Source organism: Hemitrygon akajei, chromosome 16, assembly GCF_048418815.1.
Source record: "Hemitrygon akajei chromosome 16, sHemAka1.3, whole genome shotgun sequence".
Lineage (NCBI taxonomy): Eukaryota > Metazoa > Chordata > Chondrichthyes > Myliobatiformes > Dasyatidae > Hemitrygon > Hemitrygon akajei.
Window position 1 is genome coordinate 66,979,027 of NC_133139.1, and position 288,358 is coordinate 67,267,384.

Here is a 288,358-nt window from a genome sequence, read left to right on the forward strand (position 1 = left end):
TTCTGCCAACCAGAAAGTCCAGGGGCTTTATCGGATATCCAACAAAGTAAAATGTTCTTCCATGCACAAAAAAGTCAGGATGTTAAAAAGTGTTTTCTGATGTGCATTAATAATACGACTGCTGGGTAGACCTAAGAGAAAAGATACTTGGTCCAGTTCCAGCTCCATCTTCAGAATCTTTTCCATTTCACCCAGAATATCACTCCAGTGTGCCTGAAGTTTGGGACAAGTCCAAAAACAATGGGTGAGAGTTCCAGTATTTACTTTACATTTAGAACATATTGGACAAACCCCCATCTTAAATTTTGAGAGACGATCTGGAGTCAGCTGGGCTCTATGCAGAATTTTGAGTTGCAATGCTTTAGTTCTATTACAAACTGAACTTTGCATTCTCACAGATGTCTTCCCATGTTTCAGCTGTAATTTCTACTCCCAGCTCACCCTCCCAGACCCTTCCCAGCTGCTCAGCCTCTCCACGAGAACATTCCCTCAGGATGCTGTAAAAAGTACTGATGGAGACTTCACCCTTAGAACAAAACACCCACTTTTCCATGCCAGAACTGTAGAAATCAGTTAACAATGATGTTTTTTTCTGTATATAATCTCTTATCTGAAAGAAATGAAAAAGATCCTTTCTGGGTATGATGAATTTCTGTACTATTTGAGTAAAAGACATCATCGTTCCTTCATCAAACAAGTCTCCTAAATAGAAAATACCCTTAGAAATCCAAAGATTAAATCCAAGATCCAGTATGCCAGGCTAAAAATCTGGACTGCCGGTTACTGGGGTGAAGGGCGATATTTTCACTGCGTTGCCCTCAATTTGTCACACCACCCTCCAAGCCCTGAATGTGTTAATTATTATTGGATTGTGACAATATTCCTTAACTAGTTTCATCTTATTGAGGAAAAACAAATTAATAAGAGGGCATTTTGCTTGTGAAGCTTCAATGTCTATCCAAACCGTGGAGGGATCCTTGCAAACCCAGTCAACCGCATAAGATAAAAAGGAGCTTAATTGATATTTTTTGATGTCTGGAAAATCCAGACTCCCTGGACTACTGGGAAGCTGTAACTTAGACATTTTAATACAGGGTCTTTTTTTTGTTCCAGATGAAAGAAACAAACCAGCCATTTTTTTTTTAAGTATTTGTTGGGTAAAAATGACTGGAATCATTTGTATTGGGTAGAGCAGACGAGGAAGAATGTTCATTTTGAGCAAGAATATTCGGCCAAGCCAACAATGTAATTTAATGTAACTTTAGTCCTATGTCTGGAGCAGATATTTTGGGGTCTCGCTGAATAGCCTCAGCCAATGGCTCGATCACTCGTGTGAAAACTAGTGGTGATAAAGGGCAGCCCTGCCGGCTGCCCCTCAGAATACTAAAATTATCCAACCTAATACCATTAGTAAGAATTATAGCCAGAGGGTCATTGTAAAGAACCTTCACCCACTTAATAAAATTATTGCCCAAAACAAATCATTCTAAAGTGAAAAAAAATACGGCTATTCGACACGATCAAAGGCCTTTCCTGCATCTAAGGTAACCACCAAGCTATCCACTGCCTGTTTCTGACATGTTTGAATCACATTAAGTCATCTTCTGATATTGGTAGATGATCTACAGCCATTTGATACAAAACCCATTTGATCCTCTTTGGTGATAAAAGGTAAAACAGTCTCTAATGACAATGCTAAGGTTTTAGATAAGATTTTAAAGTCAACATCTAACAATGAAATAGGCCTGTAGGAGGCACAATTTTCAGGGCTCTTTCCTTTTTTAAGAATTAGGGAGATATTAGCTTCTCTCAATGATGATGGGAGGAGACCACAGTTAAATGCATGATTGAACATATTTAGCCTAGGCTCTGATAATAACCCTGCGAACTCTTTATAGAATTCACTAGTGAGTCCATCAGGACCAGGGGCCTTCCCACTTTGGAGCTGTCTCACAGTTTCCTGTATCTCATGTATAGATAACGGAGCATTGAGGAGGGACTCTTGTTCAGAAGAAATGCCTGGGAGATCTAAATTCCTGAAAAGGGGCTCCATCTTAGATTGTCCATCACTACATTGCTCAGACTGATACAATTTAAAATAAAAATTCTTAAACACAACATTAATCATTTTAGAATTACTAGTGAGGGCTCCTGTCCCATCCCTAATTGAAGCAATAGTCTGAGAGGCATTTTTCTTTCTAGCTAAATAAGCTAAATACCTACCTGGTTTTTCACCATGTTCAAACAGTCTTTGTTTAGCAAATGTCAATTTTCTTTTGGCTGCTTGTGTAAATAAAGAGTTTAGTGTACAGCATAGGGCTGTGATCTTCTGTAACTTGGCTGCTGAAGGCTTATTAATAAGAGCCTTTTCAGGTGCTGCAAGCCTTGCTTCCACTAGGTGCTGCTGTTCCACAGTTTATCACTTCTTAAAAGCAGAGTAGGAGATAATTAATCCCCTTGCATAGGCCTTAGCGGTTTCCCAGAGCATTGATGGGCTTCTATCTGATTTGGAATTAATAGATAGGAACGTTTTGAATTCAGAAGTAAAGTAGTCTATAAATTTATTATCTTTTAGAATAAAAGGATTCAGCCTCCAATATCTATTATATTATATGTCCAATATGTCCAATATCTCCAATGCCTCTCTTCCTAACAGGTTTAACAAATTTTTTGCATGCTTTGAAGCATCAAACACTACAGCAAGGGGGAGAGCCAGTCCTTTCTTACCATCTGACCAGTCGGCTCCAATCATTGATTCAGAGCAAACATGGAGGACCCTTGCCAGGGTTAACCCACGAAAAGCGGGAGGTCCCAACAACATCCCTGGACGTGTGCTCAAGTAATGTGCTGATGTATTAGCACATGTCCGGACAGACATTTTCAACATCTCCCTTAGTCACGCCATTGTCCCCAGATGCTTCAAAACCTCCACAATCATCCCTGTAGCAAAGAAATCAGTTGTAGCCTGTCTGAATGATTACTGTCCCATTGCCCTGACCCCCATAGTGATGAAATGTTTTGAACAGCTTGTCAAGCCTCATATCACAGCCAGCCTCCCCTCATCGCTGGATCCTCTACAGTTTGCTTATCGTCCAAATCGCTCTACGGAGGATGCAATATCCACCACACTGCACACAGTTCTCTCTCACTTGGACAACAAAGACACTTATGCCAGAATCCTGTACATTGATTTCAGTTCAGCGTTCAATACCATCACCCCGCAGAGACTAGTGGAGAAACTGTCGCTGCTTGGCTTTAACACTGCCATGTGTCGCTGGATTCTGGACTTCTTGACAGAGACACCACAGTCAGTCCGTGTTGGCAGGAACATCTCTGACTCCATCACACTGAGCACTGGATCCCCACAAGGCTGTGTGCTCAGCCCATTGCTGTTTACACTGCTAACACATGACTGTGCAGCCAGATTCAAGGAGAACCTGATCACTAAATTTGCTGATGATACCACAGTGGTGGGGCTCATCAGCAAAAATGATGAAACAATGTACAGGGAGGAGGTCAAACACCTAGAGAGCTGGTGCAGTGACAACTTGATGCTTAATGTCACCAAAACCAAGGAGTTGATCGTCGATTTCAGACGGCCTCAGCCTGAGCACACACCCCTCAGGATCAGCGGCTCCACAGTGGAGAGAGTGGAAAACATCAAGTTCCTTGGGGTGCAGATCTTGGACAACCTCACCTGGTCCAGGAACACCACTGGGATTGTGAAACGAGCCCAGCAGAGATTGCACTTTCTGAGGAAGCTTAAACAAGCATCACTCCCCACTAACATCTTAACTACATTCTACAGAAGTGTGATTGAGAGTGTGCTGACCTTTTGCATCACAACCTGGTACTCCAGCTGCAGTGCTGCCAACAAAAAAGCCTTGCAGAGGGTGGTTAGGGGAGCAGAGAAGGTTATTGGGGTCTCCCTACCATCTGTCCAAGACCTCTTTCAGAGTCGATGCCTCCAAAAGACACTGTACATCATTAAAGACCCCTCACACCCTCTCCATGAACTGTTTGTTCTTCTGCCATCAGGTAAACGTTACAGGAGCATCAAAACTAAAACCACAAGGCTACTAAACAGCTTCCTCCCACAGGCAGACAGACTGCTAAATAGCTGCTGTACCTGACTCTGCTTTGGACACTTTTAACTTGCACTGGACGCTTATAACTTGTTTTTAACTGACACGTGGATGTTGTGTTTTACTATTTATTGTTATGTTTATTATTTAGTGTTGCGTTTGTTATGTTATGATTGCACTCCTCCTGGGAAACGCTGTCTCATTCTGCCCTGCAGAGCTGATGTACAGTTAGAATGACAATAAAGTTTTTGTATCTTGAATCTTGAATCTATATCGTGCTGAATTATCTTTGGGCTTAATATTTAAATATACTGCTGCATGGTCAGAAATAGCGATATTTCCAATTGTGCAGGATACAACTAAGCCTAGGAGCATTTTGGAGGTTAGAAAAAGGTCAATTCTGGTGTAACACTTGTGTGGTTTAGAAAAAAAATCATCGGAGAGATGTAACAACCTCCAGATATCCACAAGTCCTAGTTCTCCACATAAGCCCATGATTTGTTTGGACTGTGAGGAGAGCAATGGGGGGGCCACTAGGTACTCTGTCCATCAATGGGTCCATGAGACAATTAAACTCCCCTCCTACAATAATGTTTTGTATTGAATTGTATTGAAAAGCTTGTAAGTTTGGAAAAAGCATCTGTTAGGAATTTGAGAGGATGAGCTGGAGAGCAGTACACATTGAGAATACCATATTCCTCTCCATATATTGAAGCCTTAACAATCACAAATCTCCCATGCTTATCCTTAATGCAGTTTAATAACTTAAAAGTTAAGTTTTTCCTAATTAAAATGGCCGCCCCCCCCCCCCCCCCCCACTCCTGGTATTAAAGGATGAAAAATAGACTTGATCAAATCCACTCTGTTGCAGTTTTAGATGTTCTTTATCATTTAAATGTGTCTCCTACAATAAGGCTATGTCCACCCTCTCCTTTTTCAGGTTTCGTAGGATTTTCTTTCTCTTGATTGGTGAATGACTCCTCTTAATGTTCCAAGTGCACAATTTGTGAATATTACTGGTCATAACCCTTTATAACAATCATCTGAATCCGGAGGAGAAGGAACCTGACTTAAGATCAGCTGAGCAGCAATAAGTGAACAAACACCTGAGATCCTTCTCAGAGGAGCAGCTACTTGTTATGTAAAATGCCAGACCTGCATTCGGTAATCTCGTTAGGCTCTGTCTGGGTTGCCTCATTGAACTGGTTTGGACCACAAGCCTGGGAAGGGCAGAGCCATGAAACAATGTTGACTGTAGCCCTGTACAATGACTATTAAGAAGGTCACCCAGGTCGGTCAGGTGACCTTGAGCCAATGGGATGGAGATCCAATGGTTCAATTGATGAGGAACAGTACAAGACTCATGAGCTCCAAATACACAGGAGCGATAACTCTCCCAGCGGCCAGAGACAAACCATCGTGGATACGGAGGACCCCACGGACACGTGGAGATCGGGACCACGAGGAACTCCTGGCCAGCGTAGACTCCTTTCCTGGGTAATATCCTTTTCTCTTCATTGACTGTTCATGGACTGTCAGGGAATTCTAGTAGGGTGCACACAGACAGTTTGTGAACCCATGTGCTTTTAGTTGAAACAATCAAAGTTACTTGTTGCTAACTACAGATTTTCTGTGCCTCACTATTACAAGTGGTGATTCTTGTCACAATTTGTACGTGAAAATCCCAGGAAATCAGCTTTTTCAGAGATACTCAAAGAACAGTTCTGGCACCATCAGTCATTCCATGGTCAAAGTCATTTTGATCACACTTCTTTGTCATTGTGTTGTTTGGCCTGAACAATAACTGAACCTCTTGATCATTTCTGTTCGCTTTTATGCATTGAGTTGTGGGCGCATGATTGGCTGATGAAATATTTGCATTATTGAGCAGGTGTCCAGGTGCACCTCATAAAATGGGTACTGAAAGTAAATCCAACATGAGCACAGGACAACAGAATGACACAGCGATGGCCATGCATTCTGAAACGGTACTGAAAGCAATGTGAAAGGTACCGAGAGAGGTAGAGTGAAGAGTCCAAGCCTCACCGGGAAAGGCATGTAAAAGAGGTAACTGGTGCAGGAATCTGATTGCATTGGGGAAGAATCTGTTTTTGAGTCTGGAGTTCCGAGTTTTCAAGTTCCTGTATCTTCTCCCAGAAGGTAGAAGAGAGAAAAGGGAATAGCAAAGCGTGGCAGGGAGGATTACAAATTATGGCAGGAGATAGAAAAGGCGTGTCAGATAGGCAATGTCACGATAATCTTTGGGGGTTTTAACATGAAAGTGGATTGGGAAAACTAGGTCAGTACTGGACCTCGAGAGGGAATTTATAGAATGTCTAAGGGATGGATTTTCAGAACAGCTTGTTGTTGAGCCCACTAGGGGACCGGCTGTGCTGGACTGGGTGTTGTGCAATGATCCAGAGGTGATAAGAGAGCTTAAGGTTAAGGAACCCTTAGGGAATAGTGATCACAATATGATCGAGTTCACATTGAAATTTGAGAGGGAAAAAATGAAATCCAATGTGGTGGTATTTCAGTGGAATAAAGGAAATTAACACAGTATGAGAGGGGAACTGGCCGAAGTTGACTGAAAAGGGACGTTTGCAGGCTGGACAGCAGAGCAGCAATGGCTGGAGATTCTGCAAATAATGAGGGAAGTGCAAAACAGACATATTCCAAATAAAAAGAAATTTTCAAAGGAAAGAAGGACACTACCATTCCTGACAAGTGAAGTCAGAGCCAAAGTAAAAGCAAAAGAGAGGGCATACAAGGGCGCCAGAGCCAGTGGGAAGATAGAGGATTGGGAAGTTTTTAAAAACTTGCAGAAGGAAACTAAGAAGGTCATTAGGAATGAAAAGATGAATTATGAAAGGAAGCTGGCAACTAATATCAAAGGAGATACTAAAAGCCTTTTTAAATATGTTGGTGGTCCCATTGTAGGTGAAGGATAAAGGATAAAAGAGTCAAGGGTAGATATAGGACCAATACAAAATGACACTGGAGATACTGTAATGAGAGATGCAGAGATGGCAGAGGAACTGAATGCGTACTTTGCATTTCGTGGCCACTTTATTGTGTACAGGAGGTAACTCATTAAGTGCCCACTGAATGTAGGTGATTGGACAAAAAATATAAACAAGATGGATCCAACACAACATCGCTCCTTGCTGTTCCTGGAGGCAAATTGCAGGCTGCAAATTTTCTCCACCACCCCCAACCCCATACATGGATGTTGATGAATATCGGTAGTTTCCTGCGCGATAACAAACTTTTAGCAGCTAACAGTGTGAGAGTGGCACCTCCTGGACCGGATGCAGTCATTTTCCAGACAGCCCTCCCAACAGCGCTCTTTTGAAGGATAGGAGCATTCAGCGGGAGATGTGGGTGGTGTTAAAGTTGTTTCCACGATACTCTAATGCTCTCACTCCCCATTCTCACTGCATCGTGTGTTCTCACTGCCCAGGGCTGGTCTAAACCTCAGCTCAAACCTTGAGCCCAGTTTCTGTAAATTTCTTGCTAATCTCTTCAACATCCTTCTCACAATGGTTTTAGAGTAGCAGAGACAAAATTAATCGATTACTGGATGTTGTTTGGACAAGGTGGTCACCGTAACTTTCATTTGTTGAAGGATTTTAATTGTGTTTTCTTGATTAGCCCTCAATGTCCTGATTAACAACAGACATTCTTCTAGAACTAGAGGACTGATTCTCAGACCTTAAGTCCACCATCGCAAGTTCAAATTCCCTCTTTTCATTTTCAGCTTCCAATCGACTTAGTTCCAAGTCAGCTTCCAATTGTTTCTGTTTTAACTCAGCTTCTATTCTAAGCTTTTCTAACACTACCTGTTCTATGTGTAACTGGATCATTGTTTTACTTATAGGGAACCTATCTAACACTGCTTCATCAAAAACACCCAAATCTAGATAGTGTTCCGCAATTTTCCTCTGAATTACATGCTTTGTTGTAGCCTTCGAAATACCTTTATGTTCCAACCTGCTAGCAATATCAGATACATCACTCTTTTTCACCTTCACTAAGAACTCCGCGTCTGACGATGCCAGAAAGACATCAATATTCATGGTTGCCGAATACCACCCGCAAACCAATCAAACAAAAGAATTGGGTATTTCCCTTTTCCAAATCAGACTGATAAGTAAACAAGAACTTAAGCACAAAAATGGATTCAGATCGAGATGAGCCCCCAATTGTTAAGATACGGCAACAATGAATATAGAATTGAAAGGCAACACGAGTGAATCTGCAGATGCTGGAAATAAATAAAAACACAAAATGCTGGCAGAACTCAGCAGGCCAGACAGCATCTATGGGAGGAGGTAGTGACGATGTTTCGGGCCGAAACCCTCCATCAGGAGTGAAGTAACATGGGATGGTCAAGGGGGGATAAGAAGTGGGGGGACGGATAAAGTAGAGAGCTAGGAAATGATAGGTTGGTGGGAAATGGGCTGGGGGAAGGTGGAGAATTATGGGAAATAAAAGAGAAAGAAAGGTAGGGCTGGGGGGAGATATAGTGAGGGGGGAAAAAGAGAGAGAAAGAGAACCAGACTGAAATAATAGATAGGGATGGGGGTAAGGGGGTGCAGGGGTATCAACGGAGGTCTGTGAGTAGGATGTTCATGCCAGCAGGTCGGAGGCTACCTAGGTGGGAGATAAGGTGCACACCTGCATGTGGCCTCATCTTGACGGTAGAGGAGGCCATGGACAGACATGTCGGAGTGGGAGTGGTCTGTGGAATTGAAGTGTGTGGCCACAGGGAGATCCCGCCACTGCTGGAGGACCGAGCGCCCGTGTTCGGCGAAACAGTCTCCCAGTCTGCAGCAGGTCTCCCCAATGTATAAGTGGTCACATCGGGAGCACTGAATACAGTGTATCAGCCCAGTTGACTCGCAGGTGAAGTGGTGCCTCACCTGAAAGGACTGTCGAGGGCCTGGGATGGTGGCGAGGGAAGAAGTGTGGGGGCAGGTGTAGCACTTCTTCCGTTTGCAGGGATGAGTGCCCGGAGGGAGGTCGGTGGGGAGGGATGGGGGGAATGAATGGACAAGGGAGTCACATAGGGAGCGATTCCTGTGGAAAGCCGAGAGTGGGGGAGAGGGGAAGATGTGGCTGATGGTGGGATCACGTAGGAGGTGGCAGAAGTTACGGAGCATTATACATTGGATCTGTAGGCTGGTAGGGTGATAGGTGAGGACCAGGGGGACTCTATCCCTGGTGGGCTGGCGGGGGGATGGGGTGAGGGCAGAGGTGCGTGAAATACGGGAGACGCGATGGAGGGCAGAGTTGATAGTGGATGAAGGGAAACCCCTTTCTTTAAAAAAGGAAGACATCTCCTTTGTCCTAGAATGAAAGGCCTCATCCTGAGAGCAGCTGTGGTGGAGGTGGAGGAATTGAGAGAAGGGGATGACATTTTTGCAGGAGACAGGGTGGGAGGAGGAATAGTCTAGATAGCTGTGGGAGTTAGTAGGTTTGTAGTAGACGTCGGTGGATAGGCTGTCTCCAGAGATAGGAACAGAAAGATCTATAAAGGGGAGGGAGGTGTCGGAAATAGACCAGGTGAATTTGAGGGCGGGGTGAAAGTTGGAGGCAAAGTTAATGAAGTCGACGAGCTCAGCATGCGTGCAGGAAGCAGCACCGATGCAGTTGTCAATATAACACCAGAAAAGAGGAGGACAGATACTGGTGTAGGCTAGGAACATAGATTGCTCCACATGGCCGACAAAAAGGCAGGTGTAGCTAGGACCCCTGCGGGTGCCCATGGCTACACATTTAGTTTGGAGGAAGTGGGAGGAGCCAAAGGAGAAATTGTTAAGGGTGAGGACTAATTCCGCGAGGTGAAGTAGAGTGATGGTAGAAGGTGACTGGCTGGGTCTGGAATCCAGGAAGAAACGGAGAGCTTGGAGACCTTCCTGGTGGGGGATAGAGGTATATAGGGACTGGACGTCCATGGTGAAAATGAGGCGGTGGGGGCCAGGGAACTTGAAATCTTTGAAGAGATGTAAAGCTGTAAATATAGAATTGAGTCCAGGTTTATAAACAAATAAACATTTATTAAACTCTGCTCAATAAAAATGAAAAGTAAACAAATGACTACCTGAACCGGAAGTTAACTGCTATACGGCAACTCGAACAGTTCTAAAAGCGATAAATATGACCACAGTTTTTAAAGTGGAAATGGGGTGGGTTTTCCGGTGACGTCATCATCGAGAATGGAAGCTTAAGTCACTAGCTCCTCCGGAAAAACGCGTATTAAGCCCCATTAACCCATCAAATGTAATATTTTTCAAAAAATGTTTGAACTGAAAAGAGGGGCAAAAATGGGGAAAAAGAATGGAAATAAAAAAAGTGACACTGTGGAGCCTGCATCCGAGAGGAGTGCAGCGAGCGGCTCTCTAACCCTAGCAAGGTGTCTGCTGGGCCTCGTTCAAGCGAAGTGGTGAATATCTTTGAAATCCTGAAAGAAATAATGGAGGTCCAGGAAAGTATAAAGCAGCAGCTCCGTGATATTAAGTCAGAGCTCGCCAGCGTCAATCAAAAAATAGCGGTGGCAGAGACTCGAATTGAGAAGGTGGAAGATTGCGTTCAAAATGTGGAACGGATACTGAGTAAGACAATAAAAATATTAAATCACCAAGAAGGTAAACTGCTTGACCTGGAGGGAAGATCACGGCGGAAAAATATCAGAATCTACAATGTTCCTGAAGGAGCGGAGGGCTCGTCTATGACGGAGTTTGTCAGAAAGTTACTGCGGGACGCGTTGGATCTTCCCACAGCTGTGGAGCTGGAAGTCGAAAGAGCCCACCGCGTGCTCATCCCGAAACCTACCCCGGATAGAAAGCCACACTCAATAATAATTAAATTCCTTCAGTAAAGCACCAAGGTGGAGATTCTACAAAGGGCCTGGGGTAAGAAGAGAGTGTTTTTAGATGATAAATTAATATATTTAGACCAAGATTACCCCCCCAACCCCACGGTCCTTCAGAAATGCAAGGAATACTCAGAAGTAAAGCGAGTACTAAAGCAAAATAAGATTAGATTTCAAACTCCATACCCTGCTAAACTTCGAGTGTTTTATGACGACGGGACGCGGTTGTACCAGACAGGGGAAGAGGCGACTACAGACATGAAGGCCAGAGGGTTGCCCGTCAGCATGACCAAAATGAGGGAAAGCCTGGCTGAGGAATTATCCCGCTCCGCTTGGGAAATAGTGTGAGGATCGTGAAGGCAGGAGATGATAGGAGGCCGATAGAAGTATATCAGAAAGAGACCGGGAGTTTCCCAAAGACAGTCCTCACCCTCTTCAGAAGAGCCATGAGGTTTGGCTAACTTTAAAAATGTTGAGAAGCTAAACAGAAGCAAAAGTATACGGTGATATGCCTATCTTGAGAAATACTTATTATAATGTGGATTGTATATTACTTAGTTGTTATTCTTTATTCGCTCACTTACTCCTTTTTCCCCACTAAAATGAAAATATATATATGTATGTATGTAATGTGTGTGTATGTGTGTGTGTGTGTATATATATATATATATATATATATATATATATATATATATATATATATATTTGTGTGTGTGCATATATATATGTATATATAGGAGGAGTACACAGGGAAATTTTCTGTGTAATGGATTTGTTCACTAACTTTTATGAATACTGCAATGGGGGCCCTCAACTCGCAAGTAGGAGGGGTACTTGAGGGGACATTTCCTCTAGCTCAACGCAGGGTCATCTACTAGAGACCCCAGCCTTGGAATCACACATTCGTTGCCATTTTTGTTATTATTTGCATTTCTTGGTTCTTATTTGTTCAGGGAGTGGATCAATTAAGTTTTATTCTACTTTCAATGATACATTGACAGATAAATACAGATGGCTAAGGACAAGGTAAAATTCATTTCTTTTAATGTCAGTGGGCTATTAAATCCAATAAAACGTAAGAGAATTTTATCCAAAATGAAAAAAAGAATAAGCCCATGTAGTATATTTACAGGAAACTCATTTAGGTGGTAATGAGCATAAAAAACTAAAGAGAATGGGCTTCACTAATTTGTTTTTCTCCTCATATATATCAGGACATAGGAGAAGAGTTGCTATTCTTATCTCAAGTAAGCTAAATTTTGAAAAAGTATTTGAAATGGGAGATAAAGAGGGCAGATATATTCTGGTAAGGGGGAACATAGACTGAAATTCAATTACTCTATTGATTATATACGCACCCCCAGGATGTGATATTGGTTTCTTTCAGAAAATTACTGATATTATGGTAACGGAAACAGAAGGTCTCCTGATAGGTGGGGGAGACTTAAATTTACAATTACAACCAAACTTAGACTCTTCCAATTGAAAAACCTATGAAACAAAATCTTTACATAAGAAAGTTAATACACTTTTTGAGGATGTTGGTTTAATTGATATATGGAGGGACCTTTTCCCAGACAGAAGGGATTACACTCATTATTCTGCTCCCCATTCTGTATATACAAGAATAGACTATTTCATAACATTTAGAAAAGACAAAGACAAAATAAACACCTGTGGAATTGGGACAATAGATGTAAGTGACCATGCACCTATATATTTATCTGTTGATTTTGACCTACAACCAAAGAATACTATTTGGAAACTAAATTCAAGTCTACTCAATGATCTGTAATTTAAGGAACAAATTAAAAAAGAAATTGGTCTCTACTTAGAATTTAATGATAATGGAGAGGTTTCACCTCCCATTTTATGGGATACTCTGAAGGCGGTCTTAAGAGGGAAAATTATAGCGATATCATATAAGAAAAAAATAAGAGGAATTACAAAATAAGCTGAAGGAACTAGAGAAAAAACACAAATTGAATCTGGCACAGGATACATTAGGGGAAATTAAAAGAATTAGGAATGAAATAAATAATTTGGCTACGCAAGAAATCAGGAAATACTTAATGTTTCTGAAACAGAGACATTATGAAAGTGGATCGAAATCTATGAAAATACTGGTGTGGAAACTGAAAAAAATGATAGCAGAAAATACAATTCATAGAATTAGGGGACCCATGAATGAAAATGATAAAAAATAATAAGCTAAGTGAAATTCAAGAAGCTTTTGAAGTATTTTACAAAACTCTATATTCCAAAGTTCCAGAGGGAAGCATAACCCCAATTGACACCTTCTTGAATTCTCTAGAGTTACCCACTTTAAGTGAAGAACAAAATAGAACGATGACTGCTGACATAACTGAAGTTGAATTAAAAGCTGCAATTAGTAGGCTTAAATTAAGCAAGTCACCGGGATCAGATGGGTATACGGCAGAGTGGTACAAAGAATTTTAAAATGAGTTATTTCCTGTTTTACTCCCCACACTGAATTGGGCTCTAAAAAAGGCACAAATTCCACCCAGTTGGAAGGAAGCGATAATCTCAGCTATACTGAAAAAAGGCAAGGATAAAATGGAATGCGAGTCATTTAGACCAATATCCGTTCTTAATGTAGATTATAGGTTATTTACCTCCATCACGGCCAAACGATTAGAAGAGTTTCTACCCATACTGATATGTAACGATCAGAAAGGTTTTATATGACAATGCCAGACAGAAGACAATAGATGAAGGACACTTCACATTATGGATCATATACAAAAAAATTAAATTGAAGCAATAGTGATAAGCGTGGATGCTGAAAAAGCATTTGATTTGGTTAATTGGAATTTTCTTTACAGAGTTTTACATAGATTTGGTTTCCAAGACACAATTATTAAAACTATACAGACACTATATGACAATCCTACTGCTAGGATTAAAATCAATGGATATTTATCAAATAGTCTTACCCTAGAAAGGGGCACGAGACAGGTTTGTGAATAGTCACCACTACTCTTCACGTTATATCTGGAACCATTAGCTCAATACATCAGACAAAATGAAAATATCAGGGGAATTACTATCTAGGACAACCAACATACTCTTTACCTAAATTGATAGCAATCCTTTGAACAATATGGTCAATTATCAGGATACAAGATCAACATAGATAAAACCCAATTACTTTCATATAACTATAGTCCACCAAAAGAAATTGAAAGTTGATATCCCTGGGCATGGCACACAGCGTCCTTCAAATATTTGGGCGTCATTATGCCAAAAGATTTGGCAAAATTATCAGAATGTAATTATCAGCCTTTATATAAAAAAAATTAAGGAAGATGTAGCAAGATGGAACCTGATTCCTTTTTTCAGTCTCAGTTCAAGGATTGAGTCTATTGAAATGAATATACTGCCCAGACTGTTATATCTCTTTCAGACCCTACCAATAGAGATTAATCAAAATCAATTCAATGAATGGAACAAGATGCTATCAAGGTATATTTGGCAGGGTAAAAGGCCTAGAATTCATCTCAAAACTTTGCAATTAGCAAAGGAAAAGGGGGGATGGGGCTTACCTTCTCTTAGAGATTATTATTTTGCAGCACAGTTGAGAGCTGTGATATGTTGGTGCAACCCATCATATGACGTTCAATGGAAAACATTGAGGAGCGGGTTCTTCCCATCCCCATACAAGCAATTTTGGCTGATAACCACCTGCAAAGGTACATAAATACTATTGATAACCCATGGGTGAAATGGACTCTTAAAATATGGAAAACCACTATAAAAGATTATAATCTAGAGGGAGATATTGCAATTCTTAAATGGTGTGCATATGACTCGGATTTTACACCAAATAAGTTGGATGCTAGATTTAAGGACTGGACAGCTAAAGGAATAACAGTTCTTTGCAACATAATGATAAAAGGAACACTGTTCAGTTTTGAAATGCTTAAAGAGAAACATTTATTAGAAAAACAAGATTTTTATCGGTATTTACAGATGCAACAATATGTTAATAAGATGCTTAAAAATGTAACCAAGGCAAATACATGCTTGATAGAGCTCTTTAGAAAAGCATATAATTCAGATAATGGTAGTAGAATCATTTCAAGCATGTATAAGCGGTTGTCAAATCTTAAAACACATTCGACTTCATACATTAAAACAAAATGGGAGAAGGAAGGAGGGATAATTATATCTGAGGAAGAATGGACAACAATATGGAGATATCAATGGAAGTGTACCAGTTCACAGAAATGGAGGGAGTTTGGATGGAAAAACTTGATAAAATATTTTATTACGCCCTCTCTGAAATCCCACTATGATAGTAACCTCTCTGTTTGCTGGAGAAATTGTGGAAATCGAAATGCAAATCATTATCATATTAATTGGGACTGCCCTGTTATCAAAAACTATTGGAGGGGGATACACAATGCCCTACAAGACATCTTTAAATGTGAAATACCCTTGTTGAGTAAGACCGTATATTTTGGATATATACCTCAAGAATGGTTGAAAAGAGATAAATATTTAATGAATATACTGTTGGTGGCTGGTAAAAAGACTCTTACTAGGAAATGGTTATCACAGGAGAGCCCAACTTTGAATACATGGTTGGAAATTACAATGGACATTTACAAAATGGAGAAGATAACAGCATCTGTTAATCATAAGCGGGAACAATTTGATTCATACTGGGAAACATGGTTTAACTACATAATGCCTCATAGGCCTGATTTTATTCTCACAAATCAATGAATCTGTTGTAAAAAAAAAGATCACTCCCTACTTGTACATAGTTCTTTCCTTTTGCTTGTTTTCTCTTTCCACTCTTTTCTATAATTGTATACCTCAGATAAATACTTAGTGGAGATTTGTGATATATATGATTATATGATATATATGTACAATGTCTGAAATACATCTTATGGAAATGTTTGTTTGATGAACTTCAATAAAAAAATAAATTACAAAAAAATAAAGTGGTAAACGGGAAAGTCCAAGTGCTTTATACAGTCAATTAGGAGAGACATTCCTGAAGTAACAAATTCCTCGACGACATGACGTTACTGCTGATCCCAGCAGAAATATGCCTTGCCCAAAAGACTCACGATGAAGGAAATACAAACGGCTTAAAGGAACTGACCTTTTCCTTGGCGAATAACACTGCCCCAACCCTTCCTGCTCTCACAAGGCAGGGGATATCTCAGATGCAGGTCACTATTTCCTGAACCAAGATCCAATAAGTTTGATCCTGTATTAAACCTCCGACGACACCAACTTTACTCAATCCTTCGGGTACCCGTACTTCAATAAGTTCTTAACTCTCAAACTGAATTGCTAAGGTAGATAAAACTATAACTGGCAACCACCGGCAATAACCTTTGAGACTTAAGATAGAAATTAAAACTCCACTTTATAACAAAACTGTGTCTTTAGACGAATACGCAGCATGAGGGAGTAACTGACGAGTTAAACATTGAACTAACCTGCGACACAGCAAGGCTTTCCCATTTTATACCTGTTGGAACCGGCTATCACACGACCTCAGACTGGTGGGAAAATTGCATCATATGACTTCACACTGCTGGGAAATTACATCACCCTACCATCACAAGACCATTACATCATGCTCACCAGATACTCAATTACATCATGGTTATAGACAGTCACAAGATACCCATGGGGTATGTAACACCAGTAACAAAGTCCATCAAAATGTGGGACCAAGGGTGAGTAGAAATGGAGAGAGGATGAAGCAGTCCTTGAGGCTGTGCTTGGGATTCTTTATTTTGTGTCCAGACATCACATGCTAAGACAGATTCTCAGACATCTTTGGCCATGCTTGACCTCCAGTAAAGACTCTTGACAAACTCCAGTGTATGACACACTCCTGGATCAGAATCAGAATCAGGTTTAACATCAGCAGCATGTGTCGTGAAATTTGTTAACTTAACAGCAGCAGTTCAATGCAATGCATAACATAGAAGAAAAAATAGAGAAATAAATTACAGTATAAGTACTGTATATTGAATAGATTAAAAATTGTGCATGGAGGATGAGAGGTGTACATGATGATGACAGCCAATGATCATGTGGATAGTCAGAGGCTTTTTTCCCAGGGCTGAAATGGTTGCCACAAGAGGGTACAAGTTTAAGGTGCTGAGGAGTAGGTACAGAGGAGATGTCAGGGGTAAGTTTTTTATGCAGAGAGTGGTGATTGTGTGGAATGGGCTGCCATCAATGGTGGTGGAGGCAGATATGATAGGGTTTTTTAAGAGACTTTTGGATAGGTACATGGATCATAGAAAAATAGAGGGCTATGGTTAAGCCTAGTAATTTCTAAGGTAGGGACATGTTTGGCACAACTTTGTGGGCCAAAGTGCCTGTATTGTGCTGTAGGTTTTCTATGCTTCTATGTTTCTATGAAACCGACAGAGAGCAAGGCGTCATCTGAGAAAAAAATTATGTGATCGCAGTGGGTGGCAGCATCGACCTAAAAAGTGTCCAGCACATCAGAAAATGTGCAATGACTGTGGTAAGAGTAATCACTTTTCATGCTGTTGCAGAAGTAGAAAGGAAATAAAACAGTGCTTGAAAATGAACTTGAGGAGTTTTATCTCCGTGTGCTTTGTGAAAACAAACGAAGTAGGAATGACTGGACTATTCCATTGCAAGTGAACCAAAACAATATTCTGTTTAAACTGGATACTGGAGCACAAGTAAATGTTCTTGCAAAATCTGAACTTAATGCATTAAAGCCAAGACCAAAGTTATGTAATCATAACTTTGTCATCACAAACTTATATCATCATAAAAGTGACTGGGTATTCAGGTGCAGACATTCTAGTTAAAGGAACATGTGTGGCTAAAGTATCAAACAAAAATATGGTGCGCGCACTTTCATTTGTGATCATGCCAAAGAATGTACAGTCAATATTGGGTTTATCTGCCTGTGAGAGACTGAATTTGGTGAAAAGAATCTCAGTCCTGGACAGTGACACAGCGTCAGAATACAGTGACTTGATGAAAGAGTATGAGGACTTGTTCAAAGGGCTTGGTTGTCTTCCAGGAGAACACACGATTAAAATTGACAACACAGTGCCACCCGTAGTACATCCATGTAGAAGAGTGCCTTTTGCATTACATCATCAACTGAAAACAGAGCTTGAGAGAATGGAATGGTTAGGAGTCATACAAAAAAATTGATGAACTGACTGAATGGATCAATTCTGTTGTTATTGTTGATAAGAAAAATGGAAAACTGAAGATTTGCTTAGATCCAAGAGACTTGAATTGAGCCATTAAAAGAGAGCATTTCAAATTGCCTGCACATGAAGAAATTATGTCACAGTTTGCTAATGCAAAGTACTTTAGTAAATTTGATGCATCCTCTGGATTCTGGTAACTTAAACTAGATGAACCGATTTCAAAATTGTGTACCTTTAACACTCCTTTTTGCCAGATTACACTTTCTTAGGTTTCATTTTGGAATTGCGTCAGCTCCTGAGGTGTACCATAAAACCATTCACATGCTATATGAGCATATTGAGGGTACGGATACTTCCATGGACGATATTATTGTTTGGGGATCATCTAAACAAGAGCATGTCGCCAGACTCAGACTAGTCTTTGAGGCAACATGCAAGGCTAACCTGAAATTGAATAAAGAAAAATGTCAGCTAGAAGTGACTGAACTTACATTTGTGGGTGATATCATCAGCAAAGAAGGTGTGCGTCCTGATCCATTGAAGGTTTCTGCTATTGAGAACATGCCAAGACTGCAATGTAAAAAGGATTTTCAAAGGTTTATGGGAATGGTCAACTACATGGGAAAATTCATACCCAATCTTTCGAAGCAACTTGTTCCATCGAGGCAGCTAACAGAAAAGAAAAACGAATGGAGCTGGAATCATGAACAGGAGAAGGAATGGCAAAATCTCAAGAAAGTGCTCACCAAAGAACCTGTGTTGAAATTCTATGATGCTGAGAGACCCATCAAAATCTCATGTGATGCATCTCAAGCAGGCTTAGGGGCAGTATTACTCCAAAAACATGATCAGGAATAGCTACCAGCGGCATATGCATAACGTGCATTATACTATCCAGAAACAAGGTACGCCCAAATTGAAACAGAATTGCTCTGCATTATGTTTGCTTGTGAGAGATTTCGTCAGTTTGTGTCAGGGCAATCTATTGATGTTAAAACAGATCATAAGCCTCTGATTGCATTGTTTCACAAACCTTTAAGCAACTGTCCTTTGTGAATTCAGCAAATGATGATCAAATTGCAAAGATATGCATTGAATGTGTCATACGCACCTGGAAAATTCATGTACACGGCTGACACACTTTCCAGAGCTGTGGATCCAACAACAAAAGACAGTCACAGGGACGCTGTTGATGTTCAGACATTCATTGATATGATCATAGAGACTGTACCTGTTGTCCCAAAAAGTTGGAACTGCTGTGTCTTGAGGTCAGAGAAGGACAAAGTCCTCAGTCAGGTAATACAAGTGGAGATGGATGAATGGCCAGATAATAGGTATGACTGTACCTCAGGAATATTCGAACCACAGATCAGAACTTTCTGGTGTGGATGGGATGTTGTACAAAGATAGCAGAATTGTGGTTCCTAAGAGTCTCTGAAAAGAAATGCACGGGAAAATTCATGAAGGCCATTTAGGTATTGAAAAATGTAACAGAAGGGCACAGGAAGTGATGTTTTGGCCCAGGATGAATTAAGAGATTGCAGAATTGGTGTCTTCCTGTCAAATATGCTTTAGATACCAACCTAGCAACCCTAAGGGGCCACGACATCCACATCCTGGTCCTCAGAGACCTTATCAGAAGGTAGGTGTTGATCTTCTTGTAATTGACAACCAAGATTATGTATTAATAACAGATTACTACTCATTGTATCCTGAATATGTACTGCCATGATGAGGCCACACTCATTTTGGAGGAGCAACTCCTCATATACCGTCTGGATAGTCTCCAGCCGCTTGGCATGAACATTGAATTCTCCAACTTCCAGTAATTCCCTCCCCCTCCCTTCCCCCACCTTAGTTTCACTCTGCCTCCTCCTCCAGCTGCCTATGACCTCTCTCATGATTCCACCTTCTTCTACTACCCATAGTGCTTTCCCCTTAATTCCTTCTTCACCTTTCCTGCCTATCCCTCCTTGCTTCCCCTCCCCCACCCCTTGATCTTTCCCTTTACTGGTTTTTCACCTGGCACCTACAGGCCTTCTCCTTCCCACCCTCCCCCCATGTTCTTTAAAAGGGCCCATGCCCCCTCCCTCTTCAGTCCTGACGAAGGGTCTCGGACCGAAACGTTGACTGCAGGTCTCCATGCATACTGCCCAACCTAGTGCATAGTTCCCTGAAGGTGGAATCTCATGTGGATAGGGTGGTTAAGAAAGCTTTTGGTATGCTGGCCTTTATAAATCAGAGCATTGAGTATGGGAGTTGGGATGTAATGTTAAAATTGTACAAGGCATTGATGAGGCCAAATTTGGAGTATTGTGTATAGTTCTGGTCACTGAATTATAGGAAAGATGTCAACAAAATAGAGAGAGTACAGAGGAGATTTACTAGAATGTTACCTGGGTTTCAGCACCTAAGTTACAGAGAAAGGTTGAACAAGTTAGGTCTTTATTCTTTGGAGTGTAGACGGTTGAGGGGAGACTTGATAGAGGTATTTAAAATTATGAGGGGGGTAGATAGAGTTGACGTGGATAGGCTTTTTCCATTGAGAGTAGTGGAGATTCAAACAAGAGGATATGAGTTGAGAGTTAAGGGGCAAAAGTTTAGGGGTAACACAAGGAGGAACTTCTTTACTCAGAGAGTGGTAGCTGTGTGGAACGAGCTTCCGGTAGAAGTGGTAGAGGCAAGTTCGATTTTGTCATTTAAAGAAAATTGAATAGGTATATGGACAGGAAAGGAATGGAGGGTTATGGGCTGAGTGCAGGTAGGTGAGACTAGGTGAGAGAAGTGACTAGAAGGGCCGAGGTGGCCTGTTTCCATGCTGTAATTGTTATATGGTTATATGGACCTGCTGAGTTCCTCCAGCCTGTTGTATGTGTTTCATTGTATCCTGAGGTGTGCGGTTTGAGCAGAACAACAGCAGAGAATGTAATTACATACATGAAATCAGTTTTTTCCAGACATGGTGTACCTGTTGAAGTTTTCACAGTCAATGGTCCACAATTCAATGGTGAATGTATGAGACATTTTGCTCATGAATGGGGATTTGTTCATACAGCAACTAGTCCAATTTTCCCACAGTCCAATAGATTAGTTGAGAAGTCAATAGGAATCATCAAGGAACTGATGCACAAAGCAAAAGCTAGAGGAGGTGATTTTTATAAATTTTTGGTAGCCCATCGCAGAACTCCACTTGAATGTGGATTTTCACCTGCTCAGCTCTTGATGGGACGCTGTTTGAGATCCAATCTGCCAATAGATGGGAGCCTTCTGAGAACAAAGAGAGGTGAACAAGTGAAAAGATGGAAAGATGAACACAAAGCAAAGCAGAAAACATACTTTGACAGATGTTCTCTTCCATTACCTGAACTGCACCAAGGAGATGAAGTGAGGATACACGACAAAATGAACACATGGACACAGAAAGCTACGGTACTTGAAGAAGTACAACCCAGATCATACATGTTCCAAACAGAAGAAGGAGCAGTGTTAAGAAGAAATTGCAAAGATCATAAGAAAGAGCCTACTTCAGAGTTTCAGTTAACTGATGCAGACCAGACTAAACAAGGAAATAACAACGAAACACAAGAACTGTGTGAACCATTAGAAAGTCTACTCGTGTTTGTAAACCCCCAGAGAGACTGATAGAGACATGTTGAATTATGCACTTGTTCTGGTCAATGTTGGTAATAGTTTTTTTCTTTTTAAGGAAAGGAAGATGTGGTGATATCACATGATATGACGTGTCAGAACGTGATTGGACAGAGTTCAGAGCATGCACAAAAATGACAGAATGATCGAAAAACTTGTATGGTGAAAATGTGGTTTGGTTTGCTTATTGTAAATAAAAGTTCTAGTTTTAATTCTTCCAGGATATGGTTTGTTCTCAGTAACCCATAGTATGTATAAAGAACATAATATCTGCCATATTATGTTAAACCATTCCCAACAGCTCTAGTAAATCTGCCCGCAAGAATATTGGTCCCCCTCAGATTCAAGTGCAGCCCTTCCCTTTGTACACGTCCCACCTGCCGCAGAAGAGGTCCCAAGTCTCCAGAAATCTGAATCCTTGCCCCCTGCTCCAATCCTTCAGCCATATATTTATCTGCCACCTCATTCTATTCCTATCCTCACTGTCATGTGACACAGGCTGCAATCTCGAGATCACTAAGCTTGAGGTCCTGTTTCTCAGCTTCCTTCCTACCTCCCTATATTCTTTTCTCAGGACCTCCTCTGTTGTTGGTCCTAATGCGTACCACGACTTTTAGTTGCTCACCCTCCCATTTCAGGAGGGTGAGGCTCTGCTGGTAGACAAGTGAAGGAGAATCTCAAGAGATTCTACAGATATATGAAGAGAAAGAGGATAACAAGGGTCAAAACAGGTCTAGTTGAAAATCAGCAAGGTTGCCTGTTCTTAAATGGAGTTTGTGCATCTGTAAGTACTTGGGAGACAGACACTGAGTTTTAGATCTGAGGCATAACAGGATTTATGTCATGGATCATATATTGGTTACAGAGGAAAATGTACTTCAAATTCAGATTCAGATTTATTTATCATATGTACATTGAAACAACCAATAACCTAAGGATGTGCTGTGGGCACTCACAAGGGTCACCACACATTTTGGTGTCAAAATAGCAACCCTACTTTGCTGGGCAGAACAGCATGGAACACAATAAAACGGAACACAACAAGCAACAAAACAACCACCACCCCTTACACTCTCCCTCCCTCCCTCCCTCCCTCCCACATGAACAGTTTATCAACTTCAGGACAGGCCTCCAGTCCTCCATGTCTCCAGGCTTCAGCCATCTAGCTAGCGCCTGACAAGATGACCCCTTGGACCCTGTGGGAGGCTAGTGCACAAATTGCAGGAACCCTGGCAGAGGTAGTGAAATTGTCCTTAGCCATGGGTGGACTGGAGAATAGTTATTTTTTTAATGAAAGCTCTAAGAATAAACCAGGAAATTACAGGATGGTGAGCCTGATTTCAATAGTGCATAAATTATGGGAAGGCATTTGAAAGGACTGCATATATAAGTATTTGGATAGACTGATAGAAACATAGAAAACCTACAGCACAATACAGGCCCTTCAGCCCACAAAGCTCTGCCGAACATGTCCTTACCTGAGAAATTACCTAGGGTTACCCATAGCACTCTATTTTTCTGAGCTCCATATACCTGTCCAGGAGTCTCTTAAACGACCCTATCATAGTCACCTCCACCACCATCCCCTGCAGCCCATTCCACATACTCACCTCTCTCTGCACAAAAAATCTTACCCTTGATATCTCCTCTGTACCTACTTCCAAGCACCTTAAAACTGTGTCATCTCGTGCTTGCCATTTCAGCCCTGGGAAAAAGCCTTTGACTATCCACATGATCATCTTATACACAGATTAAGGATAGTCAACATGGCTTTGTGCGTGGGAGTTTATGACTACCTGCAAGAAGTGCATATGGTTGCAGCTCCTTACAGACTATGTTAGGGAACTGGTGCTGGAGCTGGATGCACTCCGAATCATTCGGGAGGCTGAGGATTGTTTGGCAGAAGTTACAAGGAGGCAGTCACTCCGAGGTTGTAGGTGGGTGACTGTTGGGGAAACAAAAGGTTGTTGAGAAAAATACTGTAGATCTTCAAAAAGCCCCAAGGAGCATTTTGTTTTTTCAATATTGACAGCACCACCTTGGATGTGCCGTCATTTACCCTTGCACCCAGACAGACTTGCCTATCGTAGCGTATGAGGTCGGATCTGATGGATGGTGGATGTGATCTAAGTGAGATGCAATGGCCATGAAGACCGTACTGCAACACTCCATGGAGAACAAAAGGCCTGACAAGGCATAAAAGAAGTCATTGTCATCCGCTTCAAACAAGGAAGACCCCAGTTTGTGATGCTTGTTCATTCCACAGAGGCGAGTAAAGTCAACCGGAAGAATGAGCTGAAAACAATTTCTTCCTCTGCCCTTGGCCTCAATGACTCAATCTTTTTAATCTGGTTTGGTGCTTAAATCGGACAAACATCAGTTTGTTACCACTCTCAGGGCCTGGGCAGCGCGTACCTGCACTCTTGAAAGTCCAGTTCATTAAATATTTAAGGATACCACCTTTGGCTGCTCACTCTTCCCCTAAAGAATGCTACTGATTTGATCTGAGAAGGTTCTGATGCTGGTACCTGGAAGGCACATACCATCCGAGAGTCTCATTCACATTCTCAGAACCCATAATCAATGAATCCCCTATCACTACTGCACTCCTCTTCTGCCTCCTCCTCTTCTGAACCAGGCTCAGTGCCCAAGACCTGACTGGTGTGGCTTTCCCTTGTAGTTGATTCCTTCCACCCAGCAATATCTAAAATTATATACTTGTTATTGAGGGCAACAGTCACAGGGATATCATATACTGACTGCCTATTCTCTTTCCCTCTCTTTCTTAAGTGTACTCCCCCATCCCTTATACCCCTTCAGAGGTTCGGTTGATCCCAGCTGCCTATACCTGATACTATACAGTACTTTTTTCTGACTCAATATCCCCAGGTTTTTTTAATCCTGCCAGCCTTGCCCTTCACTCTAGCAGGAACACATTAGCCTCGAGCTCTCACTGAGGCAGACAGCTAGTTAATGGTGGTATATGTCAGATGTTTACCTCGAGTTTGTTGGAAATAATTGACTAAGAAGATTAAATGGAAAGACATAAAACTGCCTGCTCTGCCTTTGCCAATTATGTAAAGATAAAGTGAAATATCACAGTAGATTTTCACACATTGTGCAACTGTTCAGAACGTCTGTGTTATTTTCAAGAGATGTCATCATCATGGTAACAAGGTCATTGTCATCACATAGGGAGACGCCTGATAAGTTAACCGATGTCAGAGGCCAAAAACAGCATAAATAGTTTTGATCACATCAAGTGATAAACTAAAAGTTTGATGGAACTAGTTTTCAGGCAAAGATGAGGAGTCTGGAAGTTGAAGAATTTAATGTTCATTGAATTCTCCAACTTCCAGTAAACTGCCTCCCCCTTTTTCCTCTCCTCCTAATCTATCTGACCCCTCCTCCGACCTCTCCATCTATCCATCACCCACATAACTCCTTCCATGGCTCCCAGCTGCACTCTCCAGCTCCCTCCCTTGGCTTCACGCTCTCCTATCAGATTCCATCCTCAGCTCTTTGTCACATCTACCCACCAGTTCCCAGCTTTTGGTTCTATTTACACTATCCTCTCCTGCATCAGCTTATTATCCCTCCTCATCAGGACCCATCTCCTCATCTGCCAGCTCTTGCTCTGCCTCTTTTCATACTGTCTGTCTCCCTTTTATCTTTCAGTCCAGGTGAAGAGTCTTAACCTAAACATCAACTGTCCATTTTCCTCTGCAGATGCTGCCTGACGCATAGGTTCCTCAAGTATTTTCTTTGTTGTTGAAGTTAATGGAACCTACCTTCCAGAAGCAAAGTTGCTACATTCCACATTTAGAACAATTATCAATTTTATGCGGTGTTTTATTGCTCCCTGATTCTTAACCGTGCAGCTGCAAGCTGGAAGAGTCTGTAGTGCAGTCTTTCCCTTTCATCAACTCCAAGGGCAAACTTTACTCCTCTTTGCCCACTTTCAGACAGAAACTGTGTGTCTTCTACTTAAGTGCTACAGGTACCAATCTCAAGTAAAACAATTTAAACTGCCTCCCTTTTGTATAAAAATCGATGTTGTCTAAAATCACCAAAGGTACATTGTTTAAAACAATTCACCATCTTCCATTGGGTGCTGGATTCAGGGGCACAACTCCTCATGATAAACTCATGTGTAGTGGGCAGCATGATGAAGGAGGGGATTGGAGGCTGACTGTACTACCTGAATTCCTACTTCTATCTTCCCTCCTATCAGTGTTAGGGAAGTAGGGTTTTTTTCTGACATTCGGGATCCTACAGGCAGAGCATTTTGCAATTGCACACATGCCACTTTGAGGCCTAACCATTTGAAACACATCTTTCTACTCATACGTTTCACATTGCAGCATTACCCCAAGCAGCTTGGTTGAACTAGGGAGACCACCAGCAAACTAAACCTTCCTCAATGACGAGTGTCCCATGGCAGTGATCTCAACTATAATGAGGTGCAGCTGGTTATCCCATCTTCCTGCTGCCCTGAACCCTTTCCAGTTCACTTGTCACTCAGATCAATCCACTCATGATGCCATAGCCTGTGTACTGCATTCTGTCCTTTTTCACATGGAAAATGGTGCCTCATATGCTACGATGCTGTTCATTGACTTCAGCTCAGTGTTTAATATGATCATCCCAGAAGCTGGTGGATATACTGACCTCACTGAGTCTCAACATCTCTCTCCGTAACTGGATCCTGGACTTCTTAACAAAAAAGTCACATCAGTCCATTTTGGCAGGAACATCTCTAACTCCATTACACTGAGCGCTGGCACTCCCCAGGCCTGCTGTTCTTCGCAATGCTAACTCTTGACTGCGTTGCTAAATCCAGTTCAAACCAAATTATCAAGTTTGTTGATGACAGAACAGTGGATGGCTCATCAACAACCATGATGGAGTGACATACAAAGAGGAAGTAGAATGATGCAAACACAACTTAAGTCTCAATGTAGACATGACCAAAGAAATGATTGTGAACTTTAGGAAGCTGTAGGCTGACGACTCCTCACGACATATACACTGTTCTTCTGTGGAGAGAGCTGGGAGCACATAACGGACAATCTGACCTAGTCTCTCAATAACGCCTCTTTGCTCAAGAAAGCACAGCAATATCTTCACTTCCTGAGGAGATGGAGGCAAGTGAGGCCACCTCCCCATAGTAACCATCTTTATAAAGGAGCTCCACTGAGATTGTCCTGATCAGCCGCATTGCCATCTAGTGCAGGAATTGCAAGACATCTGACAGCAAGTTCCTACAAAGGATTGCAATGACTGCTGAGAGGATCATCGGAGTTTTCCTTCCACACGTTAGAAAATAATAAATAATAAAATAAAAATAATGATAATAATACATAAACAATTAAATCAATTACATTTATTGAATAGATTTTTTTAAATGTGCAAAAACAGAAATACTGTATATTTTTTAAAAAAGTGAGGTAGTGTCCAAAGATTCAATGTCCATTTAGGAATCGGATGGCAGAGGGGAAGAAGCTGTTCCTGAATCGCTGAGTGTGTGCCTTCAGGCATCTGTACCTCCTACCTGATGGTAACAGTGAGAAAAGGGCATGCCCTGGGTGCGGGAGGTCTTTAATAATGGACACTGTTTTTCTGAGACACCGCTTCGGAAAGATGTCCTTTGTCGGCTCGTGCCCAAGATGGAGCTGACTAGATTTACAACCTTCTGCAGCTTCTTTCGGTCCTGTGCGGTAGCCCCTCCGTACCAGACAGTGATGCAGCCTGTCAGAATGCTCTCCATGGTACAACTATAGAAGTTTTTGTGTGCATTTGTTGACATGCCAAAGCTCTTCAAACTCCTAATAAACTACAGCCACTCTCTTGCCTTCTTTATGACTACATCAATATGTTGGGACCAGGTTAGATTCTCAAAAATATTGACACCGAGGAACTTGAAGCTGCTCACTCTCTCCACTTCTGATCCTTCTATAAGGATTAGTATGTGTTCCTTCATCTTACCCTTCCTGAAGTCCAGAATCGGCCCTTTCGTCTTACTGATGTTAAGTGCCAGGTTGTTGCTGCTGCACTACTCCACTAGTTGGCATATCTCACTTCTGTACACCCTCTCATCACCACTTGACATTCTACCAACAATGGTTGTATCGTCAGCAAATGTACAGATGGTATTTGAACTATGCATAGCCACACAGTCATGTGTATATAGAGAGTAGAGCAGTGGGTTAAGCACACACCCCTGATCATCAGCAATATGTTATCACCAATCCACACAGATTGTGGTCTTCCAGTTAGGAAGTCGAGGTTCCAATTAACAGTGCTATTAGTATAATTCTTGTTCTATCACCTGTATTGGGCAAGTCCACTGTGTTCCTGTAACATATCCCTTCCAAAACGTTGCAAAAGCAATCCTAATGATAATCCGTACTGATGATATTTTTGAGGCCTTTCACATTTCGTATCATCTCGGACAGAGTGAACTTGACTATAGAGAGCAGTTATCTCCAAAGCTAACTGTATACATCTCCTCTAGGTTCCCATGCTGCGGTCTGTTTCCTGCTGGATCTGCTGTTTCCTGTTGAACTTCAGGTCCTGTCCTGGTTAAATAAAATCCAATTCAATACCAGAGCTAAACTTCCTTCATGCCAACTTCATCATTCTCATTCTAGGGGCTTGAGTCATTATCAATAGATGGAAATGGAAATAGTCCTGTTTCCATTTGTGGGCATTGCTTCTCCCAATCTGTTACTAAAAGTCAGCAAAAGAACTAAACACACTTGTTATATAATTCAATGCTGCTTTGTCTCCAAACAACACACTTTGTATTGTATTTTCCATTTAACTAATTTGTGTGCTCCTCTTCAGTTCTTACCTTTCCCCTTAATACCTAGATGATAACTCAAAAAGAGGTTTTCACTGGGCTATTTGCTCAGAATTCCTATAATCTGAGTTCGGGGATAGGTTGAATAGGTTAGAACTTTATTTGCTGGAGTCAGAAGAATGAGAGGAGTTCTTAGGAATACAAAATTATTAGGGTATTAATAGGGTAAATGCATGGAAACTTTTTCTCTTGATGTTGGTGGAGATTAGAAGTAGAGATCATAGGTTTAGGATGAAAGGCGAGATATTTAAAGGGAATCTAAGGGGGAACTTCTTCACTCAGAGGGTGGTGTGAATGTGGAATAAACTGCCAGTGGGTAGATTCAGGCTCAATTGTAACATTTAAGAGGTTTGGACAGGCACATGGATGAGGAGGGTGTGGAGGGCTAGAGTCTGGGTGCAGGTAGATGGAACTAGGCAAATGACCAAGCTTGCACAGACTAGATGGGCCAAAGGACCTGTTACTGTGCTGTAGTTCTTTATGACTTTAATCCTCTTTTCTCAGCTGGACTTCAGACATGAATACTCCATCATCTATTCTGCATTATTGTTTGAAGATCAGGAGCAACCACCACCAGCATCCCTATGGTACATATTGATGAATGCTGTGTGTTATTTGGTACAAATTTTGATATGTAGTTTATCAATTGGAAAATACTTAAATAACAAATTAAATTGGGCCATCAAATATCCTTGGTGAGTAGGATTAGGGAGAATCCCAAGACATTTTATTTGTATATTAGGAGCAAGGGAGTAGTTAAGAAAAGGGTAAATGAAAAAATTTATGAACAAATGAAAGAATTTATGCATGAATCCAGAAGTAGTGGGGTATATTTGACTGTGAGTATTTTTCATCTATATTCACAAAGGAAAAGAAAATGAATCATAGGAAGGTGCTGATATTTTATAGCATGTTAATATGAAGAAGGAGGATCTGTTACATGTGCGATTACTCGATTCAAATATGATAAGGTGGTGGATCCTCAGGTGGCAGAGACAATCTTTAATAAAGAATGACTGTGCATGACTTTGTTTAAAGTGGGGAGGATGATAGGTCGGGGTCAGGATCCAATGTCATAGAATTCAAGATGACTAGAGGCTTTCTCCAGCTTTGCTGCCATTGTTATGTGTCATCATTTCCCACCAGCTCCCCTGTTGAGATCTTGCCTGGATCACTCTTTTTCTGGGACCACCCCCTGGACCCTACCGTTATGGGTGACTCCACTAGGAGCTAAGTGACAGAGAGTTAAACTCCAGACAACATTGCTCTCGGGATCTCAGTAACTCACAAACCTTGGATAAGATTCTGTGTATACAGAAACATGAAGGTGGATAAGCTTCAAGGGCACAAGGAAATGATGAAGATGATTGAAGATGATGGGGCAGTGGACGTCATCTACATGGACTTTAGTAAAGCATTTAACAGGATACTCATGGTCGGCTACTAGAGCGGATTAAGTCATATGTGAGTCTGTGATGAATATATTACTAGATTGCTCATTGAAGACAGAGATAGTGGTGGGTAAGTGTGTTTATGACTTGAGATCTGTAACCAATGGTTTGCCAGAAAGATCTGTACAGTATACAAGAGATTTGGATTCAAATGCAGATGATCTACATAGTATACTTGCAGATATTGATGGACATGTGTATAGTGAGGAAGGTTGTCAAAGCACGTACAAGAATATGGGTCAATTGATAATAATGGAAGAAAGTGGCAAATTGAGTTTAAGTGAGATACATTGCACAGGGATTTCAAATGCAAGATGAGAGTTTACAGAAAATGGCTGGATCTTTAGGTGTTTTGATGTACTGAGGGATCTTGTTTGCAAGTCCAAAACTCCCTGAAAGTGGCAACACAAGTAAATAGAGTGGTAAAACAAAGACATTCAGTGTGTCTCCTCAGTTCTCAATATTTGAGCAGTAGTGTTGGTAAGTCTTGCTGCAGATGTATAAATATTGGTCAGGCCAGATTTGGAGTATTGTGTACAGGTCAGGTTGCCCCATAACAGTAAGGATGCAGAAGGTCCCAATGGAATACCTGGTAAGGCTCTGAAAACCTGTGCCAACCAACTAGCAGGAGCACTCAAGGATATTTTCAATCTCTCACTGCTATGGGCAGAAGTTCTCACTTTCTTCAAAAAGGCAACAATTATACCAGTGCCAAAGAATAGTAATGTGGACTGCCTTAACGACTACCACCAGGTAGCACTCAAGTAAGGCAAGTCACTTTCATTGTCATTTTGACCATAACTGCTGGTACAATACAGAGTAAAAATGAGACAATGTTTTTCAGGACCATGGTGTTACATGACACAGTACAAAAACTACGTAAAAAAAACCAACACAGAGAAAGCTACACTAGACTACAGACCTACACAGGGACTGCATAAAGTGCACAAAAACAGTGCAGGCATTACAATAAATAATAAACAGGACAATAGGACAGGGGGTCAGTCCAGGCTCTGAGTATTGAGGAGTCTAATAGCTTGGGGGAAGAAACTGTTACATAGTCTGGTGTGAGAGCCCGAATGCTTTGGAGCCTTTTCCCAGACGGCAGGAGGGAGAAGAGATTGTACGAGGGGTGCATGGGATCCTTCATAATGCTGTTTCCTTTGAGGATGCAGCGTGTAGTGTAAATGTCCGTGATGGCGGGAAGAGAGATCCCGATGATCTTCTCAGCTGACCTTACTATCCACTGCAGAGTCTTGCGATTCGAGATGGTGCAATTTCTGAACCAGGCAGTGATGCCGCTGCTCAGGATGCTCTCAATACAACCCCTGTAGAATCTGATGAGGATGGGGGGTGGGAGATGGACTTTCCTCAGCCTTCGCAGAAAGTAGAGGAGTCACTCACTCACTCACATCGACAGTGATGAAATGCTTTGAGAGGTTGGTTACGACCAGACTGAACCCCTGCCTCGGCCAGGACTTGGACCCACTGCAATTTGCCTATCATTACAATAGGTCAATGGCAGACACAATCTCCATTGCTCTTAACGTGGCTTTAGACCACCTAGACAACACAAACACCTACGTCAGGATGCTGTTCATCAACTATAGCTCAGTATTTAATACCATCATTCCCACAATCCTGATTGAGAAGTTGCAGAACCTGAGCCTCTGTACCTTGCTCTGTAATTAGATCCTTGACTTCCTAACCGGAAGACCACAGTCTGTGCAGACTGGTGATAACATATCCTCTTTGCTGACAGTCAACACTGGCACACCTCAGGGGTGTGTGCTTAGCCCACTGCTCTACTCTCTGTATACACATGACCGTGGCTATGCATAGCTCAAATACCACCTACAAATTTGCTGACAATACAACCATTGTTGGCAGAATCTCAGATAGTGATGAAAGGGTGTACAGGAGTGAGATATACCAACTAGTGGAATGGTGCCGCAGCAACAACCTGGCACTCAACATCAGTAAGATGAAAGAGCTGATTGTGAACTTCAGGAAGGGTAAGATGAAGGAACACATACCAATCTCAAAGAGGGATCAGAAGTGGAGAGAGTGAGCAACTTCTAGTTCCTGAGTGTCAAGATCTCTGAGGGTCTAACCTGGTCCCAACATATTGATGCAGTTATAAAGAAGGCAAGACAGCGGCTATACTTTATTAGGAGCTTGAAGCTATTTGGCATGTATACAAATACACTCAAAAATTTCTATAGTTGTACCGTGGAGAGCATTCTGACAGGCCGCATCACTGTCTGGTATGGAGGGGCTACTGCACAGGACCGAAAGGAGCTGCAGAAGGTTGTAAATTTAGTCAGCTCCATCTTGGGCACTAGCCTACAAAGTACCCAGGACATCTTGAGGGAGCGGTGTCTCAGAAAGGCAGCGTCCATTATTAAAGACCTCCAGCACCCAGGACATGCCCTTTTCTCACTGTTACCATCAGGTAGGAGATACAGATGCCTGAAGGCACACACTCAGCGATTCAGGAACAGCTTCTTCCCCTCTGCCATCCGATTCCTGAATGGACTTTGAACTTTGGACATTACCTCACTTTTTTATTATGCAGTTTTTCTGTTTTTGGAGATGTTTTAATAATCTATTCAATGTGTATAATTTACTTGTTTATTATTATATTTATTTTATTTATTTATTATTACTATTTTTTCTGTCTCTGCTAGATTATGTATTGCATTGAACTGCTGCTAACAAATTTCACATCACATGCCGGTGATAATAAACCTAATTCTGATTCTGACTTTGGAGAGGATGCAGAATAAGCACATAAGGGTTTGACTGGATTGGAGTATTAGCTATCAGGAAAAGTTGAACAAACTTGGATTGTTTTCTCTAAAGCAACAAGATTGAGGGACAACTTGATAGAATTTTATAAACTTATAAGAGGCAGAGTCTTTTATCTAGTATGGATATATAAATACTTGAGGGAATAGGTGTAATGTGAGATGGGAGATGTCGAAGGTAGTAATCTCTGGATTAATCCCAGTGCCTCGGGCTAGTGCAGATAGGGATGGGATGATAGCATAGATGAATAAGTGGCTGAGGAGATGGTGTAGGGGACAGGGTTTCAAGTTCTTGTTGTCATGGTTGGATCCATGAAGTCCACGTTCTGGTTCACAGTCTGGTCCGTGGACTCTGGACTCCAAGTCTACTGGCTGTCCATTGTTTCAGTTGGGTTTAATCACAGGCATCTGATTCTCATATTGGGGCTAGAATATAAGTGGCCCTGGGGTCGAGTGTCATTGCTGGTTCGTCTTGTTGGTATCCCATCCTCGCCTCTGTGGGGTAAGTCAGGCCATTCTTGCTGTTACCCTATGGTGGGATCTGTCCCTTCCTGTCCTTACCTCCATTGGGTAAGTCAGGCCGTCTTTGCTGTTACTCTGAGGCTGGACTGTTCCCTCCCTTCCCTCTGAAGCCTGGCCGGAAGCCCTGCAGGCTACCCACGCTGGAAGCCCTGCCAGCAACCTCGCCTGCATCCTCGCCTGTATTGCCGTCAAGTTCAGCTGCCGGAGTGAGACCGGAGCCTTGCCATGCCAACAGAAGAAACTATCTATCATTGAGCTTGGAACTGTCTCTTTGTGTCCCTGTGTTTAGTGTCCGTGTATGAGTCCCGGCCCTATGCCGTGTCCCAAGGAGGGGTCCTGACTCCGTGTAAAGCCCCGGCCCTACGTCCTGTCTCAAGGAGGGGTCCCAGCTCTGTGTTCTGTGTTCCTGTGTTCCAGTCCAAGGCTCCGTCATCCTGTGTTCCAGTCCAAGGCTCCATCATCCTGTGTTCCAGTCCAAGGCTCCGAGGAGGTTCCATTCCGTGTCCAAGTCTCCGAGGAGGTTCCATTCCATGTCCAAGGCTCGGAGTAGGTTCCATTCCGTGTCCAAGGCTCCGAGGAGGTTCTATTCCGTGTCCAAGGCTCGGAGGAGGTTCCATTCCGTGTCCAAGGCTCGGAGGAGGTTCCATTCCATGTCCAAGGCTCGGAGGAGGTTCCATTCCGTGTCCAAGGCTCGGAGGAGGTTCCATTCCGTGTCCAAGGCTCGGAGGAGATTCTAGTCCATGTTCAAGTACAAGTCGTAGCCTAGGCCCTGAGTCCTGGTCTCGTCCAGGACTAGTGTCCATGTCCAGCTACGCCTCTCCCCGCTTCTGCTTTGCTCTCCCTCGACCTAGGCTCTGCGTTCCTGCTCTCCCTCGATCAAGACCAAGTCTGAGCTTCATGTCCTCGTCCAGCCCTGGAGTCCCACATCCAGTCCTGTTGCCTTGCCACGTCCAGTCCTTGCCTGGATCCGGAGTCCAAGCCCGAGTCAAGACCCAGGTCTCAGGTCCCTGTCCAGTCTCTGGCTCGGATTCCTTGTCCAGGTTCCTAGTTCCCAGTTCCCAGCTCCTAGTTCCTCGTCCAGGTCCCACTTTCCTACTCTAGTCCTAGCCCATGCCCTGTCTCCTAGTCTTGTCCAGGGCCTGTGTCTTGTCCAGTGTTGGTTCTTCCCCACTTCCCTTGCTTTCTTGATATACCTAGTCCTCTCCCTAGTACTTCAGTGTCTGTGTCTTGCATTTGGGTCCGTTCCCAACGCCCACCTTATGACACTTGTATCTTTGGAACCATTTCTGGGGAAGAGGTGACTTGTACAAGAGGACGGGATGCATCTGAACTGGAGGGGGAAACTAATACCTCGGCTGGGAGGTTTGCTAATCCTATACAGAAGTTCAAGCTAGTCCTGCAGGAAGCAAGGAACTGGAGCACCAGGTCAGTAAGTGAAAGAAGGTAGATGTCAGAGAAGTATTGAAAGATAAAATTGAAATAACAAGTATGATGTATCAGATAGTTTGAAGTGTGTTTATTTTAATGCTAGGACTATTATGGGTACAGGTGGTGAACTTAGAACACGGATGTTGTGGACATTACTGAAACTTAGTTGAGAGAGGAGCAGAAATGGGTAATCAATGTACCAGGTTTTTGAAGTTTTAGAAAAGATAGAGAAGGGGGTAAAAGAGAAGGAGGGTTTGCACTACTAATCAGGAACAGTATCACAGTTGTACTCAGGGGAGACATAATGGAGAGTTCAGGCACTGAGTCCATTTGGGATTTGGTTAGAACTCAAGAATAGGAAAGGTACAATCACACTGATCAGATTTTACTACAAACCCCCTAGTAGGCACAGGAACAGATATGTAGCCAAATTAAGGAAATGCATAAAAATGATAAGGCTGTTGTCATGAGAGATTTCAGCTTCTGTAATATAAAATGGAACATTCTTAGTGCAAAGGGTTTAGATGTGGCAGAATTTGTTTTGTGTTTCCAGGAGGATTTCTTCAATCAATATGTAGATGGTCCAATGACAGGAGGGGCTGTGCAGAACCTGGTGTTGGCTAATGAGCCAAGCCAGGTGACTGATATTTCAGTTGGTGAGCGGCTAGGGAAGAATAACCACAACTCCTTAACTTTCAGGATAGTGGTGAAAAGAAATAACTACATTCTACAAATCAGTGAATTTGAATGAAACAAGGACAACAGAATTAGACAAGCCAATTGACTTTGCTTTGCCATATAACTGAAGGAAATGGAGGGTGCCATTTTGTGAAGTGACACTGCATCCTCCATTTTGTGAACTGGCTTGATCAGTTTTTACAGTCGACATGATGATGCTCCAGGTAACCTGCTGGATGAGAGATCATTTCCAAATAAGAAGTTATTTGTGAAATGTTTTTTGCTATCAGATGCATGTTTGTGAATAGTGTAGTCTCTGTCTGCCCTAAGTAATTCGACCTGGTTTGACTGCCTTGAACCAGTCAGTCAAAGAGAACACAGAACCGTAAATTACCAGTTATCACTTGCAGAAAAAGTGCTGGTTTGGATCAGAACCAATTAAAAGGTGTTAAAGTTCAACTGGGTGACCCACAGCCAATAACACTGAAACGTGATATTTGAAATGGTAGGGATTGAATATAAAAGCAGCCACTTTGGGTGCTCTAACAGTGATAACCCCAGTCACCAGAGACCCACCATTGTGGATGTGAAGGAACCCATGGACATGCAGCAATCAGAGGAATACATTGCCAGCGTGGATTACTTTTAATGATATTACCTTTTCTATTCTTTGAGTGTTCACGGATGGTCAGGAAAACTTAGTATTTGTGCACACAGGTACTCGGTTGTGTAAATTCACAGGTATTACTTGTTGGCAATTACAGATTCTCTCTGTGCCTCTCTAATCATTATTAGTAAGGGGTAGATCCTTGAAAGAATAGCTACAATTAAGGATAGGTATGGTCCCTGTGAGTAAGTTTTAAGCTGAAGGAGGGCAAATTACAAAGTTGGTAGGCAGCAACTAAGTAGAGTTAATTGGGACCACGTTTTTTTCTAACTATGTGAAGGGTGTTTAAAGATTAATTGCACTGATTACAGTAGAGGTATGTTCCTGTTAGAAGGAAGGACAGGGATGGAAAGATCTCCAGAGAGGTGATGAATTTGGTCAAGAAGAAAAAGAGCAAGTATGTAAAGCTTTGGAAGTTAGGATCAAACGGAGTACATGGGAAGTATAAGGAAGCCAGGAAAGAACTAAAGAGGGAATTAGAAAAGCCAAGAGGGGCCATGAAAAGTCCTTGGCAAGTAGGAATAAGGTGCATCTCATGGCATTCTATACATACATCAAGCACTAGAGGATAACTAGGGAGAAGGTAGAACCACTCCAGAATAAGGGGGGAGAACTTACCTGGATGCTGAGAATGTGAGTGAGGTACCTCATGAGTACTTAACTTCAGTAATTACCAAGGAAAAGGCCATGGTGGACCAGGAGATCAGTGCTGAATGTCTAAATATGTTAGGGTATTTAGTGGTCAAGGAGAAGGAGGGATTGGGCCTCCTAATGAGTATTAAGGTGAATAAGTCCCCAGGGCCTGATAGGATTTACTCCTGGTTATTGAAGGAGGCAAGAGACAAGATTGCTGGGGCCTTGACCAGTATCTTCATGACCTCTCTAGGACATATTTGTAAGATCCTGGAGGACTGGTGAGTGGCTAATGTTATCCTACTAATTAAGAACGGAACAAGGGACAATCTTGGGAACTGCAGACTTATGAATCTCATGTCAGTTGTAGGAAAATTGTTGGAGAAAATTCTGGGGGATAGGATATATGGGTGTTTGGAAATCTTTGGTCTAATTAGGAAGAGCCAGCATGGTATTGTGTGTGGCATGGAACATACAAAATCTATAGCACATTACAAGCCCTTTGGCCCACAATGTTGTGCTGATCATGTAACCTACTCTAGAAGCTGCCTAGAATTTCCCTACCGCATAGCCCTCTATTTTTCTAAGCTCCATGTATCTATCTAAGAGTCTGTTTGACAAACTTACTGGAGTTCTTTGAAGACATAATGAGTGCAGTGGATAGAAGGGAACAGGTGGATGTCGTATACTTGGATTTCCAGGTGTTCAATAAGGTGCCGCACAAGAGACTTAGAAATAAGACACGGATGCATGGAGTCAGAGGAAGTGTATTGGCATGGATAGTGGATTGGTTAACCAATAGAAGGCAGAGAGTTGGTATAAATGGGTGTTTCTCTGGTTGGAAGTCAGTAGTGAGTGGGGTGCCACAGGGGTTGGTGCTTGGCCCGCAGCTGTTCACCATTTACGTTGATGATTTTGAAGAGGGGACTGAGTGTAGCACAGCAAAATTTGCTGATGACACTAAACTGAGTGAAAAGCAAATTGTACAGAGGATGTGGAGAGTCTACAGAGGGATATAGATGGGTTAAGTGAGTGGGCCAGGGTTTGGCAGATGGAATACAATGTTGGTAAGTGTGTGATCATCCACTTTGGAAGGAATAATAGAGGAGCAAATTATTAGTTAAATGGTGAGAGATTGCAGCACGCTGTTGTGCAGAGGGACTTGGGAGTGCTTGTTCATGAATTGCAAAAAGTTGGCTTGCAGGTACAACAGGCTATTAAGAAGGCAAACGGAATGTTGGCCTTCATTGCTAGAGGGATTGAATTCAAGAGCAGGGAGGTCATGTTGCAACTATACAGGGTACAGGTGAGGCTGTACCTGGAGTACTGTGTGCAGTTCTGGTCTCCATACTTGAGGAAGGATGTACTGGCTTTGGAGGCAGTGCAGAGGATGTTCACCAGGTTGGTTCCAGGGATGAAGGGGTTAACTCATGAGGAACGATTGAGTCACCTGGGACTATACTCTCTGGAGTTCAAAGAATGAGAGGGGATCTGACAGAAACATACAAAATTTTGAAAGGGATAGATAAGATAGAAGCAGGAAATTTGTTTCCATTGGTAGGTGAGACTGGAACTAGGGGACATTGCCTCAGGATTCAGGGGAGAAGATTTAGGATGGAGATGAGGAGAAATTGTTTTTCCCAGAGAGTGGTGAATCTGTGGAATTCTCTGCCCAGGGAAGCAGTTAAGACTTCCTCACTAAATATACTTAAGAAACAGTTAGATAGGTTTTTACACAGTAAGGAAATTAAGGGTTATGGGGAAAAGGCAGGTAGATGGAACTGAGTTTACGGACAGATCAGCCATGATCTTATTGAATGGCGGAGCAGGCTGAATGGGCCAGATGGCCTACTCCTGCTCCTATTTCTTATGTTCTTATGTTAAAAGACCCTATTTTATCTGCTTCTACCACCTTCTCTGGCAGTGGATTCCACACACCCACTAATCTCTGTGTGGAAAACTTCCCTCTGAAATCTCCCTTGTACCTACTTCCAAGCACCTTAAAACTATGCCCTTCATATTAGCCATTTCAGTGCTGGGAAATGCCTCTGACTATTCACAGAATCAATGCCTCTCATCATCTTATACACCTCTATCAGGTCAGCTCTCATCCTCCGTCACTCCAAGGAGGAAAGGTCAAGTTCACTCAACCTATTCTCATAAGGCATGATCTCCAACCCAGGCAACATCCTTGTAGATCTCTTCTGCATTCTCTCTATAGCATCCACATCCTTCCTGTAGTGAGGTGACCAGAACTGACCACAGTTCTCCATGGGGTCTAACTAAGGTCTTATACCTCACAGTTCTTGAACTTAATCCCACGGTTGATGAACACCAGCACTTCATACACCTTCTTAATAACACTGTCTACCTGCGCAACAGCTTTGAATGTTTTATGGACATGGACCCCAAGATCTCTCTGATCCTTCATACTGCCAAGAGTCTTACCACTAATGTTATATTCTGGCTTCAAAGTTGACCTATCGAAAAGAACCAACACACTTATCTGGGATGAGCTCCATCTGCCATTTCTCAGCCCAGTTCTGCATCCTATCGATATCCCGCTATAACCTCTGACAATCCTCCAGACTATCCACAACACCCCCGAGTTTTGTATCAACCGCAAACTTACTAACCTTCCCTTCTACTTCTTCATCCAGGTCATTTATAAAAATCATAAACAGGAGGGTTCCCAGAACAGATCCCTGTGGAACACCATCCTCCATGCAGAATATGACCCATCCACAACCACCCTTTGTCTTCTGTGGGCAAGCCAATTCTGGATTCACAAAGCAAGGTCCCCTTGGATCCCACGCCTCATTATTTTCTGAATGAGCCTCACATGGGGAACCTTATCATGGGGCAGGTTGTGCCTTATCAACTTGATTGTGCTTTTAGACAAGGGGATGAGGCAGATTGATGATGGTCAGCAATGAATGTTGCCGACATAGATTTTAGTAAGATGTTTGAGAAAGTCCTTCAAAGGAGGCTAATCCAGAAGATTAAGATGCATGGGTTTGTGACAAATTGCTTGTTTGGATGCAGAACTGGTCTGCACATAAAAAACAGAGGTTAGGCTTTGAAGAGACTTATGCAAGTTGGAGGTCTGTAATTAGTGGTGTTCTGCAGGAATCTGTGCTGGGATCTCAGCTGTTTGTGATGTATATGAATGACCTGGATGAAAATGTAGATGGTTGGGTTAGTGAGACGCTGCACCCTGGCTGGACAAATGCAAGGAGACAGTACATTGTTAAAGACAGGATCCATAACAGTGTTACTGAGCAGAGAGTTCTTGGGATTCAAGTTCATAGCTCCTTGAAAGTGGCCACACAGGTCAAAAACATTTTAAGACCGTAAGGTATAAGATCAGAACTAGGCCTTTTGACCATTGAGTCTGCTGCGCTATTTCATCATGACTAATCCAACTTCCCTCAAGCCCCAATCTACTGGCTTCTCCCTGTATCCTTCATGCCCTGGCCAATCAAGAATCTATCATTCTCTGCATTTAATCTGCATAAAGGCTTGGCATCCACCACTCTCTGGCTAAAGAAATTCCTCCTTATCTCCATTCTGAAAGGATGTCGTCTATTCTGAGGCAGCGTCCTCTGGTCTTAGACTCTCCCACCGTAGGAAACATCCTTTCCACATCCACTCTATCAAGGCCTTTCACCGTTTGATAAGTTCCAATTAGGTCATCCCTCATTCTTCTGAATTCCAGTGAATAAAAGTCCAGAACCATCAAACACTCTTCACGACAAGGCATTTTTCGTGACCCTCTTTTGAAGCCTCTGCAGTTTCAGCACATCTTTTCTAAGCTAAGGAGCGGGACCCAAAAGTGCTTACAATACCTCAAGTGAGGCCTTATCAGTGCTTTATAAATTCTCAAAATTACATCTGTGCTTTTATTTTCTAGTTTTCTTGAAATGAATGCTAACATTCATTTCCCTTCCCCGCCACAGACTCAACATGCAAATTAACCTTTAGGGAATCCTGCACAAGGATTCCCAAGTCCTTTGCACTTGAAACTTGTCAACCCATTCATTTCTTCTACCGAAGTGCATGACTATACACTTCCCAATACTGTATTCCATGTGCATTTCTTTGCCCATTCTCCCAATCTGTCCCAGTCCTTTAGAAGCTTCACTCCTCCTTCAAAACTACGTGCCCTTCCACCTATCTTCATGTCATCTACAAACTTTCCAACAATGCCATTAATTCCATCAACATAATCAGTGACATATAACGTAAAAAGAAATCAGTCCTGACACAGACCCCTGTAGAATACCACTTGTCAACGGCAGCCAACCAGAAAAGGCTTCTTTTATTCCCACCCTTTGCCTCCTGCCAATCTGCCACTGCTTTATCCAGGCAAGAATCTTTCCAGTTCGGTAGGCTTTTGGAATGCAAGCATTGAGTTCAAAAGTCAGAAGGTATTGTTGCAACTTTCTAAAACTCTGCTTAGGCCACATTTGTAGTGTTGAATGCAGTTCTGGTCCCCTCACAATAGGAAGAATGCTGAGGATTTGGAGAGGGTGGAGAAGAGATTTATCAGTACGCTGCCTGGTTTAGAGGGTTTGTGCTATCATGAAAAGTTGGATCAACTTTGGTTGTTTTCTTTGGAGTAGTGATGTCTGAGGGGAGATCTGACGGAGTTTTATAAGAGTATGAGAGGGATAGATAGAGTAGAGAGGAGTATCTGTTCCTCTGGTTAGAAATGTCTAATACCAGTGGGCGTGCGTTAAAGGTGAGAGTGGGTAGGTTCAAAGGGGATGCCTGGAATGTGCTGCCTGATATGGTGGTAGAGGCAAATACATGAGATATTTAGATAGGCACATGAATGTGTGGAAGATGGAGGGATATGAACATTGTGTAGGTAGGTGGGATTAGTGTTTGTGGTTTTTTTTTATTTGCTTTTTGGCACAACTCTGTGGGCTGCAGGGTCTGTTCCAGTACTATGTTCTATGAAACTTTTTATTCATTTCAATGCACTTCAATCACATATCTAATCAATCATCTATCATGTGTTACGTACCCCGTAACTGGGTGTCTTACCAGCAAAGATAGAAGTGTCCGTTGGAGTCTGGTGGTACTATTTTCAACAGTGTTTATTAGTAAAAATATACAAATCAATATCAATGCAAATATACAGATAATACACGTTAGCAATACTAAACCTAAAAGTGCGGGTATAATAATAATCATTAATAAAACAAGCTCTATCGTTGTCTAGGGGATAATGAATTGTCAGATGGAAATATAAAGTTCAGTTCATTTCATGCAGGCTGCGGTAGTTGTCAGTCGATGTGTTGCAATTGTTGGAGAGAGAGAGACTAGAGAAAGAGAGCGCGCGAACAGTAACAGCCATGGTCTTTGCCAACCTTCCTTTATGATTTCGATCCGTCGATGTGTCGTTGTTGTGGCCATTCAAGTGTGACCCCTCCGTCCTTTAGCTAGACCGTTCTTCCATGGTGGACTCGTCACCCAGGCAAGGGTGGACACACACACAAGCCCCCACTGGTCTCGCTATAAACACTGAGAGTTAAAATTTACCGACCTTTCGTTCGGTCTCCGATGTCCCACACTGTCTCGTGGGTTTCTGCTGCTCACTAGCGTTTCTGCTGGTGCGTCTGAGGGGTGTCACCCCAGACCTCGATTTTATCCCCACTCACGGGGTCTCAGGTGTCAATCAGGTTTGAATGACTTAACCCATGAAACCAGCCCACTCTGGCTGTCCCCTGAGGGATTTCAATGAATAGAACAGTACCAAGTAAACAATCCTTCTCCAAAAGACAATAGCAGTCATCAATGGTTCCGCTCCTCTTTTGTTAGTAGGAGGCATTCCACCATGGGGTACCTTTTAGCTGTGTCTCTCTCTCTCATTCTCTTTCATGAGCTGTTATCAATAACAACTGCCCTGGCAGATTTCCTTTTGTCTTTCTTACTTCCTTGTTAGCAGCATCGAAATAGTAGCGATTTGCGATTCTCCAAAAAGGGGGGGGGGGCATGGGCCACTCTGCACCCTTCTGCCCATCAGAGTTGTTCATCCTTCATAACACATGCAATAAGCAGATTTTGAAAATAAGTATTGCCAACAAAGGATTTCTATAATTCGGAGCATATGAGTAGAATCAGATGTTGTAGGATCTCAAGGGTATACTCCAGATTTGAATTCATACGTAGATTTAAAATCAATGGATTAATAGGTTGTGGAGCGTGGGAGGCAGGCCGAAGCTGGGTTTCTCTCCTCCCCTATTTGGGTGTGTCTGAGACTTCATCTGTTGAAGTTCTGCTAAATGATCTCAGTAGTATGAAAAGGAAGAGAACAGTGCCTGAGTGAGATTACCACTGAACAGTTACAGTTCAACACTTTTGAGAACACAATGCAACTGGGATACAGCTACCTTATGCTTGGTATGTTAAGTGAAATTGATCTCAGAAAGATTACTCTGTAACAGTGTTTTACCATTTTTAGACATGTAAAGTTAGTACTTTTTTCTGTATGAATGAATATTTTCTTGTTTGACCTTTCTCTCGCTGTCACTCTCATAAGAATACAATTCCCTTTGCCTCATCTGTTTAAGAAATTATTTCTTCCTTTTCTCTTAAAATATATTAGATAATTAGACTTTGACATGGCTCTGCAATCTTTGGTGTGAATGTTTATGTCCTTACTCTTTGCTTCTTTCAGGCTTTCTTTTCTCTCTTCACTCCTTCATGCTCCCTTTTATTTTTTTTTAATTATTTTTTATTTTTTATATTTTTTCTCCAGCACCTCACACCAAGATCACAGCATTTCTGCATACTCCATTTTCCACAGTTTTTATTTAATATGTGAATGTTTCCACCAGCGGTCTGAACTGTGGACTGAAAATAGCAACCTTTTCATATGCACCATGGGGGAAGTGACTGGGAGGCAATAAATGCTGATATGAGTAATCTCCGAGTAGCCCACAGCTCTCAGGCAGCTGCTGTACACAGGCCACCTTAAGCAGTTCTCCCTCTCATTTTGATTGTATCTTATTGTAAATCATTCACAAAGTGGTCAATTTGAACTGTAATATCCCATTTATGAATATAAGAAATTTTTAGACTGAATTGAAAGTTTAAAAAACTATTTGATCGTACTTTGTCATTGGAATAAATTGAATTCACATGACATGTATATTGTCTGGGCAATGTGTTGGTGTAAATGCTTAGAAATTATTTGTTAATTATCACTGGGTTGTCTCCTCTTGAGCATTGCATGCTGAATGGAGACCTGACGGAAGTTTATCATGTTATGAGAGGCATACATAGAACAAAGTTTTTTTCCTGGGTGCAGATGTCAAATACCAAAGGGCATAGCTTTATGATGATAGGGAAAACTTTAAAAGTGACTGCGGGGCAAGTTTTTTAACAAACAGTAGTGAGTACATCGAAAGTGCTGCCAGGAGAGGTGGCGAAAGCCAATACATTTAGCCGCACATGTGAACCAGAGGGATAATGATTACATGCAGACAGATGGGAGTAGATTAAATGTGCATGATGGCCAGTCAAAGCGATTTCTCTGTTCTGTCAGTAACAGCAGCACCTTCTATACCCAGAGGATGTTGAAAATGTGGTGAACCCTACATATTTTGCTAGTTAATTGATGTAATGGCTCACTTCTGACTGCTCAGCACACCAGGCCGCTTTTGTTGAGACTCAAGGATGATTCCTTGTGTGACTGAAGGAAACACATCTTAAACACGACTGATTCCAGACCACCGGGAAATCTGTATGTTCTCTTGATAAAACTTCTCTGTGGTACTTTTACCCCAGGACCCCTTGTAAGTATTTGCATACACATGTTCATGGGCTGAGGCATTGAGTGTACAAGTTTGGATGCCATGTTGCAGTTGTACAAAACATTGATTATATTTCATTGGACTATTGTGCATATTTCTGGATGCCACATTACAGAAGGATTGTGGTAGCAATAGGGAGAATGCAGGAGAGATTCACCAGGATATTGTCTGGCTTAGTGGGCTAGAGTTACAAGGAGAGAGTGGACAGGCTGGCTTTACTCTCATTGAAGACTGAGAGATGACCTTATAGAGATTTATAAAGTTATAAGTGATTGAGAGGATAGACATAATCTTATTTACAGGGCTATGGAGTCTTGAACAAAAGGAAATTAGATTTAAGGTGAGGGAGAGGAATTTAAAGAATATTTAAGAGGTATTTTACACAGAAGATGCTGGTTACCTGAAACAATATGGTAGAAGCAGATGCAATTACAATCTTTAAGTAATGCTTGAACAGTCCCTGGATAGGAAAGACTTGGATGAGAATAGGCTAAATACAATTAAGAGTAGATTTGGTAAAAATGGTTCAGCCTTCCCAACAATATTGACCCTACAGCTTATCTACACTAATTGCATTTGCCTGCATTTGGCCTATTCTCCTCCAAGTCTTTCCCACCCAAGGACTGTCCAAGTGTGGTCTGGATAGATTGTTTTATGGCAAAGGGATGCTTGGTAAGTGGAAGGCTTTCCAAAGTCAAATATTGAGAGTACCGAGTTTGTATGTTCCCGTCAGAATAAAAGGCAGCGGTAACAGGTTTTTAAGAGATATTGAGACCCTGTTTAAGAAAAAGGTGTATAGCAGATATAGGAAGACAAGAACAAATTAGGTACTTGAGGACCGTAAGAAATACAGGATAACAGTTCAGAAGGAATTTAGGAGGGGTTAAAGAGGCTGCTCGAGCAGACAGAGCAAAGGAGAACCCTGAGGGCTTCTACAGATATATTAATAGTAAAAGGAAATTGCAGGGGCCCTAGTAGAGATATTTAAAACATTGTTAGTGACAGGTAAGGTACCGCAGGATTGGAGGATTGATAATGTTGTTCCACTATTTAAGAAAGGCTCTTAGAAGTAAACCAGCAAACTATAGGCTGGTGAGCCAGGCATCATTAGTAGGAAAGTTACTGGAAGGTTACTGGAAGATGTTCTAGATATGAGTATATGGATAGACAGGGACTGACTAAGGATAGTCAATATGGCTTTGAGTGTGGTAATTCACGGCTAACCAATCTTATAGAGTTGACGAAGGCAAGGCAGTGGATGAAGTCAAGTCAAGTCACTTTTTATTGTCATTTCGACGATAACTGCTAGTACTGTACACAGTAAAAATTAGACAACATTTTTCAGGACCATAGTGCTACATGAAACAGTACAAAAACTACACTAGACTACAGACCTACCCAGGATTGCATAAAGTGCACAAAACAGTGTAGGGATTACAATAAGTAATAGACAAGACAATAGACACAGTAGAGGGCAGTAAGTTGGTGTCAGTCCAGACTCTGGGTATTGAGGAGTCTGATGGCTCGGGGGAAAAATCTGTTGCACAGACTGATCGTGAGAGCCCAAATGCTTTGGTGCCTTTTCACAGATGGCAGGAGGGAGAAGAGTTTATATGAGGGGTGCATGGGGTCCTTCATAATGCTGTTTGATTTGCAGATGCAGCGAGTGGTGTAAATGTCTGTAATGGCGGGAGGACAGACCCCAATGATCTTCTCAGCTGACCTCACTATCCGCGGCAGGGTCTTGTAATCGGAGATGGTGCAATTTCCGAACCAGGCAGTGATGCAGCTGCTCAGGATGCTTTCAATACAACCTCTGTAAAATGTGATGAGGATGGGGGGTGGGAGATGGACTTTCCTCAGCCTTTGCAGAAAGTAGAGACGCTGCTGGGCATTCTTTGCTATGGAGCTGGTGTTGAGGGACCAGGTGAGATTCTCCGCCAGGTGAACACCAAGAAATTTGGTGCTCTTAACAATCTCTACCGAGGAGCCATCGGCAGGGAGTGGTCGCTCCGTGCCCTCCTGAAGTCAACAACCATCTCTTTTGTTTTGTTCACATTCAGAGACGGGTTGTTGGTTCTGCACCAGTTCTTTAGCTGCTGCACCTCCTCTCTGTAAGCTGACTCGTCATTCTTGCTGATGAGACCCACCATGGTCGTGTCATCGGCGAACTTGATGATGTGGTTCGAGCTGTGTGTTGCAGCAGAGTCATGGGTCAGCAGTGGACTAAGTACACAGCCTGGTGGGGGGGGGGGGGGGGGCGGGCCCATGCTCAGTGTGATGGTGTTGGAGATGCTGCTCTCGATCCGGACTGACTGAGGTCTCCCAGTTAGGAAGTCCAGGATCCAGTTGCAGAGGGAGGTGTTCAGGCCCAGTAGGCTCAGCTTTCCAATTAGTTTCTGAGGAATGATTGTGTTGAATGCTGAACTGAAGTCTATGAACAGCATTTGAACGTATGTGTCTTTTTTTGTCCAGGTGGGTTAGGGCCAGATGGAGGATGATGGCAATGGCGTCATCTGTTGAGCGGTTGGGATGGTACGCAAACTGCAGGGGGTCCAGTGAGGGGGGCAGCAGGGTCTTGATGTGCCTCATGATGAGCCTCTCAAAACACTTCATGGTGATGGATGTGAGTGCAACGGGACGGTAGTCATTGAGGCAGGACACTGAAGACTTCTTCGGCACGGGGACCATGGTGGCGGCCTTGAAGCACGTTGCAACAATGGCGCTACTCAGGGAGATGTTGAAGATGTCAGTGAGAACATCTGCAAGCTGGTCTGCACATCCTCTAAGCACTCTGCCAGGAATATTGTCTGGTCCAGCAGCCTTCCGTGGGTTGACCCTGCACGGGGTTCTCCTCACATCAGCCACGGTGAGACACAGCACCTGGTCATTTGGAGGAGGGGTGGACTTCCTCGCTTCCACATCATTGTGGTGGTTCACAAGGATGATTCCAGGAACAAAATGGTTATTATATGAGAAACGTGTGATAGCTCTGGGTCTGTACTCACTGGAATTTAGAAGGCTGAGGGGAGATCTGAATGAGGTTAACAAGCGTATGAGGGGCATAGATAGAGTGGACACAGAGTATCTGTTACCCAGGGTTGAAATGTCAAATACCAGAGGGGATGTATTGAAGGTGAGAGGGGGTAGGTTCAATCTGGATATGAGGGGTAAATGTTTTACTCAGAGAGTTGGATGTCCATAATGCACTGCCTGGTGTAGTGGTAGAGGCAAATACATTTAGGTAGGCAGATAGATGTAAGAAAGAGGGATATGGTCATGGAGTAGGTAGGAAGGATTAGTATTTGGGTGCTTTGATTTGCTTTTAAGCAACATGGTGAGCCAAATTGTCGAAACATTGTGGAAACCATAGAAAGGGTGCAGAGGAGATTTTCAAAGATGTTGTCTGGATTGGGGAGCATGCCTTATGAGAATAGGTTGAGTGAACTCAGCCGTTTCTCCTTGGAACGATGGAGAATGACAGTTCACCTGGTAGAGGTGTATAAGATGATGAGAGGCATTGATCGTGTGAATAGTCAGAGGCTTTTTCCCTGGACTGAAGTGGCTAGCATGAGAGGGCACAGTTTTACCGTGCTTGGAAGAAGTTACAGAGGAGATGTCAGGGGTAAGTTTTTAACACAGAGAATGGTGAGTGCATGGAATGGGCTGCCGGAGATTGTGGTGGAGGCAGATACAATAGGGTCTTTTAAGAGTCTCCTGGACAGGTATATGGAGCTCAGAAAAATAGAGGGCTATAGGTAACCCTAGGTAATTTCTCAGGTAAGGACACGTTTGGCACAACTTTGTGGGCCAAAGGGCCTGTATTGTGCTGTGGATTTTCTATGTTTCTAAATGTCCCGTTCGTGTTCTGTACTCTTCTATGTTTAACATTCTTTGCTTTTTCCCTCTCTGGGAATCAGCAAGCAATGATGAATTGTGCAGCCTTTAGACTCATAGGCAGAGAAAATTATGTTACAGAAGCAAGCCCTTCTGATCAAATAGTCTGTGCCGAACTATTTAAATTGCCTGCACATAATTGATCTTCACCCAGACCATAAGATATAGGAGCAGAATTATGCCAATTAGCCATTCCATCATGACTGATCCCAGATCCCACTCAACCCCAAATAACTGCCTTCTTGTCAAATCCTTTGATGCTCTAACCAATCAGGAAATGATCAACTTCTACCTTAAATATATGCACAGACTTGGCCTCCAACACATTCTGTGGCAGAGCATTCCACAGATTTACTACCCACTGGCTAAAAAAAAAATTCTGCTTACCTCAGTTCTAAAGGGTCACCCCTCAATTTTGAGGCTGTTCCCTCTAGTTCTCGATACCACACCATAGGAAAAATCTTCTCCATATCCACTCAGTCTAGACCTTTCAACATTCATTCAGTTTCAATGAGGTTCCCACCTAATTCTTCAACATTTTAGAGAGTACAGGCCTAAAGCTGCCAAACGTTCCTCATACATTAACCTCTTCATTCCTGGAATCATCTTCATAAACCTCATCTGGACTCCCTCAAATGACAACACATCCTTTCTGAGATATGGGGCCAAAAACTGTTAACAATACTTAGCCCTCCATACACCCCACATCCCCATACCATCCAAACCTCACTTAAACGTTGAACTTGTGCTCGTACGTACCACTTGCACCAGCAGATCATTCCACACTCTCACCACCCTCTGCATAAAGAAGTTCCCCTTAACCTTTTCACCTTTCACCCTTAACCCGTGACCTCTTGTTGTAGTCCCACTGAACCTCAGTGGAACAAGCAGCACACACAAAATGTTGGAGGAACTCAGCAACACAGCCAATATGCTGGAGGAACTCAGCAGGCCAGGCAACATCTATGGAAAAGAGTACAGTCGACATTTCGGGCCAAAACCCTTCGACAGGACTGGAGAGAAAAAGCTGAGGAGAAGGGATGAAATAAAGAGCTGGGGAGTTGATTGGTGAAAGAAATACAGAGAGAATCAGATTCCTCCTTGGGGGAAGAGGGAATCTGATAAAAGAGGACAGAAGGCCATGGAAGAAAGATAAGGGGGAGGAGCACCAGAGCGAGGTGATGGGCGGGCAAGGAGATAAGGTAAGAAAGGATAAAGGGATGGGAATAGTGAAAGAGGAGAGGGGAGGCATTACCAGAAGTTCAGAAATCGATGTTCATACCATCAGGTTGGAGGCTACGGAATATGAAGTGTTGTTCCTCCAACCTAAGTGTGGCCTCATCATGACAAAGGAGGAAGCCATGGATAGACATAGTGGAATGGGAATGGGGAGTGGAATTACAAAGGACAGCCACTCTGAGATCCCACTTTGCCTGGTGGACGGAGTATAGATGTTCGCGAAACGTCTCCCAATTTACATTGGGTCTCAATGATATAGAGGAGCACCAAACATACAGGAGCTCTGGGAGCACCAAACACAGTAAATAACCCCAAAAAAACTCACAGGTGAAGTGTTGTCTGACCTGAAAGGACTGTTTAGGGCCCTGAATGGCAGTGAGTGAGCAAGAGTAGGGGCAGGTGTAGCACTTGCTCCGCTTTCAAGGATAAGTGACAGGAGGGAGATCAGTGGGGATGGACAAATGGAGAAGGGAGTCATGTAAGGAGTGATCCCTATGGAAAATAGAAAGTGGGGCGGAGGGAAAGATGGGCTTGGTGATGTGATCCCGTTAGAGATGGTGGAAATTGCGGAGAATTATCTGCTAGACATGGAGGCTCGTGGGGTTGTCGGTGAGGACAAAAGGACACCTTTTGGTAGGTTGGCAGGAGGATGGGGTGAGAGCAGGTGTGTGTGAAATGGAGGAGATGGCAGCTGAAGGTGGTATTGATCGTGGAGAAATGGAAGCCTTTTTCTTTGAAGAAGGAGGACATCTCTTTCATTCTGGAATGAAAAGCTTCATCCTGAGGGCAGATGCAGCAGAGATGGAGAAATTCAGAGAAGGGATGGGATAAGGTATGCACCAGGTAGCTGTGAGAGTCCATGGGTTTGTAATACAAACAGGGTGGGTGGAGGTCAACTATACACTTTTCCATAGATGCTGCCTGGCCTTCTGAGTTCCTCCAGCATTTTGTGTTTGTTGTTTGGATTACCAGCATCTGCAGATTTTCTCTTGTTTGTAAGGAACTCGGTAGTTTAGACAGCATTTATGGAAAAGTTGACATTATGGGCCAAGACCCCTCTGCAGGACTGAGAGGGAAGGGGTGAGATGCTTGAATTAGGTGGGGGGGGGGAAAGAGGATTGCTAGAATGTGATAGGTGAAGCCAGCTGGTGGGAAAGGCCAAAGGCTGGAGAAGAGATAGGGGTGGTGAGCGGACATTAGGAGAAGGGGAAGTGAGAGGGAATCCAGGGGGAAGTAATAGGCAGGTGAGAAGAAGCAAACAGTCAAAGTGGGGAATAGAAGGTGGGGGGGGGGAGAATTTTTGTTCACCGGAAGGAGAAATCTATATTCATACCATCAAGTTGGAGGGAATCCAGGCAGAATATAAGGTGTGCTCATCCACCCTGAGGGTGGCCTCATCTTGGCACAAGATAGATTGACATGTCAGAAAGGGAAGGGGAATCAGAATGAAAATGCTTGGCCACTGGGAAGTCCTGCTTCTGGTGTCTGGTGCAGAGGTATTTGACAAAGAGGTCCTCCAATTTACAAAGGGTCTCACCAACATAAAGGAAGCCATATTGGAAGCACCAGACACCATAGACGACCCCAGTAGATTCATGGATGAACTGTTTCCTCACCTGGATGGTCTGTTTGGGGTCCTGAATGGAGGTGAGGGAAGAGGTGTACGGGCAGGGTCGCACTTAGGCTGTTTGCACGGTTAAGTGCCTGGAAAGAGATTAGTGAGGAGGAACAAATGGGCAAGAGAATCGCGGGTGGGGGGGCAATCCCTGTGGAAAGTGAAGTGGGCGAGGTAAGGATATATTTAGTGGTGGGGTCCCTTTAGAGATGTGGAAGTTGCAAAAGATAATGTGTTGGACGTGGAGGCTGATGGAGCTGTAGGTAAGAACAAGGGGGGTCTCTATCACCTTTACAAGACTAGAAAGATGTAATGAACACAGATGTATGGAAAATGGAGAAGATGCAAGTGAGGGCAGCATCAATAGCAAAGGGAGTGAAACCCCATTTTTTTAAAGAAGGAGGACATCTCAGATGTCCTGGAATGCAAAGCCGCATCCTGGGAACAGATGAGGCAGAAGCGAAGGAACTGAGACGGGAAAAGTATTTGTACAGGAGACGGTGTGAGAAAAATTAGTCAAGACAACCATGGGAGTCAGTAAGTTTATAAAAGATGTCAGTTGATATTTTGATTCCAGAGATGGAGTCAGAGAGATCAAGAAAGGGGAGGGAGGTGTCAGAGATGGCCCAAGTGAATTGAAGGGCAGGATGGAAGTTAGAGGCAAAATTGATGAAATTGGCAAGCACAGCCTAGGTGCACAAAACAGTGCCAATGCAAATATCAATATAGAGGAGGAAGTGTTAGGGGGCATGACCGGGGAAGGCTTTGAACATAGACTATTCTACATTGCTGAAGTGCAACACTTTACACTTGTCTGAAGTAAATTCCACCTGCCATTTTTCAGCCTATTTTGCCAGCTGATCCAGATCTCACTACAAGCTCTGATAATCTTCCTCGCTGTCCACCACACCCTCAGTCTTGGTGTTGTCCACAAACTTGCTGATCCAGTTAACCACCTTATCATCCAGATCATTGATGATAAACAACCACAGATGAGAAACAAGCATTGGAGCCAGCACCAGTCCCTGCAGCACACCACTAGACATAGGCCTCCATCAGAGAGGCAATTACTGTATGTACTAGTACTCTCTGGCCTCTCCCACAAAGCCAACATCTAATCTAAATTACTACCTCACCTTTAAGATCTACTTTTCTACTACTTACAAATCAATTGGATGTCACTGTGTAGTCAATATCTATTTTTCATCATGATTTGCCCCTGAATTTAGGAGGCATCTAAGTTTGTCCACATAACAGAGGATTTGGGGTCACAAGGGGCCAACACAGGTAAGAGGGACATATTTCCTTTTCTGAAGAATGTTGGTGAAATGGCTAAGTAAGTCTTAACCATTATGGTTAAGCAGCCTCAGGATCACCTTTTCTAGAATTCATGTTTTTCCAACTCCACTTATTATGATGTGATTTTTTTTGTCCATACTCAAGATCATTCTTTCAGTGATTTATCCAGCACTCTACATGGAGACACAGGGGCTACAGATGCAGGAATATGGAGCAACATAGAAAACACTGGAGGAATTTAGTGGGTCATGCAGCATCTGTGGAGAAAATGGACAATCAACATTTTAGTTTGAAAGCTTTCAATCTGGACTCAGATGAAGGGTCACAAACTGAAATGTTGACTGTCCATTCCTCAGTGTATATACAGCTCTTCATAAAACTCTAGTTAGGCCACATCTGGAGTATTGCATAGAGTTCTGGGCACTCCATTATAGGAAGGATGTCAAGGCTTTAGAGAGGGTGCAGAGGCTGTGGGGTGATCACATAGATGTCTATAAGATTACAGGAGGCATAGAGTTGACAGATGGTATCGTTTTGTCAGGGTTGAAATGTCTAAGACCAGAGGGCATGCATTTAAGGTGAAAGGGAGTAATGTCAAAGGAGATGTAAGGGCTAGTTTTTTACACAGAGAGTAGTGCGTGCTGGGAATGCACTGCGTGGGGTAATGGTAGAGGCAGATAGGTTAAAGCCTTTTAAGAGAAATTTAAATTGACACACGAATGTGAAGAAAATGGAATGATATGGATATTGTGCAAGCAGAAGAGATTAGTTTGGTTGGCCATTGGTTACTACTTTAATTGGTTTGGCCCAACTCTGGGCCTAAGGACCTGTGCTATACTGTCTATGTTCTGTGCACATTATTCTGCTGTTTGGATAAGTTTTTTGTGTACAAAATCCACCTTACAAACTCAACAGGCACTTTGTTTAAGATGGCGCCGGTATCTGGTGACTCTGCGCGTGCTCTCCCGAGCAAACTGCCCTCTACACTATCCTATACCCAAGAAACCCTTCTAAACCTCCAATTTGCTACATCTAGCAAGATCAACAACACCCTGGCGAAGCTACTGACCCAGATGGAGATCATCGACACGCCAGAATTGCTTCTTCAACTCCGGACCGGACCCGGACCCGATCAGCGTGGCCTGGTCCATTGGTGGCCATCCACAGCTGCCGGGAGTGAGGTCTCTGCCGCCAACCTCGGAAATCGAGCCTGAGTCTCGGCTGGAGCGGAAGCCTCCACAACCGTGACTCTGTTCACGGACTTGTTTCAGCCGGCAGCCCGGCCCTCTGGGATTAAGTGTCGGCTTCGGGGCCCAACCCGATCGACAGTCCAGGCCCCCGGCAGTTGGAAGTGGCAGCAGAGCCTCCCCTGTCACTTGGCCTGACTTGGAGTGCCGGACGACGCGACCCGCCGATTAATCCCTGCAGGATGCGTCCACCAACCTCAAAGAGCTGCCAACAACACACTGCATCGATGGAAACTTGGAAAGATGCACTATTTACCGAGGAAGCGTGGGAAAAGAGCTGGGCTGCTGGTCAGATTGAAGGGGAGGGGCTTTAAGGTCCCTCTGCCCACCATCCTACTCCATCCCACGACCTCACTTTGGAAAATTGGGTCATCAGGCCATAGTCCTCCTTCCACCTTACAAACAGAAACTGAAGCGGGAGGTCACGGTGTAAAAAGTGGTGTCGCTTTGGACAGAGGAAACGGATGAGGTCCTCTGCTTTGAGTCGGTGGACTGGTTAGTATTCAAGGACTCGGCAGCTAACTTCGATGAGTATGCCTCAGCTGTCATGGACTTTATCTGGAAATGCACAGAGGACTGTGTGTCTCGCAAGACGATCTGGGTATTCCCTAACCAGAAACCTTGGATGAATTATGAGGTCCACTCCCTTTTGAAGGCTAGAGCTGCGGCTTTTAGGTCCAGGGATACCAGTCGCTACACGGAATCCAGGCGTGAACTACGGAAAGCCATTAAGGGCGCCAAGAGGCAATATCGAGCCAAGTTGGAAGCCCAGGCTAACCAAAGGGATGCCAGTAGACTATGGTAGGGTCTAAATGAGATCACTGGGTGCAAAGAAAAGGCTGGGAATATCAATAACTGTAACGCTTCTCTTCCTGACGAACTTAACGTATTCTACGCAAGATTCGAACAGAAGAGGAGCATCCCGCCCCCTCTGGATGAACCGGACCTGGTGGCATCGAGATTCATCGTCACCAAGGAAGACGTTAGAAGAGCCTTCCTGAAGATAAATCCAAGGAAGGTGATGGGCCCAGATGGCGTCCCGGGATGGGTTCTCCGGGCCTGTGCAAGTTAGCTAGCTGGACTGTTTGCTGACATCTTCAACTGCTCCCTGCTTCAGTCTAAGATCCCCTCGTGTTTTAAGAAGGCAACGATAATCCCGGTGCAGAAGAAAAGCAAGGTGGCATGCCTGAATGACTATCGACCTGTGGCTCTGACATCAACTGCTATGAAGTGCTTCGAGCGATTGGTTATGGCACACATCAACCATAGCCTACCGGTCAACCTGGATGCTTGACAATTCACCTACCGGAGCAACAGGTCAACAGCAGATGCCATCTCTCTGGCACTACATTCCTCCTTAGAACACCTGGAGAATAAAGACGGATATGTAAGGCTCCTTTTCATTGACTACAGCTCTGCCTTCAATACCATCATTCCAAAAAAACTGATTCCTAAGCTCCGGAACCTGGGCCTTAGCACTCAGATCTGCAGCTGGATCTTCAACTTCCTCACAGACAGGACCTAGGCTGTAAAAATAGGGGACAAGCTCTCCTCTACAATCACTCTGAGCACTGGTGCCCCACAAGGCTGTGTACTCAGCCCCCTGGTGTACTCACTGTACACCCATGATTGTGTAGCCAAGTTTCCATCGAACTCAATATAGAAGTTTGCTGATGACACCACAAATGTAGGCTGTATCTTGGGTAATGATGAGTCTGAGTACAGAGAGGAAATTAAGAACTTGGTGGCATGGTGCAAAGACAATAACCTATCCCTCAACATCAGCAAGACGAAGGAATTGGTTGTTGACTTCAGAAGGAGTAGTGGACCGCACGACCCCATCTACATCGGTGGTGCACAGGTGGAACAGGTCAAAAGCTTTAAGTTCCTCGGGGTGAATATCACAAATGACCTGACTTGGTCGAACCAAGCAGAGTCCACTGCCAAGAAGGCCCACCGGTGCCTTTACTTCCTGAGAAAGCTGAAGAAATTTGGCCTGTCCCCTAAAACCCTCACTAATTTTTATAGATACACTGTAGAAAGCATTCTTCTAGGGTACATCACAACCTGGTATGGAAGTTGTCCTGTCCAAGACCGGAAGAAGCTGCAGAAGATTGTGAACATAGCCCAGCACATCACACAAACCAATCTTCCAACCTTGGACTCACTTTACACTGCACGCTGTCGGAGCAGTGCTGCCAGGATAATCAAGGACACGATCCACCCAGCCAACACATTTTTTGCCCTCTTCCCTCCGGGAGAAGGTTCAGGAGCTTGAAGATTCGTATGGCCAGATTTGGGAACAACTTCTTTCTAACTGTGATAAGACTGTGGAACGGATCCTGACCCAGATCTGGGCCGTACCTTCCAAATATCTGGACCTGACTTGCACTACCTTACTTTCCCTTTTCTATTTTCTAATTATGATTTATAATTTAAATTTTTATTATATTTACTTTGATTTGTACTCCAGGGAGCACGAAGCGCAGAATCAAATATTGCTGTGATGACTGTACGCTCTAGTATCAACTGTTTGGTGACAATAAAGTAAAGTATAAGTATAAAAGATATCCAGTGGTAGATTAAAGAAACAAAGGTTGGTTCTATTTTAATGAATTTGTCATTGTTTCAGGCTATTTCAGTAGCCTTGAATACTTCTACCCTTGAAACTGCATGTTATTCCAACCTCTCCTTTGCTTACTTAGACAAAGAAACCTTATTGCCATAGACACCTAAACAATATTACAGTGTAAATATTTCAGGCTTTAGGTACTGCAAGCAATGCTGGAATATATAACTACAGCTAAATATTCTTGAAAAGCTTTTGGTGAATCGGTTCAGTCATTGCTCTCTTTGAAATGGAGGTTTTGTCATTGATGCAGTTAGTAGAATTTCCAAGAGGTTAAACCATTGCTGAATGACTATGGCTATACTTCCCATTCAAGGTTAAATGCGATGTTCAGGGGAATATTATGGTTGTGATCTTATTCAACCTAGCTGGTTTATGTCAACATGCCACCAACTGGCCTGTGGTCAGCCCATATCATTGTAAACCTTTCTTGCCCAAGTGCATCTTAACTGTTGTTAAAGTACCTGCCTCAAGCACTTCCTCTGGCAGCTCATTTCACACATGGACTCTGTGAGAAAGTTGCCCCTTGTGTTCTTAAATATCTCCCCTCACACCCCAACCCTATGTCACCTGAACTGGATTTCTCAGTTCTGTGAAAAATAACTTACATACATTCATCCTATCTGTGATTTTCATGATTTTCTGCACCGGGGTGAAAAGACCCCTGATTCTCTTACTCTCCAAAGAATAAAATTCCATCCTGCTCAATCTCTTTCCATAATTCAGTCCCTTGAGTCCCAGCAACATGCTGGTAAACCTTCATGAAGATGCTGGCATGCCATGCACCTGATGAACTCATTACAACTAATTCCCAAGGAATCAGGCATCAAACAGTTCTAGGTAATTTTATTGATCACATCTTTGCAGAGTCACAGAGCTTTTCTCTAAATTTAGTCAATTGTTAAAGCATTAACCATGTTTCCTTTCCTTCTTTGTAGTTCTGTAGGAGTGGAATGAAATATGAAATGGACTCTTACCAAGTTTTTTTCTGGTTTCTTTTAGTGATTTACTTCAGTCACGTAAGGATTCAAGCTGTACCCCCACCGTGTCCGAATGGATACAATTATCAGGATATTAATGGCTGTGTTGGTGAGTTGGAGTACAACATTTTCACTCAAAGAATCTCTTTACCATTCATTCTCCCTGCAGCTGTCAGCCAAAGCTCAAAAAAAGAAATTAACAACTTATTTTCCTGGGCTATTCACATCTAAAGAATCTCCTGATTCTGAAATGAATGGGAGGCTGTGGTGTCCAAACACATACATTTATACAGTGATTTTGGGACAAATATCACAGAAACACAGAAACAGGATTGTAAGTCAGTTCTGCCATTCAATATCATCATGACCTATCATTCACTTTCAGTGCCCCATTCCTGCTTCCTCTCCTCTTGATCCCCATAGCCCTAAAAATAATCTAACCTGGAATATATTTCATGTTTAGGCTTCAACTTGTTTCTGCAGCGAGACATTTCACAGATTCAGCATTCTCTCAGAGAAGGAATCTCTCTTCCTCCCTGTTTTAAATAAATAAATTCTTATACTATGACTGCTGAGCCATCAGGAACATTCATACTGCGCGTTATCTTCCAGGCCTGTTAGCATTCTCATTCTTTTAAACTCTGGTGAGTATGTCACTAGTTGATACAACTCTCCAGGCATCAGCCCTGTCATCTTAGGAATCTGTCCAGTGGACCTTTGGTGAATTATTTTCATAGTTAGAACAACCTTCCTCAGATAAGGAGACCAGATCTGTACACAATACTCCAGGTGCAGACTCATCACGGTTCTGCAAATCTCTACTTTTAGTACTCAAATTCCCTGCAACAAAGCTGAACAAACCATTTTCTGACCTATCACCCACTGCATCTGCATGAAGACATCCAGATCCTGTTGTAACTGTTCTTTTCCACCATTCAGATAATCTGCCTTCTTGATATATTGCCCCCAAAATGGATTACCTCTAATTATTCATGTTGTACAGCATCAGCCTAGTATCTAGGCACCTCTCTACCTGTTAATGAACCTTGAGTCTTCTGTATCCTCTAGGCTGATATTCCCACCCAGCTTTGTGTTATCTGTAAAACTAGAGAAAGTACTATTAACTCCTTCATTCAAATCATTAATTTATGGTAAGTAACTAGGGTTCCAACAATAATCCCTGTGGTACTTAACCCTGTGACTGCCACTCAGAGGAAACCATGTTTATTTCTGTTTCTTGTGGGCCAAATATTTTTTTCTCTAGATCAGCACCTTGCCCTCATCCCATGTTGACTTAATTTTTGTGGGATATTAGCAACAGCTTTCTGGAAGTTTAAATACACTGCTTCTCCCTTATGCATCCTCATGTTTTACAGATTCCATTGAGGTTGCCCAATTTAGTCATTCTTCAAGTACCCTGTCATTGATGTCAGCCTAACTGATCTATGAGTTCCTGTTTTATCTTGCGACCTTTGTAAACGCTAGGGTGACATTCGCTCTTATTAATTGGAACTGTTCCAGAACTAAACAAAGCTGGAAAGTGATCATCAATACATCGACCATCTTCAGTGTCACTTCCTATAGTACTTGCAATACAGTCTATTGGGCTCGGGGAATTTAAAAGTCTTTAATCCTTTTAATATTTTTATACCATTTTCCACAAATACTGAGTTTGTTTAGTTCCCCCCTTTCATTAGACCCTGTGTACCTTAATAGATCTGGGAAGTTGTTGCATGAGAAGGGATAGGATCAGGCATGATCAGCTAAGCAGCATGACAGGTGGCTGACTTTTGCTCCTAATTCATACATTTTTGAGCTTTTATTAAACCTTGAATCATTTTCTCTTCAATTCAGATGACGATGAGTGCTCTTATGGGGAAAGTGTTACAGAAGCTATGTGTGGTCACAATACTGTTTGTTACAACACAGTGGGAAGCTTCCATTGTAATTGTCAGGAAGGATATATGAACTTACAGAAGAATAGTAACTTCACAAAGCTGGAAAACTGCACAGGTGAGTGATAACACTCATATTTTTGGTATTTAGTGCTTTACTTATTGACACATTCTGAAGTTTTCCCCCGACCTTAGCACGGGTCAGTCAGAAGATGTCTTGTTGTTCTTCTCCGGTATAAAGTGGGAGTACTCACAAATCAAGGCTCCTGCCATTTATTTCAATGTTGCTGCAATGTCTCTGCCGGTGGCCCATATACAAGTCTCATTCCCCATTTTCCCTGGTGATTTAAATCAAATCTCCAATTGATTCAGTTTTTCTTTAAATTCACCCCCCCCCCCCCACCTCCACCAGACCTTGAACTCTCTACTCATGGGAGGTTAATGAGCTTCCCTCTGTTCATCTCGTCTAATCCTGTTGTGGATTTTTCTGTCTCTAGGAACAAAAGCTAAGAGGTGATTTCCATCTGTTGAATCAAGTAATTCAATCAGATGAGAAATTATGGCAGATTTTTCAAATTCAGGATCAGAATCAAGTTTAATATCACCAGCATATTGTCATGAAATTTGTAAATCTCTCAGTGGTCCCACATTTTAATTCCATGTCCCATTCCCATTCTGATATGTCTATCCATGGCCTCCTCTACTGTCAAGCTGAAGCCACACTCAGGTTGGAGGAACAACACCTTATATTCCATCTGGGTAGCCTCCAACCTGATAGCATGAACACTGATTTCTCTAACTTCTGTTAATGCCCCTCCTCCCCTTCTTACCCCATCCCCAATTTATTTATTCCCCCCTCCTTTTTTTCCTCTCTGCCCATCACTCTTTGCCTGTTATCCATCTCCCTCTGGTGCTCCCCTCCCCCTTTCTTTCTCCTTAGGCCTCCCGTCCCATGATCCCTTCCCTTCTCCAGCTCTGTATCCCTTTTTCCAATCACCTTTCCTGCTCTTAGCTTCATCCCTCTCCCTCTCCCTCCTGTCTTCTCCTATCATTTCGGATTTCCCCCTCGCCCTCTACTTTCAAATCTCTTACTATCTTTTCTTTCAGTTAGTCCTGACGAAGGGTGTCAGCCCGAAACGTCGACAGTGCTTCTTCCTATAGATGCTGCCTGGCTTGCTGTGTTCCACCAGCATTGTGTGTGTGTTGCTCCAAATACTATTTCAGTTTTTTCCCGTCCGAAACTTTGAAAAAATTATGGTGTATATTTGTTCAATTATGATACCATAAGACAAGGGATACCATAAAACCCTTTTTGCACCGCACACTGGTTTAAAATTGACAATATTCTTGCGGACTGACCAACGGGGGAGTAGGGGGGGGGCACAGGTGTTAATCACGACCGGAATATCAGTGATAAGTCAACTATAATTCACTTATAAGTGGCTAATACACTCAATTTCGTTTCTAAAAGGGTTTATCTAACAAATTTAATATTAAAAACACTGCACATATTTTACTCACATGAATATAGTGATAAGTCAATTATAACTCACGTATAAGTCAATAGCATCATAACATTTTAAGTAAGGTTTGGATATTAAACACACAGCGCATATTTTCCTCATATGAACATATAAAATTACTGCAACACACCAGTGAGAAGACAAGGTGAGGGCCGAAGGTCCCTGTACCGGGGCCATGGCGGTCGTAGTCCGGAGAAAGCGACCGACCGAGCGAGGAGTGCGACAGGGCGCGTCCCCACCCCCCTTGTAGGTATGTAGGATTTATCGGCTGACAAAAGTTTGTCTCGAGGGATGACTTTCAGCAGATTGCAGCAAGGTAGCTGCTCTGCTACTTATGAAACCCTGAGCCTGAATTAGGTCGTCTGCAAATATTTTATCACCGGGTTCCCCACGAACATTCGGTGTGCTAAACAGGTTTAGAGGTGGCGCCTATCTATCTGCACCCCAGGCCAGTAGCAACTGCACTTCTCGCTGGCTGCGCGAGGTGGCCGGTTACTCGAGGCCAACCAGTGATCCCTGGCGCGAGGGTATCACTGCATTTAGGCGACTGGTGACCTCACGTGCGTAATGACCTCATGTGCGTTCAAGTTCAACAGTGGACGTGACAGGGAATGATGAAAGGTGCAGCTGACTCATATCGTTTCATATCACCAAATCATGTTGTTTCCTCGCTGCCCGGTGGTTGTGGACCGCTGCCATAAGACCATAACACCAGATACAGTATTCTCTCTTCTTCTTGACAAATTCATCTCAAAAGCTAGTAAAGCAAACTTCAAGGAGAGCTTCTTTCCTTAACATTGGGAGTTTAGTTGTGAATGCAAAGATCTAATATCACAGGCAGACACAGACAGTCTGCAGATGCCTGAAATTCAAAGCAATATACACACAGGGTCGGAAGGTGTTAAATCATTGTAGATAGAGCTAAAGAACTGCAAGGTTAGAAAGACCCTGATGGAGTTGCATACAGACCCCCAAATTGAAATGAATTGACTTTATTACTTACATCCTTCACATACATGAGGAGTAAAAATCTTTATGTTACGTCTCTGTCTAAATGTGCAATCATAGTAATCTATAATAATTTATAATAAATAGAACAGTCAATGTAATATAGAGTACACTCAGATCAGCATGAGTTAATCAATGGCCTGGTGGAAGAAGTTGTCCTGGAGCCTGTTGGTCCTGGCTTTGATGCTGTGGTACTGTTTCCCGGATGGCAGCAGCTGGAATAGATTGTGGTTGGGGTGACTCAGGTCCCCAATGATCCTATGAGCCCTTTTTACACACCTGTCCTTAGAAATGTAGTGAATCATGGGAAGTTCACAACTACAGATGCGCTGGCCTGTCCACACCACACCCTGCAGAGTCCTGCGATTAAGGGAGGTACAGTTCCCATACCAGGCAGTGATACTGCCAGTCAGGATGCTCTCAATTGTGCCCCTGTAGAAAGTTCTTATGAATTGGGGGCCCATACCAAACTTCCTCAACCGTCTGAGGTGAAAGAGGTGCTGTTCCGCCTTTCTCGCCCACAGCTGGTGTGTACAGACCACGTGAGGTCCTCGGTGATGTGGATGCTGAGCGACTTCAAACTGTTTACCCTCTCAACCCCAGATCCACAACCAGCTCCTTTGTTTTTGCAACATCGAGGGAGAGGTTGTTTTCTTGACACCACTGTGTCAGAGAGATGACTTTTTCCCTGTAGGCCACCTCATCATTGTTTGAGATAAGGCCAATCAATGTAGTGTCATCTGCAAATTTAATTAGCAGATTAGAGTTGTGGGTGGCAACATAGTCATGGGTATACAGGGAGCAAAAGAGGGGACTCGGTACACAGCCCTGAGGAGCTCCTGTGTTGAGAGTCAGAGGGGTGGTGGAGGTGAGGGAACCCACTCTTGCCTCCTGCTAGCGATCTGACAGGAAGTCCAGGATCCAGCTACACAAGGAAGGGTCACAGCTGAGGTTGCTGCACTTCTTAGAGAGCCTGGATGGAACTATGGTGTTGAATGCTGAACTGTGGTCCAAGAACAGCATTCTCACAGAAGCAACCTTCTTCTCCAGATGTATAAGGATGATACATACAGCAGTGGCTATTGCATCATCTGTCGATCGGTTGTGTCAGCAGGTGAACTGTAGGGGGTCCAGTGTGGGTGGTAGCAAGCTGCAGATGTAATCCTTGACCAGCCTCTCAAAGCATTTGCTTATTATTGAGGTGAGTGCGACAGGACGCCAGTCGTTGAGGCATGTTAGCTTGGTCTTTTTTGGTACAGGGACAATGGTGGATGTTTTGAAGCAGGAGGGCACTCTACACTGGGAGAGGAACAGATTTAAAATGTCAGTAAACTCACCTGCCAGTTGTGCTGCACACATCCTGAGTACTAGCTCTGGATACCATCTGCTCCTGCAGCCTGGCGACTGTCCACCCGTTGGAAACGTCTATGTACCTCAGCCTCAGAGATGACCAGGCTGCAGGTTGAAGCGGTGGCTTTCCTTGGAGGCTCAGAGTTAGCGACATCGAACCGAGCGTAAAAGCGATTGAGCTCATCTGGGAGAGAGGCCGCGATGTTGGTGGCACCACAACATTTGGCTGTGAAGTCTGCGATGGGATGCAGCTCTTGCCAGAAGTCACGTGTGCTGTTCATTATGAATCTTGACTCAATATTGACCCTATATAGTTGTTTTGCAGCTTTCCTAGCTTTGCACAGATCATAGCAGTTTCTCCTGACCTCTAGCTGATTGCCAGTGATGTAAACTCGATGTCACGCTACTCACACGGAAATATTGATCCAAGGTTTCTGGTTTGGGAAGACCCTGATCGACTTTTGGGGGACAACATCGTCGATGCACTCCTGGATGAAGCTCGTGATTCCATCAGTGAGCTCGGAGACATCCTCATCGTGGAAGATATTCCAGCTGACGTCATGGTAAGAATGTAGTCTACAAATTACAGCGAAAGATAGAAAACGCATGCTCAAAGGGCAAAGCTACAATAGTCACGGGGGGATTCAATATGCAGGCAGATTGGGAAAACAAGTTGGTGCTGAAATAAAGGAGGGGGAATTTCTAGAGTGCCATTGAGATGGATTTTTACAGCAACTCATGGATGAGCCCTCTAGAGGATCAGCTATTCTTGACTGAGTGTTGTGCAATAAACCAGAATTGATTAGAGACCTTAAGGTAAAAGAACCTTAAGGGGAAAGTGATCGTAATGTGATCGAATTCACACTGCAATTTGAGAAGGAAAATCTAAAGACAGACATATCAATATTATAGTGGTGTAAAGGGAATTACAGAGGCATGAGAGAGGAGTTGGCCACAATTGATTGGAAAAGAACACCAGCAGGATGATGGCAAAGCAGCAATGGCTGTTTGAGACGCACGCCATGAAGAGCAGTGAGAGCTCGTCCCCACCACCACCCTTCGGCTATGACTACCTTTGGAGCCTAATGGAGGCGTTAGTGATGATCTTTCAAGAATCACTGACTTTACATCACACCCACATGTCTTACTTTCGCTCGCCTCTTCATTGTGGTGATAATTTGTCACAATTTACCACAGTAAAAGTATTATTAATAAGTATTTAGACATAGTTCTTACTCTATTATCCATCCATATACTGTTGACCAACTTCAGTAGTCCTATTTTAAACCAGGAGGATCATAAAGTTGAGACTGACTAAAAGAGGAAAACAATTGAAAATGATATAATAACATTTAACATCTGACATGTCAGAGTCCTAGCGACTAAAGAACAGAAACAGGCTATTCAGCCCATCTAATATGTGCTCTGATTATTCTGTCTAGTCCCATCGACCCAGGAGAAATTTCTTCACTCAGAGGGGCCTGAGAGTGTGGAACAAGCTGCCAGTGCAAGTGGTACATGGGAGCTTGATTTCAACATATAAGAGAAGGCTGGATAGGTACATGGATAGTAGGGGTATAGAGGGTTATGGTCCCAGTGCATGTCAATGGGAGTAGGCAGTCTAAATGGATCGGCATGGACTACATAGGCCAAAGGGCCTGTTTCTGCTGGTTTAAGATGACACTACTGAGAGACAACAGTTTCCTGGTGGTTCGTAAAGCAAGAAATACAACTAAATACTTTATTATCAGCATTTTTCTGTGGTTAAATTGTAAACTATCACTGCAAACAATGAAAAAGTGAGCAAAGGTGAGGCTGACTTGCAGGTTGAGGCATGTGGGTGCAATGCAAATTCTGAGCATCGCAAGTTTGAGGAGAAGTGGTCTTAGCAGTGTCGAGGCATATTCTAGATGGAGTCAGAGTCAGAAACAGAATTGGAGCAAGCAGAGCGGAGAAATTTTGGAGAAGCTTCAGAGCCCATCCACCTAAACTGAGAGCAAGGTTGGATCAATCTAAGTTCTGGGCTGATCTGGAAAGTTTGGGTACGGGAAAGAACATGGTGGCAGGATCCCTGCACAGAGCATATTGGTAAGGTAGGGCCTGTGTCCAGTGCAGAGGATGACCCAGTGTTAGAAAATTTAAACACATCCCAGATGGACTGAGAAGACAGGGTTTCAGGACTCGAGGCAAGGGCCAGGCCAATTTTGTTTACTGCTTCGAGACATTTGTTTCACTCTCCATGGAACTGAGGCTGTGTAACTACTCCCCCTGTTCCAGGCTTTGTGTCTACGAGCTTCATGGTGATTTGCCCCACTGTGTGATGAACCAAGGCCGCAGCTGTGAGCTTGGTCTGGCTGTCATGGTATTTACAGGTTTAATCATAATGGAGCTCCTATTTTTCTTCCCAGGCAAAAACATTTTCTTCCAATACTCTGCCTGCAAAATTAATTCCATTCCTCTATGCATTGGACTCAATGTGATGTTACATGCAGGAAAAGATTTCAGCGCAAAAAGGTGCACTCTAAATGAAACAATGGACAATTTTTTAGATATGAAAGAGGTAACAATTCAGCTGTGTTCTTACAGAACAACAGAGCAGGTATGAATGTCAGGGACAGGGGCAGGATTGGACCCAAATGCAGGATACAGACACCGAAGTACTAGGGGTAGGACAGGATGGGGATGCCATGGCATGTGAGGGGTAAGGCAGGTGGGGTTGGATCCCAGAGTTTGACGAGGCAGGCAGGAGGATTCCTCATGGCGGGCCACATGGATCCCGGGCAGGGCCACCTCCCAGGCGGAAACAGAGGCCTGGGCCATTCACGGACACCTGGGCAGGTGCGGGGCACAACCCATGGGAAACGAGGGGAGGAAAGGGTAGGAGTCCTTAGGGCAGGCCGCATGGATCCCGGGCAGGGCCACCTCCCAGGCGGAAACAGAGGCCTGGGCCAGTCACGGACACCTGGGCAGGTGTGGGACACAACCCTTAGGGAGCAATAGGTGGAAAGGGCCAAAACCCCTGCCGGCCAGCAGCAATCCAGCCAGACCTGCCCGACAGAGGCAACAGGTAGGTAGGGGCAGAACCCCGCCGGGCAGCAGCAGTCCAGCCAGACCTGCCCAACAGAGGCAACAGGTAGGTAAGGGCAGAACCCCCACCAGGCAGCAGCAGTCCGGCCCGACCTGCCTGACAGAGGCAAGGGATCAGAAGGAAGCTGGGTCCAGGGTGAGCAGCAGGACTACCGTGATACACCAGTAAATTGAGAAAGGCAACCGACAGCATGAGCAAGATAAATAAGGCGGAACCGCGGGACCATCGCACAGGAGAGAAGCAGGGGAACAAGACCAATCAGATAGAGCATGGGCAGAACAGGATTCCGAGCTGGCAGTCCAGGTACTGAGCAGGTTAAACCAGCTTCAGAGCAGGACAACCCCCAACTGGGCTCAGTCTTCAAGCCCCTTATAAACACCTGCAATAGGCAACAGGTGTACCTCCTTAAGCCAAGATGATCCAATGGCTCCGTGTGACAGGAGGCCTGGCTGCAAGGCCCGGAGTCCGGAGTCCACGGACCGGAGCAAGACTCAGAAGGCAGGGTCCGGACCGGACCCTAACAATGAAGGGCCTACTGACCTACTCTTGATCTGTTTCTAATCTTTTTACGCTCTCATACCATAATTCTTCAATCTTTATGAAATTTTCCCTGTTCTTCTGTTTCTTAACATCCATACTATCTTTGTTACCCAATTAATATTCCATAATCTTATCAATTAATTATTCAGGTTGAATAACCTTCCTTTCTGTTCCATTCCAACCCTGCATCATGGACCTCAGCTTCACACAGTGAAACCTGAATGAAGCAATGTGGCTCTCAACAACAACCAGGGCATCTGAGAGAAATGGATGCAGCCTTTTACCCATGAAGAAGCTTTGTCTCAGTGACGAGATCTTGCTAGAGCTGCTCATGGTGATGTTTGTCTTTCTGTCCCACAATACAGGTGATAATGATCTCTCAAAGCACATAAACCCCTGAGTGGAAGAGCCATTAATAGCTCCTTACTGTGGCTCACTGAAAGCCTCTGACAACCCGAGATGCCAGGCAAGACTGCACGTTAAGTACCATCATCATGGGGATGCTTCAGAACTTCCCTGGTCCTTTGAACAGCTGGTGGTTATTCTGTTGCGATTGCATATTGTCCAATTCATAAAATCATCTCATTATAAGAGAATGTTCAGATTGGACCTTTTCCTTAATCCACTTAGTTGGCAGCAAATCTCCTGCCACATTTTGACATCCACTGGATGTGTCAGCATTCTGTTAAGAAAACTGGCATGGAGATATTTCTCAGCTGGGGGAAATGGTCACTGCAACCCAGTATAAAGAATGAATACTATTCACATGTCTGTTTCATATTGATTACAGAAAATAATGAATGTTTCCAAATTCCATCAGTGTGTGGGCCAAATACTATACATTTTAATACAGTGGGATTTTCTACTGCCATCCCAACAGGACTAACTAACGTCACAGTTGGTTATACAGCACATACAAGTATGTTATTGAGCTTTTACAGTGCATGATCTCCCTGTGCTGAGCTTGGTACCGTTGTTGTGATGCTAGGTATATGTGATTGAAATTGTTCTGTTCAAGGTGGATAAGCGAAGGATATTTAAAAGTAAAGAAAAATAAAAGAAAAGGTTGGTACAATGAGATTGCGGGAGCAGGTAATGCAAAAGTCTGACAACTCCAGGCATACATGCTCAATCTGATCTTGGTGCTGCCCGTTGACATAGTATCCTAATTTCTGGGAAGGCGGAGCAGATAAGTGGTGATACTTTATGTGCAGCTATGATAGAAATCATCACACATTCCCATTTATATAGACAATAGGGAAACCTAATCAGGTTATTCAAGTAGCACCACTTAAACCGATACCAGCTTTTGGTGAACCTTTTTCCTGGGTCATAGTGGATTGTGTTGGCCCATTGCCAAAGACAATAGACAATAGGTGCAGAAGTAGACCATTCGGCCCTTCGAACCAGCACCGCCATTTTGAGATCATGGCTGATCATCTACTATCAATACCGGGTTCCTGCCTTGTCCCCATATCCCTTGATTCCCCTATCCATAAGATACCTATCTAGCTCCTTCTTGAAAGCATCCAGAGAATTGGCCTCCACTACCTTCCGAGACAGTGCTTTCCAGACCCCCACAACTCTCTGGGAGAAGAAGTTTTTCCTTAACTCTGTCCTAAATGACCTACCCCTTATTCTCAAACCATGCCCTCTGGTGCTGGACTCTCCCAGCATCTGGAACATATTTCCTGCCTCTATCTTGTCCAATCCCTTAATAATCTTATATGTATCAATCAGATCCCCTCTCAATCTCCTTAATTCCAGCGTGTACAAGCCCAGTCTCTCTAATCTCTCTGCGTAAGACAGTCCAGACACCCCAGGAATTAACCTCGTGAATCTACGCTGCACTTCCTCTACAGCCAGGATGTCCTTCCTTAACCCTGGAGACCAAAACTGTACACAATACTCCAGGTGTGGTCTCACCAGGGCTCTGTACAAATGCAAGAGGATTTCCTTGCTCTTGTACTCAATTCCCTTTGTAATAAAGGCCAACATTCCATTAGCCTTCTTCACTGCCTGCTGCACTTGCTCATTCACCTTCAGTGACTGATGAACAAGGACTCCTAGATCTCTTTGTATTTCTCCCTTACCTAACTCTACACCATTCAGATAATAATCTGCCTTCCTGTTCTTACTCCCAAAGTGGATAACCTCACACTTATTCACATTAAATGTCATCTGCCAAGTATCTGCCCACTCACCCAGCCTATCCAAGTCACCCTGAATTTTCCTAACATCCTCATCACATGTCACACTGCCACCCAGCTTAGTATCATCAGCAAACTTGCTGATGTTATTCTCAATGCCTTCATCTACATCGTTGACGTAGATCGTAAACAGCTGGGGTCCCAATACTGAGCCCTGTGGCAACCCACTAGTCTCCACCTGCCATTCCAAGAAACACCCATTCACCGCTACCCTTTGCTTTCTATCTGCCAAGCAGTTTTCTATCCATGTCAATGTCTTCCCCCCCAATGCCATGAGCTTTGATTTTACCCACCAATCTCCTATGTGGGACCTTATCAAATGCCTTCTGAAATTCGAGGTACATCCACTGGATCTCCCCCGTCTTAACTTCCTGGTTACATCCTCGAAAAACTCCAACAGATTAGTCAAGCATGATTTACCCTTGGTAAATCCATGCTGGCTCGGCCCAATCCTATCACTGATATCTAGATATGCCACTATTTCATCTTTAATAATGGACTCTAGCATCTTCCCCACCACCGATGTCAGGCTGACAGGTCGATAGTTCTCTGTTTTCTCCCTCCCTCCTTTCTTAAAAAGTGGGATAACATTAACCATTCTCCAATCCTCAGGAACTGATCCTGAATCTAAGGAACATTGGAAAATGATTACCAATGCATCCGCAATTTCCAGGGCCACCTCCTTTAGTACAATAGGATGCAGACCATCTGGACCTGGGGATTTGTCAGCCTTCAGTCCAATCAGTCTACTCATCACCGTTTCCTTTCTAATGTCAATCTGTTTCATTTCCTCTGTTACCCTATGTCCTTGGCCCATTCATACATCTGGGAGATTGCTTGTGTCTTCCTTAGTGAAGACAGATCTAAAGTACTTATTAAATTCTTCTGCCATTTCTCTGTTTCCCTTAACAATTTCACCCAATTCATTCTTCAAGGGCCCAACATTGTTCTTAACTATCTTCTTTCTCTTCACATACCTAAAAAAGCTTTTGCTATCCTCCTTTATATTCCTGGCTAGCTTGCGTTCTACCTCATTTTTTCTCCCCGTATTGCCTTTTTAGTTAAGTTCTGTTTTCCTTAAAAACTTCCCAATCATCTGTCCTCCCACTCACCTTAGCTCTGTCATACCTCCTTTTTTTAAATGCTATGCAATCTCTGACTTCCTTTGTCAACCACTGTGGCCCCTTTCCCCCCTTTGAATCCTTCCTTCTCCAGGGGATGAACTGATTTTGCACCTTGTGCATTATTCCCAAGAATACCTGCCATTGCTGTTCCACTGTCTTTTCTGCGAGGATATCCATCCAGTCAACTTTGGCCAGCTCCTCCCTCATGGCTCCATAGTTTCCCCTGTTCAACTGCAACACTGACACCTCCAAGATGCCCTTATCCTTCTCAAATTGCAGATAAAAACTTATCATATTATGATCACTACCTCCTAATGGCTCCTTTACTTCAAGATCGCTTATCAAATCCTGTTCATTACATAACACTAAATCCAGAATAGCCTTATCCCTGGTCGGCTCTCGTACAAGCTGTTCCAAGAATGCATCCCATAGGCACTCTATAAACTCCCTATCCTGGGGTCCAGCACCAACCTGATTCTCCCAGTTCACCTGCATGTTGAAATCCCCCATAACTACTGTGACATTACCTTTGCCACATGCCGATGTTAACTCCCTATTCAACTTGCACCCAATATCCATGCTACTGTTTGGTGGCCTGTAGACAACACCCATTTGGGTCCTTTTGCCCTTACTGTTCCTCATTTCTATCCACACAGACTCTACTTCTCCTGATGCTATGTCCCCCCTTGCAAAGGACTGAATCTCATTCCTCACCAACAGGGCCACCCCACCCCCTCTGCCCACATTTCTGTCCCTACGATAGCACGTATATCCTTGTACATTCATTTCCCAGGTCTGATCTCCCTGCAGCCATGTCTCCGTTATCCCAACAACATCATAGCTACCCATTCGCACCTGAGCTTCAAGCTCATCTGCCTTATTTCTGACACTTCGTGCATTCAGATATAGAATTTTTAGCCCATTTCTCCTCTCTCTGTTTGAATCGCTGCCTATTGTGCTTAACCCAGCTCCCCGAACTCCCATACACCCCTAGAATTTTGTTGTCCTTCCTAAATTTACTTATTCTTTCTGCACATTTAACTCCATTGTCCGTCAGACCATCCCTCTGTACATGTGTCCTCCTTATCACTTGTTCCGCCTCACCTTTCTCTACTACACACTTAATATTCTGGAACCGTGTAGTCCCCACCTGTCCTTTATTCTTCCTCTTGCTATCCTCTCTCACATTCTGGATCCCCTCCCCCTGCAAATTTAGTTTAACCCCCCCCCCCCAAGAAGCACTAGCAAACTTCCCTGCAAGAATGTTAATACCACTCCAGAGCTATTACAGCTGAAATCCACAAACTTAAAGTAAACAACATTATTGTAAGACACTTAAAAGATCTATTGATCCTTAAATTAATGGACTCCACCTGGAACACTTGGGTTGTGAGTGCAGTTCCCCTTTAAGAAAATGAAACCAGGGATAGCAAGCTAGTTTACAGGTATGATCAAAATGCCTTAGACTCTGCCAGTCTCTGGAAAATAAAGTTGAAGACCTCAGAGCAAAATTGTAGGACCTGAGGTAAATCAGGGACTCCTGGTGAGGTGGTAGAGACTTTTAAGTGATGTTTCAACAGGTACATGAATGTAAGGATGATGGAGGGACATGGACAGGGAGTAGATAGGAGGGATTAGTAGATAGGAGCTATATACCTGTGAGAGTCAGTGGGTACATAGACTGCCTCCAGAGTTGAAGACAAGAGATCTAGAAAGGGGAGAAAGATGTCAGAAATAGACCAAGTAAATCTGAGAGCAAGGTGGAAGCTGCAAACAAAGTTGATGAAATCAACGAGCTCAGCATGGGTGCAAGAAGCAGTACCAATGCAGTTACCAATGTAACATAAGAAGAGTTGGGAAGTGGTGCCGGTGTAGGCTTAGAACACGGACCGCTCCGCATAACCGATGAAAAGACAGGCATACCTGCGACCCATGCGAGTGCCCATGACTTCACCTTTGGTTTGAAGGAAGTAGGAGGAGGTGAAGGAAAAATTGTTGAGGGTGAGGACTTGGAAGTATAAATTGGGAACATATGTGAACTTGGAAGCATAGATTGGAAACATATGTGAACTTGGAAGCATAACATGGAAACAGATTACTCAGGAAATGTGGCAAAACTCAGGGGATATTTGCGTGGCATTTTACATAGGTACATTCCAATGAGACAGGGAAAGGATGGTAGGGTACAGAAACCATAGTGTATAAAGGCTGTTGAAAATCTAGTCAACATGAAAAGAAAAGGTTCAAAAAAAACTAGATAATTATTGAGCTCTAGAAGATTATAAGGCCAGCAGGAAGGAGCTTAAGAAAGAAATTAGGAGAGCCAGAAGGGGCCATGATAAGGCCTTGGCGAGCAGGATTAAGGAAAACTGCAAAGCATTCTACAAGTACATGAAGAGCAAGAAGATAAGACATGAGAGAATAGGACTAATCAAGTGTGACAGTGGAAAAGTGCCTATGGAAATGGAGGTGATAGCAGAGGTATTCAATGAATACTTTGCTTCAGTATTCACTGCAGAAAAGGATCTTGGCGATTGTAGGGATGACTTACAGCAGATTGAAAAGCTTGAGCATATAGACATTAAGAAAGAGGATGTGCTGGAGCTTTTGGAAAGCATCAAGTTGGATAAGTCTCCAGAACTGGACAAGATGTACCCCAGGCTACTGTCGGAGGCAAGGGAGGAGATTGCTGAGTCCCTGATAATGGTTTTGCATCATCAATGGGGAAAGGAGAGAGGTTCCAGAGAACTGAAGGGCTGCAGATGTTGTTTTATTCATGAAAGGGAGTAGAGATAGCCCAGGAAATGATAGACCAGTGGGTCTTACTTCAGTGGTTGGTAAGTTGATGGAAAAGATTCTGAGAGGCAGGATTTATGAACTTTTGGAGAGGCATAATATGATTAGGAATAGTCAGCATGGCTTTGTCAAAGGCAGATCGTGCTTTATGAGCCTGTTGAATTTTTTGAGGATATGACTAAACACATTGATAAAGATAGAGCAGTAGATGTAGTGTATATGGAATTCAGCAAGGCTTTTGATAAGGTACCCCATGCAAGGTGTATTGGGAAAGCAAGGAGGCATAGGATCAAGGATTCCTTGCTTTGTGGATCCAGAATTGGCTTGCTCACAGAAGGCAAAGAGTGGTTGTAGATGGGTCATATTCTACATGGAGGTTGTTGACCAATGGTGTGCTTCAGGGATCTGTTTTGGGAACCCTTCTCTTTGTGATTTTTATAAGTGACCTGGATGAAGTGGAGGGATGGGTTAGTAAATTCACTGATGACACAAAGGTTGGGGGTCTTGTGGATAGTGTGGAGGGCTGTAAGAGGTTACAGCGGAACATCAATAAGACGCAAAACTGCGCTGAGAAGTGGCAGATGGAATTCAACCCATATAAGTGTGAGGTGGTTCATTTTGGTAGGTCAAATATGATGGCAGAATATAGTATTAATGGTAAGACTCTTGGCAGTGTGGAGGACCAGAGGGATCTTGGGTTCCGATCCAATAGGACACTCAAAGCAGCTGCGCAGGTTGACTGTGTGGTTCAGAAGGCATACGGTGCGTTGGCCTTCATCAATCATGGGAATGAGTTTAAGAGCCGAGAGGTAATGTTATAGCTACATAGGACCCTAGTCAGGCCCCAGTTGTAGTACTATGCTCAGTTCCGGTCACCTCACTACAGGAAGGATGTGGAAACTATAGAATGGGTTCAGAGGAGATTTACAAGTATATTGCCTGGATTAGGGAGCATGCCTTATGAGAAAAGCTTGAGTGAACTCAGCCTTTTCTCCTTGGAGCAGCAGTGGATGAGAGGTGACCTGATAGAAGTGTACAAAATGATGAGAGGCATTGATCATGTGGATAGTCAGAGGCTTTTTCCCACGGCTGAAATGGCTAACACAAGAGGGCACAGTTTTAAGGTTCTTGGAAGCAGGTATAGAGGAGATAGAAACATAGATAACCTGCAGCACAATACAGGACTTCAGCCCACAATGCTGTTCCAAAAATGTCCTTACTTTAGAAATTACCTAGAGTTACCCATAGCCCTCTAATTTTCTAAGCTCCATGTACCTATCCAGGAGTCACTTCAAAGACCCTACCATATCTGCCTCCACCACCGTCACTGGCAGCCCATTCCACGCACTCACTCACTCACCAAAATCTTACCCCTGACATCTCCTCTGGACCTACTTCCAAGCACTTTAAAGCTGTGCCCTCTCGTGCTAGCCATTTCAGCCCTGGGAAAAAGCTGTCCACACGATGTCAGGGCTATTTTTTCAGATGTTTTCGGAATATTTCTAAGTGCGTAAATCTTCGGCATAGCATTTTGGGCTGAAGGGCCTGCATTGTGCTGTAGGGTTTCTCTGCTTCTATGCAGGACCAATTCTGCCGAGCACAGCAGAGTGGTGGTTGAGGGGATCTTGTCAGTTCTGTTTTCTACAACAGGGGTCACCAACCATTTTTGCACCGCGGATCGGTTTTATATAGACAATATTCTTGCCGACCGGCCGACTGGGGGTGGTGGGGGGGGGGGATGGTGTGGGTGTTAATCGTGACCGGAATATCAGTGATAAGTCAACTATAAGTCACTTATAAGTGGCTAATACACTCAATTTCGTTCCTAAAAGGGCTTATCTAACGAATTTAATATTAAACACACTGCGCATATTTTCCTCGCATGAATATAGTGATAAGTCAATTATAACTCACTTGTCAATAGCATCAGAACATTTTAAGTAACGTTTGGATATTAAACACACAGTGCATGTTTTCCTCATATGAACATATAAAATCATTGCAACACACCAGTGAGAAGACAAGGTGAGGGCCGGAGGTCCCCGTGCTGGGGCCACGGCAGGTCACAGTCCGGAGAGAGCGACCGACCGAGGGAGGAGTGCAACAGGGCGCGTGCCCTTGTAGGTAGGCAGGATCTATTGGCCCACAAAAGTTTGGCTCGAAGGATGACGTTCAGTAGATCGCAGCGATGTAGCTGCTCTGCTGCTTACGAAACCCTGAGCCTGAATTAGATCGTCTGCAAATATTTTAGCACCGGATTCCCCACAAACATTCAGTGTGGTAAACAGCTTTAGAGTTGACGCCCATCTGTCCGCACTCCAGGCCAGTAGCAATGGCACCTCTCGCTTGCTGCGCAATGTGGCCAGTTACCCGAGGCCAACCAGTGATCCCTGGCACAAGGGTATCACTGCATTTATGCAACTGATGACCTCGCATGGTTAATGACCTCACGTGCATTCCAGTTCAACAGTGGGCGTGACAGGGAATGAGAAAAAGGTGCAGCTGACTCATATCGTTTCATATCGCCAAATCATATTGTTACCTCGCTGCCCGGTAGCACATGCTCTGCGGCCTGGTGGTCGGGGACCACTGGTCTAGAAAGATGTGAAGAGTTTTAAGGCCCTCCTGATGGGGGATGGAAGTGTTTAGGGACTGGACATTCACAGTTAAAATGAGACAGTTTTGTCAATAAAAGAAAGCAGGAGTGGTATAAAGGAGGAATATTCTTTTCCCATGTTTCACCTGATGCTGAGAGGCTCATGAAATTTGAAATAATTATTTGAGGAATTCCAAGTCAATTACTTTTATAGAACTGTACCACACCCTTTTGTGAGTTTGTCATTGAGTGGGGCAGGAATAGCCCTAGATTACAAGGAAGACTTTAATACATCCATAATGTCAAAGTATTGCTTGGTTAATGTGTGGGATAGTTCTTCCAACTGAGTCACTGTTCACCAAATATTTTTGTGAAGGAACTTGCAAGTCGATTGGGCTGGAAGAGTACTGGCCACATCAGAATCTGGTGTACTGGATCACTTTTACATGTTAGTTCAGATAAATTGCTTTAAGTTATGATCCAACTTTCCAGCACCCACTCTGCAAAAAGCCAGAAGGAGGTAAGTTTGTCAATGACACATTTCACTGTAAGGAGCCCTTCAAGTAACATTTCATTTACTAATCTCTCCTTAAAGTGAATTCTCTTCACCATTTCTAGGTGCATTATCATATTGGAATCAGCACCACTGAGAAGAAACTGGAAAGGCAGTTTGCTTGGTGAAAAACTAAAGAGCCTATGATGAGTCCGTGTTAAGTTCTAAAATGTGGCAGAGAGAAACTACATCTGTTGCTTAGAGCTCTGATGTTTTTTAAGTCTCTGAGTGTCACTGCTGTAAATATTGTGCATTACATGGCAACAAATGTCATGGGAATTCAGGTCCAGGAGTGAATAAAGTATGTCACCAGTACATGAAGATTTTGTATCCTATTTTAAAATTGCTTTTCTATTCCAGATATCAATGAGTGTGACGATAACCCAGACATTTGTGGTCCAAATGTAACATGCGTCAACAACCCCGGAAACTTTAGCTGCAGCAGTAAGACTGGATTTGTTCCAACCTCTGAAGAAAAAAAAACTCAGAGCCAAGGTAAAGTCTTTTGTGTTAAGATTCAAAGCATTCACCTTTCTTCTAGTAAACAATTGAATTTGCTCTTGTTCATAAATAACTGCACTTATTGTCAGAGCATTTGTTGAATCAAAATTGTTAACTAAACAATTTACACAACTTTTGAGGTGGGACATGGGACTGACTGGGAGTAATGAAATGAAGTGTGAGTTATTGTTTGAGCAATGTTTAAGGGTTTGAATGAACTCAGTCTTATTCAATCTCAAACATGGAGTGAAATAAATCATAATTCAGCCCATGCCAGAGTCCAGAGGACCATAAGATATAAGAGCAGAAGTAGGCCATTCGGCTCATTGAGTCTGCTTCGCCATTCAATCATGGGCTGATCCAATTCTTCCAGTCATCCCCACTCCCCTGCCATCTCCCTTTACCCTTTGTTGCCTGTTAATCAAGAATCTGTCTGTCTCTACCTTGAACACAAAGACTTGGCCTCCACAACCACTGGTGGCAAAAATTCCACAGATTTACCACCCTCTGACTAAAGTAATTTCTCCGGACCTTAATTTTAAATGGACGTCCTTCAATCCTGAAGTTGTGCCCTCTTGTCCTAGACTCCCCTACCATGGAAAATAACTTTGCCATATCTAATCTGTTCAGGCCTTTTAACATTTGGAATGTTTCTATGATATCCCCCCCCCCCTTGTTCTCCTGAACTCCAGGGAATACAGCAGCCCAAGAGCTGCCAGACATTCCTCATACAGTAACCCTTTCATTCCTGGAATCATTCTCCAATGTAGTATATCCTTTCTAAAATAAGGAGCCGAAAACTGCACACAATACACTGTATGGTCTCATGAGTGCCTTATAGAGCCTCAAAATCACACCCTTGCTCTTATATTCTATACCTCTGGAAATGAATGCCAACATTGCATTCTTCTTCTTCACCACCGACTCAAACTGGAATTTAACCTTTCGGGGTATCCTGCACAAGGACTCCCAAGTCCCTTTGTATCCCGGCATTTTGAATTTTCTCCCCAGCTAAATAGAATGCCCATTTATTACTTCCACCAAAGTGCATGACCATATACTTTCCAACATTGTATTTCATTTGCCACTTCTTTGCCCATTCCCCTAAACCATCCAAGTCTTTCTGCAGGCTCTCTGTTTCCTCAACACTACCTGCTCCTCCACCTATCTTTGTATCATCAGCAAATTTAGCCACAATTCCATTAATCTCATAGTCCAAATCATTGACATACAAGCAGTGGTCCCAACACTGACCCCTATAGAACTCTACTGGTAACCAGCAGCCAGCCAGAGTAGGATCCCCTTATTCCCACTCTCTGTTTTCTGCCGATCAGACAATGTTCCACCCATGCTAGTAACTCCCCTGTAATTCCATGTGCTCTTATCTTGCTAAGCAGCCTCATGTGTGGCACCTTGTCAAAGGCCTTCTCCAAATCCAACCACAGCACATCTACTACAACTCCTTTGTCTACCCTGCTTGTAATTTCCTCGAAAAATTGCAGTGGTTTTGTCAGGCCAGGATTTTCTTTCAGGAAACCATGCTGACTTTGGCCTATCTTGTCACATGCTTCCAGGTACTCCATAATCTCATACCTAACAATCGATTCCAACAACTTCCCAACCATTGATGTCAGGCTAACAGGTCTATAGTTCCCTTTCTGCTGCCTCCCACCCGTCTTAAATAGCGGAGTAACATTCGCAATTTTCCAGTCAACCAGTACAATGTCAGAATCTATCAATCCTTGAAAGATCATTGTTCATGCCTCTGCAATGTCTCCAGCTACTTCCTTCAGAACCTGAGGGGGCATTCCATGAGGTCCAGGAGATTTATCCACCCTCAGACCATTAAACTTCCTGATCACCTTCTCAGTTGTAATTTTCACTGCATATACATCACTTCCCTGACTCTGCAGATGTCTTCAGTTCCTTTGCCATCTCTGTGTCTCTCATTACAATATCTCCAACATCATTTTCTATTGATCCTATATCTGCCCTCAAATCTTTTACCATTTATATGCTTAAAAAGGCTTTTAGTATTTTCTTTGATATTAGTTGCCAGCTTCTTTCATAATTCATCTTTTCCTACCTTCTTAGTTTCCTTCTGCCAATTTTTAAAAGCATCCCAATCCTTTATCTTCCCACTAGTTTTGGATTCCTTGTATTGTCTCTCATTTACTCTTACTTTGGCTCTGACTTCACTTGTCAGCCATGGTAGTGTCCTTCTTCCATTTGAAAATTTCCTCTTATTTGGAATATATCTATCTTGCACTTCCCTCATTTTTCACAGAAACTCCAGCCATTGCTGCTTTGCTGTCCTTCATGCTAACGTCCCTTCCAGTCAACCTTGGCCAGTTCCCCTCTCATGCCATTGTAATTTCCTTTATTCCACTGAAATACCAACACACTTGAATTTAGTTTCTCCTTCTCAAATTTTAAAGTGAACTCAATCATATTGTGATCACTGTTCCTTAAGGGTTCCTTAACCTTAAGCTCTCTTATCACCTCCAGATCATTGCACAACACCCAGTCCAGCACAGCCGATCCCCTAGTGGGCTCAACAATAAGCTGTTCTAAAAAGCCATCCCTTAGACATTCTGCAAATTCTCTCTCGAGGTCCAGTACTGGCCTTGTTTTCCCAATCCACTTTCATGTTAAAATCCCCAATGGTTACCAGAATATTGCCCTTCAGATACTCCTGTTGTGATTTGTAATCCACATCCCAGCTGCTGTTTGGAGGCCTGTATACAACTGCCAATAGGGACCTTTTACACTTGCCATTTCTTAACTCAACCCATAGAGACTCTACGCTTTTGAATCCTATGTCATCCCTTTCCAATGAGTGAATATTATTTCTTATACACAGAGCCACACCACACACCACCCACTCTGCCTATAATAGACAATAGACAGTAGGTGCAGGAGTAGGCCATTCGGCCCTTCTAGCCAGCACCGCCATTCACTGTGATCATGGCTGATCATACACAATCAGTACCCAGTTCCTGCCCTCTCCCCATATCCCTTGACCCCACTATCTATAAGAGCTCTATCTAACTCTCTCTTGAAAGCATCCAGAGACTTGGCCTCTACTGCCTTCTGGGTCAGAGCATTCCACATATCCACCACTCTCTGGTAGAAAAAGTTTTTCCGCATCACTGTTCTAAATGGCTTACCCTTTATTCTTAAACTGTGGCCTCTAGTTCTGGACTCACCCATCAGCGGGAATATGCTTCCTGCCTCCGTGTCCAATCCCTTAATAATCTTATATGTTTCAATCAGATCCCCTCTCATCCTTCTAAATTCCAGTGCATACAAGCCCAGTCGCTCCAATCTTTCAACATATGACAGTCCCACCATCCCGGGAATTAAGCTCGTGAACCTACAATGCACTCCCTCAATAGCAAGAATGTCCTTCCTCAAATTTGGAGACCAAAACTGCACACAATACTCCAGGTGGGGTCTCACCAGGGCCCTGTACAGCTGCAGGACCTCTTTACTCCTATACTAAATTCCTCTTGTTATAAAGGCCAGCATGCCATTATCTTTCTTCACTGCCTGCTGTACCTGCATGCTTGCTTTCATTGACTGATGTACAAGAACATCTAGATCTCGTTGTACTTCCCCTTTTCCTAACTTGACTCCATTTAGATAGTAATCTGCCTTCCTGTTCTTGCCACCAAAGTGGATAACCTCACATTTATCCCCATTAAACTGCATCTGCCATACATTTGCCCACTCACCCAATCTGTCCAAGTCACCCTGCATTCTCATAACATCTTCCTGACATTTCACACTGCCACCCAGCTTTGTGTCATCAGCAAATTTGCTAATGTTACTTTTAATCCCTTCATCTAAGTCATTAACGTATATTGAAAACAGCTGCGGTCCCAGCACCAAACCTTGCAGTACCCCACTGGTCACAGCCTGCCATTCCGAAAGGGACCTGTTAATCACTACTCTTCGTTTCCTGTCAATCAGCCATGTCAGTACTCTGCCCCCAATAACATGTGCCCTAATTTTGCCCACTAATCTCCTATGTGGGACTTTATCAAAGGCTTTCTGAAAGTCCAGGTACACTACATCCACGGGCTCTCCCTTGTCCATTTTAATAGTTACATCCTCTAAAAACTCCAGAAGATTAGTCAAGCATGATTTTCCCTTAGTAAATCCATGCTGACTTGGACTGATACTTCTACTGCTATCCAAATGTGTCGTAATTTCTTCTTTTATAATTGACTCTCACATCTTTCCCACCACTGATGTCAGGCTAACCGGTCTATAATTCCCTGTTTTCTCTCTCCTTCCTTTCTTGAAAAGTGGGACAACATTAGCCACCCTCCAATCCGCAGGAACTGATCCTGAATCTATAGAACATTGGAAAATGATTACCAATGCATCCACGATTTCTAGAGCCACCTCCTTAAGTACCCTGGGATGCAGACCATCAGGTTCCAGGGACTTATCAGCCTTCAGACCCAATAGTCTATCCAACACCGTTTCTTGCCTAATATAAATTTTGTTCAGTTCATCCATTACCCTAGTTTCTTTGGCCGCTATTACATCTGGGAGATTGTTTGTATCTTCCCTAGTGAAGACAGATCCAAAGTACCTGTTCAACTCATCTGCCATTTCCTTGTTCCCCATAATAAATTCACCTGTTTCTGTTTTCAATGGCCCAATTTTGGTCTTAACTATTTTTTTCTTTTCACATACCTAAAGAAGCTTTTACTATCCTCCTTTATATTCTTCGCTAGTTTACCTTTGTACTTCATTTTTTTCTCCGCATATTGCCTTTTTTTGTTATCTTCTGTTGCTCTTTAAAAGCCTCCCAGTCCTCCGGCTTCCCGTTCATCTTTGCTATGTTATACTTCCTCTCTTTTATTTTTATACTGTCCTTTACTCCCCTCGTCAGCCACGGCCAACCCTTACTCCCCTTAGGATCTTTCTTCCTCTTTGGAATGAACCAATCCTGCACCTTCTGCATTATTCCCAGAAATACCTGCCATTGTTGTTCCACTGTCTTCCCTGCTAGGGTATTGTTCCATTGAACTTTGGCCAGCTCCTCCCTCATAGCTCCATAGTTCCCTTTGTTCAACTGTAATACTGACACATCCGCTTTTCCCTTCTCCTTCGCAAATTGTAGGTTAAAACATATCATATTATGGTCACTACCTCCTAATGGCTCCTTTACTTCGAAGTCCCTGATCAAATCTGGTTCATTGCACAACACTAAATCTAGAATTGCCTTCTCCCTGGTAGGCTCCAGTACAAACTGTTCTAAGAATCCATCTCGGAGGCACTCCACAAACTGCCTATCTTGGGGTCCAGTACCATTCTGATTCTCCCAGTCTACCTAAATGTTGAAATCCCCCATGACAACTGTATCATTACCTTTGCGACATGCCAATTTTAACTCTCATTCAACTTACACCCTACATCCAGACTACTGTTTGGGGGCCTGTAGATAACTCCCATCAGGGTCTTTCTACCCTTAGAATTTCTCAGTTCTATCCACACTGACTCTACATCCCCTGATTCTATGTCCACCCTTGCAAGGGACTGAATATCATTCCTCACCAACAGAGCCACCCCACCCCTTCTGCCCATCAGTCTGTTCTTTCGATAAGATGTATATCTTGAATATTCATTTCCCAGGCCCTGTCCGCTTGAAGCCACGTCTCTGTTATTCCCACAACATCATACTTGCCAATTTCCAACTGAGCCTCAAGCTCATCTACTTTATTCCTTATACTTCGTGCATTCATATATAATACTTTTAATTTGTTACTTCCCCCCACCTTTCATATCAATTCCTATTTCACTTGGCCATACGGTATGATCTCTTCTTGAGCTTTCTGCTCCATTGATTCTGTTGTCCTTTTTAACTTTTCTTATTTTCACTTTCCCTTTAACTCCATCTTTATATTTCCAGTTCATCCCCTCCCCCCACTACTTAGTTCAAACACATCCGTGTTGCAGTGGCAAACCTGCCTGCCAGAATGCTGGTCCCCCGCCTATTAAGGTGCAACCCGCCCCTTTTGTACAATTTATCCTTACCCCAAAACATACCCCAGTGGTCCAAGAATGTAAATCCTTGCTTCCTGCACCAGTTCCTGAGCCACACATTCTGATCCATTATCTCCCTGTTCCTGCCCTCTCCAGCACAAAGAACTGGAAGCAAACCACCCTGGAAGTCCTGCTTTTCAGCCTTCTTCCGAGTTCTCTGAAGTCCCGCTGCAGAAAATCCTTCCTCTTCTTCCCGATATCATTTGTGCCGACATGCACTACTACTTCCGGCTGTTCAACTTCACCCTGGAGGATTCCCTGCAATCGGTCCGTGATGTCCTGGATCCTAGCACCAGGGAGGCAGCACACCATCCTTAAATCTCGCCTGTTGCCGCAGAAACCCGTTTCCGTGCCTCTTACTATGGAGTCCCCGACTACCACGGCTCTTCCTGATGTCTGACTCCTCGGCTCTGCTTCTGCACCAATTTTCGACTCGCAGACCTGTCTGCCTCTCCGACTGGCAATATCTTCTGTCCTGACAGCTTCCAAGAGGGTGAACCTGTTTAAGAGAGGTACATCCCCCGGGGTCTCCTGTACTTCAAGCATCCTTTCCTTCTTCATCGTTGCCCTCTTCTTTCTTCCAGTATCCTCAGTGTAATGACCTCACTGTAGGTCCTGTCCAGAAAACTCTCGTTTTTGCAGATGAACCTGAGGTCATCTAGTTCTTTCTTCAGTGCTGCAACATGCTCCTTCAGAAGCTGAATCTGGACACACTTTCCACAGTAGGAGCCGGGGGCACCATCAATGTCCCTGACCTCCCACATCATGCACGTAGCACACTGAATCAGCTTAGCAGTCATGTCTTCACCCTCTCCAATTGTGCCTGACTTAGTCTCCTCCCTCAGCCTCCTCGACGAAGACTCTTGAGCCAAAGACTAGCACTTTTCACACCAGGCACTTCCCTTGACCCGGCCACCTCCCGACAGCCTACTTATCGACCAGGCCGCCTACTTACCTATCTTTCCGACACACCATATATCCTTGGACATTCAGCTCCCAATGGCAGCCATCCTTTAGCCAAGTTTCAGAGATGGTCTCAACATCATACTTAGCAATCAGTAGCTGAATTTCAAAATCGTCCATTTCATTTCTTTTGTTGCCAGTAGTTAGATAGTGACAATTGTTAGAAATCTTTGGATAGGCCAGATAGGGATATACTAACCGCAATGAAACCTAAATATTAAATAGCCATCCCATTCTTCTTGTTTATATTTGAGTTTGTGCCTTTCAGTAACTGCCTCCTTTAAATTTATCCCGTATTTATTATTTATAATTTATTTCACGTATGTCAGTTTGTGCAGGTGACAGATGCCTTAGGATATCAGCTGACTTTGTGTAAACTACAAACTGGTGATTGTTCCTGTTTCTATACTGTATACTGTGCCTGTCTCAACTCTTCCTCTGACAGCTCTGGTGAATTTTTTCCCTGCAAAGTCCCTATTAAATATCTCTCCTCTCACCCTAAACCCATGTCCCTTTGTTCCTGATTCCCTAATCCTGGGAAAAAGGCTGTATTCATTGATTCTATTTGTACCACAAATGATGTTCTACACCTCTGTGATATCATCCCTCATTCTTCCACACTGCAATGTTCACAATTTATATCTCTACTTATCGCCATAATTCAGTCCTTCTGTCCAGAAGACCAGAAGACGTAAGAGCAGAATTAGGCCATTTAGACATTGAGGCTGCTCTGCCATTCCATCATGGCTAATTCCAGATCCCACTCAAACCCATACACCTACCTTCTCACCGTATCCTTTGATGTCCTGACCAACCAGGAAACTATCAACTTCTGCCTTAAATATAAACATGGACTTGGCCTCCACCGCAGTCTGTGGCAGAACATTCCACAGATTTACAACTATCTGACTAAAATAACTTCCTCCTTACCTCTATTCTATACGCACCTAAATTTTGAGGTTGTAACCTTTAGTTCTGGATACGCCCACAATAGAAAACATCCTTTCCACGTCCACCCTATCTAGTCCTTTCAACATTTGGTAGGGTTCAATGAGATCTCCCCTCTCCACATTCTTCTAAATTCCAGTGAGTACAGGCCCAAAGCTGCCAAAAGCTCCTTACATGTTAACCCCATGATTCCCAGAATCATCCTCATGAACCTCCTGTGGACTCTCTCCAATGACAACTCATCCCAAATAAATGCCAACATTGCATTTGCCTTCTTTACCACAGACTCAACCTGTGAATTAACCTTCTGGGAGTCTTGCATAAGGACTCCTTAATCCTTCTGCACCTCTGATGTTTAAACAGTCTCCCTGTGTAGATAAAAATAGAAACATAGAAAACCTACAGCACAATACAGGCCCTTCGGCCCACAAGGTTGTGCCAAACATGTCCCTACCTAAGAAAATACCAGGCTTACCCATAGCCCACTAGTTTTCTAAGCTCCATGTATCTATTCAAAAGTCTCTTAAAAGGCCCTATCGTATCCGACTCCACCACCGTTGCCAGCAGCCCGTTCCACACACTCACCACACTCTAAGTAAAAAATTTACCCCGATATCTCCTCTGTACCTACTTCCCAGCACCATTTCAACCCTGGCAAAAAGCCTCTGACAGTCCTCTCAGTCCAATCAATGCCGCTCATCATCTTATACACCTTCTATCAGGTCACCTCTCATCCTCTGTCGCTCCAAGGAGAAAAGGTCAAGTTCACTCAACCTATTCTCATAAGGCTTGCTCCCCAAGCCAGGCAACATCCTTGTAAATCTCCTCTACATACTTTCTATGGCTTCCACATCCTTCCTGTAGTGAGGCGACCAGAACTGAGCACAGTACTCCAAGTGGGGTCTGACCAGCGTCTTACATAGCTGCAACATTTCCTCCCGACTCCTAAGTTCAATTCCACGATTGATGAAGGCCAATACACCATATGCCTTCTTAACCACAGAATCAATTTGCACAGCTACTTTGAGTATCCTATGGACACGGACCCTAAGATCCCTCTGATCCTCCACAATGCCAAGAGTCTTACCATTAATACCATATTCTGCCATGATATTTGACCTACCAAAATGAACCACTTCACACTTATCTGCGTTGAACTCCATCTGCCACTTCTCAGCCCAGTTTTGCATCCTATCAATGTCCTGCTGTAACCTCTGACAGCCGTCCACACTATCCACAACACCTCCAACCTTTGTTTCATCAGCAAACTTACTAACCCATCGCTCCACTTCCTCATTCAGGTCATTTATTAAAATCACAAAGAATAAGGGTCCCAGAACAGATCCCTGAGGCACACAACTGGTCACCAACCTCCATGCAGAATATGACCCATCTACAACCACTCTTTGCCTTCTATGGGCAAGCCAGTTCTGGATCCACAAAGCAATGTCCCCTTAGATCCTATGCCTCCTTACTTTCTCAATAAACCTTGCATGGGGTATCTTATCAAATGCCTCACTGAAATCCATATACACTACATCTACCGCTCTTCCTTCATCAATGTGTTTAGTCGCATCCTCAAAAAATTCAATCAGGCTCGTAAGGCAGGACCTGCCCTTGACAAAGCCATGCTGACTATTCCTAATCATATAATACCTCTCCAAATGTTCATAAATCCTGCCTCTTAGGATCTCCTCCATCAACTTACCAACAACTGAAGTAAGACTTACTGGTCTGTAATTTCCTGGGCTATCTCTACTCTCTTTCTTGAATAAAGGAACAACATCTGCAACCTTCCAATCCTCTGGAACCTCTCCCATCACCATTGATAATGCAAAGATCATCGCCAGAGGCTCAGCAATCTCCTTCCTCACCTCCCACAGTAGCCTGGGGTACATCTCATCCAGTCCCGGCAACCTATCCAACTTGATCCTTTCCAAATGCTCCAGCACATCCTCTTTCTTAATATCTACATGCTCAAGTTTTTCAGTCTGCTACAAGTCATCACTTCAATCAACAAGATCCTTCTCCATAGTGAATACTGAAGTAAAGTATTCATTAAGTACCTCTGCTATTTCCTCCGGTTGCATACACACTTTCCCACTGTCACACTTGATAGTTCCTACTCTTTCACATCTTATCCTTTTGCTCTTCACATACTTGTAGAATGCCTTGGAATGACATAAAAGTCCGCACTATTGTTCCTGTTATCAAAATGCATTATCATACATTTCCCAACACTGTATTGCATCTGCCACTTTTTTGCTCATTCTTCTAATTTGTCTAAGTCCTGCTGCAATCACATTTTATCCTCAACACTACCTACCCCTCCACTTATCTTTGTAACATCCAGAAACTTTGCCACAAAGCCATCAATTCCATTATCTAAATCATTAACAAACAATGTGAAAAGTAATGGGCCCAATACTGACTGCGGAGAAACACCATTCATCACTGTCAGCCAATCAGAAAAGGCTCCCTTTATTCCCACTGGCTGCCTCCTGCCTGTCAGCACTTCCACTCTCCATGCGGGTATCTTTCCTGTAATGCCACAGGATTTCATCTTGTTAAGCAGCCTTATCAAACACCTTCTGAAAATCCAAATAAATGACATCCACTACCTTTCCTTTGTCCACCCTACTTGTTACTTCCTCGAAGAACTCTATAACAGATTTGGCAGATAAGATTTCCCTTCACAGAAACCATACAGCCTTTGACTAATTTTATCATTAGTCTCGAAGTACCTCAAAACCTCATCCTTACTAATAGACTCCAACACTTTTCCAACCACTGAGGTTAGGCTAATTGGCCTATGATTTCCTTTCTCTTGCCTTCCCCAGCTTAAAGAGTGGAATGACATTTGCAATCTTCCAGCCCCCGGGACCATCTTTTCCCTTATAGCTTTTTTAGTTGCCTTTTGTTGGATTTTAAAAACTTCCCAGTGATCCAATTTCTCACTCACTTTTGCTGACATAAGTCCTTTGCTTGGCTTTTATGAAGTCCTTATCTACCCTTGTCAGCCACGGTTGCTTACCCCTGCCATTTGAGAACTTCTTCCTCTGTGGGACATATCTATCCTGCGCCTTGTGAACTATTCCCAGAAACTTCAGCCACCTCTGCTCTGCCGTCATCCCCACCAGTATCCTCCTCCAACCCCTGAGCAAGGTCCTTTCTCATGCCTCTGTAATTCCCTTTATTCTATTGTGATACTGATACATGTGAGTTATGCTTCTCCCTCTCAAACTGCAGTATGAATTCAATAATATTATGATCACTGCCTCCTAAGGGTTTCTTTGCAATCTTAATCTCACATCTTAGCTACTATTTGGAGGCCTATATATGATTCTCATAATGTTTTTTTACCCTTGCAATTTTTAACTGAAACCACAAAGATTCAACATTCTCTGACCTTGTCATCTTTTTTTCAAGATGTAATTCCATCTCTTAGCACCAGAGCCACATGACTGCCTATGTCTTCCTGCCTGTCCTTTCAATACAAAGTATATCCTCTGATGTTAAGCTCCAAACCAATGCCTTCCCTCAGCCACGACTCAGTGATGCCCACACAGTCATAGCAACCAATCTCCAATTGTGCCATGAGTTCATCCACCTTATTTCAACTGCATTTAAATACAGCATCTTCAGTCCTGAATTCTTTGCCCCTTTGAATTTTGTCCTGTGGTACAAATCAACTCTTTTCTCTGTCTGTATTTCTACCCAATAATTGGCTTATCCTTCCTTACATTCATGTTATACCCATCATCTACTTGTAAGCTTGCTGGCTCATCCTCAGCACTATCATACTGGCTACCATCGCTACCATATTAGCTAAATGGCAGGAATATCTTCTTAAATTTCCTCTGCACTCTTTGCAGCTTTAAGGCATCTTTCTTATAGCATAGTGGCTAAATTAAATAAAATATTTCAAATGTGACCTCACTAATGTTTTGTAGAACTGCAATGTAACATTCCAACTTCTACACTCACTCCACTGACTGATGACACCCTGTTTATCGATGGTGCCACTTTTATGGAACCATGTACCTCTACTTCTGTGCTAAATACAGGGCCTATAAAAAGTACTCACCCCCTTGGAAGTTTTCATGAAAAAGTTTTCATTTAACTGAAAAAAATCTTTCGTGTCAATGTGAAAACAGATCTCTACAAAGTGATCTGAATTAATTACAAATATAAAACACAAATTAATTGATTGCATAAGTATTCACCTCCCCCCCCCTTTAATATGACACATAAAGTCATCACTGGTGCAGCCAATTGGTTTTAGAAGTCACAAAATGTATTAAATGGAGTTCATTGTTGATCAGAGATAGTGTCACGGCTGCAAAGAATGACAAAGACATGGAAGGGTTGTCTACAGATCCTTTATGGGTGAAAGTTAGGAACAGGAAATGCTCAATAACTCTACTGGGTGTTTCTTAAAGAACACCCAATAGTAACAGGGACATTGAGGAGCAGATAGGGAGACAGATCTTGGAAATGTGGAATAATAACAGGGTTGTTGTGGCGGGAGATTTTATTTTCCCAAATATGGATTGGCATCTCCCTAGAACGAAGGGTTTAGATGGGGGAGAATTTGTTAGGTGTATTCAGGAAGGTTTTTTGACACAATATGTAGATAAGCCTACAAGAGGAGAGGCTGTACTTGATCTGGTATTGGGAAATGAACCTGGTGAGGTGTCAGATCTCTCAATGGGAGAGCATTTTGGAGACAGTGATCACAATTCTATCTCCTTTACCATAGCATTGGAGAAGGAAAGGAACAGGCAAGTTAGGAAAGTGTTTAATTGGAGTAAGTGGAAATATGAAGCTATCAGGCAGGAACTTGGAAGCATACATTGGGAACTGATGTTCTCAGGGAAATGTACTGAAGAAATATGGCATATGTTCAGGAGATATTTGCTTGGAGTTCTGCATAGGTATGTTCCAATGAGAGAGGCAGGCAAAGGATGGTAGGGTACAACAACAAAGGCTGTTGTAAATCTAGTCAAGGCTTATTGAGAAAGTAAGGAGGCATGGGATCCAAGAGGTCATTGCTTTGTGGATCCAGAACTGGCTTGCCCACAGAAGGCAAAGAGTGGTTGTAGATGGATCATATTCTGCATGGAGGTTGGTTACCAGTGGTGTGCCTCAGGGATCTGTTCTGGGACCCCTTCTCTTCGTGATTTTTATAAACGACCTGGATAAAGTAGTGAAGGGATGGGTTCGTAAGTTTGCTGATGACACAAAGGTTGGAGGTGTTGTAGATAGTGTGGAGTGCTGTCAGAGGTTACAGCGGGACATTAATAGGATGCAAAACTGGGCTGAGAAATGGCAAATGGAGTTCAAACCAGGTAAGTGTGAAGTGGTTCATTTTGGTAGGTCAAATGCAGGCATATAGGACACTGCTCAGACCCTACTTGGAGTACTGTGCTCAGTTCTGGTCGCCTCACTATAGGAAAGATTTGGAAACCATAGAAAAGGTGCAGAGGAGATTTAGAAGGATGTTGCCTGGATTGGGGAGCATGCCTTATGAGAATAGGTTGAGTAAACTTGGCCTTTTCTTCTTGGAGCGATGGAGGATAAGAGATGACCTGATAGAGGTGTATAAGATGATGAGAGTCATTGATCTTGTGGATAATCAGAGGCTTTTTCCCAGGGCTGAAATGGTTCGCATGAGAGGGCACAGTTTTAAGCTGCTTGGAAGTAGATACAAAGGAGATGTTAGGGCTAAGTCTTTTTACACAGAGAGTGGCGAGTGCGTGGAATGGGCTGCTGGCGACAGTGGTGCAAGTTGATACGATAAGGTCTTTTGAGAGACTCTTGGACAGGCACATGGAGCTCAGAAAAATAAAGGGCTATGGGTAACCCAAGGTAATTTCTAAGGTAAGGACATGTTCGGCACAGCTTTATGGGCCGAAGGGCTTGTATTGTGGGCTGAAGGATTTTCTATGTTTCTATGCTTCTACTGTGTGCAGTCGAGGCATTCCAATTGATTGTGGTAAAAATGCACCTGTATCTGGAAAGTGAGTCAGTATCCTGGCAAAAACTACACCATGAAGACAAAAAAACACTCCAAGCAACTCCACAAATCAGTTATTGAAAAGCACAAGTCAGGAGATGGAAACAAAAAAATCTCCAAGTCACTGAATATCCCTTGGAGTACAGTTAAGTCAATCGTCAAGAACTGGAAAGAATATGGCACAGGTGTAAATCTGCCTAGAGTAGGCTGTCCTCAAAAACTGAGTGACTGTGCAAGAAGTAGACTAGTGAGGGAGGACACCAAGAGACCTATGACAATTCTGGAAGAGTTACAAGATTCAGTGGCTGATATGGGAGAGACTGAGCGTACAACAACTGTTGCCCGGGTGTTTATCCAGTCACAGCTTTATGGGAGAATGGCAAAGAAAAAGCCACTGTTGAAATCTCGGCTGGAGTTTGCCAGAAGGCACATGGGAATCACTGAAGTCAGCTGGAAGAATGGTCCGATGAAACCAAAATTGAGCTTTGTGGCCATCTGACTAAATACTATATTTGGCATAAGCCAAACACCACACATCATCAAAAGCACACTATCCCTACCATGAAACAGAGTGGTGACTGCATCATGCTATGTATGGGGGTGCTTCACAGCAGCAGGTCCTGGAAGGCTTGTGAAGGTAGAGGATAAAATGAATCCAGCAAAATACAGGGAAATCCTGGGGGAAAACCTGATGCAGTCTGCAAGAGAATTGCGACTTGGGAGAAGGTTTGCTTTCCAGCAAAACAACGACCCCAATCATAAAGCCAAAGCTGCACAGGAATAGCTTAAAAACAACAAAGTTAATGTCTCAGAGTGGACAAGTCAAAGTCCAGATGTTAATCCAATTGAGAATTTATTGTTGAATATGAAAAGGGCTGTTCACTCACAATCCCCATGCAATCTGACAGAGCTTGAGCAGTTTTTGTAAAGAAGAATGGGGAAAAATTGCAGTTTCCAGATGTGCAAAGCTGATAGGGACCTATCCACACAGACTCAGGGCTGTAATTGCTGCCAAAGGTGCATCTACTAAATACTGATGAAGGCAGTGAATATTTATGTATATCAATTATTTTGTGTTTTATATTTGTAATTAATTTGAATCACTTTGTAGAGATCTGTTTTCACTTTGATACAAAAGAGTATTTTTCTGCTGATCAGTGTCAGAAATGCCAGATTAAATCCACTGTGATTGAATGTTGTAAAACAATAAAACATGAAAACTTCTGGGGGTGGGGTGGTGGTGAATGTTTTCTATAGGCACTCTAATTCTGCAGAGCACAGCTATTCACAGTGTATGTCCTACACTCTTTGGCGTTCCCAGGATGAAACACCTCACACTTATCCTACTTGCCTGTTTTCTGAGCTAAACCCCAAACTCGGCCAGACTTGTTTAAAATTTCCCAGTAGTACTAGCAAAACTCTCTGCTGAGGTGTTGGATCCCGCTCCAGTTCAGGTGCAAGCTAACCCTCTTTACATATCACATCTGCCCCAAAAGAGATCCCAATGGTCCAAAAAAATGAATCCCTGCCCCTGCCCAACTGTTCAGTCCCACATTCATCTGCTCTAACCATTTTTTCTTGCCTTCACTAACATGTGGCACAGGGGGAATCCAGAGATGATTACCTCGAGCACTGCTTTCTGGTCTTTTTCCTATCTCCCTATATTAACTCCGCAGGACCTCATCTCTTTTCTTTCTACAGTATGTAATTAATGCCACCATGCAGAATGACCTCTGGCTGCTCACCTGTCCTATTGAGATGTTGTGCAACTGCTCAGACGCCTCCTTGCTGCTGCAGGGTGATAGTAGAGGCTGATACATTAGGGAGAATTGAAAGCATGTAGATAAGCACATTGATGTAAGAAAAACAGGGGGTTATGGGATGTGTAGGAGTGAAGGGTTAGATTTATATAGGCCCGCACATGGGTCTAAGACACAAGGCATAGGAGAAGAATTAGGCCACTTTTTTCCACCGAGTCTGCTTGGCCATTTCATCATGGCTGATCCATTTCCCTTTCAACCCCCTTCTACTGTCCTTAACTTGTAATCTTTCACACCCTGACTAATCAAGAATACGTCAACCTCTTCCTTAAATACACCTAATTACCTGGCCTCTACAGCTACATGTGGCAATGAATTCGACAGATTCACCACCCTCTAGCTGAAGAAATGTCTCCTCATCTCTATTTTAAAGCAACATCACTCTATTTCAAGGCCATGTCCTCTGGTCCTAGACTCCTCCCACCATAGGAAGTATTCTCTCCACATCCACTCTGTATAGGTCTTTCAACATTTGATAGATTTCAATGAGATTCCCCTCATTCATCAAAATTCCAACAGGCCCAGAGCTATCAATTGTTCCTTGTAGATGAGCCTTTCATTCCAAGAATCATACTTATGAACCTCTTCTGCACATCTTTCCTTAAATAAGGGGCCCAAAAATGCTCACAATACTCCAAGTGAGGCTTCATCAGGGCTTTATAAAGCCTCAACATTACATCCCTGCTTTTATATTCCAGTCCTCTTGAAATGAATGCTAACATTACATTTGCCTTACCACCAACTCAACCTGCAAATTAACATTTTGGAGAATCTACTACAATGTCTCTTTGCACCTCAGAGTTTAGAATTTTCTCCATGTTTAGAAAATAGTCTATGTTTTTATTTATTCTATCAAAATTCATGACTATATGCTTCCTTTCTTTTTACAATATTTTTATTCAGAAGAAAAAAAATTTACAGAGTGCAACACATAGATACATCTCAACATATATTGTGTACATTCACATATTGTAATAAAATTGATCAAAATGTTATAGCATAACACATAAAGGTATACCACTCTGTAATCAAAAATTTAAAGATAGGTCATACATCATAAAAGAAATTTTTTATATATTAAAAAAGTCAACCCCCCTACCAACTACCAAAGAAAAAAGCTGATGGATGACAATGGATAATTAGGAAAAAAAACATATTCTCTTAAGAAGAGAAGATAAAAATATACATAAAAGTCTGTGCACTGTTGAACTTTATAAATTGGAGAAGTAATTTAGGAAAGGTCCCCAAATATCATAAAAAGATTGTTTCGAATTTAAGACTGAACAGCGGATCTTTTCTAAATTTAAATACGACATAATATCACATAGCCATTGAAGATGTGTAGGAGGGGTAGACTCCTTCCATTTAAGCAAGATTGCTCTTCTTGCTAAGAGAGAGGTAAAAACTAAAACCTGTAGGTTAGGAGTATTTAAAGTTATATCTTCATTTGCAATAATACCAAACAAGGCAGTAAGGGGATTTGGGTCAAATTGGACCCTAAAAAGTTGAGAGAAGGTATGAAATACTTACTGCCAAAACTTTTCAATTGTAGGGCAAAACGAAAACATATGAATTAAAGAGGCATCAGCAGAGTTGCATTTATTACAAAGTGGAGAAACATTCAGGTAAAAACTGATAGATAGATAGATACTTTATTCATCCCCATGGGGAAATTCAACTTTTTTTCCAATGTCCCATACACTTGTTGTAGCAAAACTAATTACATACAATACTTAACTCAGTAAAAAATATGATATGCATCTAAATCACTATCTCAAAAAGCATTAATAATAGCTTTTAAAAAGTTCTTAAGTCCTCGTGGTTGAATTGTAAAGCCTAATGGCATTGGGGAGTATTGACCTCTTCATCCTGTCTGAGGAGCATTGCATCGATAGTAACCTGTCGCTGAAACTGCTTCTCTGTCTCTGGATGGTGCTATGCAGAGGATGTTCAGAGTTTTCCATAATTGACCGTAGCCTACTCAGCGCCCTTCACTCAGCTACCGATGTTAAACTCTCCAGTACTTTGCCCACGACAGAGCCCGCCTTCCTTACCAGCTTATTAAGACGTGAGACTAGAGAGCTTCTGTTTAGAAATGTAAGGTCTATGAACCACTTTAAATTGTACAAGAGAATGACGAGCACAGAAAGATGATTTATTAACCCGTTTAAGAATTTTATTCCATCTATCATCAGAAATCTGACAATTTAGGTCATCCTCCCAAGCTTTTTTTATTTTATCTAAAAAGTCTTGTCTAGAATCAATCAACAAATTATAGATACCGGTAATAGAACCATTAACAAAAGGTTTTAAATTTAAAAGATCGTCCAGTAAATTTTTATCAGGACCTATAGGAAAAGTAGCTAATTGGAAATGTAGAAAATCTCTAATTTGAAGGTATCTGTAAAAATGTGATTTTGGGAGTGCAAATTTATTTGACAATTGGTCAAATGAAGCAAGAGATCCTGAGATAAACAGGTCCCAAAAACACTTAATACCTAATTCATCCCAATCTTTAAAGGCTTTATCAGTCATGGAAGGGATTAAAAAAAATAATTAAAGAGAATGGGAGATGATAATGATAAACTCGCTAAACCAAAAAATTTTCTAAATTGAGACCAGATCCTTAAAGTTTGCTTAACAATTATATTATCTGTTGTTTTATTTGCTGAAAAAGAAGAGTATGATCCAAGAAGAGAGACAATAGAGGAATTTTTTACAGAATTAACTTCTAAGGAGACCCATGATGGGCAATCTTTATGATAAATATAGTAGGACCAGAAAGTAATATTCCTTATATTGGCAGCTCAATAGTAAAACCTAAAATTGGGTAGGGCTAGTCCACCCATCTCCTTATTTCTTTGTAAGTAAACTTTACTTAAACGAGCTTGTTTATTATTCCAAATATAAGAGGTTAAAATTGAATCTAAAGAATCAAAGAACATCTTAGGAATAAAAATAGGTAAGGCCTGAAAAAGATATAAAAATTTAGGAAGAATCTTCATTTTAATCGAATTAATTCGGCCAATTAGGGATAAAGAAAGAGGGGACCATTTAGAAAGAGTCTTTTTCACATAATTCAATAAGGGGTTTAAGTTTTCTTTGAATAAATTCTTGAAGTTTTTAGTAATTGTTACACCTAAATATGTAAATTGACTTGTAACAACTTTGAACGGAAATTTGGCATTTGATAACATTAGGTCATTTAAAGGAAATAGCTCACTTTTATGTAGGTTCAGCTTATATCCTGAAAAAGAACTAAACTGGGAGATTAAAGAAAGAACCAAAGGTAAAGAAGTTTCAGTGTTAGAGATAAAAAGTAAAATATCATCAGCGTATAATGAAATTTTATGAGACATACCTTCCCTTAGTATACCAGAAATGTCCTGAGTTTCTCGAAGTGCTATTGCTAAGGGTTCTATAGCTAAAGCAAAAAGTAAAGGACTAAGAGGACATCCTTGTCTAGTTCCCCGCTGTAATTTAAAGGGCTTAGAAATTTGGGAGTTAGTAATAACCTGAGCGGTAGGAGACAAGTAGATTAATTTAACCCAACAAATCAAATTAGGCCCAAAATTAAACTTTTCTAAGGTCTGAAAAAGATAATTCCACTCAATCCTATCAAAGGCTTTTTCTGCATCTAAGGATAAAATACACTCTGAAATTTTTTTGGATGGTGAATATATCACATTCAATAACCGACGTATATTAAAATGTGAGTAATGATTTTTAATAAATCCTGTCTGGTCATGTGATATAATAGATGGTAGAATATTTTCAAGTCTTCGAGCTAAGATTTTGGCTAAAATTTTTGCATCAACATTTAATAAAGAAATCGGTCTGTATGAAGAACATTCAGCTGGATTTTTATTTTTTTTAAGAATAAGAGAAATAAAAGCTTCATAAAAAGATTGAGGGAGTTTACCTGATTTAAAGGACTCTGATAAAACAGAGGATAAATAAGGTGTAAGTAACGTAGTGAAAGTTTTATAAAACTCCCCAGGAAATCCATCAGGTCCTGGGGTCTTACCAGAATGTAAAGCACGCATAGCCTCAGCCACTTCTTCATTGGAAATAGGCTGATCTAACTGTGTTAGACTATCAGCAGACAATGTAGGAATATTGATATTACTGAAAAAACGCATTCATATAGGTATCATCTGAAGAAGAGTCAGACTGATACAACTTAAGGTAAAAGTCTTTAAATACGTTGTTAATTTCAGAATGGTCAGATGTCTTAGTTCCATTATCTTTTAAAATTTCTGTGATTTGACGATTAGCTGTAAAAGATTTTAAGCGATTGGCTAATAAACTACCAGTTCTATCCCCGTGAATGTAAAATTGAGTTTTATCTCTCAACAACTGTCATTTAATTGGGTAAGTCAGCAGAAGATTATACTTGGATTGGATTTCAATACGCTTATTATATATACTTGGATCTAGAGATAGGGCATACTTTCGATCAAGATCTTTTAATATCGTTGCTAGATCAGACCTTTCTTTGTCAGCTTTTTTCTTTATATAGGTAGAGTAAGAGATAATTTCTCCACAAATATATGCTTTAAAAGTATCCCAGACTATATTACCAGCAGTATTGTAGCGGTGTGCTACACGCAGCGCTAAAATAACGACACAGAGTCGGTAAACTGCAATTAAAGATGATTTTATTCGAACTTCACAGCCTTGCTTTAAAGCCTCCCTCATCCCGCCCTCCCCGGGCGCGGATGCTCTAAGGGACACGTACTCACAAACCCCCGCAGGCTTTTTTCCTTTGTTGTGGACCTGGCCTTTGTGCCTGTGCGTTGGCTATTTGTGAGCCGGTTTGAGTGCGCTAGGAAGTGAGTCGCCACATAACCCCCCTCCCCAGAACCGGCGATACACCCCCCAATGTCCACAGTCAGGGCCGGACCCTGTTTGGGAGGTCGGCCTCTGCGCCGTGGTGTCGGAAACTCGACCGGTTGCGCCAGGTCCACATGGGCCGGTTTGAGTCGGTCCACCGTGAAAACCTCCTCTCTCCCCCCAACGTCCAGCACGAACGTGGACCCGTTGTTCCTGAGCACCGTGAAAGGCCCCTCGTAGGGCCGTTGCAGCGGAGGCCGATGCCCGCCCCGTCGTACAAACACAAACTTACAGTTCTGCAGGTCTTTGGGTACGCAGGTCGGGTTCTGCCCATGCTGCGAAGTGGGTATGGGGGCCAGGTCACCGAGCCTCTCGCGTAGTCTGCCCAGGACTGCTGCGGGTTCTTCCTCTTGCCCCCTTGGGGCTGGTATGAACTCCCCGGGGACGACCAGGGGTGCGCCGTACACCAACTCGGCCGACGAGGCGTGCAGATCGTCTTTGGGCGCCGTGCGGATGCCGAGTAGGACCCAGGAAAGCTCATCCACCCAGTTAGCTCCTCGCAGGCGGGCCATGAGAGCCGACTTTAGGTAACGGTGGAAACGCTCCACTAGTCCATTCGACTGTGGGTGGTAAGCAGTTGTGGTGCAGCTGTGTCCCCAGAAGGCTGGCCATAGCTAACCACAGGCTGGAGGTGAACTGGGCGCCTCTGTCGGAGGTGATGTGGGCCGGTACACCAAAGCGGGACACCCAGGTGGCGATCAGTGCCCGGGCGCAAGATTCGGAGGTGGTGTCCGTGAGCGGGATCGCCTCTGGCCATCTTGTGAACCGGTCCACGATAGTCAGGAGGTGCCGCGCTGCGTGCGACACTGGCAGGGGGCCCACGATATCCACGTGAATGTGGTCGAAACGCCGGTGGGTGGAGTGGAACTGCTGCGGCAGAGCTTTGGTGTGCCGCTGCACCTTGGCCGTCTGGCAGTGCATGCACATTCTGGCCCATTCACTGACCTGCTTGCGGAGTCCGTGCCAAACGAACTGGTTGGCTACCAGCCGGACAGTTGTCCTGATGGAGGGGTGCGCTAAGTTATGAATGGAGTCGAAAACACGGCGCCGCCAGTTTGCCGGGATGACGGGACGGGGCTGACCGGTGGCGACGTCACAGAGTCGGGTCCTCTCACCTGGGCCTACGGGGAGGTCCTGGAGCTGCAAGCCGGAGACTGCGGTCCTGTAACTTGGGATCTCCTCGTCTGCCTGCTGCGCCTCTGCCAGCGCCTCAAAGTCTACCCCTTGGGAAAGGGCATGAATGTTGGGGCGAGAGAGCGCATCCGCCACGACATTGTCCTTACCCGAGACGTGCCGGACATCCATCGTGTATTCAGAGATGTAGGACAGACGGCGCTGCTGGCGGGACGACCAGGGATCGGACACCTTCGTGAACGTAAAGGTAAGCGGCTTGTGGTCCATGAACACGGTGAAGGGCCTACCTTCTAAGAAGTACCTGAAATGCCAGATTGCCAGGTATAGCGCCAACAGTTCCCGGTCGAAAGCACTGTATTTGAGCTCGGGTGGCCGCAGGTGTTCGCTGAAAAACGCCAGGGGTTGCCAGCGGCCCTCGATGAGTTGTTCCAGCACCCCACCGACTGCCGTGTTAGATGCGTCCACTGTGAGGGCGGTAGGGACGTCCATTCTGGGGTGCACTAGCATCGCGGCGTTTGCCAAGGCTTCCTTCGTTTGAATGAAAGCGGCGGCGGACTCCTCGTCCCAGGTAATGTCCTTGCCCGGACCCGACAGCAGGGCGAACAGGGGGCGCATGATTCGGGCAGATGAAGGGAGGAAGCGGTGGTAGAAATTGACCATACCTATGAATTCCTGAAGGCCTTTGATCGTGGTGGGTCGGGGGAAATGGCGGACCGCATCTACCTTAGCGGGCAGAGGGGTTGCCCCGTCTGTGGTAATCCTGTGGCCCAGGAAGTCAATGGTGTCGAGCCCGAACTGGCATTTGACCGGGTTGATTGTTAGACCGTATTCACTCAGTCGGGCGTAGAGTTGACGGAGGTGGGACAAATGCTCCTGACGACTGCTGCTGGCTATGAGGATGTCATCCAAATAGATGAATGCGAAGTCCAGGTCGCGTCCCACCACGTCCATCAACCGCTGAAACATCTGTGCGGCATTCTTCAGGCCGAACGGCATGCGGAGGAACTCGAAAAGGCCGAACGGGGTGATGAGAGCCGTTTTGGGGACGTCGTCCGGATGCATCGGGATTTGATGGTATCCTCGGACGAGGTCTACCTTGGAGAAGATCCATGCACCATGCAGGTTTGCTGCAAAGTCCTGAATGTGCGGCACAGGGTAGCGGTCTGGTGTGGTAGCCTCGTTCAGCCTGCGGTAGTCGCCGCACGGTCTCCAGCTCCCTGTCACTTTGGGCACCATGTGCAGGGGGGAGGCCCATGGGCTGTCGGACCGCCGGATGATCCCCAATTCCTCCATCCTCTTGAACTCCTCCTTCGCCAGTCGGAGCTTGTCCTGGGGAAGCCTTCGAGCACGGGCGTGGAGGGGTGGTCCCTGGGTCGGGATGTGGTGCTGTACGCCGTGTCGGGGCATGGCTGCCGTGAACTGCGGTGCCAGAACCGATGGGAAATCCGCCAGGACCCTGGTGAAGTCGTTGTCGAACAGCATGATGGAGCCGAGGTGTGGGGCTGGCAACTGGGCTTCTCCCAGGGAGAACGTTTGAAAGGTCTCGGCGTGGACCAGCCTCTGCCTCGGCAGGTCGACCAGTAGGCTGTGAGCCCGCAAAAAATCCGCACCCAGAAGCGGTTGGGCTACGGCGGCCAGTGTGAAATCTCACGTGAACCAGCTGGAGCCTAACTAGCTGCACCGTACGGGTGCCATAGGTCCTTACCGTGCTGCCTTTCACGGCCCTCAGGGGGGGACCCGGTGCCCTGTTGCGGGTGTCGTAACTCGTCGGAGGTAAGACGCTGATCTCGGCACCGGTGTCGACCAAAAAACGGCGTCCAGACCTCTTGTCCCACACATACAGGAGGCTATCCCGACGGCCAGCCGCCGTAGCCATCAGCGGCGGCTGGCCCTGGCGTTTCCCAGGAACTGGCAGGGCGGGCGACAACAGCGGGCTTCTGCGCCCCACCGCTGGTGGTAGAAACACCAGTGTTCGTTGGGCTCCCCACCCCGGCCTCTGGGGTTAGTGGGCTCTGCTGCCGGGCCTGGACTGGTTTGCTGCTGGGAGCGTGGCCCGTTGATCTGTGCGACGGACGCCCCACTCACCTCCTTGGCGTTCCACAGCAAGTCCGCCCGGGCCGCCACCTTCCGGGGGTCGCTGAAATCCGCGTCGGACAGCAGCAGGCGTATGTCCTCGGGCAGCTGCTCCAGGAATGCCTGCTTAAACGTGAGGCAGGGTGTGTGTCCGCCGGCCAAAGCCAACATCTCATTCAATAAAGCCGATGGAGGTCTGTCTCCCAAGCCATCCAGGTGCAGTAAACGGGCAGCCCGCTCACGCCGTGAGAGTCCGAAAGTCCTTATGAGCAGGGCTTTGAATTCCGTATACTTGCCATCCGCCGGGGGAGACTGTACGAACTCCGCAACCTGGGCCGCTGTGTCCTGGTCGAGGGAGCTCACCACGTAGTAGTAACGTGTGTCCTCTGAGGTTATCTGCCAAACGTGGAATTGGGCTTCTGCTTGCTGGAACCATAGGTGAGGTCGAAGCGTCCAGAAGCTTGGCAGTTTCAACGAAACCGCATGAACAGATGCGGCAGCGGTCATCTCCGGTCCAAAAATCGTTTGGACCGCCGGGGTCACCAATTGTAGCGGTGTGCTACACGCAGCGCTAAAATAACGACACGGAGTCGGTAAACTGCAATTAAAGATGATTTTATTCGAACTTCACAGCCTTGCTTTAAAGCCTCCCTCATCCCACCCTCCCCGGGCGCGGATGCTCTAAGGGACACATACTCACAAACCCCCGCAGGCTTTTTCCCTTTGTTGCGGACCTGGCCTTTGTGCCTGCGCACTGGCTATTTGTGAGCCGGTTCGAGTGCGCTAGGAAGTGGGTCGCCACAGTATCTCCTTTAAAATTTTCTTTAAAAAGAAAAAAGTAATATGGTTTTCCAAAAACTTTAGAAAATTTTTATCAGTTAACAATGATAAGTTAAAATGCCAACTTCTATTTGGTACAGAATAAACAGGTAATCTTAAAGCCAGAAGCACAGGTGCATGATCAGACAAAGCAATCTCCTTATAATCACAGGATCGTACCAGTGGAAGCAAGTTTCTATCTATAAAAAAATAATCAATCCAAGAGTACATATGATGAACCTGAGAGAAATATGAATATTCCTTTTCTTGGGGGTGTAAAAAATGCCACACGTCAAGAATACCACATTGAGATAAAAAAGATTTAAAAAGTAAGACTGATTTATTGTGACAGGGGTTTTACTTGAAGAGCAGTCTAATATAGGGTCAAGCCAAAAATTAAAATCTCCACCCATCACTAAGGAATACCGATTCAAATCAGGCAGAAAAGAGAAATGATGTTCAAAGAACAAGGAGTCATCTGTACTTGGAGCGTATACATTCGCAAATACGATTAGTTTATTCCCAAGACTACCCGAAACAATAACAAAGTGCCCATTTGTATCAGAAATTACATTATGTTGAATAAAGGATACATTCTGATCAAACAGGATAGAGACGCCTCTCGATCTAGATTGAGAGGGTGAGTGAAAATGTATACCCTTCCATCCTTTGAAAGAACATGAAATATCATCTTTACGAATATAGGTTTCTTGGAGAAAGATTATATGAGTTTTAAGTTTCTGGATATAAGAGAAAATCTTATTTCGTTTAACAGGGTTATTTAGACCTTTCACATTAAAACTGTGTATATTAATAAAAGAATCCATCAAGTATCCTTTAATAATGTATAAAAGGTAATCACAGACATGTAGATAGTGAATAAATAAAACAGTGAAAACATCCAATCAGCTTTATAGAAGAACCCATTTCCCACCTCCCTCCCCCCAAAGAGAGAAATCAGCCAAGGGAGGCTGAAGACTAATTCTAACGTTCCCAACCCAAAACTCCGGTGGCTCCAGAAAATATATATGTATAGCTGCGATGAATAAATGATTGTAAATGTATATATACAAAAAAAATCAAAGTAAATAAGTTTGCTAATTATGATTAAAAAAAAACCATGGGAAAATATAAGTATTAGTCTCGATGGAAAATCAATAAGTAAAACAACATATACTCGCGGGTGCAAAAAAAAGAGTAAAGAAACAAATAGAAGATAATTAAAAAGGGAACGGTTTAGATAGCTTCCTACAGAACACTGAGAGAATATAACGTATTGCTTAAAAAGAGCTGTGAAAAACAGCAAAAGAGAAAATGGATGCAGTCTGCCTTCAAGTTTTGCATAGTTTGAAAGATAACAAGGCGCCAGTTACTTAATCAAACAAATGATTAAGACTTCATAAAACCAAGAAACCTTGTTATCAACAAAACGGGAATTACTTGATTGAACACCTGAAATTAAAACATTTAACATAAAACAACTCAAAGTTGAATTTAAGGATGGAGACTTTGTAAAAGTGTCTTAGCTTCTTCAGGCTTCGTAAACCAAGAGACCTTATTATCAGAAGTAGTAACCTTGAGTTTACACGGATCTCTGAGAGAAAGGTGACAGCCAAGCTTAAAAAGATCAGACATGACCTCTTTAAAAGCCTGTCTAGCTTTTAGAACTTCCGGTGGATAATCTTGAACGATCCGAAACTGTTGATCACGAAATTGTAATATACGTTTCTTCTTTGATTCACGAAGGATCTGTTCTTTAATCTGATAGTCATAAAAGCGAATGATAATAGAGCGAGGTTTGGCAGTATCCCAATTAGGCGGGGTAACTCGGTGAACTTGGTAGTTCCGATAATATATCAGGGAATAAATCTTTCAGCATTTGAGCACAAAAATCGATAGGTTGATTACCCTCCAGTTTTTCAGGAAGTCCAAGAATTCTGATATTGCATCTTTGGTTCCTGGTCTCCAAATCTGTAAGTTTCTTCAGTAACACGTCGTATTTTTAAAGTTGTTCCTTAGAAATTCTCTTGAAACATTCGATATCCTTCTGCAACACCGGCAGAGATTCTTTGTGTAGCTTAATATGAATTTCGTGGTCATTCACAGTCTGCTGTATACTTCCAATTTTCTGATTAAGCGTTTTCAATTCAGATTTAACCAGGTCGAAGGAATTCTGTAACAAATCAAACTTGGATTCCAAATCATCCAGTTTATCCAATTTTTCGAGTTTCTCTAACATTTGTTGAATCATTTCAGTCAAAGTCTCTAAAGTAGTCTGTCTTTTTGACGGCTTTCTACTCATGGTGCTCTCACTGAGATAGGTTTAAACAGCAAAGTAAGCAAATAATTTCAGAGCACGAAGCTAGTGCAACCTACTCCATTATAGCCACCGGAAGTCTCATGACCATATACTTCCTGACACTATATGCCATTTGCCTCAAATCTACCTGCGCCTCCACCTATCTTCATATCATCCACAATCACGGCCACAGAGTCATTAATACCATCATCCAAATCATTGACAGAGAACATGAAAAGAAGTGGTCCTAACAGAGACCGCTGTGGACAACCACTAGTCACAGGCAGCCAATCAGAAAAGGCCTCCTTTAATCCTCCTTGCCTCCTCTTCGCCTCCTGCCAATTGGTCAATGTTGTATCCATGGACGTATCTTTCCCGTAATACCATACTCTTGTTAAGCAGCCTCGTGTATGGCATCTTATCAAAGTCCTTCTGAGAATCCAAGTACACAACATCCACCAATTCTCCTTTGTCTATACTGTCTGCTATTTCCTCAAAGAATGCTAACAGATTTGTCAGGCAAGGTATTCCCTTAAGGAAACCATATTAACTTTGGCCTATTTTAACATGTGCCTCCAAGTACTCCAAAACCACATCACAATCTGCCCATCAACCCTGCTGAGGAAAGGGGGACTGTTGTAGTCTTGAAAATGAAAAGGAATGGACAAGCAACAGGAGTATGATGAGGAAAGTTAAGGGAGAGGGGAAGAAGAAGGGAGGGGAGGACAAAGGGCAATAGAAGGGAGGGAGTGAGGAGCAAGAAGGGAGGTGGAGGAGTGGAGAGGGGAGCAAAAAGAGTGGACCAGAGACAGAAAGAGAAATATTCCAGAACTAACACTTACCCAGAAGAGGCAGGCAGCTGCTCGTGTTGCCGAAACCCATTCTCTGCACAACTCACCCTTTCTAGTGTCAGCTGTCACTGTGAGCTCTGGGTTTTATATTCTGTATAATCTCACCATCACACTGACTCATCAATGGAGAAGGAAATGAAACTCTCTTCCTGAAAACGACTAAAGGCAAGAGTCCTGATGAAAGTCTCAACACAAAACTTCAACTCCCTATTCCCCTCCATAGATGCTGAGTTCCTCCTGCATTTTGTGTGTGTTTGACTGCATTTTCAGCATTTGCACAATCTCTTGTGTGAAGTTGGGTATCGTGGGGTTGTGGCCCAACCATCAATTCAGCAGAGGTCCAAATACCTGGTCAGGATCAGTGCACCAAGTCATTAGTCTGACAGCCGGGAGCGTGGTAGATGCAACACTCTCTGTCCCAGTGAATAGATCAGTGTGAGCAGGGTGGACTTGTTAATTAGCAGCCACAGGAGTGTATCTGTCACTCAAGGTTGGAGGTTCACAATAACAGAACAAGTAAACACAAGACTTTATGCAAATGCTGGATATCTCGAGCAAAACACACAAAACATGCTGGAGGAACTTCGCAAATAAATTGAATAGTTATATTAAACAAGTAGAGCAAAAATAAAAATTAAAACAGTTGTGAGGTTATGTTCATGGTTCAATGGCCATTCTGAAAGCGATGTCAGAGGGGAGGAAGCTATTTCTGAATTGTTGAGTGTTTGCCTTCAGGCTTCTGTACCTCCTTCCTGATGGTAGCAATGAGAACAAGGCATGGCCTGGGGGTCATTATGATGGATGCCAACTTTTTGAGGCATCTCTCCTGGAAGATGTCATGGATACTACGGAGGCCATTGCTCATGTTGGAGCTGACTGAGTTTACAACTTTCTGCAGATATTTTGATCCTGTGCAATAGCTCCCCCACCCCCATGATGAACCTGGTGATGAACCCAGTTAAAATGCACTCCACAGTACATCTGTAGAAATTTGCAAATGCCTTTAGTGACAGACTTAATCACCTCAAACTCCTAATGAACATAGCCACTGCCTGCCTTCTTTGTAGCTGCATTGGTATGTTGGGTCCAGGACAGATCCTCAGAGACATTGACACCCAGGAACTTTAAATTATTCACTCTTCCCATAGCTGATCCCTCAATGAGAACCTGTGTGTGTTCCCTCATATTACCCTTTCTCAAATCCACAATCAGCTCTTTGGTCTTACTGACGTCGAGTGCAAAGTTGTTGCTGCGACATCACTCAAGTTGTTAATAAATCTCGCTCATGTATGCTTTCCTGTCACCATCTGAAATTCTGCCAACAATAGTTGTATGAACATAGGACATAGAATAGTACAGCACATTACAGACCCTTCGGCCCACAATGTTGTGCTGACCCTCAAACCCTGCCTCACATATAACCCACCACCTTAAATCCCTCCATATACTTGTCTAGTATTCTCTTAAACTGCACTAGTGTGTCTGCCTCCAGCACTGACTCATGCAGTGCATTCCATGCATCAACCACTCTCTGAGTGAAAAACCTTCCTCTAATAGCCCCCTTGAACTTCCCTCCCCTTTTTAAAAAATTTTTTTTTATTAATTTTTCAAAACATTTTACAAATTAAAAACCCCAAATCCCAATGAGGAGCATTAATACAGTGCAAAATTAAGCATACAATAACAATATGCTACAAAGGAAGAGAATTTAACAAAAAAGCACCTAAATTAAAGACAAGTAAGCTTAGTGTCCTCCCCAAGCCCCACAACACAAGAAAAAAAACAACAACAACTCCAGACCGACCACAACACAATATAAAGAGTATAGATCAGGACAGTCAAACTCCCAGACTGTGAATACACTTAGCAACAGAGGATAATAATGCCTACTACCAGAAAAAAAAAGGGAGCTGAAAGCAAGGGACCGAAAAGAAGAAAAAAAAAGAAAAAAAAACGCTAGTCAAGAGGAAGGTTATGAAAGTACTCGATAAAAGGTCCCCAGACCTTATGGAACTTTAGATCCAAATTAAGAACTGAATAATGAATTTTTTCGAGGTCCAAGCAGGCCATAATGTCGTTAAGTCATTGCGCATGAGTGGGCAGGGCAACATCTCTCCATCTAAGGAGGATCAAGCGTCTAGCCAGGAGAGAGGCAAAGGATAGTATTCGGCATTTGGTCGGACCCAGACATAAATCTGTCTCGCCCCAAAAACCAAACAGAGCAATTAAGGGGTTTGGTTCTAGGTGCTGATTCAGAATACCCGATAATGTAGTGAAGACATCTTTCCAGAATTTCTCCAAGCTAGGACAGAGCCAGTACATATGGATGAGAGAGGCCACGCCCCTCTTGCATTTATCACAGAGTGGACTAATGCTAGGATAGAATCAAGATAGTTTAGATTTAGACATATGGGCTCTATGAACAATCTTAAACTGTAAAAGGCAATGGCGAGCACAAAGAGAGGTTGAGTTAACCGATTTGAGAACTGAGTCCCAGCTCTCCTCGGATAAGGAGATATTTAAATCCTGCTCCCAGGCCATTTTAATTTTATCCACAGGGGCCCGTCGTAAGGCTGCTAGTTTATTTCGGATAATTGATATTAAACCTTTACCTAATGGATTAATGGAAAGAAATAGGTCCATAGCATTTTTCGCAGGCATTTCAGGAAAGTTAGGAATTAAAGGAGCAGATTTGGAGATATCTGAAAAAGTGAGCGTTAGGCAGGTTGAACTTAACAGAGAGCTGCTGAAAAGAAGCGAAGCGATTATCAATGAAGAGATCTTCAAAATGTCTAATGCCCTTCCTATACCAAACATGGAATGCTGAATCGTACGTAGTAGGTAAAAAAAGGTGATTATGTGCGACAGGGCTAGAAACGGAAAACCCCTGGAAACCATAGCATTTCCTGAACTGAGCCCATATACGCAAAGTGTGTCTAACAAGAGGATTAGCTATTGATCTGGGCAGACTGCTAGGGAGTGCAGAGCCAAGAAGTGCAGATATAGATAATTCTTTAGTGGAGCTCAACTCCATTGCCACCCAGTTAGGGCACTAGGGTTGGCTGTGGAAGAAAGACCAGAAGGTAGCACAACGTATATTAGCTGCCCAATAATATAAGCTAAAGTTAGGTAAAGCCATGCCACCCTCTATTTTAGATTTTTGGAGGTGGATTTTATTAATTCTAGAGTGCTTATTCTGCCACAGATATGACAAAATAATAGAGTCTAAGGAATCAAAAAAAGATTTAGGAATAAAAATTGGGATAGATTGAAATAAGTATAAAAATTTGGGGAGAACATACATTTTAACAACATTAATACGACCTACCAAAGACATAGATAGAGGTGACCATTGTACCAGACTCTGTTTTATAGCATATGAAAGATTGACAAAGTTTTCACGAAAGAGATCTTTAAACTTCCTTGTGACTGTAATTCCAAGATAAGTAAATTGATTATGGACTACTTTAAAAGGGAGATCACGAAATATTAGTTCTTGTGCTTCTTTATTAATTGGGAAAAGTTCACTCTTATGTAAATTAAGTTTATAGCCAGAGATCTGGCTAAACTGGTCAAGAAGTGAAAACATTAGAGGTAAGGATGTAGACGGATTTGAGAGAAAGAGTAATAAGTCATCAGCATAGAGAGAAACTTTATGCTCAACACCCCCTCTCCAAATCCTGGTCAATTCAGGACAGTTTCGAAATGCTATCCCCAGAGGTTCTATAGCCAAATCAAAGAGAAAGGGACTTAAGGGGCATCCCTGACGGGTGCCACGTTTGAGATTAAATACTTGGGATTTCTGAAAATTAGTTAAAACAGAAGCAGTAGGACACAGGTACAGCAATTGGATCCAAGAGATGAAACTTTGGCTGAGGTCAAATTTTTCTAAGACTGCAAAAAGGTAGTTCCACTCTATACGATCAAATGCTTTCTCCGCATCGAGGGAAATAACACATTCAGGAGTCCCAGTTGGAGCTGAGTATAAAATATTAAATAGACGCCGAATGTTAAAAAAAGGGAGACGGTTTTTAATAAAGCCTGTTTGGTCATCAGAGATAATGGAGGGAATAACGGTTTCTAATCTATGAGCCAACACTTTAGCTAAGATCTTTACATCAACATTGAGCAGAGAGATCGGCCTGTACGAGGAACACTCTGTTGGGTCTTTGCCCTTTTTTAAAAGAAGAATAATAGATGTCTCATTGAAAGAGGGTGGCAATTTGCCGTAATTAAACGAGTCAGATAATACTGAAAGTAACTGACGAGAAAGAAGTGAAGAGAATGATTTATAAAATTCTACAGAGAACCCATCAGGTCCAGGAGATTTCCCTGAGTACAGTGCCGAAATTGCAAAAGATATTTCTTCTGATGATATAGGCGCATTGAGTTTGGCTTTGAAATCAGATGAAAGTGAGGGGATATTCAGATTCTGTAAAAATTGATCAACAGAGATATTGTCATTCAGAGATTCAGAGGAATAAAGCCGAGAATAAAAATTTTTAAATGCGTCATTAATTTCTAAATGATCCGATGTAAAGTCTCCGTTCTCCTTCCGGATCTTTGTAATATGTTGTTTGGCTTTGGAACGCCTCAGCTGATTGGCTAGGAATTTACCAGACTTATCCCCATGAATGTAAAAGCGACTCTTGCTTTCGAGAAGTTGGTGTTCGACAGGTTGAGTGGACAGAAGGTTAAATTTAGTTTGGAGTTCAACGCGCTTCTTGTATAATTCAGGGTTCTTAGTTTGGGCATATATTTGATCCAAATCTTTAATCTGGTTAATGAGGTCTGATCGATCTGCACGGGATCTTCTGTTGAGATTTGCTGTGTAAGAGATTATTTGATCCCTCAGATATGCTTTCATGGCATCCCAGACAATCTGGGATGGCACTTCAGGTGATATATTAGTGTTAAAATAAAAGGTTATCTGATGCTTAATAAATTTTACAAAATCATCATCCGATAATAAAGTTGAATCAAACCGCCAGTGTTTATTCCTCTGAGGGAGACCAGGAAAGTTCAGAGAGAGGGTAATTGGGGCATGGTCAGAAATCAGTATACTCTGATAGTCACAAGAGTGGGCGAATGGGATAAGTTGGTTATCGAGTAAGAAATAGTCAATTCTAGTGAAGGTATGGTGAACATGTGAGAAAAAAGAATAATCTCTCTCTGTAGGATGGAGGAAATGCCATATATCAGAGATACCAAAATTAGAGAGAAACGATTGGATAGCTAAGGCAGATTTAGTAGGTGATCTGGTAACAGAGGACGATTGATCCAGTTTAGGATCCAACCAACAGTTGAAGTCACCACCCAGTATAAGAGAGTATGAGTTTAAGTCTGGTAGTGAGGAAAAAAACTGTTCAAAAAAGTTAACATCATCAAAGTTGGGGGCATACAGGTTTGCTAGTGCAACTTTAGTGTTATATAGTTTACCAGAAACAATAATAAAACGGCCATTTGTATCAGATATTTTATTATGGAGTTCAAAAGGAATATTTGAGTTAATAAGAATGGAGACTCCCCTAGCTTTAGCGGCAAAGGATGAATGAAAATGCTGACCCACCCACTTTGACAGAAGCCGGGAGTTATCAAAACAACGAATATGACTTTCTTGAAGGAAAGCAATGCCACCTTTGAGTTGTTTGATATGTGAGAATACCTTCCTCCTTTTAACAGGGTGATTCAATCCCTTTACATTCCAGCTCACGAATTTAAGTGCACTAGCCATTATCAATTACTAATGCATAAAAGGCAGCAGGCATATAAAAAGTCAAGCAGTACAATAGCAGTCCGGGAGCAGAGATGTAAACATAGATTCGTAAAATCAAAACATATACATGTCCTGAGCAATAAAGAGAAACAATAAATACAGTGAGTGATGTTGGAACTGGAAAATCCACCCCACCCACACAACCCAAAACTAGACGGCTACCAAAACAAGTAGCTAGCTCTACCAAAAAAATTAACCCAAATACAACTTCCAGATCTGTGTCATTAACAACAGTTCCGTATAAATACTATAGCAAATAGTAACTAGTTTATGCACTAGAAAACATAACTACAGATTAGAACACCTTCTGCAGAAATATAAAACTTAATACAGAGAAAATCGGAAGAAAACCAAAACTAACCTACCCGCGAAAAATTATAGAAGAATAAAGTAAGAGAAAGGGAAAAAAAAGGTAAAAAAAAAGGAAAAAAGGGGAGGAAGGGGAAAATTATAAATTCAAGACGAGTATTTATCAACCATTTACAGAGAGGAGAGAAAAAAATTCAGAGATTAGAAAAAAGGGGTGAAGAAAAGAAAAAAAAGATAAAATAAATAAATATTAAAAAAGGAAAAATAAATCAGCAATTAAACTGTGAACCAACAAACAGGGAGGCCTTCACTAAAGACTTCGAACCTCCAAAACAAGTTAGAGTTAGTTGTAGAACTCTGTAGATAAAGTTATACAAGAATAAAAATAGATTACACACACACCAAATCCCGGGAGAGATTGTCAACAGCCCTTAGAGTTTCAATGAATAATGTCTGAGTGATTCAAGTGAAGTCTGAGTCCTGAAAAAGTAATTTTACTACGAGGAGTACTTATCCACCATTTTAGGAGGTCCGATCAGATTCCGAAGATGACTGGATAGCCGGAAGACTTGCCACAAATGCTTCAACTTCCTTCATTGATTTGAACCACTTGTATTTTCCGGTATTAAGCTTGATTCGAGAATCGGCAGGATTGCGAAGAGAAGGTTTAAAACCACAATCAAAAAGCACTTTCATTGCGCCTTTAAACTCAGCGCGCATCTTTAAGGTCTGGGGTGCAAAATCTTCCACAAAGCAAATGGTTGTATCCTGGAAAGGAAAAGACCCCCTGCGACGTGCCTCTACAATCAGACTGTGTTTTACCTGGTATTGATGGAAACACAAGATTACTGGTCGCGGACGGGAGCCCAGAATTCCGGGGGGAACGTAAACTCTGTGTGCCCGTTCGAGCTCGGGCGGGTTCGGAAGCAAATCTTTCCCAAATATCTCACAGAGAAACTTGGCGAAAAACTTCACGGTTGATCCCTGTTCGGTCGCCTCTGGCAATCCAAGAATTCTGAGATTGCAGCATCTGCTGCGATTTTCGAGATCCACCATTTTGGAAAGGAGTTTGTTACATTTTTCCTCTAAGCTGGAACAGAGAGTCTCCAAGTATCGAACACGGCTTTCTAAATCTTCAGAAGTTGTATCGATGCGAGATAAGTGTTCAGCATGTTTGTCCACTTTATCGTTGATCCGATCCAGTTTGTCTTTCAACTGTTTGAAAGCGGTTTTAAATTCCTTTAAAATTTCATCTCGGAGCTTTCCGAGCGCAACCAGGGTCTCGTCCGAGGGAGACATAGCTTCTTTTCTCCCGGATTTAGAACTCTTGCTAGACATTGTAAGTTAGATATGTTCACAGGCAAGTAAGAGATACCGAAAAAATTCCTAACTAAGGTTTAAAAAATGGAGACATTTAGTGCAAAGATAGCGACAGTAACGGAACAAAAGTTCAGAGCAGCTAAACAATCGCCATCTTACCGGAAGTCCCCCCTCCCCTTAACTTAAAGCGATGTCCTCTTGTACTGAGCAGTGGTGCCCGGGGGAAGAGGTGCTGGCTGTCCACTCTGTCTATTCCTCTTAATATCGTGTACACCTCTATCATGTCTCCTCTCATCCTCCTTCTCTCCAAAGAGTAAAGCCTTAGCTCCCTTAATCTCTGATCATAATCCATACTCTCTAAACCAGGCAGCATCCTGGTAAATCTCCTCTGTACCCTTTCCAATGCTTCCACATCCTTCCTATAGTGAGGCAACCAGAACTGGACACAGTACTCCAAGTGTGGCCTAACTAGAGTTTTATAGAGCTGCATCATTACATCGCGACTCTTAAACTCTATCCCTCGACTTATGAAAGGTAACACCCCATAAACTTTCTTAACTACCCTATCTACCTGTGAGGCAACTTTCAGGGATCTGTGGACATGTACCCCCAGATCCCTCTGCTCCTCCACACTACCAAGTATCCTACCATTTACTTTGTACTCTGCCTTGGAGTTTGTCCTTCCTATCATCAGCAAATTTATGGATGACATTTGAGGGATGCCTAGCCATACAGTCATGAGTGTAGAGAGTAGAACAACGGGCCAAGTATTCATCTCTGAGGTGTGCCAGTGTTGATTGGAGATGTTATTTCCAATCTGCACAGATTGTGGATTGAAGTTGAGGATCCAATTGCAGAGGGAAGTACAGACACCCTGGTTCTGGTGATTTTCGATCAGAACAATGGGAACTTTTGTGCTGAACGCTGAGCTGTAGTCAGTAAATAGCATCCTGACATAGGTATTTGTATTGTACAGGAGATCCAGGTCCGCATGAGGAGCCAATGAGATTGCATCTACCGTAAGCCTGTTGTGGTGATAGGCAAAATGCACTGGGTCCATGTCAATGCTGAGATGGGAGTTAATAGTAGCAATAACTAACCTCTCAAAGCACTTCATCACCAGATATGTGAGTGCTTCTGCACGATAGTCATTAAGGCAGATCACCTGCTCTTCTTGGGCACTGGTATAATTGCTGCCCTTTTGAAGCAGGTAGGAACTCCCACTGTAGCAACGAGAGATTGAAAACCCCTCCCAATCAGCCCAAGATCCTTCATCAGGTCTGGAAATGAAGGGGCAAGAAGCCAGAATAAGGAGGTGGGGGAGGGGAGGAGTACAAGCTGTCAGGTGATAGGTGAGACCAGGTGAAGGGGAAGGTGAGTGTGTGGGGGAGGGGGATGAAGTCACAAGCTGAGGGGGGTGATCATTGGAAGAGGTAAAGAACTGGTAAAGGTAAAACCATGGAAGAAAGGGAAGGAGGACAGGAACAAGAGGGAGAGATGAGCAGGTGAGGAGAAGGGGCAAGAGGGTAACCAGAATGGAAAAATAGAGAAGTAGGGAGGGGAAGCAAGAGGAGGGAGAAAGGTAACTTCCTCTAATCCCCTTCCCCTTTCTCTCTTCTTCCATTCCCCTGGTCATCCTGTTACCCTTTTTCCTCTCACCTTCCTATCTCCTCCCTCTAGTCCCCTTCCCTACTTCCCTTTCTTCCATGGTCCTCTGTCCGCTCCAATCAGATTCCTTCATCTTCTTCAGCCCTTTACCTCTTCCACCTATTCCCCCACCCATCTTCTTACTTCATCCCACCTTCTCACCTTCCCCTTCACCTGGTCTCACCTATCACCTGCCAACTTGATTCCCCTCCACTCCCCACCTCCACCTTCTTGCCCCTTTGCTGTCCCATCTAGAAGAGGGTCTCAACTCAAAATATCGACTATCTATTCCCCTCCATAGATGATACGTGGCCTGCTGGGTTTCAGTCATGAGTTCCAGCTGCTGGAACGATTCAAACTGTCGAGGAGCTTCCAAATGGAAGTCCTGAATGAGTTTTATTTGTTTCACTGACGTTTGGGCTTCTGCAGTTATAGTGACCATAACATTGAGGGTTTATCAAGAAAACACAATTAACATCCTTTAACAAATGAAGGTTATGGTCACCACCCAGTCCAAACAACATACTGTAAACGATTAATTTTGTCTCTGCTACTCTAAACACACGGTGAGAAGGATGTTGAAGAGATAAGCAAGAGATTTACAGAAACTGTACTCAAGGCTTGGGCTGAGGTTTAGATCAGCCCTGGGCAGTGAGAACACAGGATGTGGTGTAAATGGGGACAGAGAGCATTAGAGTACTGTGGAAACCACTTTAACACCACCCACTGATTTTCTGCTGACTGCTCCTACCCTTCAAAGAGCTGCTGCTGGGAGGGCTGGCTGGAAAATGACTGCATCCGGGCCCGGAGGTGCCACTCTCACACTGTTAGCTGCTAAAACTTTGTCATCGCGCAGGAAACTACTGATATGCATCAACATCCATGTATGGGGGTGGGGGTGGTGGAGAAAATTTGCAGCCTGCATTTTGCCTCTGGGGACAGCAAGGAGTGATGTTGTGTTGGATCCATCATGTTTATATTTTTTGTCCAATCACCTACACTCAGTGGCCACTTTATGAGTTACCTCCTGTACACAATAAAGTGGCCACGAAATATATGTTCATGGTCTTCTGCTGCTGTAGCAGACCCACTTCACATTCAATGTGTTGTGCATTTGGAGATGCTCCTCTGCACGGCAGTGTTGCAATGCATAGTTATTTGAATTACTGTCACTTTCCTGTCATCTTGAACCAGTCTGGCCATTCTCCTCTGACGTCTCTCATTAACAAGGTGTTTTTCACCCACAGAACTGTTGCTCACTGAATGGTTTTAGTTTATCACACCATTCTCTGTAAACTCTGGAGACTGTTGTGTGTGAAAATACCAGGAAATCAGCTCTTTCTGAGAAACTCAAACCACCCCATTTGGCAACAAAAATCATTCTGCAATCCGTCATTTAAATCACTTTTCACTCCATTCTGATGTTCGGTCTAAACCTTTTGACCCTGTCTGCATGCTTTTATGCATTGAGTTGCTGCCACATGATTGGCAGATGAGATACTTACATTAACGAGCAGGTATACGAGTGTAGCTAATAAAATGGCCACTGAGTGTGCGTCCCATAGTGGTGGACACCCCCACCATGGGGAAATGGGTTTGTACTTTCTGCCCCAGTTATGCCACCTGTGGGTTCTGAAAAATGTAACTAAAGAGATTGAGGAAGCATTAGTTATGATGTTATGATGTTTCAATAATCACATGATGCTGGAAAGGTTCAGGAAGACTGGAAAATTGCAAATGTCACTCCACACTTCAAGAAGGGAGGGAAGCAGAAGAAACAAAATTATACACCAATAAGCCCGACGAAGTTGAAAGTAAATGGTTTATCCAAATACTGTATGTATATATCAACAAATACTGCCCTGAGATTCATTTACTTCCAGGCATTCACAGTCAGACAAAGTAGTACAATAGAATCAATGAAAAACGCACACCAGGACTGACAAACAACCAATGTGCAAGAGAAGACAAGCTGTGAAATACAAAAAGTAAACAATAAATGGATAAATAACAATAAATGTGTGTAGTTTTTCACTGACTCCATTGTCATTCTCTGTTTTACTGAAAAAGCTTGTAAGAATATGAATCTCAAGGTGGTATATCGTAACATGTACGTACTTTACCAAATTTCCTTTGAACTTTGGTGTTGTTCTGCCATTTAAGAAGGGCAATGAGGCAAAGCAGGAAATTCCAGGTTGGAAAACCTTACATCAGTGGTAGGAAAACAGAGGCACAGAGCAATTCACAACTGGAAAAGCATTGACATTAGGGATAGTCAGCATGGATTTGTGTAGGGAAGTCTTACAAACTTGATTGAGATTTTCAGGAGGTGCAGGCTATAGATCTTGTATACATGGAGCTTAGAAAGCTTTTGACAATGTGTCTCATGGTAGGCTGATCCAGAAGATTAAGGTCATTGGATCGATGAAATCTTTGTAAATTGGATGTAAAGTTGACTTATTCATAGAAGACAGAAAGTAGTTGTAGAGGGTTGTTATTCTGACTTGAGGTGTGTGACCAGTGTTATTCCACAGGGATCAATACTTGGAGCTGAGTTGTTGTAATATATAAAAATAATTTTAATGAAAACACGGACGGGTGGGTTAGTAAGTTCGCAGATCATTCAAAAAAATATTGGTGTTGTTATGGGTGGTGTAAAATATTGCCAAAGGATACAGCAGAATATAAATCAAAGTTCACAGTTCAAATCCAAAGTAAATTTATTATCAATGTAAATATATATCACTATATACAACCCTGAGATTCATTTTTTTATGGGCATTCACAGTAAATACAAAGAAACACAATAGAAACAGTGAAAAAAATACACAAACAAGATAGATAAACAATGTACAAAAGACAACAAACTATTGATCTTGATACTGCAGATATGGACAGGATGATTTCAGGTGCAGTTTAATCCAGCCAAGTGTAAGGCTTTACACTTTAACACATCAAATGTAAAGGGTCAGTACACAGTTAATTGCAGGACCCTTAACAATGCTGATATTCAAAAGGATCTTGGGGTCCATGTCCATTGTTTCCTGTAATAGTCTGCACAGGTTAATGGGGTGGTAAAGAAGGTAATTGGCATGCTTGCCTTGCCTTTGAGGAATTGAGTTTAACATTAAGGAAATTATAACATGGAGTCTTGATCTGACAGTCAACCTAATTTGACCTTGTGCTTTATTGTCTGCCGGTCAGTGCATGATATTTTAAACTTTATTCTGCAATCTGTTATTGTTTTTCCTCCTACTACCTCAATTCACTGTTGTAATGAAATGTTCTGTAGGGATGACATGCATAACAAAGTTTTTTGTTGGAACTCAGTTAATGTGACATTAATAAATCAACTGATCAGTTTACCAGCTTTTTAAAGTTCTGGTTAGGCTGCAACTGGAGTTTTGCATTCAGTTCTGGTGTCACGAGGAGGGGACAAGGGTGCTGGGAGAGGACCCACACGCAGGACACAAACATGTCTTTCTTAGGTTCAATAAAATAGCATTTATTACTCGCTACACAGAAAATCGGGAAATCAAGGAGGACAAAGGGGAACACGAACCTCGGACTAGGGGACTAGGGACTTGGATCGCCGCGGACCTGGGACTTGGAAACAGGGAACTGGGATCGCCCCGGCCATGACTAGGACAGTGGGAACATGGACAGCTGCGGACCTGGGACTTGGAAACAGGGAACTGGGATCGCCCCGGCCATGACTAGGACAATGGGAACATGGACAGCCACGGCCCTTGGACAGTGGGAACGGGGACAGCCGCGGACCTTGGACAGTGGGAACGGGGACAGCCGCGGACCTTGGACAGTGGGAACAGGGACAGCCGCGGCCATGACTGGGACCCTGGGAACTGGGACCGCTGCAGACCTTGGACTAGGAGACTAGGACCTTGATTCACCGCCACCAGAAACTTGGACACCATGGATCACTGCAGCCAGAAACGTGGACACCAAAACACAGGACAAGGAACTTTGAGCCAGGACTCCTCCTTCAGCTCAGGCACCGAGCCGGGACTCTTCGAGGGGTAGACACAGACAATGGGCATGAATGTCGAGCCAGGACTCCTCCTTCCACTCAGGCACCGAGCTGGGACTCTTCTTCAGGGGATAGACACAGACACTGGGCATGAACATGGAGCCGGAACTCCGCCTTCAACTCAGGCACCGAGCCGGGACTCTTCGAGGGTAGACACAGACAAGGGGCATGAATGTCAAGTCAGGACTCTGCCTTTAACTCACCCCTGGCAGATTGACTCTGGCGAAGGAAGGCGAATCGCTGGTACTCCGATGCAGGCTGGATAACTCTGTCTTGTCGTAGCGACGGCAACTTGCTAAGGCTTCTTAACACTCTCGCCCCGAACAGCTAAATCCAGGGGCTTATAAGCTGCCAGTTCAGGTCGAGAGTCAATCACCTTAATTGCCAATCTCAAGGGACACATGAAATGGAATTAGAAGGGAACAAAGAGTCAATGGTCCGGATCATAACGCAACCTAACTAAATTTAAAGGGGAACTGATCCAGACCATGACATCTGATTGCTCTAGTCTGGGAATGATAGCAGGTCTGTTAGTGGACTCTTCAAACCCTCGTACCTTTGTCCCGGGACCGGCTCTTTCACAGCTTGAGCCAGGCTAGACTCTCAATCAGTGTCCCTCTGAAGGAATTCCATGCCAAACCTCAGCCTCTGGTCTGCCCCCTCACATCTGTGTGATTGGATGTGGTAGAGGTGGCTTTACTCCGTATATAACTCATGTTGTCTCTGCCCATGATATATTTATGGGACAATGTGAAGGGAGCTTCATTCTGTACTTACCCCATGATGTCCCTGCCTCAGATGTGCTTGTGGTACATTGCAGAGGGAGATTTACCATGTATTTAACCCATGATATCCCTGCTCAGGATGTTTGATGGGATGGCACAGAGGGAGTATTCCTCCGTATTTAACCCATGTTGTCTTTGCTCTGGAGGTATTTTATGGGATACTGTAGAGCAGGGGTTCCAGACCTTTTTCTAATGCCATGGAGGCATTACTGCCCATCCTTTCACACTCTTCCACTCTCTCAGAGACAGGTCCGCCACCTTACCTTGCCTCAGTTCTGATTGTTGATTGTTTGCCAGAAAAAGTGTGGTTAACAAACTATTTTATTGCTATCCTTGTTTCGTTAACCATCAGACAGACATCGCTGAAGTTCACCAACGTCATCTCACACCTGAAGATGCACTGGAGATATTTAAGAGACACTCAGATAAGCACATGGACGAAAGAAAAATGGATGGGCATATGGGAGGGAGGAGTTAGATTGTTCTTATAATAAGTTAAAATCTTGGCACAACATTTACCTAAGCATAAAATAATTTTAAACTTTAAAGAGGAACTCAGAAACTCAGACAGCATCTGTGGAGGAACATAAACAGTCGATGTTTCGAGCCAAGATTCTTTACCAGGACAGATTTGACCCAAAATGTTGACTGTCTACTTACTTCCATAGATGCTGCCTGACTTGCTAAGTTCTTCCAGCATCTTGTGTGTGTTGTTCAATATTCCTAGCATCTCTTTTGTTTCAACTTTAAAGAGTTGAGCTAAGAATGTAAGAATTGGAGTTTGCACTTTTCTCGATGATGAGTTTGTTTCCTCCGGGTGCTCTGGTTTCCTCCCACATCCCAAAGTTGTGCAAGTTGGAGATTAATTGGCCGTTGTAATCTGTAGGTGTGTGGTAGAACAGAGTATGGGTGAATGGGCAATAGTTAGGATTGCTCTGCAAGCCAGCGGAGACTCGATGGGCTGAATTGCCTCTTTCAACTCTGTGCAAAACGAAGAGCTTTAGAGCTGCTGAATCTAGATATCTTCTTCACACTTGCAAAACTGTGTCGCTATGTCTGTAAACATTATTCATCGGCACACAGATAACAGATCACTTCTTCAAGTGAGGTTACTTGTAAAGGAGAACTACATATCTTTGAACTAAATATAAACATCTTATTTCATATCCTGAATACAAAAAGCACTTGAGTAAATTGTGTTCATTTACCCTCAATGATCTCCACCTCTTGTTAGACAGTGAAATGTGAGATAGTTTGGATCAGACAACGTTAAGCTGGTTAATAGCTTTACAGAAGTTACTGGCAAATTATTTTACATTTTCATTTTGTATTGATCAATGCTTTCTCACCTCACTGTCCCAACTCACTGCCTGTAATTCACCACTAAATGTCTCCAGCAGGAAGGAGAAAGCAGGCTTTGCCACAAGAATGGTTTCCATGGGAAATGGGGAACCACAATATGGTGCTGCTGGGAGTATATTGGGCTCTAATGGAATTTGGAAGTGAAGTCTGGGATTTCTTTTCACTTTGAGAGTCATGGGCACAGGGACTCAGTTACAAGAGATCCCGTCCAACGATCCCCACTGAGGAGCAGCAGGCCATTGTCTCCTGCACCATCACTGACCTTATCAACTCTGAAGATCTCCAATCCAATGCCACCAACCAGAGTTCCCTTACACCACACCCCCACCCCGTTTCCACCCAAAGTCCATAAACCTGACTGACCAGGTAGACCCATTTTTTCTGCCCGTTCCTGTCCCACCGAGCTTGGGGCTGCATACCTCAAATTTGTTTTTTTGTCCCCCTGGTTCAGTCCCTTCCAACCTACGTCCGTGGCACTTCATGCACACTTGATCTTTTCAATGACTTTACGTTCCCTGGCCCCAATCATCTCAGTTTCACTATGGGTGTCCAATCCGAATACATCCCCACCCCTCATCAGAAGGGCCTTAAAGATCTCTTCGCAGACATCCACGAAAACAGAGAAGTGTCCCAAAGAATGAACGACAGATAAACATAAGAACCCCAAAGTCCCCCCAGCTCCCCTCCCTCATGTGCGTAAGAGCAGCGAGCAACAATCCCCCTCCCCCACCAGCAAATAAAGCAAGCATCGGTACCACCTCCGAGCACTCATCGTGAGCAAAGCAATAGCAAAGACACAGTCTTGCAGTTACTCCACAGACTTCACATTTCATCCGGCATTTGACATTCCACAGGTTCTCTCTCTCCCTGATAAGGGAGAAAGAGGCGTCTCCATTTTCTCCCCAGTGAGCGGGGAGACATAACAACAACCCGCTGGTTTATGATGTTAAAAGTCTGTTATGTCACTTTTTTTGAGCTCTGTGCCTGAAGATTGCACAGATCCCGGGTCTTCGGGCCCACAGCAGATATCCTGACTCCCTTAACGATACACGGGTCTCCTGCCGTGACACCCACCCTCGATCCACCCTTCTCCAGAGCCCCGAGATCTTAAGCTCCTGAATTCGAGCCGGACTCTCAGGATCCAAACCCTTGGTGTGCCGAACGACGGGCATTCCTGAAACCCTGAGAACAGGTCCCATTCCCGCGAAGAACCGATGTCAGTGTGTAACTCCGGGACAGGGTCTTCACAAGAACCTTGAATGGGAAAAATAAAGATATTAAAGATGGAAATAGAGCTGTTTCTGAAGATGAAAGCAAAGGAGTCGACGTTTAGCCTCATCTTAAGATCACTCCACCTCCTTTTTTAAATAAGTAGGGAGAAAAGAGAGTGAAAATAGTGAAGTGGTATTCATGTGTTCATTGTCCATTCAGAAGTCTGATATCGCAGAGGAAGAAGCTGTAAGCAATACGCTCAGCATGTGTCTTCAGGCTCTAGTACATCCTACCTGATGGTATTATTGTAAAAAGGGCAGGTCTTGGGGGTCCTTAATGGCGGATGCCACCTTTTTTTGCCGTTGCAATTTGAAGCTGTCCTTGATAGTGGGAAGGCGACTACCCATAGTGGTGTGGGCTATATTTACAACTCTGCAGGTTTTTCTCATCCTGTTTGGTGACTCCTCAAAACCAATCGGAGATGCAACAAGTCAGAATGTTCTCCATGGCACATCTTTAGCATTCTAACTAGTCACATCATCAGAGAAGGTGGGGCTACCGCTGATTCCTCCAGTGGAATCTGCAGGCAGCTTCCAGATCCAATGAGCAGGCTAGCATTTTCTGTGACTGCCAGCCTCACTGCAGGGAAGATCTGTGAATGTAAGGACTTAATATAACCACGATATGGAGAATCAATTCAAAGAAGTGGTTGTCATTGACATCCCTTCAACATTGTCCTTCAGATACCTCGAAGTAAAGAAGGATATTCTGTGCAAGTCCCACAGTAGGGTTATTGTGATGGACATGGATTTCATGACCTGTTGAGTTTCTCCAGGAACAATTCTGTCCAGAATAGCCATCTGTAGCTGGCATGGTGGTTACAATTCTGATCCTAGATCACAAACTCCACACAATTGAATGTGGAGACCATCTGGGAGCAGTTCCAGTGAGGGGCTGGAAAATCCATGGAGATACCGGTGTGATCCAGAGAGGGAAGGGGAAGAGTTAGAGATAGACCTTGTAACTGAAACTGCCTCACTGTAGGCTCATAATGAGTTACCAATCCCACTGTGAATTCAATCTCCGATGGTGATGAATGGAAAGGTGTGTCTTCTGTCACTATGATAGTGTGGTGAGTACTCATGGAACAACCAACAACAATCTCGTCAGTAGGAAAGATGTCTTTGTGTTCCAACATCTTATCAGTTATTCTCTTTTCCCAATCCTCTGGTATTGGTGAGTCATCAAAGTTGACTGACTTCAATGTCAATTTTCCTAATAGAAGAGACTATTTCTCTTCCTTTTTCTTTACTGGGAAACTAGAAACTCCTGACATCTCCTCCTGAGGTGTTGCTGACAATCACTGTTCTCCTGTTAGAATAGACAGCCAAAGATTTCTGCAGTTCAGGTCTCACCAGCACTCCTGCAGACAAGAGTGGCTTTTCTTCCTGATCGTCAGGAGCATCCACAAAAAAGACTGGGGTACTGGGCATTCCTGAAAATCTGGGTGTTCCAGTCACTCGAACTCCTCCGGCAGAAGGTAAAGTGACTGGTTTGGACTGAGTACACCACACAGTTCCTCGTTTATTCTCATCACCCTGCACAGGAGAAACTTGACCATTCTCAAAAGCAGCTCTGAATACAGGGCAAACAGACAAAGTTCTCAGAAAGTTCTCTCCCTTTCTCTTTTTCCATGCTCCCGTGAGCTTTCTCACAATGGAAGTGTTTGTTCCCACAAGAATGTCAGTTTTAACTTTGACAACTGGATCTGGGCAAACCAACACAAGTGCATCAATAGTCTCAGCTACCACAATATCTGCTCCTGAATACACCAGTGTCAACGACAAAAAACCATCATGAGGGTAATCATCAGCACTAAGCCCCCAAACCTCAAGGGCACTGATCGGAGCCAACAGCAAATGCGTCAAATCCCTGTTGAAAAGGATCTCTAGAATAAAGGAACTTGAGAACCCATGTCAAGTATGACTCTAGCATAAAAACCTTTAGTCTGTCTAGAGACATCAGAACTTGGCCCCACTAAGCCTTCAGGAATAATGTTTTGCACTTTAGTATTGTTGTTGATACACTGATTGGAACGTATTTGCTCCAGGACGTCAGACTGTTCCTTCACTCGGTCCCTCTGTTGTTTCCCATCTTTTTCTGTTTGATTATCCATTGGTTTACTTTTCGAAGATCTCCCTGTCTCTAACAATCTCATTTGAAATGTCCATCTTCTCCACACTTGTAACAGAAAATACCAGTCCTATCCTTCACCCTATGCAGCAGCATTCCTCTGCTTTGTGATTTCCACAGGAGGGTTGGGCTTTCCAGTGGATACGTCATGTTTATCTGCAGCATTAACAGACATCTATTGAGACATATCAGCTTGAATGTTTCTCACCTCATTTCTCAAAAGTTCTACTTCTGTGGCATCAATGGTTACTTTAGCAACAGGGCCTACAACTGAAGACATTACTCGGCTTTTGGAAACATTTCACTCCTCAATCATGTTTTCTTAGTGACTCATCAAAATGGTGGATCACACATCTTGTGGGTCATTGGAATACGTAGAGCAACCATAACTTAGATAGATAGATAGATAGATACTTTATTCATCCCCATGGGGAAATTCAACTTTTTTCCAATGTCCCATACACTTGTTGTAGCAAAACTAATTACATACAATACTTAACTCAGTAAAAAATATGATATGCATCTAAATCACTATCTCAAAAAGCATTAATAATAGCTTTTAAAAAGTTCTTAAGTCCTGGCGGTTGAGTTGTAAAGCCTAATGGCATTGGGGAGTATTGACCTCTTCATCCTGTCTGAGGAGCATTGCATCGATAGTAACCTGTCGCTGAAACTGCTTCTCTGTCTCTGGATGGTGTTATGTAGAGGATGTTCAGAGTTTTCCATAATTGACCGTAGCCTACTCAGTGCCCTTCGCTCAGCTACCGATGTTAAACTCTCCAGTACTTTGCCCACGACAGAGCCCGCCTTCCTTACCAGCTTATTAAGACGTGAGGCATCCCTCTTCTTAATGCTTCCTCCCCAACACGCTACCACAAAGAAGAGGGCGCTCTCCACAACTGACCTATAGAACATCTTCAGCATCTCACTACAGACATTGAATGACGCCAACCTTCTAAGGAAGTACAGTCGACTCTGTGCCTTCCTGCACAAGGCATCTGTGTTGGCAGTCCAGTCTAGCTTCTCGTCTAACTGTACTCCCAGATACTTGTAGGTCTTAACCTGCTCCACACATTCTCCATTAATGATCACTGGCTCCATATGAGGCCTAGATCTCCTAAAGTCCACCACCATCTCCTTGGTCTTGGTGATATTGAGACGCAGGTAGTTTGAGTTGCACCATATCACAAAGTCCTGTATCAGTTTCCTATACTCCTCCTCCTGTCCATTCCTGACACACCCCACTATGGCCGTGTCATCAGCGAACTTCTGCACATGACAGGACTCCGAGTTATATTGGAAGTCTGATGTGTACAGGGTGAACAGGACCGGAGAGAGTACGGTTCCCTGCGGCGCTCCTGTGCTGCTGACCACCGTGTCAGACCTACAGTCTCCCAACCGCACATACTGAGGTCTATCTGTCAAGTAGTCCACTATCCAATCCACCATGTGAGAGTCTTGTGACAATGCGCCCTTCATAACTTGCTGCACCCTCAAGCAATTTATCTCAGAAAGTTGAATGCATCCTTTGCGACACAAGCAGTGCAACAGTTTATCCAGCTGGAAGAAGGAAGCAGAGAGTTTCTCTCCTTCCCCTTGGAATGTGTATCTGAATCTCACCAGGGGTTCCGCTGAACTTTCAGTGGTGCCAAAAGCGTTTTTCAAAGCTTACATAGAGGTAACTGATGTGGTGAAAGGATTTTCTGCCTTTCGAAACCTCACTATAATCAGCAGCAGAGCCCTCTAAACCCTCTAGCAGTCTCTGTTTCTTTATATTGTCTGAGCATTGCCTCTCATCCAACTCAGCTTAAGCCTGATCCTTCTTCTCTGTGCTTGACCCCAGAGTACATTCTCAGCTTATGGTAACCTTGGATCTCAGCAGGTACACTTTGCCATTTCTCAACCAGTGATGTGATAGCAGAAACCAGCTTAGAATTTAGATCAACAACTGAAGGAGTTAGTAGATTGTTAACATCAGTCAGAGTTTTCGCTTCATTCCTCAGAAAAGAGAGCAACTTGAACTGAAAATCTTCACCTTCAGCAGCATCTGGAGTTGTTTCATGTGCAACTCTAAACACATGAACTGGCCATGTCGCTGCCTCCCCTGTTATTCCTATCACATCAGGCAGAGTGAGTTCAGTCACATCTCTCGAGGTCTGGACTAGCACAAAATATTTGCCAAATGATTTGTTCAGATGTTGATCATTCATTGTAACTTTTCCCAGAACTTTGACAAGATCGAAGGCTTTAACTAAAGTGTCATTATTGACATAAGCAGAACGATTGCTCATTACACAAGCATTGTGAGCAAATCACACTAAACAAACTCTCCAGAGTGAAATGCAAATCAAGTCTGCAGAAAGTGCTGAGCAGATCAAGTTGTGTCAGAGGTCAAGAAGTGTGAAGCACTGCACACTGATAAATTACAGTAGAACAAGCCAATTCTGAAGGAAACACCAAAGCCAAGTTGCCTATACTCATGGACTTCAGTATCAAAACGCTGATGAAAGCAGCTCCACTAAGCAGTGCTCACCCTTCACACTTCCTGTTCTCTGACACAACTTCATCTGCTAAGCACTTTCTGCAGACTTGGTTTGTATTTGTGAAAAATGCTCTCATTGCACGACTTCCAGACTCAGGGCAATTTGAGAGTTATACATTGGTGGTTCTCATCACGCAGAACACTGAGCAGCTATTGTGAATCCAGGGGCTCATTCCAGGAGGATATTACGGATCACCTTTTGAGACAACTTGCTTATTGAGAGATGTCCCTATGACAAATCATTTCCTCATTGCAGCTGCTGTGGAGGAATTTGAATTCCATTTGGACCTGGGGTGCTGGGGCCTGTGGAGCAGCATCTGTAGTAGATGCAGCACTGTGCCTCCCTGATGCTAGATCCAGGGGAATCCGTTCATCAATTGTTGAAAGTGAAACTTTCATCATTATCATCATCTTTGCTCAGAGGGGTGGAGTGAGAGTGGAACGAGCTGCCAGTGGAAGTATTGGAAACAGTTTCAATTTCAACATTTAACAGTAATTTGAAGAAATACATAGATGGGAGGGGTATGGAGGGCTATGTTCTGGGTGCAGGTCAATGGGGCTAGGCAGAATAACAGTTCAGCACAGACTAGATGAGCAGCAGGGCCTGTTTCTGTGCTGTAGTCCTCTATGACTCTATGACTACAGCTGTGTTGGTAATATTTGTACCTCTCTTCCTCTCTACAACAGATGTGGATGAATGCCAGGATAAAAATGCGTGCGGAGTGAACATGACCTGTCGTAACTCTGCTGGGTCTTTTTACTGCGTCTGCAAAGCTGGATATCACCAGAAGCAGGGAGACACTCAGCTGGCCTGTACAGGTGAAAATAGAATGATTACTGAGAGCTGAGAATCAGAACAAGTAATGCTGGAAACACTACACAAGTCAGGGACAACTCATGCAAAGAAAAAGAATTTGTGTTTCAAAGTGTTAATGAGTTTTAAACTTTGAAATCTCAACTCCATTTCTCCCTACGCAGTCTCTGACAAAGCTGCTGAGTTGTAGGGGTGTTGCTCTGGATTTCCAGAATCTGCAGAACATCTTGTGCCTCTACAAGTTTCTAAATATCATTGACATTCAAAGAAACACTTTGGTGTGTGTAGTGGAATGTAAGGAGTGAGACTGAGGTTGGGTCAGTGTGGGGTGTGTAGGGACAGTGGGGTGTGAGGATGAGGTTGGGTCAGTGTGGGGTGTGTAGGGACGGTGGGGTGGGGAGCTGAGGTTGGGTCAGTTTGCAGTGTGTAGGGACAGTGGGATGGGGGGCTGAGGTTGGGTCATTGTGGGGTGTGTAGGGACAGTGGGGTGGGGGGCTGAGGTTGGGTCATTGTGGGGTGTGTAGGGACAGTGGGGTGGGGAGCTGAGGTTGGGTCAGTTTGGAGTGTGTAGGGACAGTGGGATGGGGGGCTGAGGTTGGGTCATTGTGGGGTGTGTAGGGACGGTGGGGAATGAGGCTGAGGTTGGGTCAGTGTGGGGTGTGTTAGGACAGTGGGGTGGGGGCTGAGATTGGGTCAGTGTGGGGTGTGTAGGGACAGTGGGGTGGGAGGCTGAGGTTGGGTCAGTGTGGGGTGTGTAGGGACAGTGGGGTGGGGGGCTGAGGTTGGGTCAGTGTGGGGTGTGTAGGGACAGTGGGGTGTGAGGCTGAGATTGGGTCAGTGTGGGGTGTGTAGGGACAGTGGGGTGGGGGTTGAGGTTGGGTCAGTGTGGGGTGTGTAGGGACAGTGGGGTTGTGGGTTGAGGTTGGGTCAGTGTGGGGTGTGTAGGGACAGTGGGGTGGGAGGCTGAGGTTGGGTCAGTGTAGGGTGTGTAGGGACAGCGGGGTGGGAGGCTGAGGTTGGGTCAGTGTGGGGTGTGTAGGGACAGTGGGTGGGGCCTGAGGTTGGGTCAGTATGGGGTGTGTAGGGACGGTGGGGTGTGAGGTTGAGGTTGGGTCAGTGTGGGGTGTGTAGGGACAGTGGGGTGTGAGGCTGAGGTTGGGTCAGTGTGGGGTGTGTAGGGACAGTGGGGTGGCGGTTGAGGTTGGGTCAGTATGGGGTGTGTAGGGACGGTGGGGTGTGAGGCTGAGGTTGGGTCAGTGTAGGGTGTGTAGGGACAGCGGGGTGGGAGGCTGAGGTTGGGTCAGTGTGGGGTGTGTAGGGACAGTGGGTGGGGCCTGAGGTTGGGTCAGTATGGGGTGTGTAGGGACGGTGGGGTGTGAGGCTGAGGTTGGGTCAGTGTGGAGTGTGTAGGGACAGTGGGGAGTGAGGCTGAGGTTGGGTCAGTGTGGGGTGTGTAGGGACAGTGGGGTGTGAGGCTGAGGTTGGGTCAGTGTGGGGTGTGTAGGGACAGTGGGATGGGGGGCTGAGGTTGGGTCAGTGTGGGGTGTGTAGGGACGGTGGGGTGGGGGGCTGAGGTTGGGTCAGTGTGGGGTGTGTAGGGACGGTGGGGTGGGGGGCTGAGGTTGGGTCAATGTGAGGTGTGTAGGTACGGTGGGGTGGGGGGCTGAGGTTGGGTCAGTGTGGGGTGTGTAGGGACGGTGGGGTGGGGGGCTGAGGTTGGGTCAGTGTGGGGTGTGTAGGGATGGTGGGGTGGGGGGCTGAGGTTGGGTCAGTGTAGAGTGTGTAGGGACAGTGGGGTGGGGGCTGAGGTTGGGTCAATGTGGGGTGTGTAGGTACGGTGGGGTGGGGGTTGAGGTTGGTTCAATGTGGGGTGTGTAGGTACGGTGGGGTGGGGGTTGAGGTTGGGTCAGTGTGGGGTGTGTAGGGACAGTGGGGTGGGGGCTGAGGTTGGGTCAGTGTGGGGTGTGTAGGGGTCGGTGGTGAGTGTGTTTGAGACTGGGTCTGTTTGGGGTGTGCAGTAGACAGTGTGGTGTGTAGGGGATGGGGGAGGATGAGTCTGGGACTGGGTCAGTGTAGGAGATGGTGGAGAGTGAGTCTGTATCAAAGGGGGTTGTATGGGGACGGTGGGGAGTGAGTCTGTGTCTCGGTACGGGGGTGTATAGGAGACAGTGGGGATGGAGGCTGAGACAGGGGAACAGCTGAGTGTGAGGTGGACGGTGGGTGTGAGGTTGGGTCAGTTTGGGGTATGTAGGGGACGGGGTGTGTCAGGGACGATGGGGAGTGGTTCTGCAGCTAGATCCATGGGTTCGGGATAGTGCAGAGTGAGTCTGGGTCAGTGCAATGTGTGTTGGAGGTAGTGGGGAGTGAGGCTGGGGCTGCGTCAGTCAGGGGTGTGCAGGGGAGTGAGTCTGGTATACTGAATCTTATTTTAGATCAGAGGTCTGCCATAAAACCAATCCACACCACTCCACCCAGAGAGATCCCTGGAAGAAGTTAGAATACCTGCTGTCTCACGTTTCCAAGGAAACCTTGTCCGCGGGCGACCCCGGGGAGCAAGCACGTCCCCTAAGAGCTGCTCCTTCTTCGTATATTGTTTCTATCTTCTATCGGGTGTTCCTGTTCGTGGGTTTTGTCGTTAAGGGATCAACAGGCTGAGTCCTGGCGTGCGGTGTTGATCCAGAATTCTTTTCCTGATTCCCATTCTGGGGTTTGCCATTTCTGTTAACCATTTTACCTGCCTGTTAATTGTTCTGTACAAAGGACGTAAACCCTTGAGACAAACAGAGACGTACACTCAAAGACATACAATCGTATTCTCCATATAATTTTCTCTCCCTTTTCCATTGGCCAATGGATCTAGGTTCTAATCCCAAGGTCTCAGTTGCCTTCATTTTAATACCATCCTTTAATTGCCTTCATTTTTAGTACTGTCATTTAATCAGAGGTCTCAGACCCCTTCTTCCCGAACCTGTCTTGTTCTGAGTCCAAACTTAGAGATGGTCACCACCTTAATTCGTGAATTCAGACTTTTGAGAAACCAGGGCTGACTGAATTCCAAAGGTCTGCAGCCCTCTGATGAGGAATTCCTCGTGACCCCAGAGCGCCAATCCTCAGACTGATCTCAGACACGGGCAGCTCACCCCACGATGTTCAGCCCCCTGGCCCCAGTCCTCAGACTGATCTCAGACACGGGCAGCTCACCCCACGATGTTCAGCCCCCTGGCCCCAGTCCTCAGACTGATCTCAGACACGGGCAGCTCACCCCACAATGTTCAGCCCCCTGGCGCCAGTCCTCAGACTGATCTCAGACACGGGCAGCTCACCCCACGATGTTCAGTCCCCTGGCCCCAGTCCTCAGACTGATCTCAGACACGGGCAGCTCACCCCACGATGTTCAGTCCCCTGGCCCCAGTCCTCAGACTGATCTCAGACACGGGCAGCTCACCCCACGATGTTCAGCCCCCTGGCGCCAGTCCTCAGACTGATCTCAGACACGGGCAGCTCACCCCACGATGTTCAGCCCCCTGGCACCAGTCCTCAGACTGATGTCAGACACGGGCAGCTCACCCCACGATGTTCAGCCCCCTGGCCCCAGTCCTCAGACTGATCTCAGACACGGGCAGCTCACCCCACTATGTTCAGCCCCCTGGCCCCAGTCCTCAGGTCAGTTGCAGGAGGAACAGTTTAGACTGGTCTCAGTGAGCGGTGGGAAGGTGATGAGTGAGCAGAGAGTGGGGTTGGAGAGATGGGGGAGTGTGGACAAGATTATTTAATGTATAATGGAGATAATTAAATTCAGCACCTTGTCACTTGGTGCTGAATGGTCTCACCCCAGTCCATTGAAACAACTTCACATCAAACATGTGTTCTGATGTCACACACAGAAAATGTTGGAGGAACTCGCCGGTCAGGTAGCATCTAATAAGAGGAAATAAACAGTCGTCATTTTTGGCTGAGACCCTTCATCAGGACTGGAGAGGAAGTGTGAAGAAGCCAGAATAAGAAGGTGGGGGGAGGGAAGGGGACAAGCTGACAGGTGACTGGTGAAGTCAGGTGAGGGAGAATGTAGGTGGGAGGGGGAGGAGGTATGAAGTATGAAGCTGGGAGGAGAGAGATGGAGAATGTAAAATGGGCTGAAGAAGAGAAAGCTTATAGGGGAGGAGAGTGAAATGAGGGAGAAAGGGGAGGAGGAAGGACACCAGAGGGAGATGATATGTTGCTGAGGAGAAGAGAAGGAATAAGAGGAGAGCCAGAGTAGGGAATGGAAAAGAGAGAAGGGGGAGGGTGAGAAATTACTGGAAGTTTCAGAATTCAGTGTTTATGCTGTCAGGTTGGAGGCTAACCAGACAGAATATGAGGTGTTGTTCCTCCAACCTGAGAGGGCTGATTACTTACACATTTAACTGGTTTCATGGCTGTGGAGATGTTTACAAATTGTCCCTCCTAAACCAGCAATGAGGCCCATACCACCATTTCCACATTAGTGTGGCTTGTGCCAACATTACAAGTACAATGCCAACCATGGTATCGGTTCCTTTGGGTGCCAAAGGGTGTGGGATTGGACGAGGCATCCACAGTTGTTCTTGGGGTCAGGAAGATGTGGTGTCAAGTCACAGTCCTGTGTGTCCGGGTCTGATGCTGCTCGTTGTGGGAGTACACCAGCTTGGAGTTACAGAGGTCAGCGCTTCCCTGTCTGATGGGTGAACAGCAGGAAGGTGGGGGTAGAGTCGGCAGGTAGACGCACTGATCTCTCAAATGCCATCTTCATTCCAGTGGATCCACTTTCCTGTCCTGTCTCTGAGAAGCAGAACTCTACGCCGTCGCAGTGCAACTTCGATTATTCAGCGTACGCCCAGCAGGTATGAGAAGTTCTTCTGATGTTCACTCACTCCGTTTCTCCAAGTAGCAAACTTAACTTCCATTATCCCCGGATGTGGATCTGTTGGAATATTTTCCTCACTAGATCTATCCCTCTCCCTGCTTCTGTCCATCACTCTTTTCTACATACGTCTCTTCTCCTCACCCATCAGAATAAACACTGTTCCTCACTCTTTGTGTAATTCCAGCTTGTTGCTTTTACATTTGAGCAGCGACCATATGTTCAAATTCACTCTCTAGATGTGGGTGTTGCTACCACAGCCAACATTTGTTGCCCATCCCAATTTATACTGATCCAAGACTCATTCCTTTTTATTCCATCTACTTTCCCATCGATATCCCCTAAATTCAACCCCTCACTTAGGGCAATTCACAGCAGGCAATTAACCGACTGGCCGACACATCGTTGGGATATGGGAGGAAACCTGGAAACTTTACTGATTAGTGAAGCCACACCAGAGACCCAGGTTCTACCCTGACATTGGGTGCAGTTTGCATCGTCTCCCTGTGTTTGTGTGAGTTTGTTCCACTTGTTCCGGTTTAAAACTTTCCTCAAGGAGAGACTGGAAAACTGGATCAGTTTGTAAAGTGTTTAAAACTGTAACAGAAGTTATTTATTGATTCATTTGGAGATAGAACATGGAACAAGTCTTTCTGGCCAGTGAGCTGCATGACCCATCAACCACAAATGTTACCATTAGCTTAATCACAGGACAATTTCCAATGACCAATTAACCTACTGACCGATGCATTTGGAAGGATCTGGAGCACCAGAGGAAATCCACAAGATTCACAGGGAGAACATACAAACTTCTTCCAGACAACACCAGAATTGAATTCTGAACTCTGGAACACCCTGAGCTCAGTAGCCTTGTCCTAACTGCTAAGTTTCCTCAACACCCTGTGATGCTGCCTGGCCTGTGGACTTTTGGGACCAAAGTGATGCAGGAACTCGGCAGTTCAGTCAGCATTAATGGAGAGGAATATAGATAGATAGATAGATAGATAGATAGATAGATAGATAGATAGATAGATAGATAGATAGATAGATAGATACTTTATTCATCCCCATGGGGAAATTCAACTTTTTTCCAATGTCCCATACACTTGTTGTAGCAAAACTAATTACATACAATACTTAACTCAGTAAAAAATATGATATGCATCTAAATCACTATCTCAAAAAGCATTAATAATAGCTTTTAAAAAGTTCTTAAGTCCTGGCGGTTGAATTGTAAAGCCTAATGGCATTGGGGAGTATTGACCTCTTCATCCTGTCTGAGGAGCATTGCATCGATAGTAACCTGTCGCTGAACTGCTTCTCTGTCTCTGGATGGTGCTATGTAGAGGATGTTCAGAGTTTTCCATAATTGACCGTAGCCTACTCAGCGCCCTTCGCTCAGCTACCGATGTTAAACTCTCCAGTACTTTGCCCACGACAGAGCCCGCCTTCCTTACCAGCTTATTAAGACGTGAGGCGTCCCTCTTCTTAATGCTTCCTCCCCAACACGCCACCACAAAGAAGAGGGCGCTCTCCACAACTGACCTATAGAACATTTTCAGCATCTCACTACAGACATTGAATGATGCCAACCTTCTAAGGAAGTACAGTCGACTCTGTGCCTTCCTGCACAAGGCATCTGTGTTGGCAGTCCAGTCTAGCTTCTCGTCTAACTGTACTCCCAGATACTTGTAGGTCTTAACCTGCTCCACACATTCTCCATTAATGATCACTGGCTCCATATGAGGCCTAGATCTCCTAAAGTCCACCACCATCTCCTTGGTCTTGGTGATATTGAGACGCAGGTAGTTTGAGTTGCACCATATCACAAAGTCCTGTATCAGTTTCCTATACTCCTCCTCCTGTCCATTCCTGACACACCCCACTATGGCCGTGTCATCAGCGAACTTCTGCAGTCGACACTTTGACCTCAGACCCTTCAGCAGGACTGTTCAAAAACATCAACTGTTTATTCCCCTCCACAGACGCTGCCTGACCTCCTGAGTTCCTTCAGCATTTTGTGTGTGTTGTACTGGATTTCCAGCATCTGCAGAACCTCTTGTGTTTAGGATTTTTGGGACTATTGGAAAAATAAAACACTTTAAATAAATTTTTCTGCCACTCAGAGTAAGTTTAACATTAGCATCAAAGGGAGTTTGAGGGTCAGCATCCACTTAGTGGGCTGAAGGGCCAGTTTCCATGCTGTCTGAATTTCAACTTGATCAGCTAATCGTTGGTCCATGCTTGTGGATTGTTTGGCCAAGAACTATACCGCAGTTCTGCCAGACCCTATAAAGCATGTTGGAATGCTCTGAGACTGTGAAGGGCAGTGAATAAAGGATATTTTAGTCCATTCCTTCCTGCTTTTCCATGCTCAGAGATGTCCTTTCATTGACCACGTGACTTTCAGTGGGAGTTGCCATCCGACACTATGTTAGAGTCACCTGTGAAGCCAAAGAGTTTTAAAGGCTTCATTTTCAAACTTTTTTTTCAGATTGCTTGTGATATTTGATTATTTCTTTGTTTGATTGCTGTTGTATTTTTAGATTGCCCAGTTAAACTCTGCAAAAGATGTGCTGAAGTTAGTTGATTGCTACCATGATAAAATCTGTCGGAATTTCAGTGAGACAGATGATACCAAGGTAAGGAATTAGAAGCCCAACAATTTATCCTGGGGTAAAAGTGGTGTGTTCCTGAGCTGGAGAGAGTAAAGAGGATATTTACAAGGATACAAGCAGTCTCCAGGTTACATACGAGTTCCGTTCCTGAGTCCGTCTTTAAGTTGGATTTGTACGTAAGTCAGAACAAGTACATCGGGTATTGTTTAGCGTCAGTTAGTCAAACGTTTGTCTTAGTATATTGTATGTATTTTACCTTTCTATGCATATAAAACACTTAAGAAACGTATGTATTCCAATAATTAAACCACTGCGTTGCTTAGTAATAATTGTAGCTTTCATCGGGGAAGGGCCTCTCACTTGCTCCATTATTCTCACTTTATCCATTATCCTTTAAAATTATTCCAATCATTGACCGACTGTAGCCTAATGCTCTTCCAATGACCGATGGTATTTCACCTCTTTCCAAACACTTTACTATTTCCACTTTATTTTCAATCTCTTTATTTTCTTCCCATCAATGGAACAGAAACACTGCGGGCAGCGGGTCCCGACCTCCGCCGGCTCCCGAGGTCCACTGGGTCCTAAGGACCACTGAACTGATTTCCGTGGTCTTAATCTGCACCGCACTGAGACAGGTTAAATGGGACAAGTGGGGGCTGTGCTGGGTTTGGGTATTTGATTCTCCACAATATTCCGTGTGGGAATTTAAACTGGAGGTGGTAGTGTTTTTTTTATGAGGTCAATTTATACACTACAATTTATAAGAAGACGCTGGACAGACTTGGGTCATTTTCTCTGGAGCATCAGAGGCAGAGGCTGAGAGAGGCATAGACAGAGTAAACAGTCAGAATCTTCCTCCCAGGGTAGAAACACCAAATACTGTAGGACATGCATTTAAGGTGAGAGTGGGGAAGTTTAAAACCGATGTGTGGGACAGGTTTTTACACAGAGTGTTGGATGTCAGGAACAGGCTGTCAGAGGTAATGGTGTGAATAGTGGTGTTTAAGACACTGTTCAATAAACATGTGACGTTTCAGGGAATGGAGGGATATAGATCATGTGGATACAAAAGAGAAATGGTTTTAATTTGGCATCGTGTTCAGCACAGATATTGTGGGCTGAATGGCCTGTTCCTGTGCTGTACTGTGCTATGATCTATGTATTATGGGAAACAGAGCTGGAGAGGAGTAGATGTGAAGGGAGGGAGAATGGAGTGTGGTCGGGGTAGGGAGAGCAGAACAAGAGGGCAGAGTCTGAAAGTTAGAGCCATGCCTTTCAGGAGTGAAATTTGAGAAGACTTGTACACCCAGATGATGGTGGAAACTCAGAACACTCCTCAGTGACCCATCAATGTTGGGTTAAAGGTGGATTCTAAACTACCCTAACTGAAGGTAGTAATGGGATGGGGCAATTGTCACCAGATGGAGTTAGGTTACATGGGTGTTACAGAATGGCGGTATGTTCTTACAACACCTTTCTCACTGAATCATAGGATATTCACAACACAACAGGGAGCCATTCTGCCCATTGTATCTGTGCTGATTGAACCCAATCCCATCTCAGTGTTGGCATCGTACTTTCTAAATGTGGTGAGGGTTTCTTCATCTGCCAGCCTGATGTGCCTTGTATTTCTGCCACTCTGTAATATGGGCAGTTGAGCAGATGTACTGGAGATACAGGTATCCTAAAGTAGACATTGAATATGGATAAAATTAGGTGACACCAGAAAATGCATTTGCATCCCAGAATCACAGAAGTTTGTCCAGCCCCGATGAAGGGTCTTGACCTGAAATGTTGACTTTCCATTTCCCTCTATAGATGCTGTTTGACACTGACTGAGTTCCTCCAGCTTGTAGTGTGTGTTGCTGCAGAAGATGCACTTACATCCAGAGCCGCACAGGATTGGAAATGACAGCTTTATGGGACAACGTTCATTGCTCTTGCCCACAGTGTCTGCACTGGGTTGGTGACCAGAGAATGACGGAAGAGGCAAAGGGAGTCATAAAGAGATGGAGAAAGAGTAAGGGTTGAAAAAGTGGGAGCAGGGGAACAGAAGGCAATGGAGAAAGAAAGGAAGTCAAAGATGGGAAGCAAAGGGAGAGAAAAAGGGAGTGGAGTAGAAGGGGAGAAAAAAGGTGGAGAAAGATTCAACAATTAGTGCAGTAGAAATAAAAACAGGAAGGGGTACAAATCCTTCCATAAAGAAGAGAACTTCTTAAAGGTAAGCTTTCAATACCCCAGGAAAATCACCAGTCATGGAACACTAAAAGAACTGCCAAAGTTCAAAGTAAATTTATTATCAAAGTACATATACGTCACCATAAGCAACACTGAGGTTCATTTCCTTGCAGGCATTCACTGGGAAATAAAGAAATACAATAGAATTTATTAAAAACTATAAATAGCAAAGGGTGACATATGACCAATGTGCAAAAGAAAACAAATCTTGCAAATAGTGAAAAATGTAAATAAATAATACTGAGTCGTAGAGTCTTTGAAAGAGAGTCTGTTTGTTGTGGAGTCAGTTCAGTGTTGAGAATCACAGAATCAAGTTTATCATCACAGACCTGTCATGAAATCTGTTGTTTTGAGTAGTAGTACAGTAGAAGACGTAACAAATTACAGTATTATAATAATTTGATGGTCTTCATTTTTAATGGATTCTATTGGGTTTCTTTGTTTTGTGGCTGCCTGTAAGGTTGTACATAGTATATGTACTTTGATATTAAATGCACTTTGAACTTTAAAATTACAACAAATAAATAGTGCAAAAGTGGAATAGTGAGGATCACAGACCATTCAGAAATCTGATGGTAGTGAAAGAAGCTGTTCCTGAAATGCTGAGTGTGCATCTTCAGGCTTCTCTATCTCCTTGATGGTAGTTATGAGAAGAGAGCTTGTCCTGGTGGCAATGGTCCTGAGTGATGGATGCTGCATTCTTGAGGCACTACCTTTTGAAGATGTCCTCAATGGCAGGGAGGGTTGTACCATGATAGGTCTGGCGGAGTGGACAACCCTTTTCAGTCTATTTCAGTCCTGTTTTTAGAGCCTCCATTGCTGGACTCTGCAGGCAAGGCAGCATCTGTGGAGAGGGAAACAAAACTAATGATTTTGCTCAATGACCCTTCATTGGACAAACATCATTTTCCATTTCTGGAAAATACTACATCTGTATACATCTGTAGTATTTTGCTTCTCAATTCATGAGGTGTTCTTTTTCATCTGCAGCCTATGACAACATTTGTAAGCAGTGTTCTTAATACTTCCTGGCTGGAGAGCATGAACACCACTCAAAGACTGACGGTGGCAACAGCCACAGTGGAGCTCTTGGAGAACATGGCAATGGCGATTGCTCTGAAACTACCCAGTTCAAAGTCAAAGACCATAGAAACAGAGTCTTTCGGTAAAGTATTGGACTCTGAAGATTATCGGGTCTGTGAAATTGGTTTCAAGTTAAGGGAAGGAAATGTGGAGATTACTTTCTCAGTAATCAGCTGGTTTTGAAAATGATTAATTTTCAAAATTGATAGAAATCTTTGTTTAATATTTCTAAAGCTTAAAAATCAATCAAGCTACAGGAAATGTGGAAGAAAGAAAAATGCTGGAAGTAGTCAGTAGTTCAGGCTGCATTTCTGGAAAGATTAATAGTTAAAGTTTCATGCTGAAGAGGTTAACCATTCTTCATTCTAAAGTTGATGCCTGACCTGCTGAATTTACCAACATTTTCTGCTTTTATTTCTGATTTCATGAGGTTGCTTTGGAAGGCTGTGCTGAAACATGTCACATCACTGATTGTGAGTGTCCGCTCTCATGTTTTGCACAATTTACCCTCACCCTCACTGCTGTCTGTTGCTCACAATGTCTAGGCTGAGGGGGTACCACACTGTCAGAGTTGCCTCATTTGCTTGGGACATTCTGTCATTTGCTCTGTTGGTGAGAATACAGGACACAATATCATAGAAGACCAGGAGAATTCTACCAAAGATCCCAGACAAGTTTATCCACAAACCCTCATTCACATTATATAATGAGCTATCTAATTTCTTTGTGACCTCACTGTCTGCAAACAAACTACTCCAAAGTATTCACCAGCAGTGTAGTATCATAGAAACATTGTGCAGAAGGTCATTCTACCCATTGAACCCGTACTAGGTCTCAACAGGGACATTACAGTCTGATCATCCCCTGTTTCTCGATAACCCTATAATTATTTTCTCTCCAACACTCCATGTGTTTTCCCATTTGAAAGCTCATGGTGAAATAATTCCACTTCCCATCCATGCAGTGAGTTCTGTGACCACTCACTTTGTGGAAAGGGTTTCTCTCCTGGCACCCCTGGTTCTACAATAGTCACCTTTAAATCTCTGATTATTAGTTCTCCACCCTTCTTCAATGGAAGACCATTGCATGAAATGCGCTTCCAGCAATGGTGGTGGAGGCGGATACGATAGAGTCTTTTAAGAGACTTTTAAATAGGTACATGGAGCTTAGAAAATAGAGGGCTATGGGTAAACCTAGTAATTTCTGAGGTAGGGACATGTTCAGCACAACTTTGTGGGCCAAAGGGCCTGTATTGTGCTGTAGGTTTTCTATGTTTCATTCTGTTCATTAACTCTGCCCAAAACATTGACAATTTTGAAGATTTTTATCAAATTATTTCTCAACCTTCACTGTTAAAGAAGAACAATGCCACATTCTCTGGTTGTCAATGGATCTTCCTGCTCTATCTTCTCTGCAGTCCCTCTAAGCATGATAGCCAAACACAGAGTAGCTCAATCATCTCTTATGTTAATTCCACCACACTTCAAAAATAACATCTAGAAGGACGTTCTGAAGTTGAGAAATAGACTGAAGTCATGAAACTTCAGTGTAGGTTCTGTGCTCATGATATAGGAGCAGGAATCCTCACTACCTCTGGTAAGGAGTCAAGATCACTGTCTGTGCCAAGGATAGGAGGTGCTGGTAAGATATTAGACCTGGTGAACTAACATATTGGAGCCAGAATTTATCATTTTACCTACTTTTGATCAGTGCCACCAGACAGTGAAGAACGTGCATGAGTATTTTCACTCAGTTCTGTGGGAACTGAGACTAATTGATTTCTTACTACAATAAGCTAATTCAGCCTAAGAAAGCCCAGTTGCAAATTGTATCCATCAGATGGGATTCTCAGAAAGTCTGAACAAGACTTTGCAGAGAGGCATTGATTAAAGAGTTATCAGCAGAGAGAGAGAGAGAACATCCTTTTTGCCTCTGAATGATTCACCTTACTTTAACTTTCCTCATAGTTCTTAAGGTCAAGGTGCCTGAAAGGAACAATGCGAGTGGAGACCAACTGGTGAAATTGGACACTCAGAATAATTCCTTCGAGATTTACTGGAGAACCATTGCTGGAGAAAATAACACTGGTAAATTTCCTGTTTCTTTCCCATGCTTGTGTACACGATATAAGAATGAGTTTGGCCAGTGATTTACAGACTCATTCACAGGGGATGTTCTACCTTGTCCAGGTTGTTGACTGAACTATTACTCTGTGGGATCAGTCTGTGTTCCCCTACATCAAAATATGCTGCTGTGTTTGATTTTATTGTGTAAACCTCGGTGAAGACAATTCTGCCTTGAGTAGAAATCAAATGCAGTTCAGAATGAGCAGTGCTTGGCTACTGTTTTTAGTCCATGTGTACTCAACAATAAGATCCAGTTTACGATATCAAACTCTGTATTAATCTGAGAAACCTCAGTACGTAGTTTGCAGACCGACAGATATTTGCTACGTTCAGAATATCTGCTCATCTGATCATGGAGAGGGTCAGCAGGAAGTTCAATAGAATGACTGTGGGAATGAAAGGGTTAACATATGACGGAGGTAAGAAGAATGAGGGCGGATCTCACTGAAACATATCGAATATTGAAAGGCCAGGGAGAGTCTTGCACCAGAGAGCACAGCCTCTGCATACAAGGACATCCCTTGGGAATAGAGGTGTGCAAGTATTTCTTTAGTCAGAGGCTGTGGAGGCCAAGTGATTGGGGATATTTAAAATGGGGCTTGATAGGTTACTGATGGTGCTGATAAGTGGCAACTCTTTGCATGCAACTCAGGTGGGAATCATGAGGGTGTGCCTTCAGGAACATACTGGATGTTACCAAACCAAAAACCATGGATAAACCAGGAGATTTGTAGACTGCTGAGAGCTGGATATGTGGTATTCTAGACCAGTGATCCAGAACTACACAAGAGGACCAGGTATGACCTACTGAAGGCTATTTTTAAGAGAGAAAAACACATGCCAATTGAAGTTAGAGATGGAATCAAATGCATGTCAGCTTTGACAGGATTTACAAGCCGTTGTTTTCTCCAAAGAGAAACCTTACGTCATGAATGGCTGTGATACTTCTCTCCCAGATGAGCTCAGTGCCTTTTATGCGGGCTTTGAAAGAGAGAATAAATCTATGCCTGCGTGACTCCCTGAAGTATCTGGTGACCCTATGATCTCTGTGTCAGAGGACAACATCAGAACAGCTTTCAAGAGGCGTCAGGTCCTGATGGTGAACCTGGCAGGGAAATAAAACCTGTGCCAACCAACTGGCGGGAGTGTTCAAGAACATCTTCAATCTCTCACAGCCGGGCAGCCGCGTTCGGAGTTCAATTCCAGTGTCCTTTGGAAGCAAGTTTGTACATTCCTTCCTGTGTGCGCATGTCTTTCCACTGGGTGTTCCGATTTCCTCCCGCCATTCAAAGTCAGACCAGTTCGTAGTTTATTGTCCCACGATTAGGCTAAGGTTAAATCAGTGGGTTGCTGGGTGACACAGCTCAAGGGGCCAAAAGGGCCTGTTAAATGCTGTGTCTCTAAATAAAATAGAATAAACTGTGCCTGTCGCTACAATTGGATGCAATCTCACTGGCACTCCACTTGGCCTTGGATCACCTGCATAATAGCAACACTTACGTCAGGCTGCTGTTTATTGATTCCAGCTCAGCGTTCAACACAATTATATCCTCAGTTCTAATCAACAGACTCCAAAACCTGGGCTTCTGTATCTCTCTCTGCAACTGGATCCTTGACTTTGTCATCGGGAAACCACAGTCCGTGCAGATCAGAAATAACCTCCTCCTTGCTGATAATCAAGACTGGTGCATCTCAGGGATGCATGCTTACCCACTGCTCTACTCTCTCTACACCCATGACTGTGTGGCTAGGCACAGCTCAAATTCCATCTTTAAATTTGCTAACAACACAACTATTATTGACAGAATTTCAGATGAAGTTGAGGAGGTGTACAGGAGTGAGATAGATCAGCTGGTTGAGTGGTGTCACAACAGAAACCCTACACTCAACTTCAATAAGACCAAGGAACTGATTGTGGATTTTAGGAAGGGGAAGTCGAGGAAACACACATCCTCATCAAGGGGTCAGCAGTGGAAAGGTAAACAGTTTCAAGTTCCTGGGAGTCAACAACTTTGAAGGTTTGTCCTGGACCCATGTTGATGCAATTACAAAGAAGGCACGACAGCGGCTATGTGTGATTCAGAGTTTGAGGAGGATTGGTATGTCATCAAAGACACTCGGAAATTTCTACAGATGTACTGTGGAGAGCATTCTAATCGTTTGCATCACTGTCCGGTATGGAGCGGCCACTGTGCAGGATTAGAAAAAGTTGCAGATTGTTGAAAACTGAGCCAGCTCCATCAGGGACTCATTCAAAAGGCGATGTTCAAACAGGCAGCATCTGTCATCAAGGAAACCCATCACCCAGGACATGTTGTCTTCCTATTGCTACCATCAACGACACAGAAACAGGTACCTGAAGACACACTCTCAGCCTCTCAGGAGCCTCTCTGCCATTAGATTTCTCAATGGACAATGAAACCATTAACTCTACCATTTTACTTTACGCTATCTTTTCACACTACTTATTTAATATAATTTTCTTTATGTATTCTACTTATTGTAATTTAAAGGCTTATTATTATTATTGTTATTATTATTATTATTATTATTATCATTCTTATGCATTGCAATGCACTAATGCCCTAAGAAACAAATTTCACAATGTAAGCCAATGATATTAAATCTGATTCTGATTCTGGTTAGCAAGGCATCAAAGCTTAAGAGGAGAAAGAAGGAGAATGGGGTTGAGAGGGATAATAAATCAGCCATAATGGAATGGTGCAGCAAACTCGATGGGCTGAATGGCCTAATTCTGATCCTTGGCCTTAAGGTCTTATCTCCTTTCACAGAAAGGCATCATTTTCTGTGGATCTCCAGATTTTGAACCATCCACAAGACACAGGTCAGGAATGTGATAGACTTCCATTTACCTGGAAGAGTATAGCTTAACCAACACAAATTAACTTAACACCATCCACGATAAAGCAGTCTACGTGATGATCTCCATGTCCATCCCCATCGATTTTAATACTCAAAAGGCTTACAAAGTGCTACTGCAATGGACGTGTTTTGTGTTGACCTGCCTTTATATCCAGTTGCTGGAGTGTTTCAGTGATGTCTCGCCACATTCACCAAAGGCTGATCTATTATCTCCACAGTGTTTCAGGCCTTTTCCTTAATTGTATTCAAAGACTTGGAATCCCTGCTGAACCAAGAGGTTAAAGGCGGCCGTCCATCTCAGAACAATGTGTCATTAAACTCCAAGGTGATAGCCGCCACCATCAGCAACAAGGCCATCAGCTCTAATCGGAAGGAAAAGTTCAATTTGACTCTGAAACTCAACCAGGTTTGTAGATACGATCTGTGATGTTCCCCAATTGAAGATGAACTTCCTGCTAAAATGCAAAATGGGAGGCTGAACAGGCGCAGATCCTGGGTTTAGGTATAACATTTCCATGGAAACTGGGTTTGGGCCATTTCAGGTCAGTTTATGGTGGCCTTTCCAGTCACCATTACTCAGGGACAGTACAATGAGGCCTGATAGAGGAAGTGGAGATCCCTCACCTGAGAGAGATGGGGGAATGTTTAGAGACTGGTGGTGAGACACATCAAAGGAGGAGTCCCTTGCTGTCATTTCTCAGGTCATTGAGTAACTGGTTACAAAGTACAACCACCACTTCATTGAAAGGAAAATACCCATTACTGCATTGTAATTACCCATTCAGCCATCGAGTTTGCACAGTAGCAGAGTGGTTGACATAACACTTTACAGTGCCAGCAATAAGACAGGGGTTCAATTCCTGCCAGTGTCTGTAAGGAGCTTGTTCTTTCTCTTTGTGACCACATGAATTTCATCAAAGACTGTGTTGGTCATTGACACAAATGATGCATTTCACTGTATGTTTCAAAGGTTTTATGTTCATGAGGCAAATAAAGGTAATCTTTTCTAATTTTATTGCCCTGCACTTCACAAGTTTGATGGGACAATGTAGATGGAGCTTCGCTCTGTTTCTAACCAGTGTCTCCTGTTCCGTGGCTGTGAAGATTTAAGTTGTTATTAGAATTTGTTACACTACTGGAAAGAAGGGCGATCTTATTAAAATGGAAAGATATTTCTTCCCCTACATTAATTGAATGGTTTACTCAAGTGATGTTATGTCTTAGTTTGGAAAAAATTAGAAGTAGAATTTTTGATCCTCAATTTGATTTTGAGAGAAGATGGGGTTCTTTTGCCAAATATATTCATTTAATTTGAATTAAGTTATATGTTATCCATCCAATTTTATTTTTTTTATAAATATGAAATGGCAGTTGATGACTTTTTTAAATATATTTAGATGATAGTTAAATGTATTGCTCTGGGGGGCTGATTCTTAATGGGTGTTTTTTTTTGTAGTTAGTGGGGTTTTTTTCCCAGTTAGATGGGTTTTTTTTTCCTTCTTTTTCCTTTTTTTTTCCATTTTTACATTTTAAGATCAGTTTTTTTCAGCTTTATTAATTGTATACATATTAATCTGTTGAAGTTTTGTATCATTTTATAGCTGTTGAAGATTATATATCACTAAAAAGATTCTAAAAATGAAAATGAAATGAGAATATTTTCAATAATGGTTGAAAGAATATGTTCCTATCTGGAAACAGGAGAAGGAAGATGGTGAAGAGCCAGAATGTGTCTATTGGAGTAATACCAAAGAGAGAAGTGGCTGGTTATCTGATGGTTGTGAACGGATCCATTCCAATCAGACCCATGTAATCTGCCAGTGTAACCATCTGACAAGCTTTGCTGTTTTAATGGCTCCAGTTCAGACTGAGGTAAGAAATTATTCAACAGAAAAATCCATAGTCAGATGAAAAGGGTGAATGAAGAGAGTCAGAGTGACAGAGACACAAACGCAGATACAGAACCTTCAGCCCACATTCTCCATGCTGATCATCAAGGGTCACCTACATTAAAATTTGTTCTGTAGCTTTCTATATACTGGTGATACAAATCCTCGTCTAGATGTCGCTGAAATGTGGTGATGCACCTGCCTCTGCCACCCCCTCAAGGCAGTGTGTCCCAATGGGTGAAAACAATCCTTCCACAAATCCCTTCAAATTCCTTACCCCACCCGCTCAACCTCTGCCGTCTGCATTTCGACTCTTCTGCTATGGTGTAAATTTTCCCAGTATCTATTCACTCTGTGCTCCGTCAGCACCCTCTGCTGCAAGGAAAACAAAACACTGATCCATGCAAGTCAAAAGGATGGTTCAGAAGGCATATGGTGTGGTGGCCTTCCTTAGTCAGATGTGGTTAGATCGCTGTCAGAGCACTGAGTTCAGTTCTGTTTGCCTTATTATAGAAATGTTAGAAACGTAGAAAGCCTACAGAGCAATACAGGCCATTCGGCCCACAAAGCTGTGTCAAACATGTCTTTACTATGGAAATTACCAAGGGTTACCCATAGCCCTCTATTTTACTAAGCTCCATGTACCTATCCAGGAGCCTCTTAAAAGACCCTATTGTATCTGCCTCCAGCATCGTTGCTGGCAGCCGATTCCACGCACAGCACTCTCTGCGTAAAAAAACTTACCCATGACATCTCCTCTGGCCCTACTTCCAAGCACCTTAAAGCTGTGTCCTCCCGTGTTAGCCATTTCAGCCCTGGGAAAAGCCTCTGACTATCCACACGATCAATGCCTCTCATCATCTCATACACCTCTATCAGGACACCTCTCATCCTCTGATGATGTGGAAGATTAAGAGAGTCTTCAGAGGGGATTTGCGATTGGAAAGCATGTCTTATGAGGATAGGTTGGGTGACCTAGGGCTTCGTGAATCACCTCTTCACCCTCTCCACTGACATTTTTCATGACAGTTTCCCACAGTGTGGAGGGAGACACGATAACTGCCAAATGTTAGCAGGAAGCTTGTAAGAGGAGGAGTCCCTCTGTCACCATTTCTCAGGAAATTACGTAGCCACAGTTTCAGAGAACAAGTCCAGAAGCTCACTCAGCAGCACTCTAGCTGTGGTCTACACAATGTTGCTTAAAGTTTTACCATTTCCTGTCTGTACTGTACTTATATTTTATTCCCTGACTAATGCTGGCAAGTAATTGATGCCTTCTTTACTGCCTTAGCGACCTTTATTCCACCTTCAGGAATACATTGACTTGTACACACTGTTCCTCCACACACCAGGTCCTCACCATTCATGATGTAATTCCTACCCTTATTACAGATACTCGAGGGACCACCGACGCTGGACTGAGGAGCAACAAACAATCTGCTGGAGGAACTTATCGTGTTGAGCAGCATCTGTAGGGGGAAAGGAATTGTCAAAATTTCAGGTCCGAACCCCATATCAGGACTGAGTTGATGTTCTGGTTCTGATTCAGGGTTTCAAACCAAAACAGCGACAGTTCCTTTCCTCCCACAGACGCTGCTCGACCCGCTGAGTTCCTCCAGCAGATCAATTATTGCTCCTACCTTTGTTAGACGTGCCAAGGTTATGGTACGGTATTAGTTATGGGTGGCACTGTAGCGTTCCTGCCTTTATTAGTTGTGCCAGGGATACAGTACGGTATCAGATGTGGGCAACACGGTAGCGTAGTGGTGAACAAAATCACTTTATAGCACCAGTGATCACCAGTTGTGGTTTGATTCCCACCGCTGCCTGTAAGGAGTTTGTACCTTCTCCGCACGATCACCATGTCTAATGCTGTCCCTGGAGACTCTATCACAGCCGATTCCTGAGCGTGGTTCCCCACTTTGTGCTTGCAGATTGACGACTGGCACTTGGAGGTGATCACCTACATCGGCCTCATCATCTCCCTGCTCTGCCTCGCTGCCTCCATCGCCATATTTGTTAACTGCAAATCCATCCAGAATGCTAACACCAATCTCCACAAGCACCTGAGTATCACCCTCTTCCTGGCACAGTTCATCTTTCTGATCGGAATGTGGATTAAACAGCCGGTAAGAAAACCAAATTACTACCTCTAATTCTCATATAGCTCCTGAATGTGCAGTTAGTCAAATTCTGCAGCAAAGCCAGACTTAACGTGGGAGTGGTGGGATCTCAGCCCCTGCTCTCCCTCCACTCTCCTCTGGTGTCCTCTCCTTCCATTGACTCATCATGACCAGCGTGCCATCCCTTTAATCAGATCCTCATTGCAATGGTGGCCAAAGCCTCCGAGCGTTGGAGACCTTCCCCTTCCCCACGGTCTTGTCACCACAGAACGTTGCCCTTTCCCTCCCTCTGCCCTCCTGCCCAATCACCTCATGGGACACTCCAAACCTCCCCATTCACATTCACCCTGGGGTGCAGCGGATTAACCGTGTCACTGAGTTTCCCGGTCACTGGATAATGAGTGACATCAGCACACTTTGCAGATCTGGAGCTGCAACAAGATATTTTGTAAAAAGTACCAAATTTGTTCTAAGTTTATGGACTCACAAGAGTTTGTAAACACTGGAAACCTGGAGCAAATCACAAAGGAGCTGGAGGAACAGAGGAGGTCAGGCAATGTGAAATGTCTAATGTCCATGTCCCTTCATAGATACCTACAGACCCTTGGAGTTCCTCCATCTCCTTTGTGTATTATTCTAATTGTATCACTGAATTACTACTCATTAATAAATCTTTGGTGTGTATCACCACCGTGTTCTTTATATGTTTGCACATTATCTCTTCCATTGTGTACATGTGTTGGTGTACTGGTTTATTTCAGTGTCTCTGTGTTAGTATCTCTGAGTTACACACACAAAACACTGGAGAAACTCAGCGGGTCAGGCAGCATCTATGGAGGGGAATAAACAGTTGAGATTTTGGGCTGAGACCCTTCATCAGGATTGGAAAGGAAGGTGGCAGATGTCAGAATCAGAGGGAGAGGAGGGGGAAGGAATACAGTCTGGCAGGTGATAGGTGAGATGAGGTGAAGGGGAAGGAGTGTGGGTGGTGGGGAGTGTGGGGTACGAATACAGCAGCTGGGAGGTGATAGGTGAGATGAGGTGAAGGGGAAGGAGTGTGGGTGGTGGGGAGTGTGGGGTACGAATACAGCAGCTGGGAGGTGATAGGTGAAAAAGTTAAAGGGCTGAAGGAAAAGGAATCTGATCGGACAGGAATGTGAAGCAGGGGAGAAAGGGAAGGATGGGAACCAGGGGAGATAATATGCAGGTGAAGAGAAAAGAAGAGTTAAGAGGGAGTGGAAAAGGTTGTCAGTCCGTTTCTGATGCTGTGTTTTTCTCTGTGTCCGTGTGAATGTCTTTAGCTGTGGTTATCTCTCTCGGTTTCTTTCACTTGTCTGTAACCATCTGTGCGTCTCTGACCCATCTCTGCATGTTCCTGCCTGCGTCCCTGTCTCTGACTGCCCTCTGCTTTTGCCCCGAGCTGCTCACTATCCACTGTGTTGCCTCTTTCTTTAGGTTGTGTGCGCCCTGATTGCTGGGTGTCTGCATTACCTCTTCCTTGCCGTCTTCGTCTGGATGTTCCTGGACAGTTTGCAGCTTTTCATCACATCCAGTCACCTGACAGTCACCAATTACACTCGCAGACATATCATCAAACCAAGATACCTGTACGTTTCTGCTTATGCTGTTCCTGCTGTGATCGTCATTATCTCAGCGGCAATAAACCCTGGAGGCTATGGAACAGAGAGCATGTGAGTATTAAATGATAAGGAAATGTGATAGAGTGATACAACCGACTATGACGCAGAAAGAGCCTTTCATTCCATCTGGTCCATGCTGGTTTCCTGTGGATTTAGCCCATCAGTCCCATTGCCCCTCTCCCTATCTCCCTCTACCCCTGCATCTTATCCTCCCATACATTCCCATCAACTCCCCTTTGATGCTTTCTCCACCCACCCACAACAAGGGGCAATTTACTGTTAATAACACACTGTTGGGATGTGGGATCAAACCGGAGCTCTCGGAGAAATCCTGACGTGGTGATGGAGAGAACATGCAAACTCCACTTGGACAACAACCAAGGTCAGGATTGTCCCGGGTCCTGGAGGCAGCGGCACAATTGGCTGCACCATTGCCCTCACACAGGACGTGAGCTGAGTCCTGTACCAGTTCTGAGAACAAAGCATACAATTCACCCGATATCCTTCATCAGAAACCTTGTCAATACTGTATTAAATATTCCCCAAGTGGTGATTGCATGGTGAGGTGTAGGAAGCTGCCGTGAAACTTGTAAAAAGGAAAACAATTGCGAGGGTTATTATGGATCTTGTCTGAGATATTCCCGGAGACTGGGGAGGGTTTGACTTCACACGCTGACAGCTCCTGTCCCAACTGACCTCAGCTGCTGAGCCACTGAGGGGTCGAGATTGTCTATAGGCCAGAGGAGTATCTTAAGAATGATAGGGGAAACAGGAGGAGAACATTTTGCATTTCAAAGCATCTACCAATCAACCCTGACTGGAACCCATTTCCCTAATCTAGGTCCACAGCTCTTGACACCCTTATCCAACAAGTGTCCACCCACCTCGGCAACCTGTGATCAAAGAGTAAAGTTTCCAGTGACCTGATATCCCACTGATTTCTATCCAGGGTCCTACAGAAGTGAGTCTGCCTGAGATCGCAGCATCACAGAACATTGCAGAGATGGTCAGCTAATGGCCAATCACTCCCTCAACTTCTTCTGGGATTGACCACAATGAGAGAGGCAAACAAGGTTTCTGTTGAAACACCAGCTGCCCGATGCTGTTGGACTTGGTCACTATTAACCCTAGTCTCTGCATGTGGAGCGAGGGGGAGACGGGGTGGTGCCCCTCCCTATCCTTCTCAAGTCCATCCTGTGCTAAGTGGCCCCACCCTCCCAGTTTAATGACAGATACCCAACTCTGGACAGAGGTTGAGTTCCTGTGCAGAGCTGAGGGGGAGTCACGTCGTCACTGGTGCTGTCGTTGGAGGAGATATCACAGCCAAGTCCTGTCTGTAGTTTTGGATGGACAGAACTTATCAAACAAAACTATATCAAAGAAGAGCACATGCCATTTTCCCCCACATTCAGACCAACATCCCGTAACCAGTGACATGATTGGTCATCAGCACACTGCTATTGTTTGGGATCTTGTCATGCAGAGATTGGCTGCCAATTTCCTGCACTGTAGATCCGCTGATGTTCTCAATGTATTTCACAAACTGACTGCCACCCAGTGACGAAACTCTTCCATTTTCACAGCTGTTGGTTGAAGCACGAGTCGGGGTTTAACTGGAGTTTCCAGGGCCCGGTCTGTTTTGTGATTCTGGTAAGCTTCCTGTTTCTCTCTACACACCAACCATTTCAGACTAGGGTTCTCTCTTGTTGTGTGCTTCACTTTTAGGCCCCTGTGTGTGTCTACATGGTGTGTCTCTATGCCCAGGGTTCACAGACACCAGATATCACTGTGCTCTGGAGTCTCTCGGTGCCCAGGGTTGAGAAGGACGAGCTTGGGGGATGCACTGAAGCTCGGTGCAGACACTGCAAAAGCTCAGTGGGGAAGGACCACAGTCAAGGGTGGTGCCTCTGCTGTGGGGCTGTGTCCAGTGTAACCACCCCTCACGAATCACTCATGGACTGTGAGAAGCATCGTGTCCTCTCAATGTTAATGTGTCTGACACTCAGTATGGTCAGCACATTTGATAACTGAAGAAATATCAGTGAACCTAGCCCTCAGGTGTGTGTGAATCGTACCTCTGACCTAGGGGCTGGCCTTTGACCTCTGATCTGTTGCTTTCAGAATCAGAATCAGGTTTATTATCACCTGCATGTATTGTGAAATTTGTTAAATTGGCAGCAGCAGTTTAATGCAATACATGATAGAAGAAGAAAAAAATAAAATAGTACTAATAAATAATTAAATCAATTACAGTTTACGTATATTGAATTAATTAAAAATCATGCAAAAACAAATAATATTGATGCACCATCAATAACTCTGAGACGTGGGTTAAAGTAGGCTTTTATTGGCTGGAAGAAAGCACAAGCAGCAAGTGACCATCACAAAACATCTTGGAGACTGAGGAAGGGTCTGTGTCTCCAATCGCCTTTATACTGGGGTCTGTGGGAGGAGCCACAGGAGCAGTCATCAGGGGGGCGTGTCCAGACAGGTATATGTAGTTCACCACAAATATATATTAAAAAAGTGAGGTAGTGTTCACGGGTTCAATGTCCATTTAGGAATCGGCTGCCAGAGGGGAAGAATCTGTCCCTGTATCACTGAGTGTGCGCCTTCAGGCTTCTGTACCTCCTACTGATGGTAACAGTGAGAGAAGGGCATGCTCTGGGTGCTGGAGGTCCTTAATAATGGACACGGCCTTTCTGAGACATCTCTCCTTGAAGGTATCCTGGTAACTTTGTAGGCTAGTGTCCAAGATGGAGCCCACTAAATTTACAACCCTTTCTCCTAACCCTGGGCTTCCTCTCCTAACCCTGAGCCATTGCCCCTAACAACTCCAACCCTGTGTTATCCTCAACTCCAGCCACTGACCAACACAAAAGATGCACCCAGCCTGCACATCCTGGGTAGTTCCCTCCATTATTTGCCCCTCCCCAGACCCTCTCTGAGTCGTGTGTGCACTGGGCCCAGTGATAACAGAATCTTCATGGTTGCTTTCGTCCCTTTGAGACATCGGCACATTTACAGATTAGATACCGCTTTACCCCAAGTGTTGGGACAGTTTGTCAAATACTTCACACTTTGGAGATGATGAAAGATTTTGATCTAAAAGCAATTCCTGTTGTTGAAGTATGGTATCTCTTTCCACCATCTTCATCATCCTATTATTTATCACTGAGTAGGGTGGGCCTAGTCCTTGGGTTTGGTTGTGTTTCACTGCATAATTAAGAAGAGCAGTGAGGAGGAATAGGCAGGTTGGGGGGCACCGGGTCATTGATTCAGGGCAGGATGGAGGAAAGAAGCAGAGAAACTGGGGGCTGCTTCCCAACCTTCTGGCCTGGAATTCCCAGCTCACAGATCCCACTGACTCAGCATAGTGGTTGAGGGTGAACAATTCCCAGTTAATTCCTCTCCTGGGTTTCCTAGTCATGCCAGTGCATCTGGATTCTGTGGAAATTCCCACCCCCTGGAAGAATGGTGGTTTTCCAAAATGTATGAGTGGAGAGTCTGAGGGGGAGACATGGGGGACAAGCAGAAACAAGAGAAATTCTGCAGATGCTACAAATCCAAGCAACACACACAAAATGCTGGAGGAACTCAGCAGGTCAGGCAGCATCTATGGGAAAAAAGTACGGTCAACGTTTCGGGCCAAGACACTTTGGTACCGTTCTCCGTGTGTTGCTTAGATTTCCAGCATTTGATTACCACACTGCTAAGTCTCTTCCAGGTAGGGCTACCCTGAACAAGTCTAAATCTCCCCAGAGCTGCTGAAATGTCTCAGCCCGAAACACCTTTCCATAGATGCTGCTGGCCCGTTGAGCTCCTCCAGAATTCTGTGCGGACAGGGAGAATTTTAGATAAAGAAAGAGAGAGTGTCATGGGTAAAACCAATAATCATTGAGGAGTAAGTGCGAGTGTCAGTGAGTGCGAATGGAAAGTAGGAGGGGTGAATTCAAAGTGCAATTTGGGAAATCCGTTATACCTTGCTAATGAAAATCAGCATTTCTCTCACTCTTGTCTCACTTTTTCTCTCCATCATTCTCGCGCACTCTCTCTCTCTCATACTCTTTCTTTCTTGCAATGTCTCCCTCTCTCGCACTCTCTCTTTATCTCTCTCCAGGTCAATACAGTCCTTTTATTTTCCGCTCTCTACTCACTGAGACGCCATTTCAACTCGCGCAACAAGGAGGTGTCGAAGCTTAAGGAAACCAAGTAAGTGACTTGATGGATGTATATAAGATGATATGAGGCATGGAGTGGACAGCCAGCATCTTCCTCCCAGAGCAACAATGGCTAATACGAGATGGCATAATTTAATGTGATTGGAGGAAGAGTATTGGGTGGAGGGTGGGGTGGAATCTCAGAGGTAAGTTGTTCACACAGAGAGTGGTGAGAGTGTGGAACACATTACCAGGGTGGTGGTAGAGGGGGGTACATTAGGGACATTTGAAAGACTCTCAGATAGGAACATGGATGAAAGAAAAATGAAGCCCTATGTGGGAGGGAAGGGTTAGCTTAATCTTGGAGTAGGTTAAAAGTTTATCACAACATCATGAGCTGTAGGGTCTGTATTGTGCCATGTACTCTATTCTATGGTCCACTATGTGTCCATCACTAGCCCAGCCTCTCGGGACCCTGACACGGGGCAGAGTCCTGGCATGGAAGCTGCTGTTGTTTGTGATCTGTAAAAACACAGAGACACTCCTACTGAGAGCCAACAGCACGTGACCCATGTGGCTAGGTCCCAAATGTCTGAGTCATCCTTGATGTTACAAAGTAAATATATGCATTTGCATCCTCTTTGGATAAGTGTAGGGAGGGCACACAAAGATCTCCTTGCACATACCTCACCTTTCAGAATCAAAATCAGGTTTGTTAGCACTGAAAAACTTTACTATCACTGAAACACTAGTGGTTACTTTATTAGGCATGTATATTACATACACCAACATATTCTGCTGCTGTAGCTCATCTGCTTCAAGGTTTGATGTGTTGTGTGTTTGAAGAATCTTTGCTGAACATCACTGTTGTAATGCATGGTTATTTGAGTTACAGTTACGTTCCTTTCAGCTTCAACCAGTCTGCTCATTCCCCTCTGACCTCTATCATTAACAAGGTGTTTATGCCCACAGAACTGCCACTCACTGGATTTTTATAAAACAAAATTTACACTATTCTCTGTAAACTCTAGATACTGTTGTGCATGAAAATCCCAGGATATCAGCAGTTACTGAGATACTCAAGCCACCCCATCTGGCAACAACTGTTATTCTACAGCTAAAGTTACTTACATCAGGATTCTTCCCCATTCTGATTAACAACGGAAGCACTAGACCATGCCTGCTTGCTTTTATGCATTGAATTGCTGCCATGTGATTGGCTGATTATACAGTTGAAGTCAGAAGTTTCCATACACCTTAGCCAAATACATTTAAACTCAGTTTTTCACAATTCCTGACATTTAAATCTAGAGTACATTTAACAATGTGGAATGTCAGAGTAATAGCAGAGAGAATGATTTATTTCAGCTTTTATTTCTTTCATCACTTTCCCAGTAGTTCAGAAGTTTACATACACTTTGTTAGTATTTGGTAGCATTGCCTTTCAATTGTTTAAATTGGGTCAAACATTTTGGGTCGCCTTCCACAAGCTTCTCACATTAAGTTGCTGGAATTTTGTTCCATTCCTCCTGACAGAACTGGTGTAACTGAGTCAGGTTTGTAGGCCTGCTTGCTCACACATGCTTTTTCTGTTCTGCCCACAAATCTTCTATCGGATTGAGGTCAGAAAATGATGTCAAGTCTGGTTCATCCTTGGGAGCAATTTCCAAACACCTGAAGGTACCACATTCATCTGTACAAACAATAGTACGCAAGTATAAACGCCATGGGACCACGCAGCCGTCATACCACTCAGGAAGCAGATGTATTCTGTCTCCTAGAGATGAAAGTACTTTGGGGCAAAAAGTGCAAATCAATCCCAGAACAACAGCAAAGGACCTTGTGAAGATGCTGGAGGAAACAGATAGACAAGTATCTATATCCACAGTAAAACGAGTCCGATATCGACATAACCTGAAAGGCTGCTCAGCAAGGAAGAAGCCACTGCTCCAAAACCACCATAAAAAAGCCAGACTACAGTTTGTAAGTGCACATGGGGACTTTTTGGAGAAATGTTCTCTGGTCTGATGAAACAAAACTTGAACTGTTTGGCCATAATAACCATCATTATGTTTGGATTAAAATGGGTAAGGCTTGCAGGCCGAAGAACACCATCCCAAACGTGAGGAAGGAAAATTGTGTGGATATGTTGATGCAACATCTCAAGACATCAGCCAGGAAGTTAAAGCTCGGTCGCAAGTGGGTCTTCCAAATGGACTATGACCCCAAGCATATCTCCAAAGTTGTAGCAAAATTACTTCAGGACAACAAAGTCAAGGTATTGGAGTGGCTATCACAAAGCCCTGACCTCATTCTGATAGAAGATTTGTGGGCAGAACAGAAAAAGCATGTGCGAGCAAGGAGGCCTACAAACCTGACTCAGTTACACCAGTTCTGTCTGGAGGAATGGAACAAAATTCCAGCAACTTATTGTGAGAAGCTTGTGGAAGGCTACCCAAAACGTTTGACCCAAGTTAAACAATTCAAAGGCAATGCTACCAAATACTAGCAAAGTGTATGTAAACTTCTGACCCACTGGGAAAGTGATGAAAGAAATAAAAGCTGAAATAAATCATTCTCTCTACTATTATTCTGACATTTCACATTCTTAGACTAAAGTAGTGGTCCCAATTGACCTAAGACAGGGAATGTTTTCTAGGATCAAATGTCAGGAATTGTGAAAAATTGAGTTTAAATGTATTCAGCTAAGGTGTATGTAAACTTCTGACTTCAACTGTATACTTGAATTAATGAACAGGTTTACAGATGTGCCTAATTAAGTGACTACTGGGTATATGCCATGATATCTGTTGTTTTGTAACAGCAAATTGACTTTATCTTTTATATTAGAATTATATTGTTTTACATTTGATCCCTGGTGAGTAAGTGGGGTGACAATTAGCAGTTTCCCAGGAAGGGCTTCTGTCCATGCTGCTGATCTCTACGCATGGTGACATTGGAAGTGGGGAGCTAGTTGGCCAGAGTTCAGATCATTGGCCGGAGATTGAATGTGGAAATCTTCTTGTGTACATGCCATGTGAGAACAGTGTCAGGACTGACATAGTTGCTGCCACTTAACCCTCAAACCCAATGACTAGGAATGGGTGAACAGACAATGTAAAATTGATGATATCAACAGAAGATGGGACACAGCATTAAGGTCTCACTCAGAAGGCACTTCAATAATCTGAGCATGACCTAGCAGAGCCAACATTGTATCATGAAGGGAAAGTCATGTTTCCTATCGACAATCTAATAATAAATAAGGTTGAGAAGGAGGAACCATTGGGTTTTCAGAAGGCGTTTGGACATTATGGCAGAAGTACTCCTTCTGGGGATAGATCGCATAGACAGATGAGGTGATACTCAGCAGCTCTGAAGGCTTCTTCCCACTCACCATCAGGATCCATTCTTGGTTATGTGCACAAATTGACAGGTGTGCACTGATAGATAGATAGATAGATAGATACTTTATTCATCCCCATGGGGAAATTCAACTTTTTTTCCAATGTCCCATACACTTGTTGTAGCAAAACTAATTACATACAATACTTAACTCAGTAAAAAGAAATATATGATATGCATCTAAATCACTATCTCAAAAAGCATTAATAATAGCTTTTAAAAAGTTCTTAAGTCCTGGCGGTAGAATTGTAAAGCCTAATGGCATTGGGGAGTATTGACCTCTTCATCCTGTCTGAGGAGCATTGCATCGATAGTAACCTGTCGCTGAAACTGCTTCTCTGTCTCTGGATGGTGCTATGTAGAGGATGTTCAGAGTTATCCATAATTGACCGTAGCCTACTCAGCGCCCTTCGCTCAGCTACCGATGTTAAACCCTCCAGTACTTTGCCCACGACAGAGCCCGCCTTCCTTACCAGCTTATTAAGACATGAGGCGTCCCTCTTCTTAATGCTTCCTCCCCAACACGCCACCACAAAGAAGAGGGCGCTCTCCACAACTGACCTATAGAACATCTTCAGCATCTCACTACAGACATTGAATGACGCCAACCTTCTTAGGAAGTACAGTCGACTCTGTGCCTTCCTGCACAAGGCATCTGTGTTGGCAGTCCAGTCTAGCTTCTCGTCTAACTGTACTCCCAGATACTTGTAGGTCTTAACCTGCTCCACACATTCTCCATTAATGATCACTGGCTCCATATGTGGTGAAGGTTTACCAGGCTGATCCCTAGGCTGGATAGGTTGATGTTCGAGAGACATTTAAGCAGAATGGAACTTCACTCAGTATAGTTTAGAATGGTCAAAGGGCCCACTTTGAAAACAGATGATTATGAAGGGGATAGAGAAGATGTTGAGCAGATGACGGGGCATTTAGAGCAAAGAACAGTTTCCGGATGGAGGTGACACTTTTGAAAATCGAATCATGAGGGACTTCTTACCTTGAAAGATTGTAAATCTGTACCCCAGAGTGATGCACATATGGAGTTATTGAATATTTGAAAGACAGAAATTGACAAAGATTTGAGCTATGGGAGAGTCAATGGGTTTGCAGAGAGCAGGTGAGTATTGTGGAAACCAAGATTAGACCAACCACGATTTTACCAAATCACAGGGAAGATTCAAAGTGGTAATTTCTACACCTACTTCATGACTTATGTAGCACAGCATCCTGAATTGGAAATATATCACTGCTCCTCTGCCGTGACTGGGTCTAAATCCTGGGACTCATTTTCCAACCATTTCATGGGAGCACTTGCACCAGAAGGAAAGCAGCACTTCCAGGCAGTGACACACCACCGCCTTCTCAAGGGCAGTTTTGATGCAATAAGCAATATCCTTTCCAGTGATGCCTGGGGCCCAGCAATGTATCCAATAAACACAAGAATATGCTGTTGGCTGTTGAGAAAACCCTGAGGGTATGAACGATCCCACATGAAGGGAATTTCTTCATTCCTGTGATTTTCATTCACCTGGTTTCTTTTTTCTTCTTCTCTACAGAACCCTAACCATTAAAGCTGCAGCACGGATGTTTGTTTTGGGAACCACGTGGACCTTTGGAATATTTCACGTTGATCAGAGCACTGCAGTGTTCTCCCACTTATTCACAGTCATCAACAGTCTCCAGGGTCTGTTTGTTTTCCTCATTTACTGCGTTTCCAATCGCCGGGTAAGAATCTCTTCCCTACAGACACATACTATGAATGGTTGGGCACCTGGGATGTAAAGAAACAGAGGAACCTATGAGTATGAGTTTGAAAGCTGTGTCAGAGCTGGACAGGGTTCAGAAAAAGGCATTTGGCACACTGGCCTTCATTAGTCAGGGCAATGAGCATTGGAGATTGGACATTATTTTGCAGTTTCATAAGTTGTTGGTGAGGATGCAATTGGAATACTGTGTATACTTCTGGTCACCCTGTTATCAGTAGTTAAATTGGAAAGAGTTCAGACAATATTTGAAGATGTTTCTGGATTAAAGGGCCTGAGTTATACGGAGAGGTTGACCTGCTTAGGTCTCTATTCCTTGGAATGTAGGAAAATGAGAGTCAACCTTGCAGAAATGTTTAAAAGTATGCGAAACATATACTGTATAAGATGGGTGATAAGTCTTTTCCAGAGGGTTGGGGAGACCCGAACTAGGGGGCATAGATTTAGGGTGAGAGGGGAAAAATTTAAAAACGGACCTGAGTGGTAGAGGATGGTGAGTATATGGAGTAAGCTGCCAGAAAAAGTGGTTGAGGCAGGTACAGTAGTATAATTTAATAAGTATTTGTATATGCACATGGAAGGTTGGGGGTTGAAAGGAGCAGACTCAATGGGCCGAATGGACTAATTCTGCTTCAGTGTCTCATGGTCTAACACAGGAATTTGGAACTAACGGGTGGGCATCATGGTTGGCATGAGCTTGTTGGGTCGAAGGGCCTCTATCCAAACTGTATTACTCTATGACTCCATAAATCTATGAATTTCTCCTCCTGATCTTACTCTCCACATATAATCATCATAGTGATGAATGGTTAGAGAGTCTTTTACTGAAGCATGAATTTGAAGCAAGAGTCAGCCACATGGTCCTTTAGGTTTTCTTCACCATTTAATCTGATCAGGCTGATGTGATTGTGACCTCCAATCTTCATTTTCATCCCCCCCCCCCTTTATAACCTATCATCTCCAAACCCAGAAGCTCTCTGCCTCTGTAAATTTTTTTCAAAGATCATGATTTCATTCCTCTTTGATAAAAGAAATTTGGTGTGTGGTGGGTAGTGAAGAGCACAGTCTCAGGCTACAGCCAGACCTTGATCAGTGAGCAAAATGGGCAGAATAGTGGCAGATGGAATTTGATGATGGTAAGTGTGAAGTGATGAGAACAAGTAAGGGTTGGATATACACAATGAATGATATGTTCTGAAGGAATTTTGAGGGACAAGGAGCCCTTGACATGCAGTTTCAGAAATCCTTGAAGATGATAGCATGGAGAGTTATGTACTTGGATCCTAAGTTGCCTCTGCACATTCATTTAGTCTCTTGATATGTGAATGTATCCTCTTCTTTTGATGTTGGTGGTTTGGCATGACACCTGAGCAATTTGCTTCCTGTAAGCCTCAAAGCACTTTCCAGTCCCAGTATTAGTTCCATGAACTACTTCCATGGGAGGCAATGTGGAAAGTCTAATCCTATCTGACCGAGTATCTTGGAGATTTCCTTCTCTCTGAGTGATCCACTGAAGGTGCCAATGGGACACAGTGACTACATAAATTGTAATTCTTACTTGGCCTTGGGACGCTGAAGGGTGATTGAAAGATAGTTTTATTCTACTAGGTAGGAATTAACAAATTCATTAAAGCTTGCTACAAAATAATAGTTAGTGTGTAATGATTTCTCTCACCACTCATAACTGTGTTATGACACTTACATAATCATTACAAAAATAGATAGAGAGGACCATTGCAAAAATAAATATCAGCAAATGGAAAAAAGTGCAAATTCACAATTAGCACAAACAATCAAACAATTTTATTGTGTAGAAATAAAATTCATTAAACCTGATGTGTGACTAATGTATCATTCTCATTTTATTGAAGGTGGTTGATGAATTACGGAAATGGTTGACCAGTAAACGGAAGAGCATCACCACAGAGTCCTCACAGATGGAGATGAACATGACTGAGGTGAGAAGCTTTATCCAGAAGGACAGAAATCTTCAGAAGGTCAGGCTGTGTCCGCGGAGGCAGAAATAAACTGAGTGTCTTGGGCCGATGACAGTAATGATTCTCTTTTGACATCTGTAGAAGGAGAAAGAGTGAATGTTTCAGGAACTTCATTCCTCCAATCAGGCATAGGCTGAGAAGTGGGAAATACTTCACAATCACCACCTCCATCAAGAGCACATCAATCCACTTATCCCTGAGATTCAATGATGTCATTGAGTCCCTTCCATCAACATCCTGGAGCTGTCACCATTAACTAACTGAACCAGATCAGCCACATTTACTGTAGTATACATGTGGAATGAGCAGCCAGAGGAATTGCCTGAGTCAGGTACAAAACAATTTTTAAACTGTAGTTGGATGAAAATGGATAGGAAAATTTTAGAGAAATGGGATAAGCTTGGATGGGGCATCCTGGTTGGTATAGGCTAGTTCGTGACGAGGCCTGTTGCCGTGCTGTATCAGTATCAGATTTCAGAATCAGTTTCTTGGAACAACCTGAAAGATCTCAGAGATGGTATTTGAAATAATGGGCAAATCAATTGAAAACCGATGCACACCATGCTATTGCTTGCATGTTGGCCGGGGGTGAGGTGGAGCAGTGTCAGTGCTTTTGCTGGTGCAAGTGTTGGAGGAAGCTGAGGGGGAGGACATTTACTTGTGCATGGGAGGGGGAGGGTGGGTCATTGGGATTCTCATATTCCTGTCAGTCAATCCTTGGTGTAATTTGTTTTGTGGATGTCTACGAAGACTGAGAGTTTCAGGCTATATTCTGCATACTTTCTCTGATATTAAATTAACCATTTAAACACCAGGAAACCAGGCAAAGCTAATCTAGCTAAACGTGAATTTGATGCAACTTTTACATTCTCAGTTGATAATATTACCTGTAAAAGTACATTTTGACAACAGAATGACATCTAGACGAAGAGTTAATTGAGGAACAGACAAGTTCCAGATTGCAGAATAAAATGATTACCACAGGTATAGCAATAAATCCAATTTTCTGACACAATGATGAGGACATGCTATTTCATAATTAGTGAAGTCCCTGAAACTTGGGCAGCATAGCTGCTGCATTCAATGTCTCTACTTTAGTCTGCGGTTTCCTGTTTCCACATTAGAACAATACACATCACTATTTATTAATTATTAGCCCTCACAATTCTTTCCCCTACAACACAAGTTTATTATCACTGACATATGTTGTGAAATTACTTGTTTTCTGGTCCCAGAACTCTGCAATACATAAAAGTTACTAAGAGTTACAAAATAAATAATGCAAAAGGCAACTGGATAGAGTTCATGGTGTGTTCAGAAATCTGATGATAGAAGTCTCCTATCCTCGTCCCTGATGATAGTAACAAGAAGAAGACATGTCCCGGATGGTGAGGGTCTTTAAAGATGGATGCACCTTCTTGAGTCTCCTCGAACTCCTAATGAAGTAGATGGTATTTGAGCAGGGCCTAGCCACAGGAGTTTGGACAGAGTAGAGCCATGAGCTGAGCACACATCCTTGACTGTCAGTGAGGAGGAGATGTTATGACTGATCCAGAATGATTGGTCTCCCGAGAAGGAAATCTATGACTGTGAATCACTTGATGACAATAGTGGGCCCGACACACTGCTGGATTCCTACAACATCCTCTCGTGATCTCAGCTCGAGACCCACACCCCATCTCCGAACCACCTATTTAAGTCCCACATTGGTGGGGTTACTGCTCCTGACAATGGACAGTGAACCCACACAGCTGAAACTCTAATCCGTGCAAATAATGAGATTGTTTCTGCCTCCACTTGGCTTTTTGCTGCCCTCGGCTGTTGCATGAGATCTGATGATTGAATAACAAGTCAGTTTGCTCCCCTTGCTGGGAGTGGTGTCTGCAGGGTCTCAGCAAGGTAGCTTGGCCTTGCCCCATCCTCTGCCCACCACACACGAGTAGGCACCAGCTTTCCAACAGACCATTGTGGGCCAACACAGGTGATGAGCACAGTGTGGTTCTTGTTCCCATTCAAGCCCTCCTGCTGACCATGAATCCCAAGGAGCTTTGACTCTTCTGGCAGAACCCCCAGGGCAGTAAATAGAAGAATTTTACCTCCTTAAACTTGGTCTTAATCCAATTTTGTCTGGAGCGGGACAAATAATGGCAATCTCATTTTGTTTTATCTAGACTTATAAAGTAATATAATCAGACTCATTCATGACCCAATGACAAGATTCTTCTTAGTGGAGTTTCTCTCTTTCATTCTCTTTCGCTCTCGCTGTGCGTCTGGCTCTGAAGATTGTGGATTCAAGACCCACTGCCAAGAATGGAAAGCTACTTTGCGGGAGTGGTCTCACCAGCAGAATTATTTGGCTTGTACTGAGCTTGTAAAATGGCAGAATCCAACTGGAATTCTAGAATTGTGTGCATATGGCAGTGAGTGTTTATAAGAATATGTGTGATATTTGCTGTTATAATGATTGTGATTATAAATAAATGTCAGGATTTTTGCTACATTTCCAAGTTTTACACAGATATCCTGTTATTTTGATTGTTGTTCTTTATGAGATATATGACTTTGGTGCCAACATTGTTGAGAGTTTACCTGAAGTCACAGTGAGATACCAGATTTGAACTTGACCTTGTCCTAACATGTTGCATCTGTAGAGGTTCGACATAAAGATCAGATACACAATGTACACCAGACTCTAACGGATACAAAACTCATGTAGTAGATTGGCACAGAACTTGGACATGTGCACAATTCATGTTCGCACATAGGCACTCACTACACAGACCTAAAGCACATGTAGAGCAGAAACATACACAGATGCACATGTGCACAAACACTCACATAAAAGACAACCATGCACACACAGACCTGAAGCACATATGCAGCAGAAAAACACAGGCGCGCACACACACATACACACACGCACGCACAGATGCACACTGACAGACATACACTATGCAAGTGTACAGGCGCGCGCACGCACGCACACACACGCGCGCACACACACACACCAATTTGAGTTCCGATTGTATCCTGTGATTGGCTAACTCAGCACCAGAGAAGCATCACGTCTCTCCTCTTCTGCCTTTATAAATGGAAACTCAGTGCCAGTGTTGAGCGCTACAACCCTTTTCAAACCATCTATAAGAGAAATAAATATGATATTTTTAGTAGGAATAAAGCTTTTTATTTATGAATTTGTTCATGCTTGAAAATCACTAGACTATTGTTCAAAATTCATAAAATAAAAGTGTCTTAAATAAATAAATCTTATTGTACTGAGTCCATTGTGTAATAATTAAAAGTGAATGAGATTTTGAACTGTAGAAAGATGGTTGTACATGGATTATCACGTGGTGAGAGGAATGAGCCCCCCCCCGTCACACTAGAGAAATGGGTGTGCCAACACGAGTCAGTGTTACGTCAGGGGTCTGTCCTGGACTGACCTGAAGACCCATGAGATGTGTTACTGGCGCAGCCATTTGGAGCAGCTGTCACCTTCACTGCCCACAGACACTGGACATCACTGTCTCCAAGCAAGGGCACCTTTCAGCCCAGATATTCCCCACAACCAGCACACCTTCTGGGGGCTGGGACTGGAGGGGTCATCGTCTCCAATGGAATGACCATGGAATGGTTTGCAAATCCCACCACAAATCCCTTTCCCCTCTTCCCCCATCAACTCACCAACGTCTGTTGTAGGAGGCCCAGAAGAACTGGAACCTCAGGGAATTAGAGAAGGAGTCTGTCTCTGTTGGTCCATCGACCCTGTTTAGGGCCAGATCAATGCCTCCTGGTCCTAAGGATATTCCCTCAGTTTTTTGAGTTGAGGTTCAATTCCAAGGAATTATAGGAACAGTCATTATTGCCCACTGTTTCCTTCCATTGCGAACCCCACTGAAGATGAAGGTGGCTTGTTGAGGACATTACTGCTGGCCCATTTCTACTAAAGTTGCTCTACTCTGCTGAGGTACACACCCATTCCTGACCTCTCCTAAGTCCCTACTTCTCCTTACCTAACTCTCCTTTCAACCCCCATCTTCCTGACCTTCTCAGTCCAACTAACTTCTCTTAACTCCACCTCTGGTGCTTTCCTACAACCTCATCCTTCATAGATTCCTCCCCCTCCCGTGGCCCCCTCCATCGTCTCTGCTCTGGGTGGAGTGGGAAACGGTGGAGACAAGAAAGTGAAAATCTACCTCCTTTCAGCCCTAGATCTTGGTGAGTTTCTTGTTGTTCTCTGGGCCTTCAGTTACAATAAATCCATAAATAAGCAGTACAAGAGAATAGTGAGGTACTGTTCATGGATTCATAGACCATTCAGAAATCGGAGGGTGGAGAAGAACAAACATTTCCTCAAATGTAGGTGGGTCATTTTGAAGCCGTGGTGCTTTAAGAAGGGAGAGTCCATCATTCAGGGCCCTCACCATCTGGGACATGCCCTTTTCTCATTTCTACCATCAGGAAGAAGGTACAGGAGCCTAAGGCCCTACACCCATCATTTCAGGAATAGCTACTTCTCCTCTGCCATCAGATTTATGAATGGTCCATCAATTCTACCTTACTATTCCTCCTCTGCTCTATTTATTTATTTTTGTAACATACAGTCAGTTTTATGTTTGCACTGTACTGCTACCACAAAAGAATTCATTTCATGATATACTGAATGTCAGTGTCCTAAGCCTGATTCTAATTCTGCCCTTGGTGAATTCATTGTCCGGTCTCTCATCATCAAGCCTGTGTTTGGGGGCAGTCTCCATGCCCCTCGAATTCTCACAGGCCCACCAGAAGTTGCCCTCCTCCTCTCTGAACTCGGACCTCAGGAAGTTGTGGGCTGCAGACTCCCCACCTGAGAGCTGAGTCTATATGAAAGGGTTTTCTTTCCTTCCTCTCCTGAGGACCCGCTCTGCGTCGGTCTATTCATTGTGGTGCAGAGAGCTGTTACATTCCTACAGCTCCCAATGTCTCCCCCCACACGTGACAGCCCAGGCACTGTAGACACACACACACCCGTTCTCCTGTTGTCCATTCCTGTCCCTACAGTCTCGTCCCATCCTTTCCGCCAGTTCAACAACAGCCTGCAATTGCCTGTCATTCTGGGTAAAGATGTAGATCAGCTTTATTTATCACATGTACATCAAAACATACAATTAAATGTGTTGTTTCTGTTAATGTCCAACACAGCTCGAACCTGTGCTGGGGCATCTCACCGGTGTTGCTACACTTCTGCACCAATGTAGCATGCCCACAGCTTACCAACCCTGACCCGAATGTCTTTTTGGAATGTGGGAGAAAGTCAGACCACCTGATGGAAAACCACCTGATCACAGGGAGAACTTAAAACTCCTTAAAGATAATGTCAGGAATTGAACCCTGATCACTTGTGCTATAAAGTGTTATGCTAACTACATTACTGTGCTGCCCTCAAACAGCACCATGCCATCCTATTCCTCCAGGGACTGACCCAGACGTCAATCTCTGGGCGTATCCTAAAACAGAAGATCTCTCCTTGCAGCATTTCTTTCACAGGCCCTGATGTTTGTCACTTTCCACCTTCTGAAATGACCCAGCAAGTGACTCAGTTGCAACTTTACTGTAAACAGAGGAAGAGTAAAATGGGGTGAACCACCCAGCATCAACCTGGACTCTGGATCGGAACCCAGTCAGGTTGTTCCAAGCGAGATTTTCCTCCTGAACTTGTTAAGAAGCATTCTGGATTTGCTCCGGCTATGTGTATGGCTTATCAAAAAAAGCTGTATCCATCACTTCAATACCCAGCTAAATTAAGGCTTTTTGTCAAAAATTCTGGGGTTCATATTTTTGATGACCCAGCTGAAACATTGCATTTTATTAATTCTCTGCCTGACGAGTCTGAAGCCTGAATTTGGATGATTTCAACTGTTTGATTGTCTCACGATGTAAGCAGTGATGAAATCAGAAGATTTGATGGTTATAGAAAGCCTTTACCTTAAAATGTACTTTTATCTCTGAAACAGACTGGTTTGGATGGTTTTAACCTCAGAAGACATAGCAGGAGAACTGTTGAAAGACTATAGATAACTTTGAAACATCTAGAATTTTTTTTCTGTTTGTAGCATTTAAATGAATTAATTGCTTTTTTGCTCTGTATGCTTTTGTAAAGATCTTTTAAGTAATTATCTGGATTTCTTTACTTTTTAAAGATAGATTGGATAATTTAAAGGTGGCGATTGTTATTCTTCTGTGCAAATATTTCAAGAATTTTTTTGGACTTATCTAATATTATGAAAGTTATTCTCAAAATTGAAGGTCATTTTTCTTTTTTAAAAAAACAATGTTCCTTCCAAATCAATTATATTGAGTTATATGTCGACTGTAATGAGTTTTATATCTGGATGAGGGAGAAATGAATTTTTTTCATTTTTACTTTTTATTTAGGCAGGTGGAGTTTATAATTGCTTTGTATGCATTCTTTGGGGCTTGCATCAATTGATATCGACTTATTTCCGGGCTTTGTCATTTGGGTAGATTTTTTTCTTTTTGCTTTATTTATTTTTTATCCCCATTATGGAATTCCGGAGTATACGCTAATTATTATTACTGTTGTTTATCTCCGCCATTCTCGATTATCTTATCCTCACATGTGTCTAACTATTCTTTTTAGATACAAACTCTCATGATGATATTTAAACAGTTAAATGTTTTAAGTTGGAATGTCCATGCTTGGAACCATCCTATTAAGCACAAGAAAACATTTAAAACTATTAACCAATTCCAACCTGATATAATCTTTGCACAAGACACGCATATCAGGTTATGTGATAAAAATCGATTTTTAAAATTTTGGGAGGATTCTCAGTTTCATGCAAACTCTCAAAGTAAAATTGGAGGTGTTTCTATTTTTATTGATTCCAATATTCCTTTTAACCAGGAGGATATTATAGCTGATATTAATGGTAGATTTTTGATCATAAAAGGAACAATTCATAACAAGAAAATGGTCTTGGTTAATATTTATGGACCGAATTATCCCTCATTTTTTAAAGCTGTCTTTGCTCTATTACCTGATCTAAATGAATATATGTTATTAGTGGGTGTTTAATGGATAAGTCATCATCCAAACATCAACACCCTAATTGTTCTGTATCACTTATTAATTCTTTTTTAATTGATTATGGCTTACTTGAAATTTGGAGGCATATGCATCCTAGTGATACAGAATATTCCTTTTTCTCACAGGTTCATAATAAATATTCAAGAATTGACTATTTTATAGTCAACCCTCGACTTCTATTTCATGTTCAGAAATGTGAATATGATGCAATTGTTATCTCTGAACATGCTCCTCTAAACCTAATATTTGAACTGAGAGATGTTGCTTCTACCAGACCACCTTGGCATTCTCCAGAACATTTGTTACAAAGTTCAGAATTTGTTGAGTTTATTGAAACTCAGATAAAAGAGTTTATTCTCCTTAATAATATAGGAAATGTCTCAAAGTTAGTAATTTGGGATACGTTAAAAGCTTATTTATGTGGTCATATTATTTCATATATAGCTAAGTTGAAGAAACAGACAAGAATGGAATTAGATAAAATCTCTAAACAAATTGAAGACTTAGATAACATTATTGCAACCTCTCCTGTTGTTTTGTTTAAAAGAAGAGTGGAATTACAATCACAATACAATATATTATTAACCTATCCTATTGAAGGATACTTGCTTAAATTGAAAAGTTAGTTTAATATTTTTAGGGATAAAAATAATAAGCTCTTAGCTTCCCAATTAAGGGCAGCTAGAGCTAAGAGACAAATTTTAAAGATTCATAAGGAAAATAGAGATAAAGCAAGTAACCATGAAGACATCAATAATACTTTTCAGGATTTTTATTCTGATCTTTATAGATCCCAATTTCCTGCAAATTCCTCCAAAATGAAGGCTTTTTTTTACATAAGATTAAATTTCCTCAAATTACTGTTGAAGATCAACAGATGCTTGATGCTCCAATTACTGAGCATGAAATTCAGAAAGCTATGTTGTCAATGCAATCAGGTAAAGCTCCTGGGCTTGATGGTTATTCGGTAGGATTTTACAAAAATTTTGGAAGATTACTTTCTCCATACCTTTTGGAAATATTTCATGAATCCTTTGAGAAGGGTAGTTTACCTTCTTTTTATGAAGCTTCTGTTTCCTTAATCCTTAAGAAAGATAAAGATCCTGCTGAATGTCCATCTTATCAACCTATTTCGTATTAAATATGGATCGCAAAAATTCTCTCTAAGATAATGGCTAACCATTTGGAAAATAGTTTAACTAATATCATCTCTATGGATCAAACAGGCTTTATTAAAGGCTGTTACTCTTTCTCCAATGTTCAAAGATTGATGAACATTATATATTCATCATTATCTAAGGAACTCCAATGTGTTATTTCTCTTGACGCAGAAAAGGCATTTGATACAGTTGAGTGGTCATATTTGTTTAAAGTATTAGAAAAATTTGGTTTTGGTAATAATTTCAATAGGTAGATTCAAATGATCTATAAGAATCCTATTGCTATGGTCATTGCTAATAATTTCAGGTCTTCTTTTTTTCACTTTCACTTGGTACTAGGCCCTTAAGTCCTTTATTATTTAATCTCGTACTGGAGCCTTTGGCCATAACACTCCGTGAAGCTAAAAATATTCATGGTATTTCTATGAATGGGACCATACATAAGATTTCTCTTTATGCAGATGATCTTTTGCTTTTTATTTCGAACCCTGAGGAATCAATTCCTAATCTTTTGGAAATACTAAAAGATTTTGGAAAATTTTCAGGATATAAACTTAACTTGAATAAAAGTGAATTGTTTCCATTAAATGCTCTTGTTTTTATATATAATGATATTTCATTTATAATTGTTAATTCTTTTAAATATTTAGGTGTTATGATTACTAAAGAATATAAAATCTTTATAAGGCTAATGTAATTCCTTTAATGGACTCCATGAAACAACTATTTTCTAGATGAAATCCACTTACTCTTTCTTTAATAGGTCGTATCCATGCCGTGAAAATGATGATGTTACCTAGATTTTTATATATGTTTTAAAATATACCTATCTTTTTAACTAAAAGTTTTTTTTTTGATCAAATTGACTCTATTATTTTGTCCTTTATTTGGAATAATAAAAGACCAAGAATTAATAAGTATCATTTACAAAAATCTAAAAAAGATGGTGGACTTGCTCTTCCAAAATTAAGATTGTACTATTGGGCTGTTAATATCCAAAAATTATGTTTTTGGATATATTTTTGGCTCGATAAGAGCCAAAAACCAGCTTGGATTGATTTGGAATTAAAAGCTGCCGAACAATTTTATCTAACCTCATTATTAGGAGCTCCATTATCTTTACAGCTTTCTAAACTTCCAAATTTAAATCTCTACCCTGTTATTAAACTGTCCTTACAGATTTGGTTTCAGTTTCACAATTTTTTAAATTTTAAACAACTTAAATTGTCTAGTTCTCTATATCGAAATTTTTTATTTAAGCCTTCAATAACCAATCCCAATTTTCTCCGATGGAGAAACAAGGGGATACGTTCTTTTACAGATTTATTTTGTGATGGTTGATTGATGACTTTTAAAGAGTTAATTAGCAAATATTCTCTCTCTCACACACACTTTCTGCAATATTTTCAGACTAGACATTTCTTACAACAATACTTATCTAAGATTCCATATCTGCAAGAATCTGATTTGTTGGATACCATTTTGAATTTGAATCCTTTAGTAAGAGGTTCCATTGGTAGAATTTATAACTTATCTTTACTACAAAAAGATAACCTCTCACTAAAGATTAAACAAGATTGGGAGAGAGAACTTAATATGACCTTTGTTAATGAAGATTGGTTGTGAGTTCTGAAAAAGGTAAATTCTTCTTTGATATGTGCCAATCATTGTTTAATTCAATTTAAAATTGTTCACCTTTATTATTTAACAAAGGAGAGACTATCCAAAATATTTCCTAGTATAGACAATTACTGTGATAGGTGTAACACTGATGTGGCCACTTTGTCACATATGTTCTGGTCATGTTCTTCATTAAAATCTTTTTGGCAATCTTTATTTTCTACAATTTCTAAAGCTCTGAAAACCAATTTACAACCTAATACATTGACTATTCTATTTGGAATAGATCCGCATCATATTCAGGGTATTTCATCTCCAGATCAACATGTAATTGCGTTTGTTACATTGTTGGCAAGAAGGGCTATTTTATAAAAATGGAAATATACCTCTGTCCCTAGATTAATTCAATGGTTTTCTCAAGTAATGTTATGTCTCAGTTTGGAAAAAATTAGAAGTAGAACTTTTGATCCTTGATTTGATTTTGAGAGAAGATGGGGCTCTTTTGCCAAGTATTATCATTTAATTTGAATTATTTTATATGGTTTCTTCCAATTTTATTCTATATAAACATGAATTGGCAGTTGATGATTCTTTTTCTTTATTTATATAGATGATGGTAAGACGTATTGCTCCAGGGGTTGATTCCTAATGGGTTTTTTTTCCCCTTCTTTCTTTTTTTTGGAGTTAGTGGGGTTTTTTTAGTTAGTTGGGGTTCTCTCATTTTCCTTTTTTTCCCTATTAAAAATATTGTTTTTCATCTTCATATATTATGATCAGCTTTTTTTCTTCAACTTTATTAATTGTACATATATCAATTTGTTGGTTTTGTATCATTTTATTGCTGTAGAAGATTATGTATCAATAAGAAGATTCTAAAAATTAAAATAAAGTACACTCAGCAATAAACAGAGAGGCAGATGATAGGTGGAGCACAATGAGACACAGGTGGCAGCAATACAGGCAATAATGAGAAACAGATGAGGGTGAATTAATCAGTATTACAGGGGCTGGAGTAGAGTTAGGGTCGGGACAGGAGCACATGGGGCATAAAAGCAAACGAGAGCACATGGCAATACAAAACCACAGACTGATGGCTTGGGGAAAACACACAAAATGACTGAGTTCACCTGCAGGTACCGACACCTTTTGGGCTGCAATGGCCCAGAACCTCAGTGATAGGCTACATCACACCACGGCGTATCACACAAGTGTAATGGCCTATGCAAGCAGTATCATCACTGTTCAAAATCTACTTTCAGGGCTTCCCTGATGGATAAAAATTGGCACGATCGTCTCCCATGGGTCCTGCTGTGAATCAGAACAGCTCCAAAGAGGACACACAGTTGACTGTGGCTGAGTTGGTATTGGGGCAGCTGTTAGGAGTGCCAGGTGAATTTTATTCCTGATGCTACGACCACTTGGTTGGCTTCTCAACTGTATTGCCCCCCAATCAGTAATTCCATTGCTCATATTCCTGCCTCCCATCATGGTGAACAGCATTGTTGCGTTCCTATTGATTTACATTCTTCCTTGTTTGTTTTCATCCGACATGACACCCACCGACATCCCCTTACGATGGCCAGTTCCACATTTTGGAACTGAGAAAAAAGAATTTTATTTAGGATAAGAAGGGTAAACGGGAATATATTTCAATAGATTGCCTTAAGCTGACCCACCAAGAATTGGAGGATACTGCTACCATGTCCTTTCTGTTATGACACGCCTATGAGAATGTCAATACACCTCTGGATGACCCAGAGGACTCTGCTGTTCCTCTGCCCATGGAACATAGGACCTGAGCTGGGCAGTTTGTCCAAGCTCCAATCAGGCTCACAATTCTGGCTTTAGTGATTTCCATGTGGGCTGTGGTGGGTAACATAATTGGTTGATACCTCCATAATTGACAACCATCGACATTATATGGGCTTCATTTGAAGAGGTTGTTCTGATACTATGGCACAATTATGCAAAGGAGTTTTATTCCATGTCGTGTACAGTTCCTGATGTTCAATAAATGAGTTGTTATGGTTTTTCATAAACACAAAATGTCTCTGCCATTTTAGTTGTAAAAAGCTGCACAGTTATATGTTGGGCATGTGTCCATCATTGGTCAAGGGGTGTGGTTATAGTTTTGGGGTGGGTCCGTTGTTCGTCAGCAGCGTAGTTCTATGTTGTCAGCATGTCTGTAATTGGCAATGGTATGGTTATATGTTTGAAATTGGTTCATCATTGGCCAGGTATGTGGTTCAATTTTGGGGAAGTGTCTATTATTGGTCATAGTCTGTGCATCACTGGTCAGGGTATAGTTGTAGTTTTGGGTGGGTGTATCGTTAGTCAGTGGTGTAGTGATATGTTGTGGCTATGTTTGTAATTGGCAAGGGTATGTTTGGGATTGGTTCATCATTGATTGGTGTGTGGTTATATGTTGGGGATGTGTCCATCATTGGTGAGGGATGTGGTTATATGTTGGAGATGTGTCCATCATTGGTGAGGAGTGTGGTTATATGTTGGGGGTGTGTCCGTCATTGATTTGGTGTGTGGTTATACATTGGGGATGTGTCCATCATTGGTGAGGGGTGTGGTTGTATATTGGGGATGTGTCCATCATTGCTCTGGGGTGTGTCGTGTGTGTGTCCAACATTTGTCAAGATGTAGTTTTATGTTAGGGATGAGTCCATAATTGATCAGCGAGTTGTGTGTTGTGTGTGACTCCATCATTTGGGTAGATGTGGTTATATGTTGCAGTGAGAGTATCATTGATCAATCTGGTTATAGGTTGGTGAGAGTCCATCATTGTTTCGTGTAAGGTTATATGTTGTGTTTCCATCAATGGTCAGTGTGTGCTAATACGTGGGAGTGTTTCTATCATTATTCAGGGTGTGTTTATCAAACGCAGCCATTCATATATTCACCGGGGTGTGGGTATGTGTCGGAGGTGTGCCCATTATTGGTCAGCATGTGGTTATGTGTCGGAGGTGTGCCCGTTATTGGGCAGCATGTGGTTATGTGTCGGAGGTGTGCCCGTTATTGGTCAGCATGTGGTTATATGTTGCAGTTTCTCCACTATTGATCAGGTGCATTGTTGCACAATTACTGGTGATTTTATTAGGTACAAGAGTGGAAGATGGTGAGGTTTTCTGCTGTGCAGCCCATCCACTTCAAGCTTCAATGTGATGTGTATTCAGGGACGCTCTTCTGCACGCCATTGTTGTAACATGTGGTTATTTGAGTTACTATTGCCTTCCTGTCAGCTTCAACCAGTCCAGTCGTTCTCCTCTGACCTCTCACATTCACAAGGCGTTTTCACCCACAGAACTACCGCTCATTGGATTCTTTTTTGTTTGCTTTTGGCATCATTTTCTGTAAACTCTATGACTGCTGTCTATGAAAATCCCAGGACATCATCAGTTTCAGAGATATTCAAACCAACCCATCAGCGCCAACAATTATTTCACTGTCAAAGTAACTAAAATTACATTTCTTCCACATTCTAATATTTGGTCAGAATAAAAACTGAACCTCTTGGTCATGTATGCATGTTTCAATGCATTGATTTGCTGCAACATGATTGGCTGATTAGGTATGTATTAACTAGCAAGTGTACAGGTGTACCTAATAAAGTGGCTGTGTGTGTGTGTGTGTGTGTGTGTGTGTGTGTGTGTGTGTGTGTGTGTGTGTGTGTGTGTGTGTGTGTGTGTGTGTGTGTGTGTGTGTGTGTGTGTGTGTGTGTATACATATATATACACACACACTTCAATTCCCCATCAAGAAGGCCTCAAAGCCCTCCGCTACTTTCTGGACAATAGACCTCACCAGTTCCCCAACACCACCACACTCCTCAGGTTGGCGGAACTGGTACTCACACTTAATAACTTCTCTTTTGGCTCTTCCCACTTTCTTCAGACCAAGGGTGTAGCTATGGGCACTGGCATGGGCCCTAGCTATGCCTGCCTCTTCGTGGGTTATGTGGAACAGTGTATGCTCCAAATCTATACTGGTACTACTCCCCAACTTTTCCTTCGATACATTGACGACTACATTGGTGCTGCTTCCTGCACCCATGCTGAGCTCATCAATTTCATCGACTTTGCCTCTAATTTTCACTCAGCCCTCAAATTCACTTGGTCCATCTCAGACACTTCTCTCCCCTTTCTCGATCTATCGGTCTCCATCTCTGGAGATAGACTGTCCACTGACATCTTCTATAAACCCACTGACTCCCATAACTACCTTGATTATACCTCTTCCCACCCTGCCAAATGCAAAAATTCTATTCCCTATTCCCAGTTCCTCCGTCTCCACCACATTTTCTTCAAGGATGAGGCTTTCCGTTCCAGGACATCCCAAATGTCCTCTTTCTTTAAGAATCATGGTTTCCCTTCTGCCGTCATCAATGATGCCCTCAGCCACACCTCCTCCATTTTCCACACTTCAGCCCTCACCCCATCCTCCCGTAACCACAACAGGGACTGTGTCCCCCTTGTCCTCACCTATCACCCCACCAGCCTCCGGATCCAGCATATTATCCTCAGCAACTTCCGCAACCTTCAACAAGATCCCACCACTAAGGACATCTTTCCCACTCTACCCTTCTCTGCTTTTTGCAGGGATCGTTCCCTCCGCAACTACCTGATCCACACGTCCCTCCCCACAGATCTCCCACCTGGCACTTATCCCTGCAAGCGTAAGTGCTGCACCCGTCCCTACACCTCCCCCCTTACCACCATTCAGGGCCCCAGACAGTCCTTCCAGGTGAGGCAACACTTCACCTGCGAGTCTGCTGGAGTTGTCTATTGCATCCGGTGCTCCCGGTGCGGCCTCCTCTACATCGGCGAGACCCGACACAGATTGGGGGACCGCTTCGTCGAGCACCTCCGCTCTGTCCGCCAAAACAGACAGGATCTCCCTGTTGCCACTCACTTCAACTCTGCTTCACATTCCCATTTGGATATGTCCATACATAGCCTCCTCTACTGCCATGATGAGGCCAAACTTCGGTTGGAGGAACAACATCTCATATACCGTCTGGGTAGTCTCCAGCCCCTTGGTATGAACATCGAATTCTCTAACTTCTGGTAATTCCATCCCTCTCCCTTCCCCCATCCCACCTTCACTCTGTCTCCTCTTCTAGCTGCCTATCACCTCTCATGACTCTACCTTCTCTTCTACTACCCATAGCGCTATCCCCTTAGATTCCTTCTTCACCTCTCCTGCCTATCCCTTCCCCCACCCTTTGATCTTTCCCCTGATTGGTTTTCCACCCTCCCCCCACCTTCTTCATAGGGCCTCTGCCCCCTCCTTCTTTAGTCCTGACAAAGGGTCTCGACCCGAAACGTTGACTGCTTCTTTCAATGGATGCTGCCCGACCTGCTGAGTTCATCCAGCTTTTTTCCTCTAGCAGTTGTATGTGTTACTTTAGATTTCCAGCATCTGCAGACACTCGTGCTTATGTGGTGTACGTTGCAATGTATCCATCATTAGTCAGCGTGTTAACAATTTGGAGTATTTCCATTATTGGTTAAGTTGTGGTTATATGTTGGCGTGTTTCCATCAAGTGTTAGGGTGTTGTTATATTTTTGGGGCAGAATTATGATTGGTCAGACATATGGTTATATGTTGGCGTTTTTCTATCAAATGTCAGGGTGTCGTTATATGTTGGGAGTGGAGCTATGATTGGTCATTGGTGTGGGTATATATTGGAGGTGTATACCCATGACTGTGTCACCAACCACCGCTCCAATCTGCTAATTAAATTTGCTGGCTGCACTACACTCAAATAATAATGAGGCAGCTTACAGAGAAGAAGTCATCACCCTGACACAGTATTGTCAATAAAACAACCTCTCCCTCAGTGTCAAAAAAAACAAAGGAGCTGGTTGTGGACTACAGGAGGAATGGAGTCAGGCTCACCCCTCTTGACATCAATGGATCTGGGATCAAGAGGGTGAACAGTTTTAAGTTCTTCATCATGAACATCACCAAGGATCTCACGTGGTCTGTACATACCGGCTGTGTGGTGAAAAAGGCACAACAGCACCTCTACCACCTCAGATGGTTGAAGAAGTTTGGTATGGGCCTTCAAATCCTAAGAACTTTCTATAGGGGCACAACTGAGAGCTGGCTGCATCACTGCCTGGTATGGGAACTGTACGTCCCTCAATCGCAGGACTCTGCAGAGAGTGGTGCTAACAGCCCAGCGCATCTGTAGATGTGAACTTCCCACTATTCAGAACATTTACAAAGACAGGTGTGTAAGAAAGATCACTGGAGACCCGAGTCACCCCAACCACAAACTGTTCCAGCTGCTGCCATCTGGGAAATGGTGCTGCAGCATAAAAACCAGGACTAACTGGCTCCAGGACAGCTTCTTCCACCAGGCCATCAGACGGATGTACTCATGCTGACACAACTGTATTTCTATGTTATATTGACCATCCTGTCTATGTAATACTATCCTATTACATTCTACTTATTATAAATTACTATAAATTGCACATTGCACATTTAGACAAAAAAATGTAAAGATTTTTCATTTCATTTTAAAATCTTTTTCATTAATTATTATTGATTGACAAAAAAGATACATTAAGTCAATATATCATTATGTACAATAAGGAATTAAATTAGCAAATAATTGCTTAACAAAGCTAAGCAATATATGAATAATAATAAGAAAAAATAAAGTGTTAAGAATATTTTTTGAACGAAAAAGGGGAAAAAAGAACCCCTACTAACTATAAAAAATCCCTACTAACTGGAAAAAAAACCAAAAGAAACCATTGGGAGCACAACCCCAGAGCTATACTTCATACAAACTTAAACAAAAAAAAAATCAAACTGCCAACTCAAATCCACTTAAAGAAAAAATCGGAAGGAAACCATATTAATTAACTCAAATCAGATGATAGTAGCGGGTGAATGAACCTCACCTTTTCTCAAAATCAAATCGAGGATCAAAAGTTTGGCTTCTGATTTTCTCCAAACTGAGACATAACATCACCTGAGAAAACCATTGTATCAAAGTAGGAGCGGAAGCATCTTTCCATTTCAACAGAATAGCCCTTCTGGCCAATAATGTAACAAATGCAATTACATGTTGGTCTGAGGGAGAAATACCATGAATATATTGAGGCATTATACCAAATAAAACTGTCAATTTATTAGGTTGTAAATTAATTTTTAAAACTTTAGAAATTGTGGAGAAAACAGACTTCCAAAAACGTTTCAATACAGAACATGACCAAAATATATGTGTCAATGTGGCCGTCTCGGTTTTACATCTGTCACACTGACTGTCAACATTAGGAAACATTTAGACAATCTCTTCTTTGTCAAGTAGTAACGATGTACAATTTTAAATTGAATTAAAGAGTGATTGGCACAAATCAACGAAGAGTTAACCAACTTCAAAATCCGCATCCAATCATCTGTTATCAGGGTCATGTTAAGCTCTCTCTCCCAATCTTGCTTAATCTTAAGAGAAAGGTAATTGTGCTGCTGTAACAATAGATTATAAATTTCCCAATAAAACCCTTCAATAAAGGATTCATTTTTAAAGTAATATCTAACAGGTCAGAGTCTTGTATATATGGAAAATTACTTCGGTATTTTTGTAAGAAGTGTCTGACCTGAAGATATTGCAGGAAATGTGAATACAAGAGAGAGTATTTATTTACTAATTTCTCAAAAGACATCAATCGGCCATCTTGGAACAGATCCGTGACGGAATAAACTCCTTTATTCTTCCAAAGAAGAAAGGTAGGATCACTTAATGAAGGTTTAAATAAATAATTTTGATAAATTAAACTAAAAAGTTTAAATTTTTTGAGATTAAAAAAAATTACAAAACTGGAACCAAATTTGTAACGACTGCTTAATCACAGGATATAAATCTAAATTAGTAATTTTGACCATTTGTACAGGTAGAGAATCTCCTAATAATGAGGTTAAGTGAAACAGTTTCACAGCATTCAATTCCAAATCAGCCCAAGGCAGTTGTTCATTTCTATCAGTCCCATTTAAACAACAACACATATAACATATATTAACAGCCCAATAATACATTCTTAGATTAGGTAAAGCGAGACCTTCATCTTCTTTTAATTTTTGTAAATGCTATTTACCAATTCTTGGTCTTTTATTATTCCAAACAAAAGATGAAATAATAAAGTCAACTTGACTGAAAAACTTCTTAGTTAAAAAAAGGGATATTTTGAAATACATATAAAAATTTTGGTAGAATCATCATTTTAACTGCATGAATTCGGCCGACTAACAAAAGTGTAAGTGGATTCCATCTACAAATCTAGCTAGAAAATTCTCCAGCCAATTATCCATTATTTTTGAAAGAATTTTAGCATCCATATTTAACAATGAAATAGGTCTATATGAAGCACAGTCAGTAGGGTCCTTATCTTTCTTAAGAATTAAAGAAATCGAAGATTCATAAAATGTGGGAGGTAACTCTCCTATCAAAAAAGAATCTTTAAGTGTCTCCAACTTATATGAAGAGAGCAATTTTTCAAAATTTTTATAAAACCCTACAGAATAACCATCCAGTTCAGGAGCTTTACCAGACTGCATTGAAAAAAATAGCTTTCTGAATTTCACTTTCAGTAATAGGAACATCAAGAGTTTGTTGATATTCAACAGAAATTCGAGGAAAATTGATCTTTTGTAAAAAGGCATTCATTTTAGAAGAATCAACTGGAAACTGAGATTTATAAAGTTCAATATAAAAGTCTTGAAAATTTTATTAATATCTTCATAATTACATGCTAAACTACCATCTCCCTTTTGAATTTTTAAAATTTGTCCTTTAGCTCCAGCTGCTTTTAATTGAGATGCTAATAGCTTATTGTTTTTATCTCCAAACGCATAAAATTGACTTTTCAATTTAAGCAAATTTCTTTAAATAGGATAAGTTAATAATAAATTATATTGTGATTGTTCAACTCTTTGTTTAAATAAATCAATGTTAGGAGAGATTGCATAATTATTACCCAAGTCTTTAATTGGTTTGGAAATCTTTTCTAACTCTGTTTTTGTCTCCTTGTTAAGCTTAGCTGAATAGGAGATTATCTGAACGCACAAATATGCTTTAAATGTATCCCATATAATCAATTTGGACACATCTCCTGTATTATTAAAAAGAAAAAAAAATATTTTATCTGAGTCTCAATAAATTTTACTAAGTCCAGACGTAGTAATAAATTTTCTGGTAAATGCAAAGGCAAATTTGCAATAGCAACATCATTCAATTCAAAGGCTAAACTTAAAGGCACATGATCTGAGAGAGCTATAGCATCATATTCACATTTCTGGACTTTGGACAAAAATCAGAGATCAACTATAAAGTAATCAATTCCTGAATATTTTTTGTGAACATGTGAGCAAAAAAGAATAATCTCTATCATTAGGATGTAAATATCTCCAAATTTCAACCAGACCAAAATCAATTAAAAAAGAGTTAATAAGTGATGCAGAACAACTTGGAAGCTGCTGATTAGTTGAACTCTTGTCAATCAAATGATTTAAACAACAGTTGAAATCACCACCCATTAACAACATACATTCATTTAAATCCTGCAGTAAAGCCAATACATCTTTTAAAAAAGGATCATCTACATTAGGCCCATATAGGTTGACCAAAACAAATTTTGTATTACAAATTGTTCCTTTAACAAGTAAAAATCTACCATTAATATCTGACACAATGTCTTCTTGGATAAGTAAAATATTAGTTTTAATGAAAATAGATACTCCCTTTGTTTTATTTTGACAAGTAGTGTGAAATTGAAGGCCCATGCTCCAGAACTCCGTAATGGGAAAAAATGCAAAAAAGAAAACTAAAATTAATCTTATAATTAAAAGTATAAATCAAAACTAACCCCAATCCCCTCACCACCCCAAAAAGCCCAAAATTTGGCAAAAGATAAAATGCCTCCCCATAGAGTAAAAAAAGAGACTCCACAAGCTGCCCATTTTATAATAGTGGTTCTAAATAGCTTTCCTTAATTCCTCCCCCCAGTTACAAAAAAAAGACAACATACGACCCTAAAATAGAAAAGCTCTGCAAAGGAAAGAAAAATATTTTACTAAATATAAAAAGCCAAACACTACAAAGCAATAACACCAACATATCAAGTCATGTTAACTGGTTCTTCTGCCCACTTACTGGCCTTGCTTCTAACTGATATATATGCAATTTAAATATCAATTGGCTTTAATGCCTTCCATTACTTTACAGAGTATTATTGTGCTGGAAAATGGACACTGTTGAGACTGGGTAATCATTAAAACATGAAACAGATTCCCAGCTAAAATGGTTAATGCAAGAGGGCACGACTTTACAGTGATCAGAAGAAAATATAGGGATCTCAGAGATATTGTTTTCCTAGACCAGTGGGTCCATGGAAAGATCTGCCATGGGTAGTTATAGAGGCAGACACAACAAGGACATTCAAGAATCCTAAATAGGCTCATAGTAAAAGATGAATAGAATTATCTACAGGACAGAAGAATTAGATTAATCATGAAGTAGATTAAAAGGTAAGCAGAACATCATGGGCCAAAGGGCCTGCACTGTTCAGTTTTTCTCTACAACATCTAGTTCCCCATATTCAGCATAAAAGTTCAGAGAAAGAAATGTTTATATTTAATCCTTAAAAATATGCTGGGGGGAATTCAAAAAACAGTCTCCAAGGACACCAAAAACAATAAAATTAAACAAAGAGAAAAATACCTTTGTAATCTCCAGTGAAGAAAAATCAGCACGATTTTCCATTTAACTGACACGCCCAATGAAAAACTGATTTAAAGAAAAATTATCATCTATTGATTAAGCACTTCCAACTAATATATATATATATGTGTGACCTTATGAACTATGAAAACTATCACTTAATTAATGAAAAAAGGAGGATAAAAACAAATAATCAAACAATCTGTCTATTGTCTTAATTCGCTCAGTAGTCCAAACAGATTTTGGGAAAGTCATTCATCATTCACAAAGTTCACATCTTCTTTAAATGGTCGATTGAGCAAAAAACATCTTAAGCAAATCAGAAATATTGAAAGCTTATCTTCTTTCTGAAAGAACCATTATTCTGCAGATCTAAAACCATTCAAACCTCAGCTACAACCGGAATAGAGTTAACATAGTCCAATGCCTCTTTGGGGTCCAGAAAAACAGGTGGAGTCAAATCTTTGGAAAATAATTTTAATTGGGCTGTGTATTGAAGTGATGGGAATAATTCCTTATCATAGGCTATCTTCATGGTTGGAACGAATTTAGACTGCTGGTCCATGACTTCCATGGATAATCATCATAAAAGCGAATCTCAGAATCTTTACATTTAAAAACTCTGTTTCCTTGCATATTTTATGATTTGGTCTTTAACTTTAAAATGAAGGAAAGAGACTAAAACTGACCTTGGTTTGTCTCGGCGAGATGTCGCAGTGAAAATTCTATGTGCTCTTTTGAAGTCGGGAAGTTGAGGTAAAATATCCGGAAACAGAGATTGAAACAAGTTAGCAAAATAGTCTAATAAATCTCCGGTCTCAGATCCTTCCTTCAATCCAACAATTTGAATATTATTCTGACGAGATCTTACTTCCCAATCGATAATCTTATGTTGAGACTTCTCCAAGCGAGCTGAGATCTCCACGATTTGCCGCTTCACCTCTTTACGTTCAGAATTCAGGGAAATAATGTTTTCCTGCACAAACTGAAAACTCTCGTAACGACTTCATCTCAGAAGAGGTAGCATCAAGCTTCACCGTGTTGTTGTCTATCTTCTTATGCAGATCCATCAGCGAATCTTCCAGACGCTCTGCCCAAGCTGGTGTTTCCTCCGACTTTTTCCCTTTTCCTTTTGTTTGTAATTTATTTTTATTGATCTATCCAAAGCGTCCGTACTTGGCTGTAGCTCAAAGACCAAGGAGAGTTGTAATGAGAAAGCCCGGCACCTCCCTAGGTCCCCAGCGTAGGGTTCCGGCTTGGGTACATACGGCTCTCAAGGGAATGGTGTTGCCGATCCTGGGGCGAAGCCATCCCGATCTGTGTGGTTTGGTCTGTCAGGGTTCTTGGAGAGAATGGTGTAAGGGAAGCAGACACCCAGTTCACTGACCTCCCTCACATTCGTGGATAAGATACGAAGGGTTTTCGTGACCTCCCTGAGCAGCTGGTCGTGGGCACCCAGTAAGTGGCCCTGGCTGGCGAGGGCCTGTTGCATGGGGTCCAAGTCTGCTGGGTTCATTCTTGGCCAGTTCATTCTCTTGCAAGGACATGGCTGCGGGGGGAATCCAAGTGCTGGACACGGGCACGGAGGCAGGATCGAGAGGCATTAGTGCAGTTACGAGCATGGAATAGGTATCCAGAAGAGTCTTTACACAGAGACCAGGTTCACATACAGAATCCAGGAAAATAATGCAGAACTTAGAACCGACAGTCATAAAGAACCATGAAACGAGTCGACCAACGAACTGGCAGCTCCGTGTTGTGATTACAGGGTTCTTATCCTACATTTACTGATGGAAGGCAGCTGTGTGTAATTAGTGGAATTGGGAATGATTGGAAGTTAGATGAGGGGATTGAAGCCCAATTACTGAGGTAATAGCAAGGTGGGGAATTGCCAGATGGGACCATGACACTTCTCACAGTGTGGAACACAAGAGCCCACGGAATTTCAATTCCCACCTCCCAGTTCAAGCTCACTGAGTGATCCTGACCCAGTTCTGATCAGCTGGGTCAGAAGAATAAAGAGCAGGCACAGGACATCTGACCCTTCAGATCTGCTCCTCTGTTCATCTACATCATGGCTCATCCTCCACTTTCACACTATTTCTGTTGAGTCCGATAGTAACATCCTCCAAGAGCACCACAGCCTGGTTGTGGTTTGGAGGCTTGTGTGCCTCTGATTCTGAGAGCAATGTTGCCTCTGATTCTGAGAGCAATGTTGGCTGGAGTCAGGACATTGTGCTCGTAGGGCTACCCGTGCTAAACAGGTCAAAGGGTAGAGGCCTGATGAAGAGTTGTCCACTGGTTCTCCATGTTCGGGGGTTAAGCTCTGGACGAGCTACCCTGACTGGTAAAAAGACAATTCTTAAGAAACAGCAATGAAGAAACCTTCTACACAGACAGATGGAGGAACTTCATTGCCGCCCTAAATGCCAGCGGTGTAACGGGCAGAAAGTACTATAGGAACAGTACAGTACAGGAACAGGCCATTCAGCCCACAATGTTGTACTGAACTGATAAACTAGGTAAATGCTGAACTAAACTAATCCTTTCTTTTATTTATTATTATTGAGATACAGCATGGAATAGGCCATTCCGGCCCCTTGAGATGCACCGCCCAGCAATTCCCCGATTTAATCCGAACCTAATCACACAAAAATATACAATGACCAATTAAACTACCAACTGGTACAACTTTGGACTGTGGGAGGAAACTGGAGCACCAGGAGCAAATGAACGTGTTCATGGGAGGAATGTACAAAATCCTTACAGGCAGCAGCAGGAATTTAACCTGGGTCACCTGTACTGAAAAGTGTTGTGCTAACCACTACACTACTGTGCCACCCCTGCCTATCCCTCCATCCTCGGCACATTCATTTGCCTATTTGAGAGCTTCAGAAACACCTCTGTCGTACAGTATATGCCTTCACCACCACCTCCGGCATCACCCACAACTCTCTATGTAAAAAACCTTTCCCATATATCTCCTCTGAACTTACCCATCATAATGCAGGCTCTCTAGCAATAAGAATTGGTAAGTTTCAATGAGATCCCTACAATTTCTCTAAACCCTAAAGAACACAGCTCTAATCTGTTTAAAGCAACACACACAAAATACTGGAGAAACTCAGCAGGCCTGGCAGCATCTATGGAAAAGAGTAAACAGTCAATGTTTCAGGCCGAGACCCTTCATCAGGACCAGAAAGAACAACAAGAAGTTAGAATAAGAAGCTGAAGGAAGGAGATGGCCTCAGCCCGAAACGTAGACTGTACTCTTTTCCATAGATGCTGCCTGGCCTGCTGAGAATTAAGAGGGGGTGATTGATAAGTTTGTGGCCTAAGGTAGAATGAGTCAATTTTAGAAAAACTAGCACATTAATTTTTCAACATAGTCCCCTCCTACATTTGCACACTTAGTCCAGCGGTCGTGGAGCATACGGATCTTGGACCTCCAGAAAGAGTCCACAGATGGGTGATTGATAAGTTTGTGGCCTAAGGTAGAAGGAGATGAGTTATTAACTTCAAACTTGCTGCATTTTCATTCAGAGTCCACCTGCATGTGCATGTTACAAGAGCTGTATAACTCATCATCTTCTACCTTAGGCCACGAACTCATCAATCACCCATGCTAGGACACTTTCTGGAGGTCCAAGATCCATACGCTCCACGACCACTGGACTAAGTGTGTAAATGTAGGAGGAGACTATGTTGAAAAATAAATGTGCTAGGTTTTCTAAAATTGACTCCTTTTACCTTAGGCCATGAATTTATCAATCACTCCTCATAGGTTTAATATCACTGGGCTATGGCATGTAATTTGTTGTTTTGCAGCAGCAGTATCACCAGGTACATTTAATGTCAGAGAAATGTATACAATATACGGTCAATCCTGAAATTCTTTCTCTTCGCAAACATCCACAAAAACAGGGGAGTTCCCCAAAGAACGAATGACAGTTAAACTTTAGAACCCCAAAGCCCCTTCAGTTCCCCCTTCCACACACAAGCAGCCGCAAGGCAATGACCCCCACCAGCAAAAAGGCATCAGCACCCCCACCGAGAACTAAAGCTTGCAGCAAGCATTAATAAACACACAGATTTGCAGTATGCCAGTTACTCGTTCACCTGGTAATTCGACATACCACAGGCTCTCTCTCTCTCCCTAATAAGAGAAAAAGAGGTATCCCTGTTTCACAGCGAGAGGGGAGACATAACAAACAACTCACTGATTTATGATGTTAGAAGTTTGTTGTGTTGCTTTTTCTGAGCACCGTGCCCAGAGAATTGGCCTTAGAAAGGTTCAGATCTCTGGACACACAACCCACGACAGCTAACCCGCTGCTCCCGATGTTCCGTGTTCTCCCGCGACGCCTCAGTCAGGGGCACTGGCCTAGAATCAACACATCTCCAGAGCCACGAAAATCTGGCACCCTGAAGGCACACTAGTCTTCCTGGCTGCATCCTCGAAATATCAAAAAGCGGCTGTTCGTGAGGCCCTGAGAGCAGGTCCCAGTACAGTGCAATACATTAAAAACTATAAATTACAATAATAAATATGAACAAAAATAGTGAGGTAGTCTTCGTGGGTTGGTTCATTGTCCATTCAGAAATCCAATGCGGAGAGGACAAAGTTGTTCCTGAAATGTTTAGAGTGTATCTTCAGGCTCCTATGCCTCCTCCTTGATGGTAGCAATGAGAAGACAGCATGTCCTGGGTGATGGAGCTCCCTAATGATAAATGCCATCGTTTTGAGGCATCATCTTTTGAAGTTGTCCTTGATGCTGGTGTTCCATTCCAAAATGTGGAACGGGACATCATTAGGGGTCAAGGAGATGTGGATTTGCATCATGGTGACAAAAACAAATCAGGTGGAATTTAGATCAACAGGAAACCAAAATGGCCATGCACCATGATAGCAGGTAGGAATAGGAACAAAGAAATTAAATTTACTGAGGAGGGTAGAATGCTGTCGAGAGGCTGTCTAAACAGTCGTAGTGTCAGGAGAAAATCACCTGGACACTCGTAATGGCTGCCCATATACAAAGTCAGCCATGGATGACTGCGGGTCCTCTTTTGGAGCTCTTCAGAGCCCCAGCAGGGCCCACAGGAGATGATCATGCCAACACTTGTTGGTCAGGGAAGTTCTCAGAGCTCTAAGGAATGGTAAAACTGCTGGCAAATGGCATTGGACTGTGTGTGACACACCATGGTGTGATGTAGCCTAACACTCAGGTTCTGGGTCATTGTAGTCCAGATGTCTGATATGAATTGGGAGTCTTCATCAGAGGAAATATCAGATGGAGTGCCAAACCGAGCAACCCAGGTGCTGATGAAAGCCTAAGCCACGTCTGTGGCCATTGTCGATGCTGGAGAGATGACCCCTGCCTACTTCGTGGTATGGTCCACCATGGAAAGGAGGGTGTAAAACCACGGGGTGGGGAAAGAGGACCAATAAGGTCCACATGGACATGTCAAAACATCGCTCAGGGACCCCAGAAGATGTGTTAATTTTTACCCATTGGCACTCCACAAAGGCTGCAGTCCAATCACACACGTTCTTCCTAAGGCCTTGCCACACAAACTTTAGTATAACTTCTGGCCCATACACAAGAGTCCATGTTTGGAGTCAAAAACAGTCCATTATGGGCATTATGTGGTGAGGGTGACTGGTTGAGATATTGTACAGGAGGGAAACCCCAGCTTCCCCGAACCTAATGTCCGCAAACTGCAGGCCTGTGACTGATATTCGGAAAGCCTGGGCCTCTGGGTCAGTAGCTTGGTCGGCTGCCATGCTGGCATAGTCAACCCCAATGTGTATGGCCTCAATGGCTTCCCACGAGAGGCAATCAGCCACGGCATTATTTTTCCCATTGATGTGTTGTACATCAGTTGTGAACTCTGAGATGTAGTCAAGGTGGTGTTGCTGAATTACAGACCAAGGGTCTGATATTTTGGCCATTGCATGCATGAGGGGTTTGTGGTCAATGAACGCTGTGAAATGGCGACCCTCTAGAAGAAAGTGAAAATGGTGGACGACCCGATAGAGACCGAGAAGCTCACGGTCAAATGTGCTGTTCTTCCTATCGGGGGGGACGGTGTCAAAGCTGCCAGCTGCAGAAGGCGAGCAGCTACCACGTGCCTCCAACTAACTGTTTGTACACAACACCCACAGCATAGTCTGAAATGTCAGCAGCAATGGCTATGGGTGTTTTAGAGAGTGAGTATGCTAGTAGGATCATGTTGGAAAGAGCTACTTTGGTATCATCAAATTCCCTGGTTATCTCCTTTCAGCAATCAAGCATATGCTTAGGGACGTTTTGTGATTAGGGTCAAGTTTTTGTACAAGGTTGTGAATTGACTTTCTATGGATGATAAACTATTTCATTCCAAAGAACCAAGAACCAAGATGGTGAGCCACCCAAGATGAAGCAGCGACATGGGAATGAAATGTGTAATGACGCAGAGGATTTCATATGGTTGGTTGTGTAAGTTATTTTCATTCGAAGAATACAGATTTAACTTTCTGCAAGAACTGATTACCTTTGCAAATACTTTGATAATTTGCTGAATGAGATTTACTTTGTTTAAGAGTTGTGATGTTGGAGAATTGTCATGAAAGGAGTGAAACAGAGTGTATATAATTTTTGAATTTGAATTTAAATTTGTAGATATACTGCCTGGAACTGAAACTGAAGTTAACTATAATACTTGAGAACAGGAACTGTATTTGGTTTTCTTTTTTTTCCATTTTTAAATTTTTTTTTGCTCAGCATAACAAAACTTTCGATTTCCAAGTACATCTACATTTCTTACCCTCAGAGATGTCAGCTATCAGAACACTTCCATCAAAATTAGACATCACCACCACATCCTATACAAAAGCCCGTATTAGTATAGCAGACAGGTTTACATCTACATATTGTAGAAAAGGTTGCCATGTTTTATGAAAACTATTTGTTTTTGAGTGTACCATACACGTTAAAAAGTCCAAAGGAATATATTCCATGATTAATTTATGCCAAACAGAAAGTCCAGAGGCCTTATCAGATATCCAATAAAGTAAAATGTTCTTCCATGCACAAAAAGGTCAGGATGTTAAAAAGTGTTTTCTGATGTGCATTAATAATATGACTGCTGGGTAGGCCTAAGAGAAAAGACACTGGATTCAGTTCAAGCTCCATCTTCAGAACCTTTTCCATTTCACCCAGAATATCACTCCAGTGAGCCTGAAGTTTGGGACAAGTCCAAAAACAATGGGTGAGAGTTCCAGTATTTACTTTACATTTAGAACATATTGGACAAACCCCCATCTTAAATTTCGAGAGACGATCTGGAGTCAGCTGGGCTCTATGCAGAATTTTGAGTTGAAATGCTTTAGTTCTATTACAAACTGAACTTTTCTTTGCATTATCACAGATATCTTCCCATGTTTCAGCTGTAATTTCTACTCCCAGCTCTTCCTCCCAGACCCTTCCCCACTGCTCAGCCTCTCCACAAGAACATTCCCTCAGGATGCTGTAAAAAGTACTGATGGAGACTTCACCCTTAGAACAAAACACCCACTTTTCTATGTCAGAACTGTAGAAATCAGTTAACAATGATGTTTTTTTCTGTATATAATCTCTTATCTGAAAGAAATGAAAAAGATCCTTGCTGGGTATGATGAATTTCTGTACTATTTGAGTAAAAGACATCATCGTTCCTTCATCAAACAAGTCTCCTAAATAGAAAATACCCTTAGAAATCCAAAGATTAAATCCAAGATCCAGTATGCCAGGCTAAAAATCTGGACTGCCGGTTACTGGGGTGAAGGGCGATATTTTCACTGCGTTGCCCTCAATTTGTCGCACCACCCTCCAAGCCCTGAATGTGTTAATTATTATTGGATTGCGACAATATTCCTTAACTAATTTCATCTTATTGAGGAAAAACAAATTAATAAGAGGGCATTTTGCTTGTGAAGCTTCAATGTCTATCCAAACCGTGGAGGGATCCTTGCAAACCTAGTCAACTGCATAAGATAAAAAGGAGCTTAATTGATATTTTTTGATGTCTGGAAAATCCAGACTCCCTAGACTACTGGGAAGCTGTAACTTAGACATTTTAATACAGGGTCTTTTTTTGTTCCAGATGAAAGAAACAAACCAGCCATTTATTTTTTTAAGTATTTGTTGGGTAAAAATGACTGGAATCATTTGTATTGGGTAGAGCAGACGAGGAAGAATGTTCATTTTGAGCAAGAATATTCGGCCAAGCCAACAATGTAATTTTATGCGACTTTAGTCCTATGTCTGGAGCAGATATTTTGGGGTCTCGCTGAATAGCCTCAGCCAATGACTCGATCACTCGTGTGAAAACTAGTGGTGATAAAGGGCAGCCCTGCCGGCTGCCCCACAGAATACTAAAATTATCCAACCTAATACCATTAGTAAGAATTATAGCCAGAGGGTCATTGTAAAGAACCTTCACCCACTTAATAAAATTATTGCCCAAAACAAATCATTCTAAAGTGAAAAAAAGATACGACTATTCGACACGATCAAAAGCCTTTCCTGCATCTAAGGTAACCACCAAGCCATCCACTGCCTGTTTCTGACATGTTTGAATCACATTAAGTCATCTTCTGATATTGGTAGATGATCTACAGCCTTTTACAAAACCCATTTGATCCTCTTTGGTGATAAAAGGTAAAACAGTCTCTAATGACAATGCTAAGGTTTTAGATAAGATTTTAAAGTCAACATCTAACAATGAAATAGGCCTGTAGGAGGCACAATCTTCAGGGCTCTTTCCTTTTTTAAGAATTAGGGAGATATTAGCTTCTCTCAATGATGATGGGAGGAGACCACAGTTAAATGCATGATTGAACATATTTAGCCTAGGCTCTGATAATAACCCTGTGAACTCTTTATAGAATTCACTAGTGAGTCCATCAGGACCAGGGGCCTTCCCACTTTGGAGCTGTCTCCCAGCTTCCTGTATTTCATGTATAGATAACGGAGCATTGAGGAGGGACTCTTGTTCAGAAGAAATGCCTGGGAGATCTAAATTCCTGAAAAGTGGCTCCATCTTAGATTGTCCATTATTACATTGCTCAGATTGATACAATTTAGAATAAAAATTCTTAAACACAACATTAATCATTTTATAATTACTAGTGAGGGCTCCTGTCCCATCCCCAATTGAAGCAATAGTCTGAGAGGCATTTTTCTTTCTAGCTAAATAAGCTAAATACTTACCTGGTTTTTCACCATGTTCAAACAGTTTTTGTTTAGCAAATGTCAATCTTCTTTTGGCTGCTTGTGTAAATAAAGAGTTTAGTGTCCAGCGTAGAGCTGTGATCTTCTGTAACTTGGCTGTAGAAGGCTTATTAATATGATCCTTTTCAGTTGCTGCAAGCCTTGCTTCCGCTAGGTGCTGCTGTTCCACAGTTTATCACTTCTTACCAGCAGAGTAGGAGATAATTAATCCCCTTGCATAGGCCTTAGCGGTTTCCCAGAGCATTGATGGGCTTCTATCTGATTTGGAATTAATAGATAGGAAAGTTTTGAATTCAGAAGTAAAGTAGTCTATAAATTTATTATCTTTTAGAATAAAAGGATTCAGCCTCCAATATCTATTATATTATATTATATCTATTATATTATATGTCCAATATGTCCAATATCTCCAATGCCTCTCTTCCTAACAGGCTTAACAAATTCTTTGCACGCTTCGAAGCATCAAACACTATAGCAAGGGGGAGAGCCAGTCCTTTCTTACCATCTGACCAGTCGGCTCCAATCGTTGATTCAGAGCAAACACGGAGGACCCTTGCCAGTGTTAACCCTCGAAAAGTGGGAGGTCCCAACAACATCCCTGGATGTGTGCTCAAGAAATATGCTGATGTATTAGCACATGTCCTGACAGACAATTTCAACATCTCCCTTAGTCACGCCATTGTCCCCAGATGCTTCAAAACCTCCACAATCATCCCTGTAGCAAAGAAATCAGTTGTAGCCTGTCTGAATGATTACTGTCCCATTGCCCTGACCCCCATAGTGATGAAATGTTTTGAACAGCTTGTCAAGCCTCATATCACAGCCAGCCTCCCCTCATCGCTGGATCCTCTACAGTTTGCTTATCGTCCAAATCGCTCTATGGAGGACGCAATATCCACCACACTGCACACAGTTCTCTCTCACTTGGACAACAAAGACACTTATGCCAGAATCCTGTACATTGATTTCAGTTCAGCGTTCAATACCACAGTGGTGGGGCTCATCAGCAAAAATGATGAAACAATATACAGGGAGTAGGTCAAACACCTAGAGAGCTGGTGCAGTGACAACAACTTGATGCTTAATGTCACCAAAACCAAGGAGATGATCGTCGATTTCAGACGGTCTCAGCCTGAGCACACACCCCTCAGCATCAGCGGCTCCACAGTGGAGAGAGTGGAAAACATCAAGTTCCTTGGGGTGCAGATCTCGGACAATCTCACCTGGTACAGGAACACCACTGGGATTGTGAAACATGCCCAACAGAGATTGCACTTTCTGAGGAAGCTTAAACAAGCATCACTCCCCACTAACATCTTAACTACATTCTACAGAGGCGTGGTTGAGAGTGTGCTGACCTTTTGCATCACAACCTGGTACTCCAGCTGCAGTGCTGCCGACAAAAAAGCCTTGCAGAGGGTGGTTAGGGGAGCAGAGAAGGTTATTGGGGTCTCCCTACCTTCTGTCCAAGATCTCTTTCAGAGTCGATGCCTCCAGAAGACACGGTACATCATTAAAGACCCCTCACACCCTCTCCATGAACTGTTTGTTCTTCTGCATCAGGTAAATGTTACAGGAGCATCAAAACTAAAACCACAAGGCTACTAAACAGCTTCCTCCCACAGGCAGACAGACTGCTAAATAGCTGCTGTACCTGACTCAGCTTTGGACACTTTTAACTTGCACTGGACGCTTATAACTTGTTTTTAACTGACACGTGGCTGTTGTGTTTTACTATTTATTGTTATGTTTATTATTTAGTGTTGCGTTTGTTATGTTATGATTGCACTCCTCCTGGGAAACGTTGTCTCATTCTGCCCTGCAGAGCTGATGTACAGTTAGAATGACAATAAAGTTATTGAATCTTGAATCTTGAATCTATATCGTGCTGAATTATCTTTGGGCTTAATATTTAAATATACTGCTGCATGGTCAGAAATAGCGATATTTCCAATTGTGCAGGATACAACTAAGCTTAGGGGCATTTTGGAGGTTAGAAAAAGGTCAATTCTGGTGTAACACTTGTGTGGTTTAGAAAAAAAATCATCGGAGAGATGTAACAACCTCCAGATATCCACAAGTCCTAGTTCTCCACATAAGCCCATGATTTGTTTGGACTGTGAGGAGAGCAATGGGGGGCCAATAGGTACTCTGTCCATCAATGGCCCAGGAGACAATTAAACTCCCCTCCTACAATAATGTTTTGTATTGAATTGTATTGAAAAGCTTGTAAGTTTGGAAAAAGCATCTGTTAGGAATTTGAGAGGATGAGCTGGAGAGCAGTACACATTGAGAATACCATATTCCTCTCCATATATTGAAGCCTTAACAATCACAAATCTCCCATGCTTATCCTTAATGCAGTTTAATAACTTAAAAGTTAAGTTCTTCCTAATTAAAATGGCCGCCCCCTACTCCTGGTATTAAAGGATGAAAAATAGACTTGATCAAATCCACTCTGTTGCAGTTTTAGATGTTCTTTATCATTTAAATGTGTCTCCTGCAATAAGGCTATGTCCACCCTCTCCTTTTTCAGGTTTCGTAGGATTTTCTTTCTCTTGATTGGTGAATGACTCCTCTTAATATTCCAAGTGCACAATTTGTGAATATTACTGGTCATAACCCTTTATAACAATCATCTGAATCCGGAGGAGAAGGAACCTGACTTAAGATCAGCTGAGCAGCAATAAGTGAACAAACACCTGAGACCCTTCTCAGAGGAGCAGCTACTTGTTATGTAAAATGCCAGACCTGCATTCGGTAATCTCGTTAGGCTCTGTCTGGGTTGCCTCATTGAACTGGTTTGGACCACAAGCCTGGGAAGGGCAGAGCCATGAAACAATGTTGACTGTAGCCCTGTACAATGACTATTAAGAAGGTCACCCAGGTCGGTCAGGTGACCTTGAGCCAATGGGATGGAGATCCAATGGTTCAATTGATGAGGAACAGTACAAGACTCATGAGCTCCAAATACACAGGAGCGATAACTCTCCCAGCAGCCAGAGACAAGCCATCGTGGATACGGAGGACCCCACGGACACATGGAGATCGGGACCACGAGGAACGCCTGGCCAGCGTAGACTCCTTTCCTGGGTAATATCCTTTTCTCTTCATTGACTGTTCATGGACTGTCAGGGAATTCTAGTAGGGTGCACATAGACAGTTTGTGAACCCACGTGCTTTTAGTTGAAACAATCAAAGTTACTTGTTGGTAACTACAGATTTTCTGTGCCTCACTATTACAAGTGGTGATTCTTGTAACAATTTGTACGTGAAAATCCCAGGAAATCAGCTTTTTCAGAGATACTCAAAGAACAGTTCTGGCACCATCAGTCATTCCATGGTCAAAGTCATTTTGATCACACTTCTTTGTCATTGTGTTGTTTGGCCTGAACAATAACTGAACCTCTTGATCATTTCTGTTCGCTTTTATGCATTGAGTTGTGGGCGCATGATTGGCTGATGAAATATTTGCATTATTGAGCAGGTGTCCAGGTGCACCTCATAAAGTGGGTACTGAAAGTAAATCCAACATGAGCACAGGACAACAGAATGACACAACGATGGCCATGCATTCTGAAACGGTACTGAAAGCAATGTGAAAGGTACCGAGAGAGGTAGAGTGAAGAGTCCAAGCCTCACCGGGAAAGGCATGTAAAAGAGGTGACTGGTGCAGGAATCTGATTGCATTGGGGAAGAATCTGTTTTTGAGTCTGGAGTTCCGAGTTTCCAAGTTCCTGTATCTTCTCCCAGAAGGTAGAAGAGAGAAAAGGGAATAGCAAAGCGTGGCAGGGAGGATTACAAATTATGGCAGGAGATAGAAAAGGCGTGTCAGATAGGCAATGTCACGATAATCTTTGGGGGTTTTAACATGAAAGTGGATTGGGAAAACTAGGTCAGTACTGGACCTCGAGAGGGAATTTATAGAATGTCTAAGGGATGGATTTTCAGAACAGCTTGTTGTTGAGCCCACTAGGGGACCGGCTGTGCTGGACTGGGTGTTGTGCAATGATCCAGAGGTGATAAGAGAGCTTAAGGTTAAGGAACCCTTAGGGAATAGTGATCACAATATGATCGAGTTCACATTGAAATTTGAGAGGGAAAAAATAAAATCCAATGTGTCAGTATTTCAGTGGAATAAAGGAAATTAACATGGCATGAGAGGGGAACTGGCCGAAGTTGACTGAAAAGGGACGTTTGCAGGCTGGACAGCAGAGCAGCAATGGCTGGAGATTCTGCAAATAATGAGGGAAGTGCAAAACAGACATATTCCAAATAAAAATAAATTTTCAAAGGAAAGAAGGACACTACCATTCCTGACAAGTGAAGTCAGAGCCAAAGTAAAAGCAAAAGAGAGGGCATACAAGGAAGCCAGAGCCAGTGGGAAGATAGAGGATTGGGAAGTTTTTAAAAACTTGCAGAAGGAAACTAAGAAGGTCATTAGGAATGAAAAGATGAATTATGAAAGGAAGCTGATGACTAATATCAAAGGAGATACTAAAAGCCTTTTTAAATATCTTGGTGGTCCCATTGTAGGTGAAGGATAAAGGATAAAAGAGTCAAGGGTAGATATAGGACCAATACAAAATGACACTGGAGATACTGTAATGAGAGATGCAGAGATGGCAGAGGAACTGAATGCGTATTTTGCATTTCGTGGCCACTTTATTGTGTACAGGAGGTAACTCATTAAGTGGCCACTGAATGTAGGTGATTGGACAAAAAATATAAACAAGATGGATCCAACACAGCATCGCTCCTTGCTGTTCCTGGAGGCAAATTGCAGGCTGCAAATTTTCTCCACCACCCCCAACCCCATACATGGATGTTGATGCATATGGGTAATTTTCCGAGTGATAACAAACTTTTAGCAGCTAACAGTGTGAGAGTGGCACCTCTGGGCCCGGATGCAGTCATTTTCCAGCCAGCCCTCCCAGCAGCAGCTCTTTGAAGGGCAGGAGCAGTCAGCAGGAGATGTGGGTGGTGTTAAAGTTGTTTCCACGATACTCTAATGCTCTCACTCCCCATTCTCACTGCATCATGTGTTCTCACTGCCCAGGGCTGGTCTAAACCTCAGCTGACATACACACATACACACACACATATATATACATACGCACACACATTACATACATACATATATATGCATACATATATATATATATATATATTTTCATTTTAGTGGGGAAAAAGGAGTAAGTGAGTGAATAAAGAATAACAACTAAGTAATATAAAATCCACATTATAATAAGTATTTCTCGAGATAGGTATATCACCGTATACTTTTGCTTCTGTTTAGCTTCTCAACATTTTTAAAGTTAGCCAAACCTTATGGCTCTTCTGAAGGGGGTGAAGACTGTCTTTGGGAAACTCCCGGTCTCTTTCTGATATACTTCTCTCGGCCTCCTCTCATCTCCTGCCTTCTCGATTCTCACACTATTTCCCAAGCGGAGCGGGATAATTCCTCAGCCAGGCTTTCCCTCATTTTGGTCATGCTGACGGGCAACCCTCTGGCCTTCATGTCTGTAGTCGCCTCTTCCACTGTCTGGTACAACCACGTCCTGTTGTCATAAAACACTCGAAGTTTAGCAGGGTATGGAGTTGGAAATCTAATCTTATTTTGCTTTAGTACTCGCTTTACTTCGGAGTATTCCTTGCATTTCTGAAGGACCGCGGGGTGGGGGGGGGGTAATCTTGGTCTAAATATATTAATTTATCGTCTAAAACACTCCCTTCTTACCCCAGGCCCTTTGTAGAATCTCCGCCTTGGTGCTTTACTGAAGGAATTTAATTATTATTGAGTGTGGCTTTCTATCCGGGGTAGGTTTCGGGATGAGCACGCGGTGGGCTCTTTCGACTTCCAGCTTCATAGCCGGGGGAAGATCCAGCGCGTCCCGCAGTAACTTTCTGACAAACTCCATCATAGACGAGCCCTCCGCTCCTTCGGGAACATTGTAGATTCTGATATTTTTCCGCCGTGATCTTCCCTCCAGGTCAAGCAGTTTACCTTCTTGGTGATTTAATATTATTATTGTCTTACTCAGTATCCGTTCCACATTTTGAATGCAATCTTCCACCTTCTCAATTCGAGTCTCTGCCACCGCTATTTTTTGATTGACGCTGGCGAGCTCTGACTTAATATCACGGAGCTGCTGCTTTATACTTTTCTGGACCTCCATTATTTCTTTCAGGATTTCGAAGATATTCACCACTTCGCTTGAACGAGGCCCAGCAGACACCTTGCTAGGGTTGGAGAGCCGCTCGCTGCTCTCCTCTCGGATGCAGGCTCCGCAGTGTCACTTTTTTTATTTCCATTCTTTTTCCCCATTTTTGCCCCTCTTTTCAGTTCAAACATTTTTCAAAAAATATTACATTTGATAGGTTAATGGGGCTTAATACGTGTTTTTCCGGAGGAGCTAGTGACTTAAGCTGCCATTCTCGGCGATGATGTCACCGGAAAACCCACCCCATTTCCACTTTAAAAACTGTGGACACATTTATCGCTTTTAGAACTGTTCAAGTTGCCGTATAGCAGTTAACTTCCGGTTCAGGTAGTCATTTGTTTACTTTTCATTTTTATTGAGCAGAGTTTAATAAATGTTTATTTGTTTATAAACCTGGACTCAATTCTATATTTACAGCTTTACATCTCTTCAAAGATTTCAAGTTCCCTGGCCCCCACCGCCTCATTTTCACCATGGACGTCCAGTCCCTATATACCTCTATCCCCCACCAGGAAGGTCTCCAAGCTCTCCGTTTCTTCCTGGATTCCAGACCCAGCCAGTCATCTTCTACCATCACTCTTCTTCACCTCGCGGAATTAGTCCTCACCCTTAACAATTTCTCCTTTGGCTCCTCCCACTTCCTCCAAACTAAATGTGTAGCCATGGGCACCCGCATGGGTCCCAGCTACGCCTGCCTTTTTGTCCGCCATGTGGAGCAATCTATGTTCCAAGCCTACACCGGTATCTGTCCTCCTCTTTTCTTGCGTTATATCGACGACTGCATCGGCGCTGCTTCCTACACACATGCTGAGCTCGTCGACTTCATTAACTTCACCTCCAACTTTCACCCCGCCCTCAAATTCACCTGGTCTATTTCTGACACCTCCCTCACCTTTCTAGATCTTTCTGTTTCTATCTCTGGAGACAGCCTATCCACCGACGTCTAGTACAAACCTACTAACTCCCACAGCTACCTAGACTATTCCTCCTCCCACCCTGTCTCCTGCAAAAATGCCATCCCCTTCTCTCAATTCCTCCACCTCCGCCGCATCTGCTCTCAGGATGAGGCCTTTCATTCTAGGACAAAGCAGATGTCTTCCTTTTTTAAAGAAAGGGGCTTCCCTTCGTCCACTATCAACTCTGCCCTCCATCGCGTCTCCCGTATTTCACGCACCTCTGCCCTCACCCCATCCCCCTGCCAGCCCACCAGGGATAGAGTCCCCCTGGTCCTCACCTATCACCCTACCAGCCTACAGATCCAATGTATAATCCTCCATAACTTCCGCCACCTCCTACGTGATCCCACCATCAGCCACATCTTCCCCTCCCCCCCACTCTCGGCTTTCCACAGGAATCGCTCCCTATGCGACTCCCTTGTCCATTCATCCCCCCCCCATCCCTCCCCACCGACCTCCCTCCGGGCACTCATCCCTGCAAACGGAAGAAGTGCTACACCTGTCCCCACACTTCTTCCCTCACCAGCATCCCAGGCCCCCAACAGTCCTTTCAGGTGAGGCACCACTTCACCTGTGAGTCAACTGGGGTGATAAACTGTATCCGGTGCTCCCGATGTGGCCATTTATACACTGGGGAGTCCCGCCGCAGACTGGGAGACTGTTTTGCCGAACACCGGCGCTCAGTCCTCCAGCAGTGGCGGGATCTCCCTGTGGCCACACACTTCAATTCCACAGACCACTCCCACTCCGACATGTCTGTCCATGGCCTCCTCTACTGTCAAGATGAGGCCATGTGCAGGTTGATGGAGCAATACCTTATCTCCCGCCTGGGTAGCCTCCTACCTGCCGGCATGAACATCCTACTCACAGACCTCCGTTGATACCCCTGCCCCCCCCCCTTACCCCCATCCCTATCTATTATTTCAGTCTGGTTCTATTTCTCTCTCTTTTTCACCCCTTACTATATCTCCCCCCAGCCCTACCTGCCTTTCTCTTTTATTTCCCATAATTCTCCACCTTCCCCCTAGCCCATTTCCCTCCAACCTATCACTTCCTAGCTCTCTACTTTATCCCTCCCCCCACTTCTTATCTCCCCTTGACCATCCCATGTTACTTTACTCCTGATGAAGGGTTTCAGCCTGAAGCATCGTCACTACCTCCTCCCATAGATGCTGTCTGGCCTGCTGAGTTCTTCCAGCATTTTGTGTTTTTATTTATTTCCAGCATCTGCAGATTCACTCGTGTTGCCTTTCAATTCTATATTCATTGTTGCCATATCTTAACAATTGGGGGCTCATCTCGATCTGAATCCATTTTTGTGCTTAAGTGCTTGTTTACTTATCAGTCTGATTTGGAAAAGGGAAATACCCAATTCTTTTGTTTGATTGGTTTGCGGGTGGCATGCGGCAACCATGAATATTGATGACTTTCTGGCATCGTCAGACGTGGAGTTCTTAGTGAAGGTGAAAAAGAGTGATGTATCTGATATTGCTAGCAGGTTGGAACATAAAGGTATTTCGAAGGCTACAACAAAGCATGTAATTCAGAGGAAAATTGCGGAACACTATCTAGATTTGGGTGTTTTTGATGAAGCAGTGTTAGATAGGTTCCCTATAAGTAAAACAGTGATCCAGTTACACATAGAACAGGTAGTGTTAGAAAAGCTTAGAATAGAAGCTGAGTTAAAACAGAAACAATTGGAAGCTGACTTGGAACTAAGTCGATTGGAAGCTGAAAATGAAAAGAGGGAATTTGAACTTGCGATGGTGGACTTAAGGTCCAAGAATCAGTCCTCTAGTTCTAGAAGAATGTCTGTTGTTAATCAGGACATTGAGGGCTAATCAAGAAAACACAATTAACATCCTTCAACAAATGAAGGTTGCGGTGACCACCTTGTCCAAACAACATCCAGTAATCGATTAATTTTGTCTCTGCTACTCTAAAACAATTGTGACAAGGATGTTGAAGACATTAGCAAGAAATTTACAGAAACTGGGCTCAAGGTTTGAGCTGAGGTATAGACCAGCCCTGGGCAGTGAGAACACATGATACAGTGAGAATGGGGAGTGAGAGCATTAGAGTATCGTGGAAACAACTTTAACACCACCCACATCTCCCGCTGACTGCTCCTGCCCTTCAAAGAGCTGCTGCTGGGAGGCCTGGCTGGAAAATGACTGCATCCAGGCCCAGAGGTGCCATTCTCACACTGTTAGCTGCTAAAAGTTTGTTATCACTCGGAAAATTACCCATATGCATCAACATCCATGTATGGGGTTGGGGGTGGTGGAGAAAATTTGCAGCCTGCAATTTGCCTCCAGGAACAGCAAGGAGCGATGTTGTGTTGGATCCATCTTGTTTATATTTTTTGTCCAATCACCTACATTCAGTGGCCACTTAATGAGTTACCTCTTGTACCCAATAAAGTGGCCACAAAATGCAAAATATGCATTCAGTTCCTCTGCCATCTCTGCATCTCTCATTACAGTACCTCCAGTGTCATTTTGTATTGGTCCTATATCTACCCTTGACTCTTTTATCCTTTATCCTTCACCTACAATGGGACCACCAAGATATTTAAAAAGGCTTTTAGTATCTCCTTTGATATTAGTCATCAGCTTCCTTTCATAATTCATCTTTTCATTCCTAATGACCTTCTTAGTTTCCTTCTGCAAGTTTTTAAAAACTTCCCAATCCTCTATCTTCCCACTGGCTCTGGCGCCCTTGTATGCCCCCTCTTTTGCTTTTACTTTGGCTCTGACTTCACTTGTCAGGAATGGTAGTGTCCTTCTTTCCTTTGAAAATTTATTTTTATTTGGAATATGTCTGTTTTGCACTTCCCTCATTATTTGCAGAACCTCCAGCCATTGCTGCTCTGCTGTCCAGCCTGCAAACGTCCCTTTTCAGTCAACTTCGGCCAGTTCCCCTCTCATGCCATGTTAATTTCCTTTATTCCACTGAAATACCGACACATTGGATTTCATTTTTTCCCTCTCAAACTTCAATGTGAACTCGATCATATTGTGATCACTATTCCCTAAGGGTTCCTTAACCTTAAGCTTTCTTATCACCTCTGGATCATTGCACAGCACCCAGTCCAGCACAGCCGGTCCCCTAGTGGGCTCAACAACAAGCTGTTCTGAAAATCCATCCCTTAGACATTCTATAAATTCCCTCTCGAGGTCCAGTACTGACCTAGTTTTCCCAATCCACTTTCATGTTAAAACCCCCAAAGATTATCGTGACATTGCCTATCTGACACGCCTTTTCTATCTCCTGCCATAATTTGTAATCCTCCCTGCCACGCTTTGCTATTCCCTTTTCTCTCTTCTACCTTCTGGGAAAAGATACAGGAAGTTGAAAACTCGGAACTCCAGACTCAAAAACAGATTCTTCCCCAATGCAATCAGATTCCTGCACCAGTCACCTCTTTTACATGCCTTTCCCGGTGAGGCTTGGACTCTTCACTCTACCTCTCTCGGTACCTTTCACATTGCTTTCAGTACCGTTTCAGAATGCATGGCCATCGTTGTGTCATTCTGTTGTCCTGTGCTCATGTTGGATTTACTTTCAGTACCCACTTTATGAGGTGCACCTGGACACCTGCTCAATTATGCAAATATTTCATCAGCCAATCATGCGCCCACAACTCAATGCATAAAAGCGAACAGAAATGATCAAGAGGTTCAGTTATTGTTCAGGCCAAACAACACAATGACAAAGAAGTGTGATCAAAATGACTTTGACCATGGAATGACTGATGGTGCCAGAACTGTTCTTTGAGTATCTCTGAAAAAGCTGATTTCCTGGGATTTTCACGTACAAATTGTTACAAGAATCACCACTTGTAATAGTGAGGCACAGAAAATCTGTAGTTACCAACAAGTAACTTCAATTGTTTCAACTAAAAGCACATGGGTTCACAAACTGTCTATGTGCACCCTACTAGAATTCCCTGACAGTCCATGAACAGTCAATGAAGAGAAAAGGATATTACCCAGGAAAGGAGTCTACGCTGGCCAGGCATTCCTCGTGGTTCCGATCTCCACGTGTCCGTGGGGTCCTCCGTATCCACGATGGTTTGTCTCTGGCTGCTGGGAGAGTTATCGCTCCTGTGTATTTGGAGCTCATGAGTCTTGTACTGTTCCTCATCAATTGAACCATTGGATCTCCATCCCATTGGCTCAAGGTCACCTGACCGACCTGGGTGACCTTCTTAATAGTCATTGTACAGGGCTACAGTCAACATTGTTTCATGGCTCTGCCCTTCCCAGGCTTGTGGTCCAAACCAGTTCAATGAGGCAACCCAGACAGAGCCTAACGAGATTACCGAATGCAGGTCTGGCATTTTACATAACAAGTAGCTGCTCCTCTGAGAAGGGTCTCAGGTGTTTGTTCACTTATTGCTGCTCAGCTGATCTTAAGTCAGGTTCCTTCTCCTCCGGATTCAGATGATTGTTATAAAGGGTTATGACCAGTAATATTCACAAATTGTGCACTTGGAACATTAAGAGGAGTCATTCACCAATCAAGAGAAAGAAAATCCTACGAAACCTGAAAAAGGAGAGGGTGGACATAGCCTTATTGCAGGAGACACATTTAAATGATAAAGAACATCTAAAACTGCAACAGAGTGGATTTGATCAAGTCTATTTTTCATCCTTTAATACCAGGAGTAGGGGGGCGGCCATTTTAATTAGGAAGAACTTAACTTTTAAGTTATTAAACTGCATTAAGGATAAGCATGGGAGATTTGTGATTGTTAAGGCTTCAATATATGGAGAGGAATATGGTATTCTCAATGTGTACTGCTCTCCAGCTCATCCTCTCAAATTCCTAACAGATGCTTTTTCCAAACTTACAAGCTTTTCAATACAATTCAATACAAAACATTATTGTAGGAGGGGAGTTTAATTGTCTCCTGGGCCATTGATGGACAGAGTACCTATTGGCCCCCCATTGCGCTCCTCACAGTCCAAACAAATCATGGGCTTATGTGGAGAACTAGGACTTGTGGATATCTGGAGGTTGTTACATCTCTCCGATGATTTTTTTTCTAAACCACACAAGTGTTACACCAGAATTGACCTTTTTCTAACCTCCAAAATGCTCCTAAGCTTAGTTGTATCCTGCACAATTGGAAATATCGCTATTTCTGACCATGCAGCAGTATATTTAAATATTAAGCCCAAAGATAATTCAGCACGATATAGATTCAAGATTCAAGATTCAATAACTTTATTGTCATTCTAACTGTACATCAGCTCTGCAGGGCAGAATGAGACAACGTTTCCCAGGAGGAGTGCAATCATAACATAACAAACGCAACACTAAATAATAAACATAACAATAAATAGTAAAACACAACAGCCACGTGTCAGTTAAAAACAAGTTATAAACGTCCAGTGCAAGTTAAAAGTGTCCAAAGCTGAGTCAGGTACAGCAGCTACTTAGCAGTCTGTCTGCCTGTGGGAGGAAGCTGTTTAGTAGCCTTGTGGTTTTAGTTTTGATGCTCCTGTAACATTTACCTGATGCAGAAGAACAAACAGTTCATGGAGAGGGTGTGAGGGGTCTTTAATGATGTACCGTGTCTTCTGGAGGCATCGACTCTGAAAGAGATCTTGGACAGATGGTAGGGAGACCCCAATAACCTTCTCTGCTCCCCTAACCACCCTCTGCAAGGCTTTTTTGTCGGCAGCACTGCAGCTGGAGTACCAGGTTGTGATGCAAAAGGTCAGCACACTCTCAACCACGCCTCTGTAGAATGTAGTTAAGATGTTAGTGGGGAGTGATGCTTGTTTAAGCTTCCTCAGAAAGTGCAATCTCTGTTGGGCATGTTTCACAATCCCAGTGGTGTTCCTGGACCAGGTGAGATTGTCCGAGATCTGCACCCCAAGGAACTTGATGTTTTCCACTCTCTCCACTGTGGAGCCGCTGATGCTGAGGGGTGTGTGCTCAGGCTGAGACTGTCTGAAATCGACGATCATCTCCTTGGTTTTGGTGACATTAAGCATCAAGTTGTTGTCACTGCACCAGCTCTCTAGGTGTTTGACCTACTCCCTGTATATTGTTTCATCATTTTTGCTGATGAGCCCCACCACTGTGGTATCATCGGCAAATGTAATGATCAGTTTCCCCTTGAATCTGGCTTCACAGTCATGTGTTAGCAGTGTAAACAGCAATGGGCTAAGCACACAGCCTTGTGGGGCTCCAGTGCTCAGTGTGATGGAGTCAGAGATGTTCCTGCCAACACGGACAGTCTGTGGTCTCTCTGTCAAGAAGTCCAGAATCCAGCGACACATGGCAGTGTTAAAGCCAAGCAGCGACAGTTTCACCACTAGTCTCTGCGGGGTGATGGTATTGAACGCTGAACTGAAATCAATGTACAGGATTCTGGCATAAGTGTCTTTGTTGTCCAAGTGAGAGAGAACTGTGTGCAGTGTGGTGGATATTGCGTCCTCCGTAGAGCGATTTGGACGATAAGCAAACTGTAGAGGATCCAGCGATGAGGGGAGGCTGGCTGTGATATGAGGTTTGACAAGCTGTTCAAAACATTTCATCACTATGGGGGTCAGGGCAATGGGACAGTGATCATTCAGACAGGCTACAACTGATTTCTTTGCTACAGGGATGATTGTGGAGGTTTTGAAGCATCTGGGGACAATGGCGTGACTAAGGGAGATGTTGAAAATGTCTGTCCGGACGTGTGCTAATACATCAGCACATTTCTTGAGCACACGTCCAGGGATGTTGTTGGGACCTCCCACTTTTCGTGGGTTAACCCTGGCAAGGGTCCTCCGTGTTTGCTCTGAATCAATGATTGGAGCCGACTGGTCAGATGGTAAGAAGGGACTGGCTCTCCCCCTTGCTGGAGTGTTTGATGCTTCGAAGCATGCAAAAAATTTGTTAAGCCTGTTAGGATAGAGGCATTGGAGATATTGGACGTATTGGACATATAATATAATAGATATAATATAATATAATAGATATAATATAATATAATAGATATTGGAGGCTGAATCCTTTTATTCTAAAAGATAATAAATTTATAGACTACTTTACTTCTGAATTCAAAACTTTCCTATCTATTAATTCCAAATCAGATAGAAGCCCATCAATGCTCTGGGAAACCGCTAAGGCCTATGCAAGGGGATTAATTACCTCCTACTCTGCTGGTAAGAAGTGATAAACTGTGGAACAGCAGCACCTAGTGGAAGCAAGGCTTGCAGCAACTGAAAAGGATCATATTAATAAGCCTTCAGCAGCCAAGTTACAGAAGATCACAGCTCTACGCTGGACACTAAACTCTTTATTTACACAAGCAGCCAAAAGAAAATTGACATTTGCTAAACAAAGACTGTTTGAACATGGTGAAAAACCAGGTAAGTATTTAGCTTATTTAGCTAGAAAGAAAAATGCCTCTCAGACTATTGCTTCAATTGGGGATGGGACAGGAGCTCTCACTAGTAATTATAAAATGATTAATGTTGTGTTTAAGAATTTTTATTCTAAATTGTATCAATCTGAGCAATGTAATAATGGACAATCTAAGATGGAGCCACTTTTCAGGAATTTAGATCTCCCAGGCATTTCTTCTGAACAAGAGTCCCTCCTCAATGCTCCGTTATCTATACATGAGATACAGGAAACTGTGAGACAGCTCCAAAGTGGGAAGGCCCCTGGTCCTGATGGACTCACTAGTGAATTCTATAAAGAGTTCGCAGGGTTATTATAAGAACCTAGGCTAAACATGTTCAATCATGCATTTAACTGTGGTCTCCTCCCATCATCATTGAGAGAAGCTAATATCTCCCTAATTCTTAAAAAAGGAAAGAGCCCTGAAGATTGTGCCTCCTACTGGCCTATTTCATTGTTAGATGTTGACTTTAAAATCTTATCTAAAACCTTAGCATTGTCATTAGAGACTGTTTTACCTTTTATCACCAAAGAGGATCAAATGGGTTTTGTAAAAGGCTGTAGATCATCTACCAATATCAGAAGATGACTTAATGTGATTCAAACATGTCAGAAACAGGCAGTGGATAGCTTGGTGGTTACCTTAGATGCAGGAAAGGCCTTTGATCATGTCGAATAGCCATATCTTTTTTTCACTTTAGACTGATTTGTTTTGGGCAATAATTTTATTAAGTGGGTGAAGGTTCTTTACAATGACCCTCTGGCTATAATTCTTACTAATGGTATTAGGTTGGATAATTTTAGTATTCTGAGGGGCAGCCGGCAGGGCTGCCCTTTATCACCACTAGTTTTCACACGAGTGATCGAGCTATTAGCTGAGGCTATTCAGTGAGACCCCAAAATATCTGCTCCAGACATAGGACTAAAGTCACATAAAATTACATTGTTGGCTTGGCCGAATATTCTTGCTCAAAATGAACATTCTTCCTCGTCTGCTCTACCCAATACAAATGATTCCAGTCATTTTTACCCAACAAATACTTAAAAAAATAAATGGCTGGTTTGTTTCTTTCATCTGGAACAAAAAAAGACCCTGTATTAAAATGTCTAACTTACAGCTTCCCAGTAGTCTAGGGAGTCTGGATTTTCCAGACATCAAAAAATATCAATTAAGCTCCTTTTTATCTTATGCGGTTGACTAGGTTTGCAAGGATCCCTTCGCAGTTTGGATAGACATTGAAGCTTCACAAGCAAAATGCCCTCTTATTAATTTGTTTTTCCTCAATAAGATGAAATTAGTTAAGGAATATTGTCACAATCCAATAATAATTAACACATTCAGGGCTTGGAGGGTGGTGTGACAAATTGAGGGCAACGCAGCGAAAAAATTGCCCTTCACCCCAGTAACCGGCAGTCCAGATTTTTAGCCTGGCATACTGGATCCTGGATTTAATCTTTGGATTTCTAAGGGTATTTTCTATTTAGGAGACTTGCTTGATGAAGGAATGATGATGTCTTTTAGTCAAATAGTACAGAAATTCATCATACCCAGCAAGGATCTTTTTCATTTCTTTCAGATAAGAGATTATATACAGAAAAAAACATCATTGTTAACTGATTTCTACAGTTCTGGCATGGAAAAGTGGGTGTTTTGTTCTAAGGGTGAAGTCTCCATCAGTACTTTTTACAGCATCCTGAGGGAATGTTCTTGTGGAGAGGCTGAGCAGTGGGGAAGGGTCTGGGAGGAAGAGCTGGGAGTAGAAATTACAGCTGAAACATGGGAAGATATCTGTGATAATGCAAAGAAAAGTTCAGTTTGTAATAGAACTAAAATTCAACTCAAAATTTTGCATAGAGCCCAGCTGACTCCAGATCGTCTCTCGAAATTTAAGATGGGGGTTTGTCCAATATGTTCTAAATGTAAAGTAAATACTGGAACTCTCACCCATTGTTTTTGGACTTGTCCCAAACTTCAGGCACACTGGAGTGATATTCTGGGTGAAATAGAAAAGATTCTGAAGATGGAGCTTGAACTGGACCCAGTGTCTTTTCTCTTAGGCCTACCCAACAGTCGTATTATTAATGCACATCAGAAAACACTTTTTAACATCCTGACCTTTTTGTGCATGGAAGAACATTTTACTTTGTTGGATATCCGATAAGGTCCCTGGACTTTCTGGTTGGCATAAATTAATCATGGAATATATTCCTTTGGACTTTTTAATGTGTATGGTACACTCAAAAACAAATAGTTTTCATAAAACATGACAACCTTTTCTACAATATGTAGATGTAAACCTGTCTGCTATACTAATACGGGCTTTGGGGCTTTTGTATAGGATGTGGTGCTGATGTCTATACTTTGATGGAAGTGTTCTGATAGCTGACATCTCTGAGGGGAAGAGATGTAGATGTACTTGGAAATTGAAAGTTTTGTTATGCTGAGCAAAAAAAAATTTTTTTAAGGGGAAAAAAAAGAAAACCAAATACAATTCCTGTTCTCAAGTATTATAGTTAACTTCAGTTTCAGTTCCAGGCAGTAATATCGACAAGTTTAAATTCAAATTCAGAAATTATATACACGCTGTTTCACTCCTTTCATGACAATTCTCCAACATCACAACTCTTAAACAAAGTAAATCTCATTCAGCAAATTATCAAAGTATTTGGAAAGATAATCAGTTCTTGCAGAAAGTTAAATCTGTATTCTTCGAATGAAAATAACTTACACAACCAACCATATGAAATCCTCTGCGTCATTACACATTTCATTCCCATGTCGCTGCTTCATCTTGGGTGGCTCACCATCTTGGTTCTTGGTTCTTTGGAATGAAATAGTTTATCATCCATAGAAAGTCAATTCACAACCTTGTACAAAAACTTGACCCTAATCACAAAACGTCCCTAAGCACATGCTTGATTGCTGAAAGGAGATAACCAGGGAATTTGATGATACCAAAGTAGCTCTTTCCAACATGATCCTACTAGCATACTCACTCTCTAAAACACCCATAGCCATTGCTACTGACATTTCAGACTATGCTGTGGGTGTTGTGTACAAACAGTTAGTTGGAGGCACGTGGTAGCTGCTCGCCTTCTGCAGCTGGCAGCTTTGACACCGTCCCCCCCCGATAGGAAGAACAGCACATTTGACCGTGAGCTTCTCGGTCTCTGTCGGGTTGTCCACCATTTTCACTTTCTTCTAGAGGGTTGCCATTTCACAGCGTTCATTGACCACAAACCCCTCACGCATGCGATGGCCAAAATATCAGACCCTTGGTCTGTAAGTCAGCAACACCACCTGGACTACATCTCAGAGTTCACAACTGATGTACAACACATCAACGGGAAAAATAATGTCACAACTGATTGCCTCTCGTGGGGAGCCACTGAGGCCATACACATAGGGATTGACTATGCCGGCATGGCTGCCAACCAAGTTACTGACCCAGAGGCCCAGGCTTACCAAACAACAGTCACGGACCTGCGATTTGCTGACATTAGGTTCGGGGAAGCTGGGGTTTCCCTCCTGTGCAATATCTCAACTATTCACCCTCACCACATAATGCCCATAATGGACTGATTTTGACTCCAAACATGGACTCTTGTGTATGGGCCAGAAGTTACACTAAAGTTTGTGTGGCAAGGCCTTAGGAAGGATGTGTGTGATTGGACTGCAGCCTTTGTGGAGTGCCAATGGGCAAAAATTAACAATCTTCTGGGGTCCCTGAGCGATGTTTTGACGTGTCCATGTGGACCTTATTGGTCCTCTTTCCCCACCCCGTGGTTTTACACCCTCCTTTCCATGGTGGACCATACCACGAAGTAGACAGGGGTCATCTCTCCAGCGTCGACAATGGCCACAGACGTGGCTTAGGCTTTCATCAGCACCTGGGTTGCTCGGTTTGGCACTCCATCTGATATTTCCTCTGATGAAGACTCCCAATTCATATCAGACATCTGGACTACAATGACCCAGAACCTGAGTGTTAGGCTACATCACACCATGGTGTGTCACACACAGTCCAATGCCATTTGCCAGCAGTTTTACCATTCCTTAGAGCTCTGAGAACTTCCCTGACCAACAAGTGTTGGCATGATCATCTCCTGTGGGCCCTGCTGGGGCTCTGAAGAGCTCCAAAAGAGGACCCGCAGTCATCCATGGCTGACTTTGTATACGGGCAGCCATTACGAGTGTCCAGGTGATTTTCTCCTGACACTACGACTGTTTAGACAGCCTCTCAACAGCATTCCACCCTCCTCAGTAAATTTAATTTCTTTCCTCCTTTTCCTACCTGCTATCATGGTGCATGGCCATTTTGGTTTCCTGTTGATCTACATTCCACCTGATTTGTTTTTGTCACCATGATGCAAATCCACATCTCCTTGACCCCTAATGATGTCCCATTCCACATTTTGGAATGGAACACCAGCATCGAGGACATCTTCAAAAGATGATGCCTCAAAATGATGGCATTTATCATTAGGGAGCTCCATCACCCAGGATATGCTGTCTTCTCATTGCTACCATCAAGGAGGAGGCATAGGAGCCTGAAGATACACTCTAAACATTTCAGGAACAACTTTGTCCTCTCCGCATTGGATTTCTGAATGGACAATGAACCAACCCACGAAGACTACCTCACTATTTTTGTTCATATTTATTATAGTAATTTATAGTGGGAGTGCTGATGCTTTTTTGCTGGTGGGGGTCATTGCCTTGCGGCTGCTTGTGTGTGGAAGGGGGAACTGGGGGGGCTTTGGGGTTCTAAAGTTTAACTGTCATTCGTTCTTTGGGGAACTCCCCTGTTTTTGTGGATGTTTGCGAAGAGAAAGAATTTCAGGATTGACCGTATATTGTATACATTTCTCTGACATTAAATGTACCTGGTGATACTGCTGCTGCAAAACAACAAATTACATGACATAGCCCAGTGATATTAAACCTACCAGGAGTGATTGATAAGTTCATGGCCTAAGGTAAAAGGAGTCAATTTTAGAAAACCTAGCACATTTATTTTTCAACATAGTCCCCTCCTACATTTACACACTTAGTCCAGCGGTCGTGGAGCATATGGATCTTGGACCTCCAGAAAGTGTCCTAGCATGGGTGATTGATAAGTTTGTGGCCTAAGGTAGAAGATGATGAGTTATACAGCTCTCGTTACATGCACATGCAGGTGAACTCTGAGTGAAAATGCAGGAAGTTTGAAGTTAATAACTCATCTCCTTCTACCTTAGGCCACAAACTTATCAATCACCCCTGATATGTTAACTGATGAGTTATTAACTTCAAACGTTCTGCATAATCACTCAAAGAGTCGAACTGCACGTTTATGTATTGAGAGCTGTATAACTCATCATCTTCTACCTTAGGCCACGAACTTATCAATCACCCATGCTAGGACATTTTCTGGAGGTCCAAGATCCGTATGCTCCACGACCGCTGGATTAAGTGTGCAAATGTAGGAGGGGACTATGTTGAAAAATAAATGTTTTCGTTTTTCTAAAATTGACTCCTTCTACCTTAGGCCACAAACTTATCAATTACCCCCTCTTAATTCTCAGTAGGCCAGGCAGCGTCTATGGAAAAGAGTACAGTCTACGTTTCGGGCTGAGGCCATCTCCTTCCTTCAGCTTCTTATTCTAACTTCTTGTCGTTCTTTCTGGTCCTGATGAAGGGTCTCGGTCGGAAACATTGACTGTTTACTCTTTTCCATAGATGCTGCCAGGCCTGCTGAGTTCCTCCAGCATTTTGTGTGTGTTGCTTTAAACAGATTAGAGCTGTGTTCTTTAGGGTTTAGAGAAATTGTAGGGATCTCATTGAAACTTACCAATTCTTATTGCTAGAGAGCCTGCATTATGATGGGTAAGTTCAGAGGAGATATATGGGAAAGGTTTTTTACACAGAGAGTTGTGGGTGATGCCGGAGGTGGTGCTGGAGGCGTATACTGTACGATAGAGGTGTTTCAGAAGCTCTCAAATAGGCAAATGAATGTGCCGAGGATGGAGGGATAGGCAGGGGTGGCACAGTAGTGTAGTGGTTAGCACAACACTTTTCAGTACAGGTGACCCAGGTTCAATTCCCGCTGCTGCCTGTAAGGATGTTGTACATTCCTCCCATGAGCATGTTCATTTCCTCCTGGTGCTCCAGTTTCCTCCCACAGTTCAAAGTCGTACCAGTTGGTAGTTTAATTGGTCATTGTAAATTTTCGTGTGATTAGGTTCGGATTAAATCGGGAAATTGCTGGGCGGTGCATCTCAAAGGGCCGGAATGGCCTATTCCATGCTGTATCTCAATAATAATAAATAAAAGAAGGTTTAGTTCAGCATTTACCTAGTTTATCAGTTCAGTACAACATTGTGGGCTGAATGGCCTGTTCCTGTACTGTACAGTCGCTATAGTACTTTCTGCCCGTTACACCGCTGGCATTTAGAGCAGCAATAAAGTTCCTCCATCTGTCTGTGTAGAAGGTTTCTTCATTGCTGTTTCTGTAACAATTGTTTTTTTACCAGTCAGGGTGGCTCGTCCAGAGCTTAACCCCCGAACATGGAGAACCAGTGGACAACTCTTCATCTGGCCTCTACCCTTTGACCTGTTTAGCACGGGTAGCCCTATGAACACAATGTCCCGACTCCAGCCAACATTGCTCTCAGAATCACTGAGGCACACAAGCCTCCAAACCACAACCAGGCTGTGGTGCTCTTGGAGGATGTTACTATGGGACTCAACAGAAATAGTGTGAAAGTGGAGGATGAGCCATGATGTGGATGAACAGAGGAGCAGATCTGAAGGGTGAGATGTCCTGTGCCTGCTCTTTATTCTTCTGACCCAGCTGATCAGAACTGGGACAGGATCACTCAGTGGGCTTGAACTGGGAGGTGGGAATTGAAATTCCGTGGGCTCTTGTGTTCCACACTGTGAGAAGTGTCATGGTCCCGTCTGGCAATTCCCCACCTTGCTATTACCTCAGTAATTGGGCTTCAATCCCCTCATCTAACTTCCAATCATTCCCAATTCCACTAATTACACACAGCTGCCTTCCATCAGTAAATGTAGGATAAGAACCCTGTAATCACAACAAGGAGCTGCCAGTTCATTGGTCAACTCGTTTCATGGTTCTTTAGGACTGTCAGTTCTAAGTTCCTCATCATTTTCCTGGATTCTGTACGTGAACCTGGTCTCCAGGTAAAGACTCTTCTGGATACCTATTCCATGCTCGCAACTGCACTAATGCCTCTCGATCCTGCCTCCGTGCCCGTGTCCAGCACTTGGGTTCCCCCCGCAGCCACGTCCTTGCAAGAGAACAAACTGGCCAAGAATGAACCCAGCGGACTTGGACCCCATGCAACAGGCCCTCGCCAGCCAGGGCCACTTACTGGGCGCCCACGACCAGCTGCTCAGGGAGGTCACGAAAACCCTTCGTACATTATCCACGAATGTGAGGAAGGTCAGTGAACTGGGTGTCTGCTTCCCTTACACCATTCTCTCCAAGAACCCTGACAGACCAAACCACACAGATCGGGATGGCTTCACCCCGGGATCGGCAACACCATTCCCTTGAGAGCCGTATGTACCCAAGCCGGAGCCCTACGCTGGGGACCTAGGGAGGTGCCGGGCTTTCTTATTACAACGCTCCTTGGTCTTTGAGCTACAGCCACGTACGGACGCTTTGGATAGATCAAAGATCGCGTACATCCTGGGGCTGTTACGAGGGGATGCCTTGGCACGGGGCACTGCAATCTGGGATAACCTACCAGAACTTTGATCCTCCTTCCCCTCCTTCGTCTCTGAAATGAGAAAGGTCTTCGAACAGCCCATTCACAGTAAGAACGTCGCAGGGCGATTGCTGACTCGTTGTCGGGGTTCGCGGAGCGTAGCAAAGTACTCCATCGATACTCCACCTGCTGTCTAATGGAGTGACACGCAGATCTGTGTGGCTGCAATTAATTCTTCCTTTTCCCCAGTTTAAACTTTGAATTTCGAACTTTTATTTGTTGGGTCTTAGAGGGGAATAGTTGTTACTATGTCACGATCTTTAAGAAGTGGAAAGCAGCTTCCTGAATCCAGCAGTGTCTACCTCAGATAAATACTATGTGGAGATTTGTGACATATATGATTATATGATATATATGTACAATGTCTGAAATACATCTTATGGAAATGATTGTTTGATGATGAACTTCAATAAAAAAATAAATTACAAAAAAAGGAAAAGGGAAAAAGTCGGAGGAAACACCAGCTTGGGCAGAGCGTCTGGAAGATTCGCTGATGGATCTGCATAAGAAGATAGACAACAACACGGTAAAGCTTGATGCTACCTCTTCTGAGATGAAGTCGTTACGAGAGTTTTCAGTTTGTGCAGGAAAACATTATTTCCCTGAATTCTGAACGTAAAGAGGTGAAGCGGCAAATCGTGGAGATCTCAGCTCGCTTGGAGAAGTCTCAACATAAGATTATCGATTGGGAAGCAAGATCTCGTCGGAATAATATTCGAATTGTTGGATTGAAGGAAGGATCTGAGACCGGAGATTTATTAGACTATTTTGCTAACTTGTTTCAATCTCTGTTTCCGGATATTTTTCCTCAGCTTCCCGACATCAACAGAGCACATAGAATTTTCACTGCGACATCTCGCCGAGACAAACCAAGGTCAGTTTTAGTCTCTTTCCTTCATTTTAAAGTTAAAGACCAAATCATAAAATATGCAAGGAAACAGAGTTTTTAAATTTAAAGATTCTGAGATTCATTTTTATGATGATTATCCATGGAAGTCATTGACCTGCGGTCTAAATTCGTTCCAACCATGAAGATAGCCTATGATAAGGGATTATTCCCATCACATCAATATACAGCCCAATTAAAATTATTTTCCAAAGATTTGACTCTACCTGTTTTTCTGGACCCCAAAGAGGCATTGGACTATGTTAACTCTATTCCGGTTGTAGCTGAGGTTTGAATGGTTTTAGATCTGCAGAATAATGGTTCTTTCAGAAAGAAGATAAGCTTTCAATATTTCTGATTTGCTTAAGATGCTTTTTGCTCAATCGACCATTTAAAGAAGATGTGAACTTTGTGAATGATGAATGACATTTCCAAAATCTGTTTGGTCTACTGAGCGAATTAAGACAATGGACAGATTGTTTGATTATTTGTTTTTATCCTCCTTTTTTCATTAATTAAGTGATAGTTTTCATAGTTCATAAGGTCACACACATATATATTAGTTGGAAGTGCTTAATCGATAGATGATAATTTTTTTTAAATCAGTTTTTCATTGGGCGTGTCAGTTAAATGGAAAATCGTGCTGATTTTTCTTCACTAGAGATTACAAAGGTATTTTTCTCTTTGTTTAATTTTATTGTTTTTGGTGTCCTTGGAGATTGTTTTTTGAATTCCCCCAGCATGTTTTTAAGGATTAAGTATAAACATTTCTTTCTCTGAACTTTTATGCTGAATATGAGGAACTAAATGTTGTAGAGAAAAACTGAACAGTGCAGGCCCTTTGGCCCATGACGTTCTGCTTACCTTTTAATCTACTTCATGATTAATCTAATGCTTCTGTCCTGTAGATAATTCTATTCATCTTTTACTATGAGCCTATTTAGGATTCTTGAATGTCCTTGTTGTGTCTGCCTCTATAACTACCCATGGCAGATCTTTCCATGGACCCACTGGTCTAGGAAAACAATATCTCTGAGATCCCTATATTTTCTTCTGATCACTGTAAAGTCGTGCCCTCTTGCATTAACCATTTTAGCTGGGAATCTGTTTCATGTTTTAATGATTACCCAGTCTCAACAGTGTCCATTTTCCAGCACAATAATACTCTGTAAAGTAATGGAAGGCATTAAAGCCAATTGATATTTAAATTGCATATATATCAGTTAGAAGCAGGGCCAGTAAGTGGGCAGAAGAACCAGTTAACATGACTTGATATGGTGGAGTATTGCCTTGTAGTGTTTGGCTTTTTATATTTAGTAAAATATTTTTCTTTCCTTTGCAGAGCTTTTCTATTTTAGGGTTGTATGTTGCCTTTTTTTTTGTAACTGGGGGGAGGAATTAAGGAAAGCTATTTAAAACCACTATTATAAAATGGGCAGCTTGCGGAGTCTCTTTTTTTACTCTATGGGGAGGCATTTTATCTTTTGCTGAATTTTGGGCTTTTTGGGGTGGTGGGAGGATTGGGGTTAGTTTTGATTTATACTTTTAATTATAAGATTAATTTTAGTTTTCTTTTTTGCATTTTTTCCCATTACAGAGTTCTGGAGCATGGGCCTTCAATTTCACACTACTTGTCAAAATAAAACAAAGAGTATCTATTTTCATTAAAACTAATATTTTATTTATCCAAGAAGACATAGTGTCAAATATTAATGGTAGATTTTTAATTGTTAAAGGAACTATTTGTAATACAAAATTTGTTCTGGTCAACCTATATGAGCCTAATGTAGATGATCCTGTTTTTAAAAAGGTATTGGCTTTACTGCCGGATTTAAATGTTGTTAATGGGTGGTGATTTCAACTGTTGTTTAAATCCTTTGATTGACAAGAGTTCAACTAATCAACAGCTTCCAAGTTGTTCTGCATCACTTATTAACTCTCTTTTAATTGATTTTGGTCGGGTTGAAATTTGGAGACATTTACATCCTAATGATAGAGATTATTCTTTTTTGCTCACATATTCACAAAAAATATTTGGGAATTGATTACTTTATAGTTGATCTCCGATTTTTGTCCAAAGTCCAGAAATGTGAATATGATGCTATAGCTCTCTCAGATCATGTGCCTTTAAGTTTAGCCTTTGAATTGAATGATGTCGCTATTGCAAATTTGCCTTGGCATTTACCAGAAAATTTATTACAACGTCCAGACTTATGTAAAATTTATTGAGACTCAGATAAAAGATTTTTTTTTCTTTTTAATAATACAGGAGATTTGTCCAAATTGATTAAATGGGATACATTTAAAGCATATTTGTGCATTCAGATAATCTCCTATTCAGCTAAGCTTAAGAAGGAGACAAAAACAGAGTTAGAAAAGATTTCCAAACCAATTAAAGACTTGGGTAATAATTATGCAATCCCTCCTAACATTGATTTATTTAAACAAAGAGTTGAACTCCAATCACAATATAATTTATTATTAACTTATCCTATTGAAAGAAATTTGCTTAAATTGAAAAGTCAATTTTATGCGTTTGGAGATGAAAACAATAAGCTATTAGCATCTCAATTAAAAGCAGCTGGAGCTAAAAGACAAATTTTAAAAATTCATAAGGGAGATGGTAGTTTAGCATGTAATTATGAAGATATTAATACAATTTTTCAAGACTTTTATATTGAACTTTATAATTCTGTTTCCAGTTGATTCTTCTAAAATGAATGCCTTTTTACAAAAGATCAATTTTCCTCAAATTTCTGTTGAAGATCAACAAACTCTTGATGCTCCTATTACTGAAAGTGAAATTCAGAAAGCTATTTTTTCAATGCAGTCTGGTAAAGCTCCTGAACTGGATGGTTATTCTGTAGGGTTTTATAAAAATTTTGAAAAAATTGCTCTCTTCATATAAGTTGGAGACACTTAAAGATTTGTTTTTTGATAGGAGAGTTAGCTCCCACATTTTATGAAGCTTCGATTTCTTTAATTCTTAAGAAAGATAGGGGCTCTACTGACTGTGCTTCATATAGACCTATTTCATTGTTAAATGTGGATGCTAAAATTCTTTCAAAAATAATGGATAATTGGCTGGAGAATTTTCCAGCTAGATTTGTAGATGGAATCCACTTACACTTTCGTTAGTCGGCCAAATTCATGCAGTTAAAATGATGATTTTACCAAAATTTTTATATGTATTTCAAAATATCCCTATTTTTTTAACTAAAGTTTTTCAATCAAGTTGACTATTATTTCATCTTTTGTTTGGAATAATAAAAGACCAAGAATTGGTAAATATCATTTACAAAAATTAAAAGAAGATGAAGGTCTCGCTTTACCTAATCTAAGAATGTATTATTGGGCTGTTAATATAAGTTATTTGTGTTTTTGGTTATATTGGGCTGATAGAAGTGAACAACCGCCTTGGGCTGATTTGGAATTGAATGCTGTGAAACTGTTTCACTTAACCTCATTATTAGGAGCTTCTCTACCTGTACAAATGGCCAAAATTACTAATTTAAATTTATATCCTATGATTCAGCAGTCATTACAAATTTGGTTCCAGTTTCGTAATTTTTTTAATCTCAAAAAATTTAAACTTTTTAGTTTAATTTATCGAAATTATTTATTTAAACCTTCATTAAGTGATCCTACCTTTCTTCTTTGGAAGAATAAAGGAGTTTATTCCTTCACGGATCTGTTCCAAGATGGCCGATTGATGTCTTTTGAGAAATTAGTAAATAAATACTCTCTCTCGTATTCACATTTCCTGCAATATCTTCAGGTCAGACACTACTTACAAAAACACTTAAGTAATTTTCCATATATACAAGACTCTGACCTATTAGATATTACTTTAAAAATGAATCCTTTAGTGAAGGGTTTTATTGGGAAATTTATAATCTATTATTACAACAGCACAATTACCTTTCACTTAAGATTAAGCAAGATTGGGAGAGAGAGCTTAACATCACCCTGATAACAGAAGATTGGTTGCGGATTTTCAAGTTGGTTAACTCTTCTTTGATTTGTGCCAATCACTCTTTAATTCAATTTAAAATTGTACATCGTTACTACTTGACAAAGAAGAGATTGTCTCAATGTTTCCTAATGTTGACAGTCAGTGTGACAGATGTAAAACCAAGACGGCCACATTGACACATATATTTTGGTCCTGTTCTGTATTGAAACGTTTTTGGAAGTCTGTTTTCTCTACAATTTCTAAAGTTTTAAAAATTAATTTACAACCTAATAAATTGACAATTTTATTTGGTATAATGCCTCAATATATTCATGGTATTTCTCCCTCAGACCAACATGTAATTGCATTTGTTACATTATTGGCCAGAAGGGCTATCCTGTTGAAATGGAAAGATGCTTCCACTCCTACTTTGATACAATGGTTTTCTCAGGTGATGTTATGTCTCAGTTTGGAGAAAATCAGAAGCCGCACTTTTGATCCTCGATTTGATTTTGAGAAAAGGTGGGGTTCATTTGCCCACAACTATCATCTGATTTGAGTTAATTAATATGGTTTCCTTCCGATTTTTTTTCTTTAAGTGGATTTGAGTTGGCAGTTTGATTTTTTTTTTTGTTTAAGTTTGTATGATGTATAGCTCTGGTGTTGTGCTCCCAATGTTTTTTTGGGGGGGGGGGGTTTCCAGTTAGTAGGGGTTCTTTTTTTCCTTTTTCTTTCAAAAAATATTCTTAACACTTTATTTTCTCATTATTTTTCATATATTGCTTAGCTTTGTTAATCAATTATTTGCTAACTTAATTCCTTATTGTACATAATGATATGTTGACTTAATGTATGTTTTTGTCAATCTTCAATAATAATTAATGAAAAAGATTTTAAAATGAAATGAAAAATCTTTACATTATGTTTTTGTCTAAATGTGTAAAGTGCAATTTATAGTAATTTATAATAAGTAGAATGTAATAGGATAGTATCACATAGTCAGGATGGTCAATATAACATAGAAATACAGTTGTGTCAGCATGAGTACATCCGTCTGACGGCCTGGTGGAAGAAGCTGTCCCGGAGCCAGTTAGTCCTGGTTTTTATGCTGCAGCACCATTTCCCAGATGGCAGCAGCTGGAACAGTTTGTGGTTGGGGTGACTCGGGTCTCCAGTGATCTTTCTTACACACCTGTCTTTGTAAATGTTCTGAATAGTGGGAAGTTCACATCTACAGATGCGCTGGGCTGTTCGCACCACTCTCTGCAGAGTCCTGCGATTGAGGGACATACAGGTCCCATACCAGGCAGTGATGCAGCCAGCTCTGTTGTGCCCCTATAGAAAGTTCATAGGATTTGAGGGCCCATACCAAACTTCTTCAACCATCTGAGGTGGTAGAGGCAATGTTGTGCCTTTTTCACCACACAGCCGGTACGTACAGATCACGTGAGATCCTTGGTGTGATGTTCATGGCAATGAACTTAAAACTGCTCACCCTCTTGATCCCAGATCCATTGATGTCAAGAGGGGTGAGCCTGACTCCATTCCTCCTGTAGTCCACAACCAACTCCTTTGTTTTTCTGACACTGAGGGAGAGTTTGTTTTCTTGACAATACTGTGTCAGGGTGATGACTTCTCTGTAAGCTGCCTCATTATTATTTGAGTGTAGTGCAGCCAGCAAATTTAATTAGCAGATTGGAGCGGTGGTTGGTGACACAGTCATGGGGATACACCTCCAATATATAACCACACCAATGACCAATCATAGCTCCACTCCAAACATATAACGACACCCTGACACTTGATGGAAACACGCCAACATACAACCACAACTTGACCAATAATGAAAATACTCCAAATTGTTAACACACTGACTAATGATGGATACATTGCAACATACACCACATAACCACGAGTGTCTGCAGATGCTGGAAATCCAAAGTAACACATATAACTGCTAGAGGAAAGAAGCTGGATAAACTCAGCAGGTCGGGCAGCATCCATTGAAAGAAGCAGTCAATGTTTCGGGTCGAGACCTTTCGTCAGGACTAAAGAAGGAGGGGGCAGAGACCCTATGAAGAAGTTGGGGGGAGGGTGGAAAACCAATCAGGGGAAAGATCAAAGGGTGGGGGAGGGAATAGGCAGGAGAGGTGAAGAAGGAATGTAAGGGGAAAGCACTATGGGTAGTAGAAGAGAAGGTAGAGTCATGAGAGGTGATAGGCAGCTAGAAGAGGAGACAGAGTGAAGGTGGAATGAGGGCAGGGAGAGGGAGGAAATTACCAGAAGTTGGAGAATTCGATGTTCATACCAAGGGGCTGGAGACTACCCAGACGGTATATGAGATGTTGTTCCTCCAACCGAAGTTTGGCCTCATCATGGCAGTAGAGGAGGCCATGTATGGACATATCCGAATGGGAATGTGAAGGAGAGTTGAAGTGAGTGGCAACAGGGAGATCCTGTCTGTTGAGGCGGACGGAGCAGAGGTGCTCGACGAAGCGGTCCCCCAATCTGTGTCGGGTCTCGCCGATGTAGAGGAGGCCGCACCGGGAGCACTGGATGCAATAGATTACCCCAACAGACTCACAAGTGAAGTGTTGCCTCACCCGGAAGGACTGTTTGGGGCCCTGAATGGTGGTAAGAGAGGAGGTGTAGGGATGGGTGCAGCACTTACGCTTGCAGGGATAAGTGCCAGGTGGGAGATCTGTGGGGAGGGACGTGTGGACCAGGCAGTCGCGGAGGGAACGATCCCTGCAAAAAGCAGAGAGGGGTAGAGAGGGAAAGATGTCCTTAGTGGTGGGGTCCTGTTGAAGGTGGCGGAAGTTGCGGAGGATAATATGCTGGATCCAGAGGCTGGTGGGATGATAGGTGAGGACAAGGGGGACACGGTCCCTGTTGTGGTGATGGGAGGATGGGGTGAGGGCTGAAGTGTGGGAAATGGAGGAGATGCGGGTGAGGGCATCATTGATGATGGCAGAAGGGAAACCACGTTTCTTAAAGAAAGAGGACATTTGGGATGTCCTGGAATGGAAAGCCTCATCCTTGGAGCAGATGCGGCGGAGACAGAGGAACTGGGAGTAGGGAATAGAATTTTTGCATTTGGCAGGGTGGGAAGCGGTATAATCAAGGTAGTTATGGGAGTCAGTGGGTTTATAGAAGATGTCAGTGGACAGTCTATCTCCAGAGATGGAGACCGATAGATCGAGAAAGGGGAGAGAAGTGTCTGAGATGGACCAAGTGAATTTGAGGGCTGAGTGAAAGTCAGAGGCAAAGTCGATGAAATTGACAAGCTCAGCATGGGTGCAGGAAGCAGCACCAATGTAGTCATCAATGTATCGAAGGAAAAGTAGGGGAGCAGTACCAGTATAGATTTGGAGCATACACTGTTCCACATAACCCACGAAGAGGCAGGCATAGCTAGGGCCCATGCGAGTGCCCATAGCTACACCCTTGGTCTGAAGAAAGTGGGAAGAGCCCAAAGAGAAGTTATTAAGTGTGAGTACCAGTTCCGCCAACCTGAGGAGTGTGGTGGTGTTGGGGAACTGGTGAGGTCTATTGTCCAGAAAGTAGCGGAGGGCTTTGAGCCCTTCTTGATGGGGAATTGAAGTGTGTGTGTATATATATGTATACACACACACACACACACACACACACACACACACACACACACACACACACACACACACACACACACACACACACACACACACACACACACACACACACACAGCCACTTTATTAGGTACACCTGTACACTTGCTAGTTAATACATTCCTAATCAGCCAATCATGTTGCAGCAAATCAATGCATTAAAACATGCATACATGATCAAGAGGTTCAGGTTTTATTCTGACCAAATATTAGAATGTGGAAGAAATGTAATTTTAGTTACTTTGACAGTCAAATAATTGTTGGTACTGATGGGTTGGTTTTGAATCTCTCTGAAACTGATGATGTTCTGGGATTTTCATACACAGCAGTCCGTAGAGTTTACAGAAAATGACGCCAAAAGCAAAAAAAAAAGAATCCAATGAGCGGTAGTTCTGTGGGTGAAAACGCCTTGTGAATGTGAGAGGTCAGAGGAGAATGACTGGACTGGTTGAAGCTGACAGGAAGGCAATAGTAACTCAAATAACCACATGTTACAACAATGGCGTGCAGAAGAGCGTCCCTGAATACACATCACATCAAAGCTTGAAGTGGATGGGCTGCACAGCAGAAAACCTCACCATCTTCCACTCTTGTACCTAATAAAATCACCAGTAATTGTGCAACAATGCACCTGACCAATAGTGGAGAAACTGCACCATATAACCACATTCTGACCAATAACGGGCACACCTCCGACACATAACCACACCCCGGTGAATATATGACTGTGATTGATAAACACACCCTAAATAATGATAGACACACTCCCACGTATTAGCACACACTGACCATTGATGGAAACACAACATATAACCTTACACGAAACAATGATGGACTCTCACCAACCTGTAACCAGATTGATCAATGATAGTCTCACTGCAACATATAACCACATCTACCCAAATGATGGAGTCACACACAACACACAACTCTCTGATCAATTATGGACTCATCTCTAACATAAAACTACATCTTGACAAATGTTGGACACACACATGACACACCCCAGAGCAATGATGGACACATCCCCGATATATAACCACACCCCTCACCAATGATGGACACATCCCCAACATATAACCACAACCCTCACCAATGATGGACACACCACAAACAAATAACCACACACCAATCAATGATGGACACATCCCCAATATATAACCACACACCAAATCAATGACGGACACATCCCCAACATATAACTACACACCGGACCAATGATGAACCAATCCCAAACATACCATTGCCAATTACAAACACAGCCACAACATATCACTACACCACTGACTAACGATACACCCACCCAAAACTACAACTACACCCTGACCAGTGATGCACAGACCATGACTAATAATGAACACTTCCCCAAAATTGAACCACATACCTGGCCAATGATGAACCAATTTCAAACATATAACCATACCATTGCCAATTACGGACATGCTCACAACATAGAACTACACTGCTGACGAACAACGGACCCACCCCGAAACTACAACCACACCCCTTGACCAATGATGGACACATGCCCAACATATAACCATGCAGCTTTTTACAACTAAAATGGCAGAGACATTTTGTGTTTATGAAAAACCATATCAACTCATTTATTGAACATCAGGAACTGTACACGACATGGAATAAAACTCCGTTGCATAATTGTGCCATAGTATCAGAACAACCTCTTCAAATGAAGCCCATATAATGTTGATGGTTATCAATTATGGAGGTATCAACCAATTATGTTACCCACCACAGCCCACATGGAAATCACTAAAGCCAGAATTGTGAGCCTGATTGGAGCTTGGACAAACTGCCCAGCTCAGGTCCTATGTTCCATGGGCAGAGGAACAGCAGAGTCCTCTGGATCATCCAGAGGTGTATTGACATTCTCATAGGCGTGTCATAACATAAAGGACATGGTAGCAGAATCCTCCAATTCATGGTGGGCCAGCTTAAGGCAATATATTGAAATATATCCCCGCTTACCCTTCTTATCTTCAATAAAATTCTTTTTTCTCAGTTCCAAAATGTGGAACTGGCCATCATAAGGGGATGTCGTTGGGTGTCATGTCGGATGAAAACAAACAAGGAAGAATGTAAATCACCAGGAACGCAACAATGCTGTTCACCATGATGGGAGGCAGGAATATCAAAGGAATTACTGATTGGGGGGCAATACAGTTGAGAGGCCAACCAGGTGGTCATAGTATCAGGAATAAAATTCACCTGGCACTCATAACAGCTGCCCCAATACCAACTCAGCCATGGTCAACTGTGTGTCCTCTTTGGAGCTGTTCTGAGTCACAGCAGGACCCATGGGAGATGATCGTGCCAATTTTTATCTGTCAGGGAAGCCCTGAGAGCAGATTTTGAACAGTGATGATACTACTTGCATAGGCCATTAGACTTGTGTGATACACCGTGGTGTGATGTAGCCTATCACTGAGGTTCTGGGCCATTGCAGCCCAAAGGTGTCGGTACCTGCAGGTGAACTCAGTCTTTTTGTGTGTTTTCCCCTAGCCATCAGTCTGTGGTTTTGTATTGCCATTTGCTCTCGTTTGTTTTTATGCCCCATGTGCTCCTGTCCCGACCCTAACTCTACTCCAGCCCCTGTAACACTGATTAATTTGCCCTCATCTGTTTCTCATTATTGCCTGTATTGCTGCCACCTGTGTCTCATTGTGCTCCACCTATCATCTGCCTCTCTGTTTATTGCTGAGTGTACTTTATTTTCATTTTTAGAATCTTCTTATTGATACATAATCTTCTACAGCAATAAAATGATACAAAACCAACAAATTGATATATGTACAATTAATAAAGCTGAAGAAAAAAAAGCTGATCATAATATATGAAGATGAAATAAAATGTTTTAATAGGGAAAAGAAGGAAAATAAGAGAACCCCAACTAACTAAAAAAAACCCACTAACTACAAAAAAAAGAAAAAAAGGGAAAAAAAACCATTAGGAATCAAACCCTGGAGCAATACATCTTACCATCATCTATATAAATAAAGAAAAAGAGTCATCAACTGCCAATTCATGTTTATATAGAATAAAATTGGAAGAAACCATATAAAATAATTCAAATTAAATGATAATACTTGGCAAAAGAACCCCATCTTCTCTCAAAATCGAATCAAGGATCAAAAGTTCTACTTCTAATTTTTTCCAAACTGAGACATAACATTACTTGAGAAAACCATTGAATTAATGTAGGGACAGAGGTATATTTCCATTTTTTTAAAATAGCCCTTCTTGCCAACAATGTAACAAATGCAATTACATGTTGATCTGAAGATGAAATACACTGAATATGATGCGGATCTATTCCAAATAAAATAGTCAATGTATTAGGTTGTAAATTGATTTTCGGAGCTTTAGAAATTATAGAAAATAAAGATTGACAAACAGATTTTAATGAAGAACATGACCAGAACATATGTGACAAAGTGGCCACTTCAGTTTTACACCCATCACAGTAATTGTCTATACTAGGAAATATTTTGGATAGTCTCTCCTTTGTTAAATAATAACAGTGAACAATTTTAAATTGAATTAAACAATGATTGGCACATATCAAAGAAGAATTTACCATTTTCAGAACTCACAACCAATCTTCATTAACAAAGGTCATATTAAGTTCTCTCTCCCAATCTTGTTTAATCTTTAGTGAGAGGTTATCTTTTTGTAGTAAAGATAAATTATAAATTCTACCAATGGAACCTCTTACTAAAGGATTCAAATTCAAAATGGTATCCAACAAATCAGATTCTTGCAGATATGGAAACTTAGATAAGTATTGTTGTAAGAAATGTCTAGTCTGAAAATATTGCAGAAAGTGTGTATGAGAGAGAGAATATTTGCTAATTAACTCTTTCAAAGTCATCAATCGACCATCACAAAATAAATCTGTAAAAGAACGTATCCTCTTGTTTCTTCATCAGAGAAAATTGGGATTGGTTATTGAAGGCTTAAATAAAAAAATGTCGATATAGAGAACTAGACAATTTAAGTTGTTTAAAATTTTAAAAATTGCGAAACTGAAACCAAATCCATAAGGACTGTTTAATAACAGGGTAGAGATTTAAATTTGGAAGTTTAGAAAGCTGTAAAGATAATGGAGCTTCTAATAATGAGGTTAGATAAAATTGTTTGGCAGCTTTTAATTCCAAATCAATCCAAGCTGGTGTTTGGCTCTTATCGAGCCAAAAATATATCCAAAAACATAATTTTCAGATATTAACAGCCCAACAGTACAGTCTTAATTTAGGAAGAGTGAGTCCACCATCTTTTTTAAATTTTTGTAAATGATACTTATTAATTCTTGGTATTTTATTGTTCCAAATAAAGGATGAAATAATAGAGTCAATTTGATCAAAAAAAATTTATTTAAAAAGATAGGTATATTTTAAAAAATATATAAAAATCTAGGTAACATCATCATTTTCACGGCATGGATACGACCTATTAAAGAAAGAGTAAGTGGATTTCATCTAGAAAATAGTTGTTTCATGGAGTCCATTAAAGGAATTACATTAGCCTTATAAAGATTTTATATTCTTTAGTAATCATAACACCTAAATATTTAAAAGAATTAACAATTATAAATGAAATATCATTATATATAAAAACAGGAGCATGTAATGGAAACAATTCACTTTTATTCAAGTTAAGTTTATATCCTGAAAATTTTCCAAAATCTTTTAGTATTTCCAAAAGATCAGGAATTGATTCCTCAGGGTTTGAAATAAAAAGCAAAAGATCATCTGCATAAAAAGAAATCTTATGTACGGTCCCATTCATAGAAATACCATGAATATTTTTAGCTTCACGGAGTGTTATGGCCAAAGGCTCCAGTATGAGATTAAATAATAAAGGGCTTAATGGACATCCCTGTCTAGTACCAAGTGAAAGTGAAAAAAGACCTGAAATTATTAGCAATGACCATAGTAATAGGGTTCTTATAGATCATTTGAATCTACCTATTGAAATTATTACCAAGACCAAATTTTTCTAATACTTTAAACAAATATGACCACTCAACTCTATCAAATGCCTTTTCTGCGTCAAGAGAAATAACACATTGGGGTTCCTTAGATAATGATGAATATATAATGTTCATCAATCTCTGAACATTGAAGAAGGAGTAACAGCCTTTAATAAAGCCTGTTTGATCCATAGAGATGATTTTAGTTAAACTATTTTCCAAATGGTTAGCCATTATCTTAGAGAGAATTTTTGCGATCCATATTTAATAACGAAATAGGTTGATATGATGGACATTCAGCAGGATCTTTACCTTTCTTAAGGATTAAGGAAACAGAAGCTTCATAAAAAGAAGGTAAACTACCCTTCTCAAAGGATTCATGAAATATTTCCAAAAGGTATGGAGAAAGTAATCTTCCAAATTTTTTTGTAAAATCCTACTGAATAACCATCAAGCCCAGGAGCTTTACCTGATTGCATCGACAACATAACTTTCTGAATTTCATGCTCAGTAACTGGAGCATCAAGCATCTGTTGATCTTCAACAGTAATTTGAGGAAATTTAATCTTATGTAAAAAAAAGCCTTCATTTTGGAGGAATTTGCAGGATATTGGGATCTATAAAGATCAGAATAAAAATCCTGAAACATATTATTGATGTCTTCAAGGTTACTTGCTTTATCTCTATTTTCCTTATGAATCTTTAAAATTTGTCTCTTAGCTCTAGCTGCCCTTAATTGGGAAGCTAAGAGCTTATTATTTTTATCCCCAAAAATATTAAACTAACTTTTCAATTTAAGCAAATATCCTTCAATAGGATAGGTTAATAATGAATTATATTGTGATTGTAATTCCACTCTTCTTTTAAACAAAACAACAGGAGAGGTTGCAATAATGTTATCTAAGTCTTCAATTTGTTTAGAGATTTTATCTAATTCCATTCTTGTCTGTTTCTTCAACTTAGCTATATATGAAATAATATGACCACATAAATAAGCTTTTAATGTATCCCAAATTACTAACTTTGAGACATTTCCTATATTATTAAAGAGAATAAACTCTTTTATCTGAGTTTCAATAAACTCAACAAATTCTGAACTTTGTAACAAATGTTCTGGAGAACGCCAAAGTGGTCTGGTAGAAGCAACATCTTTCAGTTCAAATATTAGGTTTAGAGGAGCATGTTCAGAGATAACAATTGCATCATATTCACATTTCTGAACATTAAATAGAAGTCGAGGGTTGACTATAAAATAGTCAATTCTTGAATATTTATTATGAACACGTGAGAAAAAAGAATATTCTGTATCACTAGGATGCATATGCCTCCAAATTTCAAGTAAGCCATAATCAATTAAAAAAGAATTAATAAGTGATACAGAATGATTGGGGTGTTAATGTTTGGATGATTACTTATCCATGAAAGGATTTAAACAATTATTAAAATCGCCACCCACTAATAACATATATTCATTTAGTTCAGGTAATAGAGCAAAGACAGTTTTAAAAAATGATGGATAATTTGGTCCATAAATATTAACCAAGACCATTTTCCTGTTATGAATTGTTCCTTTTATGATCAAAAATCTACCATTAATATCAGCTATAATATCCTCCTGGTTAAAAGGAATATTGGAATCAATAAAAATAGAAACACCTCCAATTTTACTTTGAGAGTTTGCATGAAACTGAGAATCCTCCCAAAATTTAAAAAATCAATTTTTATCACATAACCTGATATGCGTCTCTTGTGCAAAGATTATACCAGGTTGGAATCGGTTAATAGTTTTAAATGTTTTCTTGCGCTTAATAGGATGGTTCCAAGCATGGACATTCCAACTTAAAACACTTAACTGTTTAAGTATCATCATAAGACTTTGTATCTAAAAGAAACAGTTAGACGCATGTCAGGATAAGATAATCGAGAATGGTGGAGATAAACAACAGTAATAATAATTAGCGTACGCTCCGGGAATCCATAATGGGGATAAAAAATTAAAACAGAAAAAAGAAAAAAATCCATCCAAACGACAAAGCCCGGAAATAAGTTGATATCAATCGATGCAAGCCCCAAAGAATGCATACAAAGCAATTATAAACTCCACCTGCCTAAGTATAAAGTAAAAATGAAAAAAATTCATTTCTCCCTCTTCCAGATATAAAACTCATTACAGTCGACATATAACTCAATATAATTGATTTGGAAGGAACATTGTTTTTTTAAAGAAAAATGACCTTCAATTTTGAGAATAACTTTCATAATATTAGATAAGTCCAAAAAAATTCTTGAAATATTTGCAAAGAAGAAAAACAATCGCCACCTTTAAATTATCCAATCTATCTTTAAAAAGTAAAGAAATCCAGATAATTACTTAAAAGATCTTTACAAAAGCATACGGAGCAAAAAGCAATTAATTCATTTAAATGCTACAAACAGAAAAAAAATTCTAGATGGTTCAAAGTCTTTCAACAGTTCTCCTGCTATGTCTTCTGAGGCTAAAACCATCCAAACCAGTCTGGTTCAGAGATAAAAGTACATTTTAAGGTAAAGGCTTTCTATAACCATCAAATCTTTTGATTTCATCACTGCTTACATTGTGAGACAATCAAAAACAGTTGAAATCATCCAAATTCAGGCTTCAGACTCATCAGGCAGAGAATTAATAAAATGTAATGCTTCAGCTGGGTCATCAAAAATATGAACCCCAGAATTTTTGACAAAAAGCCTTAATTTAGCTGGGTATTGAAGTGATGGATACAGCTTTTTTTGATAAGCCATACACATAGCCGGAGCAAATCCAGAATGTTTCTTAACAAGTTCAGGAGGAAAATCTCACTTGGAACAACCTGACTGGGTTCTGATCCAGAGTCCAGGTTGATGCTGGGTGGTTCACTCCATTTTACTCTTCCTCTGTTTACAGTAAAGTTGCAACTGAGTCACTTGCTGGGTCATTTCAGAAGGTGGTAAGTGACAAACATCAGGGCCTGTGAAAGAAATGCTGCAAGGAGAGATCTTCTGTTTTAGGATACGCCCAGAGATTGACGTCTGGGTCAGTCCCTAGAGGAATAGGATGGCATGGTGCTGTTTGAGGGCAGCACAGTAATGTAGTTAGCATAACACTTTATAGCACAAGTGATCTGGTTTCAATTCCTGACATTATCTTTAAGGAGTTTTTAAGTTCTCCCTGTGATCATGTGGTTTTCCATCAGGTGGTCCGACTTTCCCCCACATTCCAAAAAGACATTTGGGTCAGGGTTGGTAAGCTGTGGGCATGCTACATTGGTGCAGAAGTGTAGCAACACCGATGGGATGCCCAGCACATGTTCGAGCTGTGTTGAACATTAACAGAAACAACACATTTAATTGTATGTTTTGATGTACATGTGATAAATAAAGCTGATATACATCTTTATCCAAAGTGACAGGCAATTGCAGGCTGTTGTTGAACTGGAGGAAAGGATGGGACGAGACTGTAGGGACAGGAATGGACAACAGGAGAACGGGTGTGCGTGTGTCTACAGTGCCTGGGCTGTCACGTGTGGGGGGAGACATTGGGAGCTGTAGGAATGTGATGGCTCTCTGCACCACAATGAATAGACCGACGCAGAGCGGGTCCTCAGGAGAGGAAGGAAAGAAAACCCTTTCATATAGACTCAGCTCTCAGGTGGGGAGTCTGAAGCCCACAACTTCCTGAGGTCCGAGTTCAGAGAGGAGGAGGGCAACTTCTGGTGGACCTGTGAGAATTAGAGAGACATGGAGACCGCCCCCAAACTCAGGCTTGAGGACCAGAGACCCGACAATGAATTCACCAAGGGCAGAATTAGAATCAGGCTTACGACACTGACATTCAGTATATCATGAAATGAATTATTTTGTGGCAGCAGTACAGTGCAAACATAAAACTGACCGTATGTTACAGAAATAAATAAATAGAACAGAAGAGGAATAGTGAGGTAGAATTGATGGACCATTCATAAATCTGATGGCAGAGGAGAAGTAGCTATTCCTGAAATGATGGGTGTAGGGCTTCAGGCTCTTGTACCTCCTTCCTGATGGTAGAAATGAGAAAAGGGCATGTCCCAGATGGTGAGGGTCCTGAATGATGGACTCTCCCTTCTTAAAGCACCACGGCTTCAAAATGAAGACCCACACCTACATTTGAGGAAATGTTTGTTCTTCTCCACCATCTGATTACTGAATGGTCTATGAATCCATGAACAGTACCTCACTATTCTCTTGTACTGCTTATTTATGGATTTATTGTAACTGAAGGCCCAGAGAACAACAATAAACTCACCAAGATCCAGGTCCCAAAGGAGGGATTTTTTCACTTTGTGGTCTCCACCATTTCCCACTCCACCCAGAGCAGAGAGGATGGAGGGGGACCGTGGGAGGGGGAGGAATCTATGAAGGATGAGGTTGTAGGAAAGCACCAGAGGTGGATTTAAGAGAAGTTAGTTGGACTGAGAAGGTCAGGAAGATGGGGGTTGAAAGGAGAGTTAGGTAAGGAGAAGTAGGGGCTTAGGAGAGGTCAGGAATGGGTGTGTACCTCAGCAGAGTAGAGCAACTTTAGTAGAAATGGGCCAGCAGTAATGCCCTCAACAAGCCACCTTCATCTTCAGCGGGGTTCACAATGGAAGGAAACAGTGGGCAATAATGACTGTTCCTATAATTCCTTGGAATTGAACCTCAACTCAAAAAACTGAAGGAATATCCTTAGGACCAGGAGGCATTGATCTGGCCCTAAACAGGGTCGATGGACCAACAGAGACAGACTCTTTCTCCAATTCCCTGAGGTTCCAGTTCTACTGGGCCTCCTACAACAGACGTTGGTGAGTTGATGGGGGAAGAGGGGAAAGGGATTTGTGGTGGGATTTGCAAACCATTCCATGGTCATTCCATTGGAGACGATGACCCCTCCAGTCCCAGCCCCCAGAAGCTGTGCTGGTTGTGGGGAATATCTGGGCTGAAAGGTGGCCTTGCTTGGAGACAGTTATGTCCAGTGTCTGTGGGCAGTGAAGGTGACCGCTGCTCCACCAAGAACACATCTCATGGGTCTTCAGGTCAGTCCAGGACAGACCCCTGACGTAACACTGACTCGTGTTGCCACACCCATTTCTCTAGTATGATGGGGGGGGTCATTCCTCTCACCACGTGATAATCCATGTACAACCATCTTTCTACAGTTCAAAATCTCATTCACTTTTAATTATTACACAATGGCCTCAGTACAATAAGATTTATTTATTTAAGACACTTTCATTTTATGGATTTTGATCAATAGTCCAGTGATTTTCAAGCATAAACAAATTCATAAATAAAGAGCTTTATTCCTACTAAAATTATCATATTTATTTCTCGTATAGATGGTTTGAAAAGGGATGTAGCGCACAACACTGGCACTGAGTTTCCATTTATAAAGGCAGAAGAGGAGAGACGTGATGCTTCTCTGGTGCTGAGTTAGCCAATCACAGGATACAATCGGAACTCAAATTGGTGTGTGTGTGTGTGTGTGTGTGTGTGTGTGTGTGTGTGTGTGTGTGTGTGTGTGTGTGTGTGTGTGTGTGTATTTCTGCTGCATATGTGCTTGAGGTCTGTGTGTGCATGGTTGTCTTTTATGTGAGTGTTTGTGCACATGTGCATCTGTGTATGTTTCTGCTCTACATGTGCTTTAGGTCTGTGTAGTGAGTGCCTATGTGCGAACATGAATTGTGCACATGTCCAAGTTCTGTGCCAATCTACTACATGGGTTTTGTATCCGTTAGAGTCTGGTGTACATTGTGTATCTGATCTTTATGTCGGACCTCTACAGATGCAACATGTTAGAAAAAGGTCAAGTTCAAATCTGGTATCTCACTGTGATTTCAGGTAAACTCTCAACAATGTTGGCACCAAAGTCATAAATCTCATAAGCAACAACAATCAAAATAACAGGATATCTGTGTCAAACTTGGAAATGTAGCAAAAATCCTGACATTTATTTATAATCACAATCATTATAACAGCAAATATCACACATATTCTTATACAGACTCACTTTCACACACACACTTCTAGAATTCCAGTTGGATTCTGCCTTTTTACAAGCTCAGTACAAGCCAAATAATTCTGCTGGTGAGACCACTCCCACAAATTAGCTTTCCATTCTTGGCAGTGGGTCTTGAATCCACAATCTTCAGAGCCAGATGCACAGCAATAGCGAAAGAGAATGAAAGAGAGTAACTCCACTAAGAAGAATCTTGTCATTGGGTCATGACTGAGTCTGATTGTATTACTTTATAAGTCTAGATAAAACAAAATGAGATTGCTATTACTTGTCTTGCTCCAGACAAAATTGGGTTAAGACCAAATTTAAGGAGGTAAAATTCTTCTATTCACTGCCTTGGGGGTTCTGCCAGAAGAGTCAAAGCTCCTTGGCATTCATGGTCAGCAGGAGGGCTTGAATGGGAACAAGAACCACAGTGTGCTCATCACCTGTGTTGGCCCACAATGGTCTGTTGGAAAGCTGGTGCCTACTCGTGTGTGGTGGGCAGAGGATGGGGCAAGGCCAAGCTACCTTGCCGAGACCCTGCAGACACCACTCCCAGCAAGGGGAGCAAACTGACTTGTTATTCAATCATCAGATCTCATGCAACAGCAGAGGGCAGCAAAAAGCCAAGTGGAGGCAGAAACAATCTCATTATTTGCATGGATTAGAGTTTCAGCTGTGTGGGTTCACTGTCCATTGTCAGGAGCAGTAACCCCACCAATGTGGGACTTAAACTGGTGATTCGGGGGGGGGGGGGGGCTGTGAGTCTTGAGCTGAGATCATGAGAGGATGTTGTAGGAATCCAGCAGTGTGTCGGACCCACTATTGTCACCAAGTGATTCACAGTCATAGATTTCCTTATCGGGAGACCAATCATTATGGATCAGTCATAACATCTCCTCCTCACTGACAGTCAAGGATGTGTGCTGAGCTCATGGCTCTACTCTGTCCAAACTCCTGTGGCTAGGCCCTGCTCAAATACCATCTACTTCATTAGGAGTTCGAGGAGACACAAGAAGGTGCATCCATCTTTAAAGACCCTCACCATCCGGGACATGTCTTCTTCTTGTTACTATCATCAGGGACGAGGATAGGAGACTTCTATCATCAGATTTCTGAACACACCATGAACTCTATCCAGTTGCCTTTTGCATTATTTATTTTGTAACTCTTAGTAACTTTTATGTAATGCAGAGTTCTGGGACCAGAAATTAAGTAATTTCACAACATATGTCAGTGATAATAAAACTGTGTTGCAGGGGAAAGAATTGTGAGGGCTAATAATTAATAAATAGTGATGTGTGTTGTTCTAATGTGGAAACAGGAAACCGCAGACTAAAGTAGAGACATTGAATGCAGCAGCGATGCTGCCCAAGTTTCAGGGACTTCACTAATTATGAAATAGCATGTCCTCATCATTGTGTCAGAAAATTGGATTTATTGCTATACCTGTGGTAATCATTTTATTCTGCAATTTGGAACTTGTCTGTTCCTCAATTAACTCTTCGTCTAGATGTCATTCTGTTGTCAAAATGTACTTTTACAGGTAATCTCATCAACTGAGAATGTAAAAGCTGCATCAAATTCATGTTCAGCTAGATCAGCTTTGTCTGGTTTCCTGGTGTTTAAATGGTTAATTTAATATCAGAGAAAGTATGCAGAATATAGCCTGAAACTCTTACTCTTCGCAGACATCCACAAAACAAATTACACCAAGGATTGACTGACAGGAATATGAGAATCCCAATGGCCCACCCTCCCCCTCCATGCACAAGTAAATGTCCTCCCCCTCAGCTTCCTCCAACACTTGCACCAGCAAAAGCACTGACACTGCTCCACCTCACCCCCGGCCAACATGCAAGCAATAGCATGGTGTGCATCGGTTTTTAATCGATTTGCCCATTATTTCAAATACCATCTCTGAGATCTTTCAGGTTGTTCCAAGAAACTGATTCTGAAATCTGATACTGATACAGCACGGCAACAGGCCTCGTCACGAACTAGCCTATACCAACCAAGATGCCCCATCCAAGCTTATCCCATTTCTCTAAAATTTTCCTATCCATTTACATCCAACTACCATTTAAAAGTTGTTTTTGTACCTAACTCAAGCAATTCCTCTGGCTGCTCATTCCACATGTATACTACAGTAAATGTGGCTGATCTGGTTCAGTTAGTTAATGGTGACAGCTCCAGGATGTTGATGGAAGGGACTCAATGACATCATTGAATCTCAGGGATAAGTGGATTGATGTGCTCTTGATGGAGGTGGTGATTGTCTGTGAATTATTTCCCACTTCTCAGCCTATGCCTGATTGGAGGAATGAAGTTCCTGCAACATTCACTCTTTCTTGTTCTATAGATGTCAAAAGAGAACCATTACTGTCATTGGCCCAAGACACTCAGTTTATTTCTGCCTCCGCGGACACAGCCTGACCTTCTGAAGATTTCTGTCCTTCTGGATAAAGCTTCTCACCTCAGTAATGCTCATCTCCATCTGTGTGGACATGATGGTGATGCTCTTCCGTTTACTGATCAACCATTTCCGTAATTCATCAACCACCTTCAATAAAATGAGAATGATACATTAGTCACACCCAGTTTTAATGAATTTTATTTCTACACAATAAAATTGTTTGATTCTTTGTGCTAATTGTGAATTTTGCACTTTTTTTCCATTTTCTGATATTTATTTTTGCAATGGTCCTCTCTATCTATTTTTGTAATGATGATGTAAGTGTCATAACACAGTTATGAGTGGTGAGAGAAACCTTTACACACTAACTATTATTTTGTAGCATGCTTTAAAGAATTTGTTAATTCCTACCTAGTAGAATAAAACTATCTTTCAATCACCCTTCAGAGTCCCAAGGCCAAGTAAGAATTACAATTTACGTAGTCGCTATGTCCCATTGGCACCTTCAGTGGATCACTCAGAGAGAAGGAAATCTCCAAGATACTCGGTCAGATAGGATTAGACTTTCCACATTGCCTCCCATGGAAGTAGTTCATGGAACTAATACTGGGACTGGAAAGTGCTTTGAGGCTTACAGGAAGCAGATTGCTCAGGTGTCATGCCAAACCACTAACATCAAAAGAAGAGGATAGATTCACATATCAAAAGTATAAATGAATGTGCAGAGGCAACTTAGGATCCAAGTACATAACTCTCCATGCTATCATCTTCAAGGATTTCTGAAACTGCATGTCAAGGGCTCCTTGTCCCTCAAAATTCCTTCAGAACATATCATTCATTGTGTATATCCAACCCTTACTTGTTCTCATCACTTCACACTTACCATCGTCAAATTCCATCTGCCACTATTCTGCCCATTTTGCTCACTGATCAAGGTCTGGCTGTAGCCTGAGACTGTGCTCTTCACTACCCACCACACCACCAAATTTCTTTTATCAAAGAGAAATGAAATCATGATCTTTGAAAAAACTTACAGAGGCAGAGAGCTTCTGGGTAAGGGGATGAAAGGTTATAAGGGGGGGGGGATGAAAATGAAGATTGGAGGTCACAATCACATCAGCCTGATCAGATTAAATGGTGAAGAAAACCTAAAGGACCATGTGGCTGACTCTTGCTTCAAATTCATGCTTCAGTAAAAGACGCTCTAACCATTCATCACTATGATGATTATATGTGGAGAGTAAGATCAGGAGGAGAAATTCATCGAGTTCCAGAGTCATAGAGCAATACAGTTTGGATAGAGGCCCTTCGACCCAACAAGCTCATGCCAACCATGATGCCCACCCGTTAGTTCCAAATTCCTGTGTTAGACCATGAGACACTGAAGCAGAATTAGTCCATTCGGCCCATTGAGTCTGCTCCTTTCAACCCCCAACCTTCCATGTGCATATACAAATACTTATTAAATTATACTACTGTACCTGCCTCAACCACTTTTTCTGGCAGCTTACTCCATATACTCACCATCCTCTACCACTCAGGTCAGTTTTTAAATTTTTCCCCTCTCACCCTAAATCTATGCCCCCTAGTTCGGGTCTCCCCAACCCTCTGGAAAAGACTTATCACCCATCTTATACAGTATATGTTTCTCATACTTTTAAACATTTCTGCAAGGTTGACTCTCATTTTCCTACATTCCAAGGAATAGAGACCTAAACTGGTCAACCTCTCCATATAACTCAGGCCCTCTAATCCAGAAACATCTTCAAATATTGTCTGAGCTCTTTCCAATTTAACTACTGATAACAGGGTGACCAGAAGTATACACAGTATTCCAATTGCATCCTCACCAACAACTTATGAAACTGCAAAATAATGTTCAATCTCCAATGCTCATTGCCCTGACTAATGAAGGCCAGTGTGCCAAATGCCTTTTTCGCCACCTTGTCCGCCTCTGACACAGCTTTCAAACTCATACTCATAGGTTCCTCTGTTTCTTTATGTCCCGAGTGCCCAACCATTCACAATATGTGTCCTTAGGGAAGATATTCTTACCCGGCGATTGCAAACGCAGTAAATAAGGAAAACGAACAGACCCTGGAGACTGTTGATGACCGTGAATAAGTGGGAGAACACTGCAGTGCTCTTATCAACTTGAAATATTCCAAAGATCCACGTGGTTCCCAAAACAAACATCCGTGCTGCAGCTTTAATGGTTAGGGTTCTGTAGAGAAGAAGGAAAAAGAAACCAGGAATACCAGGAACCAGAAAAGCACAGGAATGAAGAAATTCCCTTCATGTGGGATCTTTCATACCCACAGGACTTTCTCAACAGCCAACAGCATATTCTTGTGTTTATTGGATCCATTGTGGGCCCCAGGCATCACTGGAAAGGATATTGCTTATTGCATCAAAACTGCCCTTGAGAAGGCGGTGGTGTGTCACTGCCTGGAAGTGCTGCTTTCCTTCTGGTGCAGGTGCTCCCATGAAATGGTGGGAAAATGAGTCCCAGGATTTAGACCCAGTCACGGCAGAGGACCAGTGATATATTGCCAATTCAGAATGCTGTGCTACATAAGTCATGAAGTAGGTGTAGAAATTACCACTTTGAATCTTCCCTGTGATTTGGTAAAATCGTGGTTGGTCTAATCTTGGTTTCCACAATACTCACCTGCTCTCTACAAACCCATTGACTCTCCCATAGCTCAAATATTTGTCAATTTCTGTCTTTCAAATATTCAATAACTCCATACCTGCATCACTCTGGGGTACAGATTTACAATCTTTCAAGGTAAGAAGTCCCTCATGATTCGATTTTCAAAAGTGTCACCTCCATCCGGAAACTGTTCTTTGCTCTAAATGCCCCGTCATCTGCTCAACATCTTCTCTATCCCCTTCATAATCATCTGTTTTCAAAGTGGGCCCTTTGCACCCTTCTAAACTATAATGAGTGAAGTTCCATTCTGCTTAAATGTCTCTCGAACATCAAGCTATCCAGCCTAGGGATCAGCCTGGTAAACCTTCACCACAGCGCACACCAGTCAATTTGTGCACATAACCAAGAATGGATCCTGAGGGTGAGTGGGTAGAAGCCTTCAGAGCTGCTGAGAATCACCTCATCTGTCTATGCAATCTATCCCCAGAAGGAGTACTTCTGCCATAATGTCCAAATGCCTTCTGAAAACCCAATGGTTCCTCCTTCTCAACCTTATTTATTATTAGATTGTCGATAGGAAACATGACTTTCCCTTCATGATACAATGTTGGCTCTGCTAGGTCATGCTCAGATTATTGAAGTGCCTTCTGAGTGAGACCTTAATGCTGTGTCCCATCTTCTGTTGATATCATCAATTTTACATTGTCTTTGCACCCATTCCTAGTCATTGGGTTTGAGGGTTAAGTGGCAGCAACTATGTCAGTCCTAACACTGTTCTCACATGGCATGTACATAAGAAGATTTCCACATGCAATCTCTGACCAATGATCTGAACTCTGGCCGACTAGCTCCCCACTTCCAATGTCACCATGCGCAGAGATCAGCACCATGGACAGAAGCCCTTCCTGGGAAATTGCTAATTGTCACCCCACTTACTCACCAGGGATCAAATGTAAAACAATATAATTCTAATATAAAAGATAAAGTTAATTTGCTGCTTCAAAACAACAAATATCATGACATACACCCAGTAGTCACTTCATTAGGCACATCCGTAAACCTGTTCATTAATTCAAGTATACAGTTGAAGTCAGAAGTTTACATACACCTTTGCTGAATACATTTAAACTCAATTTTTCACAATTCCTGACATTTGATCCTAGAAAACATTCCCTGTCTTAGGTCAGTTAGGATCACTACTTTAGTCTAAGAATGTGGAATGTCAGAATAATAATAGAGAGAATGATTCATTTCAACTTCTATTTCTTTCATCACTTCCCAGTGGGTCAGAAGTTTACTTACACTTTGCTAGTATTTGGTAGCATTGCCTTTGAATTGTTTAACTTGGGTCAAACATTTTGGGCAGCCTTCCACAAGCTTCTCACAACAAGTTGCTGGAATTTTGTTCCATTCCTCCAGACAGAACTGGTGTAACCGAGTCAGGTTTGTAGGCCTCCTTGCTCGCACATGCTATTTCTGTTCTGCCCACAAATCTTCTATTGGATTGAGGTCAGGGCTTTGTGCTGGCCACTCCAATACTTTGACTTTGTTGTCCTTAAGCAATTTTGCTACAACTTTGGAGATATGCTTGGGGTCATAGTCCATTTGGAAGACCCACTTGCGACCGAGCTTTAACTTCCTGGCTGATGTCTTGAGGTGTTGCATCAATATATCCACATAATTTTCCTTCCTCATTATGCCATCTATTTTGTGAAGTGCACCAGTCCTTCCTTCAGCGAAGCACTCCCATAACATGATGCTGCCACCCCCACGCTTCACGGTTGGGATGGTGTTCTTCAGCTTGCAAGCCTTACCCATTTTAATCCAAACATAATTATGGTCATTATTGCCAAACAGTTCAATTTTTGTTTCATCAGACCAGAGGACATTTCTCCAAAAAGTCCCCATGTGCACTTACAAACTGTAGTCTGGCTTTTTTATGGTGGTTTTGGAGCAGTGGCTTCTTCCTTGCTGAGCAGCCTTTCAGGTTATGTCGATATCGGACTCGTTTTACTCTGGATATGGATACTTGTCTATCTGTTTCCTCCAGCATCTTCACAAGGTCCTTTGCTGTTGTTCTGGGATTGATTTGCACTTTTTGCCCCAAAGTACTTTCATCTCTAGGAGACAGAATGCATCTGCTTCCTGAGCGGTATGACGGCTGCGTGGTCCCATGGCGTTTATACTTGCGTACTATTATTTGTACAGATGAATGTGGTACCTTCAGCTGTTTGGAAATTGCTCCCAAGGATGAACCAGACTTGACATCATTTTCTGACCTCAATCCGATAGAAGATTTGTGGGCAGAACAGAAAAAGCATGTGCGAGCAAGCAGGCCTACAAACCTGACTCAGTTACACCAGTTCTGTCTGGAGGAATGGAACAAAATTCCAGCAACTTAATGTGAGAAGCTTGTGGAAGGTGACTCAAAACGTTTGACCCAAGTTAAACAATTTAAAGGCAATGCTACCAAATACTAACAAAGTGTGAGTAAACTTCTGACCCACTAGGAAAGTGATGAAAGAGATAAAAGCTGAAATAAATCATTCTCTCTACTATTATTCTGACATTCCACATTCTTAAATGTATTCTAGATTTAAATGTCAGGAATTGTGAAAAACTGAGTTTAAATGTATTTGGCTAAGGTGTATGGAAAATTCTGACTTCAACTGTATAATCAGCCAATCACATGGCAACAATTCAATGCATAAAAGCAAGAAGGCATGCTCTATAGTTTCAGTTGTTAATCAGAATGGGGAAGAAACCTGATGTAAGTAACTTTAGCTGTAGAATAACAGTTGGTGCCAGATGGGGTGGCTTGAGTATCTCAGTAACTGCTGATATCCTGGGATTTTCATGCACAACAGTATCTAGAGTTTACAGAGAACAGTGCAAATTTTGTTTTATAAAAATCCAGTGAGTGGCAGTTCTGTGGGCATAAACACTTTATTAATGATAGCGGTCAGAGGGGAATGAGCAGCCTGGTTGAAGATGAAAGGAACGTAACTGTAACTCAAATAACCATGCATTATAACAGTGATGTTCGGCAAAGATTCTTCAAACACACAACACATCAAACCTTGAAGCAGATGAGCTACAGCAGCAGAATATGTTGGTGTATGTAATAGACATGCCTAATAAAGCAACCACTAGTATGTCAGTGATAGTGACGTTTTTCAGTGCTAACAAACCTGATTCTGATTCTGAAAGGTGAGGTATGTGCAAGGAGATCTTGGTGTCCCCTCCCTACAATTATCCAAAGAGGATACAAGTGCATATATTTACTTTGTAACATCAAGGATGCCTAAGGCATTTGGGACCTAGCCACATGGGTCATGTGCTGTTGGCTCTCAGTAGGAGTGTCTCTGTGTTTTGCCAGGTCACGAACAACAGCAGCTTCCATGCCAGGACTCTGCCCCATGACAGGGTCCCATGAGGCTGGGCTAGTGATGGACACATAGTGGACCATAGAACAGAGAACAGGCACAGTGCAGACCCAGTCACAGCAGAGAAGCAGTAATATATCGCCAATTCAGGGATGCTGTGCTACATAAGACACAAAGCAGGTGTAGAATCTGAATTGCCACTTTGAATCTTCCCTGTGATTTGGTAAAATCGTGTTTGCTCTAATCATGGTTTCCACAATACTCAAGATGCTGTGCTAAACTTTTAACCTACTCCAAGATTAAGCTAACCCTTCTCTCCCACATAGGGCTTCATTTTTCTTTCATCCATGTGCCTTTCTAAGAGTCTTTCAAATGTTCCTAATGTACCCCCCTCTACCACCACCCTGATAATGTGTTCCACACTCCCACCACTCTCTGTGTGAACAAGTTACCTCCAAGATTGCACCCCACCCTCTACCCAATACTCTTCCTCCAATCACATTAAATCATGCCATCTCGTATTAGCCATTGTTGCTCTGGGAGGAAGATGCTGGCTGTCCACTCCATGCCTCATATCATCTTATATACATCCATCAAGTCACTTACTTGGTTTCCTTAAGCTTCGACACCTCCTTGTTGCGCGAGTTGAAATGGCGTCTCAGTGAGTAGAGAGCGGAAAATAAAAGGACTGTATTGACCTGGAGAGAGATAAAGAGAGAGTGCGAGAGAGGGAGAGATTGCAAGAAAGAAAGAGTGTGTGAGAGAGAGAGTGCGAGAGAATGATGGAGGGAAAAAGCGAGACAAGAGTGAGAGAAATGCTGATTTTCATTAGCAAGGCATAACGGATTTCCCAAATTGCACTTTGATTTCACTCCTCCTACTTTCTATTCTCACTCACTGACACTCACACTTACTCCTCAATGATTATTGGTTTTACCCATGACACTCTCTCTTTCTTTATCTAAAATTCTCCCTGTCCGCACAGAATTCTGGAGGAGCTCAATGGGCCAGCAGCATCTATGGAAAGGTGTTTTGGGCTGAGACATTTCAGCAGCTCTGGGGAGATTTAGACTTGTTCAGGGTAGCCCTACTTGGAAGAGACTTAGCAGTGTGGTAATCGAATGCTGGAAATCTAAGCAACACACGGAGAATGGTGCCAAAGGGTCTTGGCCCGAAACGTTGACGGTACTTTTTTCCCATAGATGCTGCCTGACCTGCTGAGTTCCTCCAGCATTTTGTGTGAGTTGCTTGGATTTGTAGCATCTGCAGAATTTCTCTTGTTTCTGCTTGTCCCCCATGTCTCCCCCTAAGACTCTCCACTCATACATTTTGGAAAACCAACATTCTTCCAGGGGGTGGGAATTTCCACAGAATCCAGATGCACTGGCATGACTAGGAAACCCAGGAGAGGAATTAACTGGGAATTGTTCACCCTCAACCACAATGCTGAGTCAGTGGGATCTGTGAGCTGGGAATTCCAGGCCAGAAGGTTGGGAAGCAGGCCCCACTTTCTCTGCTTCTTTCCTCCATCCTGCTCTGAATCAATGACCCGGTGCCCCTCAACCTGCCTATTCCTCCTCACTGCTCTTCTTAATTATGCAGTGAAACACAACCAAACCCAAGGACTAGGCCCACCCTAATCAGTGATAAATAATAGGATGATGAAGTTGGTGGAAAGAGATACCATACTTCAACAACAGGAATTGCTTTTAGATCAAAATCTTTCATTATCTCCAAAGTGTGAAGTATTTGACAAACTGTCCCAACACTTGGGGTAAAGTGGTATCTAATCTGTAAATGTGCCGATGTCTCAAAGGGACGAAAGCAACCATGAAGATTCTGTTATCACTGGGCCCAGTGCACACACGACTCAGAGAGGGTCTGGGGAGGGGCAAATAATGGAGGGAACTACCCAGGATGTGCAGGCTGGGTGCATCTTTTGTGTTGGTCAGTGGCTGGAGTTGAGGATAACACAGGGTTGGAGTTGTTAGGGGCAATGGCTCAGGGTTAGGAGAGGAAGCTCAGGGTTAGGAGAAAGGGTTGTAAATTTAGTGGGCTCCATCTTGGGCACTAGCCTACAAAGTAACCAGGACACCTTCAAGGAGAGATGTCTCAGAAAGGCCGCGTCCATTATTAAGGACCTCCAGCACCCATGCCCTTCTCTCACTGTTACCATCAGTAGGAGGTACAGAAGCCTGAAGGCGCACACTCAGTGGTTCAGGGACAGCTTCTTCCCCCGGCATCTGATTCCTAAATGGACATTGAACCCATGAACACTACCTCTCTTTTTTAATATATTATTTCTGGTACTGCACGATTTTTAATTAATTCAATATACGTAAACTGTAATTGATTTAATTATTTACTAGTACTATTTTATTTTTTTCTTCTTCTATCATGTATTGCGTTAAACTGCTGCTGCCAAGTTAACAAATTTCACAATACATGCAGGTGATAAACCTGATTCTGATTCTGAAAGCAACAGATCAGAGGTCAAAGGCCAGCCCCTAGGTCAGAGGTGCGATTCACACACACCTGAGGGCCAGGTTCACTGATATTTCTTCAGTTATCAAATGTGCTGACCACGCTGAGTGTCAGACACATTAACATTGAGAGGACACGATGCTTCTCACAGTCCATGAGTGATTCGTGAGGGGTTGCTACACTGGACACAGCCCCACAGCAGAGATAGATAGATAGATAGATACTTTATTCATCCCCATGGGGAAATTCAACATTTTTTCCAATGTCCCATACACTTGTTGTAGCAAAAACTCATTACATACAATACTTAACTCAGTAATAATATGATATGCATCTAAATCACTAACTCAAAAAGCATTAATAATAGCTTTAAAAAAAAGTTCTTAAGTCCTGGCAGTTGAATTGTAAAGCCTAATGGCATTGGGGAGTATTGACCTCTTCATCCTGTCTGAGGAGCATTGCATCGACAGTAACCTGTCGCTGAAACTGCTTCTCTGTCTCTGGATGGTGCTATGTAGAGGATGTTCAGGGTTTTCCATAATTGACCGTAGCCTACTCAGCGCCCTTCGCTCAGCTACCGATGTTAAACTCTCCAGTACTTTGCCCACGACAGAGCCCGCCTTCCTTATCAGCTTATTAAGACGTGAGGCGTCCTTCTTCTTAATGCTTCCTCCCCAACACGCCACCACAAAGAAGAGGGCGCTCTCAACAACTGACCTATAGAACATCTTCAGCATCTCACTGCAGACATTGAATGACGCCAACCTTCTAAGGAAGTACAGTCGACTCTGTGCCTTCCTGCACAAGGCATCTGTGTTGGCAGTCCAGTCTAGCTTCTCGTCCAACTGTACTCCCAGATACTTGTAGGTCTTAACCTGCTCCACACATTCTCCATTAATGATCATTAATGGTCAAGGCACCACCCTTGACTGTGGTCCTTCCCCACTGAGCTTTTGCAGTGTCTGCACCGAGCTTCAGTGCATCCCCCAAGCTCGTCCTTCTCAACCCTGGACACCGAGAGACTCCAGAGCACAGTGATATCTGGTGTCTGTGAACCCTGGGCATAGAGACACACCATGTAGACACACACAGGGGCCTGAAAGTGAAGCACACAACAAGAGAGAACCCTGGTCTGGAATGGCTGGTGTGTAGAGAGAAACAGGAAGCTTACCAGAATCAGGAAACAGACCGGGCCCTGGAAACTCCAGTTAAATCCCAACTCGTGCTTCAACCAACAGCTGTGAAGATGGAAGAGTTTTGTCACTGGGTGGCAGTCAGTTTGTGAAATACATTGAGAACATCAGCGGATCTACAGTGTAGGAAATTGGCAGCCAATCTCTGCATGGCAAGATCCCAAACAATAGCCGTGCACTGATGACCAATCAATGCCATTGGTTAAGGGACGTTGGCCTGAATGTGGGGGAAAATGGCCTGTGCTCTTCGTTGATATAGTTTTGTTTGATAAGTTCTGTCCGTCTGAAACTACAGACAGGACTTGGCTGTGATATCTCCTCCAATGACAGCACCAGTGACAATGTGACTCCCCCTCAGTTCTGTACTGGAGCTCAACCTCTGTCCAAAGGGTTGGACATCTGACATCATCAAGTGTTTCGAGAGGCTCGTCATGAGGCACATCAAGACCCTGCTTCCCCCTTCACTGGACCCCCTGCAGTTCGCGTATCGTCTCAACCGCTTAACAGATGACACATTCGCCCCACCCTCTATCTGGCCCTCACCCACCTGGACAAAAAAGACACATACGTTCAAATGCTGTTCATAGACTTCAGTTCAGCATTCACACAATCATTCCTCAGAAACTGATTGGAAAGCTGAAACTGCTGGGCCTGAACACCTCCCTCTGCAACTGGATCCTAGACTTCCTGACTGGGAGACCTCAGTCAGTCCGGATTGGGAGCAGCATCTCCAACACCATCACACTGAGCACGGGGGCCCCCAGGGCTGTGCGCTCAGTCCACTGCTGTTCACTCTACCGACCCATGACTGTGCAGCAATACACAGCTCGAACCACATCATCAAGTTCACCGATGGCACAACCATGGTGGGACTCATCAGCAAGAATGACGAGTCAGCATACAGAGAGGAGGTACAGAGGCTAACGGACTGGTGCAGAGCCAACAACCTGTCTCTGAAAGTGAACAAAACAAAAGAGATGGTTGTTGACTTCAGGAGAGCATGGAGCGACCGCTCTCTGCTGAACGTTGACGACTCCTCCGTTGAGATTGTTAACAGCATCAAATTTCTTGGTGTTCACCTGGCGGAGAATCTCATCTGGTCCCTCAATACCAGCTCTATAGCCAAGAAAGCCCAGCAGCGTCACTACTTTCTGCGAAGGCTGAGAAAAGTCCATCTCCCAATCCCATCCTCACCACATTCTACAGAGGATGTATCGAGAGCATTCTGAGCAGCTGCATCACTGCCTGGATCAGGAATTGCACCATCTCAGATCACAAGACCCTGCAGCGGATAGTGAGGTCAGCTGAGAAGATCATCATGTCTCTCTTCCCGCTGTTACAGATATTTACACCACATGCTGCACCCGCAAAGCTAACAGTATTGTGAAGGACACCACGCACCCCTCATACAAACTCTTCTCCCTCCTGCCATCTAGCAAAAGGTACCGAAGCACTCGGGCTTTCACGACCAGACTGTGTAACAGTTTCTTCCCCCAAGCCATCGGACTCCTCAATGCTCAAGAGTCTAGATGGACATCTACATCATTTATTATTATATTGTAATTTGTCCTCTACTGTGCCTATTGTCTTGTTTATATAATCATTGAACTGCCCTGCACTGTTTAGTGCACTTTATGTAGTCCTGTGCGGGTCTGTAGTCCAGTGCAGTTTTTATGTTTTACGTAGTCTAGTGTAGCCTTGTGCTGTCTCACATAGTCTAGTGTAGTTCTGTGTTTCGTGTAGCACCAGGTTCCTGGAGGAACGTTGTTTCATTTTTACTGTGTACTGTACCTGCAGTTTATGGTCGAAATGACAATAAATTTGACTTGACTTAAAACTGGGAGGGTGGAGCCACTTAGCACAGGATGGACTTGAGAAGGACGGGGTGGGGCACCACCCCATTTACCCCCCTACCCCACATGCAGAGACTAGGGTTGATAGTGACCAAGTCCAACAGCATCAGGCAGCTGGTGTTTCAACAGAAGCCTTGTTTGTCTCTTTCATTGTGGTCAATTCCAGAAGAAGTTGAGGGAGTGATTGGCCATTAGCTGACCATCTCTGCAATGTTCTGTGATGCTGCGATCTCAGGCAGACTCACTTCTGTAGGACCCTGGATGGAAATCAGTGGGATATCAGGTCACTGGAAACTTTACTCTTTGATCACAGGCTGCCGAGGTGGGTGGACACTTGTTGGATAAGGGTGTCAAGAGCTGTGGACCTAGATAAGGGAAATGGGTTCCAGTCAGAGTTGATTGGTAGACGCTTTGAGATGTGAAATAGTTTCCTCCTGTTTCCCCTATCATTCTTAAGATTCTCCTCTGGCCTATAGACAATCTCGGACCCCTCAGTGGCTCAGCAGCTGAGGTCAGTTGGGACAGGAGCTGTCAACGTGTGAAGTCAAACCCTCCCCAGTCTCTGGGAGTATCTCAGACAAGATCCATAATAACCCTCGCAATTGTTTTCCTTTTTACAAGTTTCACGGCAGCTTCCTACACTTCACCATGCAATCACCACTTGGGGAATATTTAATACAGTATTGTCAAGGTTTCAGATGAAGGACATCGGATGAATTGTATGCTTTGTTCTCAGAGCTGGTACAGGACTCAGCTCACGTCCTGTGTGAGGGCAATGGTGCAGCCAATTGCGCTGCTGCCTCCTGGACCCGGAACAATCCTGATCTCGGTTGTTGTCCAAGTGGAGTTTGCAAGTTCTCTCCATCACCACGTCAGGATTTCTCCGAGAGCTCCGGTTTGATCCCACATCCCAACAGTTTGTTATTGACAGTAAATTTCCCCTTGTTGTGGGTGGGTGGAGAAAGCATCAAAGGGGAGTTGATGGGAATGTATGGGAGGATAAGATGCAGGGGTAGAGGGAGATAGGGAGGAGGCAATGAGACTGATGGGCTAAATCTGCATGAAGCCAGTATGGATCAGAAGGACCGAATGGCCTCTTTCTGCGTAATAGTCGGTTGTATCACTCTATCACATTTCCTTATCATTTAATACTCACACGGTCTCTATTCCATAGCCTCCGGGGTTTATTACCGCTGAGATAATGACAATCACAGCAGGAACAGCATAAGCAGAAATGTACAGGTATCTTGGTTTGATGATATGTCTGTGAGTGTAATTGGTGTCTGTCAGGTGTCTGGACATGATGAAAAGCTGCAAACTGTCCAGGAACATCCAGACGAAGACGGCAAGGAAGAGGTAATGCAGACACCCAGCAATCAGGGCGCACACAACCTAAAGAAAGAGACAACACAGTGGATAGTGAGCAGCTCAGGGCAAAAGCAGAGGGCAGTCAGAGACAGGGACGTAGGCAGGAACATGCAGAGACGGGTCAGAGACGCACAGACGGTTACAGACAAGTGGAACAAGAGAAAGATAACCACAGCTAAAGACATTCACATGGACACAGAGAAAAACACACGGCATCAGAAACGGACTGACAACCTTTTCCACTCCCTCTTACCTCTTCTCTTCTCTTCACCTGCCTATTATCTCCCCTAGTTCCCATCCTTCCCTTTCTCCACTGCTCCACATTCCTGTCCGATCACATTCCTTTTCCTTCAGCCCTTTAACTTTTTCACCTATCACCTCCCAGCTGCTGTATTCGTACCCCACACTCCCCAGCACCCACACTCCTTCCCCGTCACCTCATCTCACCTATCACCTGCCAGCTTGTATTCCTTCCCCCTCCTCTCCCTCTGATTCTGACTTCTGCCCCCTTCCTTTCCAATCCTGATGAAGGGTCTCAGCCTGAAATCTCAACTGTTTATTCCCTCCATAGATGCTGCCTGACCCGCTGAGTTTCTCCAGTGTTTTGTGTGTGTAACTCAGAGATACTAACACAGAGATACTGAAATAAACCAGTGCACCAACACATGTACACAATCGAAGAGATAATGTGCAAACATATAAAGAACACGGTGGTGATACACACCAAAGATTTATTAATGAGTAGTAATTCAGTGATACAATTAGAATAATACACAAAGGAGATGGAGGAACTCCAAGGGTCAGTAGGTATCTATGAAGGGACACGGACGTTAGACGTTTCACATTGCCTGACCTCCTCTGTTCCTCCAGCTCCTTTGTGATTTGCTCCAGGTTTCCAGTGTTTATAAACTCTTGTGAGTCCATAAACTTAGAACAACTTTGGTACTTTTTACAAAATATCTTGTTGCAGCTCCAGATCTGCAAAGTGTGCTGATGTCACTCATTCTCCAGTGACCGGGAAACTCAGTGACACGGTTAATCCACTGCACCCCAGGGTGAATGTGAATGGGGAGGTTTGATGTGTCCCGTGAGGTCATTGGGCAGGAGGGCAGAGGGAGGGAAAGGGCAATGTTCTGTGGTGACAAGTCCGTGGGGAAGGGGAGGGTCTCCAATGCTCGGAGGCTTTGGCCACTATTGCAATGAGGGTCTGATTAAAGGGATGGCACGCTGGTCATGATGAGTCAACGGAAGGAGAGGACACCAGAGGAGAGTGGTGGGAGAGCAGGGGCTGAGATCCCACCACTCCCACGTTAAGTCTGGCTTTGCTGCAGAATTTGACTAACTGCACATTCAGAAGACATCTGAGAATTAGAGGTGGTAATTTGGATTTCTTACCGGCTGTTTAATCCACATTCCGATCAGAAAGGTGAACTGTGCCAGGAAGAGGGTGATACTCAGGTGCTTGTGGAGATTGGTGTTAGCATTCTGGATGGATTTGCAGTTGACAAATGCGGCGATGGAGGCAGCGAGGCAGAGCAGGGAGATGATGAGGCCGATGTAGGTGATCACCTCCAAGTGCCAGTCGTCAATCTGCAAGCACAAAGTGGGGAACCACGCTTAGGAATCGGCTGTGATAGAGTCTCCAGGGACAGCATTAGACATGGTGATCATGCGGAGAAGGTACAAACTCCTTACAGGCAGCGGTGGGAATCAAACCACAACTGGTGATCACTGGTGCTATAAAGTGATTTTGCTCACTGCGCTACCGTGTTGTCCACATCTGATACCGTAGTGTATCCTTGGCACAACTAATTGATGCACCATCAATAACTCTTGGAGATGTGAGGCGAGATATCGGCTTTTATTGGCTGGAAGAAAGAACAAGCAGCAATTGACCACCACACTACATCCTGGAGACGGAGACCGGGGCGGAGTCCCCAATCGCATTTATACCGGGGTCCGTGGGAGGAGCCACGGTCAGTGGGAGGAGCCACAGGAGCAGTCAGCAAGGGGAGTGTGTCCAGACAGGTATATGTAGTTCACCACACTAATAAAGGCAGGAACACTACAGTGCCACCCATAACTAATACCGTACCATAACCTTGGCACGTCTAACAAAGGTGGGAGCAATAATTGATCTGCTGGAGGAACTCAGTGGGTCGAGCAGCGTCTGTGGGAGGAAAGGAACTGTCGGTGTTTTGGTTTGAAACCCTGAATCAGAAACAGAACATCAACTCAGTCCTGATATGGGGTTCGGACCTGAAATTTTGACAATTTCTTTCCCCCTACAGATGCTGCTCGACCTGATAAGATCCTCCAGCAGATTGTTTGTTGCTACTCAGTCCAGCGTTGGTGTCCCTCAAGTATCTGTAATAAGGGTAGGAATTGCAGCATGAATGGTGAGGACCTGGTGTGTGGAGGAATAGTGTGTATAAGTCAATGTATTCCCAAAAGTGGAAATAAAGTTTGCTAAGGCAGTAAAGAAAGCATGGGTTAATTCCTTGCATTAGTCAGGGATTAAAATGTAAGTACAGTACAGACAGGAAACAGTAAATCTTTAAGCAACATTGTGTAGACCACAGCTAGACTGCTGCTGAGTGAGCTGCTGGACTTGTTCTCTGAAACTGAGGCTATGTAATTTCCTGAGAAATGGAGACAGAGGGACTCCTCCTCTTACAAGCTTCCTGCTAACATTTGGTAGTTATCCTGACTCCCTCCGCACTGTGGGAAAGTGTCATGAAAAATATCAGTGGAGAGGGTGAAGAGGTGATTCACAAAGCCCTAGGTCACCCAACCTATCCTCATAAGACATGCTTTCCAATTGCAAATCCCCTCTGAAGACTCTCTAAATCTTCCACATCATCGGAGGATGAGAGGTGTCCTGATAGAGGTGTATGAGATGATGAGAGGCATTGATCGTGTGGATAGTCAGAGGCTTTTCCCAGGACTGAAATGGCTAACACGGGAGGACACAGCTTTAAGGTGCTTGGAAGTAGGTACAGAGGAGATGTCAGGGGTAAGTTTTTTTACGCAGAGAGTGCTAAGTGTGTGGAATCGGCTGCCAGCAACGATGCTGGTGGCAGATACAATAGAGTCTTTTAAGAGGCTCCTGGATAGGTACATGGAGCTTAGTAAAATAGAGGGCTATGGGTAACCCTTGGCAATTTCTATAGTAAAGACATGTTTGGCACAGCTTTGTGGGCCGAAGGGCCTGTATTGTGCTGTAGGCTTTCTACGTTTCTAACATTCCTATAATAAGGCAAACAGAACTGAACTCAGTGCTCTGACAGCGATCTAACCACATCTGACTAAGGAAGGCCACCACACCATATGCCTTCTGAACCATCCTTTTGACTTGCATGGATCAGTGTTTTGTTTTCCTTGCAGCAGAGGGTGCTGATGGAGCACAGAGTGAATAGATACTGGGAAAATTTACACCATAGCAGAAATGTCAAAATGCAGTTGCAGAGGTTGAGCGGATGGGGTAAGGAATTTGAAGGGATTTGTGGAAGGATTGTTTTCACCCATTGGGACACACTGCCTTGAGGGGGTGGCAGAGGCAGGTGCATCACCACATTTCAGCGACATCTAGACGAGGATTTGTATCACCAGTATATAGAAAGCTACCGAACAAATTTTAATGTAGGTGACCCTTGACGATCAGCATGGAGAATGTGGGCTGAAGGGTCTGTTTCTGTGTTTGTGTCTCTCTCACTCTGACTCTCTTCATTCACCCTTTTCATCTGACTACAGATTTTTCTGTTGAATGATTTCTTACCTCAATCTGAACTGGAGCCATTAAAACAGCAAAGCTTGTCAGATGGTTACACTGGCAGATTACATGGGTCTGATTGGAATGGATCCGTTTACAACCATCAGATAACCAGCCACTTTTCTGTTTGGTATTACTCCAATAGACACATTCTGGCTCTTCGCCATCTTCCTTTTCCTGTTTCCAGATAAGGACAAATTCTTTTAACCATTATTGAAAATATTCTAAGATAAACAAATTTTCACAGCCACAGGACAGGTGACACTGGTTAGAAACAGAGTGAAGCTCCATCTACATTGTCCCATCAAACTTGTGAAGTGCAGGACAATAAAATTAGAAAAGATTACCTTTATTTGTCACATGAACATCAAACCATTGAAAGGTACAGTGAAATGCATTATTTGTGTCAATGACCAACACAGTCTTTGATGAACCCATGTGGTCACGAAAAGAAAGTAGAAGCTCCTCACAGACACTGGCAGGAATTAGTACCCCTGTCTTATTGCTGGCACTGTAAAGTGTTATGTCAACCACTCTGCTACTGTGCAAACTCGATGGCTGAATGGGTAATTACAATGCAGTAATGGGTATTTTCCTTTCAATGAAATGGTGGTTGTACTTTGTAACCATTTACTCAATGACCTGAGAAATTACAGCAAAGGACTCCTGCTCTGATGTGTCTCACCACCAGTCTCTAAACATTCCCCCATCTCTCTCAGATGAGGGATCTCCACTTCCTCTATCAGGCCCCATTGTACTGTCCCTGAGTAATGGTGACTGGAAAGGCCACCATAAACTGACCGGAAATGGCCCAAACCCAGTTCCCATGGAAATGTTATACCTAAACCCAAGATCTGTGCCTGTTCAACCTCCCATTTTGCATTTTAGCAGTAAGTTCATCTTTAATTGGGGAACATCACAGATTGTATCTACAAACCTGATTGAGTTTCAGAATCAAATTGAACTTTTCCTTCAGAAGAGAGATGATGGCTTTGTTGCTGATGGTGATGGCTATCACCTTGGAGTTTAATGAGACTTTGTTCTGAGATGGACGGCCACCTTTAATCTCTTGGTTCAGCAGGGATTCCAAGTCTTTGAATACAATTAAGGAAACAGCATGAAACTCTGTGGAGATAATAGATCAGCCTTTGGTGAATGCGAAGAGATATCACTGAAACACTGCAGCAACTGGATATAAAGGCAGGTCAACACAAAACACGTCCATTGCAGTAGCGCTTTGTAAGTCTTTTGTGTATTAAAATCGATGGGATGGACATGGAGCTCATCATGTAGGCTGCTTTATCGTGGATGGTGTTAAGTTAATTTGTGTTGGTTAAGCTATACTCTTCCAGGTAAATGGGAGTCTATCACATTCCTGACCTGTGTCTTATGGATGGTTCAAAATCTGGAGATCCACAGAAAATGGTGCCTTTCTGTGAAAGGAGATAAGACCTTAAGACCAAGGATCAGAATTAGGCCATTCAGCCCATTGGGTTTGCTCCACCATTCCATTATGGCTGATTGATTATCCCTCTCAACCCCATTCTCCTTCCTGCTCCCCTTAAACTGTGATGCCTTGCTAACCAGAATCAGAATCAGATTTAATATCATTGGCTTATGTTGTGAAATTTGTTTCTTAGGGCATTAGTGCATTGCAATGCATAATAATAATAATAATAATAATAATAATAATAATAATAACAATAACAATAAACCTTTAAATTACAATAAGTAGAATACACAAAGAAAATTATATTAAATAAGTAGTGTGAAAAGATAGCGTAAAGTAAAGTGTTAGTGTTCGTGGTTTCACTGTCCATTGAGAAATCTAATGGCAGAGAGGCTCCTGAGAGGCTGAGAGTGTGTCTTCAGTACCTGTTTCTGCGTCGTTGATGGTAGCAATAGGAAGACAACATGTCCTGGGTGATGGGTTTCCTTGATGACAGATGCCGCCTGTTTGAACATTGCCTTTTGAATGTGTCCCTGATGGAGCTGGCTGAGTTTTCAACACTCTGCAGCTTTTTCTAATCCTGCACAGTGGCCGCTCCATACCGGACAGTGATGCAAACGGTTAGAATGCTCTCCACAGTACATCTGTAGAAGTTTGCTAGCGTCTTTGATGACATACCAATCCTCCTCAAATTCTGAATCACACATAGCCACTGTCGTGCCTTCTTTGTAATTGCATCAACATGGGTCCAGGACAGACCTTCAAAGATGTTGACTCCCAAGAACTTGAAACAGTTTACCTTTCCACTGCTGACCCCTCGATGAGGATGTGTGTTTCCTCGACTTCCCCTTCCTAAAATCCACAATCAGTTCCTTGGTCTTACTGAAGTTGAGTGTAGGGTTTCTGTTGTGACACCACTCAACCAGCTGATCTATCTCACTCCTGTACTCCTCCTCATCACCATCTGAAATTCTGTCAATAATAGTTGTGTTGTCAGCAAATTTAAAGATGGAATTTGAGCTGTGCCTAGCCACACAGTCATGGGTGTAGAGAGAGTAGAGCAGTGGGTAAGCACGCATCCCTGAGGTGCACCAGTCTTGATTATCAGCAAGGAGGAGGTTATTTCTGATCTGCACTGACTGTGGTTTCCCGATGACGAAGTCAAGGATCCAGTTGCAGAGAGAGATACAGAAGCCCAGGTTCTGGAGTCTGTTGATTAGAACTGAGGATATAATTGTGTTGAACGCTGAGCTGGAATCAATAAACAGCAGCCTGACGTAAGTGTTGCTATTATGCAGGTGATCCAAGGCCAAGTGGAGTGCCAGTGAGATTGCATCCAATTGTAGCGACAGGCACAGTTTATTCTATTTTATTTAGAGACACAGCATTTAACAGGCCCTTCTGGCCCCTTGAGCTGTGTCACCCAGCAACCCACTGATTTAACCTTAGCCTAATCGTGGGACAATAAACTACGAACTGGTCTGACTTTGAATGGCGGGAGGAAATCGGAACACCCAGTGGAAAGACATGCACACACGGGAAGGAATGTACAAACTTGCTTCCGAAGGACACTGGAATTGAACTCCGAACGCGGCTGCCCGGCTGTGAGAGATTGAAGATGTTCTTGAACACTCCCACCAGTTGGTTGGCACAGGTTTTATTTCCCTACCAGGTTCACCATCAGGCCCTGACGCCTCTTGAAAGCTGTTCTGATGTTGTCCTCTGACACAGAGATCATAGGGTCACCAGATACTGCAGGGATTCACGCAGGCATAGATTTATTTTCTCTTTCAAAGCCTGCATAAAAGGCACTGAGCTCATCTGGGAGAGAAGTATTACAGCCATTCATGAAGTTAGGTTTCTCTTTGGAGAAAATAACGGCTTGTAAATCCTGTCAGAGCTGACATGCATTTGATTCCATCTCTAACTTCAATTGGCATGTGTTTTTCTCTCTTAAAATATCCTTCTGTAGGTCATACCTGGACCTCTTGTGTAGTTCTGGATCACCGGTCTAGAATACCATATATCCAGTTTTCAGCAGTCTCCAAATCTCCTGATTTATCCATGGTTTTTGGTTTGGTAACATCCAGTATGTTCCTGAAGGCACACCCTCATGATTCCCACCTGAGTTGCATGCAAAGAGTTGCCACTTATCAGCACCATCAGTAACCTATCAAGCCCCATTTTAAATATACCCAATCACTTGGCCTCCACAGCCTCTGACTAAAGAAATACTTGCACACCTCTATTCCCAAGGGATGTCCTTGTATGCTGAGGCTGTGCTCTCTGGTGCAAGACTCTCCCTGGCCTTTCAATATTCGATATGTTTCAGTGAGATCCACCCTCATTCTTCTTACCTCCGTCATATGTTAACCCTTTCATTCCCACGCTGACCCTCTCCATGATCAGATGAGCAGATATCCTGAACGCAGCAAATATCTGTCAGTCTGCAAACTACGTGCTGAGGTCTCTCAGATTAATACAGAGTTTGATATTGTAAACTGGATCTTACTGTTGATTACACATGGACTAAAAACAGAAGCCAAGCACTGCTCATTCTGAACTGCATTTGATTTCTACTCAAGGTAGAATTGTCTTCACCGAGGTTTACACAATAAAATCAAACACAGCAGCATATTTTGATGTAGGGGAACACAGACTGATCCCACAGAGTAATAGTTCAGTCAACAACCTGGGAAAGGTAGAACATCCCCTGTGAATGAGTCTGTAAATCACTGGCCAAACTCATTCTTATATCGTGTACACAAGCATGGGAAAGAAACAGGAAATTTACCAGTGTTACTTTCTCCAGCAATGGTTCTCCAGTAAATCTCGAAGGAATTATTCTGAGTGTCCAATTTCACCAGTTGGTCTCCACTCGCATTGTTCCTTTCAGGCACCTTGACCTTAAGAACTATGAGGAAAGTTAAAATAAGGTGAAGCATTCAGAGGCAAAAAGGATGTTCTCTCTCTCTCTCTGCTGATAACTCTTTAATCAATGCCTCTCTGCAAAGTCTTGTTCAGACTTTCTGAGAATCCCATCTGATGGATACAATTTGTAACTGGGCTTTCTTGGGCTGAATTAGCTTATTGTAGTAAGAAATCAATTAGTCTCAGTTCCCACAGAACTGAGTGAAAATACTCATGCATGTTCTTCACTGTCTGGTGGCACTGATCAAAAGTAGGTAAAATGATAAATTCTGGCTCAAATATGTTAGCTCACCAGGTCTAATATCTTACCAGCACCTCCTATCCTTGGCACAGACAGTGATCTTGACTCCTTACCAGAGGTAGTGAGGATTCCCGCTCCTATATCACGAGCACAGAACCTACACTGAAGTTTCATGACTTCAGTCTATTTCTCAACTTCAGAACGTCCTTCTAGATGTTATTTTTGAAGTGTGGTGAAATTAACATAAGAGATGATTGAGCTACTCTGTGTTTGGCTATCATGCTTAGAGGGACTGCAGAGAAAATAGAGCAGGAAGATCCATTGACAGACCAGAGAATGTGGCATTGTTCTTCTTTAGCAGTGAAGGTTGAGAAATAATTTGATAAAAATCTTCAAGATTGTCAATGCTTTGGCCAGAGTTAATGAAGAGAATGAAACATAGAAAACCTACAGAACAATACAGGCCCTTTGGCCCACAAAGTTGTGCTGAACATGTCCCTACCTCAGAAATTACTGGGCTTACCCATAGCCCTCTATTTTCTAAGCTCCATGTACTTCTTCAAAAGTCTCTTAAAAGACCCTATTGTATCCGCCTCCACCACCATTGCCGGAAGCGCATTTCATGCAATGGTCTTCCATTGAAGAAGGGTGGAGAACCAATAACCAGAGGTTTAAAGGTGACTATTGTTGAACCAGGGGTGCCAGGAGAGAAACCCTTACCACAAAGTGAGTGGTCACAGAATTCACTGCATGGATGGGAAGTGGAATTACTTCACCATGAGCTTTCAAATGGGAAAACACATGGAGTGTTGGAGAGAAAATAATTAAAGGGCTATCGAGAAACAGGGGATGATCAGACTGTAATGTCCCTGTCAAGACCTAGTATGGGTCCAATGGGTAGAATGGCCTTCTGCACAATGTTTCTATGATACTACACTGCTGGTGAATACTTTGGAGTAGTTTGTTTGCAGACAGTGAGGTCACAAAGAAATTAGATAACTCATTATATAATGTGAATGAGGGTTTGTGGATAAACTTGTCTGGGACCTTTGGTAGAATTCTCCTGGTCTTCTATGATATTGTGTCCTGTATTCTCACCAACAGAGCAAATGACAGAATGTCCCAAGCAAATGAGGCAACTCTGACAGTGTGGTACCCCCTCAGCCTAGACATTGTGAGCAACAGACAGCAGTGAGGGTGAGGGTAAATTGTGCAAAACATGAGAGCGGACACTCACAATCAGTGATGTGGCATGTTTCAGCACAGCCTTCCAAAGCAACCTCATGAAATCAGAAATAAAAGCAGAAAATGTTGGTAAATTCAGCAGGTCAGGCATCAACATTAGGATGAAAAATGGTTAACCTCTCCAGCATGAAACTTTAACTATTAATCTTTCCAGAAACGCAGCCTGAACTACTGACTACTTCCAGCATTTTTCTTTCTTCCACATTTCCTGTAGCTTGATTGATTTTTAAGCTTTAGAAATATTAAACAAAGGTTTCTATCAAGAGCCCACATATTAATCATTTTCAAAACCAACTGATTACTGAGAAAGTAATCTCCACATTTCCTTTCCTTAACTTGAAACCAATTTCACAGACTCGATAATCTTCAGAGTTGTGGTGAACTACATATACCTGTCTGGACACGCACCCCCCCCCCCCCAGCTGACTGCTCCTGTGGCTCCTCCGACAGACCCCAGTATAAAGGCGATTGGAGCCACAGACCCTTCCTCAGTCTCCAGGATGTAGTGTGGTGGTCAATTGCTGCTTGTTCTTTCTTCCAGCCAATAAAAGCCTATATCTCGCCTCATGTCTCGGAGAGTTATTGATGGTGCATCAAGAGTCCAATACTTTACCGAAAGAATCTGTTTCTATGGTCTTTGACTTTGAACTGGGTAGTTTCAGAGCAATCGCCATTGCCATGTTCTCCAAGAGCTCCACTGTGGCTGTTGCCACCGTCAGTCTTTGAGTGGTGTTCATGCTCTCCAGCCAGGAAGTATTAAGAACACTGTTTACAAATGTTGTCATAAGCTGCAGATGAAAAAGAACACCTCATGAATTGAGAAGCAAAATACTACAGATGTATACAGATGTAGTATTTTCCAAAAATGGAAAATGATGTTTTTCCAATGAAGGGTCATTGAGCAAAATCATTAGTTTTGTTTCCCTCTCCACAGATGCTGCCTGGCCTGCAGAGTCCAGCAATGGAGGCTCTAAAAACAGGACTGAAAGAGACTGGAAAGGGTTGTCCACTCCGCCAGACCTATCATGGTACAACCCTCCCTACCATTGAGGACATCTTCAAAAGGTAGTGCCTCAAGAATGCAGCATCCATCACTCAGGACCATCACCACCAGGACAAGCTCTCTTCCCATAACTACCATCAAGGAGATAGAGAAGCCTAAAGATGCACACTCAACATTTCAGGAACAGCTTCTTTCACTACCATCAGATTTCTGAATGGTCCGTGATCCTCACTATTCCACTTTTGCACTATTTATTTGTTGTAATTTTAAAGTTCAAAGTACATTTAATATCAAAGTACATATACTATATACAACCTTACAGGTAGCCACAAAACAAAGAAACCCGATAGAACCCATTAAAAATGAAGACCATCAAATTATTATAATACTGTAATTTGTTACGTCTTCTACTGTACTACTACTCAAAACAACAGATTTTATGACAGGTCTGTGATGATAAACTTGATTCTGTGATTCTCAACACTGAACTGACTCCACAACCAACAGACTCTCTTTCAACGACTCTACGACTCAGTATTATTTATTTACATTTTTCACTATTTGCAAGATTTGTTTTCTTTTGCACATTGGTCATATGTCACCCTTTGCTATTTATAGTTTTTAATAAATTCTATTGTATTTCTTTATTTCCCAGTGAATGCCTGCAAGGAAAAGAACCTCAGTGTTGCTTATGGTGACGTATATGTACTTTGATAATAAATTTACTTTGAACTTTGGCAGTTCTTTTAGTGTTCCATGACTGGTGATTTTCCTGGGGTATTGAAAGCTTACCTTTAAGAAGTTCTCTTCTTTATGGAAGGATTTGTACCCCTTCCTGTTTTTATTTCTACTGCACTAATTGTTGAATCTTTCTCCACCTTTTTTCTCCCCTTCTACTCCACTCCCTTTTTCTCTCCCTTTGCTTCCCATCTTTGACTTCCTTTCTTTCTCCATTGCCTTCTGTTCCCCTGCTCCCACTTTTTCAACCCTTACTCTTTCTCCATCTCTTTACGACTCCCTTTCACTTTTCCGTCACTCTCTGGTCACCAACCCAGTGCAGACACTATGGGCAAGAGCAATGAACGTTGTCCCATAAAGCTGTCATTTCCAATCGTGTGCGGCTCTGGATGTAAGTGCATCTTCTGCAGCAACACACACTACAAGCTGGAGGAACTCAGTCAGTGTCAAACAGCATCTATAGAGGGAAATGGAAAGTCAACATTTCAGGTCAAGACCCTTCATCGGGGCTGGGCAAACTTCTGTGATTCTGGGATGCAAATGCATTTTCTGGTGTCACCTAATTTTATCCATATTCAATGTCTACTTTAGGATACCTGTATCTCCAGTACATCTGCTCAACTGCCCATATTACAGAGTGGCAGAAATACAAGGCACATCAGGCTGGCAGATGAAGAAACCCTCACCACATTTAGAAAGTACGATGCCAACATTGAGATGGGATTGGGTTCAATCAGCACAGATACAATGGGCAGAATGGCTCCCTGTTGTGTTGTGAATATCCTATGATTCTGTGAAAAAGGTGACGTAAGAACATACCGCCATTCCGTAACACCCATGTAACCTAACTCCATCTGGTGACAATTGCCCCATCCCATTACTACCTTCAGTTAAGGTAGTTTAGAATCCACCTTTAACCCAACATTGATGGGTCACTGAGGAGTGTTCTGCGTTTCCACCATCATCTGGGTGTACAAGTCTTTTCAAGTTTCACTCCTGAAAGGCATGGCTCTAACTTTCAGATTCTGCCCTCTTGTTCTGCTCTCCCTACCCCGACCACACTCCATACTCCCTCCCTTCACATCTACTCCTCTCCAGCTCTGTTTCCCATAATACATAGATCATAGCACAGTACAGCACAGGAACAGGCCATTCAGCCCACAATATCTGTGCTGAACATGCTGCCAAATTAAAACCATTTCTCTTCTGTATCCACATAATCTATATCCCTCCATTCCCTGAAACGTCACATGTTTATTGAACAGTGTCTTAAACACCACTATTCCCACCTTTACCTCTGACAGCCTGTTCCTGACATCCAACACTCTGTGTAAAAACCTGTCCCACACATCTGTTTTAAACTTCCCCACTCTCACCTTAAATGCATGTCCTACATTATTTGGTGTTTTTACCCTGGGAGGAAGATTCTGACTGTTTACTCTGTCTATGCCTCTCTCAGCCTCTGCCTCTGATGCTCCAGAGAAAATGACCCAAGTCTGTCCAGCGTCTTCTTATAAATTGTAGTGTATAAATTGACCTCATAAAAAAAAAACACTGCCACCTCCAGTTTAAATTCCCACACGGAATATTGTGGAGAATTAAATACCCAAACCCAGCACAGCCCCCACTTGTCCCATTTAACCTCTCTGTGCAGTGCAGATTAAGACCCCGGGAAATCAGTGCGGTGGTCCTTAGGAACCAGTGGACCTCGGGAGCCGGCGGAGGTCGGGACCCGCCGCCCACAGTGCTTCTGTTCTATTGACGGGAAGAAAATAAAGTGATTGAAAATAAAGTGGAAATAGTAAAGTGTTTGGAAAGAGGTGAAACACCATCAGTCATTGGAAGAGTGTTAGGCTATAGTCGGTCAATGATTGGAATAATTTTAAAGGATAATGGATAAAGTGAGAATAATGGAGCAAGTGAAAGGCCCTTCCCCGATGAAAGCTACAATTATTACTAAGCAACGCAGTGGTTTAATTATTGGAATACATACATTTCTTAAGTGTTTTATATGCATAGAAAGGTAAAATACATAAAATATACTAAGACAAATGGTTGACTAACTGACGCTAAATAATACCCGACGTACTTGTTCTGACTTACGTACAAATCCAACTTAAAGACGGACTCAGGAATGGAACTCATATGTAACCTGGGGACTGCTTGTATCCTTGTAAATATCCTCTTTACTCTCTCCAGCTCAGGAACACACCACTTTTACCCCAGAATAAATTGTTGGGCTTCTAATTCCTTACCTTGGTATCGTCTGTCTCACTGAAATTCCGACAGATTTTGTCATGGTAGCAATCAGCTAACTTCAGCACATCTTCTGCAGAGTTTAACTGGGCAATCTAAAAATACAACAGCTAAATATTCAGGAACAAGCAATCAAACAAAGAAATAATCAAAAGTCACAAGAAATCAGAAAAAAAAGTTTGAAAATGAAGCCTTTAAAACTCTTTGGCTTCACAGGTGACTGTAACACAGTGTCGGATGGCAACTCCCACTGAAAGTCACGTGGTCAATGAAAGGACATCTCTGAGCATGGAAAAGCAGGAAGGAATGGACTAAAATATCCTTTATTCACTGCCCTTCACAGTCTCAGAGCATTCCAACATGCTTTACAGGGTCTGGCAGAACTGCGGTATAGTTCTTGGCCAAACAATCCACAAGCATGGACCAACGATTAGCTGATCAAGTTGAAATTCAGACAGCATGGAAACTGGCCCTTCAGCCCACTAAGTGGATGCTGACCCTCAAACTCCCATTGATGCTAATGTTAAACTTACTCTAAGTGGCAGAACAATTTATTTAAAGTGCTTTGTTTATCCAATAGTCCCAAAAATGCTAAACACAAGAGGTTCTACAGATGCTGGAAATCCGGTACAACACACACAAAATGCTGAAGGAACTCAGGAGGTCAGGCAGCGTCTGTGGAGGGGAATAAACAGTTGATGTTTTTGAACAGTCCTGCTGAAGTGTCTCAGGTCAAAGTGTCGACTGCATATTCCTCTCCATTAATGCTGACTGAACTGCCAAGTTCCTGCATCACTTTGGTCCCAAAAGTCCACAGGCCAGGCAGCATCACAGGGTGTTGAGGAAACTTAGCAGTTAGGACAAGACTACTGAGCTCAGGGTGTTCCAGAGTTCAGAATTCAATTCTGGTGTTGTCTGGAAGGAGTTTGTATTTTCTCCCTGTGAATCTTGTGGATTTCCTCTGGTGCTCCAGATCCTTCCAAATGCATCAGTCAGTAGGTTAATTGGTCATTGTAAATTGTCCTGTGGTTAAGTTAATGGTAAAATTAGTAGGTTGATGGGTCGTGCAGCTCACTGGCCAGAAAGACTTGTTCCATGTTCTATCTCCAAATGAATCAATAAATAACTTATGTTACAGTTTTAAACACTTTACAAACTGATCCAGTTTTCCAGTCTCTCCTTGAGGAAAGTTTTAAACTGGAACAAGTGGAATAAACTCACACAAACACGGGGAGACGATGCAAACTCCACCCAATGTCAGGGTAGAACCTGGGTCTCTGGTGTGGCTTCACTAATCAGTAAAGATTCCAGGTTTCCTCCCATATCCCAAAGATGTGCAGGTCAGTCGGTTAATTGCCTGCTGTGAATTGCCCTAAGTGAGGGGTTGAATTTAGGGGATATCGATGGGAAAGTAGATGGAATAAAAAGGAATGAGTCTTGGATTAGTATAAATCGGATGGGCAACAAATGTTTGCCATGGCACCAACACCCACATCTAGAGAATGAATTTGAACATGTGGTCATTGCTCAAATGTAAAAGCAGCAAGCTGGAATTACACAAAGAGTGAGGAACAGTGTTTATTCTGATGGGTGAGGAGAAGAGACGTATGTAGAAAAGAGTGATGGACAGAAGCAGGGAGAGGGATACATCTAGTGAGGAAAACATTCCAATAGATTCACGTCTGGGGATAATAGAAGTTAAGTTTGCACCTTGGAGAAACGGAGTGAGTGAACGTCAGAAGTTCTCATACCTGCTTGGAGTTTGTTACAAAATCCAGGTTACACTGCATACTGAGAATGGAAAAGCAGGAAGGAATGGCCTAAAATCAGACTTACCCTTTATTCAATGCCCTTCACAGTCTCAGAGCATTCCAATATGTTGTACAGGGTCTGGCAGAACTGTGGGACAGATCTTGGCCAAACGATCCACAGGCATGGACCAACGATCAGCTGATCAAGTTGAAATTCAGTCATGAATTCAGGCAGCATGGAAACAGGCCCTTCAGCCCACTGAGTGGATGCTGTCCCTCAAACTCCCTTTGATGCTAATGTTAAACTCATTCCTTTATATTTTCTTTACATTATGACAGAGACATTTAAGAGGCTCTTAGATAAGGACAGGGAAGTGCAGAGAATCATGGATATGGATGTTGTGTAGGCAGAGCGGAATAGTTTAGACAGCTGTTTAATTATTAGCTTCCACCACCATTTTGTGTACAAGTCTTTTCAAATTTCACTCCTGAAAGGCGTGGCCCTAACTTTCAGATTCTGCCCACTAGTTCTGGGACCTTCCTATGCCCTCTCTACCCCGTCCACACTCCTCTCTTCACATCTGCTCCTCCCCAGCTCTGTTTTCCATAATACATAGATCATAGCACAGTACAGCACAGGAACAGGCCATTCAGCCCACAATATCTGTGCTGAACATGATGCCAAATTAAAACTAATTCTCTTCGGTACCCACATGATCACTGACAGCCCAAGAAACACTGTTGACTCTGGTGAGGACTGCATATGCAGGAAAACATTCCAACAGATCCACATCCAGGGATACTGGAAGTTAAGTTTGCTACTTGGAGAAACGGAGTGAGTGAACGTCAGAAGTTCTCATACCTGCTGGGCATTTGCTGAATAATCGAAGTTGCACTGCGACGGCGTAGAGTTCTGCTTCTCAGAGACAGGACAGGAAAGTGGATCCACTGGAATGAAGATGGCATTTTAGAGATCAGTGCATCTACCTGCCGACTCTACCCCCACCTTCCTGCTGTTTACCGATCAGACAGGGAAGCGCTGACCTCTGTAACTCCAAGCTGGTGTACTCCCACAACGAGCAGCATCAGACCCGGACACACAGGACTGTGACTCGACGCCACATCTTCCTGACCCCAAGAACAACTGTGGATGCCTCGTCCAATCCCACACCCACTGGCACCCAAAGGAACTGATACCATGGTTGGCATTGTACTTGAAATGTTGGCACAAGCCACACTAATGTGGAAATGTTGGTATGGGCCTCATTGTTGGTTTGGGAGGGACAATTTGTAAACATCTCCACAGCCATGAAACCAGTTAAATGTGTAAGTGATCAGCCCTCTCAGGTTGGAGGAACAACACCTCATATTCTGTCTGGTTAGCCTCCAACCTGACAGCATAAACACTGAATTCTCAAACTCCCAGTAATTTCTCACCCTCCCCCTTCTCTCTTTTCCATTCCTGACTCTGGCTCTCCTCTTATCCCTTCTCTTCTCCTCAGCAACCTATCATCTCCCTCTGGCGTCCCTCCTCCTCCCCTTTCTCCCTCAGTCCACTCTCCTTGACTAAAAGGTTTCCTCTTCTTCAGCCCATTTTACTTTCTCCACCTCTCACCTCCCAGCTTCTTACTTCATACCTCCTCCCCCTCCCACCTACATTCTCCCTCACCTGACTTCACCAATCACCTGTCAGCTTGTCCCCTTTCCTCCCCCCCACCTTCTTATTCTGGCTTCTTCACACTTCCTCTCCAGTCCTGATGAAGGGTCTCAGCCCAAAATGACGACTGTTTATTTCTCTTATTAGATGCTACCTGACTGGCGAGTTCCTCCAACATTTTCTGTGTGTGACATCAGGACACATGTTTGATGTGAAGTTGTTTCAATGGGCTGGGGTGAGACCATTCAGCACCAAGTGACAAGGTGCTGAATTTAATTATCTCCACGATACATTAAAAAATCTTGTCCACACTCCCCCATCTCTCCAACCCCACTCTCTGCTCACTCATCACCTTCCCACCACTCACTGAGACCAGTCTAAACTGTTCCTCCTGCAACTGACCTGAGGACTGGGGCCAGGGGGCTGAACATCGTGGGGTGAGCTGCCCGTGTCTGAGATCAGTCTGAGGACTGGGGCCAGGGGGCTGAACATCGTGGGGTGAGCTGCCCGTGTCTGAGATCAGTCTGAGGACTGGGGTCAGGGGGCTGAACAGCGTGGGGTGAGCTGCCCGTGTCTGAGATCAGTCTGAGGACTGGGGCCAGGGGGCTGAACATCGTGGGGTGAGCTGCCTGTGTCTGAGATCAGTCTGAGGACTGGGGCCAGGGGGCTGAACATCGTGGGGTGAGCTGCCCGTGTCTGAGATCAGTCTGAGGACTGGGGCCAGGGGGCTGAACATCGTGGGGTGAGCTGCCCGTGTCTGAGATCAGTCTGAGGACTGGGGCCAGGGGGCTGAACATCGTGGGGTGAGCTGCCCGTGTCTGAGATCAGTCTGAGGATTGGCGCTCTGGGGTCATGAGGAATTCCTCATCAGAGGGCTGCAGACCTTTGGAATTCAGTCAGCCCTGGTTTCTCAAAACACTATGGAGATTCAAGGCTGACCTTTGTAGTCCTTTGGACATCAAAGGTGCCGGGGATCAGGCGGAGTTGTGAAGTTGAGGGTGGGTAGTGGGGAGATGAACAATGACCCTCTAGTGGAGGAAAGGGTTTGAGAACTGGGAGTTGGCAGAATCGTGGGGACTGTCTTCTTTGTAATAACAATTGATCACGTCATCAATTTCCGCAATGTACAGGACATTAGCACCTATACAATCGGTTCTGCATTGATCAGAGTACCAAACAAGCGGCTAATCACGTTGTCTCTCAGAGGATCGGTTCCACGGTGTCTGGAGACTGGCTGATTAAATTTACTGTATAAATTTGAATTATTACCTCGTGTTGGCGGAGACATGTGGAAAGATTCCCCGTGAATTCACGAATTAAGGCGGTAACTAGCTTCGAGCCTACTTTGTGTTTGATCGGTACTAGATTCTCTAGATAGATAGATAGATACTTTATTCATCCCCATGGGGAAACTCAACATTTTTTCCAATGTCCCATACACTTATTGTAGCAAAACTAATTATATACAATACTTAACTCAGTAAAAATATGATATGCATCTAAAATCACTCTCTCAAAAAGCATTAATAATAGCTTTTAAAAAGTTCTTAAGTAGTTTACTTAAATACATTGAGTCCTAACCCCGGCACTTTAACATATCTTACTCCTGGCGGTTGAATTGTAAAGCCGAATGGCATTGGGGAGTATTGATCTCTTCATCCTGTCTGAGGAGCATTGCATCGATAGCAACCTGTCGCTGAAACTGCTTCTCTGTCTCTGGATGGTGCTATGTAGAGGATGTTCAGGGTTTTCCATAATTGACCGTAGCCTACTCAGCGCCCTTCGCTCTGCTACCGATGTTATACTCTCCAGTACTTTGCCCACGACAGAGCCCGCCTTCCTTACCAGCTTATTAAGACGTGAGGCGTCCCTCTTCTTAATGCTGCCTTCCCAACACGCCACCACAAAGAAGAGGGCGCTCTCCACAACATATAGAACATCTTCAGCATCTCACTACAAACATTAAATGATGCCAACCTTCTAAGGAAGTACAGTCGACTCTGTGCCTTCCTGCACAAGGCATCTGTGTTGGCAGTCCAGTCTAGCTTCTCGTCTAACTGTACTCCCAGATACTTGTAGGTCTTAACCTGCTCCACACATTCTCCATTCTCCATTCTCCAATGATCACTGGCTCCATATGAGGCCTAGATCTCCTAAAGTCCACCACCATCTCCTTGGTCTTGGTGATATTGAGATGCAGGTAGTTTGAGTTGCACCATATCACAAAGTCCTGTATCAGTTTCCTATACTCTTCCTTCTGTCCATTCCTGACACACCCCACTATGGTCGTGTCATCAGCGAACTTCTGCACATGGCAGGATTCCGAGTTATATTGGAAGTCTGATGTGTACAGGGTGAACAGGACCGGAAAGAGCACGGTCCCCTGCGGCGCTCCTGTGCTGCTGACCACCGTGTCAGACCTACAGTCTAACACTATCTGGTGACGAGGATGATACGGGATCTCAACAAACCCATCCGAAAAACCTGCTTATCGTCAACATCGGACCAGGCTCCCCACCGTGAGACTTGATTGTAAGATAGAAGTCAGACCGAGGTAGGGAGCAGAGCTGCCCCATACCGGACTCAGACAAAGACGGGGATTCGAAGAAGGGGCTTGTGAGCTCTGTTTAAAATATGGTATTAAAACGAAGGCAGCTGAGACCTCAAAATTGGAGCCTGCCCCACTGGCCAATAGAAAAGGGCAAAAGGGATTACAGTATATAGAATATTAGATTGTATGTTCTTGAGTGTTTACGTCCTTTGTACGGAACAATTAACAGGCAGGTAAAATGGTTAACAGGAACGGCAAACCCCAGAAAGGGAATCGGAAAAGGAATTCTGGATCACCACCGCATGCCAGGACTCAGCCTGCTGATCCCGTAACGACAGCAGCCACGAACAGGAACACCTGACAGAAGACAGAAACAATATAGGAGGATGGAGCAGCTCGTTGGCTCCTGGGTTTGCCCACAGACAAGGTTTGGTTGGAAATGGGAGATGCCCAGGTACTCTGTAACTTTTTTTAGTGATCTCTGTGCTGGAGTGGTGGCGATTGGCTTTATGGTGGACCATTTGGTCTAAACAATGCTCAGTATTGGGGAAGTGAAACAAAAGCTAGGGAAGGAGATCCTAACTGGGATTTAGAGTATATGATGTGGTGTTTTAACAAATGGAAGGAGGTGGTTGAGTGATACCAGCCGCCAAAGGTTAAACCTATATTAAAAAGAGAGGACGAACAAATTATGCAAAAGACCGAGGTGGCCCCAGCAGGGCTCTCGGCTCCGTTGGCCTCAGGCACCGGACTATGTCCTTGAATAGCACCCCTTCCCTTTATCTGGAACTTGCAAACAGGATTTCCAAATGCGACCCGAGGACCACAAGAGGACTGGGCCCCTCCACCGGGGAGCGAAGGAAATGGTGAGAGGAGTCCTACTGATGGAATGAATGATTGGTTGAACAGAGCAAAATATGCCATTCTCACAGGAGCCAGGCAATGCATTGACTTCTGAAAAGTAACTAGACGTCAGCAAAAGAAGGGGGGAGAGATTATTACTGATTTTATTGTCCGGTTTGAAGATACTTGGGAATTTAGAGCAGGGATACACTTAGCAGGAAATGACCCACTGACAGTGCAAACGCTTATAAATTGTCTCCAACCAGAGGTAGCACATTCTTTTAAATTAGCCAGTCTGGAATGGCAAAACAAAAATTAGCAGGATGCCATAACATTCCTTATTAATATGTAAAGGTGCAGCGGAGAAGAAGAGGGGATTTGAGAGAAGGGCCGAAGCACGGGGACAAGAGTTGGGATGTGTGCAGGCAGCGTGTGAAAAGGGAAGAGACCCTGATAAAGGCAAGAGAAGCTTCCTTTACCAAGCGAGAACCCTTTAATCTTAACCCCTTTAACCAACAACGAAGGGCGGGTGATACAGGCTTTCAAGAAACCTCCGAGAGGACCCCATGTTCGACAAGGAGGATTCAGGCTACGGTATCGTCTATACACCCTTGTGTGGCATTACTTAAAGGCGGTGTAAGTATTAATACTGCAGGAATAGCTGAAGGTTCTATGACAGAACCCCGTGTGAGCCAGTCTTTGAAACACAAACTCTTTTTCTTTGCATAGGTTCTGGGGACTTCTGTAGTGTTTCCAGCATTGTCTGTTTTAATTCTCAGCTCTCAGTAATCATTCTATTTTCACCTGTACAGGCCAGCTGAGTGTCTCCCTGCTTCTGGTGATATCCAGCTTTGCAGACGCAGTAAAAAGACCCAAAGGAGTTACGACAGGTCATGTTCACTCCGCACGCATTTTTATCCTGGCATTCATCCACATCTGTTGTAGAGAGGAAGAGAGGTACAAATATTACCAACACAGCTGTAGTCATAGAGTCATAGAGGACTACAGCACAGAAACAGGCCCTGCTGCCCATCTAGTCTGTGCTGAACTGTTATTCTGTCAGCCCCATTGACCTGCACCCAGAACATAGCCCTCCATACCCCTCCCATCTATGTGTTTATTCAAATTACTGTTAAATGTTGAAATTGACCCCGCTTCCAATACATGCGGGGTATACGTTCCTCACAGTCAACTCATAATGTGAAAATGCATAATGTGAATAATTACTTAAATGGAGAAAATAGGGATACATCTGGAGAACTTCCTAAATATGTTTTATCTGTGACTTATTCACATTTTCATACCAATACGACAAAAAAGCAGTACCACAAGGCAACATTCATATTATATTTCAGCAACTTAAGCTAATATTCAATGTAATAAATCATAGAAAGTTAACATACTAGGGTGTACAGTACTTAAACCCTTAAGAGCACGACAGTTTAGTAAATGATAATCTAAGTGAGGCTTCATATTACAGTCTCCTTCAGCATTGGAACACATAAGCAGAGTCAATCTATCCTTTGCTGCCTTGAAACCTGACTCAGTCTTTTCATCCTTACTTATGTAAGTGCGTTTCGGCATACACTTCCAAAAGAGCCCGGTCTCGTCTGCATTAAACACCTGCTTTGGTGTGATGCCTAACTCAGCTATCATAGCCCGCAACTGCTCAGGGTAGCGATCAGCAGCTTCGTGGTCAGCACTAGCTTGCTCACCACACACGGTTAAGTTGTGAAGCCTGTGACAATTAACAAACTTAGAAAACCATCCCGTACTTGCATTAAAGCTAACAATATCATTTGACACTTCCTCACTAGCCTCTAAACAAAGGCGACCATAAACTTCCAAAGCTTTCACACGAAGATGATCGGAACTAAGTGTTGTTTTTTTCTTTATTTCGTGCTCAATGTACAAACTCAACATTTTCTCCATTTTTGTCATAATCGGTTCATGCACTTTGGTAACAATCTTTGAAGACACTTGTGGTGAATCAGTCACTCCACTTTGTATTTTCTCAGCATTTTTCTTTAAGTTTCTGATTGTGGACTCACCCAGGCCGAAGTAGCATCCCAGAGCTGTGTTACTTTCACCTGACGGTGCCCTGTTTAGAATTTCCAACTTCTTTTCAAGTGTTAAAGTGGTTCTCTGCTGCTTGGCTGATGGCCCAGAAATTGACATCAGACGCCTAGGAGGCACAGTTAAATACTTCGAGCACAAAATCACTGCACCGTGGGTAAAAACAGCAAAAGTTTAAGAGTTCAAGGTCGCACATCCACACATTGCCAAAACCAATGCGAGACTGGCGGGAGTGAGACTGTGAGGCTTGTCCACCTGACTTGTATTGGTGGGAAAGCAGTGCTCCTCGCATAACTGTGAGTTTAGGACGCATATTAGGAGAAGTTGGTAGAAATAGGTTCCTCGCATAATTGAATCTGTATTGTCTGAAGATGCAGATAATGAGGATAGGGTGTAATTCCACTGGCAGCTCGTTCCACTCTTACTCCACCCTCTGAGTGAAGATGATGATGACAACTGGAAAGTGTATGGTGTATGGAGTCCCACAGGAACTTCACTCAGATCTTTGTTCCTCATACTCTACTTCACAGATTATTAACCATTTCCTGCACGGATTCCCCTGGATCTAGCATCAGGGAGGCACAGTGCTGCATCTACTACAGATGCTGCTCCACAGGCCCCAGCACCCCGGGTCCAATCTGAATTCAAATTCCTCCACAGCAGCTGCAACTGAGGAAATGATTTGTCATAGGGACATCTCTCACTAAAATGAACAAGTTGTCTTAAAAGGTGATCAGTAATATCCTCCTGGAATGACCCCCTGGATTCACAATAGGTGTTCAGTGTTTGAGGCCTGGTGTTTGGTGAATGCTGTGCCCTGGAATCGATGCTGACGATTGAGATCTGATGGTCCAATCAGAAGTCAAGGCCCATTGGCTGGAGCCAGATCTACAGATCTCCATGAGTCCACTGGGGAGGAAGAAACCTGGTGTCTGCAGGCCCAAGTCCGGTCTGCTCGAGGCCTGTCCTGGGGTTAAAGGACTGTGTATGTGCGTCGGTGGGAGGGAGGAACTGGGCTTGTTTTTGCTGTTGTTGCTTTGTTACTTTTTGTGTTCTGTGTTGCTCTTCTGAGCATTGTGGTCATGCTATGTTGGCACTGGAATGTGTGGTGACACTCGTGGGCTGCCCCTAACACAACCTCGGGTATGCTGGTTGTTAGCACAAATGTCACATTTCACTCTGGGTTTTATCTACAATCGAGAATCTCAACACTTGAATCTCAGGGATGAATATATGGTGAGCTTGCTAAGTCTAGCCCGACCCACCTTTGGAACTCACAAAGCAGAGGAATGCCGCTGCAAAGGGTTTCCTTACTGAGGATAGGACTGGTATTTTCTGTTACAATTGTGAAGAGGGTGGACATTCCAAACGAGATTGTGAGCGACAGGAAAATCTTCAAAAAGTAAACCAGTGGATAATCAAACAGAAAATGATGGGAAACGACAGAGGGACCAGTAAAGGAACAGTCTGACGTCCTGGAGCAAACATGTTCCAATCAGTGTATCAACAACAATACTAAGGTGCAAAACATTATTCCTGAAGGCTTAGTGGGGCCAAGTTCTGATGTCTCCAGACAGACTGAAGGTACTTATGCTAGAGTCAGACTTGACACGGGTTCTCAAGTTACTTTACTCCACAGATCCTTTTCAACAGGGATTTGACTCATTTCCTGTTGGCTCCGATCAGTGCCCTTGAGGTTTGGGGGCTTAGTGCTGATGATTACCCTCATGATGGTTTTTTGTCATTGACACTGGTGTATTCAGGAGCAGATATTGCGGTAGCTGAGACTATTGATATACTTGTGTTGGTTTGCCCAGATCCAGTTGTCAAAGGTAAAGTTGACATTCTTGTGGGAACAAACACTTCCATTGTAAACACAAGGAAATCTGCAGATGCTGGAAATTCAAGCAACACACACAAAATGTTGGTGGGACACAGCAGGCCAGGCAGCATTAATAGGGAGAAGCACTGTTGACGTTTCGGGCTGAGACCCTTCGTCAAGACTAACTGAAAGGAAAGATAGTAAGAGATTTGAAAAGTAGGAAGGGGAGGGGGAAATGCGAAATGATAAGAGAAGACCGGAGGGGGTGGGGTGAAGCTGAAAGCCGGAACTGTGTGGTGTACTCAGTCTAAACCAGTCACTTTACCTTCTACCGGAGGAGTTCGAGTGTCTGGAACACCCAGATTTTCAGGAGAGCCCAATGCCCCAGCCACTTTTGTGGATGCTCCTGACGATCAGGAAGAAAAGCCACTCTTGTCTGCAGGAGTGCTGGTGAGATCTGAACTGCAGAAATCTTTGGCTCTCTATTCTAACAGGAGAACAGTGATTGTCAGCAACACCTCAGGAGGAGATGTCAGGAGTTTCTAGTTTCCCAGTAAAGAAAAAGGAAGAGAAATAGTCTCCTATTTCTATGTTTTTGTTTTTTTTTAATTTTAGGGTGTTTTTTCCATCTTTTTATTTTTTTCTGGTATCCTGTTTATATTTAGGGTTTGGGAGATCTATTATATGCTGTTACCTATAGTTTTTACTCATATGTTAACTGCCAACAATGTAATCTCACTCCCTTTCTACTATTATGACTGTTGTGCATCTGTTTTCGAAAAATTCAATCAAAAGATTGAAAAACAAAGGAATAGTCTCCTCTATTAGGAAAGTTGACATTGAAGTCAGTCAACTTTGATGACTCACCAATACCAGAGGATTGGGAAAAGAGAATCACTGATAAGATGTTGGAACACAAGACATCTTTCCTACTGACAAGATTGCGGTTGATTGTTCCACGAGTACTCACCACACTATCATAGTGACAGAAGACACACCTTTCCATTCATCACCAGCGGAGATTGAATTCACAGTGGGATAGCTAACTCATTATGAGCCTACAGTAAGGCAGTTTCAGTTACAAGGTCTATCTTTAACTCTTCCCCTTCCCTCTCTGGATCACACCGGTATCTCCATGGATTTTCCAGCCCCTCACTGACCCTGCTCCTAGATGGTCTCCACATTGGATCGTGTAGAGTTTGTGATCTAGGATCAGAATAGTAACCACCATGCCAGCTACAAATGGCAATTCTGAACAGACTTGTTCCTGGAGAAACTCTACAGGTCATGAAATCCATGTCCATCACAATAACCCTACTGTGGGACTTGCACAGAATATCCTTCTTTACTTAGAGGTATCTGAAGGACAATGGTGTAGGGTTGATAATGGCAACCCCAACATTGAATTGATTCTCTATATCGTGGTTATATTAAGTCCTTACATTCACAGTTCTTCCCTGTGGTGAAGCTGGCAGTCATAGAAAATGTCAGAAACCCTATGACACAGTTACACTGGTGGGAACCCACTGTGTTGTTACAAGTTGCATATTTGTCACAGAGCGAGTATTCACAATTGTCAATATCTGTGAGAAAGGACAAAATCGTTCACAATGATAAACACTGTTTGTTCCTTGTTATAGATGCACTCTGTGGGTCTGCATGGAGCAAAACATAGGCATTTTGCTAAACACAGACCAGATCTTTCTTGGAACAAACAATTCAGTGATTTTCTTAGGAAAGGCCTTCAGTGTTGAGGCAGAATGATGGGTGTGTGGAGTTAAGGTACAGACCAGCCTGGATTGAATTGAATCAGGGACCCAATAGCTTCCCACCTGCTGGAGGTCAAGATGGTTGCTAGCCTGCTCTCCTGGTCATTGGATCTGGAAGCTGCCTATCAACACCTGCAGATCCCACTGGAGGAATCAGCGGTAGCCCCACCTTCTCTGGTGATGCGACTAGTTAGAATGCTATAGATGTGCCATGGAGAGCATTCTGATTCATTGCATTTTCAAAAACAGCTCTCTTTCCATCTTTAATATCTTTATTTGTCCCATTCAGGGTTCGTTTGAAGACCCTGCCCTGCAGTTACACACTGACATAGCATCTTTGTGGGAATGGGACCTGTTCTCAGAGTTTCTGGAATGCCTGTGGTTCGGCACACCAAGGGTTCAGATCCTGAGAGTCCGGCTCGAATTCAGAAGCTTAAGATCTCAGGGCTCTGGAGACGGGCGGATCGAGGGTCGGTTTCACGGCAGGAAACACGTGTGTCATCGGGGGAGTCAGGATATCTGCTGTGGGCCCGAAGACCCGGGATCTGTGCGATCTTCAGGCACAGAGCTAAAAAAAAAAAGCAATGTAACAGACTTTTAACGTCATAAACCAGCGGGTTCTTGTTATGTCTCCCACTCACTGGGGAGAAAATGGAGACGCCGCCTTCTCCCTTATCAGGGAGAGAGAGAACCTGTGGAATGTCGAATGCCGGATGAAATGTGAAGTCTGTGGGGTAACTGCAAGACTGTGTCTTTGCTATTGCTTTGCTCACGATGAGTGTTCGGAGACGGTACTGATGCTTGCTTTATTTGCTGGTGGGGGAGGGGGATTGTTGCTCGTTGCTCTTACGCACATGAGGGAGGAAAGCTCGGGGGGCTCTGGGGTTCTTATGTTTATCTGTCGTTCATTCTCAGGACACTTCCCTGTTTTCATGGATGTTTGCGAAGAAAAAGCATTTCAGGATGTATATTATATACATTCCTCTGAGATTAAATTGGACCTTTGAACCTCCCTGTGGAGAGGTGTACTGGATGCCTGTAGCTCTACTCATCTTTAATGTTGCCCTGATCCCGGAACGGGGTTGATCACATCTCAGTCCCAATAGATTTCCTAGCCCCTCCACTGAATGGGCTCAGAGAGTAACATGTTGGTCCATGTGGGAATTTGGGATGCAGGATTGTAGTAGTAGTGACCACGGGAGCTAACACTGTCAATCAGATTGGACACAGTCCTCACAGTTGTATTGCATGATCTCCTGTGTCCAAAGGACCTGCCTAGTCCATGAATTCTGTCCCTGTATCTAAAAATATCTGGAAATAATGATAAAACAAAGAAAACATCATCGTTTACCAACCATGCAATTTACACAATGCAGACCCTGTGAGTTAATTCTTTAATTCCAAGAATATCTTCAAGACAATTCTGGAAGTTTGATGACACCCACATAGCCTTGTGATTAATTTTCACTTTCATGGTGATATAAAGTCTCTACCTTCACAAAACCTTCCTGCAGTGAGGCTGACTGTCACTGGAGTTGCCTGAAAACCTGCATTGCAGGTGCACAGGTAGGAACCTGATGTGTTGTAACAAGTTGTGAGGGGGTGACACGGAGAGGCTTCACACTCATTGATATCTCTTACTCGTCTCTCACTTTCTCGTGGGCATCGGTGTGGCTGTAGGAATTCACATGGGACAAGCTACACCTGAACTTTGGTGGGACATGAGTCCTTGTTTCAATCCTGTCCAGACCATCTCCCTCAGCTTTCTCCAGTCCATCAACAATTGCATTGATGCTGCTTCCTACGATCATACAGAACTGAGAAATGTTATCATTTCAGATGTCAAACTCCAAGCTCCTCTCATCTTTGCATGGTCCATCTCTGACTATTCCCCTCCGTGTCCCCATGGATTACTCAGACCCTCACTGAACCTGCTCTGAGAGGCTGACATTAGACTGTGTGGGAGTTTGGGAATCAAGTTTGCAATAGTAATCACCATGCCAGCCAGAGTTGCCTCCTCCAGTCACACCTGTCCCTGGACAATGCTGTACTCTGTTTCTTGTTCCGAAAGGAACATGACTGTTCAATGAATTCATTTAACAAACTCTGAAATATAAAGTCATGGAGAAAAAAAAAGAAAAAGACCCTTTGGCCCATCTCATCCATGCCAACAACAATGAGCTCTTCCCATTTGCTTGTCAGTCCCTTTTCCCTTCCCATTTGAACTAGTGATCAGATTTATCAAAGAAAACAACAGAAAAACCAATGATAACTTCCCCACCTCCCACAATTACTCCCCTGTGTAAATTACACAGGACAGAGCCCATTAAGTTCTTTAGTTGTGGGACTCTCCAGGCGAATTGTGGAGGACTGATATCCACAATCAGATGGGATTTATTCTCCATTTTCATGTTGATACAAAGTCCTTACCTTCACAAACTTTCCCTGCCGTGAGGTTGGCGGTCGCAGGTAATGCCTGAAACCCTTCATTGCAGTTGCACTGGTAGGATCCCATTACGTTGATACAAGTTGCATGTTCGTGACAAGGTGAGAACTTGCATTCATCGATATCTGTGTGAACAGGGAAAATCTCTCTCAATAGTAAACATGGATTGCTCCCTTTTATACCCGGGCTCTGTGGGTCAGGATGGAGTAACTCAGCACCGTGTTGTTTAATCCAGAGAAGACCTCCGCTGGAACAAAGGATTGAGTGACTATTCTTGGGAAGGGGCCTTACAGTTTGAAAAAGAAAATCAGAAAATGGAGTTAAGAAGCAGATGGAATTGACTCAAGGAACCAAATGGTTGGTCACCTGTTAGAAACTGGGATGGTTGGTACCCTGCTCTCCATTTAATGAGCTTATTGACAGCAGTGTGGAAGGTCAGCAGCAGCCTCACCTTCTGTACTGGAGCTGCTTTTCACTGGACGGGAGCAGGGGAGGAAAGAGGACTCTCAGTGCTCCACTCATCTTTAATGTGACCGTGGCAAGACCAGGTTTAGTCACATGTAAATTTCAGTTAATTGAGCACTCCCTCCCTGAATCTGCATTGGAAGGTCAGCATTGGAAATACTCAGTAGGTCAGGCAGCATCTATGAATGAGAAACAGAACGCTGGGAGATTCCAGCATCATCCCTGGTTTCAAATTTCCAGCATGCTCGACTCTGCATCCTACATTTTGATTTTACTTTCTCTTTAATTGTGGCCATTCATCCATTACCTGGATGCATTGTGTCTCTTTTAACAACTTGGTCTCACCACTCTATCAGGGACACACTTTCTTGTCTCATTTTCTCACGTTTCCAGTTCCTCGTTCCACAGCTGCTGTCAGATCCTCTGAGCTTCCCCACTTCCTCATTTGGGATTTCCAACTTCACAATTTGCAGTATTTAAGCCATAAAACATAGACCCATTGAGTCTGCTCCACCATTCCATCATGGCTGATTTATTATCCCTCCCAACCCCATTATTCTGCCTCTCCCTGTAACCTTTGATGCACTTCCTAATCTATCATCTATCAACTTCCACTTTCCTTCAACAATATTTTTATTGTTTTTTTAATAAAGAGAACATAGTGTAAAGGAGATTTGTGCAGTGCATAACGAATGTAACAACTGTACAATTCACATTCATGAAAGAGATGCACCCATTGTGCAAACATTATCACCCCACTCCTCCCAGTCTCCAACTCCAAGCCATCAATGCATTGGCAAAAAGAGTTAAACAGAACCTTTGTCCCCACAGAGATGCATTGGTATAGAGAAGGTGTATTTTTCTAACATGTAGGCTGTTGTATGACAACAAATCTGAGACCGAAGATTTTTACTGGGAAATTCTGGAGGCCAGGGATTTATGTACTGAGGAAAGTGAGAAAGAATGGACCTTTAGTCTGGCTAGGAATTTTGAAAATATTCAAGAAAGGGTCCCCACACCTTTTAGAACTTTATTTCCGAATTGAGGATTGAGTAGTGGATCTTCTCAAGGTGTAGACTGGACATGATGTCCCTGAGCCACTGAGTGTGGATGGGCGGGGCAGCATCCCTCCACCTGAGCAAAACTGCGTGCCTGGCCAACAGAGAGGCAAAAGACAGCGTGCTATGTTTAGTTGGGCTTAGGTGCATGTCCCCCTCTCCGGAGGTGCCGAAAAGGTTGATCAAAGGGTTAGGTTCCAGATTGTAATTAAGTATTTGGGATAGAGTTTGGAAGACACCTTTCCAGCATTTTTCCAAACTAGGGCATGTCCAGTACATATGGATAAGGGAAGCCTCGACCCTTTTGCATTTGTCGCAACAGGGATTAACATCTGGGTAAATGTGAGATAATTGAGTTTTAGACATATGGGCCCTGTGTACGACCTTGAACTGTAACAGGAAGTGGTGGGCACATAAAGAGGTCGAGTTAACTAATTTGAGGACTTTATCCCATGCCTCCTCTGACAATGAAAAATTTAAATCTTGCTCCCAGGCAGTTTTACTTTTGTCAAGATAGGCTTACCTGAGAGCCGCCATCTTGTTGCAGATAATAGATATTAGACCCTTGCACAATGGATTCATACAGCGAAACAAATCAATGACGTTTGTGTCAGTTGTCTCGGAAGTTTGGTATCAGAGGCTGGATAAAATGTCTAAATTGCAAATATCTGAAGAAATGAGTGTTGGGGAGATTAAACTTTGCAGACAATTGTTCAAATGATGCAAAGCAGTTGTCTAAAAAAAAAGATCTTTAAAGCGTCTGATGTCCTTTCTGTACCGGTCTTGAAATGTTGAATCATGTATAGAAGGCAGGAAGAGATGATTATGTAGAATAGGACTTGAAAGAGAGAAGCCATGGAGGCCACTATACTTTCTGAGTTGAGCCCACACTCTCAGGGTGTGCCTGATGACAGCATTAGCAATTGGTTTAGATGTACGAAAAGGGAGTGCGGATCCAAGAAGTGCAGAGATGGAAATATTCTTAGTAGAGTTCAGCTCCATTGTCACCCATAATGGGCAGTCAGACTGATTATAAAAATGAGACCAAAAGATGAGACAATGAATGTTAGCTGCCCAGTGGTATAAGTGGAAATTGGGCAGAGCCCTGCCCCCAACACTTTTAGATTTTTGAAGATGAACTTTATTCAGTTGGGAACACTTGCCCTTGCATAGGTAGGGCAATATGACTGAGTCTAGTGAGTCAAAAAATGCTTTAGGAATGAAAACTGGTATGGATCAAAAAAGGTATGAACATTTAGGAAGGATGTTCATTTTGACAACGTTGATTCGGCCCATCAGGGACATGGATGGGGTGACCACTCTACTAGGTTCTGTTTTGTTTGATTTAACAAATTAATAAAGTTTTCTCCAAAAAGACACCTATATTTCCTTGTTACTGTAACACCAAGGTAAGTAAATTGGTTATTCACTACCTTAAAAGGGAGGTTATGAAACTCTAATGTTTGTGCTTCTCAAGTTCGCTCTTGTGTAAGTTAAGTTTGTATCCAGAAAACTGGCTAAATTTGTCAAGGAGTGAGAACATGGGGGGGTAAGGAGGTGATTGGGTTTGATATAAAAAGTAAAAGATCATCAGCATAAAGGGAAACTTTGTGTTCAAATCCCCCCCTCCAAATCCCCATCAGGTCCGCACAACTACAGAACGCAATCGCTAGTGGCTTTATGGCCAGATCAAAAAGTAATGGGCTTAAAGGGCACCCTTGGCGGATTCCATGTTTGAGGTTGAAGGGTTGGGATTGCTGACCATTGGTCAAAATAGAGGCAGTGGGACACGAATATAACAATTTAATCCACATGATAAAACTCGGTCTGAAATCAAATTTTTCTAAATTTTTCTAAAGCAGCAAAGATTGCACATGGTCGAACACTTTCCCTGCATCAAAGGAAATGACACATTCAGGGATTCCAATTGAAGGTGAGTATAAAAATTAAAGAGGCGGTGTATGTTAAAAAAGGGGGAAGCAGTTTTTGACAAAGCCAGTTTGGTCTTCAGAAATAATTGAGGGTAGGACGTTCTCCAGTCTACAGGTCCAGACATTAGCTAAAATTTTGACATCGACATTTAACAGAAAGATTGGCCTGTATGACGAGCATTCTGTTGGATCCTTGCCTCTCTTTGCTAGAAGAATGATGCATGCCTCGTTAAATGAAGCTGGCAATTTACCTTGTTTAAATGAATCAGATAGAACCAAGGTTAATTGAGGTAAGAGCAATGATGAAAATGATTTAAAGAATTCTACTGGGAACCCATCGGGTCCTGGAGATTTACCAGTTTGCAGTGATGAGATGGCTGAGGATATTTCCTCTAATGATATTGGCTCACTCAGTCTCATTTTGAAATCAGGAGAGAGCGTAGGGATACTTAAGCTGATTAAAAAATTCTCGACCGAAATGTTATCGTTTGGGGATTCAGAAGAATAAAGTCGGGAGTAATAACTCCTGAATGTATTATTGATTTCAGAGTGATTCGAGGTGATGCTTCCGTTTTCCATTCAAAGTTTTGTGATGTGTTGTTTGGCTTTAAGATCCCTTAATTGGTTGGCTAAAAATTTGCCAGATTTGTCACCATGGATATAAAACCAGCTCTTGCTCTTCAAAAGTTGGCGTTCAATTGGGTGAGTGGAAATAAGATCAAATTTGGTTTGGAGTTCCACTCGTTTTTTGTACAGCTCTGGATTTTTAAATTGAGCATATTGTTACTCTATTTCTTTAATTTGATTGGCCAGATTTAGTCATTCTTTATGGGTCTTTCTTTTCATATTCGTAGAGTAGGAGATTATTTGACCCCTGAGGTATGCTTTCATAGTGTCCCAAACAACCAGGCCTGAGGTTTCAGGTGACATATTGGTGTTAAGGAAAAAGATTATCTGGTCCTCCATAAATTTTACAAAATCGTTCTCTGACAGTAAGGTCGAATTGAAACGCCAGTGCTTATTTATTTGTGGAAGGCCAGGAAGAGTTATGGACAGGACAACCAGGGCATGGTCTGATATCACTAAGCTCTGATAAACACGGGAACAGACCAAAGGAATCAGCTGATTATCGATTATAAAATAATCAATTCTAGTAAAGGAGTGATGAACGCGTGAGAAGAAAGAATATTCTCTCTTATTTGGGTGGAGAAAATGCCATACATCGGAGATGCCATAGTTGGAAAGGAAGGACTGAATTAATGAGGCAGATTTGCTTAGTACTCTGGGAAAAGGAGATGATCGATTCTGCACCGGATCTAATTAACAGTTGAAGTCTCCACCTAGTATGAGAGAGTGTGAACTGAGATCAGGCAGTGCAGGAAAAAAATCTTCAAAGAAGCCCACATCGTCTGAGTTAGGAGCATATATGTTAGTCAGCACTACCAATATATTATATAATTTCCCCGAGACAATGACAAAACGGCCGTTTGTGTCTGATATTGTGTTGTGGAGCTCAAAGGGAACATTTTGGTTAATGAGAATTGAGAGTCCCCTGGCTTTAGCCTGAAAAGTGGAGTGGAAGTGCTACCCCGTCAATCGTGACATAAGACAGGAATTATCAAAACTGCGAATGTGTGTTTCTTGTAGAAATGCAATTGCTGTATTAAACTGTTTGAGATGCGAGAACACCTTCCTTCTTTTAACAGGGTGCTTCAGCCTCTTGACATTCCACCTGACAAAATTTAACTGAGTAACCATTATCCTTTAAAAAAGATACAGATTGATAGGCATAAGCGGTATCAAGATTTCAGATATCAGCTCTGAGGCAAAAGTGTAAAACAAAGAGAAGCAGAGCAGAAATAAATCCTGCAGAACGAGGACTGTTAAGGGTTCTTAAAACAGTATTGGCATTAGAATATCCTCCCCCCACCCCAACCCACAAGACAGCTGCCAAAGAACATAGCATCAAGCTCTTAAGACCAATAGTCACCCAACAGTACAACTTGCTATCACTCGTAGCATCATCTGCCACCCCGTTATTATTTAAAGGAAACAGTAAGCATTTAACACTCCTAAACTGACATTGTGCTTAATGAGAGGTAAACAATTTCCCCAAGGTTTGTTAAACATGGCTCTGAAAAATGAACCATAAAACAGAAATATAAACTTATATTTGAAAAAAGTGAAAAAATAATCTTAAAAAAGCAGACTTTACCCAGAGCGCTCTTCCCATGTAAGGTTGTAGAGTTAATTGAATTGGAGATAAAAGGAAATACTTGAGAGAGAGAGAGAGAGAGAGAGAGAGAGAGAGAGAGAGAGAGCAGTTTGAGTGAATATTATTCCACCCTTCATAGTAGTCAGCACCTAACCCGGCCAAGTCAGACCAGACCTCGCTACTAACGTTGCCTGCAGAGGGTATGAAAAAAAAGCATTTTATGAAGAGTTCCATGCAGTGGGGAGGCTATTGATGTAGTTCCGTGCTTTGTCCATGGAGCGTAGCCACTTCTTATCACCGCTGGGAAGTGTGATGCGGAGATGCGCAGGAAATAGTAGGAGAGGCCTGAGTCCTCGGTTGTATAGCTCCATCATTACTTCTCTGTACTCAGCTCACAGTTTCAAAACTTCAGGAGAGTAGTCTTCCACAGCCCGAATCTGTTGGCCGTAGTATTCTAGCTTCCCTCTCCACCGGGCCTCTCTGACCAGGAGATCTTTAATTTTGTAGCGGTGCAGGCAAAGAATAACCAGACATGGTCTCTGTCCTGGGGCTGATTTAGCTGCTAGTGAACGGTGGGCTCTGTCAATCTCTGGCGGGGACGGGAGGGTCTCCTTCCCGAAAATCTCACAAAGCAGAGTGGAAAAAAATTCAGTAAGATGCCTGCCTTCGATAGATTCGGGCAAGCCCAGGGTGCGTAGGTTCTGCCATCTGCTCCGGCCTTCCAAGTCAGTAACTTTAGACGTTAACCTGATATTGTTTTCACGTAAGCTGGAGCAGATAGTTTCCAGTTCACTGACGTGCTGGATCAGATCGCTCGTGGTGAGCTCGAGAGAAGGTAAGCATTGGCCATCGTCCTCCACTTTGGATTGTATTTGGTCAAGTTTCACTTCCAGCAGGCTGAAAGAAGATTTGAATTTGGCCACTAATGCTGCACGATGTTGGTCTAGTAGTGTAGAGATGGCCTCCACAGTCAGGCCAGCCGCTGATTTGTCTTTCTTCCCAGGCTTAGTACTCCTTGAAGTGATTGTGAAGCAAGTGTAGTTGCAGACAGGTGGAAGAGCAAAAAGTCTAACAGGATGGTATGAGAGAAGGGGGAAGAAGGAGTGTGGAGATAGAAAATAGAACGGAGCGCTTGTTCTCTGCGACTACTCCATATGGCTGCCAACCAGAAGTCCCCCTCAACTTGCACTTTAAATACACCGAATGACTTGGCCTCCATGGCCATCTGAGGCAATGAATTCCTCTGATTCACCACCCTCTGCTAAAGAAATACAAGTGAGTACAGGCCTAGAACCATCAGACGTTCCTCATACATTAACCGTGTCATTCCCGGGATCATACTTGTGAACCCTCTCCATTGCCAGAACCTCTTTTCTTGGATATGGCATACTGTCCCCAGTAACTAAAGGGAATCTTGGCAACATTCACAATTAGTTTTTGTTCTTTCAGAGTTCTCCCAAACAGGACCAGTTAATCAGAGTGTTGTGAATGACGTTTATATGATGCTAAGTGCCTGTGATGCTGCTGCATGTAAGACCGAAAAATCAAAAGACATAGGAGCAGAATTAGGCCGTTTGGCCCATCAGGTAAGTTTTACATTCCACTAATGCATACCTACATATATTTGTGCATATTACAATAACCTGAACTTTGACTTTGACCTTGACCACCCTGGAGATTGGCAATTTGACCTTCATTCTATGTCACAGTTATTTACGATCCTTACCTTCACAGCTCCTCCTTCCATTGGAGCCAGCCTTCTCAGACGACTGAAAACCTCTGCTGCAGATGCACTGGAATGAACCATCTGTGTTCTGACAAGTTGCTTCACGGGCACACGGAGAGGAATTACATTCGTCGATATCTGTGCAGACAGAGAAACACTTCAGGGATTGCTCGACTACACATTAAGGTCCCTTTACTCTTCAATACTCTCTAGGGTCCTACCATTCATGGTATATATCTAACCTTTGAGATCTCCACCCTCACGCTTATCAGAGTGAAATTTCATCTCCACTACTCTGCCCAGACTTTTGTACAATCTCCTTACAGATGGCACTGGAAATGAACTCCAAACTCTGACACCCTGAACTGTAATAGCGTCACACTAACCGCCTCTCGACCGTAGTGCCTCATAGAGTCAAAGAAAAGTACAGCTCAGAAGGAGGCCTTTTAGCCCATCCAGTCCATGCCAAACCATTTAAACGGCCTACTCCCATCGACCTGTAACTAATGTAACTAAGAATTTTATTCTTGATTTCATAGTTATTTAAAGTCCTCACCTTCACAGTCCTGATTGATTGTATTGTACCCATCCGTGCATCGACACTTGTAAGAACCAATTGTGTTCCAACACTTTTTGCGAGGTCCACATGAAGTCGTTTCACATTCATTGGTATCTGTGTAAAGAGGAAAAATTCTTTACAATCGTAAATATTTTGCTCTCCATTACAAGTGGATTCTACTGTAGTTGGTGGAATTTAGAAAATTACATCGGGTGCCACGGTAGCAAGCGGTTAGCACAATGCTATTACAACTCAGGGCATTCCGAAGTTCAGAGATCAATTCCGACACTGTCTGGGAGGAGCTTGTACATTCTCCCCAGGAGTGTGTGGATTTCCTCCAAGTGTTGTGGTTTCCTCCCAGTGTCCAAGGTTGTACCAGTTGATAGGCCAATTGGTTATTGTAAATTGTCCCGTGATTAGGCTTGAGTTAAATAGATAGGTTGCTGCAGTGTGGCTTGTTGGGTCAGAAGGACCTGTTTCACTCTGCATCTCAAAGAAATGAATATTTTATTTAGAGATATAGAGTGGAAAATAAATTAAATTATATTTCTGAACTTTCTGATGTCTATTTAATACCTCAGAAATATTTGAGCTTTCTCTAAATATATTCTTTGATTAAGTATTTTGTATTCATTTAAATGATTAATTCTGGGTTATGTGTAAAAATGAAAAGTATGTGAATGGCATACGTCATCAGGCCACCACATCATACTTGCACATCCCACTAAAGTAAAAACAAAATTAAATGTACATGAGTTACCCATGGCTCTGAGTAATTTGAGTAATATTGTAAATATATTTTTTGATTAAGTGTTCTGGTTCTTTTAAATGAAACAAAATTTACATGAGTTATCCCTGGCTGTGTCTCTGTGGTTTTGCTTTTAATTAGTGTTATGTTTCAGAGTTACAAAAAATAACACTTTATCATTACAAGGTGTTTTCACTCACAGAACTGCCATTCACTGGATGCTCTAGAGTCTTGTGTGTGAAAATCCAGGAGATCAGCAGTTTCTGAGATACTCAAACCACCCCATCTGGCACCAACAATCATTCCACAGCCAAAGTCACTTACATCACATTTCTACCCCATCCTGACATTTGGTCTGAACAACAATTGAACCCCTTGACCATGTCTGCATGCTGTTGTGCATTGAGTTGCTGCCACATGATTGGTCGATTGGACATTTGCATTAATGAGCAGGTGTACATGTGTACCTAATAAAGTGGGCACTGAGTGTACTTTCATTGAAACCATTAATTGGACTGTATCATCAACTTAAACTTCAAACAAACTCAGTCACCTGAGGGAATTTAAAACTCACCCAAACAGTCGTTTAGTGATGGATCAAATCGGTAACCTAGTTGACACTTGTGATCTTGGGACAGAATGTCTCGGAACATACTACAGTACAAGATAACTAGAGGAAAGAAAATGAAGCAATTAGACTTTTGTTCCATCATTTTTACTCCTTCTCTCCTGGAAAACAACACCCCAATACTGAACGTAGCCAGGGCTGATGACAGCTATGGGAGGGAGAGAGAGTTAATAGCCCCACCTCCTGAGATGGGTAAAACCAGTCCTTGGATTGATGGCGTTGAACACAGGAGTGTCAGTGCTTTGTTCTCAGTGACCAAAATCCAGCCACCGGTATTGACTTCTGACACTGGTGTCCAAAGCTCACATGACTCCACATCACCTGTTGAAGTTATCTACACTGGGTCGAGAGGATGATGGTTATAAGGTAATAACTTCCTGAACCTGGTGGTGTAAGAAACAAGTTTGCCTTCATTTGCACTTTGGCTGTTTGTTAGTCTTCCTTTATGTAGAGTTTTATATAAAATTTACTTTATTTCTTTATTTTCTTGTAAATGTCTTCAAAAAAAAATCTCAGGGTGGCACATGGTAACATATAACTACTTTGATAATGTATTTACTTTGAACATTTAAATTATAAAAATTAACTAATAGCCAAAGAAGGTGTACGTACACAACACTGGAAGAACTCAGCAGGTCAGGCAGCATCCGTGAGAAAAGAGTAGCCAACGTTTCGGGCCGAGACCCTTCATCAGGAATGGGGGGGAAGAGAGGGCCGAAGCCCAGTAATAGAGATAGGGGAGGGGGTAGGGCCTAGAGGCGCCAGGTGGAAAACCAATCAGAGGAAAGATAAAGGGGGGAGGGGGAGGGGATAAGCATGAAAGAACTGTAGAGATAAAGAAACAGAAAGTTGAAAGGGGAGAGAGGCAGAGAGGGACCTGGGATAGGGGGAGGGGGAGGGAATTACCAGAAATTGGAGAATTCAATGTTCATACCACAAGGCTGGAGGCTACCCAGACGGTAGATGAGGTGTTGCTCCTCCAACTTGAGTTTGGCCTCATCATGGCAGTAGAGCAGGCCATGTATGGACATATCTAGATGGGAATGAGAGGCAGAGTTGAAGTGGGTGGCAACCGGGAGGTCCTGTCTATTGTGACGGACGGAGCGTAGGCACTCGACGAAGTGGTCCCCCAATCTGTGTCGGGTCTTGCCGATGTAGAGGAGGCTGCACCGGGAGCACCGGATGCAATAGACAACTCCAGCAGACTCGCAGGTGAAGTGTTGCCTCACTTGGAAGGACTGTCTGGGGCCCGGAATGGTGGTAAGGGGGGAGGTGTGGGGACAGGTGTAGCATTTGCGCTTGCAGGGATAAGTGCCAGGTGGGGGTTCTGTGGGGAGGGACGTGTGGACCAGGTAGTCGCAGAGGGAACGATCCCTGCAAAAAGATGAGAGGGGTAGGGAGGGAAAAATGTGCTTGGTGGTGGGGTCCAGTTAAAGATGGCAGAAGCTGCGGAGGATAATGTGTTGGATCCGGAGGCTGGTGGGGTGATAGGTGAGGACAAGGGGAACCCTGTCCCTGTTGTGGTGATGGGAGGATGGGTTAAGGGCTGAAGTGCGGTAAGTGGAGGAGATGCGGGTGAGGGCATCTTTGATGACGCCAGAAGGGAAACCACGATCCTGAAAGAAAGAGGACTTTTGAGAAGTCCTGGAATGGAAAGCCTCATCCTGGGAGCAGATGTGGCAGAGACGGAGGAACTGAAATAGGGAATGGCATTTTTGCATTGGGCAGGGTGGGAAGAGGTATAGTCAAGATAGTTATGGGAGTCAGTGGGTTTGTAGAAGATGTCAGTGGATAGTCTGTCTCCAGAGATGGAGACCGAGAGATCAAGAAAGGGGAGAGAAGTGTCCGAGATGGACCAAGTGAATTTAAGGGCTGGGTGAAAGTTAGAGGCAAAGTTGATGAAATTGACGAGCTCAGCATGGGTGCAGGAAGCAGCACCAATGTAGTCATCAGTGTAGCGGAGGAAAAGTTGGGGATTGGTGCCAGTATAGATTTGGAGCATAGACTGTTCCACATAACCCACAAAGAGGCAGGCATAGCTGGGGCCCATGCAAGTGCCCATGGCTACGCCCTTGATCTGGAGAAAGTGGGAAGAACCAAAGGAGAAGTTTTTTAGAGTTAGAACAAACTCCACCAACCGGAGGAGTGTGGTGATGCTGGGGAACTGGTGGGGTCTGTTATCCAAAAAGTAGCAGAGGGCTTTGAGGCTTTCTTGATGGGGGATGGAGGTGTATAAGGATTGAACATCCATGGTAAAAATGAAATGGTCGGGGCCAGGGAATTGAAATTTATTGAAGAGGTGAAGGGCATGGGATGTATCCTGGATGTAGGTGGGGAGAGTCTGAACTATGGGGGATAAAATGGAGTCCAGGTAGGCAGACACAAGTTTGGTGGGACAGGAGCAGGCTGAAACTATGGGTCTGCCGGGACAGTCAGGCTTGTGGATCTTGGGGCGGAGGTAAAACTGAGCTGTGCGGGGTGTGGGAATTATGAGTTTTTTGGCTGAAGGTGTCCGGAGTTGATGAGGGTGGAGATGGTGCGGGAGACAGTGGATTGATGTTTTTCAGTGGGGTCCTGTGGCAGGGGTAAGTACAAGGAGGTGTCGGAGAGCTGCCGTTTGGCCTCAGTGAGGTAGAGTGAGCCAAACAAAGTGTTATGAGATAGAATTTGTGAGTTCATGGACATTTCAGAAATCTGATGACAGGACTGATGGCAGCTGTTTGGAAAACATTGAGTGTGGGTCTTCAGGCTCTGTACTGCTTTGTCGATGGGTCTATTGAAAAGAGGCAAGTCCTGGATGGTGAGATCCAGGAGCCTTAGATCCCACAACACCAGGTTCAGGAACAGTTATTACCCAGCAACCATCAGGCTCCTAAACTACCAGGGATAACTTCACTCTCCTCAATGATGAACTGATTCCACAACCTATTGACTCACATTCATGTTCTCTGTATTATATATTTACTTTTTTGTTATTTGCATGATTTGAATTCTTTTGCACTCAGTTCTTAGTCATCCTTTGTTATTTATAGTTTTTCATAAATTCTATCGCATTTGTTTATGTTGCAGAAAATGGCTGCAAGAAAATGAATTCCTAGGTGGTATAGGATGACACATACTACAATCATCACAAGTAATTGTCTATAACTTCCCTTTGGAAGAAGAAGAAGAAGAATAAGAAGAAGAAGAAGAAGAAGAAGAGCCCTTATCAGAGCACCATCTTTTGTTTCCATAGCTAGCTATTCTTGTTTTTATGAGGCCGAGTTGCTAGCTCAACGCTCAACCCGACTTGGATTCCAACTCGGTAACCTCGCTCCGGAGTCTGGCGCTGATCTTACTGCGCCACCAAGCAGGTCATTTTCCCTTCGGATTTGCAGTCAATTCAACATGGCAGACCCATCAACAAGAGAGTAGAAGAGTGTAAAAGGTCGACAATAGGCCAAATCGAAGCCACGGGGTCCAGGCAACAGATGGTATCGACACAATTGAACACGATGTGCGGATGGAGATATACAAACTGAATCAAGAAGGCGAAGTCCTGTGTATCCATGTGGCAGAACCCATTGTTTGGACGGGGAGTTAAGTACAGGGCCAGATTGAAAAGATCAGGATGTTGAAGCCTGGGGCAAGGTCTGAGCCGGTTCTGATCGCTGCTCCACAACTTTTACTCAGCTCTGCGCTGGACTGTGGGGCTCTCTTGACAGACTTCAGTTCAAAACGCAATTTGTTTGCAGTTACTGTCTGCATGATGTTTGTTTTTCATTTCACATTGGGTGTTCCACGGTCTTCTTTTTATGGGTTATTTTACTCTTTATATGTGGTTTCTTTGTTTCGTGGCTGCCTGTTGGGAGATAAATCTCAAGGTTCTATAATGTCTACACACTTT

General features: G+C 42.9%; 2 protein-coding genes across 2 annotated transcripts in view; one reads left to right on the forward strand and one right to left on the reverse strand.

The window, feature by feature from the left end:
• The first annotated feature begins 43,170 nt into the window (after positions 1-43,170).
• On the forward strand, positions 43,171-162,582 carry LOC140739660 (adhesion G protein-coupled receptor E3-like). The gene is made up of 18 exons (XM_073068034.1): positions 43,171-43,280; positions 57,624-57,710; positions 59,456-59,614; positions 76,645-76,779; positions 126,552-126,683; positions 131,452-131,537; positions 134,104-134,199; positions 137,407-137,581; positions 139,467-139,586; positions 142,727-142,914; positions 144,210-144,380; positions 146,332-146,526; positions 147,976-148,211; positions 149,744-149,810; positions 152,281-152,372; positions 157,282-157,450; positions 159,360-159,446; positions 161,657-162,582. Exons 1-18 carry the CDS (start codon positions 43,250-43,252, stop codon positions 161,672-161,674), a joined length of 2,244 nt encoding a protein of 747 aa, XP_072924135.1. The 5' UTR covers positions 43,171-43,249; the 3' UTR covers positions 161,675-162,582.
• A 67,939-nt stretch (positions 162,583-230,521) lies between these two features.
• The window catches only part of LOC140739661 (uncharacterized), a 329,689-nt gene continuing 271,852 nt past the window's right edge, over positions 230,522-288,358 (reverse strand). Inside the window, exons 9-26 of the mRNA XM_073068035.1 lie at positions 284,419-284,514; positions 283,094-283,210; positions 282,538-282,675; positions 275,127-275,267; positions 267,834-267,965; positions 262,841-262,926; positions 260,227-260,322; positions 256,844-257,018; positions 254,608-254,727; positions 251,301-251,488; positions 250,370-250,540; positions 247,987-248,181; positions 246,380-246,615; positions 243,349-243,415; positions 240,300-240,391; positions 235,707-235,875; positions 233,712-233,798; positions 230,522-231,491 (exon numbers count right to left, since the gene is read on the reverse strand). Coding sequence (XP_072924136.1) covers positions 231,450-231,491; positions 233,712-233,798; positions 235,707-235,875; positions 240,300-240,391; positions 243,349-243,415; positions 246,380-246,615; positions 247,987-248,181; positions 250,370-250,540; positions 251,301-251,488; positions 254,608-254,727; positions 256,844-257,018; positions 260,227-260,322; positions 262,841-262,926; positions 267,834-267,965; positions 275,127-275,267; positions 282,538-282,675; positions 283,094-283,210; positions 284,419-284,514 — 2,348 coding nt within the window. The 3' untranslated portion in view covers positions 230,522-231,449. The remainder of the gene's footprint in view (positions 231,492-233,711; positions 233,799-235,706; positions 235,876-240,299; positions 240,392-243,348; positions 243,416-246,379; positions 246,616-247,986; positions 248,182-250,369; positions 250,541-251,300; positions 251,489-254,607; positions 254,728-256,843; positions 257,019-260,226; positions 260,323-262,840; positions 262,927-267,833; positions 267,966-275,126; positions 275,268-282,537; positions 282,676-283,093; positions 283,211-284,418; positions 284,515-288,358) is intronic.

What these genes read in the sequence shown, in the direction of transcription:
- LOC140739660 (XM_073068034.1), top strand. Translation starts at nt 43,250, where the DNA reads ATGCAACTGGGATACAGCTACCTTATGCTTG. An exon ending in GGATATTAATGGCTGTGTTG is followed by an intron (nt 57,711 to 59,455) that starts GTGAGTTGGAGT and finishes TCTTCAATTCAG; the next exon opens with ATGACGATGAGTGCTCTTAT. An exon ending in CATAGAAACAGAGTCTTTCG is followed by an intron (nt 137,582 to 139,466) that starts GTAAAGTATTGG and finishes CTTTCCTCATAG; the next exon opens with TTCTTAAGGTCAAGGTGCCT.